The 261,411-nt window shown below is 42.9% G+C and overlaps 8 protein-coding genes across 20 annotated transcripts; 2 read left to right on the plus strand and 6 right to left on the minus strand.

Annotated features, from left to right (window-relative positions):
* Positions 1-23,469: 23,469 nt before the first annotated feature.
* Positions 23,470-31,072, minus strand: Clec3b (C-type lectin domain family 3 member B). The gene is made up of 3 exons (XM_005337899.5): positions 30,827-31,072; positions 26,314-26,412; positions 23,470-24,051 (listed from the first exon to the last, which is right to left on the minus strand). The coding sequence occupies exons 1-3, from the start codon at positions 31,065-31,067 to the stop codon at positions 23,651-23,653; spliced, it is 741 nt and encodes a 246-aa protein (XP_005337956.2). The 5' UTR covers positions 31,068-31,072; the 3' UTR covers positions 23,470-23,650.
* An 11,624-nt stretch (positions 31,073-42,696) lies between these two features.
* Exosc7 (exosome component 7) lies at positions 42,697-69,102 on the minus strand. Of its 3 annotated transcripts, none has more exons than XM_005337900.4 (8): positions 68,975-69,102; positions 61,907-62,008; positions 61,516-61,610; positions 53,763-53,928; positions 50,010-50,080; positions 48,152-48,275; positions 46,967-47,122; positions 42,697-43,165 (listed from the first exon to the last, which is right to left on the minus strand). In XM_005337900.4, exons 1-8 carry the CDS (start codon positions 69,059-69,061, stop codon positions 43,061-43,063), a joined length of 906 nt encoding a protein of 301 aa, XP_005337957.3. In that variant the 5' UTR covers positions 69,062-69,102; the 3' UTR covers positions 42,697-43,060. The 3 variants fall into 3 exon arrangements, with proteins under 3 accessions (XP_005337957.3, XP_077894118.1, XP_077894117.1); XM_078037991.1 differs by having other exon boundaries at positions 43,079-43,779; XM_078037992.1 differs by lacking the exons at positions 61,516-61,610; positions 68,975-69,102 and adding an exon at positions 63,664-63,816.
* Zdhhc3 (zDHHC palmitoyltransferase 3) lies at positions 69,089-122,953 on the plus strand. Of its 7 annotated transcripts, none has more exons than XM_040290069.2 (8): positions 69,197-69,337; positions 85,761-86,090; positions 98,323-98,447; positions 104,255-104,351; positions 104,969-105,050; positions 105,158-105,298; positions 108,859-108,989; positions 120,799-122,953. In XM_040290069.2, the coding sequence occupies exons 2-8, from the start codon at positions 85,785-85,787 to the stop codon at positions 121,054-121,056; spliced, it is 1,140 nt and encodes a 379-aa protein (XP_040146003.1). In that variant the 5' UTR covers positions 69,197-69,337; positions 85,761-85,784; the 3' UTR covers positions 121,057-122,953. The 7 variants fall into 7 exon arrangements, with proteins under 7 accessions (XP_077894115.1, XP_040146003.1, XP_040146005.1 ...); XM_040290071.2 differs by having other exon boundaries at positions 105,182-105,298; XM_040290073.2 differs by lacking the exon at positions 105,158-105,298 and adding an exon at positions 105,458-105,493.
* Positions 122,954-145,504: 22,551 nt separating this feature from the next.
* Tmem42 (transmembrane protein 42) lies at positions 145,505-149,415 on the minus strand. Its single transcript, XM_078037993.1, has 3 exons — positions 149,118-149,415; positions 147,146-147,292; positions 145,505-146,169 (listed from the first exon to the last, which is right to left on the minus strand). Exons 1-3 carry the CDS (start codon positions 149,325-149,327, stop codon positions 146,029-146,031), a joined length of 498 nt encoding a protein of 165 aa, XP_077894119.1. The 5' UTR covers positions 149,328-149,415; the 3' UTR covers positions 145,505-146,028.
* A 3,801-nt stretch (positions 149,416-153,216) lies between these two features.
* Positions 153,217-211,720, minus strand: Kif15 (kinesin family member 15). Of its 3 annotated transcripts, XM_005337903.4 has the most exons (35): positions 211,581-211,718; positions 209,465-209,507; positions 208,786-208,969; positions 206,901-206,977; positions 202,923-202,960; positions 196,424-196,521; positions 194,956-195,135; positions 192,495-192,704; positions 189,910-190,035; positions 189,610-189,732; positions 186,524-186,647; positions 185,570-185,646; positions 185,126-185,335; positions 183,864-184,041; positions 181,223-181,364; positions 180,434-180,575; positions 177,059-177,244; positions 176,156-176,263; positions 175,026-175,131; positions 174,021-174,186; positions 173,165-173,315; positions 172,870-172,955; positions 171,677-171,746; positions 171,244-171,330; positions 170,401-170,505; positions 169,499-169,621; positions 166,208-166,354; positions 164,407-164,508; positions 163,320-163,487; positions 161,911-162,020; positions 159,248-159,320; positions 158,760-158,797; positions 154,522-154,687; positions 154,150-154,281; positions 153,217-153,804 (listed from the first exon to the last, which is right to left on the minus strand). In XM_005337903.4, exons 1-35 carry the CDS (start codon positions 211,597-211,599, stop codon positions 153,742-153,744), a joined length of 4,158 nt encoding a protein of 1,385 aa, XP_005337960.1. In that variant the 5' UTR covers positions 211,600-211,718; the 3' UTR covers positions 153,217-153,741. The 3 variants fall into 3 exon arrangements, with proteins under 3 accessions (XP_005337960.1, XP_077894121.1, XP_040146011.1); XM_078037995.1 differs by lacking the exons at positions 153,217-153,804; positions 154,150-154,281; positions 154,522-154,687; positions 158,760-158,797; positions 159,248-159,320 and adding an exon at positions 159,341-160,003 and having other exon boundaries at positions 211,581-211,720; XM_040290077.2 differs by lacking the exons at positions 153,217-153,804; positions 154,150-154,281; positions 154,522-154,687; positions 158,760-158,797; positions 159,248-159,320 and adding an exon at positions 160,063-161,607 and having other exon boundaries at positions 211,581-211,720.
* A 43-nt stretch (positions 211,721-211,763) lies between these two features.
* On the plus strand, positions 211,764-219,399 carry Kiaa1143 (KIAA1143 ortholog). Of its 2 annotated transcripts, XM_005337905.5 has the most exons (4): positions 211,764-211,946; positions 215,753-215,909; positions 216,505-216,715; positions 218,530-219,399. In XM_005337905.5, the coding sequence occupies exons 1-4, from the start codon at positions 211,839-211,841 to the stop codon at positions 218,531-218,533; spliced, it is 480 nt and encodes a 159-aa protein (XP_005337962.1). In that variant the 5' UTR covers positions 211,764-211,838; the 3' UTR covers positions 218,534-219,399. The 2 variants fall into 2 exon arrangements, with proteins under 2 accessions (XP_005337962.1, XP_005337961.1); XM_005337904.5 differs by lacking the exon at positions 218,530-219,399 and having other exon boundaries at positions 216,505-216,719.
* Positions 219,400-228,070: 8,671 nt separating this feature from the next.
* Positions 228,071-235,460, minus strand: Znf501 (zinc finger protein 501). Its single transcript, XM_078026451.1, is given in 3 exon segments — positions 228,071-229,610; positions 234,120-234,167; positions 235,401-235,460. Coding segments are annotated over 3 exon segments (1,086 nt in total). The 3' UTR covers positions 228,071-228,632.
* Positions 235,461-240,035: 4,575 nt separating this feature from the next.
* Positions 240,036-248,955, minus strand: Znf502 (zinc finger protein 502). Of its 2 annotated transcripts, none has more exons than XM_040290093.2 (4): positions 248,820-248,955; positions 243,067-243,227; positions 242,847-242,960; positions 240,036-241,896 (listed from the first exon to the last, which is right to left on the minus strand). In XM_040290093.2, exons 3-4 carry the CDS (start codon positions 242,877-242,879, stop codon positions 240,715-240,717), a joined length of 1,215 nt encoding a protein of 404 aa, XP_040146027.1. In that variant the 5' UTR covers positions 242,880-242,960; positions 243,067-243,227; positions 248,820-248,955; the 3' UTR covers positions 240,036-240,714. The 2 variants fall into 2 exon arrangements, with proteins under 2 accessions (XP_040146027.1, XP_040146025.1); XM_040290091.2 differs by having other exon boundaries at positions 240,036-242,273.
* Positions 248,956-261,411: the final 12,456 nt, after the last annotated feature.

A 261,411-nucleotide genomic window follows, 5' to 3' on the forward strand; every position in this document is an offset into this window, starting at 1 on the left:
GCCCCACCAAGCTGTACCTCTAAATCCCAATCATCTTTCTGATACATAATTCTGCATTTAGCCCCGTTAGGCTTATGGCTAACACGTTTGTACTTGCCTGTCTTTTTACCTAAGAAGTATGTACGTTTTCCAGATGCAGGGGCCCATGTCTTGTACGTTATTCATCTGCCTCATACCATCTCGCACAGTGGGTGCCCTAGAAATAACATCTGTTGCATTTACTAGTCCGAATACACTCCTTGCGCTTAAAGCAGGGACTTCAGGGAGGTGTTATTCTAGGGCATCCTGAGGGAGGGAAGGAGGTTGATGTCAGGTTTTGCAAACCTTATCTCACCTCGCCCTCTGATAATTCCAGTTTACTACTGAGAAACGAAGGCCCAGCAAGGTGCCCAAGGTCACAAACCAGCAGAAGGCGGGACAGCAATAGCTCAGTGGCTCACCAGCGCCCTCTGCTGCTAGGCTGGACTTGAGCTGAGAGACAGGCTCAAGGAAGGGGATGCGGGGAGTCTGGTGGACCTCAGAGCTCCCCAGAGGGTCTTTGTCTCCCCTGTCCCCATTCCTTCCTCCAGGAGGCCATAAATTTTGGAGGAGAGAGCAAGCCTGCTTCCCGCTTCAGGGCCCCTCTGGCAGCTGCTCCCCCATGGCAGGCCCACTCAAGGGTCTGGGGTTCCAGCCACAGGGCAAAGCATCAGCACCCCAGGCCACTGCCAGACCTGCCTTCTCCACCCTCGCCCCTGCCCTTCAGCCTGCACCTCTCACAGACTCCTGCTCCCCAGGAAAGAGGGGAGTCCCAGGTGGCTTTGGGAATGTGTCAAAGGGGTGCCACATCAAGACGACCTGGGCCTGCCCTCCAGGACATGCAAAACAAATCCCAACCCGGAGGCTCACCTCCCTCTGTTGGGGGCATTGGCCGGGCTGCTTCTTGGCTTTTAAGATTCTCATGGGGAACAAGGAGGCGTGGAACTCAGTCTCCACCTGGCTGGTTCCCTCACCTGCCTCTGGCCTCCTAGGAACTTTTCACAGGTGAGCCAGCACTGCCTCTTCCACACCCTGTGATGAATGAGGGGACAACAGGGAGCTGGGCTATGAACCTTCAAAGCCCAAACAAACAACACACCAGGAAAATGTTAGCTGTGAGTATCCCACAGGACTCCAGAGAAAGGACAGAGAGAGAATTGATGTCAGCGAGGAGCCCCAGCCTCACCCTCCACCTTGGGCCCACAAATGCTGGTGGTCCTGCCTGGTGAGGGCCAGGCCACCTCAAAGCCCTCGAGCAGCTCCCTGGTCCCACAGTGGACTGTAGCACAAGGCTCAGAGCTCAGAAGAGCCACACTTAGTCTCCACTGTTGCCGGCTCAAAATCCTTAAATAATTTCCAAACCAGGGACTGACATTTTTAATTTGCCCCTGGGCTCCTACCAATTCTATAGCCAGCCCTGCCTGGAGTCAGGATGGTTACCTTCCCCTTTCAGAGGAAGAAGCAGTCTTTGAGAGGTTAAAGCACTTGCCGGGACCCCACAGCTAAGTGACACAACCAAGATTTGAGTCTGGAAGCCCCTTAATCCCCCTCAACCTCTTTCCTCAGCCTCCCCCCTCAGCCTCTCCTTTCCTATCCTGTGACCAGACTTTTAAAACACTCTCAAATGTCAAGCCTTCGGCCAACCTCTGCACTTCAAATCCACCTTCCTTGCTTTATTTTATACTCCTTCCTATTTATCTCTAAAAAGCTAGATATTTTATCTTGCTTATTGTTATTCTTCCAACTAAATTGTGAGCTTCCCCAGGCAGGGATTATTGGCACGTTTTGCTCACCCCGTACCTTGGCCTTGGAATAATGGTACCTGGCACGTGGAAGGCAGTTTCAGGCAGGCTGTTCCACTGGATGGCCCTGGGACGCAGCTCCTGAACAGCCCTTTGTGACCTGATGGTTTTTTCCCACAGCCTCTCAGCTCTGTTTAGATGGGGATGACCACAATGCCTCTTCTGTGTCCTGCATTTCCACAGAAGCACAGGTTCACACCCTGGGTTTTGCAATTGCTGTCTGAAGTCCGGGCAGTCCTTCCTGTGCAACCAAGCCCCGCACCCATGGGATCCGACACTAGTTCCAGGTACAGAATGGAATTGGAGGACACCTGATACCGGAGACCGGAACTTCTGACTTGGTCATGACAGAAAGGGCACCAAGCCAGGTGAGTGGGAAGGTGCAGGTGAGGTGTTCATGGAGAGGCCGGAGTCACCTGGAGGAGAAGGGAGACAGCACTGAATGTGGAGTGACCCACTGATGGCAGGACAGCCCCTAACTTCATTATAATGTCATCTGCAGGCTGAATGACAGCCCAGGCACCATGACAGTTGACAACGGCCATCACAGTGACCAGAAACAACCATTAAAGAAGCCAAAAGAGGTGGAACCTGAATTCCCAGGAAATATCCACCCACTCCCGAGGTGGGATAGAAGACATAAGGATAGGGAGAAAAGAGGCCCCTTGGACAACATGATTGGCCATGATTAAAAGTCCAGATTCAAAGGTCATGTTCTCATACCTTTGTCACAAACAGTGCCATTAGATCGATTGCCAAACCTTGTCCCACAGGTACACCAATGTCATATTGTTTAAATTCACAAAGCAGAAAAAAAATGACCCCCACCCGGGTAATGGTCAACCTCTAGTTATCAACACCAACAGGAACTGAAACACCCTGTTAGATTGCGTCTGTACTAGATTTCACCCGTCTAAGTGCCCCCGAGATGTAGCTATCCCGTTCTTCTCCAAGACCCACACTCCACCCTTTCTCTCACTAAGATCAATCTGTGCCTCCCTTTGACACCTCCTTAAATTCCTTTCTGTGACAGTGTCCAGGAAAATCACAGCCTGAGTGGAGGTCCACCTCCCTTCTGGGGGGACTCCTCAGGACCCCCCCACCTCAGAGGCATGAATATTCCTCCCCTTTATGAATTCTCCAAGAGTCAAGGAAAGGACCCAGCCAGGCGCGTGGTGGTGCACATCTGTAAAGAGGCTGAGAAGGAGGATCGCGAGTTCAAACTCAGCCTCAGTAACTTAGCCAGGCCCCTAAGCAACTCAGTGAGATCCTGCCTCTAAATAAAATACAAAACAGGGATGGGGATGTGTCTCAATGGTCCAGTGCCCCTGAGTTCAATCCCTGGTACCAAAAAGAAAAAGAGTAAAAGGATCTAGTTTAGGATCAAAAATTGATACCATCACCTCCCAAGATCCTGTAATAAGCATGTAACTGAAACGCCAATTAGTGTCAATTTACTAATGAGGACAAGGTTTTGAGAAAAAGGAAAAAGAAGGTTTATTGCTTTGCTAGCAAAGGAGAAACATAGGACTCCTCTCCCGAAGGCTGTGACTCTCCCCATCAGGAGGGACTGTGGGGGGTTTAAAGGAACTCTTCAAGGTTTCCATTCCAGGTGTGCTCTGGTAGGGGGTCCCAGGGCGCCCGGATGGCATGTTAGGATTCACTTGTTGATTTGGAGATGTTCGCCTCCCAGATACTCGGCAGGCATCTCCTTTCTGTAGTGGGTACATTGAGGGACCACTAGACCACTATTATAAGCACCCAGTTATCTAGAGAAATGGTGAAACAACATAGCGATTGGTACCATGTTCCAATTACAAAGCCTTGGGTTCCACAAGGTCTCCTGTGGCAGTCTCACCTTTCTCTTTTGGGTTTTTTTTAACAAACAACACCCACCCATTTACTCATGAGTATAGAAAAATCCCCAGGCGAGTTCAGATGCCCCTAACATCTTGCCAAAAGAAAAAAAAAGATATGACTCAGAGAAATACATGACTCCCCCCAATAATTGGCATCAAAAAGAAAAGGGAATATCCACATCACATAAACCCCAAGTCTTCTGTAAAGGAAGGTAAGATGCCCTAGCTCTAACTTTTGGAATTATGCACATTACAAATTGGACTCAAAGTAACCTATGGATTTATGACCCTATAGAACATTAACCAGATTTGCGTTCAACTTAGAGACATTTTGGTGTGCCTTTCCCGGTTCCTCAGATGCTCTGGGAACCAACTTACCATCTCACTGGTTTCCTCACTGATGAGTACATTGAATAGAATCTGTGGCTTGTTCTGTTTTGCATACGAGTCATGTTCAACCTTAGATTTTGACATAAGAACTTTCCACTGGCCCAGTAATGAATGAGCCTTGTCCTCAGCTCATTGGCTCCAGAACTCAAGTCCCACAGGAAGATGTCCAGCTCATGGAGGCCAACACTAGCTGTCCCCGGCATGGGAGAGGGAAGGCAAGATCCCTCTAGCAGCCACAGTAGGAGGGAGAATGTCCCCCCAAAAACCAGAATGCCATTGGTAAACAGGGATGGATGTACCACAGTCTGGCTGGGCACAAATCACGAGCCACTCAAGCAGGAACAAACTTTATTTCTGAACTCCACCAGCACACTCCACACACGCTCCCCGGGAACTCTCCCGAATGCCACGCACACGGCTCCTCCAGCAACCACCAACTGGAAATCCCTCCTCCGGCACTTCCCCAACCAATGCGAACTCCCCAGGAACCGAACTCCAAAGTAGCAGGCGAAGGTGGACAGTAAAGGTGTAATATACAATTGAATCAATCCAGCATCATCTTAATGGCTCGCCTCTCAACCAATACTATTGGCAAAATGCCAGGGGCCATTCCGACTCGGCTGTGGCTCTCAGCATGGATGTCAAGCAACCAAAATGACAAAGGCCAGCCTTCCCTCCTTAGGCCCACTGCAACCTCAGACAACACTCTGGCTCACAGAGGGTGTGACCCTCACTTCCTAGACCAGCCTTGAACTTTGATTGCCATTGTGGAGGTGGCCGGAGGTGGGGCCTGTAAGAGGTGTCAGAGGAGATAAGAGATCCATGCCTTTCCTGCAGTAAGGGAAAGTTCTTGCAGGAGTGTATTCGCTCTGAGCTCTGAAAATGAGTTGTTATCACAAGAGTGGGTTGTTAGGAAGCATGCGACCCTTCATGCTTGCTCTTCCTTGCACACACCTGCTTTTCCTTCTTCTGTTCCACTTTCATGTCATGTAGCACAGGACCGCCATCTGGAGCTGAGCAGATGTTGCCACCATGCCCTGGGACTTTCCAGCCTCCAGAACCACCAGCCAAAGAAGCTTTTAAAAAAATAAATTACCCAGTCTCGGGTACTCTGTTTTAGTAACCGAATTATCTGTCTTAAACTCGGCTTGTCCTCATTTTCAGGAAACTTTTGTCCTCAGACTGAAGAAGACCTTGTAATCATTGAGAAGTAGCTGAAAAGTACAAGCTATGTGACCTGGACAAGTAATCTAACTCTTCTAGGCCAAAATTTCCTCAAGTATAAAATGTGAGCAATCCTCAAGCAATTAACATGCCTACACATTGAGCCGAGCAACGACCTGAAGACAAATACAATATGGAGAAATTGAAAATGTCCTACATTAAGGTATCTACCGGGCATCTGCCTATCTAGGAGTCAGTGCCTTTAGCAGCTTCTCGAAGCCTTAGTTACAGGAGAGCCTGGTGGCTACTCCTTAAGAAGCTAACACCTGGAAGAGACTGGAAAGTGTGTGGTTATGGTTTGCATCTTAAATGTGTTGAAGGCTTGGTCCCCAGTGGATGCTCAGCACCTTTGGGAGCTGGAGCCTAGTTGAAGGAAGTGAGTCCTCAATCTCTCTCTCTCTCCCTCCCTCTCTCTCCCCCCCCCCACCATGGCGTGAGCTGCCTTCCTCCACCACTTGCTTCAACTGAGATATTCTGCCTCACCATAGGCCCACAGTAATGGGGGCCAAGGAACCACAGATTAAACCCTCTGAAACCCTAAGCCAAAATAAATATGTCACTTTTTTTTTAATGACAGAAATTTGACTAATATCTTGGGGTGGCAGAAATATGCTCAAACCCTGCTGGGAGTCTCTTCCACACCACCTGGGGTGACTCTGGGACTCCTTACTCTCCCCAGTACTCAGCTGTTGACACCTCAGGCCAAGTGTCCTCAGGGGCTGAGACCAGACCGGGGAAGGGCTTCACTGGACTCCAACTCCAGCTGCCAAAATGACTTCAGGCCTTTCGTAGCCTCTTTGGTTTTAATTTAGTTGTTGATAGACCTTTATTTATAGGTGGTGCTGAGAATCGAACCCAGTGCCTCACACGTACCAGGCAAGTGCGCTCCCGCTGAGCCCCAGCCCCAGCCCCCTTTCTTAGCTTCTTCAAGCTGCCCAGAGACAGGCTTGAGAGCCATGGGGCTGCTCCTTGGAGTTCTGGGAGAGAACCCAGCATGGAAAGGGGGCTTCTCAGAAGAAGGTTTCATGGTGGCTCTGTAATTTGAGAGGGAAATGTATTTTGAGTCAAAATCTTAACAGACTTGGATTGGGTGGACACTTTGCACCGTGGGCTGGCTCACTGGGTCTCAGGATGCCTGCAGGGCCAGCTCCATTCATGATCTCTTTCTTCTCACAAAACACTAATTGCCTGGCTGCCTGCCGCCCACTGTGTTCCTGAGCTGGTTTGCAGGCTGAGCACAGGCCGCATTGACCTATGTTTCTAGGTGAAGTCTCTTCCCCCATCCACCCCAGGGACGGTCCCCCAACCCCCAATCAGAGCTGCCACCCCTTACTTCCACAGTGAGGCCCACCTATCTGCAGGCTTAGTTCTGTGGGGTTTTGTTCTCCACGGGGTGAATTGTATGCTGGTTAATTATACCTTCTCTTTTGATTTTCAAAGTGCATTCATAAACATAATTTAGGTTTTTGTTTGTTTGTTTTTTTGTTTTGGGTACCAGGGTTTGAACTCAGGGGTACTTGACCCCTGAGCCACATCCCCACCCTATTTCGTATTTTATTTAGGGACAGGGTCTCACTGAGTTGCTTAGTGCCTCACTTTTGCTGAGGCTGGCTTTGAATTCTCGGTCCTCCTGCCTCAGTCTTCTGAGCCACTGGAACAAAATTTAGTTTTATCCAACACTCATCACAGTGCCAGGCACATAATGTCTCCATGTACTCTGAACCGAATTGGTTCCTAGAACCACCCAGGGAGGAAATAGGCTGAACTAATGCTCTTCTTCCTCAGCAAATGAAACTTGGTTGGCTTCCTGCTGATGGAGACCCAGGCTCTTGAGCTATTTATTGCTTGCTTTGTTAATGGAATCCTAAGCCAGCGGTTCCAACAAATCAGAGCCAACCACTCACTCTAAAAACTAAATGGAAAAGTAATGGCAAAAATCAGGAATAGGTATAGCTATAGCTGGAAGACAAGAGAACCAGCCTTTCCATGTCTATCTTCAGGGTACTGACATGAGCTCCCAGATGAGATGGGTACAGGGGACCAGAAGTATGCACAAACAGTCTTGGTGAGGGGCTGGGGTTGTGGCTCAGGGGTAGAGCGCTCGCCTAGCACGTGCCAGGCCCTGGGTTCAATCCTCAGCACCACATAAAAATAAATAAAATAAAGGTATTGTGTCCAACTACAACTAAAAAAAAAAAAATTAAAATTAAAAAAAAAACAGTCTTAGTGAAACTGTGGTCTGGTGGATCATTATCTCAGGATTGGTCAGGAGGGTCCTTGTCACAAGATATTTTCAATCGGATCTTTTGAACATAAGGTGACTGACTCAGAGCAAAGTAGACACTTGCAAAATGGAGGCAGAGATGCCAACTTTTGTACCTTTGCCGGCCTAAGTGATGAGTCAGTGCTTTAGTAAAGAGCAGTCTTTACATCCTTGTTACAATTTGAAGACAACCGATAAGTTGCTATGATGGTTAATTTTATGTCAACTTGACTGGGCCACAAGATACCTGGATATTTGATTAAGCATTATTCTGAGTGTGACTGAGAATTGAAGGGAACAAAAATCTCTCTCATTCCCAATACATAATCACCTTTGAGAACAAAAACAACAAAAAAATTAAGATAGATTCATAATTTTCTATTATCTGACCAAGTGCCGTTGGTTTTGTTACAAAGCAAGGGAGCCAAGGTGCCAAGGAGCCAAGACAGCCATGGAGATCCTCAATTACTGGTTCTTGCAATCACCCTGGGAAAACTTCACAAATGTCACTCAAAGTGGCAGATAGGGTTTATAAGAAGGGATATGAAAGGGGGAAAAGGGGTCACACTCAAGGGAGGGGGTGCCTCTCAGAAAGGAGAGGAACTGCACAGGCCTGCCTGCGCTCCAATTTTATTGAGTGTCCCAGGGAAATTTCTAGAGAGTCCCACCCTGGTCCAGCTCTTGACTTTTGCCTGACAGCAGGATTGCATCGAACTTTCAAGTCCCCACTGTGCATAGCCTTACCCCATGGAGGGCAAATTTTACTATTATAATGACACGCTAAAGATCAAAGACAACTCTAAGTCACCTTGGCCTGCACACACTGGTTCTATTTGGAATTTGTTTCTACCGATTTTGCAGTTAGGAGGGCTTTCCTTCTAATTATCCTATCTCCATGAGTTCTGGGATCTAGTCTATATAAAGTTCATAAAAGTTTATCCCCTTCAGGGTAAATGTGTGTTCTTCTTATGGACAGGGAGGAGCCGTTAGAGCCTGCAGGTCTCCTGCAGATAACAGGTTGTTGAGAAATGTAGCTCATCCTATTGACTGAAGTCAGGCATGACTGAGGGTAAATTGCTTTTTAAAAGAAAGCACGTGGAACCCGGATGCAGTGATGCACATACATAATCTCGGAGGCTTGGGAGGCTGAGGCAGGAGGATTGCAAGTTCAAAGCCAGCCTCAGCAATTTAGCCAGGCCCTAAGCAACTAATCAAGACCATTTCAAAAGAAAAACTAAAAGGGGCTGGAGATGTGATTCAGTGGTTAAGCACTCCCTGGATTCCATCCCTAGTACCAAAAGAAAGAAAGAAAAGAAAGCATGTGGTATTGGGGAGTCAGCACAGTGGGCCCAGTTTATAAAATTATCCCCTTAACCTCATGTTCCCACTGTTCATGTCTGTTACCTATCAATTTCCCCTGGAGGAAAAAAGAACAATTATGAAAAATTAGAATTAGAGGGCTGGGGATGTGGCTCAAATGGTAACGCGCTCGCCTGGCATGCGTGCGGCCTGGGTTCGATCCTCAGCACCACATACAAACAAAGATGTTGTGTCTGCCGAAAACTAAAAAAAGAAAATTTAAAAATTAGAATTAGAAAGAATGTTAAAAATGATTTAGTGACCAACCATTCATTTTACAGATCAGGAGACTCAGGCCCTCTTGAAGGAAGGATAATTGGAAATATGCTCTTCAGAGGTAATCCTTTCCCATTCAGGGTCAGATCTTTCTTTCAGAAATGTTCCTCACTTCTTCTTGAAAGGCAACTCAGTGACATTTCTGCAAATAACAGTGTCTTTGACAAGCACTGGCAACACGGATATTCCCGATAATGAAGACCAAAATAAATGCCTTATCCTTAAAAAAAAAAATGCCTAGTGTCAAATACCTTTGATTTATTCAAGATGAAGTTGTATTTTCAGTTATGTTTTCCTTAAATAACCTGGTTAACAAGGACCTTTCAAGATAATAAAGCCTTTGTCTTTGGTGTTAAAAAAAAAAAATTGGTCCAATTTATTTTCTGCAGGCCAGGGACATCGATTTTTAAGAAGAAAATTTGCACTTGCTATAGTTGCTGCCAATGTAGAATTCTTGCACAAATACATCAAGATGTTTCTCTTTATCTTCAGATCCTTGCCAAGGGTTGAGCAATAATTGAACTTGGCACCACATCTGCTTTGATTTGCATGAAGAGTTTTAGTGCTGGTAGCACTAAGCCATCTGGTGTCTATTCATATGGGTGTTCAATTCAATCCCATTATTTCTATTCATACTTTTTGAATACCTACTATGTGCAAAATACCATACTATGTGTTGATGGAGAAGTTTCCATACCTTTGAACGACATTTGAACCTTTATCCAACATGGTTCCACCAAGATGCTGATGTTTCCATCCCAGTAGATGCTTTCCTGAGCTATTAAGACACCTCTAAACTAGAAGAAGAATGTGGCTGGAGGGGCATTAATAAAATGTGATAGGGTTCTTTGCCCGTTTTTATTCGGTTTCCTCAACTCTGAGCTTTTGTTTTTAGCTAGGCTCCCAAGGCAACAGACCACATCGCAAGTTCCATTATTAGCAAACAGACTACCATTATCTATAAACTAATGACAACACATTGCCCTTATTTCCCAGCGATATTCTTTAATCCCTTTCATTTTGGATACTAAAAGAGAAAAATCATGCATTCCGTCACGTCCCAGAGAAATGCTGAAGGCCAGCGGTTCAAAGTTACAGATGTTTGTTTCTGTCAGAGACAAGTTGACCTAAGTGCAAACCTCTGCATAGGGAACTCTGGTTCTTTTAGGAACAGAAACCTCCAGTGTTCTCACCTGAAGGGGAGAGGAAAGCCATGCATGGGCCTGTTATGGTTTGGAGATGAAGAACCTGCCCAAACCTCGTGATGTAAGGGCTCCAAATCTCCAATGTGGCCACATCCAGAGGTGGGGCTTATGAGAAGTGATCAGATCATGAAGTCTGTGACCGCCCCAGTGGGTTCATCCGTTGATAGCTGAATGGACTACTGGGAGGTCGTGGAAGCTGTAGGTGGTGGGGCATGGTTGGAAGAAGTAGGTCACTGGGATCACGCTCTGCGTGGTTGCGGGGTATTTCCCAACCTGCCTCTTCCCAACCCTGCTTTCTCCTTCCTGGCTGCTCTGAGCCCCAGAACTTTCCTCTGCTACACCCTTCCTCCATGAATTTCTGCCTCACCTCAACCCAAAGCAATCAAGCCAGCCAACCATGGTCACTAAAACCTCTCGAATCCATGGGCCCAAGTACATCTTTCCTCCTCTAAGTTGTTGTTCTCAGGTGTTTGTTGCAGCATCAGAGCCGACCAGCACAGGGCCGCTGGGGAATAAAGAAAATCAGATTCAGCTGGGGAGGGTGTCATCGTGAGCACACTTGATCCATCTCACCGTCACCGGCTTGGGGGTTCACGTTCTCTGCATCAGAAGAACCAGTTAAAGGCATAACTACTAAAGGACCAGTTCTCTTCACTGGGGCTGCTTCCTCGAGCAGAGGGGACACAAAGCATCCATCATGAGAGTGTCCAACTGTTCCCTGAACAAAGAAGAGAGCTACTTTTTATTCCTGGGTAAAGACTGCAGGGGTGGGGTAGAGTCTAGCACATGTTCTGAGGTGCTGTCTTTGAAGGTCCTGGGCAAGCACTTCAGCCTGGAGGGAGGGCGGTCAGTCTGGAGCAGATGTTCCCTGTCTCCCTGTAGAATCATCTTGGCCTCGTGATAAGGAAGGACTGTTGCTGCAGCTGGTGAGAGACACACAGGTGGGAGCGGAAGAGAACACAAATCACGCAAGTAAGGACACAGGCTTAGTGGGGGAATCTCCAGGAGTAGAGCTCCCAGGTGGAGAGGATCATCCTTGAGACAGACCTACAGCAATACAGTTAAGAGCTCTCTCCTGACTGCAGGCCATACATAAAAACCATGCATTCTGCAGAAAAGCAGCGTCTTCCCTGTTTAATTGGCAAGTATTGATGTACAAATGCCCCAAACTTGCAATAGATTTCCAAAGATGTGATTCTCCCTCCCTCCTCTCCCCGCCCCCCCCCACCTTTTATTAAGTTATGGGAATGATTGTGTCAGAAAGGATCATGCTTTTAAAACCCAGTGGCAAGCAATATGCTTTATCCACAGTGACATCTGAGACAGATGTACCCACACCTGCCCTGCCATCCTGTCAACTGTATTTGGAATGTAATTTGAACTTTTCCAGCCCATCTTAAAATCTATGGCGTCTTGGGAACTGTCGGTAGAAATTTTCCTTATAAATACTGGATGGGAAACATTGAGAGATATGTTCTGTGAGATTTAAGCACTAAAATTCCAGAGCCATTCTACCTGGAAAATGGTAATTGGTGACATCTGGAGCATATGCTTCTACTTTAAAACAGGAAAAAAAAAAACTAACTGGGCATGGTGGTGCATATGCCTGTCATCTCAGCAGCTTGGGAGGCTGAGGCAGGAGGATCATGAGTTCAAAGCCAGCCTCAACAACTTAGCAAGACCCTGTCTCAGAATAAAACATAAAAAGGAATGGGGATGTGTCTCAATAGGTAAGCACCCCTGGGTTCAATCCCCAATATATAAAAAAGAAAGAAAGAAAGACTTGGAAAGAAAAAAAAAAACACTTCTGGGGAACAGAAAAAGAGATTTACTCACCTTTCTCCCCTCCCCCCTGACCTCTAACTCTTTTACTTTCTGTCTAGCAGCACCAAGGGAATTCTGGGGCAGCATGGATGCTAGAAAGAGCCCTGCGTTGACAAGATGGAAACCCCAGATTCAATCTCTGCTCCCTCTGTCTACAATGGTAATGAGAGATGTAGATGGCTTTGTCCTCACTGGAGGTCACAGACCTGTACATGACAGTACCTTGGGAAGTGGCCTCCATCCAGGCGCCACCCACCTCCACCTCTCTGCCCCCTGGGAGACTGACCTGACTGCATTGCCTGCCTGCCTACCGCTGCTAGTTACAGTGGAGGTTTTCCAAGGCGAAGCACCTGCAGGAGCCAGGAGGGTGGGGAGGCAGGTGTTGGCATGGTGCCTCTCAGTCTGCTCAGTGCTCTGGGTGGCATCTTCTGTCTACGGCTGTGTCTCTACCCAGCAATCGCTCACAGTGGACCTGCACCACAGCTCCAGTAGCATTATCCGGGCCCTTCTGCCTTCCAGGGTTCTTCTTGCTGTGGCTAATGTCTTTGATCATCTTGCCAAATAGTACCCATTTCTCAGCAGATATGCACAGTCAGTCGTGAGACTGCAAAAATGAAACCAAGCAAGATCAAAACTGAGCAAGACAGTCTTCATCCTCAACTTCCCCCTTCATCCTCAGGGGAAAGTAATGATTCTTCTGTGACTTCTCAAAATGTTTATCAAAACATTGAAACTGGGGCTGGGGTTGTGGATCTGCGGTAGAGGGCTCGCCTAGCACGTGCAAGGCGCTTGGTTCGATCCTCAGCACCACATAAAAATACATTTAAAAAAATAAAGGTACTGTGTCCAAATACAACTAAAAAAGAAATATTTAAAAAAAAAAAAACATTGAAACTGTCTTACTGTCAGCAAGAGTGCCAAAAAATAACAGTGGATACACTAAGTTTAAAATATTAGAAATGTTGAGAATTAAAGTGTTTTCTCTGTTAACAGTCTTAGCAAGAGTCTCTGGAACAACTGGCCTCCTCCTTCCTGTCATAACTTCTGATACAGAGTGTTTTTTCTGTGTCTTGGCAAATTGTTCTCTGATTTGGATCATCTTTCCCATTTTAACTTTTTGTTTGTTTGTTTGGTACCAGGGATTGAACTCGGGGCCCCTCGACCACTGAGCCACCTTCCCAGCCCTATTTTGTATCTTATTTAGAAGCAGAGTCTCACTGAGTTGCTTAGTGCCTTGCTGTGCTGAGCCTGGCTTTGAACTCGCAATCCTCCTGTCTCAGCTTCCTGAGCCCCTGGGATTATAGGCGTGCGTCACGGCACCTGGCTCCCATTTTAATCTATTTACTTCCAGTGTCACAAGACTTCTCCAAGAGTTCCTGGGATATGGTTTGTGGTTGGCGTCATTTCCTCTGGGGACATTTTCATCCTTTTTGTCACACTTTCTTTGTCTGGATCAGTTCTCAGACACGAGGTTCCTCTAGCTGCATCTCCAGTGTCCAGATGGCAGCAGCATCCATATTCCCACAGCCAGCTCCCTCCCTCTAACTCCACATGTGATCCATTTCAATGTCACGTCCAGCGCCATCACCCTTCATTTCTTTGCTGCACTTTTATCTTTCTCCACTGGTTCCCTCTTTCGATTATCCATTTTTGTGAAATGTCAAATGAGTTGTTCTTCTCAAAAGGCCCACCCCCTTATTCAAGGATCTAGGCCTAGCAGGATGTTAGCTTCGGTGACTCTCCACCTGCCTCTTCCTGGGGCAGAATCATGGATTGTGACCCTGGGTCAAAAAGCCACAGCACGACAACAGACACTAGTATGGCAATATGTAAATCAGTGGATGTGTAACCGATGTGATTCTGCAATCTGTATACGGGGTAAAAATGGGAGTTCATAACCCACTTGAATCAAAGTGTGAAATTTGATATATCAAGAACTATGTAATGTTTTGAACAACCAACAATAAAAATTTTTTTAAAAAGATTAAAAAAAGAAAAGAAAAAGAAAAATAGAATTGCTGATAGTGTGCTCAGGGGTGGAGTGCTTGTCTAGCATGCTCAAGGCCCTGGGTTTGACCTTCAGCACTGCCATACACACACACACACACACACACACACACACGAAAAAAAAAAAACACAGCTCACATCTGTGGCAGACCTTGGCTGAACTCTGCGAAGTTATCATTTGGGAGACAAGGAGGCGACACAAGTACACACACTGCTGTCTGTGGATGAACTGTCACAGGTGCACTGCCACCTGCAAGCAGCCGATTTCAAAGAAAGTGATGTGGGTCATGCTGTCCATCTGTCAGTGACTAAAGAACGAGCAGAGAATTTGACTATCAATTAATGTATTCATCATGATTTGTAAATGTGAATTATACTCACAACTAATATAACAAGGTGTCTGAAATTTGAACCATTTCTCTAGGGGACTGGGATCAAGCATATCAGATCTGTGCATAAGGGGACCACTTGTAATCTTTTCATGATAGTCTTTAACCTGGGGAGGGAACACAGGGCCTCCTGCACTCCTGGGGGTCTGGCTCACATGCACTCTACCCCTGAACTACTTCCCCAGCCCTTGAGTGAGTTGGATTGTTTCCTGCAGGGACCATGAGTAATAAAGGGTACAAGTAATTCTTGGGATAGTGACATAAAACCAAATGATAACTTCATAGAGTTCAGCCAAGGTCTGCCTCAGACAGGTATCGTGACTTTTTGACCCAGGGTCACAATCCATGATTCTGCCCTCCAGGAAGAGGCCGGTGGAGAGGCACCAAAGTTAACACCCTGCTAGGCTCAGGCTCTCAAAGAAGAAGGTTGGCCTTTTGAGAAGAACAATTCAAAACAAAGGCTGCAACAGCCTTACTTAGGAACAAGGGCTTTGTTGATAGGGAACTAGGGCTTGACCCAGCTGCCCAGTTGAAGATAGGACTCATGAAGGACTGGCAGCAAGCTTTTGGGAACCAGATCAAGAATCACCAGGCTGGGGCTGTAGCTCAGTGGCAGAGCGCTTGCCTTGCATGTATGAGGCACTGGGTTCCGTCCTCAATACCACTTAAAAATAAACAAATAAAATAAAGGCATGCTGTCCATCTACAACTTACAAAAAAAAAAAAAAAGAATCACCATTTCTTCTTCAAGATCTCTTAATTCTCTTGCCTCCAAGCTTCCCAATCAGGTTCCCACAGCACAAACTTCTAGTTGCCTACAATTTGTCCCTTCTTCTTTAAACAAGTTTAATTTGGAGGGGATTTCAATGTACCCACTTAAAAGATAGTACTTTTTATCTTTTCTTGGAGCTAAGTGCTAGGAAAAGTTCTATCTGTGAGAAGGAAAAGAGAAAGCTCCTTAGGGAAATTGGCCCTTTCTCCCTTTCCTCTTACTAGATGACTGAAATGTGGATAACAATGGCTGGAACTTCAGCAGTCGTCATGGACTATGAGGTGATGGTACAGAGGGAAAATCAAAGGAAACTTTATCTCCCTTGAAGACATACTGATATCTTTGTCTTATTTAAGACTCCATTATTTTGGATTTTTTATTATATATATAAAACCATATATAATCCTGATAAGCATGCCTACTTTCTTCTGAAATGAAGAAGTCCTTCAAGTTCAACTTCTACTTCCTTTCAAAATCCATACAGTGGGGCTGAGTATGTAGCTTAGTGGTAAAGGACTTATCTAACTTGCTCAAGGTCCTGGGCTCAATCCCCAACACTGCAAAAAAGAAAACAATACATATAAAACAATTATGAATCTGATCATTGCCAATCCTTGTTAGTACAAGTGGTACTATTGGCTGGGTGCTTAGAGTGATAAGAACTCACTGAGACGTCTTTCTTGTCTAATAAGAAACTAGGTCATAGTGGAGCACACTGTATATTTTTCCTACCAGGTGAAGATAATGGTGTTGACTCTTTTATCACCTTTTCTGTAAGATAATTTTGTTTCCAAAACATTTTCATACAGTACCATTGTCTCATGATCTTCGCTAATTGTGTGCCAAGGAGAGGGCTTGAGGCTTTTTGCAAGTTCAATCCACAACAACAATGTGAGAGAGGCAGTTAGGCTCACTCTCCAGGTGATGAGACAACAGCAGAGGGTAACCCTACACCAGGGTCACCATGGTCCCCAGTGGGTGGGCTGTTCCTCCCTTTCCAGCGCACACTCACTCATCACCCCAGAAAGCGGACTGGCTTGTAAAAGCAGAGAAGATCACAGCCTAACAGACTCCATACACTGCTTTGCTGCTTTCACTGATGGCCTTGGAGAGAACAAGTCACAGGTGAGTTGAAGAGAGCTCGGTAACCCCAGCAATGCCAGGTGTGGCTGATTTGAGAGGCTGAGAAATTTGCCTTCAGCTTCTGCATCTGTGAGCCTGGCCCCAGCCCTCTGCTCTCCTTTTGCAAATGAAGAAACTACAGTTCAGAGATGATTCCGTAATGGGACTAGAAAGTGGCAGAGCTGGAATCCAAGGCTAGAGTTTCTTCCTGAACCAGAGTCACTGCTGTTGAATAACTGCAACCCAGTTTAAGGTTTTTCTGGTTAAGAAAACCCTAGAGCAAGCCCTGGCTTCCCAGCTGGCTTCTGACCTAGTGGTTTAGCTTGTACACTGTGCAACATTTTCTTGCCATATTGCCCAATTATTTTCTCAACAAGGCAAAACAGGAGAGCTGCTCCAGTTAGCAGCTGAAAATGCCAAGTGTCCCACCAGGCAGTGAACAGCTAGTTCAAGTGCATACCCAGGTCTGCGAGCTCGGCAGATGGCAAGCACTCAGTTCTTACTGGTGAGCACTTTGGAGAAATGGTCTGCACAAGCTGCTTTACCCTGAGAAAGTAGCCTTGACTGACCCTTAACCGCCCTGCACCTCACTTTTCCTATGTGAAGTGTTGCTCTTTGAGCTATTTCCCGGCCCCACCCCAACACCCGTTCTCGCATTGTACGAAACAACAGTGCCCCCTAGTGGAGAAAAAGGCTCCCGTTTTTCAGGTGGTGCCACAATTTTAAACGTTGAAAGATTTCATAAATTATGTTCAGAAACGAGTCGCCAGTGAAAAGCAGGTGAGGGAGAAGACAGCATAAGGCCTCAGATGCAGCCCCAGGAAATCTGGAATGTGCTTTTACAGGATCCTGCACCTCCCATCACAAACACACACCAATGCCAGCACTATCGATTTTTTTTCTTTTTACAGATCTTTTACAATCACATCATGAAACATTTGAAAATCTGTCTTTTTTTTTTTTTTCCAAGACTCAGGAAGGAGTTAGCATGCAGAGCAGATGGCACGTGGGCTTTGGAAGGCAACAGGCTTGCGTTGGATTCCAGCCCCATTACGGAATGTTCTCAGCAAAGTTATCTTTGTACCCCTTTTTCCTAAAGTATGTTTAGTAATACCTTGTTGGGGGGCAGCCATGGGCTGTGTATGTGAGCTGTGAGCATTTTGAGCGCACAAGCAGCCTGGAGTGAGGTTGCTGCTCTGTTTGGGCTGTGCACGTGTGTGTGCTTTTCACTAGCTCGGCCTTTGATCCCACACAGCACTTGAGATGGGTGTGACTTGCCAAGATGTCAATCAATCTACTGACCCCAAGACTTCAGGAAGCTAGACTCCACCCCCTGAAACCTAACTCCTTGCCTCTTTAGGGAGGAACCTTCCCCTCAATAAGTAGGATGGTTTCAGGTGTGCATTCCTCTATTTTGTCTGCCCCTCTGGCTTCCCTTATGGGAGGCGGGGCTGAGAAGCCATCACTGGACCTTAAGAAAAGGTACTTTCTGTGTCTGCAATTATTTCGAGCCAACCCAAATTCACCTGGAGTGACCTTGACTGATTTAGTCACATGTTGGGGCAATACCTTCCTCCTGAGCTTCTGAATAGTAAATGCAACTTCTAGATTTGTTGCCAAATTCATAGGAAAGGGTTTCCTGGTCAGCACAAAAAGTTGTTCGTTTTCTTTGTTTTTACTAATATTTACTATTTAATTTTAATATTAAAATTAAAATTTTATTAATTTTATTAATATCCCTGGTTTCTCTTTGCCAAAATCAAAAGAAGAATTATTGCCTGGAAGTCTGAGGCATCAGGATGCACCAGTGCTTGAAGCTGTTTTCAGATGAAGCAAAGCGGTGGATGCAAGTTCCCTTTAAATCCGTTGAAGTAGGGGCCTAAGGACTTCCGGGTGGCAAAGTTCACTGGGCATCTGAATTTGTACATATTTGGAAGGCAAGAGAGAGAGCACAAAGGCCTCTGGCCACTGCAGAAAATAAAATGGCCAATGCAGGTCTGACCCGTGCCTGAGCAGAGGACACAGCCCACAAATGGCTTCTTTTTTTTCCATCTCCAGTCTTTTTTTTGTATTTTATTTAGAGACAGGGTCTCACTGAGATGCGTAGGGCCTCACTAAGTTGCTGAAGCTGGCTTTGAACTCATGATCCTCCCTGCCTCAGCCTCCCAAGCGGGGAAACAGCTTTCTTATCTGAAGGGGGTTCCACAGTGACAGTCCTGAGACAGCTGGGTGGAATCCTGGACTCAGGGGTCTCAGGAATCAGCTAGTCCAAACTTCATTTTGAAGATGAAGAAAGGATGCTCTGTGGGCCGTCTTCAGGGCCCACACCCAGTGCTACTACGACCAGCTCAGGTTTGCCAGCGCAGCCTCTTCTCCACCAGAATTGATCTGTCCAGGCCCACAAGGCTCCTTCTACACTTCCTGTTTCCCGTTCATGGCTCCTTCTACACTTTCTGTTTCCGGTTCTCTCTCCCCTTTGCTGGGACAGGCAGGGGGAGAACAGCGGCAGAAAGGGTCCAGTGGGAAAGGAACAGCAGAGGTGATGAGAAGAGGGGAGTGAGTGGGTGCAACCAGGCCTGAGTGCGGGACCCCAGCACATCATTGAGGCAGGGCTGGCAGGAAGACCCAGAAGACCCCTAGCCGGAAGCCACTCCTGCTCAGGCATTCCCACAAACACTGAGAGCACCACTGTTCCCTGAGACAGGGCTTAAGCCAGTGCTCTTCAAACGTATTTTGTTAGCATTTCCCCCAACACAGTTTGTAAGGGTCCGGCGGAGCGTTGGAGAAAGAGACCACACAAGAGACTGGCTCCATGCAATTGGCAAAAGGGGATTTATTGGGGATCCATTCCAGTGCGCTGGGGCACCGTGCTCACTCAAGAAGGGAGAGCAGCCCAGAACCGAGAGCAGAGGTCAAGCAGAGCTTAAGTACACTTTCTGGAGAGGGCGGTGGGCTTTGCATACATCAGAACAAATCATCATGATGCGAGGGAAAATTGAACAACAACTCTGAGACATGATTAGCACATTCATTGGTGGGAACTGGTGGGGGGGGGCGGGGTGATTGGTCATTCCTAAGCGGGTTACACATTCAAACTGATTGGTTCGGGCCCTGTGACAAACTGCACAGGGCCCTAGGCTAAATGGCCAGTAGGGCGTTGTTTTAACTATCTCAGGAATTTCAGGTTCTGGGTGTAACAGTGGAACTTAATAATACCTAATCTTTTACATTTTAATTCAAGCTTTCCAGCTTAGAAACTTTACCCTTTCAAGTTGCTGGGCTTTAGTTTAGATAAGGAATGTTCTCCCAAGGCTCATGTGTTGAAACCTTGATCCCCAGCTTGTAGAGCTATTTGGGAGGTGGTGGAAGAAAGTTAAGTCACTGGGGGTGTGCCCTTGAAGAGGATATTGGGACCCCTTTCTTTTTGCTCCTTGACTGCCATGAGGTGAGATTTTTCTGAGTCATACTCCCCCCGCTGGGATGTACTCTGCCTGCACAGGTCCAAAGGCAAGGGGGCCCAGCAAGCATGGACTGAAACCATGAGCCAAAATAAACCTTTCCACCTTATAAGGTGATTATTTAAGGTATTTTGTTACAGAAATGGAAAGCTGACTAGCACATGTTCTTAGCATACACCTGATCAAGACATCGAAGATACATCTCACACATTTTTATAATCAGAGGAGTAGGTTGTTTAAAAATTGGTTCATGAGTCCTAGAAGGAAGCAGGATTCAGCATTGACATTATTGCTATTTTTTCACTTTTATACTTGTAAAATGAAATCTTGTGCATAAATACGCTGGTGGGACCGCAAGGAGTTTTGTTACCAGGTTGTCACTTAACACCTGAACTTCTAGGTTCAGGTCAAAAGTGTTTAATCGTCGGGAATTATTTTGTATGGTCTATTGGCTGGTTATTTGGTTAGGGTCGTCCCTAAAGGTATTGAAGGGAAAGGATTAAAACTTCTAAATTTGCAAAAGGATGGTGTTTTAGTCAGCCTTTTCATCTCTGTGACCAAAATACCTGACAAGAACAATTAGAGGAGGAAAAGTTTATTTTGGCTCAGAGGTCTTTGGTTTTAGAGGTCTTATTCCATAGACATTGACTCCATATCTCTGGGCCCAAGGTGAGGCAGAGCATCATGGCAGAAGGGCGTGATGGAGGAAAGCAGCTCAGGCCACCAGAAAACAGAGTGAACTTCTCTCACCAGGGGAAAAAATATAAACCCCAAAGGGTTGCCCCAGTCACCTACCTCCTCCAGCCAAACCCTGCCTGCTTACAGTTACCACCCAGTGAATCCATACCTATGGATTAATCCAGGTTACAACTCTCATAATCTAATCATGTTACCCCTGAACGTTCTTGCATTGTCTCACATGTGAGCTTTTGGGGGACACCACATATCTAAAGCATAACAGATGGTTTGCCCCGTCTTTTACTTTCTCAACCCCTACACTAATAATATTTCAAATTGTCCCTTTGTTTGGCATCATCAAAGCTTTCTACACACCATAGTAAGATCAGGATGGGTGAAAGAGTGGTCTTTCTGTTGTAAAAAGGGGAAAAGGTGATTTTAAAGAGAAAATGGGAGGGGAGGCTTCTGCCCCAAGCCTGTGCCTGGGTAGCGCATTTCAGGAGATGAAGAGTTAGACACTGATTCCCTTAAAACCATCATTGTATTACATCTAAAAACGTGCTCCCAAGTTTACCTCTGAGGCAGATCAGGGACTAAAGAGGTGTATGGGGCACTCACCAGGGATACAAAATTTAAGGGGATGTCAAAGAAAATCCTCCATAAGCAGATCAATTGTATTTGAACACACTATCATTTCATATTTAATGCTAAAATATTCATGATGAACAAGATGTGAACATTTAAAATAAAGACAGGATCATCAGGAGGCTGAGGTGGGAGGCTCCCAGAAGCCCAGGAGCTCAAGGCCAGCAGTGAGAACCTCCGATAAAAGAGACAAAATCAGAGGACAGGTGTCCCACAAGCAAGAACATTAGAGGTAGGTCAAAGATGTGCAATGATTCTCTTGCCCATACTGCCACCTGCTGCTGGAGCTAGGTAATGCTTGCTGCCGGCCCAGATGGTGGCCCAGTGACTACCTTCCCACCAGGTCCTACTCTCACAGAGGCTAGTGGTGTCTGTCCTCTTGAGGGCAGCCACTCATTTTAGGAAGTCTGAAAAAACCCTGGCCACTCTCAGCCCCAGGGAGCGGGGGTCAAAGAGTTCAGAACTGAGTTATAAGACAGATTTGAGCCTCAGCTTTGCCCCTCACTTGCTGGACCATGTTGAACATATGGCATCGTCCTTCTGAGTCTCAGTTTCTGTACTTCCAGCAACGGATCTCATCACCTCCTCCCATATGTTAAGTTTTGTGAGATGCTTTCTGTGATAATGACAAACAGACTTCCTGGCACAGAGTAGGTACAACATTCACTGTAAGCTGCCTCCCCAACCCACCGCATCAGCATATCAACTATCATCCATTTATCACTGAAGGCAAGACACAATAGAAGATAGGGAGCAAAAGGTGATATGGAAATCCAGACAGTAGAGCAATGGCCACCGCTGAGGGGTGCAGAAAACGTCACCCGGAAGGTGTCACTAGAGCCAGGCTTATGGTGATTGACGGGGCCAGGTCTTGCCAGGAGCTGGCCAATACCCTCTGGGGAACATTAGACCACCTCTTAATTTTATTTCAGGCAAGTTCCAGTCACAGGAAGCAAACATGCAGTGGTGCTACAAAGGCCAATGGCTTTGGAATGAACCCTAGGTTAAATTCTGACTCGGCTACTACTTACTAGTTTTGTGACCAACAGAAGCCACTGAACTTCCTTGAGCTTTGATTTCCTTTCCTGTAAAATGATGGTCATGACACTTCTCATCCTGAGTGGAGAAAACTAAACCAGATGACATGTTTGAAGTTCCATGCCCGACATGGTGATGCACGTCTGTAATCCCAGCAGCTCAAGACTCTGAGGTAGGAGGATTGCAAATTCAAAGCCAGCCTCAACAACTTAACAAAGCCCTAAGCAACTTAGTGAGACCCTGTCTAAATAAAAACTAAAAGGGTCTGAGGATGTGGCTCAGTGGTTAAGTACCTCTGGTGGTACTACTTCTACTAATAATAATAGTAAAAATTCCTCCAATATGGTGGGCTCAAAACTGCTCCATGACAACATGGAGCAACACTTGGACCCCCTGACTAGCCTTCTGTGAGTATGAAGGAAGGGGACACTTTGGTCATTGGTGGGGAAGTGTTGGTGACTGCCACATTTGGCTCCTGGACCACCCCCCCAGCCCCAGGGTGTGTTGAGGTAGAAGGTGGATGGATGTTCCCCACTCCTCCCCTACCCTACAGCAGGTCCCAGTATTTCAGTGCATCCCAGATCCCCAGGAAGAGGAGAAATGGAGGGGGTGGTGGGTGTGCAGGATTCCAACAGATGGAAGAGGGTCTACAAAAAGAAACCTGAAAATTTGAATAACAACTGTAACTTAGATAACAATACCAGATCAGTTTATTTCCTGATTTTGATAAACGTGTTGTTGCTTGTGTAAGACCATATCCTTGCTTTCAGGAAACACACACTGAAGTATTTAGGGATAAACGGGAATCGAATGCATTTACTGTCAAAAACTAATAAAAGGCTTAGGCAAATATAAGGAAATGATAACATCTGGGGAACTTTTCTGGAAGTCTGAGATTAGGTACACAAAGTTATAAAAAGAAAAAGAGCCGCTCTCTCGCACTCCCTTCCCCCGACCCGGTCCTCTGTCCGGTCTTCCCATTGTGTATCCCTGGGTGGTGGGAACCCTTGTGCTCAGCTGGCTTCTTGCATATGCAGCTCCAGCCTTCTGGCCCCGCCTCCCGAGTCCGCCCCGCCGCTCGGCCCCGCCCCGCCGCTCGGCCCCGCCCCGCCCGGCGCACGGAGCACAGACCCCAGGGACTCCAGAAGTTGCACCGACTTTATTGCAAGAGGAGGCACCAGGGCGGGAGCAGCAAGGTCTCCCCTGACACTCCCCGGGCGCCCTAAGATCCCCGGACCGCGCGATCCCCGCCCCTCCCCGGGACCCCGCCACCCCTACCCCTCCCGCCCCGGGTCTCCCTCCTCGGCCGCACCGCCAGCGGCTACACGATGGCGAACTGGCAGATGTAGGGCAGCGCGTCGCGGCAGCGCTTGTCGAACCACTTGCCGTTGGCCGCCCCGGCCAGGGCGGCGCAGTTCTCGGTTTTGCCGCCGTCTGGCTGCGCCGTGATCTCGGTCTCCCAGTTCTTGTAGGCCACGCGGCCGCCGGTCATGTCCACCCAGGAGCCCTCGGCTGCCATGTCGTTGAGGCCCAGCCACACCTCGGCCTCGCTGCCCACGCTCTGGCGCGCGTACTCGTACAGGGCGTCGTTCTCGGAGCCGGTCTGCGGCGTGCCCAGCGTGCCCCCGCGCGAGATGCAGTCCTCACTCGCCTCGTGGAAGGTCTTCGGCTGGGGGAAGGCCAGGAAGCACTTCATGTGCACCTTGGTGCCCTTAAGGCAGACTGAGAGGGGGAGAGATGGCTGTCACTGCGGGCCCCCGGTTCCAAGCCAAAGAGCCACCCTCTTCAGCCCCAGGAAGGCCCACCATCCTTCATCCCATCTTCTACGACCTTTACAGCCCCTAGACTCCGGCAAAAAGACCCTGCTGTGAAGGACACTGAGGCACAGAGCCCAGATCCTTGTTCTTGAAACTCCTGCCACTGGGATCCCGTTCTCTGCTGCTGAGAGCCACCTGAGGGAGTGGAACCTCCATTCAAAGCAGGATGATTCTCAAGGGCTCTTTTCACTTTCTGGCTCTTGTGGGGTCACACACGGAGGCTAACGTCAACTCTCCCCTACCCCATTACATTGCACTCCCTTCCCTGCACCCCCAGAAGTGTGGATTCACTCCATCTCAGAGCCAGCCTCCCAGGGAACCCAGCTATGGTCCTTTTGCCTCACCCTTCTAATATCCCAGGGCTTGCATGGCCAGGGTGCATGCCCACATTGAGCTGGACCACACCCGGGAACCTGGGACCTGTGATCCCTGGCCTGCAATGGCCCTCTTCCCAGGTCAGATCTCCCAGGGACTGAGCGCTGCAGGCTGAAGTTGCAAGACCCTCAGAAGACAAAACAGAAGAGGTGGGCACTCTTAAGAATTCTCAAATTGAATCTGGCCTCAAAGTTTGTAGGAAATACTATTTGGTCAAGTTAGGAGGACAGAGGTGTTTTTGTTGAGCAGTTTGTTTTATCGCTTAACTTCTAAGTTAAATATGTAGACAGATGGGGTGTGTGCCTTATGCTGCTGCCCTACAAATGTCAGGCACAGCATTCCACCTCCCCCATTTTACCCCTACAACTCACTCACCTGCTCACCTGGTTACTTCCACTCCATGCAGCAAATATCAACAGAGCAACATCTCCATGTATGCCCCCATGGGCATTTGTCAACCCTCAACAGGGACCTGAGGCCTCACAGAGGTATCTAGTCACACACTCTGTCCCAACTCAGCCACTCTGCCTCGTGCTGACCTGCAGCTTAGCCACACCAGGCTTTCTTCCTGCTGGGGACACTGGCACTCTGCCTAGGCCCCCCTAAGGATGAAGGACTTGCTTCTGGAAATGTGCAGAAAGACAGCCCTCTGCCCTCAGCCCTTTGGGGGGATTGCCTCTGTAGGAGACAGCCACCTGGCCCAAGGCCACACCCCTTTCCCAAAGCAGCTGTCTCTTTGTGCCTGGCTCTGCCATACTGCGTGGGTCCTTCACATGCATTGCTGACGGGGGAAGGGAAAAAAGGGCAGAGGACAGGGGAGAAGCCTCACCTCCACAAGCCCTGATTTATACACTTTGGTTTGATTGGTTTTGTTTGCTGTGGGTGGGTTCACTATCAAGGTGATTTGTGGGATGTGGTTACAGAAGGAGATCCCTCAGGAAGCCAGGGACTTCCTAGGAATCAGCAGACGCGGAAGAGAGCACCTTGGACCTCTATATATGCATTAAACACTTGGAACAGCACCAGGCACTGTAGATGACCACCCGAGAGAACACTGCGTTTCCCTGCTCCCTGGACTGGAGGCCAAGGTCATAGAGGAGTGGGTGAGACTTCGGAGTATGGAGAATGGAGCTCTCAGGCTGCTGGACAGGTGGCTATGACCTTAGTCCCCAGCTGTGCGATGTCACACATCTTTGCTGGCCAGGGGAGTGCAGAGCCAGGAGGGCTGAAGCCTGATCCCCAGTGTGGCACAGACCAGAGAGCTTCCTGCTCTGTGGGACTGGGTGCAGATCTCTCCCTGCCTCACTGGGCTCAGTTGGAGGTGATTAGTCCTGCCTCAGATGACTCAAAGGGACAGCACCAGTCACACTGCTGACATGACTTTGAGTCTAGCATGGCTCCAGGGCTGCGGAAGCTGTTCAGTGGAGCATCTCCTGGGAGCTATGTCAGTTTGGGCCACTACCTCTGTCCCTGGAGTGGCCTGGGGGTCCTACTTCTCCTGGGCAGTAATGATTCCTGTTGGGGAGCCTCCTGCCCTCCTGGGGCAGTTCAACTGCCACACCTCCCTGTTGTGGGCGGAGACAGCTGTGCATGCCTGGTTGGGTCTGGTCAGGGATCTCTCCAGAGGAAGCGGGCTGGGGACAGGGCTCCCTGACCCTGCTGCCCTGGCCTGCAGGCCTGGCCTAATGCAGCCAGGGCCCTGATGCTGGCTGGCAGTCAGAGACACCTTCCTGGCCACAGCCACCAGCCTGGGCTCTCAGCTGTGCTCCTGCCCAGAGAGGGCCCCACTCACCCGTCTGCAGGGCCTGCTGTTCCTTCAGCAGGGCCACCTCCTGGGCCAGGCTGTCCAGCTGGTTCTTAAACTCCTCAAGCATCTTTGGGCTCACGACATCTAGGATGAAGTCAGGAGAAAATGGGGACAGTCACAAACACGTGAGGAAGGAAGTAGAGACCAGGACAGGGAAGGGACAGGCAGAGAGGACCAGCTTCAGATGGACAAGGGAAAGGACTCCCCTCAGCCTTGCTCTCTGGGTGAGTTCTCTCTTTCTCTGTCCCTGGTAGTGGTCCTCCAATGACCTACTAGGAGGGACAGAGGATGGCACTTTCAAAGGACAGGATGGCCAGTGTGAATGCAGAAAGGATCCAAGTGAGACCCATCCTTCACTTGCTCCCACTTCAATGCACTATGTCCCCATTTTTTCTGGGGATTGGATGAGGCTGGGATTGGCAGGGGCCAGGGAGCAGCCACCCTGTCAGCTCCAGAAGAGTTGACAGCAGGGACAAGGGCCCTTGAGAGCCTAAAGACCACTTCCCTAAGATGGAAGAAGGAGCACAGAACAGCAGGACAGGCTCTTCAGCCCGGGAACAAAGGAACAGAATGCCACCATTTGCAGGGGCTGGCAGGTGGCAGACATGGGTGACCTGGGACAAATTGCTCAGCCTCTTTGAATTGTTTCCTCATCTATAAAATGGGAGGATAACAATCCAGCTCAGAGGACTCTGTAAGCCTGGAACCACCTAGCTCCCACTTAGCACGGAGGTGCACCCATCCAGTTACACGTGCACAAGTGGAAGCAACCAGGTTTTCATGTTTAACCGCCAGTGCGCTAGTGACGGCTGCAGGCCAGGTTTAGGCTCGACCTTCCCATGTGCCATTGTGTGGTGCTATCAACCTCGTGCCTTGGGAAATGTGTCGTTCTATAACACTAGCATTTCACAAATTGGGAAACTGAGGCCAGCCTTCTATAACTGGGAGCCAGCCTGTTGGGAGCTGGTTATGTGTGTGGTGTGTGGGCAGGGGCGGGCGGGAACACAGATCTGTTCATGTGTGTGAGTTCAGAGATCTCTGGGTGGACCCCAGTCTTTCTGAAACTCCAGGGGCTTCTGTAAGGGCTGCACTGAGCTCTGGGTAGAGGGTGGGGAAAGGCTTTGGCTGTGTCAGTTTACGGTCCACATTCACGAGGGCTGAGGTCAGAGCCTTTGTCCACCCATTTGAGCCTTTGCAGGGAAATTGCACACAACACCCTGACTTTTGATATACAGAGATTAGTGATGTAGCTTGTCAAACACGAGGAAAGAAACACCCAGATGAGCAAGGCAAAAAGAGAGGGCTGGGGGGCTGGCAAACTAGCAATGGGGTGACATGTGCCTCACCCCCAGCCTCTGACTCAGCCTTTGAGTTCACAGCAGCTCTGGACCCACTCATCTAATGCACCAGCACAGGGCACCATGTGAGGTTGTGCAAGTTGGGTACTGCACAAGGGTTTCAGCTGAGGTCCATGTGCAGGTCCTAAGCCTTGTCCTGGCTAGGCTGGGTCAGACCAGAAAAAGAGGTGTCTTTAATTAATAATAATTTAATAATTTGTCAGTTCAAAGCGGGTACCTTTCATACTTTGTGTAAACATGCCTGGATGTGTCAGATCCTCCCGGGACTGACCACGGAGCAAGGCGCTAACCGAGGAAGGTGTGGGAGTTGGGGGTGTCCCTACAGTCTGGGCAAGGAGTCAGGGCGCCCAGTGCTGCCCCTCTGCCTCCAGGGCTTGGGTTCCTGATGGGCGCTGTTGGAGTGAATGCCCTCCAGGTTCCCCCGGGTCCCTGTTCTAAGGGCTGTGACCCTTAAAAGGACATTCTGCCCTCCCAAACTCCTGGGCCAGCTGTGGCCACGTGGCCCCTAGAGCTCCAGCCCTGAGCCCTCCCTGCATGCCCCAGCTCAGGCTGACATCCATCAGCAGCCAGGTCATAGGCCACAGGAGGAGCAGGTGAGCTCCCAGAAACACCCGGGCCCCCCTTCTTGTCCACCCTGGGGCCAGGGCAGGGCCTTAACCCACCCTGTCCTTCCCTCCTCTCGCCAGCCCTGCCATCGTGTTCTCTACCTCGAGGCCTGGGCACCGTCCCCCACATCTGTGTGCAGCCCCATAACAAGGTGGCTGCTAGGACTCAGTCCTGGGAATCACTGGAGACCTTTGGGAAAGGCAGTGTCAGGGCCACTGCAACCCTGAGTGGGTATCTCTGTTGGGGGGGCCCAGCACCTGGATTATAACGTGACCCCCCACTTCAGGATGCTGCTGCTTGAAAGAAAAGCACCCCAGTTCCCATCCTAAGAGCAGGGACCATGCTTCCAGGCTACTGTGTGTATCAGTCTAGCACAGAGGGACTGCTCCATAGCTTCGCTGGAAGGAAGAAAATCCAACCAGAGTCAAAACGCTGAGGTGGGCTCTGGTGCTATTGTGAGGGCTCCCGAGGCCTGGGCCTCCAAGGCATGGAGACCGCTGGGGCAGAGGCCCGGGTGTCAGCAGGGAAGGATCAAGGCCTTGCCTTCTCTCACCCCCTCCTTTTACACCACTGAAGACATAAATTACAAATTAAATAAACACATACCAAATCTTCAGTAAACTTGAGGAATTAGCAACTATTTTCTACACTAGAAAGTTCTTCTGGGGCCAGGCACAGTGAACCACACCTGTAATCCCAGGGGCTTGGGAGGCTGAGGCAGGAGGATCACCAGTTCAAAGCCAGCCTCAGCAAAAGGAAGGCGCTAAGCAACTCAGTGAGACCCTGTCTCTAAATAAAAATACAAAATAGGGCTGGGGACGTGGCTCAGTGGTCAAGTGCCCCTGAGTTCATCCCTGGTGCAAAAAATTAAAAAAAATTTAAAAAAAAAAGAAAGAAAGAAGGTTCTCCTGGGGCTGGGGTTGTAGCTCAGTGGTAGAACGCTTGCCTAGAATATGTGAGGCACTGGGTTCAATCCCCCACACCACATAAAAATAAATAAGTAAAATAAGGTATTGTGTTTATCTACAACTAAAAAAAAAAATTTAAAAAAGAAAGGAAATTCTCTTATTTGCTCTGAGCTGCCTCCTTCACAAAGAATCTCCCCTGGTGACCACTGACTAATGCTCATGGATATTAACCATCTCTTTTAAATGGATATTTCGTAAAAGGTTATGTATGCATATAATTTAAAATTTCAAACCATTCAAAAAGTTATACTCTCCCTCACAACCTGTTTGCCTTCCCAGAAGTAGCCACTGTTATTTGCTCTTGTGGATCCCTCCAGAAAAATTCTATGCATATACAATTAATGTGTACTCTTACACTAATCCCTTCTCCAAAATAAATGTTAGCACAGTATCCATCCTGTTTTGTTCACTTTGTAAGCTCAGTCTTGGAGATTGATTTTTAATTTTTTTTTTCTGCAGTTCTGGGGATGGAACCCAGGGCCTCACACATACCACCCCAAGCCCCGAACCTTTTCCCTAGCAGTTCCCAGATCTGCCCTATTCTTTGTTGTAGCCTTGCAGGCTCCATGGTCCCCATGGACCTTTATGTGCTCACTGTCCCATTTACAGAGGAGCTGGAGAAGGGCAGAGGACACCCCACCCTCTTTCCTTCCTTTGCTGGGTCTTGGCTCTGGCAGCCTGTTTCTCTGCCTAAATCCCCACCCTCTCCTCCTTGGACTCTCTCTGCTGGCCTCTGAGCCTGTGGGACAACAGCCCCATCTATTGCCATCACATTCAGCTGGTGTCTCCAAGCAGCCCAGGGTGACCTCACTGCTGGAGAGGCCGCAGGGCAGGTCTCATGCAACCAAGGCAATCTAAGAGCACTCCACACCCCAGAGGCAGCAGAGACAGGCTGTGACACCCAACAGAATTGAGATTTCCTTGTCCCCTCTTTTCCCCTGTGCATTAAGCACGCCCTGTGCCCTGCTGCCTGGAAGATGTGCCAGACCCTGAGCTAGGTGTCTTTACCTAATTAGCATCATCAAATCTTCACAAAAAACCTTTGAGCAACTACCACTCTCCCCATTTTACAGTTGAGAAAAGCAAGGTCCTGAGATTACAAAGCACGAACTCACAGTACCCCCTGGTGGGAGTTGAGCATCTCCACACTGCCAAACCAAAGGTTTGGTTTCTTTAAAAGGCTGAGGAGTTGGGGGAGCAGATGTCAGTTCAGATGATCTGGAAGGTTCTTTCCAATTTTAAGAGTCTGGGGCCCTTATGGTTCTGGCAATCCCCCCCCCCTTAAAAGAACTCTGCAGAGCTGGGGATACAGCTCAGTTGGTAGAGTGCTTGCCTCACATGCACAAAGCCCTGGGTTCAATTCTTAGCACCAAAAAAAAAAAAAAAAAAAAAGAGAGAGAGAGAGAGAGAGAGAGAGAGAACTCCTTTAGCCCCCAAAGGGCACTTCACCAAAGTTCTCAGGACGACCCATCAGGGAGGAAATGAAAGGAAGGAGCATGAGGTCACACAAAGGAGGGGGTGACCTGCTTCCTGGAAGATGGGGAGGGGCCGTGATCCCCAGCTTACCTTTCTTGGCATTTGCAGCCTTCTTGGCCTTGGGGGTTGGCGACTCAGCAGTGATGGGGGTCAGGAGAGTAAAGAGACAGAGGAGGAAGTAGGCTCCCCAGAGCTCCATGCTGTGTGTGTGGGGACTGCTGCCTGCAGTGGCCTGGGTCAGAAAGCAGTGGCAGCCTCGGCCGCAAGTCTTAAGGCAGCGGCCACAAGGACCTCTGTCCAGGAAACCCTCCCAAGACTTGGCTGCAAGCATGCCAAAAAAAAAAAAAAAAAAAAATCCTGCAAAAGGAGGACGGCCTGGGAGCCGCAGAGCTGTGCTGCCCGAGGAACACCCACTCCACAGCCTGGCCCTGCCTTCCAAAAGAGAGTCATCGTTTTTTAAGGATTCTGAGAAATGCACTATCAACCTCACAGCTCACATCTGCTGAGCAGTCTCCTGGGGCCAGAGCAGGCCACACTGTCCGCTGGTGTGAGCTCACGGAAACCTCACACCAGCACCATGTCATTTCTACCGCTGAGGAAACTGAGCCTCAATGAGGTGAAGAGATTTGCCAAAGCTACCCAGCCGTGAAGGGACAGGGTGGTCTGGGGCTCACTGGTTGGTTTAGAATGTTTGTTAGGCTTATTTTGTCTCTTCGGGCTAAAAAAAAACACAAGAGAAGTCTTCTTCAAAGACGTATGTCCTTCCTCAACAATCCTGTCCAGGAGCCATGAGAGAGGGGAGAAGGAAGTAATCATGGTGGGAGGATCATAGTGTCCCAGGGCAGGTGTCAGGAAGCAGGAGGAATGTCCTCTCAACACCTGGTGCGGGGTGTCAGAGCCCAGCAGGGTGGAGGGAGGCTTCCCCAGGGAAAGCAAAGGCCCTGTGTGGAGCACTGGGTCCAAGTGAAGGGGCGGGGTCTGGTTGGGGAGAGGACAGTGGCCGAGATGGGAGGTTGTTGAGCACTGATTGATAAGTGAGTCTACTAAAGAGAAGGGGAGCCAGGTTTCTCCTTGCCAAAGAGAGGATTTATGCATATGGAGAAAGAAAAAACTAGAATGAATCCTACGGAGTGGGTGTTATGATTTCCATCTGGAATGTCCCCCCAAAGGCTCACGTGCTAAAGGCTTGTTCCTCAATGCAGCAGTATTCAGAGCTGGGGCTTTGGAAGTGATTGGATATGGAGGCTCTGGTCTCATAAATGGATTAATCCATTCCTGCATTCATAACTGACAGCATTATTGGGAGGCGGTGGAAACTGTAGGAGGGGGTGACTAATTGAAGGGAGCAGGACCCTGGGAGTGTGCTCTTGGAGAACATATTTTGTTTCCTGCCCTTTTCTCCCTCTCCACCTCGCTCCCTCCCTGTCTCTGCTTTCCAGCTGCCAAGCTGAGCAGCTGTCCTCCACCACACCCTCCCCACCATGATGTTCTGCTTCACCTCAAGCCCAAAGTAATGGAGCCAGTTGACCTTGGACTGAAACCTCTGAAACTGTGAGCCAAATAAACCTTGCCTCTTTTAAGTTGTTCTTCTCATGTATTTTGTCACAGCATCAAAAAGCTAACACAAAAGGATTAAAATCAGAGTGACGGCCAGCCCTTATGGACTTGAACATATAAAGATAAACCCCTGAATCCAGATGTCAACGTGTATATGCGTCTGCTCCCCAGCTGTCACTGGGAGGCCCTTGAAGCAACAAGTTCTCCAAAGCCTGGAGCCTCCGTGCATCTCAAGAACTGGCTCCCAAACACACTTTCCACTCAAGGAATCAGAGCATCTTGGAGAAATGGCTGATTCCAGGACGGGACAGGGGAAGCAGAAAAGGAACCCAGAACATGTTGTTTTGCCAGAAAGCAAGGGAGTGTTTAAACACTGATGGGGACACGTCAGCGGAGCACAGAGCCAGGAGCTTCCGGTGGCCAAAACCAGAGACAAATTGAGCACCAAGATAGTGATAGTAACAGACTAAAATAGGAAACCCAAAGCACACACTAATATAAATAAACAGGAGAATTCCTCAATGGGATGGTGACTTGCTCTCAAAGTATCTACTCACAAAATATTATTCTTAATTTTTTTTTTTTTACTGGTGCATTCTAAGTATACAAAATGGTGGGATTCATTGTGATGTATTTGAAAATATTTCTCCTTTACAAAGAGAAAGAGGGCAATTTCTCAATGGAGAAGTGTGGCAGACATCACCCCAATCAAGGGACCAAAGTAAATGTCTATAGCAATGGAACACGGAGCAGCACACAGGGGTAGTGTGCTGGGAGCGCACAGAATCACACCCTGCCAGGCAGAGACAGGTCCAAATTGAGGGGCGTTCTACTCAATGCCTGCTAGTAACTTTCAGAACAGCCCAGCTCCCAGCTCAGGACCAGTGTAGATTGGAGGAGAGAAGACCCAGAACTAAATGCAATGTGTGATTCTGGACTGGACCCTTCCACTCTCAGGACACACACAATCAGGACAAGTGATGGGGCCTGTTATCATCCAGGTTTTGATCAACCAGGTCAACGGTTTACAGGTGAATGGTTTAGGGGGAAAATGTTCTTTGTCTTGTAATTGTAGATTTTCTGTTTGAGATTGTTCAAAAAGAAAAGAATACAATTCAGCCATTCTCTGACTTTCCAGGGCCACCCTATCCATCAGGAGGGTCTGTTCTGCAGGCTCCAGAGAAGGAACCTGGTGTGATTTCTTACCCTGTGGAGGTGTCCAGGGTAGAAGTCCCAAGTAGAGAGCACAGCACTCTCTTGGCCCTTTAAGAACCCAGGCACCACCTCCCACATCTTGGGAGTAGGAGAGGGTTTTGTGTTTGCAGTTGGGCCCTCAGTCTGAGGACTGACAATTACATAACCTACCAAAGAGCCTTCTTCCAGGAACTCTGGGTGGGTAGCAGATGACAAGGGGAAGTTCTCTCTTTAAAGTAACTCCTTTGCTGTCCCAGCTTTCTCATCTTGGCCCAGCTGTTAGAGTCCATAGAAGAAATGGAAGGAGTGTGCCATTCATGCATGAGGCAGCCCGAGGTCCAAATTTACAAGGAGGTGCCAATGATGGAGGCCCTGCCCTAGATATGTTGGGGAAGAGGTCCCAGGAAAGCTATTGTGGTGACTCAGAAACTGGGACCCCCTGCAGGGTTGCTGTGTTCTATCACATGGGGACAAGAGAGTTTTGCTGGTTCAGGACACACCTGGAACTGCCAAAACACTGGGTTCCTGGTGCATTTAACAATGTACCTGGCTTGCATTAGGTCCTAGGAATGTGAGCAAGGGCTCCACACTGCACTGCGGTTCTGCTGTGGGGTCTGGCAGGGCACGTAATGCAGTCAGGGTAGGGCAGGGCACCTGTGTTTGGCTGGGCCAGGTGAGAGGAGGAAGGGAGGAAGGTGGACAGTGCTCCAGGCTGAGAATGCAGGAGCAAAGGCTCGCAGCCCCCATGAAAGTGTGACACACCCAAGATCCTAAGCCCCAGTGTGGATGGCAATGGAAACACGGAAGGCTGGAGATTAAATGGGGATGTGGAGTCACATTAAAGACTTTGGACATGAACCTGGAGGAAATAGGAGGCCACTGGAGAACCAAGCTGGGAGGCTGTGATCAGAACACACTCTGCATTGAGGGGTCCCCTCTGTCCCACATTGGACCCCTAAGCACATGGGGTCACACATTCATGGGGGAATGTGACTCTTCCCTACTTGCTCCAGTAAGGGAACTTTCACCTTCAGGAAGAGGTTGGATTTGGGGTTTACATGAAGCAAAGGTCAATGTCTTTGGTCTCACCACAGATTTTTGCAGGGCTTGTGTGTGCCCGGGCATGCCACACAGAGCTCCTCTACGAGCACCTGGGGGTCCACTGTGTGCTGTTACAATGACTTATGTAAAACCAGGCATGGTGGCCCATGCCTGTAATCCCTGCTACTCAGGAGGCTGAGGCAGGAGGATCTTGATTTCAAGGCCAGCCTGGGCAACTTAGCAAGGCCTTGTCTCAAAATAACAAGAGCTGGCGGTGTAGCTCAGTGGTAGAGCGCTTGCCTAGCACGGGGGTGGGGGCTGGGTGAGCTCCTCAGTACTGGAAAAAAATAAAAGACTTACCAGGGCAGGGAGAAGTGTCTTGTCTCAGAGCCTCCTCAGATTTAGGATTGGCTTGTCTCCCAAGAAGGGTCTGCACAGCCCAAAGGTACACCAAGAGTTTTAAGGGAAGAGAAGTGTCGCCTGACTTTAAACCAGCATCGGCAACAGCCAACTATAGTGCACTCAGGACGATGTTTCAGAAATAACATCTGTCTGGTGAATAGTACATCACCTGGTGTTCTATTTGTGTGTTAAACTATACTCTTGATATGGGACGGCCCCTTTCCACTGACCCTGACAGTCATCCCCATGTTGGCTTAGGGTCAGCCTCCAAAACATCATCCAGCAGTCCCTGGCATGCTCCACCCACATCAGCCCAAACAACACTGGAGCAATCATGGGAGAGGCCAGCCACTAGCCTGTAATGTCCTTCTCTGTCCCTTCTTCAGGTTCCTTCTCCCTTTCTTCCCAACTGTTCCTCCATGACATGGTCCCTGGACTCCTTTAACCTTCTTGAAAGTCATCTTTATTTATTTTTAAAATATTTTTCCCTTAGCTATTGATAGATCTTTATTTTATTTACACGTGGTGCTGAGAATCGAACCCAGTGCCTCACACATGCAAGGCAAGTGCATTACCGCTGAGCCCCAGTCCCAGCCCCAAAAGTCATCTTTAGATAAATTTCCACTTGTTACCATCCTCACTGTGGGATGGATCTCAGAACAAAAAACATGTTCTTGGGGGCTGGTCTGTGCCTCCTGGGGGAAGACTGGACCCTCTATCCAGAAAGCACACAGTGCAGGGGCTCTTTGCAGCCACCGCACCTCATTTGTGGCCAACATTGAGTTTGTGCTGTTACTTTCCAGGCCCTCTCGTCTGCCCCCAACTCTCCCTGCCCGGCTGTGGACCACCATTTCAGACAACTGCAACGGATCCCCCTGAGAATGCTGGACGAGTCCTGTGGACCTCATCCTCCTTGCACCAATGACCTCTCGCTGGCACAGTCCAGGAGACTTCCACTGGTGGTGGTGCAGCAAGTGGGTGGGGTTTCAGCCAGGAGAATGAGTGCATTAGCTCCTGAGTGACCCGCCCTCAAGGAATTATCCGGTCACCCTTTGGCTCAGACTCTTCATACCAATTTCCCTGCACAAAGAAAAATTCTGATAACAAAGCCCGAGGCACTCGAAAAATCAGAGGAAGAGGGCTCTAAAGGTACATTTCAGTTTCCAAGTGTTTTCTTCTCCCTTCCTTTTCTCCCCCTTCCAAAGAGCTGTTGGAGGTCTGAGTTACATAAAACAAGCTCCGGGCGCTCCACCCACATTAGCCCAAACAATTCGAACACTGGCCCAGCATGGAGCCGGTCCCCACGCCAGACCCTCTCTCTGCACAGATGTTTCCTTTCAGCTCCACTGGCCCTGGGTCAACAGAAACTAGAGGTCCAGCTCACAAAGGCAGAGGGTTTTCCACGCCCTCTTCAAAGGCCACAGCATCCAGGGTGTAGATCTCCAAGAATATTGCAAAGGATGGTCTCAGCACTTAAAATGGCTGTAACCTTGGCCTTGATGACCTTCATCAGGAAAGTCATCTATCTGTTCAAATGTTGTTGGCCTGGTTTTTTGTGACAGCAGCTCTGGCCCTGCATGCCAGGCCCCACGTTAGGCAAGGCTTAGGGACAGCAATACACCACCCAGCAGGTCTTGGCTCTCATGGGGTTCATTCATACTCCTTGTTGAGTATGAATGGTATGGCTGTGGAAACAGAGCTGGGGGTCTTGAGTTCCAAATCTGGCAAGACACCAAGCACTTGTGTCCTTTGGGCATGTTATTCGAGACCCAACTCCTCTTCTAAAAAATAGGGTGATAATCTCTTCCCTATTACCTTCGGGGTCCTTTTAAGGTGCACAGTGAAGTCACATGTGGAGAGTTAGGCAACCTGTAAAATCGTGGGGAGGAGGACAAGTCTGGGCAGCCACACTACCCCAGTGTGTCAGGGCGCAAGATGGCCTCTTTCCAGGGGAAAAAGAGGAGATCACCTGAGTTATGACTTCCAGAAAAATAAGGGGCACGATCAGCCCAGTTTTGTATTTATTGATGTCTTGGCAATAATAACTCACCCAAGAAACCAAACCTGATCGGCCCTAGAGGATGCTACTGGGGATTTCTACCAACCTTGACATCCCCTGGCCTCCCTGCTGGCCTTCAGTTTCAGGAAAAGTAAGTTCAGCTTTGTGTTTACAGATTCTGAAGTTTCTAAATGATCACACTACCTCTGCATGGCCTTGACATAAGTTTTGCTCATTTCTCTTTTCCCCTAAAGAGTCCCCCTGTGTGTACCAAGCCTAATCCTTAACCCACAACCAGAATCTGCAAATACCCGCAGGGAAGATGGCAAGTTAGAGACTGCTCACTTCAGAAAGTCCCTCCTCTGGAAATTTAGGCCATGCCACCCTTTTTGATTCAAGATCTCTAGGTGTCTGAAAGTGGGATTTTAAAAAAAAAATTTTTTATTGTTGTCGTCAATGGATCTTTGTTCTTTTCTATTTACTTATTTGTATGTGGTACTGAGGATCATTGGACCCAGGGCTTCACACATGCTAGGCAAGTGCTCTATCACTGAGTTACAACCCCAGCCTGAAGATGGGATTTTTGAACCGTGTCTAGCCATTAGAGTTGTGGCAGCATGGCTGGTGGTGCCAAGACATATAAGTCCTACTCAGAACCAGAAGTCACCAGCTTGTGGAGGAGCAGCAGTAACATGGGCCCCAAAGCTCTACACTCTTTGGCCGATTCCCCAGCCCATGCACAAATCTCAGATCCCATCCTACTCCTTTTGGATCTTTGTTTAACTAGCCAACAAATCCCTCCCATCCAGGAATCCATATGCAGTTCATCCTTTCATGTGAACTGAACCCTCGAGTGAGTGTCCTAATGCTCAGCTCCTCCACTGCTGTCCTGGGGGTCCACCTCTGGGTGGCTCTGTATTGCAACAGCGGCCCCTGTGTGGCTTGCGTCAATATACAGAACCAACTCACCTACAAATCTGACTGGAGTGTTTTCTTCTCCCAGCAGCTGGTTGCAGCAACTCTTCCCCATGGGGCCACAGATGTGATAGATGTGGATGACAGGCATTATGAACAGAGGTAGGTGACAGAGGAAACTGGCTTACCTATTTTTGTCCTTGCTTATACCTAAACTGCTCAGGCCTAATCCTGGATGAGCACTTCCATCTTGCATGGACTGTTGCTGAACCCCCAATCTTGTGATCTGGTGGGTCTGACCATAACTAACTTATGATGGGCAGCTCATCCATCACTTGAGGACCCAGGGTCAGGAACTGACTCTCATTGGGCACAGCGGCAAGCCAGGATCTGCTTTTCAAACTCACCTGGAGGTGAATAGTTCCAAAATCCCATCTTCAGACAGTTCCTGGCCTTGCTCTGGAATCCTAGGGGCTGTGCTGTGCCTTTCCTCTTGAGCTTGCCAGAAACTACACAGCTCCCCTATCCACCTCAACAGCCCTAGCTCCATGGGAATTTCCATCATATGGAACAAGAGAGAATCCTGTATTGCAAACTGGTTGGGCCTCAGAGCCCCGTCTTGTTTTGGGCTCCTATTCACAAATGGTAGCTTTGTGAGTTACTTGACAAGTGGGTTGTAACAATGCTCTCAAGTGTAGAATTTTTGGCCCCCAAATTTCAAAGTCCAATAAATGCTGTACTTCTTTCATAGTAGAGGGCGTAAAGATGGGAGTGGGTGTGAGGTTCAAAATGCTTTCTAATGTACAGGGATGTTTCAGAATACCCTACACCATTGGATTCTAAAAACATTACTGCACACATGTAATTTACTAGGACTTCTTATGCACCAGATCCAATAAGCATTCCATCAATATAAAGAGATCAGCAAGATGGCCTTGCAGAATACACTGAGGCATAAAACTGGTGATTTACACACACCAAAGACAAAGCTACAAACACATTTTGCTGTCCTTCCATTTAAGAGATCTGCTTTTGATTCTTGTTGATAGGAATTCAGTATTTGCCTAATCTACAGCCACATATGAAGTGCCAGAGGCGGTGTTGATTTGTCTCAAAATATTTCATCTGGCACAGGAGCTGAAACTGGGGCTACTTTGTATGTTTATAGTGGCCCTCCATCACTCACCACAATCCATCTGGGTTTTTACAGAGCTCTGAGATATGTTCAACGGTGATGAGTTAGGGACAAATACCATTGCATCCTTTAAGTCTCTGATATTGGAGCTAATCTGCAATTCCTCCCAAGAGCCAGTATGGTTTCTGATTTACTTCCTCAAGTGTGAAAGGGAAACAGTTTCCAATCTTTGACCCTTCTTACCACTGTGATTCTTATTATATCCCAATTACCTCATCTATTCCATGTATACATCTGGGGACAGAGAAATAATCCCCAAAACCACTGAACCCATAGTGGGCCAGACCTGTGCCAGATCTCCAATCATTTCCTAGTCCCCATTCCTCATCCCTTTTAACTAGAGGAACTTTGTAGCATTTCAGGTTCCCTAACATGGGCATCAAGTCAGAACCCACATCCAAAAGTCTTTAAAGCACCTCTCTCCAATGCTCATGCTCAGTTATTCCAAATCAGCAATTACCTATTGTGGGAACATATGGTGGCATCACAGGATTCTTGCTTAAAGGGACCAACTTCTCTTCAATAGACTTTGGTCTGCAAACTGGCAGATGTGGAAACTGATGTAGGAATGGAATTTCCCATCCTGGTAGCTGACCTAGACTTTTATGCTTCAACCTTTCTCTCTCCACAGAGTAAGATCCTGATTGGCTGTCTTACTCCTGGGAACACATGATCTATTAGCCATTGTCACAAATCCCTGCAGTGGCATCCTTACCACCACTCTGGCCTTGCTATCACGGCTCAGAAATTAATATTCAGTTCACCTCTGATGGCTGAGAGCTGCCACCTTTCCCCTGCTCTTCTCAAATCCTATTAACCCAGTAATAAGGGTCCATGGTAACATTTCCTGCTATCACCTTACAGATGATGGATACTATTGACCTTCTCAAGGATGCAGGACCTCTCCCAAGTGCTGGTGTCTACTCCTCATTTTCTCTGGAGATCACCAGATCCACACTTCCAGGGAGAAACTTTGACATCTTTGCCAGGATATTAAATCCCACTTCCAGTCACAGCCTTGGTCCAATACTCTCAAGATCCCCTCCCACCTCAATTTTCCTGATATATTTCAAGCCCTTGATTTTGGCAAAGGAAACCTGCTAAGGATATACCTGCAGTCTCCTATGCAGTCATGAGCAAATCTTGGAACTGAACTTCAGGGTACTCTATCTTGCAGCTGCAGATCAGTCCCTACATTGTGCCACAAGGCCTTCTGGTTTTTATAGCGTGCCATAAGCTGACAGCTGGGTGATGGGCCTGCCAGTTTTAAAAGGCTTTCCATGGCAGATAATAGAAGTCAGCCACCTTAGTCAGCAATTACCACTGCCATGATTCCATACTACCCTGTTGTGGAGCTTTCACATAACCCCATCTCCTCCTATACATCTTAACTCGGCACAGGTGAGTCCTGATGATGTTAGGGGAAGGCCCTGGGTTATCACCTCCCAATTACTACCACCCACAGACCTTTGCTGCAATCTGCTAAGTTCCACTTGGAGGATTTGCTTTCCAGGAGCACTGCTAGTGCTACTGCTTGGCCTAGGACAACCAAAACCTAGGATAAGGACTTACGATCTATGGTTATTGGGAGGTGGCTCCACGGAATGTCATGGGGAAGTGACAGGGGAAGGACAAGAGTTGATCCCAAGTGTCATGAGCACCTGAGGCATGATCACACCAGCACAGTTTGAAGAGAATCTTCCAGAATGGCTCCCCCATGACCAAATAGCCCTCTATCACCTCCTCTCCCACTACTTGTGAATGGTCTTGGGAGGCAGAGTCCCCAAGTCTGGATTCTAAGATGCTGAGTAGACTCCTGCCAGTGACATCAGAAGCTGAATAGGAAGTAAAAGGTGTATGGGGAACACTGAGGTCACTTAACAACCAGACACTTTCTCAACAGCCATTTACTCTATGGTCACTATTTAAGGATATAAATAATACTGCAATGAATTCCTCTAAATGTAATGTTTTTGTTCCCCTTGTGTTCTCAGTTATTTACTTTGGTTACATTCTCAGAAGTGGAATGACTAGGTCAAAGGGCATGGGCATTTTTAAGTCTTATTCACACTGCAGCTTGTTTCTAAAACATCTGGTATAGTATAATTTATGCTGTACTGGTAGTCTGAATGTGAGACCATGGCCTTTACTGAGCCAAATGCAAATTACCATTAATAGTATAAATCCATGTGATTTGCCGTCTTGAGTTGCTATGATGTGGGAGTCCCAGGAATCACAGGAACAATAAAACCAATCTGAGTACTGCACAACACTGCATTCCCTGTGCCCACCTGATTTGGGCTGACTTCAGTGGCCTTCTCCCTGAAAGGTTAGTAAAGGCCATCAGAGACAGCTAAGGCTGTGCCTCTCCAGGATGGTACTTTTCTAAGTCTCTGATAGTCTCTGCCTTCAATTTTCTCATCTCTTATTCTCTAACAGCTACAATAAACAAACCTTTCCAGCAAATGCCTCTCCTAGAGACAACTTCTCCTCTGACATTTCATTCGAGATGCACTCGTCCTATCTGCAGGGTGGCTTTGAGAAAAGGCACAGGATGGTTAGCGAGGATGCTACCATCTGCTCCTCTCCTTTGTCCACACTGTGACTGCTGGGGGCCAACCTGCAGGGAAGCTGAGAGCTGCTGGTCATTCCCCTGGCCTGGCAAAGCCTCTTCTGTCTGAAGGAAAATGCAGCTGAGCAGAGTATCACAATAACAAGTACTCATTCTCATTTCTGCACCTCAAAATGACCCATTGGTATCAACCCTCAAAACCAAGGCCTCTGAACTTCATTCAAATTTGAGCTTCAACTATGGACCACCAGTGCCCAAGTTTCCTTGGGGCAGGGAGGAGGGAGGAGGCTGATTTCTGCCCTTTTGGGAGCAGAGTGTCTTGGTATCTATAGAGACATTCACTGGAAAAACAAAACATGAAAACTCAGCTGTGTTCTCAACAGGACAGCAGCTTCCACATGAAACTCAAATCCAGCTGCTTCCATCCACTGGGTGGACCTTGCTGGTTGAGAGGAGGTACTCATGCCAGGAGCTCTGGAAGCAGACCTCAAAGGCTTCAGCTCACGCTGTGTTCTTTCCATTGGTGATAAATTCCTAACACCTTACCCCATTTGTCTAACTGAAATGCAGACAGCGAATGCCATGGCTGAAATATGCCCCTGTGTGGATCAGCAACTTCCCCAGGGTTCTTTAAGATGGATTTAGGAGTTTGGTTCCCCTGGAAAAAAAACAAAGACTGCTCTATTCACAAAGAGACTCAATTCCAACTCACTACACTGGGAGTGCAGAACAGGCTTAAATGAAGAGCCTCCAGGCCATCAAGAATGCCTTCCTTCTTCCCCAGAGTATGAAGACCAGCTGAGTAATCAAATGACAACATCTCTCAAGCAGCCTTCTTAATGCTGATAAAACAACTAAATCTTATGAAACACCAGGGAGTGATTACATAACACAAAGCAATTTCAAAACAAGAGTGATAAGAAAGGTTGGCTCAGAACCAAAGTAGCCTTCCACCCCTGACCCTATGGAGTCTGGCCTGGATCTGGGAAGTGACCTAGGAAGCTCACCAGCCCTGGGCTTGGAACTATGGCCAAGGGCCTCCTCTTCACTACCACATTCCCGAGGAGCACCAAAACCAAGGTAAATGAACTGTCCTTGGCGACTCTTTATTTTGAAAGCTCTGTGGTAAAAATAATAAATGCATGGATACATATCATAAGCATTTCCTTTAAGCCACTTCCTGCCAGGTCTTTATTCCAGTGCTTATTGTTGTTCTGAACCCCTGCGGCAAGTCTCCCCAGGGCCCTCTCCCTTGGCAGCCCAGCTCTGAACTGGTGGCTTGCAGCTCCAGAACTCTGGCCATAACCAACCATACCTGAAAATAGACTTTAATTTTACCAGTACAAATGTTGCCTTAAACTCGTAACAGTTAAGAAAAATATATACAAACTTCAGTTTACAAGGAAAAATAAAACAAAAACAATCCACGCAGAAGGGATGATGGGCTGATCATCCCAGGAATCCAACTTTCTGTCTCTTGGGCCCCAGGCTTTCTTCCTTGTGTAGGATGCTCTGCAAGGAGGTGTGCAACACCTTGCCCACTCGCTTGCTGGTCTGCAGGACAGGGAGGGGATGGAAGAGAGCAGTCACTCGTGAGGCACACAGGCACAGAAAGCACTTCCCTTGCAGCCAGCCACCTTCCCAGTGCTAAAATCAACTCCATCTGCTAAGGATGAACCTAGGGCCTCACACATGCTAACGAAGTGCTTTGTCACTAAGCCACATTCCCAACCTTTGGAGGATTTTAAAATCAAAACAAAACAAACCACAAACCCCCGCAACATAATGGTCACATTCTAGAAAAACCTCATACCCACCCCCCCCCCCCAAAAAAAAAAGAAAGAAAGAAAAAGACACTTGCTCAGGAGGAAAGGCTGCCCTGGCCAATAGTTCATGCTTAGCATTCCTGATGGCACAGGCAGCAACGTTGTCAACCAAATCTGGGCATGGTTATATGACTGCCCTGTAGTGACAAGGCACAGGGAAACCAGAGCATTCATTCTGCTGGAGAAGGAACAGATGGTGCCAAGGACATTTTAATAAGCAGGTTCTAATTCACCTCCCACCAAGCCTCTAGGCAGAACTGGTCAGATGTGACCAAGTCAGTACCTGGATGGGGTCTTCATGTTACTGCCTCGCAGAGATGTTAAACATACTGGAATATTGAACTGAGATACATCAAGGTCAGACAACCTACAGATTGAGTAATTAGCTCTTACACAGCAGACACAAGGGAGCCCCCTAAACATAAATATCTTTCTTTGAAGAACTAACATTCTGTCTCCAGGATTGTGAATCATTTTAAGAATACAATGAGGGGCTGGGGATGTGGCTCAAGTGGTAGCGTTCTCGCCTGGCATGCGTGTGACCCGGGTTCGATCCTCAGCACCACATACAAACAAAGATGTTGTGTCCGCCGAGAACTAAAAAAATAAATATTAAAAAATTTTCTCTCTCTCTCTCTCTCTCTTTCTCTTTAAAAAAAAAATAATACAATGAATGCAGGGTTGGGGTTGTGGCTTGAGTTGGGGTTGTAGCTCAGCAGTAGCGCGCTTGCTTAGCATGCGTGAGGCACTGGGTTCGATTCTTAGCACCAAGAACAAATAAGTGAAAATAAAAGTCCATCAACAACTAAAAAATATTTATATATAAAAAAAGAATACAATGAATGTATATATGATTACATGACCTGTTTCATGTAGTGATGTACATCATGTACAACCAGACAAATGAGAAGTTATACTCCATTTATGTATGATGTATCAAAATGAATTCTACCGTCATGTATAATTAATTAGAACAAATAAAATATATACTTAAAAAAATACAATGAGCCACTGAGTATGGTGGTACATACCTGTAATCCCAGTGGCTCAGGAGGCTGAGGCAGGAGGATTACAAGTTTAAAGCCAGCCTCAGCAACTTAGTGAGGCCCTAAGTAAATTAGCAAGCCCCTGTCTCAAAATTTTAAAAATTAAAATAGGAATGTGGCTCAGTAGTTAAGTGCCCCTGGGTTCAATCTCTGGTACCCACCCACCCCCAAAAAAGAAAGATTACAATAAACCAATCATATGTCTCTGCCTCACATTCCCATAGCAGAGTGAATTCAACTCTGCCAATGGTCACATTCTCAATAATGTCAGCCCTGGACTCCTCCCCAGTTCTCCCAGACACAGGCCAAGGAAGCAACCTGTGTGCCTGCTCCCCTGGCCCTTGCTATAGTGGGGGATGAGCCTCCAGGGATAACTGAAAAATACTAGTGAGAAGACGATCTGAGTCTAAAAGTTTGGGAAGAGATCAAGGTTACAAATGTAACATTAGGGTTCAGGTTCAAAATGCCTTTGAAAAGATTATATCATAATGTTAGAAAAAGAAAAGATGTCAAGGTCCAACAAACAGGGGAACTGATTAATCATATAAGCAAAGGACACCAGAACTTGAGAGGGCTTCAGTGCTTCAGAACAGGCAAGAAAGAGACCACAGAGCATGGATATTCACCAGCAGAGGTGCTGCAGGGCTGCTCAGGGCTGCTGTGCCCCTGTGGGAGACAAACAGTGAGGCAGGGCCACAGGGCTACAGTTGTATTACAGGCCTCATCCCTAAGTCCCCGAGGAGGACAAAGTTCAGCTCACCATGGCAGCCAGAGCAGACCTGGCTTGCAAGGTTCAGTAGCACAGAGTTTGCAGGGCTCGGGTGGGTGGGAATCCCAGCTCCAGCATCTATGAGCTATGTGGCTACTCAGCCTCTGTGTGCCTCAGATTACTCATCTGTCACAGTGAGGGTGGCAACAATCGTAACCTCACAGGGCTGCTGAAGATTAAGTGATACTTAAAGCACTGAAATTAGCATCTGGCACATATTGAGCACACAATAAATTTTTATTATTTGCTTTTTGTTATTTAGAAACTGGAATTCCCATAAAATTCGTGGGTGGGGAGACTTACAAAACACGTTTGTTGAGAGGCCTTTGGTAGAACTTCTAAAGCATTGAAAAGTGATTCTGGAAAAACCTGAACCTAGGCTTAGCGGAGCACAGAGAATAAGAGCTCACAAGTACTGAGAAGGCAACATATCAGGCACTCTGACACATGCTTCTCCTCCACACCCTCAAACAGCCCTCAGGGCAACCTCAGTGGCAGATATAGTCATGCCCATTCTGCACAAGAGGGAACTGTGGCCTAGAGCCAGGACTCAGTCTGGTAACATGTCTTCCCAGCCCATGCTTGGGTCCTCCACACCAAATACACTGCCCTTGGTGTTCGTTTGTTAGGTTTTCTGCTTGTTTGGTTTTGGTGTTGGAGATCAAACCCAAGGCTTCATTCATGCTAAGCACACACTCTACCACTGAGCTACACCTCCAGCCCATTTTGTTCTTTTAAATAAAATGACAAAAGGAGAAACACAGACATCCAATGCTTGGAATCTTTAGTGAAAAGTCATTACTACTATGGTGGTGCACAACTGTGCAGACCTGGCTTGCAAGGCTCAGCAAGAGCTAGGGAGGCTGAGGCAGGAGGTTCACGAGTTCAAGGCCAGCTTCAGCAACTTAGTATGGCCTAAGCAATTTAGTGAGACCCTATCTTAAAATAAAAAAGTCTGTGGATATAGCTCAGGGGTAAAATACCTCTGGGTTTATGCTCCAAGATCCACCTCCAGCCCCCCAAAAGAGTCATCATTAAGAATGAAGGAAGCCATGATTTGAGGGACTATATGGTAATAGAGTGGATAGCTAAGAAAAAATAAATCATCAGATCCCACTAACTGCTCCTGGCAATTCAGTCAGAAAGCTGAAGAGGATGTGTGTGGCAGGCAGGGGATGGATCTCTGGAAAGACAGGTGAGCAGGCCCAGGACCCTGTCCTAAAGGGGCTTCCCATCCCCAGGACTTCCCACTGTTCCTGCTAGTCCCTATTAAACACTTCTAGACCTGTGAAGAATCTGGGAGATGGCCACCCTTTCGCCACTGGTTCTACTTTTACATTTCCTTAAAGAACAGGAATTAGTCATCCAGGAATTAATTCCCTCATCAAATCATGCAATCTTATGATTTGGGAATTTCAAGTGATTCTTGACATGACCAATGTCCAAAACTCTCACAGACATGTAGCAACTTGGGATCAGAGATGCAGAGGGACTTACTGAGTAAGTAACCCTACTGGCAGATCCCTCATCTTCAGACCAGAACCTCTATTGGCCTGGGCTACGTCAGCAGACACCCAGCCCACCAGCTGCTCTCCAAGCTCTGAATCTGAAGCCAAGGGTATGAACAGAGAGGATTCCCATGGGTGACCAAGTGGGTTGGAAGCAGCAGCACCCCCAACCAGGCCCCAGCCCCTGCCCAGCACCACCACCTCACCTCCATCATCTCGAAGATGCTCTCAGGGTCCAGACTGCCTTTTCCCACTTTCCTCATGCATGTCACCACTCCCTTGCTGGTCACTGATACCAGGAGGCTGGCCAAAGAGCAGGCCTCTTCTTGAAGAGTAGCATCTACCACGTGCCGGTAGCCAATCTGCAAAGCAGGGGCAACACAACATGCATGGCAATGCATGTCAGAGATCCCACCTCAGTGGTTTGGTAATCCATATCTATACCAGGCAGAGGCCCTGCACTGCCCACTCAAGACCTTAGTTTAGATGAAAAATACCTGAAGGAATGTTCAACATTTCTATCATAGGCTGCTATGTAAGTGGTGTCACAGAAACTCAAGATGAAAATATGGGATATAGGGAAGTCAGAGACCATCTAAGTCAGAGGCCACCAAGGCTTTCCAACAGAGGGGCACAGGGAAGAAATTCATGTGAGGCCACATGAAGTTTCACTCACTGCAAATGGCAAATAAAGGGGGCCAATGCTAAAGGAAAAGCTCAAATATAAGTCAAATGCAGGTGGCTTTGGTCAGTCTCAATATCCTTCTGTCTGAATGTTTCACCACACTCCAGGTTCATGAAATGATTTTAGTGGAACTAAATCTGACCCATTTAGCCTTATTTATTGTTATGAAACTAGCCACAATCCCAGCCATCCAAAGCTCCTTTGTACAGCCCAGGGCAGTGCTAGTTACACACCAGCATCAACCAGATGTCAGGCTCCACGGGCCTCTGGGCTTTGTGAAAACCACCTGACAAATGACACACCGAGGACTCGCTCCAACCCCTTAAATCCATAGATGTGGACATTCAAGCCCACAGAGGGAACACTATTTGCCACTCTACCATGACCCAACCAGAGCTAAGGAGCTGAAGGAAATATGCCCAGAGAGCACTGCAATGCAGTGCATGGCATGCAGAAGGAGCTTAACAAACTCTGGCTATTGTTATTATGAGCCTCTGTGAGTGTTCCCAGCGCTCCACCATATCCTCCGGATAAAAAGAAGAGCTCCTGGTGGAAGTGGTCCCTAATATAATTAAATCACTGGATTTGTGTTGAAGCCACTTCTGCATCGTTGGTGAAACTATAACAAGCAATCTCAACAGGCTGGGACTGGAGACAGACCTCCACAAGGTCCCTTGAACAAAAATTGTAAGATACAATCTCACACCTTGCACAGAGTGACAATGCAGGGAACATTCTCCACACTTAATCGGATGCAGTCATAAGGGTCATCAGAGAGTTCAATGTCCTTCGATCCCTCTTCATCCTCTAGAACACGAACCCTTGGTATCCTGGAAGTAGAAGCAAAATTAAAAATTTCTACTCACACTGGGCATGGTGACGCATGCCTATAACCTAAGGCAGGAGAATTTTAAGTTTGAGGCCAGCTTTGGCAACTTAGCAAGACCCTGCTTCAAAATAAAATTTTTAAAAAGGCTGGGGCTATTGTCAGAGAGAAAGGCCCTGGTTCACCACTCCCCATCACTCTCAGGGTCCATCAATAAATGATTTTTTTTTTTTTTTTAGCATTTATTTTTTAAGTTGTGAGTGAACATTTTTATGTGGGGCCGAGGACTGAACTCAGTGCTCATGCATGCTAGGCAAGCACTCTACCTCTGAGCCACAACCCCAACCCCACAATAAATGAATTTTTTTCTTTCGATCCTCAGGACCACATAAAAATAAATAAATAAAGATAGATAGAGAGAGAGAGAGAGAGAGAGAGAGAGAAAAGACCTAGGAAATATTAAAAAAAAAAAAAAAGGCCAAATTTAAGAGTTAGATGAAAGGATAGAGGAAGGCACAAAATTTCAAACCAAAGGAATGCACAATCTCTTCAATGAGATACTAGAGGCTTACAGGACACCAAATGTACAAAATTACAACAGATCTACACCAAGGCACATTATAATGAAAATGCCTAGCATACAGAATAAGGATAGAATCTTAAAAGCCACAAGGGAGAGGAATCAGATCACGTATAGAGGGAGACCAATTCATACCTCAGTAGATTTTTTCAACCCAGACCCTCAAAGCCAGAAGATCATGGAACAACATATACCAAGCTCTGAAAGAAATGGATGCCAACCAAAAATCTTATATCCAGCAAAACTAAGTTTTAGATTTGATGATGAAATAAAAACCTTCCTTGAAAAACAAGCAAGACATGAACGAGGGCTCAATTTATGAAAGGGTGCTCAATTTAAGTATGCATCAGAAAGGTGAAAATTAAAAATACATGTGATTATCAAGACATATCATGGAAATTAATAGTTAAAAAAAAAAAAATCCAAAGGGTTGGCAGAGACATGGACCAACCCAGAACTCAAATAGAGCTGGTGGGAGCATCAGCTGGTAAACTCACTTTTGGGAAATTGTTCTGTAGTATCCACTAAAAGGAGGCATAGCCATGTACCATAGCTCAAACTTTCACTCCTCCCCAGCAGCAATGGGTAAATACACGCACCAAAAAACATGTTACAAAAATGTTCACATTCGGTACTATCTAGATAAAAACTAGAAATTACTCAGATGCTCATCAACAGAATGGATAAACTGCCATATTCGCACAGTGGAATGCCATATGGCAAAAAGCATGGATGACAACAGGAAACAATACAGATGTCTCAAAAACACAATCTTCAGAGAGTAAGGCAAACACAAAAAACAGTGTAGTTTCATTCATATCAAGTACAAAACTAATCTGCTTCATTACAGTGGTACTGTCAATAGGAGTACAGGGCTGGGGCCTTCAGAGCGGCTGGCAATGTTTTTGAGCTGGGTGCTAGAAAAACACTTCAACCCCTAGTGTCAATCACTATAGTCTGAGTTGGAGAAGCCAGAAAGAGGTGGTCTATCCAAGTTTCCAAATGGAAACTGTGTTGGTGCTCCTTCCAGTTCCTGGAACAAAAACCTAATAGGATTCAGCCCAGCTGGTCATTCCTACATGTGGCAGCGTCCAGAGCAGATGAGCTTTAGCCAGAAGATAGCCAGGCAGGCCCAGAGCTGTTTCCAGGAAGACTTACCTTGTATTGAAGAGAGCAGCCTTCACAGCAATGGAAATGGCATCAAACAAATTTCCACCACACTCCAACAGCTAAGATAGACAGGGATTCAGAGAGAAAAAAAAAAGCAAGCATCATTTATTACTGCATTATCCCACTTAACAGACACAGATTCCTAAGCAATGCTGAGCATATATTGTAAGAACATGGGCTGTTCCCCAGGCTAGTCATGCGGTCTCATTGACACAGCACACTCACCTATCCACAGTGCTGCCTCACGCTGGCTGTGCTTCCAGGGCACGTGCAAGTGACAGCTGGCCCTGGCTGCTATGGTGCTCCTCTCAGGCACACTAGCAATTGGGCAGCACCGACACACTGATTGCCCTTGTTTTGCCCAGATAGCTCCAAACTACATGCAAGTGTCATTCCAGTCTTTGACAGCACATGCCTAGCTTCTCACAAGAAGGAACTGGGGACTACTTGATGCTGCAGCTACCAGTCATGCATGTGGGATTATCTCTCGTGTGACTGTCAAGGTACACCTGAAGCTCAGACAAGTATCACCACATTTTACATTAACTAAGGTCTCACACAAGCTTCTGCCCTTGAGCAAGAGCTAACAGCACCTGTGTGTGCTCATCTTGCAGAGGAAGTCGGAGCCCTTTATCAAGGGCTGTCTTCATTTCAGAGAAGCTCTGGCCCAAGATTCTACAATAAAGCCAACTGGGCTGCCCAAGTAAAAAAAAGTGAAGCCACATCTAGAAAGAAAATCATCCTCTTTATCTGAACCGTGAACTCACGAAGGCTGGGATTCTGCTTTTGTTCATTTCTCTATCCCCAGAGCCCAGGAGAAGAGCATCGATGAAGAAGGTCAATAGTCACTTGCAGAAGACAACAAGTCCTGTGCCCTGTGCCTAGGCCCCCAAGCTCGGCCCTGTCAGAGCCAATGACGGACACTTAGAATATATCGTCACACTTCACACTCTGTGTAAATCTCCACCTTCCGCCCTTATGCTCTCCACTGAACCTCAAATCCACACACCCTCTTTCCTAGAGCCTTGTAAAACCCTACCTACTAATAAGGTCCCAGCCTCTGTTCCCAACTGGCTTTGTAACTGTGACTCACTCATCTCATACCCAGGCTCCCTCCCACTCTGGTGGGTGTTCAGATACAGAACACGACTCAGCAGAGGGGCTCCAGGCCACACAGCCTGAATTTGATTCCTGTCTTCACCAGTTACCACATAATCCTGCTGGTACACAAGCTCTCTGTGCCACCTGTGGAGGACAAAAATCCTAGCTACCTTGAAGAGCTGTTACAAAGGCTAAACAAATGAGTATCTGCAAAGCTCTCAGGAGCACATCTGGCACACAGTAAGCAGTAGCTAAGTTTTCTGAGTAAATACTGATTGACTCTTTCATTTTGCAGTTGTCTCTCACAGACTTTCTGAGGAAGCATGCTGCATGTTCCTCCCCATCTTCATCGCTGATAGCTGAGGCTCCTAACCCCGGCTGTGCAATCAAATCTCCTGGGGATCCTATTAAAAATACAGCTGGGTGTGGGGGGGGAGGGGTGCAATTTGTATTCTTACTCTAGTCTCCATGTGATAATTGCTGTTTTATTACACTGTGTCCCAATTCCTGCTTTCTGCAAATGGTGCTCACAGACCAGACCCTCCTCTCTCTGCTAGGGCAGGGCATCCTATCAAGAATCTCTTTGCTAAAGATAACGATAGAATCAAGAAGCACCTGGGAGAGTGGGTGGTGTAGAGAGGCCCAAAGCAGCCAGACTGGGCTACCTGCATAGGCCTAGAATATGCAGAGAGGACACAGGAGACAGAGGCATCTAGGTTAGAGACACTCCAGGACTGGGGTCCCACAGCAGGTCACAGGAGCCCACCCTCTCCAAGGAAGAGTTCCTGAGGTGACATAAAGCACAGCCAGAGAAGATTCATCTGGTCACAAACATAGCCTATCAGATGCACAAAGTCTAAAATGTTCTTTTAGGGGAAAAGCACAATGTACCCTGTAACATTCTGGGGATGAAGGGCTTCTTTCATGAGGCATCTTCTAAAGCACACTGCTAGGAAACACAGCCTATCAAGAGGGAAATGTGCCTCTCCATGCACAATCCACTCCCCCTGGACTTCTATTCTCTCAGATACCTAGGCCCAGCACCTCCCTCACCCCTACCACCAGCTGCGATGATTCCACGGCTCTTTCCTTCCCATGCCCAAGGCCATGGCCACACACTGGTTCTCATAGCCACTCCCAGGAACCACTTCAAAACAACTTGGTGACCCAACTCCCCAACAAATGTCAGCCATACACTGTTAGTGCAATGAAGTCCTAATACTTAACTCACTTGAGGTAAAAACTGATGCCATTAAGGAACAATGGAGACCAAAAGAAGGCAAAGTTTCCATGAAGTTAAAACTTTACTTTCACAGAATAAGTCATCTGGGGACAAATACTACACTGGACATTGATGGATAATCTGATTATAAGGAATGTGTCTGCAGCAAAAGGAAGAAAACACGGAAGGGTGCCCAGCTAATAGCTAAAGATGGGCCCAGTCTGGGGACTACCTAGATCAACTACTGAAGACTTATAGGAAATTCTCTTTTCATAATCCCAGTAACAAGACTGAATTGCCACCACCTTGCCTCAAACAGGGACTCAATCTATTCATTATGTCTTTAGATTTAGGATAATAACTTACTCCGCAAACAAAAGTCTACCCCACCTCACATGCATGAAGCACATTTCCACCAAGGCTGAAAGCAAGCACTTGTTTTCACAGGAGAGGAATCCTCCATAGACACAAAAGATGTGAATGACAAAAACTGATCTACCTCATTAATAATGTTTTAAAAATCCTTTTCTAATTAAGAACTTCACTGAGGATGACAACTATTAGTTCAATAGCTAAACTGTGGAACCAACCTAGATGGCCTTCAATAGAGGAATGGATAAAAAAAATGTGGCATATATACACAATGGAATTTTATCTAGCAATAAAGAGAATAAAATCATGGCATTTGCAGGTAAATGGATGGACTCAGAGAAGATAATGCTAAGTGAAGTTAGCCAATCCCCCCACAAAAAATACTGAATGTTTTCTCTGATATAAGGAGGCTGATTCATAGTGGGGTAGGAAGTGGGTGCATGGGAGGAATAGACAAACTCTAGATAGGACAGAGGGGTTGAGGGGAAGGGAGGGGACTGGGGTAATTAATGATGATGGAATGTGATGATCACTACTATCCAAAGTACATGTATGAAGACACGAATTGGTGTGAATATACTTTGTATACAACCAGAGATATGAAAAATTGCTCTCTCTATATGTAATAAGAATTGTAATGCATTCTGCTATCATATATAAATAAAATAAATTTACATAAAAAAGAACTTATCATCATTCCATACAGAATGCTCCAACTAGTCAGAATTCTGCCCTTTATTCTGTGTAGCACTATCCAGACAGCATCTTTTTTTTTTTCTTTTCTAGTAACTTCTACAGACAACTTTAGGAGCTAGTATGATATGACTACAATTTTATTCTAGAACGGGATTATATATATGCTACTTGTACATATGTTGCATTTATCTTAAGAGAATTATCACAGGAGGCCATTTTTTTTCCCCCAGGTGATCTTACCTGGAGGATGAAAGCATCCACCTGAAGTAGGGAAAAGCAGGGAGAGGAAAGTAGGCCAACAAGGCTCCAGTAGAGATAGAGTGCGGCTGGCATAGCAACGTGACACTCACCAGTACATCCACATAGAGGATCCAGCAGTGCTCCCTCGGACTGATGCAGAGGGACTTCAGGTCCACACTGCTCTTATTGTTAAATATCCGGTAGAGGGTGTTAGCAATCTCTGTACCAAGGTCATCACCTCCCCGACCTTCAAATTCAGGAGTGGCATTGGCTGAACTAAAAGAACGGAAAGAGAAAAGCTGAATGAATCTTTGCAAAAAACACAGGGGTCAGGCTCTCTATTCCAGTTTTCTATGGAACGGAATGGAGCCAGCTGCTGTAGGAAAATCACTGAGGGTTGATATTCTAGCTCAGTATTAGAGCTTGCCTAGCATGCATAAGGTCCTGTTTGATTCCAAGCACCTCAAAAAAAAAAAAAAAGACTGTTGAACTAGAAAAAAGGTAGTATCTGCCACTTTCCCAGCCTCCAGACACATGCAATGCACTAGCCCAGCACAGAGCCCTAGATTTGTCAGTGTGTGTGATGGGCCTTCCCAGTGACCTCTAGCAGAAGCCATCTTCAGCAAGGAGAAACAAGACAGTGATGGTATATAAAACTTGGGTGGTAACAATTAACTTTCTTAGCTTCAGAGGACAATAAATATTCGCTGGCTGGCCTAGGGAGCTGGGAGGTCTCGAGAATCTGTACAGTCTTCCAGTCACCACCATCCCTAGTTTTCCATACCAAAACCACGGTGTAAGTACAGTAACCTTTCTAGAATGATTCAGAAAGTATGTATGATAGCATGTCAGAGTTATGTCATAAACTTTACATTAGCACTATACAGAAAAGAAGGAAACTGACAGTAAGAGAAAGACTGAAGGCAGATTAAATACCAGGTCACCTCCTTCCTTTTTACTTTATTTTATATTTTCAAGAGAAAAAATGTTTCCTTTTTGGCCTCTTGACACATACACCCTACTATCTCAACAAAGAACTACAACATTCAATATTTACCACCCTAAACACGATCCAAAAGTGTTTAACAGGAAAATTTTGTGAGTTTTGACTTGACACAAACAAACCCTTAATAGGTTTGTGAAATAAGTAAACTTTAATCATTCTACTTTAACAATAGAGGCCAGGAAAGGTAAGAAACCAGCCATTTCAGCAAGGACTTTTCAAAATCACATTGAAACTTCCCAACCCTTCATTCATCTGGAAGGCACCAGCCCTGCCCCTGCCACTCATGACTTGGAGATAGAGGAAGGTGGATGACCTGTAGTCTGCAGCAGTCCCAGTGAAGTAGGGGGGTTTGATGATAGAGAGCAAACAGTGAGGTGGGGTGCAGCTGTCAATTAACACTGAGAGCTATAGAAGGCCTCAAACTCAAAGATGAGCAGGAGCTGGGAAGCCACAGAGGCAGGGTAAGGGGGTTATAGGGAAAGCAAAACATGCATGACAGCCCCTGGCTGTGCCCATAGCATCTGTGTATTACCCAAAGAAACCTCAATCAATAATATAAGAGTAAGAATGAATCAGGCTGGGCAGAGTGGCACATGCCTGTGATCCCAGCAGCTTGGGAGGCTGAGGCAGGAGGATCGCAAGTTCAAAGCCAGCCTCAGCAAAAGTGAGGCTCTAAGCAACTCAGTGAGACCCTGTCTCTAAATAAAATACAAAAAGGGGCTGCGATGTGGCTTAGTGGTTGAATGCCCCTGAGTTCAATCCCTGGCACCCCCCCCCACCACCAAAAAAAGGGAATGAATCAGATTGTGTCACTGCATAACTTTGCTTCTCTAATTACCTTGTCTTCCCTTACCACCTCCAGCTAGCAGAACCCCAATTTAAAATCTCCAAGAGAAACTTCATCACTGCCATAGCAACGCTGCTGACCCTCTTGCTGTCTCTGCTGGACTCCAGCATCAAGCTGGGAAAAGCAGTTCAGTTACAGAGAAATAATCAAGTCACCAGGGACCAAGTTTTTATTTTGCACAGGTAGCAAAACACAACCTGTTTCTAATTTAAACACTGAGCAATCAATATTGCATCCTTTGTTGCACTTAAAAATACATCTATATACATCTCTGTGAAGACAAACGCAGTTGGAGATGCTCATCCTCAAAATGTTTATCTTCTGCCGAATGCAGTGGGTACATCCTTCTACATGTGACTAAGCACTGGGGGCTAAAGCAGGACCTTTCCTACAGCACCAGGGCACTGTTCAGTTTCCAGGCCCAATGTCTAAATCAATCTACCTTCAAAACCATGTCCCATTGCTTTTTTGAGACTAGGCTAATTTGAAAAGAAAATCTCATGCATCTATTCTTTCAGTCCCACTAACAAGAAGAAGGTTTAGAGCCTCATCAGACTATGGCATGTTCCTGTCTGCAAGGTGCCCTGTCATGGAGTGACTGGAGAGAAGGCTGGGAAAAATGGAAGGCAAGTGCTCAGGGTAGGGGATGGAGCAGAGTACTTTTGATAAATTAAGCCAGAAATTACATATTTTGCCAAAGAATTAGCTAGGGATGGGGCGGGGTGTTAGATACTGGAGTACAGAAATGAGGGTTCTACCTCATCACTGGGGCATTCAATACATAAGGACCTTTTCTGACAAACTGACACTTTCCAGGCTTTTTAAAAGTATTTTAGTTCACCTTTTAAAAATTACTCTATTAGGTGAATAAAAAAATATCTCACAGATAGGCTGTGATCTACAGGATAATAGTGTGAGACCCTGGAGGGGCCAACTCTTTTCATTTTATAAGGAGGGAAACTTAATAATGTCTTTAAATGCTTACTATGTGCTACACACCCCTTAGTACTTCTGGTGTAATGACCCATTAAATTCTCACAGCAACTCCAAGAGGTACTAACGCCATTTTATTTTATGTTTGTGGTGCTGGGGATGGAAGCCAGAGCCTCACATATGCTAGGCAAGTGCTTTACCACTGAACTACATCCTCTGTCCCTGACATCAAGAGATAAGGAAACTGAATCAGAAAGGTTATGCGATTGGTGCAAGGGCATGTGACCAGTATCTGTTTAGCTAAGATTCTAATCCAGCCAGTTTGGGCCTTAACTGCTAGGTTACCCTGTACTCTCCCTGTATTTGTAGCTCTGCATGCTTGGTCTGTAGTCTGATATCAGTCAGATTAGCTTTTCCTTGGGCTTATATTTTACTTCAAAATAATGAATGGTGTTCTGGTCTTGGGACTTGGGACTTTTTACCAGACCACAAGTACAATCAAAGAATGCTGACCAAGAGAACTCTAAATAAAAAGCTTCTCTGTTAAATGCAAATGAGAAAGAGAGGGAGAGAAAGGAGGAATGGAGAAAGAGAATACAAGCTGTAATTCTAGCCCCCTGCTCTTATGCATCTGGGGTTTTTGGCATAAAACCAAATGCTTTCAGCATTTATAGTTACCAAACCAATTCAGGTCCTCCATAAAGCATGACCCAGTCCCTCTTGCAGAGCTGTTGGGAAACAGTTTACTGAGCTGGATGTACTAACAAAAGATCCTGGGCACTTTGCTCCTCCCAACTCTCTACTCTTCCTGACTCATTACCTCCATCCACCCTGCACCCCCTACTTGGCACATCTCTGGTTTAACTGAGGTAGGTTGAGATCAAGGCCATATCTACATGGAATGATACTAAACAATAGGTCCAATGTTATCTCCCATGCAATCAATCTAGCCTGAAATCTACAGACTCTTCCAAAAAGGTCAGGCCAGGCCACATTAGAAAAAGGATTCAATGGGTACCTAGAACAGGGCTAATTTGGGACCTTACTTCTTTAGCAGTCACCTACCCTGGCTGGTTATTCATTTTGTATGTGTGTTCATTTCTAAGCCTACAAAAGCTTCCCCATTTGTAGGGGAACCTTTTATTGTCAGCTCCTATTTGAAGTTTCTGCAAGTTATCTCATCAGTTCTGGAGACTCTTGAGTACAACCAGCCTCAAATGGCTTCTTCAAGATGCCTCTCTGCCTTCTCCCACCTCCAGCCCTTCAGCCAAGGGCTGAGCCCCTTAATTCCCTTCAAGCAGCACCAAGCCGACAAGGAATGGAAGACACATAGTGGTGCCACCCATCAATGCAGGTTTCAAAGATTCCGGTACTATATTAGTGAAAAATACAAGTGATCCCATTAAAAAGTAGCAAAGAGGGCTGGGATTGTGTTTCAGTGGTAGAGCACACTTGCCTCGCAGGTATAAGGCACTGGGTTCGATCCTCAGCCCCACATGAAAATAAATAAATGTGACTTGATGGCCTGCCACCTAGTGGTAGCTTAGGATGACATATCAGCTTCTTAAATTCTTACCTTCCTCTGGGAAGGTAAGAAATTTTTCCTAAAGTTTCAAAGTCTTATTTAAAATGACCTACGCTCAGGCTGCCAAAAATAAACCAAAGACACTGACAGGGTTAGATGGTCTGTTTTGCTTCCAGTTTAGTGAAGATGCTGCCAGACATCTCTGGGACAGGGCTCAGAGGCAGGGAAGTCAGGCGCAACCTCCAAGGGCTGTGAGACATACCCAGCTTTCTCATCATCCCTAGAAGGGGGATAAATGATGAGGGTGAGGAGCGGTGTCTCCTTGGGCGTGAGCATTATCATCCCAAGTACAAAACTGAAGGGAACTGAGTTAACAGAAAAGCAATTATCTTTGAGACCTCTCTACCTCTGAGAATTTAAATAATTAAAGCTAGAAGTTGTTGATAAGGAATTAAATCAAACTAGGCTTAGAGTGGCAGCAGGGACACCACCCTAACACCAATTACTTTTCTCCCTCTGGGGAGCAACTATGTTTCAGCCTATGGATAGGCAAGTGTCTGAACTCACCAGGGAGGCCCAGGGTGCGTTGCAGGTGTGCAGCACCCCCTCTGCTGGGCTCAGTGACAGGTGCTCAGAAGCTATTCCTTTCACCGGGTAGGAACCAAAGGCTTTGCCTGTTTATGCAATTTACAGTTGGCCCTTGAAGACCAGAGTGAGGTTCTGATGTGGGTGGTGATTTGTGAATCTCTCATGGTGACTCTATTCCCTGAGGTGCTCACATTAGCTGAGCCACTTAAAGACGCTAGTGTGCCACCTTGAGTCTATGCATCTCAGGAAATATTCAAAACTACTGGGCACCTGGAGCGCCTGGGCCTGTTGAGGTCCTTTTGACATTTGCAAAGGAGGAAAACAGAACAGCGGGCAGGAAAACTGAGTCTACTTCAAGAGCCTAGATCTTTAAAAGAGGCAGTTCAAAGGCTTTTTTCACATGAGTGTCACCCTCCCTGTACAGTTGAGATAAGAAAGGGACAAGGGTAGCAGGCTGTCCTGAAGTCATTTCAGACACAGAGCCACAATAAAATGTAAACCCCATACCAAGCATCTGAGGGTGGTGCCCTCCCTTTGGTGTAACTGAGCAGACTGTCACTATCTGTTTAGGATGAATGAGATGAAGGTAATGACAGGGAAGAAAAGAAGAGCAAATTATAGTTCCTCTCACAAGCTGTCTGCTCCTCAGTGAGATTGTTCACTGCTTTGAATTACGCAGATCAAGACCAAAAAGGTATTTTGCTCCCTGCCAGAGCAAAGGAAGGGATAAACAGGGCTGGAACCAGGTCCTTACCATCCACACTAACTCCAAGAAAGGGCCAGATCCACTGAACGCCTCAACCCAGTGAAAGTAGCTGAGTAGGACCAGGAGGAGACTGTGTGGGAAACCAGGACAGCAGACAGGAATGGGCTGGGAAGAAAACTAGACAAAAAATGAACACAGGCCGGGCATGGTGGCGCACGTATGGAATCCCAGCAGGAGGATCGTGAGTTCAAAGCCAGTCTCAGCAAAAGCAAGGCACTAAGCAACTCAGTGAGACCCTGTCTCTAAATAGAGCCTGGGGATGTGGCTCAGTGGCCACTCCTGAGTTCAATCCCCAGTACGCCCCCCACCAAAAAAAAAAAAAAAAAAAAACCCAATGAACACAGATAGTTCTTAGACCTCCAAGCACAATGCCCCTCTAAAACGGACCTCAGCAGGCCACATAAAGCAACAAGAGCAGCAATTCAGAGTTGGATAAACCTTAGCTGGCATTTTTAACTATAAGACTCTGAGAAAGTCAATTTCTCCCCTCTATAAACTCCATTTCTTATCTTTTTCACTGAAGCACTGTGAGGATCAACTTCTGTGTTTGCATGTAAAGATCGAAAGATTAACTTGCTATGCAAATGTGGATTCCTATCTGTGCAAAAAAGAGCTGACATCACAGCCTGGGGCTGCCACCTTTAGGAGGGCCTACTTGCAAAGTTGGTCCTAGGTGACATCTGGGAACGTGGCTCAGTGTTCCCAGTTAACAGTAAACTGAGAGGGGTGGTCCATTGTACCTAGATTGTACAAATGTTTTATGCTGAACACTTTCTTTCCTTCTGGCAGTCTGAAACTTGGTATGTGTTAAGCAGAAGGTGCCTATGTGACCAGCCCCCAGCAAAAATCCTGGGTGCCAAGTCTCTAGTGGGCTTCCCAGGGCAGAAATGTCACAAATGGATTGCTGCTTTTTCATTGCTGCAAAAAATCTCATCAATGAGTACAACTATATACTAAGACTTGTGAGTCCTTCTAGAAAATCTTTCAATGTGGAGGTGGTCTTAGGTAATACCCAATCCACATTATACAACTACATCTAGCATGAGCCACTAGAGCCTTGCCTACTTCAAGAAGGCCTACTGTCAACACAGAGCTTCTAGAAACAAGGTTACAGATAGAAGGAGAGACCAGGCCAGTGACTCAATAAAAGCCCCAACCCTGGAAGGGTGAAAGACATGTATTTATTAGAAGCCCACCATAGTAGGTACTTGTTCTACCTTCATTTCCTCCTTATCACCAGTTTATTATTCTCATTTTTTGATAAAGAAATTCAGGCACAGAGAGACTGAGAAACCAGTCTGAGGTCATGCAGCTGACCAGAGAAGGAAGTGAGATTTGGGCCCAGGGCTGAGCACAGACACTGCAGAGCCCTGGTCCTTCCAACATCCTTGATGCCTGCTTGGCTGACTCTAGGCCTCATCTGCCAAACAAATCATGAACAGTTTTCTGCAGAGCTAGAGCAGGAAGAAAAACAGGGCATTTAAAACCACATAATGGTTCTTATTATCTGTATTTGGTATTTTTCAAAGCATCCTAATATACATTGCTTACTTTTTTAAAAATTTTAAACATTTTTTAATTTGTTCTAATTAGTTATACATGTCACATTGCTTAATTTGATCCTCACACCAACCATATGCTGGACTGCTTGGCTGATGTCCTCCTTTTTCAGACAGGGAAAATAAGGCCTAGCAAGGGCCAGGCAATTAAGACAAAGGCAGGACTCTCGCCAAGACCTCCTAGCACTTGGCATACAGGAGAAGGTCAATAAATACCTCCCGGAGAGTTGAATGATTAAATAAATACAAAATATGAGAGGGCTCAACAGGAGATTGGAGGTTCATTTTCTGAATCCTCACCTTTTAAATAATTTTTCTTTAAAAACAGCTGCATTGGGCTGGGGTTTTGGCTCAGCAGTAGAGCGCTTGCCTAGCATGCGAGGCCCTGGGTTCGAATCTCAACATCACATAAAAATAAATAAAAAAGGGGCTGGGAATGTGGCTTAAGTGGTAGGGCGCTCGCCTGTCATGCGTGCGGCCCGGGTTCGATCCTCAGCAATCATATACAAAGAAAAGATGTTGTGCCCGCCGAAAAATAAAAAATAAATAAATAAAAATAAACAAAATAAACGTATTGTGTACAACTAAAATAAAAATATTAAACAACAACAACAACAAAAACAGCTGCATAGTACTAACCAATCAACAAAGAACTCCAGGTAGCCTTCATTTGGTTTTTCCAGCTTTGGCGTCCCCATTTCTGCTTTCACTCCCACCAAGATGTCTGTGTGGCCCTGTAGGCACATTTGAGAAGGCTCCTTACTCAAGGAAGACAGCCAGACACCACCTCCCTCCCCTTCCAGACATACAGCCCTGGGGACACTCTTAGGAGCAGTACTGGGACTTGGAACATGGTATTTTGGGGTGAGGGGGTCCTTCAGATCTGGATAGACCCAAGGTCTGAGTTTGCTTGGGTTGTGGACCTTCGCATGGACGATTTGCACTCCAAAAACCAGCAGAGGTCTACTGCTGGCTCCCTGACACCTACCCATTTTTCTACTTGAGCATGAACTGCGGCCACAGTACTTACCAGTTTAACCCTTGCAGACCCACTGGTGTTGGACACCACATCAGTTTCCACTTCAACAGATCGGTAGTCCTCACAGCTGCGGCCATCCACACGGAGGTCTTCCTAAGTGCAACAACAGCAGTCCCAAAGTTGTGATCCCAAACCAACAACAGTCTGCTAAAAAGACTCAACCTTTTTTCTACCTAGACAAATACACAGTACACATCTTTTTTTCTCTTGGTGGATCATCCGAACTTCTGTCCTCATGACTAATGACAATGTCGATCTTTTACATGTGAGGAAATGGAGACTTGGAGAACTTAAGTTACTTGTCCAAGGTCCTATAGTTAGTAAGGACAAAGCTAAATTTTCTTTGCAGTCTGTTTGACTGCAAAGTCCATACTACATCTTGCCATACAGAATATGTGCATGAAAACATGCAAAACCTGGAGAAGGGACAAAATAAGCCAGCTCTCTCCAAATTTGCAAGGCTGAAATTGCACCAAGAAATATGAGCTGTCAGAGCTACAGGATACAACTGTCCTCATTGCACTTGCTTTCCCCAAAATACAAAATAAATACAAATATCTACTTTGTAACAGCTAAAGATATTTAATCTGCTAAAGCAGGGTCAACAAAGCAGGGCCTATAGGTCACTTGTTTTCATAGCTGGTTTTACTAGATCATAGCCATGCCCCTTCATTTAGGTACCATGAATGCTTTTCACTATAGTAGCAGAGGGGAGAAACTGAGACAGAAATCTGCAAAGCCCCCAAGTCTTTCCTACTTAGCCCTTTCCAGGATCAGTCTGCCAACGCCTGCTGCAGAAGATGGCTTTTAAGGTGGTCTACACACTCCAGTCCCTCTGCCCGTGTATTTACTTCTTAAATTGTTTATATTTGTACCATTCATTCATGTCTATTTTATGCTACAATTATAATACTTTATTTTGTTGCTGAAAGCATTCCAGATTTGGTCTTTGGGAGCACCTTTGGATTGATTCTTGTGCTCTTTCAACATGTTTCCAACTTTTGTGGAGCACCTCCTACATTCTGAGAACACAAACACAAGAGTTCTAGCCTCTTGTTTTTCCCATACTCTTGCCCTAGTTAGTGATCAGCACGTCTCCAAGGAGCCCTAGTTCCTCCTCCTGGAAAACGGTACTTAAAGCCCAGAATCTTCATTGCTCCTGGAACATCACTGCTTCTAGAACTTCTCAGCTAAGCTAAAAAACATTATGTATATATACTAACCCACATATACACAATCTATATTTAATTCTGTATGTACACATCTTATTAAAATATCATGAGTCAAGCTGAGAGCTCAACTCCAATCTAAAAGCCTCAGGGTTCATTCTAGCCTTTTCTTGTGTCACTTCTTTCTCAGAGATAACACAGGCTCTCACTTTCTACCTATAATGTATTTACCTATTTGTCCATTCTGAGTGTACACACAAGCACCCACCCTCACCATGAGAAACAAATTAACCAAAAGAATACAGTTACACTTAAAAGTTTTTTGTCTTCAGTCTTAGTACCCAGTCAAAATGTGTCCTCTCGTTACTTAAGTTAGTTATTTTCTTCCCCATGCCCTTCCTGTGTGGTGGTGGCATTCATTTGTTTATATACTAACAGGCTCATTTGTAACTGTATTTCGGTTTGGGTTCCCCACATCCTGATTACTTCCTTTTTTGAGTATGTGGAATATCACTATGGTCCTAAGAGTCAAAGCTAATTAGAAAAGGTATGCTCGGAGAAATGTCACTCTCCCCTTACCTGCCCTGTGCTCTTTTCATGTCCCTCTTCTTTCCACCCCTTTCCTGTCCAGCCCAGGTTGATAACAGATGTCTTTGGTTTCTGGTTTATCTTTCTTGTATTTCTTCTTCACAGACGAGCAGATACACGAATATTTTTTATGTCTCCTTTATATTCCTTGTATGAAGGGTGGCATACTAGGGTGTAAATTCTTTTACACTTGACTTTAAAAAACCTTAACCAGACAATAAATACATATGCACACATACTATATTGCCTCAAATCAGCTCACAGAGATCTTCTTCATTCTTTGTAAATATTTTATGAAAGCAGTTTTTTTTCCTTCAGAAAAATAATCATTAGCTTCATCAGGTTCTCCAAGGAGTTGATGCACCCCAAAATATAAACTAAATGAAAACCACTGCTCTGAAGTATGTACCTGTCAGAAACTTATCTTTAAATTGGCTGACTGTGTATGTGAATGATTTTTTTTTTATTTTGAGAAATTAAACAGAGGAAAACAAAACATTGTTGCATGCTCCCACCACACAGTACTAACTACAACCATCTGTCATATTTGTTTCAGCTCTAGAACCCTCTCAATTCCTTCTAATGAGAGAAAATAAACTCCATAAATCAGGGGGAATTACTGCCAGTCTACTTCCTGGCATGAAGCAGTCTATAATTCCGGGGGACATGTACTCAAAAAGCAACAGAAGGTCAAGCATGGGAGAGTGAGCCATAAAGTGATCCCTCATCACCAGAGGATTCTATAACTCTGTCACTGTCTCATCATACCCCTTTCCTTTCCATAGACTCCTAAATATTGCTTTTAAAATGCCAATCATTTTAAAAGGCTTTTCAGGTCCATCTCTGACACCTCATTCCTCCCCATCCCCATTTGTCCAAGGTCCCAGGCATGTCCAGCCCCCAAAACATCATTTACAAGGATTCTTTTCTGGGCTACAGGTAAGGCACAAGAGTGAACAATCCCTAGGGGAATTAGTAACAGATGGGACCAGGCCTGGTCCCACCATTAACTAACCATTTGACTTAGGACAAGTCCCTTCCCACTCTGGGCTAGTTTCCTCACTTGTAAAAGATCAAATTAGACAGTTTCAAAAGTGATTCTTTAACTGTACAGATCTATAAATTTAAATGGCTGCAATTATTTACAATACCAGCTATTTACTGAGCATTCATTATATCAGATAATGTGCTAGGAACACCACACAGTTAATGTATTTAATCTTTATGATAACCTTTTTAGATAGTATTTATTCACTCCGTTTCACAAATGGGGAAACTTGAGGTTCAATGATGCCAAGTAACAGGCCTGAGAGCACAAAGCCAGTAAGCAGCATTTGAACTTCAAACCAGAGTACTTCCTCTCTATTTCATACAGCCTGCTGCCTCCTAAGGGTCTCTCCACTGTTCAAAAGCAGTCAGCACAGTCTTGTTCCATGACCAAGAGGTTGGCTCTACTAGGTGGTCCTGATGATGACATTAGCTTCCGAAAACAAGTAGGCCACAAGGTCACAGACTCCTGAATACTGCTTTTAAATTGCCAATCAGGGGCTGTGGTTGTGGCTCAAAGGTAGAGTACTTGCCTAGCATGCGTGAAGAAGCACTGAGGTTCTATCCTTAGCACCACATTAAAATAAAATAAAGGTATTGTGTCTACCTATAACTAAACTCACTTATATTCAGATGGAAAAGAAAATGAGGCTTCATTATGTCTTGCCTTTCCAGCTCTTAATTTTTCTGCCTCCTGGAAAAGGCTCAGAGGACAAATAAGAAATAAATGAAAAGCTACAAATTTTCCCTTCCAAGGATGCATAAGGCACATCTAAAAGGATAGAAGAAAAATAAACACAAAACCTAACTAAGCTCATGAACAACTGTACCCAGGGCAACTTTTTTGAAATCCAGTTTTCCTTTTAAAACACAGGAAATCATCCAAACCTGCCTGGCCTGCCTCAGAGCCTAGAGCCCTACCATGATTTTTATTTATCAGCAACACTCAAGAGCAAAGAAATTAACCCACACATAAACATTTAAACACAGGTTGCCCTGAATCGAAAGTTCCATTTAAAAAATCAAGCTGTTGGACACTATAGAGTGAAGACCAGTCCTCCAAGCAGAGGAGACCGAAGCTCCTTCTAGATCCAAGGCTTCCCTATGATAGCAACTCACATAGCTATTATCACAAGGACCTTCCTTTGAATATTTAAATCTGGACTCTAACATACCAGCTTGGTGACCTTGAGCAAGTTCTTTAAGTCTCTGAGTCTGTTTCTTCATCTATAAAGCAACATAACACAGTTATAGGAGAATCCAAAGGTTATAAATCATTTCAGGGGAGCCCCCTACACAGGGTAACCATTTCTTTCCCCTGTTACTGGGAGCATGTATTCGCTCAGGAAGTCCTCAAAATCCTTGGAGAGGGGTTATACATTAGAAAACCGAGGCACTAAGTGTCTATCTCCTATTTGTAAGAGAAGACATGAACTCAGCTCAGAGCTGTTTTGCCTCATGCCTAAGTAATCCAGTCCTACTATTTAAAATTTTTTTTATTTTTTAGTTGTAGTGGGGCACAATACATTTATTTTATTTATGTATGTATTTTTATGTAGTGCTTAGGATCGAACCCAGGGCCTCACACACACTTGGCGAGCACTCTACTGTTGAGCCATAACCCCAGTCCCTAGTCTTATTACTTTTATTGTGAGGAGGAGTGTGCTGGGGATTGAACCCAAGGACACTTTACCACTGAGCTACATCCCCAGCTCTTTTTTAATTCTGAGAAAAAAGTCTTAAGTTGAGGGTCTAAGTTTTTGAGACTGCCCTCAAATTTGTAATCCTCCTGCCTCAGCCTCCCAATGTTCCTAATCCACTATACTTTGGAGAGTTTCAGACTGGGAGTGGTCCTCTCAGCTAAGCTCTCATCTACCTTGTTTTGCTTATCTAGTACCTCAGAGCTTTCTACAGGAGAATTGAGATTCAAACCTCTTCTAGTCCAGTTTTGCAGGCTCAAGTCCAAGACACAGCAAAAATAGACACTCATTCCCGTTTCAGTTTCCAATCCTCATGAGTAGTCTTGCATTTCTTTGAAAGGATGTGGCTCCACAAGGCTGCACCCCACAGTGCCTGGGCACAGACTTTCTGTGCCAAGGGTTTGTAAATAGAAAGAGAACAGGGCTAAAAAGCAAGAGTGTTGAAGGATGATTCCAGTTCTGCCATTGCCAGGTTGAGCAACTAAATGCTGACTTCTCAATCTCATAGCTGAAGATCAGGCTCAAGCCCTGTTCCCTCTCTTCTGTGCTGTGCCCCAGGCACACATTATGATAAAAGCTAAATCTACAGAAAAGAAGTGGAAACCATTGGCTGAGCTACATTTCCCTTCAATAACCAAGAACATACAATGAATCAGCTTTCCTGGAGCTCCAAGAGGAAAGCCTGTTTGGTGCTACAAATTTTCCTTTCCAAGGATGCATAAGCTAATCAATTGCCATGGCCTGGTCTGACCCTATGGGGGCCAGTTTAATGACCAGGTTATGGCCACAGAACTTAATAAGCTGAACATGGAAAAGCCCATTGTACCTACAGTTCTGTAACAGCCACATAACCAAATCATCATCCACCCAAAATAGGCAGGGTCAGAAGTAGGTAGGCAACTCAAAAGCACACTATCCATAAGATGATTAACTTTTAATCATGAAATACTAGAAGGCCAAACCAATTCTCTCACTGGAATCTGACCGCTGATCTGGGAAACACTTGAGAGAAGAGAGGAATTAAACAGAGGCTGACAGGTCATGATGTGATGGGAGGCTAGAGAGGTCACACAAAAGTTAAGGTGGAGGAGCGGTACAGATTTCACCAAGATAGAAAGGAAGCTGGACAGCAAGTAGTCACAGAAAAGATATACACTTTGGCAGAGAAAAGAAGTATCACCAGAGACAGTCTGATAAACCATGTGATCCATAGAATACAGGAGAGCCTGTGCTCCTGAGACCCCAAGGCACTTCCTACCCCTTTTCGTGATATAATTTAAAAATTCCTAGCTCCCAAATCAAAAGAATTTAAGTCCCAATAGCAAAAGGCTAAGTCCTTAATGGAGTCACTATGAAGACTGGGAATTCAGTATGAGTGGTTTAGGATAAAGCCTTATCACTGATGAAAAAAAAAAAAAAAACTTGAAAGGGAGCTAACAGAATGGAGGCTGCCCTGATTCATGAATTGTGAATAAAAGCTAATTAGATATATGAAAAAAAAAAAGAAAAAAGAAAGGGAGCTAACATTTTTTCAGGGCTGACCACGAGCCAGGTGTTCAGCATTCTTTACTTCATTTCCAATATATTCCACTATTCCTAATCCTCTAACTAAAAAGCTCATGAGATTGTAAGTTCCGATTTTATTATCCAAGTTTAATATGCAATCTGGTAACTAATTATTGACGTTTCTTAGTCTATAAAGGGCACAGAAGATAACACCAGGTCACAATTTTAAAGGAGGCACGGCCTTTACTCACATTAAGTGACAGAGGGTTAATTTAATCTGATGGCTACATCATGGGAATACTGACTTTGCATTTGGTCACGGGCAGAGGAAAGGCACGAAGGAAAGAGGTGTGCTTTAGAATTCTGATGGGAGAAGGACACAGGGAGCTAACAAGTGTGAACAGACTCAGAGGGTGGTACCGATATATCGTTGCCAGGTACAACAGTCCTCAACCCTTGTTCTGGAGTGGTCAAAACCAGGGGTTGAAGACTGAGCACAGAAGATCTTCAGTTACAGCTGCCGGGGGATTTTAGTTCTCCGCTGTCAAAATGGAAAACTACAACAATTATGCCACCGACTGCCAAGTCTCGCTTTTTAAAAGTTCTTCTCCCTTTATTCCTAAAGCGATTTATATTTCCTAAGCTCCTTCGCCTCAGGTGCATGCTCTCTGCACCTCCCATCCACGAGGTGAGGGAAAGCGGGCCGGATGCCCACCCCCAGATCCCGGTTTCCTAGAGGAGAAACCTGAGGCTTGGTCTAGTAAAGCGTGCCGAGGCTGAATGGATGGCCGTGGAAACGATGCTCCTCGCTGAGAACTGCCCCAGGGACTGCATAAGGATTCCTGCTGAAGTCGGAATCTTATTAACCCAGAAAGGTCCAAGGGTGATCGGTCCTTAAGCGGACGCTCACCCCCATCTCCTAAAAACTCCCACGCTGCCAGCTTTGGGCTGCAAACGCGGACCGCAAAGCTGTTTAACCACAAGGTCACCCCAGTCTCCTCCCCGGCGACTCGAGGGCCAGCCGCAATCCGCAGGACAGCCTCCGCTACCTGGACGCCGTGCACGATGTACACCTTCTCCGCCTCGCTCAGCACCACAGACGCCATGCTGCCGTGCCGCCCCGCGCGCCGCGTCATCCGCCCGCGTCGCCCGCGCCCCCGCGCTGCGCGTCATCAGCCTGCGCGGCTGCCGCCCCTGCAGCCGCGGCCGCCACAGCCGCCGGGAGCTCGATGGGCTTCTGCGCGCCGTCCGGTATCTGGCTGAGTCGGGCGAGCCGTGGCGCCTCGTGCCGGGGAGCCATTGCCGCAGCCCGAAGCGAGGTCCCGAGTGAGGGACTGCAGCAAGAGGCGACGGCGTCGGCCGCGGGAGCCCCCCCGGGGGTCTGGGACTGGCGAACCGCCTCCGGCTTCACGGTCAGTTGGGATCGGAGACTGGGGTTGGGGTGAAGAAGATGAGGTGTAGCGAGAGCGCCGGCCCAGGACTCGCCGGAGTTGAAGTAGCAGATTGGCTGTGTGTGAGAGAGACAGACCACTGGGACCGAGACCGAGAGAGCCCCCCGAGTGAGGGGAGGCAGACATCGTGATTGGCCAAGGGAGGGCTGTCTCCCCGCCCCCTCTACTTCTTTGGTCCCTGGGATGGTTGAAAAGAGGCGCTGAAGCCCTCTTCAGGTCATTCTCCATGGGAAGGGTCTGGCCAGGAGTGGAAACGAATCCCAAGGCCTCCTCACCCCTCCAGCCCTCCCTCTGATCTTTCTCTGCTTCTCCTCCTCTCATTCTACCTGCACCTTGTATACCCTCTGTACTTCTCTTTTTCTCCCTGCTTTTCTTGAATCCAGGGCTGATCTAGGACCTCGAAAGGTCCCTTTGCCTTGCGCGTTAGCCAGAGCATTGTCCCAAAAAGAGAATTGAGAGGAGGAAGGGTCTTTGTAACTGGCACTGGCGAGGTGTGCAGTGTCCAGGCATCCATTGAGCTTCCTGGAAGCCCCAGCTTGGTGAAAGTGATCTCTGGGAGCTGTGGAGAGCTGCCCGCAAAAAAAAAAAAAAAAAAAAGCCAGCCACCAGCGGTGGTTAAGTAGGAATATCGGCCTGGATATCCAGTGAGGATACCAGCAAGGTGAAGCTGGTGTCACAGGAGGAGGGGACAGAGTACCATATAAGTTTCAGAGGATCCCTATAGATAAATGGGGGTGTGTGTGAGTTGATCTGAGATAGTTGAAACTTTCCCGAGGTCCCATTTTTTTGAGGGATCTCCCCTGTTCTCAAAAATGAAAGTTACCCTTGACAGATTAACCATCCAAAAAAAAAAAAAAAGTTGGTGTTTCAGATAATAGCTTCACATACGTATAGTTATTTCACAGATAGCTATTAGGAGCCTCCTAAGAAAAGACTTTATGTTAGCTTTCGAACACTTAGATCTCTGCTTAGTTCTCTACAGATGCACTTAAAAGGAAAGACATGGGTTGTATTTTGCCCTCCAGGGAAACTGGAGAGGTGAGGCAGGAAAGGTTTCCTTCCTGCAGAAGGCACAGGTGCTCCACCTGTTGTGGTGCATAGATGCCTTTGCATGTGGTTAGACAGCTGGATTCTATGTAAGGAACTCTGTGTGGTGAGATAACAAGGGACTTCTTATGTTAAATATGGTAGTTTGGGCTAGTTATTGCTCAGAAATGAAAGATCCTGAAAATAAGATTTTAATAGCTAGGACTATTAGGTGAGGATTTAAAAGGTGACAAAGCAGAAAAGACACAAGAAGAAAAGTCTTGAGTTTGAATACCATGAAATCATTTTTGTATAAAAATCATTCAGTGGGTCTCTAAACACAGAACAGGGCTGATCCTATAGCTCACTGGTAGAGCAGTTGTCTAGCATGCACAAGGTCCTGGGTTCAACCTCCAGCACTTCAAAAATAATAAAAATTTGTTAAAAGTATAGCACATGTATTTGAACCATCCCTCTGACAACTGACAGAAGTTCGTTGCTGAAGAAGTTAGTAGTATTTGCTGAATAATGCTATGAGTGATTTCTGATATGTTAGGCTAAATATGTATGAAGAAATGTAAACAACAGTGCTTATTTTAAATTATCTACTAAAACAGTTATTCCTTCACTAACCATTCTAAATGCTGCCAGAACATGTTTGTCACCTTTGTTGTGATATGGCATTAGATGTCTTCAAAACTTATAAATTCAGAGTTCTTAGCTTTTTAGCTTATTGAAGCCTTTCAAAGAACATATTATGCCCCCCAAAAATGAAGAAGCCAGGGATGGCCCATTATTCTGTTAAGCCAACTTTTTTCCATCATTGTCAGACTCTTCTGGGAGCATACTATTTTGTAGATGTGTCTATTTTAAAACACTTTATCTCATTAAATTTCTGTAACACTATTCATAGTGCTTATTATGTGCCAAGCATTGTTCTAAGCACTTAAAGATTCAGTCCTCAAAACAGCCCTATGAATGCTATTTTATAGATTGGGAAACTGAGGCACAGAGAGCTTAAGTGCCTTGAGCAGGGTCACAAATCCCATAACTAATAAATGACAGAGCCAGGATTTGAGTTCAGCTATTCTGGCTTCCACGCCTATACCCCTAACCATTACATCTGTAGCATCTCCCCAAACTCCATTTAATTCAAAGAGGCCCATGTTTGTTACAGAATTGGTAACCTCTCTGTAAACTACAGCAAGGTTTAATCCAAAGCAAGGAGCCTGAATCCTTTTTCTAGAGGAACATGGAATGCAGTGCTGATGGGAAGTTCCCCTGTCTATTTCAGCACACCAAGTTAGATAAAGTTCAAAGTGATATGCAAGCAGAGCTTAACTTCAAACAGCTAAGGACAGAGTCCTCAATAGCAAAGAAGGCTGATAAATCTGGTACATATGATTGAGTAGGAGAACTAGATTCCAGCCATGTGCCATACTTCCAGCATAGACATCTAGAAGCTCTTCAGTCAGAAAGATGTTGTATGCCAATGTTCTTATGGGCCTAAGTTAATAAAACCAAAACACCTGCCTAAGAGGAGTTTAGGATTTATTATAGTTGGGGACCCCAGGCCCTTGAACTAGTGCATGAACAAGACAATAAAATAAAATGCTCAATTGAGCCATGTGGTAATTAGAAGAGGCCAGCTTATAATAAGGTGCTAATTATGCAGGCCAGGCATCTAGTGCAAGAGGGCGAGAACTGCTACTAGCTGCTAGCCATGAGCCGGTAATAATAACATTATAGAGAAGGAGTAAATCTGTCCCACCTAGCTTTGGTTAATTACAGCTATAAAAGTCAGTTACAGAAGAGCTTCAGGGCAGAGCTGAGTCTGTGGTGCTGAAGTTGCAAAGAGCTCTTAAAATTCAACAGGTAATATATTTTATTCCCAGTCTTAAGTAGACATGGCCAAGTTTTAGCCTTCTTTCTTTGTGTTTTCACTATTAGCCTGGTACCCTAGTGAACTACTGTTTTCTTTTAAACACTTTGCACTTGTCCTGCCTATACCTTGTTTTAGAGAATACTAGATATAAATAACCTGTTCTAGTCTGATGGACAAGTCTGTCTATCTTGTTATGAACTTTATAACTTGGGATTACAGCAATAGAAAAATTGATAGCAGCATGGGTAAGCTTATTCCTGATTACAGGAAGGCTGTTCAAATGTGTTTCATTTTAAGAGGCTGGCAGGGTGCTTCCTATGTCTCAATAGGGCATGTGTAAGAAAAGGAGGTCATACATCCTGGTTGCCAAATGTAGAAATATTTAAACACACACCCTGATAGTCATACAAAAAGTAAGAATCTGAAGTAAATATGAAGGCTGCTATCTCAATATTGACCTCCTGGGGAAGTGTTTTTGCTTTTTTAAAATATTTTTTTAGAGACAGAGTCTCCCTGAGTTGCCCAGGGCCTCACTAAGTTACTGAAGCTGGGTTTGAACTCACAATCCCCCTGCCTCAGCCTTCTGAGCTGCTGGGATTACAGGCGTGCACTACTGTGCCTGCCCCAAATAGCCATTTTTTAAGTACACATGATTGAACAGTAAATTTGACCTTAGTTGTCTTTTTTATATATATATATATTTTTTCTAGTTGTAAATGGACACAATACCTTAATTTTATTTATTTATTTATTTGTGATACTGAGTATCCAAGCCAGTTCCTCACACATGCTAGGCAAGTGCTTCACCACTGAGCTACAAACTCAGCCCCTGTTTTTGGCATTTTAAAAAATCATTTGCTCTCCTCTTTGGAAACAATTTTTTGGAGATAAATAGCAAGGCATTCTTGGCTGTCAGTTGTGAAGGTGAGAAGGCTAGAGGTACATACTCTTAATTTAATTATTCATCCCAACCCAACTGAAGTGCTGGGAAATTTCCACCTTAGTCTCCTCTAAACCATAGGCTTCAGGGTATATAAAGACTCGATGGTTAAACTCCTTAGATTTTCTGTGCTACCCAAGACATAAATGTCTCCTATTCAGGGAAAGTGGGGATAGAATGTATTTGGGTGAGATCCATTTTTCACCTCAGCAAAGTGAGTCAGTGTAGTGGGACAAGTACATTTCTGGCCACAGTCCTGCTGCAGTTAAGTCTTGACATTGACATGCAAAGTGTGTCTTTTTAAACCAAGAGTTTGTAGCAGAGAATCCAGAAAGACGGGTTGTTTAGGAAGATAATCATCAATGGTGAACAGACAACTGGGTGTCTAGTCCAAAGATTTGGGCTTTGTCATTAACTTACTTTGTAACTTTAAGCAAGTCAGTTAACTTCTCTATGCCTCATTTTAACCTCTATCTTGTTAGGTTGTAAAACTCAAAGTAGTTTCTGGATATGCAAATATTGAAACAGTGAAAAATGGCCATGTTTAACTTTGGGTTTTTAAAACTTCCCTTATTTGTCACTTTGTAATACTGGATATATTTTTTTTCTTTATTTCTTTTTTGTTTTATTTTTTCTCTTTTAATGCTTTTACAAATCCTTGTGTGGAGGGCTGACTTTCAATAGATTGCAGCTAGGGAGCTGCTCTGCTAGGTTGAAAACCCCGATCCAGAAGCAGGTCTTCTAGGAATGGTTTAGTGCCATGTTCCCCATGAACATGCGTTACATGATGGGACTTGCCCCACGCCTGGACTCAAGGCGGCCAACCAGCAGAGAAGGCAGAGGACCATTTGATATATTTTGATAGTACTTTTTCCATTCTGAAAAACATTAAATGAATGAACAAAAGGAAATGGCAATTACATGCTACACTTGATTGAAGAAACTGAACTTGTTCAGGAAGAATGCTAACAGTTACCAGTCTTAACAGTTACTAATCACAGAGACTGTTACTAGTGAATTTCTTTTTTAATGTTAGCAAATAATAGGATGAGGAAGTTTAGGGAAGGTTTTGATGAAAATATAAAATCCAAGAAGTTAACAAAGAAAATGGCCTCAAAGGGGCTGGGGTTATGGCTCATTAGTAAAGGATTGGCCTAACATGTGTGACGCACTGGGTTCAATCCTTAGCACCACATAAAAAAAATAAAGGCATAGTGTCCATCTACAACTAAAAAAGAAAATGGCCTCATAGAATCTCAGCCTTGCAAGGGATGTTAGCAGTTAGCTTGGTCTCTCCCCTTGTTTTATAGAGTGAGGAGACTAAGGCCTGGGGGGATGTTAGTGAGTGGTGGGATTGAAAACAAAACTCTGGCCTCTTGACTCCAGGGCATCTTCATTCTGTTTAGCACTGGCCTTCCACCTTTCTCCAGAGGTTCTATTTATTAGACGTTTAGCAGATGTCAGTCAGAGAGCCCTTTTCTCACCTGGTCTTATTTTGTTTTGTTTTATTTATTTTATTTCTCTCTGGGGTGCTGAGGATGGAACCCAAGGCCTCACACATGCTAGGTAATTGCTCTTCTACAGCCAAGGACTGTGTTTCTGTAGTGTACACTGCAGACTAGTTTCCATGGTCCCAGGTTCCTCCCAAGGCTCCCCCTCTTTCAATCTTTGATTATAGTGCATGGGATCAAGTGGGATCATCAGAGACCTGAAAGCCAGTGGTTCTTTCTTGAAGGCTGATACAGTTATAATAACGGGGTCTTCCTCTTTCTAGCTATTTCATAGCCCTCTAAGCACTTCTGCTTTTAGCTCCTAAAAAATTCAAGCTCTTGCTTGGGTGATGTCACAGTGGCTGTGTATCTGTACATGGCATAATGTGGGGCCAGGTGCTATTCTCAACACCCTCAGGTGGGAACTTTTGCTGGTTGGTCTCTGCCTAGAATGGGTGGGCTTCTCTCAGAAAAAGCAGTATCCCAATACTTGGACTCACAAGAACTATTTCCCAGCAGAAGCAGATTGTAGGGATTCAAACTTAGATGACTCTCTTGGCTGAGGCTCCATGACCCTCCTACCTCATAGCTTAGGGCAGGATCAGTCTTCTAAATGCTGGCTGCTGTTCAGCCAGGACCCGCCTTAGAGTCTAAATGCTTCTGTTCAGGCCTGTGGCCTATGAACACTGATGCATGCAGCCCACCCGATAGTACCATCTCTGCATCACTGTGTGTGGAAAAGATAGCCAAACTGTAAGTAACCCAGGTCACTGGTGGAAATGTTGACACTCCTCCCCTTTTATTTTTTAGCTATTGGATAAAATTTAGAGGTTGTAGCGAGTAGTTAAAAAGCATGTTCTGGGGTATATCATGGCATTGGGGATATATCCTATCTCCACCATTTCCTGGAGGTGAGAACTTAGGCAAATCTTTCTGTGCCTCAGTTTTCTCATCTCTTAAAGGGAGTGGGAAACTGGGGGTTTATACCTACAAGATAGAGTAGATGTGCCAGTCAGACAGGATGAGGTGTGGCTAGCATGCAATTCAGTGCCTGGCAGATTGTAGACATTCAGGAAGAGTCTGGGCCCCACCCTACATTCAGCATACCCTACTCTGGCAACAGACAAGCAAAATGTCCATCTTAAAACCTACCCTGAGAGAAGCAGAAGGCAGTCCAGGATCAAATGAGATTGCGCATTTGATTATAAAGGGTTTCACAAACTATGAGAATCACAGTCATTGATTAAGTTTTCTTGGGTAGCTGGATCAGTAATTTGTTGTTGCCTTTATGAAGATTTGCCTCCTGGCTTGACTTCCTGCAAGGAAGAGTGAATACAAGGACATGGCAGCTAATTAAACCCCATCTTTAGCTGGAGAGCAGATTAGCCAACTCTGAATAATTTTATAGAAGGCCCACTGGCTTCTCCAAGCTGGGCCAGAGTTTGGCAGAGCTGGCTAATCCTTGCAGTGTTTCCAACAGACTGTGTACCTGAGGGCCCAAGTGATTGAGGTGTCGTGCTTTTTTGAAGAACCAGGAGCCAGAAGTAAAATAGCTTCTGGAAGAAGGAATGCTCTGGGGGATGTGTGTGTGTGTGTGTGTGTGTGTGTGTGTGTGTGTGTGTGTGTGTGTGTTTACGAATAAATATTAGGGGCTCCCAGGAACTAGTGGAAGGAAAGTCTGCTTCAAGTATACATATTAAGTTTAAAAAAAAAAAAAAGAATCAGAGACTAGAGAGCCAGTCCACCCCCTCACTTTAGAGATGAAGATCTAAAACTAAGTTGGAGTGACGTCCCCGCAGATACTCAGATGTATGTGAAGCAGTAGGAAGTAGAACTCCTGTTTCCTGCTTGGTCATTCTTCCCCTCCCCCGCTTGGATCAAAAGCAGCCATGTGCTGTGCTCAGAAGCCTTGCTCTGGGCTGTGATGGCAAGCAGAGCTGATTTTGAATCCTGGCTCTAGTGCTGCCTCCCTCTGTGTGACCTTGGGAATATTACCCCAAACCTCTGAGTGGCTCTTTCATCTTTGCATTAGAGAATAATGCAAGTGGCTGGCCTGGGTTATAAGAATTAAAGCAAGCTGCTTTGTGTGAGTCCTCAAGCATGACCGGCATTCATTTAATGTTGGTACCCTTCCTGTGGACTGTACTGCAGGCTTTGCCTAAAGCTTACAATTTAGATAAAACTTTTAGTAAAAATAAATGGCCAGTCCCTAAGTTCCACATCTGTAGAACAGAATTTGACTAAAATCTGTTAGATGGTCTTTAATGTTCCTTCTAGCTGAAAAATTCTGACTCAGATAGTGATTGTTTTACCAGTCAGTCTTGTGTGATCTTGTTTAAAGTTGTCTCAATATTTCTCATCATTGCAACATATGATATCCCACACCCATAAAAAAAGAAATTAGAACATGTTCCCCAAACGAGTAGCAGTTTCAACTGATCTCCAATGTTTGTGACACGTATTATGTCACACTATATGTGGGTGTGTATTTTTTAATAGACTTGTGAAGCTGGGAGATGATTTAAAAAAAAAAAAAAGCCAATTGTAGTAAAATAGTTGCAGTAAGTAAAGGAACTGTTAGACTCTCATCTGCCCAAATCCCAAACTTTTTTTTTTTTTTTGAGAAGACCATCATTGTTAGAAATCTGAGTGTGTATTTATTGTTAGAAATCTGAGTGTGTACAAGAATGGGTTTTAGAAGCAAGTGATGGTTTATGAGGCAAGAAGGAAAATGGAGATTACTGACCTACTTCCTGACTTCTTCATGAACTTTCACATGCTTAAGGTCTGAGTTACAGCTACAACTTGTTTTTTTTTCCTTGAAAGTGTTTTGTTAAAGGTTGAGTACAACAGAGGTAAGAAGCAGGCAGAAGACAGACCCTTCTATAGACAGAGAAACAATGTAGACTTTGTGCAGCTGCCGTGAAGCAGGCCAGCTTGCTCTGCCTGTGCCTTCCCTGGCTGCCAGGGTGTGATGTAGGAGATAAGGCACCTTTCCTTGGTTGAGCTCTGTACCACACCCCTTACTTTTTTGAGAAAGTTTAGTGACTCATTTGATTTCTTTAGGAAATATTTCCAACCTAGTGATTCACGGTTCATTCTTTGTTTTTCTGAGATTCATCTAAAATGGGCATACATTTTACAATCTTTTTGGATCCTCATATAAATTTAAATTAATTTAGTTCAGGTAAATTAATTTTCTGCTTGACCAGATTCATATCTTAAGCTTTAGGACCTGGGCCATTTACTCATCTTGTGGATACTTTTATTTTGTAAGTTGATCACTCTAAAATGTCAGAAACCCTAAAAGAGTCAAATATCATATGTTTGGTTTTCAGTTTCAATGTATTGAGTGTTTTTTGTTGTTGTTTGGTTTTTGGTGTTTGTTTGTTTGTTTTAATTGAGTGGTTTTTAACACTGGAAGTGGGTTAAGCACCATTTTCTTTTTGTTTTGTTTTTTGGTACTGGGGAGTGAATCCAGGGACACTTAACCACTGAGCAACATCTCCAGCCCCCCCCCCCTTTTTTTTTTCAGTTGTAGTTGGACACAATACCTTTATTTTACTTATTTATTTTTATGTGGTGCTGAGGATGGAACCCAGGGCCTCTCCTGTGTTAGGCCTCTCCTCTACCGCTGAGCCACAACCTCAGCCCTCCAGGCCTTTTTTGTGTTTTATTTAGAGATAGGGTTTCACGGAGTTACTTAGCCTCGCTAAGTTGCTGAGGCTGGCTTTGAACTCACCATCCTCCTGCCTCAGCCTCCCAAATTGCTGGGATTACAAGCGCATGGGGCGCAGCAGCACCGTATTCTTAGTAGAATTTAAACTATAGAAGTTTAATGTTATAAGTGAATTTCAAATGAGAATTTTTATAGAAATAACAGAAAATATGCTACCTGGTTTGAGTTGACATTTTAAGGATGAATTGAGTTACTTAACTGGTAACAATTAATTTGGGCAGGAGTTTAATGTTTAAGTCAAGTTCAAGAGGATACCAGACCAGCCCTACCCTCCAACAACAGTCTAACTCAATGCTAGATTTATTGAAAATTTATATATTCACTTGAAATAAGTTTGGCTTAAATCAGAAGTCTCCTATTTTGGAGTTTCTACTGGCTTGCTGATGCTCTTGACAGCTGTTAAGGAGTTGATGAAAATGAATTTCAACTATATAGTTCTTACTCATAGGCACTCAGAAAATTTAATCCACCAATGTTTGTTTTAAGTATTTGATCTTTGTCTCTAAATCAAGGGAAAATAGTTCTCTCTGATTTTGAGTTTGTTTAACCGTCTGTGTTCAGATGCTTCACACAGGCCTTCAAACATGGACAGCTTCATTGCCCTTTGTTAATGCCACTTTAATCTATACAATCCCCAAATCTGCTTGTATCCTATTCATAAGTGCACAGTGTGAGTGGGTGTGGTGCTTTAGAAAAATAATCCTCACAGAGTACTTTGAAGTGCTTCTAGGGATTTTATATTGGATCTGTGACTGCAGTATTAACATCTTATCCCAGGCGAGCAGGGGAAGTAGGACTTGTTGGCAATCTGAGAGAACCAGGGGCCCTTGAGATACTGGCAGAGGAAAAAAACAGTAATTTCGGATCATCAGTAAAATCTAGTGCCGAACCTTTATATTTTATGTGACAATCATGCCTTTGACACCTGTATCTACAGCATGGACTGAGGGCTGGTTTTTTTAGGCCATGTAATAGATTTATAGGCATTTGCCCTTCGTTCAGCCAAGACAACTAACCACAGGCACTATTGCTGGATTCTGCCCATCATTATTTGCCAATAGTGGCCCAGTGGCCCTGGCCAACATGTCAGTGGACCACGGTGGGATGGAGCCTGTGAGCTTGACTGTGGTGCCAAACCTTTTGAGCTCAAACCCTTCGATCTGTCCAGCCATGGATAGGCAGAATGAGAATTTAGTCATAAGTGCTATCCCTCAGAGCTAACACTCTTTGGTCTCACATTGTTCAAACATGGAACGTTCTGGTTTTTTGAGGAGTCAGTCCACCTACTTCAGTCCAGTTCCTAGGATTCCTGGCGCCACTCTTTTGGATGCCTTTGTGTCTTTCTGTCTGGTTTAGTAAACGAACATGCTTGTGGTCATCTGTAATGAAGTGTGTGCGGGTATTATACATAGATCTGGAGATAGTTCTCTAAACCAGAAGTTGTTTTGGTTTTGTAGAAAATTAGCACTAATTTCAGTCACTTTGTGGCTTTGACTTCTGAAACTCTAGAGAGGAACTCTAACTGATCTCTTTAGATTTACTTCACCCAGCCTTCAAAGGGCCTGGCATCATTATTCTGACACTTCATCTTACCACCAGGATTGCTACCTCTGTGGATCTCAAACTCCTCTGAATCTGTGAATCCTTTTCTGCTAGGACTTCTTCTTGTGTGTGTTCTAATTAGTTTTACATGATAGCGGATCGCATTTTGACTCATTATACACAAATGGAGCATAACTCTTCATTTCTCTGGTTGTACACAATGTGGAGTTGCAGCACATGTGCAGTCATACATGTATCTAGGATAATGATGTTCATCTCATTCCACCATTGTTCCTGTCCCCATTCCCTCTCCCTCCCCTTTGCCCAAAGTTTCTCTATTCTCCCTATGCCACCTACTCCCCATTATGGATCAGCATCCACTTATCAGAGAGAACATTTGGCCTTTGGTTTTTAGGGATTGGCTTACTTCACTTAGCATGACATCTCCAACTCCATCCATTTACTTGCAAATGCCATAATTTTATTCTCTTTTAATGTTGAATAATATTCCATTGTGTATATGCACCACAGATTCTTTTTCCACTCATCTGTTGAAGCCTAGTCCTCGATCTATACCTAAAGGACTTACAATATTATAGTGAGACAGCCACATCAATGCTCATAGCAGCTCAATTCACAATAGCTAAACTGCTAGGACTTCTTTACCCATAAAGCTTAGTCCCTTTACCTCTCCAAGTCTCACCGTACTCTTCTGACAGCTAGGAAAAGTAATTACTTTGACTAATGGATTACTAACACAAAGAAGTTGAATCTTTTTAATGCTATAAGACACTTATCCAAAAAAAAAAAAAAAGTAAGTTGCTATAATTAAAATTACAAAATGTTCGTTGTTCTCTGTCTTTCCTTGGAAAACTAGTAGCTACTACGAGGAACAGAAAACCTAATACTACCAAAATAAGACTCCATTCTGTTGTGTTAATGTCTTCCTGGACTCATGGCCTCTGGGCTTAGCCTTTTGCTCTGTCTTGCCTTGTCCTGGTTGAAATCCCAGTTCATCGCAAAATTCAAAAACTTTCTAACACATAGCTTTCTCCTACCTTTAAAACTTCATTTCCGTCCTAACCCTGTCCTTTCAGCAAAATCTGTGTGTGCACAGACTGCACGCGGCCCTGGACATCCAGTCCCACCACTGTCTCTGCCAGGCCATCCTGTCCTTTGTCAAAGATGCTCAGATCCCTTCAGAGGTCCTTACCATGAAAAAGTGTTTAATCTCACCTCTGGGTGGTGGTTTTTGGTTTGTTGTCTTGTTATTATTTGCCCCTTTGTTTAGCTATTAGTCACCTATGGGTTAGCATTGTTGTGGCTAAGTCTGTCTGATTTATGTTTGATTCACTCAAAACTATTGATTTGGGCCCAAACTCATGCCAGATACTAAGCTACAGACCTAGACAAAATGGGACTTATAGATTAGTAGGAAAAAAACTAACAAGACTAGTCTTTAACTAGAGTGGTAGCTGGAGGAGGGAAATAGCAGGACCTGCACAGAGCAGCACACACATTATTGTCCTCATCACTCCTCAAGTGAGCTCCGAGCATATTTCCTTGCGTTTAGTTCCTGCACCATGAATGCCTTTTTGAATTGAACTAAATGCAGAATGAAGACTTTAGAGAGGAAATGGGGCAAGGGGATGGGATGGAGAGGGCAGGGAGGGGAGACTGAAAGAAGCTGTCCCTCTGAGGCATTGGGAATCTGAGACCCACCAGCCAGCTCTTGGGTCTGCCCCACAGACCTGAGCAACCAGTTCTGCTCCACTCCTCAGAAGAGAGGCATTCTTGGCAAAGAGCTACTGCTGAACCCGCCCCCCCCCCCCAGTTTGGGAGTTTCTCTAATTCAAAATAGATAAAGGGACTATATTTGTTGTTATTGTTAGGGACATGATGAAGGGAATGTGTACAATTTGTTTCAAGGTAGGTTCCCCCGCATATTTCTTACATGTCCAGTTGGCTAATTTAAGGGAAAAGTCCTTATTGGAAAGCCACTTTCATTACTTTGGGGAGTCCTGGAGTTAAGAAACTATTTTATAGCAGCATGCCCTGTTGATACCAGTTGGGGCATTTTGAGATTCTAAAGTGTGGGTTGGCCCAGTTCATACTTGACTTCTGGCTCTGCCAGGTGCACCCTTGACTGAGTCCTTTTCCAGATCACAGTTTCTTGTGCACTGATGAGGGTATTGGGAAATACACTCTTTGGTTTCACATTATTCAAACATGGAACGTTCTGGTTTTTTGAGGAGTCAGTCCACCTACTTCATGCTACTATTCGGTATATCCTTCACCATCTGCAAAACGGCCATAGCTCTGAAAGTAAGCAGAAAAGGCCTCCAGGAAATGGCCCTGGGCTCACAGAGCTCATGCATTCATTTAATGAACACATGTATTAAATAGCTATTATGTGCCAGGAATTGGGCTAATAACAAGGCAGGACCTCCAGTCCTCGAGGACTGAATGAAGGTAGAGCATAGCAGGTGCACCCTGAAGAACCTGTACCTAAAATGAGTACCTTCCTTTACAAAGCAACAACAGGATTTTATTTTATTAGCTTTTCCAGCTCATAGCAAATTAAAAGTAGTAAACAGAGAATGTGTTGATAACTGTAAACACAGAAATGACAATAGTTATAATGAAGGAGGAAGACAAAGAACCATACAAAGAAGTTGCTAGAATTTCAGTCTGAACAGACCATTTGATGTGAGGCCGAGACCTAGTGAATCTCTGTAGCCCCTGAGGACATCATTGCCTGATGCACTCCAATAATTTATGTTCCTGGTAATGACTCTTAATAATTCTGGAAGAAATGGTAAGATAGAAACAACTATAATTCCTTCCTTTCTTCTCCCCTCTCTCTCTCTCTCTCTCTCTCTCTCTCTCTCTCTCTCTCTCTCAAATTTTTTTCTTTAGTTGTACTTGGACACAATACCTTTATTTTATTTATTTATTTTTATGTAGTGCTGAGGATCGAACCCAGCACCTTATGTGTGCCAGGCGAGTGCTCTACCACTGAACCACAACACTCTTCTTAAATTTTTATTTTTGAGATTTCTCTCTTAACCACCCAAATGGTTAAAATGTTTCTGCTTCAGAACAAGTCAGTTACCTAGGAAATCTATTTATGTGGAAGAGCATAATCCTCAGCAAAACTGTGCACATGAAACATAACTCTGGTGTGGTCAAGGCATTGCCATGCATCCAACCAAGAATGAGCAACTGTTGAAGGATAGAATGTAGTCAGCTACTCTGAATATACTGTGAGCCTAACTTAATCACTGAAAGAGTCTAAAGAACACTTGCTCTAAAATATATTCTTAGTGATCATGTATGAAAACCACACCATTTTTCATCATTGAAGTGCAGTTTGGTAGAACACACAGCTCTGGGGAAGATGGCCCTTAGGCTGCAGAAGATAAGGGGCTGCCACAGAGGAGGGGGTCTGGGTGGGGATGATTTGTAGCTAACCGTCTTCATCACACTGAGCTGATCTGAAGGGGAAGGAGTCATGGTGGATCTGTCATTTGGTGAGTGACCACAGTTCAGAACCAGTGGTCAGTAAACCTTTCTTAACAAGAGAGAGTAAGTAAGTCAGACTGGCAGATTATGTGGTCTCTACCAGTTACTCCACTCTTGCCATTATAGTGCAAAAGCAGCCAGAGATAGTTCATAATCAAACAGTGTGGCCATGAGCCATTAAGACTTTATTGGTTTGAGCCTAAATGTAATTATGGGAACAGAGATGATATGCATACAGATCTGTATGGCAGTAGGAAAACTGAAAGAGTGGCTGCATCTGGGGGTAGTCAAAGTATTGGGCCTCAGTCAGCTTTTGATCCACTATGGGATATCAACTTGACATGGTAGGGGTGGGGAGCATTGATTTTGGCTGGATGGAATTTAGGGTTTTAGAATTTGCTGGGTACCGGTCAAGGTTTGGACATTCCTGGTCTCTGATCCCCTACTGTTATATTTCAGGCTTTAGAAGGTAGGCCCACTGTCTGAATGTCTTTTGGTTGTCACTGTCAACATTAAATTGTTCGTCTCCTCTGGAAAGCACAGAGTTGCTCTGTTAGAAAATTCTGGTTGATGAACCATCAGGAACCACTGCTTCAATCCGCTTGAGATAATTATTCCATATATGTCAAAGCTTCTTATTCCCAGCACTGGGCACTTAACATGTGATTCATTGTTCCATATTTGTGGAGTTGAATGTTCCTTTGGTCAAGTCCTGCCTTTCAGCCATTAATTCTCTGCCACTTTGGGGTGGGAGGGGTTGGCTTTATTGTTCATGATAGTCTGTGTAACTGTTGACCCTAGAATGTCCACCATTTTGAGGAATAGTTGCTGCTCTGCCATCTCAGCTTTCTGGACTTGTTCTTACTTTTCCTGACTGTCCTATATTCAATCCAGATGCTCTTTTTGTGAGGTGAAGGCAATGGAAGAAGAAGGAAATGTGGGAGAAAGGGTCAGGACAGTCCAATATGACCATTGCAAGCCTGCCCTTGCCCTTCAGCACACATATGGCCAGTATTGCTTTTGAGGGATTTCCTCTGCTGTGTAATGACTTAAGTTCCCAAAAAGCTTGAGTTGCACTTGCTTGCCCCAGGTCCACTACGGTACTTTTCCATGGTACCTACATCTGGTGGTTAACTCAAGCTGTCACCGTTTGTGAGGAACCTGGTTGCTGATGCAGTGAGCGAGAAAGTTTAACATAAAGATGATGGAAGAGAGGGATCTGTGCTTTCTGAACCTTGTAGCACATGTTGAGAATCTGTATGGACATCAATCTTTTCATATTCAGAGACTCAAGTTAGAACTACTAGGAGGAAAGGCTATTTACCCAACGCTTCTTTCTCTTTCCTGGAGAGAATATGTGTACAGTCTGTGAGCAATCTGGGGTGTACCAGTTTCTTCCATTCATCACAAGCACCTCCACCAACTCCCCCACCAGCAGCCCTGGTAGGAGATGGCCAGGGCTGGAATGTGACAGGCTCACAAAGCCTGGCCAAGTGGTGGGACACATCTTTGAATTCACTAACATTCTCTACCCTTTGCCTCATTATATATAAGGAGACCAAAACTCAGAAATTCTGTCTCTTGTCCTGGTTAATCAGGTAAAAAGCCTGATGTTTTCCACTCTGTTTACCTTTATCATCAGCTTGGTAGTGCAGTGAGTTAGAATGTCTTCATGGTTGTGCCCTGACACTAGCCCTAACTAACTACTGCTTTTCCTCTACTCATCCCTGATGCCCCAAACAGCTTCAGTGTGGGCCCCTGGGTTTTCCATGCTATAGAGGCAGCAACGTTTCTTCTGGAGAGTTTTCCCCCAGCGTTTGCTGTTCCTCCAATCCCACCCCTTCCCCGTCTTTTATGTCAAAATCTGAACTTATCTGCTGAAGCACTGTCTGCCCAGCGGAGCCCCGATAGCCAAAGAGGACTAGGTTCTGGTCCTCCCCCTAGGTGCTGTATCTGCCACTGTGCTCCAGCTGACCTCTGGCCAGACATTTGCCCTTTGGAGGCTTCCTCTTCATTATTTGTCATGTGAAGGTTTGGGGCAAGGTAGGCCTATTTCAGAAAGACTAAGTTAACTCTCAGCAGTAGGAAAGACAACCAGTGCTTTAAGTGAGCAAGGTGTTTAGGCAGCATTTCTACAAGGACCTACACACAGATACTTATGGCTCACTTTGGAAAGGAAATTTTGTCAAGTCTCCTTAATGACAACATCAAGTTTCTGGGTTCTTTTCCTCTTTCAGATGCCAGTATGGACAGAATAGCTTATGATGCTTATCCACACCCACCACTTTCGAGACATTGAGCGCAAGCCGGAATACCTCCAGCCGGAGAAGTGTGTCCCACCTCCCTACCCTGGTCCTGTGGGAACCATGTGGTTTATCCGCGACAGCTGTGGCATTGCCTGTGCCATCGTTACCTGGTTTCTGGTCCTCTATGCAGAGTTTGTGGTCCTCTTTGTCATGCTGATTCCATCCAGAGACTATGTATACAGCATCATCAACGGAATTGTATTCAACCTGCTGGCCTTCTTGGCCCTGGCCTCCCACTGCCGGGCCATGCTGACGGACCCCGTGAGTATGTCTGGGCTTGTTTTGACCAGCCCACACTCTCCTCCTCTGGCCCTGACATGGCCAAAGCCTGCATGCTCCCCCTGGACCTCGGGAATGTGGAGAACAGAAGGGCCAGGGTTGGCTGGGAAAGTGGGTCCCTCCATGTTAGAGTTCATGGACTCTGGGGGAAACAGGCCAGCGTCTGTATTACAACCTATCTCAGTTGAATGGTACCATCTGTGCATTGATGTACACCTTAATTGAGCTACTGCAGGAAGGGGTTTGTCTGGGGGAATCTGTCCTCTGGTTCAAATCAGTCCTATGTCAGGTAACTTTGGAGTCTGGAGTGAGAAGGTTGAAGCAAAAAACATGTTAGGTGTCTGGTCAGGATGCGAAGATAGGACAGGCTTGAAATTAAAGCTACACCCAGTTCTAGGAACCTGCACAGATATGGTTTTTACTGTGCGTGGGTAAGGTTCTCTTTTTCTGAAAAGCTGGACAAGCCTGTTTTGGGCAGCAGCCAGTGCTTCTTGGTGAATATGTGTGAATAAAACAGAGGTGATCTGCTCAGTGACCTAACCACCTGTACCAAGCTGTGCAAATGGCTATTGAATGTTTTTACACCCTAGTATTAGACCCTCCATTCCTGTTTCTACTCATTTTCTTGTATAAGAAAAGCCAGAGGATTAAGTTATTTGATAAAGACCTCTGTAGCTCAAATTGTTTCAATGTGTGGGATGTGTTTAAGTTAGAAAGGGAAAACACTGCTAATAACACACACAAATTTTGTTTCTGTGTGCCCCAAAAAATATAGTAAAGATGATGTCTTGAGCTAGTTTTCTTCTCAAAGGGCTCCATTTCCTGCTGGTTTAGGTGGCAGATTGTTAACTGTCCCAAGGGAAGCTGGCTTTCCTAGCTCAGTTACATGTCAGTAACTGGTCCAGACAGGGCCCCTTCTGTGCACGTGCCTCAGGGAGCTCACACACACTGGCATCACAGGTAGGGGCCTCTTTGTCCAGGGTTGGTGCTGCTTACAGGATCGCCAGGCAGTCATCAGCTGCAGGAAACAAAGCATGTGGTTATGCCTAAAAGTGCCCCCAGACACAAGGGTATGAAAGTATCAATTTGGTCATATTGAAAACAAGTATTCAGAAAATCTTACGATGCCTTGCTATTGGGGGACACAGGAGTAAAAGACATTGTTTTGCTCAGCATGTATTTTACTGTCTATTAAGCTCCTAGTGCTGTTCTGCCCTTAGGGTGTCCTCTTTCTAGGGGAAAAGAAGCAAGGGCAGCTGCGGATGATGAAGGCTGTGGCAGAAGGAAGCGTGGTTCATGGTTTGTGGTGGAAGAACAGGGAGGAGATTAGCCAAGCTAGGTGGGGGTGACTGGAGAGGAAGTGGTGCTTCAGCCAATTCTCATCAGAGCAATGGCTATTGGCAGAGGAAGTGGAGGGTGATAGAGCAGGAAGACACGGGCGACATTCCAGGCAGAGGGACCTGTACAGACACAAGCACGCCAGGAGTGTGGCTCCAAGGCAGCCAGGCATTGTTGGGAATGGTGGAACCTTAGGAGGAAAATGGTGTGGGTTGGTTGGTAATGGTGGGTGTTGAAGGAGGGTAGAAGTTGGATGATGACAGGTGGTCAAAAGCCCCTGAGGATTTTAAACAAAAGAGTGACAAAATCAGATTGTCATTTTACAAGGATCACTCTGGCAGTAGTGCAGAGGAGCTCTGGGAGACACTGATGGATCGAATAAAATGAATGATCATGTTTATTGAGTGCCTGCTCAGTGAGAAGTTCCTTTCTGAGCAGTGAGAGCAAGACAGACAGAAATATCTACTTGAAGGTCACATTCTAGTGAAGCAATCTGGCAGCAAAGACATTATTGAATGACATTATTGTAATGTTGGAAGAACATAAGTTCTTTAAAGATGGTAAAACAGTGTGACTAGGGTGATGTGGTGTCTTTAAAGGGGGACTGTATTCAATCAAGGTAATCTGGGGAGGCTTCTCCTCAGTCAGGCCATTTGAGCAGACCTGAATGACGAGAAGTTGCAGGATCTGCGGGCAGAGCCTTCCAGGCAGAGGAGAGAGTAGGTAAAAGACCCAGAGGCAGAAGCGAGTATGGCATATTTGAGAAATAGGACTAAGGCCAGGGTGACCCAAGCAAAGAGAAGGTGGGCAAGGGAATGGAGAGAGCTGCAGAGGCCAGTTACACAGGGCCTTGTCAGCCTGTGAGAACTTTGGTCTTTACAAAGGCGATGCATGATGTGCACCGTGGTCACAGTGGAGGTTCAGGGTGGGATGAGTAGAAGCAGGGGACTAGAGGAATTGTAGTAACCCAGATAAGATGTGACAGTAGCTTTGACCAAACTGGAGGTAGTGAAGCTGCAAAGAAGCCATTGGATTTAGAGTATGTGTTAAACCACCATCTCTTAAGTCTAGGTGCACCATAGAAGCCCTTGGAGAACTTTTAAAGTGAACTGATGCCTGGGTCCACCCCGAGAGATATGGCTCTAATTGCTCTGGAGGCAGGACCTAGGACTTTGGGACACAAAAGCTCTCATATGTCCCTCATGTTCAGTGAGGCTCAGGAACTGCTGTTGAGAAGAACAGAGATTGTCAGAGAGCGGGCCTTCCAGAATCTAGGCTCCAGCAGCTGGCAAATGACTGGAATCCTTTACTGAATGAGAAAGTCCAAAAAGGAATAGGTGCCAGAGGAAAAATCAAGGTTTCTGTTCTGGCCAAACTGCCCCTACAGTAAGTGCAAGCAGAAATGCTAAGTGGACGGTAGACAGCCAGCCTTGAACTAATGGAGGGCTGGGACTGGAGAGTGTAGTACGGAGGTTATTGCCTTATAGATGGCCTGTGAAACTAGGAAGATGGATATTGGACCATAGGAGAGGACACTTCCACCTTGACATTCTTGCTGCCCTCACATACCTTTATTCTTTTATAAACCATATAGCAACGTGCATTCTCTCTAGGAACCTCCTCAGGCTGGCAGGACAGCATGGTTCTCACTGTAATATGTCACTCAGCTTCCAGTCCTGAATGAGTGGGAGCTGCTGCTACATCCCAAATACCAGTGAGCTGCTTATTGGTGCGTTTTGCTGGTAGTCCCAAAGAAAACCAGGTCAGAAAATGAAGAATCTGTCAAATAGCTACCATTAGCAAGGGAAGCAATTCAAAGCAAATCCTACAGACCAGCCATCTCAGGATCTTCATGCCACCACCTGCTTTTCAAACACCTCCAGCATATGGCATCTTATGCAAAACCCAGTATGTAAAACAAGTGAAGCTGCAGAGGTGGGAGCCCTCAGGGCACCACTGAAGCACCTGGGCTTCTAAGGAGCAGAGTTGGAAGCCCAGATCTCAGATACAAGAAGATCAATTAGGGTCCCCTTTTTAATACAGCAGGGATATTTGTTTTGAGAAAGAAGGGCTCTAGGAAGTCCCTGATATGATAATAATATTTTGTACTCAGGAGTTCATGTTGTGCATAATTTTTAGTAAAGTTACATCCAGAGAGTATAAACAGTATATGTGTTGTGTATGATTTTTGGTTAGTGCCAAAAAAGAGGGAGAGAAGGAAATCTCTTATGTGATCTCCCATCAGACAATTATTGTCCCACTTCCAGGTTTAAAATTTTATTCCCAGTATAAATTCAGAACAATTGCAACCACCACAGCTTTCTGGACCTTTGAGCAGTCATTTACTCCAACGCAGCCATAGTTGGGTCCACAGAGCTTGAGCAGAAAGCAAGAGAGGGAAATGACTCACAGATGTGTAAGTGGCCCCTTCAGAGGTGTTGCTGCCATTTGAGAGGTAAGCCCCATAAACAGAGGGAAGAAGACAAATGGACCAGGAGACAGGGCAGGCATCTCACTAGACCTGGCCACCTGCCAGGCCTGGCCTGGAAGCACAAGGATGTGGGCAAGGGCATGTCAGGCTGGTATTTAATCTCATAATGCCCTCTCCTTGCCCACTGTGGGGTTGTAATGTTATCTCCGGGAATTTTCTGTGTTTCTGAAACACTTCAGGCATTTAGAGGTCTCATGACTCCACTTGCCCTGAGGAGGCAGCCTCTTGAAGACAACCTAGACTCAGAAATCCTTATCTTGAAAACCTCCCTCTCCTTACCCGTTTCATGATTTCTCTACATTTTCCGGCTCCAAAACATTCTATTTCTTCATCTTATGAACACCCCTAGGAATCCTTAAAAAATTAGGTCCAGGATAATGTCCATCTCCCAGAAGACACCTAAAGCTGAGATAGCTTGCTTCTGATGGCTCTAGCTGCCAAGCATTATGCAATCACAGCAGTTGCACAAAATCTATGATTACTTTATTTTTGCCCCTTCTTTCCTTAGACCTAATCATTTACTTCACCAATTATTTCAAATCGAGATTTGAGAAAAGGAAGAATATAAATCCATTCAAATGAACCATATTGTTAAGGAAAAGAAAATTCATCTGTCTGCCTGCCACTGCACACCCCACCAAGTCCCATCCTGTGAACACCTCACCGTAAACCAACCTCCCTAACTGACTTAGGCCACTGAATTTATTTCACTTGCTGAATGTCATCATTGGACATGTTGGAGCTCAATTCATATGTGCAGTTGATGTTCCCTTCTGGTGTCTCTTCTATACACTATGGCACATGCCATAGTGTATAGAGCCACTTGGCAGGAATTCCCTCCGAAGGGTAACACAGGAGCATGATGTGGGCCCTGTGGAAAGACAAAGGGAAATGACATCGCAGGTTAGGGGCCTTGCCTCAGGGTCCATTTGAATAGAGTGCCCCATTCTCACACGTGCCACTCAATAACCCATCAGTGAGCCTAGCCTCTTTTTGGCTCCAGAGAGAAAAGTGACCAGTTTGGGGCTCGCCTATCTCCTATCTTTCTGTGGAGGAGACTGGAGGTTCATAGCACAGGCATGTGGCTTGTTATTTTATTCCAGGAAAGCTATTAGAGGGAGCATTTTCTGCCCAGACCAGCCAGTGTACACATGCCTGGTCCCCAGCTCCTAAAATGTGAGCAACCTTTTCATTTTTTTGCTGCCAATGGATGGTAGTGCTGAGTACCTGAATCCTTGAAATCATTGACTAACTGACTGACTGACTTTCTTTTTTTCAATTTAATTTCTTGTTGGCAATTCATTAGACCTGTCTCCACTGCTTTCCATAAGCCTGTCAACGAGGCCTATTCTAGCCCTGTTTTAGTCTTAGTGTGGTATTAATATAGTTGTTGGCAGTGGAATTAAATGATAGCATCAAGGCAATTTTTTAAACATATTTTTAGTTGTAGTTGGGCACAATACCTTTATTTTATTTATTTATTTTTATGTGGTGTGGAGGATTGAACCCAGGGCTTCTCACGTACTAGGCAAGCGCTCTACCGCTGAGCCACAGCCCCAGCCCCCTCAAGAGAATTTTTAAGAAAGCCTTTTTCAAGTCGCTTGTTAAGAATATCTGATAGGGGCTGGGGATGTGGCTCAAGCGGTAGTGCGCTTGCCTGGCATGCATGCGGCTCAGGTTCGATCCTCAGCACCACATACAAACAAAGATGTTGTGTCCGCCGAGAACTAAAATAAATAAATAAATAAATGTTAAAATTCTCTCTCTCTCTGTCCCCCTCTCTCTCACTCTCTCTCTAAAAAAAAAAAAAAATCTGATAAACCTCTCTGCCTTCTACTAGAACCTATATAGCATAGACTCTAGATTTATATGGCCTAAGTCTAGATCCTGATGCTGCCACTTATTAGCTGTGTTGTCTTGAGGAGTTGTTTGGCCCATCTCCCTTAGTTATCACATCTATAAAACGAGGAGTATCAAAGTCTTTACCTTATAGATTTATTGTCAGAATTAACTGACGAAGTACAGTTTTGTCACAAAACATTTGAAACTGTGCCTGGTATATGAGCACTAAATGTCTATTGTATCATTATTACTTAGCTTGGGTTTACAGAATGCAGGCTTCTTGCCAGGCCCTGGGCAATTTGCTGGGCTACAAGTTGAAAGACATTGATTGTCTCTCCAGGAATTTATATAGTCTTGGAGGAGAGATGGTGTATAATTATATGATATGAGTTATAATACCAGTACATCCTCCAGGAATTCACAGTCCTGTAGAAGAGGTAGTTTGTAACTACACGAGGTGTGCTCTGACACAAGTACAAACTGGGGGCGCAAAGGCTGCCTGATGGTTCTGCCTCAGGAAGAAGACAGAAGAGGTTATCGACAGTGGGTTTTGATGTGGTGCAAGAGGCCAAAAGGTGCTTGGCAGGCTTTGGAAAGGTACTAACAGGGCTGTGGAGGCAGAAGAAGAAAACTTGAAGAGGGGATGTCTTTGAGAAACTCCAGTCAGGACTGAAACACTGGATCAGGTCCAAAGTTGGGCTGTGGCAGCCTTGTGCTCCCTGCCCAGGAGCTCAGACTCTGGTCCATGGTCACTAGGAAACAACTGAAAATTTTAGGCCAGGAATTGTGATTAGGCTCATGTTTTAGAATGTACCCTGGAAAATAGTGGAGAGAAAGAATAGAGGTGGGTTACCGGGATACCAGGGAGAGATGGGAGGCAGAGAGGACCAGGAGATTTTCTAATTGTCTGGTGCAGGTGATAATGGGCCTCAGGGAAGACTCTGATAGCTTTAGAAGGAGAGAGCATGGGGACTCAAGGACAGTTGAGGAACAAGTAAGCAGGTTCCATTTTAGTGGTGTGTGTTGAATTTTGGAGGTTTTATTTTATTGTTCCAGCGCCTGCTGGACAACCAGGTATTGATATGTGCAGATGCAGAAGTCTGAGTTGGAGCTAGTGATTTGAGCATCATCACTGGGTAGTGTAGGGGAAGCAGGGGTCAATTGCAAGAGTGTGCAGAAGATAGTGTAGAATGGGCAGGGCCAGAGGCTAGAGTGGAACTCTGAGGGATTCTAGTGTCCAGGATGGGCAGGAACACAGAGTTGGGGAGAGGCACAGCCTCCCGCAGATAGGGGGGAGGCACTAGGACTCAGAACAAGATACTGAGGAAGATGAGAGCTGAGACTCCAACTTGCATTTGGCCACAGGAAGTTGCTTATGACCTGTGAAAGCAGTTCCCCAGTGTGGAGGGGACAGGTGCCAGAGAGCAATGGACTAAAGAGTAAGTAAGAGTAAGCAAGTGCACATGCTTAAAGAAGCTTAGCTGTGAAGAGGGAGAGCACCAACAGGGGAGAGCTCAGAGTAATGGAAAGGGTCCCTGAGGGCCAGGATTAGCTGGGCCCCTAGTCCTCGAAGACATTGAGCACCAGTGTGTCCAGAGATTGGGGGGCACAGGGAGTTAAAGGATATGAAGAGGGTTTTGTGCCAGGCACTGTAGTGCAAGTCTAGAATCCCAGCTACTTGGGAGGCTAAAGCAGAAGGATGGTGAGTCTAAGACCATCCTTGGGCAACATAGGGAGACCTTGACGCAAGAAGGAAGGAAGGAAGGGAGAAGGAGATGTATCAGGGTCAAGGTCAAGGTAGGTCCTGGAAATTTGGGCTAGCCACTAAGGGAAATGGCGGATGGAGACATGTCATGCCTCCTGCCACACATGAACACATTACATTCCTTCCTTCTGTGCAGAGGGTATAGAGTATGGGAAAGCTCTAATGACTTCTCACAATTCTGTAAACTAAATTAACCAAATTTGAACTGATTCCACTGTGGGGCCATGTGTATATTTTGGAAGCATATGAACATTTTTATACATCTACAAATTTTTAAAGTGTTGTTAGGTCACTAGGTACCAAGAAAAAAAGACTAGAAGAATATGCTTCAAAACAGTAATAGTATCTACCTTGGGTGAAAGATTTAAGAGTGGATTTTTCTTTTTTCACTTTCTCATCTGTATTTTCTTTTTAAAGATCATGAACAAGTATATATTCTTTTGGAAGTGAAGGAAAAAAAAATCAGTGCCTTTGATCTACCGGGCTGTGGTAATGTGGGACCTTTGAGACATCCCTGCAAGGTAGGGAGGAGGGCTGGTGTATCTCAGTGGCAAAAAGTCTCCATAGACCTTCCTACTGCCTCCCTGCTATCTGTCTAGGATTGTTGTGGAGCAAAATTCTTTTCCATGGACTGATAACAGTTTCCACAGTTCTGAAATCTGTGAAAATGTGGGCAGAAGAGCATCTTCCTGAGAAAGAGGTGGGAGGGTGGAGGGGATGGAAAACTTCCTCTGTGGCTGGAAAGTGCATTTATCACAGATTGCTATCGCAGGGACTGGCCCAGCTGGTCTCTGACTCTGAGGGATGGGCACAGGTGGCTGGGCAGGTGGGACCTTGTCTGGATGGAGATAAGCCTTCTGGGAGATTTATGCAAATGGAATCACAGTGGAAAGTCAAACTTTGAGGAAGAATGAACTGCTAAAATGGCTCTTTCTGAGATCTGAAAAAGCCTGAGATAATGAGGGTAGCCAGTGGGACCTCTGACTGCCTATTACAGAGGGACTTTGTCTTGTGTCCTTCCGTGGTAGCTGGGACCATCTTAAAAACAGGGTCTTCAGGGGGCCCACCTATGTCTGCATTAAGGAAAGCTGAGTTCCAGTGCTTCTTGAGGAAATGATGTCTCTTTGCACTTTTTATCTTCTATACATGACAGTAGTGACTTTGGTTGCATTATTAATATTTCAGGATAAACAGAAGGTCATACAGTTGCCCAAATGCAGTTAGTTTTTGCATTACAAGCCCTCTGGGGATTTGTGAGACCCTCAGCCTAGATGGCTCAAAATAAGACATTAATAGCACTTTGGTTACAAACTTAAGGAAAACTTGTCATATTTCTATTTAGGTAGCTCCTTCTTGAGGTTTGTTTACTTATTTATTGCCTGTGTTTTTAAGGATTTTTCCCTTATAGCACAAGCCAACATGTTCACAAGAGAACATTTAAGAAATACAATCAAGAAAATAAAAAGTACCCATGATCCTACACCTCAGGACAACCACTAATACTTTTGCATGTATCTTTTTTGTTCCTGTTCATATGTGTGTGTATTGTTGATGTTTCTCTTCAATTAAAATACATATTTACTGTAAAAAGCTACATTTTAAATGGCATGGTACATACCATATGGTCCTTACCCACCAAAGTTTTTTTGCTTTCAAATTTTCTATCATAGGCTTTTCTGACATCTGGCTGTATTTTGCAGACTAATTTTTTTTCTCCTTTTTTTTTAAAAAAAAACTTTTAAAAGAAAATTTAATGGAACACCTGAGGGAGTTGAGCCCCCACCAGGGAGATAAGCATGTGTGTGAACAAGTGTTTTCTCATTGCTTCCACAAGGTTCCTCATCTTCAGGCCACCAGTGGGGGAGTGTGACATTACTCTAAACGACAGGTCAGTCAAGTGCTGCCCCTCTCAGGAGTGAATAGGTCCTTAGGAGAAGGAGAGCCTCAGCAAGGAGAATTTGGGGGCCCAGCAAAGAGCCACATGAGGGACAGAAAGGCCAGGAGGAGTTCTATACTCCCACATTGGGGCCAAGGCTTGAACTGGTTCCCCTCCCTGATGTCCCTCTCCTGTATGATATCCACCAGGATCCTCCTGGCCTTCCTGGGATCCCTTTCCTCAGTGTGCGCACTGTCTACTCACCAGCTGTTGGAGGCCCTGAGGTCCCATCGATTCTCTGTGTTTCCTACAGTGCTTGGCACAGCGTAGAAGAGAGTTGTTGGTTGATTTGTCTCTGTAGTCGCCTTAGCTGGACTGTTTATTCATTGTGGGTCATTCCCTTATCCAAAACAAAACTACAGCTTCCTTATATTCTTAGCATTTGAAGATTTTTCTGTTTCTTCCATAGTTCTTCCCTTCCCAGAATTTTTCTTTTCAGATAGGTTCTAAGATTTATTCCTAATCCCTCCTGCTCTGAGATTACCTCCTTGGCTTGTGACTGTTTGTCAACCTCCCTCCGCAGGAACAGTGATGCTCTATCTGAAACCCTCACTATCCCAACCTGATAATCCACAGTCGCACTCACTCAGAACTCTGCTGGAGGTTTTATAAAGTGCAGGTGTCTCTATGTACAGTATTTATGTAGGAGTGCTGCAGCTCTGGGTGTCTGTATTTTTTTAAGCTACAGAGTTGATGCCAATGCTGGATCTAGAATCTGGGCTACCATTTCCTGAGCACTGTGTGTGGCATGCATCATCTGAGCTCTTTCCATAAACTGTGAGTGGCATAACCCTCTTGGTAGTGCTAGGGATTGGGTAAGATGAATCCTGACTCACTGAAACTAAGGCACAGAGAGGCCCAAGATTCTCTAAAGAGAATCTCTCCTTACATGGTCCACATAGCACAGACAGACAAATGTGGAAGTCAAATTTAAAGCAGGGACAGTGGACTTCCAAGCCCACCCCTCACCCCTGTGCTGTCCACCAGGCACTCTTCTCTTGTGCTTCTTGGACTCATATTCCCAGCTACCTTCCTGACATCTTTTCCTGGGGGCCCTTGGGCACTTCAGACCCAACAGGCCCCTGTTGAACTTGCCCACTCTTCCCCACAACTTGCTTCTCCAGTATCCTCTTGGTGGCTTAAGGGTGCCTCCAAACCTTATCAGTGTTCCTCTCTTCCCCTGTGTCAGCCCCCATATCTCCACGGTATTTACTTGGTTCTGTACTACACCTTTTATAAGCTCAGGTGTCTGAATTTTCTCTCCATTTCACTTCTATCCTCATAGTTTAGTCCTTCCTTACTAGACTGTCAACAGTAACCTCCTAAGTGGTCTCTGGGATTTTAATCTCTCCTTCTTACGTGGTCCACATAGCACAGACAGACTAGCTCTATTCCTGAAGCATTGGTGTCACCCAATTGCATTGGGCTGCCCAGAAAGAAAACCCAACCCATCCTTAGGTCTGGCATTGAACACTCCACATGGACTGCCCTTGCCCCCGTCTCTCTGCTAACACTGCACCCCTGGGCTCAGAACACTGGTTTCCTCACCATCTCCCAAGTGTGCTAGGCCCATTCTCACTTCGCCTTTACGCCTGACCCTTCTGCTAGAATCCCTTTTCTCCCCCAGCTCTCACTGGAAAACCTTGTCACACTCCTCTGGACAGCCCTTAAACAGCAATTTCTTAAAATTTAAGTTTTTCTGATTCCCCTGGTTAGTTGGTTACTGCCTCCTCTGAGTTCTCTCAACATAAGCGACTTCTACAACATGTAATCCCCTCTATTAGAATTGTTTGTTAGCCTGCAAAAGACCATGAGCCTCCTGGAAATTGATTCTTGAGTCCATAGCCATGAGCAGGGCTCAGCGCCAAGTAGGCACTTGGTGAGGGTTGGCTCCCAGACCCCATTCAGACTGGGCACTGCCAGTTTCCTTCTGTTTGGATGAATGCAGAGCAACAACAGATTCTGATGGCATTTTGGCTCTGCTGTTGGTTGTGCCCAAATCTGGTCAGCTAGAATAAGAACACAAAGTGTTCACAAGCCAGATGGAATAGCAAATCAGAGGGTAGTCTGGCCAGATAGCAAGTCGGATACCTGAGACCGAGGCTCCCTATTGCTTGGGAATTTACTAAGGAAGAAATACAACTTTCCAATCCTTCATAATAATAGTGCTGATTAAAACTAAAATAAAATATGATTCCAATGTAAACATAACCCATTGAAATTTAGAGCTGCACATTTTGGTCTAGGAAAACTGGACTGTTAGATGTGAAGCCCACCAATGAAAACTGACAAAGGCAGATGCTATTAACAGGAAATTTAGTGTAGACCAAAATCATAATGAGTCAGATTGTTACTGTAACATTTAGGTAGGCAAGAATGGATTCAGTGATGTTAGCAAAATTAAAATAGAAAATAATCAGGAACAATGTACTATTCTTTGTAGAAAATTGATCAAGGAATTGATGTAGCCTAATGGCATTTCCTCAGAAAAATTCATTGTCAATAAATATTCCTTACTAGGCACGGTAGTGGACACCTGTAATCCCAGATCCTTAGGAGGCTAAGGCAGGTGGATCACAAGTTCAAGGCCAGCCTGGACTACTGTGAAACCCTGTCTCAAAATAAAATAAAAAATGCTGGGGATGTAGTTCACACACAAGGCCCTGGGTTCAATCCCCAGCACCACTAAATAAATAAATAAATAGTCCTCGCTGTTGATATAATTCAGAAAATAGAGTTTATACATGTGTGGTGGCTGCTTTGAAATGACTGTCTCCACTTTGGAGTGTTATGACTGATAGAACTGCCAGCACAACCCTGACACTTTTCCTCTTTCTTACAGGGGGCAGTGCCCAAAGGAAATGCTACTAAAGAATTTATCGAGAGTTTACAGTTGAAGCCTGGGCAGGTGGTATACAAGTGTCCCAAATGCTGCAGCATCAAGCCCGACAGAGCCCACCACTGCAGGTACACGGGCTGGGGCTCCCCTGTCTCCTCTCAGCCACCCTGCCTCCTGTCACACATATACCCTGAAGTAGCACACACTTCCCCCGCAGGTGCCAAGTCAGAAAGTGGACTTGGAACACCCCTGGCTCTGCACATTGTGCATGTGCATCCTGGTCCCTGTGAGCCCACTAGATTGGAAAGGGCTTGTGATTTGGACTTAGAACATCTGCCCCAGGACTTGGCTCTGCCACACCTGAAGCAGGCCTTTGTTTTCATATATGTAAAATTAAGGGAACTCCTGTTTTTCCTACCACTTCACAGCTTTTATGACAAGGAGACCATGAGAAAAAGCTTTAGAAAATCATTCTGTGAACATCTTATACTTGAAACAAAGGGTTGCTCCTGAATAAAGACTTTCCTTTAAAACCAAACTTCTAGAGGTTATGGCTATTGTAGAAGTCAGCTCAAAAAAATGTTTTCCCATCTTATCTGGCGAGTTTTCCCTTTTTATTTTCAGGTTTCTTTGTTGTTTTGAATCTTCTTGTTGAGACGATATCTAAATAAAAATTATATTTTATCATTAGAAAGAACTTTAAATGCTAGAATACAGAGGGAGAAATGTCACTGAGTCCCCTTTTCAGACCAGTGCTTGTGTTTGGGGTGGGGAGGGTCATGGAGGAATGAACTTGCTCTCAGAGGTGAGAGGTCATCCTTATCAGCCCGAGGCCATGGAGCTATTTGGGTCAAGTGAGATGTCTGAGTGAATAAAAGGTGGTCTTTCCCTGTAGTCCTCACTGTCCACCTCTCAGAAGAGACTAGTCAGTCTCTAGGGTTCAGATTCCAGTCGGCTCCTTGGTTCTTGCTGTATCAAGGCACTTACCCTTCCTGTCCCTTCATCACTCATCTGATTTCTATCTTCACAGCCACCCTGAGAGCTAGGTATTACTGTAGGGGCTACTCTTCCTAGTTTCCTAGATGAGGAAACTAAAGCTCATGGTGGTTAAGTGACTGCTCTAAGGTCTTGCAGCCAGTGAGTACTAAAGACTGGTGGTGCTAAGGTAAGTGAGTACTAAGGTCCTGGTGGTTCTGGCTCCAGGTCCCAGCAGGACTCTTTCCACTAGAACTCCAGTTTGGGAGTAACTCATATAACCCTATATACTTGTATGTTTATTTCTCCGTCTCTCTGAAAGAGAGAGATCGATTGATCTGTGGGCCTGCCCAACTAGTTGCCACCTGCTTGAGAGTGAAGGAGGTACTCCAGCAGAGTCCTATGGCAATTGCTGTCCCCTGCGGGGTTTCTATCTAGATCAACTTGCTTCTGAGGTCCACATCAGGTTTGCTTCTTGTGTCTGAGATGGAAGCATCAGTCTAGTCTTTTCCTGCCACCTTGGGGCTCTGGAGCTAGCTGCTGTCTAAGGATCACCCAAAGGATCACCCAACTTGCTTGTGTGGTTCCTCAGAATAGCCCCAGGGGTTGACCAGGTTCTGGCCTTGAAGTTGGAGAGGTCATTGTTGGAAATCTGGAACTGTCTCCACTGCACTGTGACCCTTAGGCCTCTGCTTTCTCTCCCATAATTGAGGGTTGATCCTCCGTAGCTTGTTATGAGGATTAAATTTAAATAACTGTTCAAGCTGCCCAGCTCAGCGAGTGGAAGCTACTCGTTCGTAGAAGAATGTGTAGAGACTTGGAGATGTGCTGGGTTTATAAAAGCAGGACCAGAAACTGAGTTATTGCCTTTGTAGAAAAGAACTTTGGGGCAACCACAGTGGTGTTTTTCTCTTCCCTCCCCACACCCTCAGCTGTCTTCACTGCCTGGCATTTTCCTGCCGCCTCCTCGCCTCCCTCCCTGGTGACCAGGGGAGGTGTTCTGAGTGCTAGTAAACACATCAGCTTGAGCAGCAGGAGCTGCTGACTCAATGAGCGAGCGAGGATGCCTGTGCATCGCCTGTTCCTACTTCAGGAAGTGTGTGCTGACAGCTGCTTCTTCGTGACGGCACATGTGGCCCAGGCCATCTGGGGACCCACAGTTTGGATAAGCAGAATCCCCAGCATGTGAGACAGCCTGGGCTTGTTGACGGTTGGTTGAGCCCAGTCTACTATAGTTAGAGCTGATAGACTCTGGGCTTGCCTGTTCAGTATGCCCACTTGTATTTGTCCCCGTCTCTTTTAATCCTGTATTCCCAACAGAGCCCATTGAATTTGACGCTGTCTCCATTCCCTGTGCTCTGGTGGGTACCACAGATACAGAGGGTGCAGGTAGGTCTCACCCTCTAGAAGCACTTAGAACCCCACGCTGCTTTCATCCTGGTATGGAATCTCCCAGTCACGAGGACCATGGAAGCATGTGGAAATCCTGTAAGAGGAGCCATTTGTACTGATGTGGATGGTCAAGGCTTTAGGCTTATACGCTGGGTTCTTCTTGGAGGAGGTGGAGACCCCTCCTTAGCAATGCCTCAGCCACACTTCAACCTCTCCAGATATGCACAGTGAGACTGAGACAGTGGTAGGTTGCTTTGTGCACCTAACAGATTCTTATTGTTTTGTCTTTCTCCTTGCTAAGACTACTAATAAAATGTACATAGCATGAGTATTGATTTTAAAGCATTTAGCACACATTATTGGTGCTTACATGAAAGATCAGGGTAATTCTGCTGAGGCTGATGTGGAGAACCTCCATTGCTTTGCCCAGACCCAAGATGAAGCTGTGTCCTCAGACCCTCTTCTTTCCCTCACATTGCACTGCCTTTCAAAACTCGATTCTGAGCTGTGCTGGGCTGTGCTATGGATCTTTTGCTTATACTTTTGTCATAGCCAGTGAGGTGTGATGCAGTGAAACCTGTGTGTGATGCCACAACCCCTCCAGTACTTCTTGCTGTTTTCTTTTCATCTTCCCTACCGGAGCATCTAGGCAGATGTGAGTCAGCTCGTTTCCCAGGCTTCCTCATTACCTGTCTGGAGCATCAAAGCCTTAATTCAGCAGACTCTGCTATGGAAGGCCCTGGGCTTGGCTCTGTGCTTATATTGGTGAGTTAGAAATCGTCCTGGCTCTAGGGGCCTCCCACCCAGGCAGGACAGGCCCTCATCTTGTGGCACAATTCCATAATTACTGCTATGAGAGACACACACAGTCATGCCTATGTTGCATATACGGCCATTACCCAGGATGAGCACCAGAGCCCCAGCTAGCTCATTTGAGGCTGCATACCTAGGAAAGGCCTGTACACCTCCCTGGAGAGGGAACAGAGGGAGTTCATGGATGCATCCGAGCCAATGAGCTTGTTGGGTTCTCCCAAGCTTTGAGTCCTGAAAAATGGTAGGGAACCTGGAAGAAGTGGGGAGGAGAAGCATCTGCCTTCTTCTAAAACAATAACTTAAAACATAGAAGGGGCCTGGGAAGTATGGATGGCAAGGACACACACAAAAAAATACTTTCATATAAGGCATTTGGTCTTTTTAATGACGTATCGCACATGTGGTCCTTGTGCCCCAGGAACTTACCAGCCCACACTATCTCGTCCATAATTTACTGGAATTAGTGGTAGAAAAGAGTGCAAGGAGAGAGCTTTCAGGCATGTTAAGGAAAGAGCAAGTTAGGAGGGTGCCTCAGAGGACTCAGTTTTGCCAAGTGAGAAGAATGGAGAAAGGGTCCTCTGGCATCAGGCCTGTCCCCAGCAAGACAGTAAGGTAACTGCGGCATGTTTGGAGAAGGGTGGCAGGCTTCTCCATAAGGATTGTGAGGCTTCCTCTTATCCTTAGTCAGATTGTGAGGCTGCCCTGCTACGTCTGGAGAGGGGACATTGCCAAGCCCACTCTGTGCAAAGGAGACTGGCTCTGAGGCAATGATTCCTTATTGGTCATCAGGCCTTGTAAATGGAAGTTCATGGTTTTTCCACCTCCTGGGGATGGTCTTTAGGTAAAACCACAGGACAGAGTACAAGCACCCTTCACTGCTCCAGGCCTTGCCCCTGACATGCTCCATGCCCAGGCCATTCAGGTGAACTTTTTGTGAGCAAGTCGGCCTCTGAACAGTGCTTCACCCCACCCACCCCACAACCACCTGGCCCAGGGTGAGGACAGGTGCCTTTTTTTTTTTTTTGGACTTAACCACTGAGCCATATCCCCTGCCCCTTTATATTTTACTTTGAGACAGAGTCTCACTGAGTTGCTTATGGCCTCAATGAGTTGCTGAGGCTGGCTTTGAACTCGTGATCCTCCTGCCTCAGCCTTCCAAGCCACTGGGATTACAGGCGTATGCCACCACATCCAGCGAGAGGTGCCATCTTGATGGTTCATATCTTTGAGAACAGGAAACTCAAAAGACCAGCATCTTGAGCTAGTCTTTGTAGGCCTCAGTGGCTATTCTTAATTTCCCTGCTGCCTGAAGCATAGGAGTTTGTCTTATTTGACTGCCCAGTGAGACGAAGTTCCTTGTGATGCCCAGCGTCCTGGCCAATGCTTCATCTCTTCAGTGAAACTGGGAGGAGAGCAGAGCACAACTTTGCCGTGAGAACTTGTTTAAACTCTTGTACAGCTTTAAGAGGATGGAAGGCCACTTTGTGCCACTCTGCCCCTGAGCCCATCCTGCTTCAAGAGCACACACTTGAAAACCCTTTTAGAAATAAGTAAAGATAGAAGAGGAACTTACTCAGGGCCCTGGAGCAGGGAGTATTTGTACTCTCAGGAGTCTGTTTCTCAGATGAGAAGGGACATAAGGAACCCCAGAGTTGATTGTATCCAGAAGAACATCCAAGAAATGGGCTGTAGCAGGCGGCTCCTTGGGAGAGCAGGAGCCTGGTAGCTGAGGCCTAGAACACAGGGCACAAAATCACTCCTTGCTTTCTGTGCTTTTAAAATTGTTCACTGAGAACACTGTTACCGACTCAGACATATATTATATATGTATATTTAGATGTATATATATGTGTGTGTGTGTGTGTGTGTATGTATGTATATAAATTTTTCTTTTTATGTGTGTGTTCAAAATTGTTAACAGAGAGAGAAAGAGAAACAGACTGGGCAGTGGAGTTGCCAGTGCCCAGTGTTCTGTTTGTTTCCTCTGCCTTCCTTTTAGGCCTCTTTCTTACTTTGCCTGCCTGGCCCCCAGGGAGATTATGGAGCCAGGCTAGCATGCTTGTGTTGGCCAGGCCCTTTGGAGTGGTGGAAAAGAGTGAGAATGGAGACCAGTATGAATCCACCACTTGTCTGATCGAGACCTAGTATGTGTTCTCATGTATTTTACTTTCATGCTGGTAGGAGACCTGAGGCTCAGAGTTCAACTGTTTGACCCAGGCAGCTCAGCTGATCCAGGTCCACCATGCTACCAGACTTCAGGCCAGGCTTAGCAAAGCATACCCTCATCCCTGAGAGAACATGGCAGTGTTTTGGAACTTCTGTGTGACCCTTAGTTTGGGGTGCTTTTTGTTTGTTTGTTTGTTTGTTTGGGAGCTGTAAGGAGCAATTCTTCTCTGTATCCCATCCAACTCTGTCAAGTTTTTTAAACTACTACTTCATTACGTCTTTGAAAATCCAGTTCTCAGCTGTGTTATCCCAGGAGAGCAGCCTGTTTCTCAGCCATGACAGGTCTGTCCTGTTTATATGTTAAACAAGATAAAAGGCCATGACTCTGTCCCCCTGTTGGGAATGACTGTGACCCTGGGCATACTGACCCTGCCTTCCAAGGCCCTTGTAAAAAACCCAGAAAAAACTCTAGCTGTGCCAGAGAGAGCCATTTCTAAGGAGTAAAACTGGAGCTGTGGGTCCCACCTTCCCCTTGGAGGCCCCAAACTGTTAGGATACCCCTAAAGGTCTGACCTGTGGGCTGTTTCAGTGTTTGTAAGCGGTGCATTCGCAAGATGGACCACCACTGCCCTTGGGTCAATAATTGTGTCGGCGAGAACAACCAGAAGTACTTCGTCTTGTTTACAGTAAGTCAGTTTCTGATGTCTGCCCTGCCCTCCACAAAGCAGCAGCGGAGCCTTTTATTCCTTTGCAAATTCTCAGCATTCACAGCAGTCTTGACTGCCCTTGAGAAAGCTGTAGCTCTCCACCCTCCTGCCAAAGATCTCTGGCTGAAAAGTGCCCTTCACTTGCGCATGCAGACAGGTTGATTAGCTCCCACCCCAGGTGTCAGGCTTAAGTAGCTAGAGCAAGCAGTGTTAGCAGTGTCCTCACTTCCTGAGCTGCAGGTAGGTAGAGAACACTCAGAGCTAACTTCACTTGAAGTTAGCAGTCAGCACCCTAACTTCAAGTGAAGAGAAGTAGTATGCCTTGCATGCCCCCAGGCAGTCCAGGTCATGCCTGGTGCCCAGGCTTTGTTTCTGTTCTGGTTCCACAGACTCAGAGAATGGCTGCTCCCCTCAGACCCAGGGCGGGAGGTCGGAGGCCCTGTGGGGGAATCACCAGATGCCTCTCTGGCCTCGTCCTGGTCAGGCCTCGGCCTAGCTAAGTGTTCCGAGGAGCAGGTTCTGAATGCCCTGCTCCAGAGTCTGGACAGTCAGAAGGTTCTCACAACAATGGCATCTGCACTGCTTTCCTGTTTCAGATGTACATAGCTCTCATTTCCTTGCACGCCCTCATCATGGTGGGATTCCACTTCCTGCATTGCTTTGAAGAAGATTGGACAAGTGAGTATGTGCCAGGGCTTCCCTTCCTGTTCCAGGGTGGGTTCTGTAACCTAAGCGGGGTGGTCACAGACCACCTATGTGAATCCAGCTCTATTTCCTTCATGGAGGCTCTGTTTCCTTCATGGTACCAGCTGTCTACCTCAGTTTGTTAAATCTACTGCAAGACTATGGAGAGAACAGGGAAGGAACAGCAGAGGCCCAAGTCTATCTTCATGAAAGAGAGCAGCCCCCAAAAATCAGTTTAACAGGTAAAGTAATGAGTAGAACAGGCCCATTGCACTGAGTGTGCTCAGGGAGAGTGTAAGGCCCCTGCAAGTAGAGACCCTGGTTCCAAGGAGGGGGAGCCATGTTGGGTGATGGCTTATGTTTCTATCTTTACCTGAGGCTTTTTTTTTTTTTTCTTCCAGTTCTGGGGATGGAACCCAGGACCTCAAGCATGCTAGGCAAGTGCTCCACCACTGAGCCACACCCCCAGCCCTAAATGGGGCACATCAATCAAAAGTTGTTTTATTCTAGTTTTGCAAAAGTCCCTATTTTTAACCTTCTGCCTAGGACATAGAGTTTTTTATTGATTTGCTTGGTTTTTTTGTGGTGGTTGTTTTCAAACTGTTTAATCATCACCAAACATACACAAATTCTCTCTGCTCTAGAAGTATTCCATTTAAATGAGCAGATGGAATGAGGTCCAACCAGAACACTGTTACAAATTCTGAAGGAAAAGAAAAATAGATTCTGGAAGGGAAAACAAAAAGAGAGAGAGACCACCTGCTGGGCTAGAGCTTTCACACTCAAAATCTGAGGCAGTCTTGAGCAGGGAACATCATATTTCTACTGTTTTTCCTTGGTGGGTGCCCTTTTTCACTTTATCATCTTCAGAGCAATTGCCTTTCCTGCATGGGCTGACTTGCCATACTTCTGGCATAAGCCTAGGGAAAGAAGGAGACCACACTAATGAGAAGGAGGCATGGGGAAGGGTGGGGAAGAGTGGGCATCTGCAGATCCTAGCAGAGAGTAAGTCTTCAGCAAGTTCCCAATCGCTTGGTGAGCTTCCTGAAGTACCCTCATTCTGCCACACCCTGGGGATGCAGGTCAGCTCCACGTTTTATTAACACCTCCCACCTGTCATCAGGGTAACTGTAGGCAGTAACAGAGACTGTCAGTGAGGTGGAATGCCTTTGAAATGGTTTTATTAATGTCTACGAGGAGACAGACATCACACAAAAGGCTTGTTGAGCAGTACCTCGCTTCGGTCTTACAACAAGCCTGCAGGGTAGAAGAGTACTCCTCACTTTGCAAATGACAAAAACTGGGGCTCACAGAGGTTGAACAAGTTCTAAGATCATTTAGCCAAGAAGAGGGCCTGCTGTTCAATCCTTGATCTGGAGCAAGGGTTTCCACCTTATCTGGCTACTCCAGGGTCTTCCCTGACACTGCTTGTCTTTGCTCAAAATTGCTGACGGAGTGGACTTGAGGCACCAGTTCCTAGACGAGCAAGGCTAGTAAGGCACAGGACAGTCCCCGTAATGGATACCTGAAAGTTGCCTGTGTATGACAGTTAATGCCATCATTGCTTGGCCCCGGTTGAGCTGGTGGGGCCATAGGAGCTTATATTAAGAGGGCATGGGGACTGTCCCCCAGATTGAGGTGCTTTGAGTTAATGTTTAAAGAAGAATAGGGAGGTAGTTTCACATCCCCTGAATCTGGATTGTGCCTGCCCAGGCTCCATTTGTAATCCCCAGGGCCCAGCTCAATAAGGGAAGGGTGCTTGCTGCTTTGCAGGGAGGGAGATTAAGCCCTGCCACAGGCTTTGCCTACAGCTCCAAGGCAGCCGAGTTAGGTGAGGCAGAGGCAAGATACCTCCAACCAGTGAGCACCCTCTGACCTTATGTCAGGCTAAGGCTGTGCTATACAGATGTCCTCTCATGAATTCTTTCTTTTGCAGGGGTCTTGCGGGGAGTACCAGGGATTGAACCTTAGGGCACTCAACCACTGAGCCACATCCCCAGCCTTTTTTTTTTTTTTTTTTTTTTTTTTTAACTTAGAGACAGGGTCTCACTGAGTTGCTTAGAGCCTTGCTTTTGCTGAGGCTGACTTTGAACTCACAATCCTCTTGTTTCAGCATCCTGAGCCACTGGGATTACCGGTGTGCACCACCATGCCTGGCTTCTTATGAATTCTTAATTGTATCCTGGTACAGAAGGGAAAAGCCCAACCCTCTTTCCCAGATTCTCTTGTTGTTAGATACTGTTCCAACCTGGTTATGTAGTAGTGAGCAAAGTCCTCAGCTTCATGAAGCTTGAGGTATAGTGGGAAAGGCAGATACCAAGCAAGTACCAAAAGAAAAAGACAATTCCACAACGCAAGATGGGTTGCAGCAGATTATTAATTATTAATTATGAGGTTATTAGTTAGAGCTCACAGCCAGGGGTTCAAACTCCAGCATGTCTGCCTAACTTCAAAGCCCTATTAATTTCTTCCTAATATCCTGCCCAGCAGATGGCCCGGCAGGCAGCTGCCATGTTTATGGCCACCCAGAGCCAGCCCAGCAGGCTGATGGGCTACCTTGACCAAGCCCTGCCCAGCAAGGAACCAAGAAAAAAAAATATCTTGGGGTATTAAGTTCCCAGGGAAACCTAAGGGAAGGAAGGTAAAAGATGAGTTGTCCCTTTACCTGCCTCCCCACAGACTTTGGTATCTTTCTAAGCCCTTGCAACCTCCCTTACTACTCTTGATGTTCCTGCGAGGCCACCAGCAGGGCAACTCAGAGAATCACTTACTCCCTAAATCCTCAGAGCCAGTGAAGCCAAACTGTCTTTCAACCTCTCCAGCCAGGGAAGCAGGCCTGAGCTGCCCAGGCAGCTGCACTCAGCAAGGGTCCTCAGGGAATGAGTGCTCCCAGGAGGCCTCGACTACACTGCCAGTGCCGTGGCCTGGGCCAGGCATGTCCCAGGTGTGGTCCACCCTACTCACCTCTACCATCTCAACAGCACCTCTGTTCTCTTCCAACATTTCTTTTCTTATTTAGACTTTGTTCAGACAAAAGATTTTGCCACACAGGAGCAAACAGGCCTCTAGTCAGACACTGCTGCTTTACAGTGAATCCTGGATAGGACAGGGCCTTGCCCCGGGTCAGGGTGGCCTTATAGTGGCCAGTATAGTGAAAGTGCTTGCCTTAGGCCATTTTCTCTTTAGTTAATTCCCCAGCCTTTGGGGCTGATGATCTCAGTGAGGCAGATGTCCTGGAAGAAAGGGCGTCGCCTCACACTGTGGTCAGAGCTGAGCCCTGCGCTTAGTCTACCCTCCCAAGCTTCAAATCCAGATGCTTCAGACCTCCCCTTTTCTCTCTGTGGTCTGATGGAGGTACAAAAAGAGGCAGCACCTTGTACAGGATTGCCCAGGATCCCCTGGCCAAATCAGGACTAGAGGGACCTCTGCACCTGAGCCCTTGCGTTGTGCTCTCTGAGGAAGGAGAGGCCCCCATGCTGTAATGAGGTTGTCCTACTGTAGTTCATGGTCCTTCCTGGGTCTTCCATGTGCCAGGCTGTCTGCTTAGACCCAAGGACAGGGAGCAGGGGCTGATTCTTGTTAGGAAAAGGGAAGCCCCAGCCAGAGCCTCTTGAGGAGGGCTTCCCTAAGAGGGTGAGGGGTAGCCGGCTGTAGGATAGGACAGTACCTGCCATGCCTGGAGGTCAGAGACTTGGGACCCCTAAGAGTCCTGCAGCGTAGGCAGAGCAGGAATCCAGGTGCCTTAGGGAGCTGGGCAGCAGCAGGTGGCAGCCCCGAGCCTGCATGTCCTTCTCTGTTTCAGAGTGCAGCTCCTTCTCACCGCCCACCACGGTGATCCTCCTCATCCTGCTGTGCTTTGAGGCGCTGCTCTTCCTCATTTTCACGTCAGTGATGTTTGGGACCCAAGTGCACTCCATCTGCACGGATGAGACGGTAAGTGGGCAGCTCTGCCCTCCACCTCTTCATCTGGGGCTGGGAAGGACCCCAGGCAGGTACTGGAAGGGCTGCTCACAGGCCAGACCTGAGAGCCCAGTAGCTAGGCCCCGGTGTGCAGGGTACAATTCCTTTGTTTGCAGTGACACAGATTGTCTTATTGCATGCACAAACCCTCTAGCCTTGGGCAGGTACAGCAGATCACACCAGGAACGGGACTAGCAGCCGTGGCTAGAAGGTTGCCTGTACCACAGTCCCTTTCATAACCTACCTCCTGGTTCTTTGTACGCACTGCTGTGTTGGGCACTCTGCTAGGCACTGGGGACATGTTTCCCATCTGGAGGCCAGAGGTTTAGAGATAGGGTGATCCACAAGTTATTGGCCTAAACCAGCTGGAATAGACAAGGTTAGCTTCCCAGAGGAGATGTCATGACCAGGTCCTGAGGGCATTCAGAAGACACCTGCCTTGAATCTCCAGAAGCTCCTGCTGGCATTTGAATCGTCGGTGCTTGGCCCAGCCCTGGCACTCAGCCATGGCCTCCCATCCCCCCACTCCTTGCCATCCTACCTACTACTCCCTTTTGGGGCCTGTTGAAGTTGCTGGCTGGGCCAGACTGGAGCCTACTCCCCTGGTGCCCTACTGCCATCTCGTGCTTCTTCAGGTGTCCAGTGTCCTTGAGGTGGCATTTCTTTCTTTTCTGGTTTGGGGGTCCAGATAAAGGACTCCAAGAAGAGAGGGCAGCACTTTGCTCTGGGCATGAGGAGCAGAGTCAGGAGGTCTCAAGTTTTTCCAGGTATTACTCCTGGCTTCCCAAGCTCCCCCAGTGGACATTTTCAACAGTGGTCTGGAGGCTGTGGACTGTTGGGTAACCAGTGTGTGAGTGGGGCTCTTAGGAAGATAGAGTCCTTCCCATTGCTGTGGGTTTCTCTGCCTTATAGGCATAGAAAAGCAGTCAGCAGAGAAGGGTCAGTACTACCCACTGTCAAAGCACCATAGTGTGGATCTGAGGGGTGGGGTTCCCAATGTTTTAGAAGGATCATGGGACTTTCAGCAACTCTTTTTCATTTATAAGAAATAATGTCATTTCTGGGCACAATAGTGCGCGCCTGTAATCCCAGTGACTTGGGAGGCTGAGGTAGGAGGATGCGAGTTTGAGGCCAGCCACAGCAATTTAGCAAGGTCCTAAGGAATTTGTGAGACCCTGTCTTAAAATAAAAAATGAAAAGGGCTGGGAATGTGGCTCAATGGTAAAGTTCCCTGATTTAATCTCCAGTACAAAATAAAGAAATGTCATTGCAAAAGAGTTTCTGTAAAATAGTAGCCAATGTATAGATCCAGCTATGTAGCCAAACAGTAAAGTGACCAGCTTCTCTGTGTAAAAGCTGCAGGGAACCCAAAGGTGACTATCAGGCTCTGCCCACTTTCAGGATGCTGTTGGAGGGTCAGAAGGAAAACATTCCTGGCCTGGTCCTAGTTGTTCTTCCCCATCAAGGCTATTCCTAAGGGGATATGTTGGAAAGCTAAAGAGAAAGGAACAAAGGGCCTGCACCTCATGGAAAAGGGTATCTTCCCCTTCACCAAGGTCCTTCCCAGGTCCCTTGGCTGTGAAGACTCAGACTGGACTGTCCCAGCCCCCATCCCACCAGAGACCACAGCAGACAGCTCTGGCTGAGCTCCTGCCAGGCAGCATCTCTCCTGTGCCTCTGCACAGGGGCCCATACTCAAGCCTTGCCCTTTGTCCAGCTCTGTTGGCAGCTGACCAACTCCATCTAAAGAAGGGAAAAGGGGAAGTTTCCTCCTAGTCCCCATTTTTTCCAGTGAAATATAGCAAGGGAAGTGGCACAGGCTGTGTGACATTGCCACATTGGCCTCCCCCACGCTTCTGCCCCAAAGGAGCACATGGAAGACCTTCACCATGACTGAGGCTGACCTATACTAATCCCTTTCCTTCTTCCTCTGGTGACTTCTTCCCTCACCCACGGCCTCTCACTTCTGCTCTATCTTCTTGGTTTGTGTCTCGCCAGCCCCGCTGAGCCAACTGCTTCTGGATCCCCACAGGCTGGTGAGACTCAGCGCCAGAGCAGTCATTTGATTTGTTGCTTTTTTTTTTTTTTTTTTTTTGTCTGCAAAGTGGTCATAGTAGCTTCAAACTTCCCATGAATCTATCCCAATTTAGCAGCCACTGCTAATTCTCATGACTTCAAGGTCCCACTCAGTTCTGAGGCTTCCCCCACCAAAGCCTGCACTGCAGTCCCATGTGCACCCAGCACAGGCCACAAGCTCCTCTCTAGAGCCCAGGAAGGACCAGGTCTGGTGAATGTTCCCAACCTACAATATGCTGGATTGGCACAGTTAGGACAACAGCTTAGGTGTCTCCTGGCTGCGCTCATGTTCCCTTCCTTCTCTGAGGGACTTATAAATATGTGCCCACCAAAAAAAGCTTTTTTTTTTTTGTATGTGTGACACTTCTTATGAGGGACAGAGAAGAAAAATGCAACATGTAGATAGCTATATATTGCTTTAAAAAGGAAGCATTTACTCCAGTCATCTCAAGCTAATGGATGTCCCTCCCCAAAACTACAGCAATAAAGTGCTTGACTGAAAGTATGATTGTTCTTGTTTTCAGGGAATAGAACAATTGAAAAAGGAAGAGAGAAGATGGGCTAAAAAAACAAAATGGATGAACATGAAAGCAGTTTTTGGCCACCCCTTCTCTCTAGGCTGGGCCAGCCCCTTTGCCACGCCAGATCAAGGGAAGGCAGACCCGTACCAGTATGTGGTCTGAAGGACCCCTGACCAGCATTGCCACTCAGACACAAACCACATCACAGCACTATCGTCCGATCTGTTCTCATGAATGTTTAGACCGAAAAGCAAATCAACTACTCTAAAACTTTTTTTATGTCTCAAGTAAAATGGCTGAACATTGCAGAGAAAAAAAAAGTCCCCATGTTTTATTTTTTAAAAATCATCCTTTTTGATTTTTTGATGACCGAAGCTGCTCTTCTTTTTCCTTTTAAAAATCACTTCTCTGGCCTCTGGTTTCCTCTCTGCTATCTGTCTGGCATGACTAACGTGGAGGGTGCTGTCTCCAGGCCGTGTCCACTTCTACTAATTGAGTGAGACGTGACGCTGTGCGTGGATGGACTGGCCTGGTAGGAAAGCCAGGAGGGCCCTGGCCTCCCACTGCCCAGGAGGCAGTGGCAGGAGCCCATGGGACTTAAAACTCACTGAAGATGGATATTTGCCCCTTGAGGCCTGAGAAGGGCAGGATCAGGGCTGGAGCCTTCAGAAGGGCTGGTGGCTCAGCAGCCTCCTCCCCAAAGTGGACACGGTTTGCCTCCTCATTCACAAAATCAAGTTATTCTGCCTTGTACTTTATGGGCCTGGGGTGTGTAGAATAATTTTGGTGGGGAAGGGGAGAGAGTTGAAGGGGTCTAATTTGTATTCTAAATCAGCAGTTTTATCCCTCTGATGATTTCAGAAGAAAATGAAGGAAAGGAGTTTTTCCATTTCAAAATGCCCTGTACAATCAAAGGGGTGGGGGGCCATGCAGTTTCAGGCAAGCTACTATGTTACAACTTTGTCACAACTACTTCCTCCCTGACCGCCCCATCTCCCTCCCTTCCCTGGCGAGATGTCAATTAAGCAGTGTTGATTCTGGGTGGAACACATGTGCCCCACCGTCAAGCCCTTCTCATTTTGTAAATCTCTAACATGGGTCCACTTTCTGCTATTTAAGAGCCATGGAATGTGTGCGTACCCATGTCTTATTTTAACCTAGGAGACTGTTGTCCTGGCATGGGGCTAACCATGATCTGGGACAACATTTTTAAAGTTGACAGAAGAATGTCCGCTCACTGGACTGAGCAGGGGCACCTGGCCCTGCTGCACTGAGGAAGGCCAGCCTTCCCATGGGAGGCACTTCCCCACTGGGTCTCATTTGAAAGAGGTGGTGACAAGCTAGAGGAAGGACCAAGAGTGGTGGGGAGAGGTGAGGAGATAGGGAGTGCCCTCAGACACAAAAATAACCAATCTGAATCCTGACCATCTGTGAATTCCTACACACTGATTTGTTTTTTAAGCGATTGTCACAAATCTCCCTTTTTAGCTTTTGCTTGGGGTGGGGGCGGGGGATAAGATTTATTCAGTCTAGGCCTGGGTAGGGAGAAAGTTAATCTAGCCATGTGATTTTTCAGAAAAGTCAGTGGAACATGCTGCCTCTTTTAATTCTGTCAGTGCTTCCACATGGAAACAATGCAATAAAACTTTTCCAAAACCTGCTCTGATTTAGCTTTCCTCTCTCCCATGTTACCCACAGAGGAGGGTAGATCGCCCATAGCTGCTGAGGTTTCTCTGCTGGAGTGGTGGTTTAAGTGTGCCCTCTCTTGAATGAAGGTTTTTTACTTAAAGATTTCTATTGAAAGGACATTTATGGTCCCTCTCAAACAAGCTGCCCCACCAGGCCTGTCTCTCTTGGCTGGCTGCCGTCTGAATTGCCTGCTTGGTGTTGATGAGCTCTTTGAGGCTCTAGCAAGTCCTTAAGTCTCTCTGGAGTTTGTGAGCAGAGCCACCCAGCCAAAAGCCAAGTCCAACCAGAGGAAAACATTGCAGAACTCTGGTGAGTGCTGTTCTGGTGCAGTTCTTTGAGGAGCTTTGGCCTCGGGTGTCATGTTGCCAGGTGAGAGACGGCACCCTTGAGCTGTTTAGTCGAGCAACTCTGTAACCCTCCCTAAGGCAGGTAACTTGAACTTGCCTCTACTGTGCTATTCGTGCCATAGAAACAAGCCTCAGTTCTTAAGTGTTTTTTTAGAAAGTCTGCTTTTAATCAAGTTCATAGCATTTGTTCTCCATATACGTTTTTTTTTTTTTAACATTTCATTTAGGTGCATGAAAGAAGAGTGGCTGTTAGATGACTCTTAGCAGTTAAGAAGGAATGGGTCCCTTGGGAGACAATGCTGCAGCTCTGGTTCTCCCCCTAGGGGACAGGGACTTTTACTCAGGAAATAGCTTTTACGTATTTGGATGTCCTCAGAATCCTCCATCTTCAAGGACAATTTTAAAGTGACGTGTGTTGCTGCTTTTCCCATGAAATTTCAAAGGAATGCAATAGATAGTGCTGCATTGAATTTTTTTTTGTTCTAAAAATAGAAGCTCATGATTTAAACCTGAGTGAACCGAGTTTCTCTCTCTGAGAGAAAGGTTCTTTCAAACATCCCAACTGATTGTATCTCTGGATTTGTACAAGCCCTTAGACTGGATAGAGTGACTGTTGCTAGCACTCAAGTCACAATAAAATGCTGCACTCAGTTTACCCCTAGGTGGCCTGGATTTTTCCTATTTCATTTTCCTTTAGACATTTTGTTGAGTGCAGTGACTTAGGAATGTGGTGTCACTTGCAGCATAGGAAGTGGTTCCCAGTCTGGCTTACTCACAGGGAGACGGGCCCCCTGAACTTTCCTAGTATTTTCAGATGGAATGAAAGAGGACATCTCTCTTCCCCCATGGGAAAATGAACCAGTATAGCCAGGCTTTTGGAACGTGGGATCTGGGAAGTGAAATGAAAAAGACGTGCCGTGTTGGGTTAGGTGATCCCCAGGTTCCTTTTATCTGTCAATGTCAGACACACAGAACATACAAAAGGCTGAAGTCCAGACGAGTTGATGCATATTTGCATGGACGTGGTGGTGACAGCCAACACAAAGTATGTTTGGGTGGAAATGCACATGCCACACCTCTTGTTAGTTATACCATTTTGTCTTTGTAATAACTCCTTGAAAGAGCAAAAAAACTACCAGTTTTTGTTCATTCTGGTCAAGTATCCACCAACCTAATCAGAAATCTTCCAGCTGAAGTGAACCCACTAGCATTATTACACTCCTATGCAAGGCTGCCATCACACACAGGCTCCTCCCTGGGAGGCTGGGCTCTCCTACCAGGCCAGTGGGTTTGAAGCTTCTCTCATTTTAAAACTTGCAGCATACCAGCTAAGAGGTGAGGGGTCCCAACTTAGAAGGAACCCTGCCCCTCCACCTTTTGTGTTTGCAGCTGGGAATGGAATCCAGAGCCTCATACATACTAGGCAAGTGCCCTACCACGGAGCAGCACCCCAATCCAGAGCCCCTTAAATATCAAAGAAACATGAAGAAAGATTCTGCTAGAATTCCTCAAGGCTCTCTGGTAGTCCCTGGCCCAGCAACATCAGTGTCGTCTGGGAAGTTGTTGGAGCTGCCCTACCCCAGACCTATCTACTGAACCAGAATTCTAAAAGCAGGGCCTGGTAGACTGTTTTAACAGCCTCCAAGGAACAAACCACTTGGCTTTTGTTTTTGTTTTGGTGGTGCCAGGTGTCAAGCCCAGGGCCTCAAGCATGTGATATCACTAGGGGCTGGAGAGTGGTACTTAGCGTCACCCCTGATTTAGCATCACCCTTGATGCCTGCTGATGGTGGGCACAATGTGCGGCCAGGCTCAGTATAGTGGGCTGTGCCATCTCTGAGGCCATAGGTGCTCCCCTGCAGAGAATCCACTGAGCCCTGCTTCCCTATGCCCACATGTGGCACCTGCAACAAATGAATGCCAAGAAAGCAAGAATGGTCTGTTGGAAGCCGCACCCAGTGCTCCTCCTAAGCATCTCCTCAGTTGAGCTGTCTCGGCCAAGGGCACCTTTGCTGAAGAACCAGCCCAGAAGGGAGCCAGGAAAGAGTGGAACCAAGGGACCCCCAGATGGGAATGCCAGCTGGTGAGTACTCGAGACAGCCAGGGGCATTTGCCCAGCACAGCCACAGGTACATGTCCTGGCCTTGGTTCCCATCTGTGGGCCTCCATACCCACATGACTGTTTCTTGTATCTTTTAAAGACATATGCAGCATAAGAGTCATAGAAGAGAAAGAATTTACAATGAGCCAGTTTCAGTGGTGCACATCTATAGCCCCAGCACTCAGAAGGCAGAGGCCAGAGGGTCACCTGAGCTCAGACTGGGCAACATAGCGAGACCCTGTCTCAAAAGAATAAAATGAATTCACAGTGAAACAGAAACCAACCACTGACCAATGTGCTCTCAAACTGAAGTCTTCATTCCCACTCTCTTCCTCGAGAGAAAGTTCCTGATGACTTGAGCTATGTGGTTCCCTTAGCAAAGCAGGGAGGGCCGGGGCTCCCTCTCTACCCTCAGTCCTCATGGCAGGAGCTGATGGAGCAGATCTGAGGAATAGGACAAGGACTATAGAAGAGATTTGCCAAAAGGCTTCTGGGGGAAGAAGGCACACGTTCTAACAGAGAAATAAGGGATGCCCTGAACTTCTCCAAGGTTGTGTGATATGGTGACCAAGCATTAGGGATCCGGCCTCAGTCTGGTTCAGTCCCCTGCTTGGCTACTTCCTAGTACACCTTACTACCAAGACATAAGTTTGGACACTCATTTCCGTAAGCTTCACTTCTTGCTATAAAATGGGCATGAGAGTCTAACACACAGGTGGACACAAATATTAAGAGTAATGATTATAAATGGATAGTGTGCGGTACATGATGTGGCTTTAGTGAATGTTAGCTGCATTCAAACAATGGGTCACAACCATTCCTGACTTGTGTAATCAATTCAGTGGTTAACCAGCATGGTTTTTGGTTAGGTTTCTGTTTTTAATTTTAAATACAGTGCACATTGTAGGATAAGAGTCATAAAATTATGGGTGTGTATACCTGTGTATGTACATGTGTTTGTATTCTGAGTTGCAACAAAAAATATTTCCAATTGTGGGTTACATTTAAAAGGTGTGGCCAGGTACAGTGGCTTACACCTGTAATCCCAGCTTCCCAGGAAGCCAAGGCAAGAAAGTTACAAGTTCGAGGTCAGCCTCATGGAGACCCAGTCAAAATAATAAAAAAGGACTGGAGATGTGGCTCAGTGATAGAGACCCCTGGGTTAAATCCTGGTTGGGGCCAGCGGGTGAGGGTATGAAGCCATTAAAGACGGATAGTATTGTGTGACCAACTTGGAGAGGCATATTTATGTGGGCTGCCAAGTGAGGTTCTGACTTTCTTCACCCAAGAAAGGGTGAAAGAGCCTGTGCAGAGTACATGCTTGACCTCCTCTGGAGCCTCAGTTCTGATACATTCATTTTGGGGAACTGTTGAATTTTTTACGGGTCTCAGCTCATGCGTCAGCCAAGTCATACATCCCCAAAAGAGGTGTAGGTGTAGGCCATTGCCCTTCTAACAGGAGCCAGCCATTTCTGTTCTCTCAAGCCTGAATTATCACTGCTCCTCTGCAAACCTCTAGCTTAAGAACTCTGCCTTCAGGACACCTTTATAATCCACCCAAAATTCCAAGTTAAGTGGCCCGGGTCCTTTTTATGTATCATATTCACTTGGAATATTTTCTTCTTGCCATACTCAAAGTTGACATTCCTTGAACGTTTGTCTGCTTAATTACTGAAGAATTTGTGTATGGGTACACAGGCCGGGTTCTGTCTTGAATACTTGATGAGCTTGTTGAGGTTGAATATAATACAAGAGTGCTCATCTGGGAGCATGCCACATGAATGGAAAATTGTAACCCTGGGTGCTCTTTGCTTTGTTCTCCTCTATGTCTTTTCTGACTTTGAGAGCAGCTCATGGAGAGTGAGGCTTCCCAGTACAATTGGGAAAACAATGGGCAGAGAGAGAAGACACCAGTTCTAGTCCCAGTTCTACAAAACCATCTGGATGAGCTTTAGACTCTGTTACAGCCTCTCAAACTTCTATTTCCCTATTTGCCAAGCATCAGTACTAATGGCCATCTCCTCACAGAGTGGCTGTAAAGGAAGGACTGATAGATAGCCATGGCCTTGAATGAGAACCATCTGAATGTACACAGCAAATCTGACATTTCTGGGCATCTCCTGTAGCATGCTCTGCCTCCTGTCCCAGCTCTCTTTGACAGACTTCAGATGATATCCAGGAAGGACATGCAGGATTCCCAAAACAGGCTGCCTCAGTTGGCTGTCACTGCTTTTGCTAGGGAGGTCTGGTGAGGGGCCATCATAGCCTCCCGAGTCCATGACCCACTCAGAGTCCCTCGGACTTGTATCTATAAGGTCCATTTATTGAAATAGCCTTTTTGTTCTGATTAGAAAAATAACACCCATTCATTGGTAAAAACCCGGAACATGTTGGACGCAGTAGTGCACACCTGTAATCCCAGTGGCTTAGGAGGCTGAGATAGGAGGATCATGAGTTCAAAGCCAGTCTCAGAAAAAAGTGAGGTGCTAAGCAACTCAGTGAGACACCCTGTCTCTAAAGAAAATACAAAATAGGGCTGGTGATGTGGTTCAGTGGTCAAGTGCCCCCGAGTTCAATCCCTAGTCCAAAAAAAAAAAACCTGGAACATATGGGAAAGTCTATAGAAATAAATAGATCATCTAAAATCCCACTCTGAAGGTAATTGCAGATTCCATGATAATGTCATGTGCACCTTTGCTTTCTTCCCTTGACACCAGAAGGAATGTTCCAGTGTCATGTAAAAATGTATGCACACCATTTTTTATGGTTGCCTAGTGTTCTGACTTACAGACTCATTTACTTCACCTTCATCATTGGACATTGTTTCCAACTTTTCGTTATTATATTATAATTCAGTGTTCAGATTGTTACCGCAGAAATAATATGACTTGGAATCTTATTTTTTTGTTGTTTTAATATTTCATTGTGATGTAATTTCAGACTTACATAAAAGTAGAATAGTATAAAGAGTTTCCATTTATCGTTCTGCCATTGCCATCACAGGCTAACATTTTAGACAACCACAATACAAAAAAAACCTGGAGCTGAGCATAGTGGCACACTCCAGTAGTCCCAGCTACTCAGGAGGCTGATGCAGGAGGACTGCTAGAGCCCAGGAGCTCAAGGCCAGCCTGGGCAATATAACCCCATGCACACCCTGACCACTTTAAAAAGGGGGGGGGGGTTACTGATACATTACTATTTACTAATCTGTATACTTTATTCATTTTTCTCTTATTGTCCCACTAATGTCCTTTTCTATCCCTGGATCCCACATCACATTTTTGGGGAAGGTCCTGGGGATTGAACCCAGGAGTGCTTTACCACCAAGCTACATTCCCAGTCCTTTTTAGCTTTTATTTTGATCCAGGCTCTCACTAAGTTGCTTAGGGCCTCACTAAGTTACTGAGGCTGACCTCAAATTTAACAATCCTCCGTTTTAGCCTCCTGAGTTGCTGGGATTAAAGGTGTGTGTTACCACACCCAGCTAACATCATTTTACCTATCTCTTTAATCTCTTCCAACTTGTGACAGTTTCTCAGTCTTTGTTTATGACCCTGACCTTTTTTAAACTAAGGTGAAATTCACATAAGGTAATCATTTAAAAATTTATAATTTCATGGTATTTAGTGTGTTTGTAGTGTGCCATCACCACTTCTAACTAGTTCCAGAATAGGTTTGTCACAGCCTTTGACCTTTTTTCAAGATGGGTAGGCCATGCTTTCTATAGAATATCTTTCACTTTGCATTTGTCCGATATTTTCCCATGGTTAGATTGAAGTTATACAAGAGTATCCCTGAACCATGGTTATGACCTCAGTGCACTGTGACACGTGATGTTGATGATGTTTCTTTATTGGTGACATTAACTTTCACATTTGGTTAAGCTGGTAACTGCAACATTTTCCTACTGTAAAGGTACTATTTTTCCCCTTGGGAATTAAAAAGTTTCTCATAATGAGATACCTTGAGCTCAGATTATTTAACTTACAGTTTTTTCAAAAGTCAAGAAACTTAAATCACTGAGATGGGTGGGAAGAAAGGGTATGAGAAGAACTAGGGTGGGTTGTGGTCGGTCTGAGACAATACATGACCCTCAAGTTCTCTTTCTGTGAAACAAAGGATCGTGTGAGTTACTTGAGGATCTTGTATGGAAGAGCAAGTCTAGAACTAGGTACAAAGATCTCTCCAGTGTAGTCTTGAGTCCTGTGAGGGAACACACCCATGTCTGCCACACTCACAGCGAACTCCTGTGGCTTCCAGAAGAGATGGAGAAGGCAGACCACACTGGGGGGGTCAAAGCCTCTGTGAGGGTATTGTGGGCCTGGAGAACTGGCCTCATTGTGTTTTTAACTCCTTTGGGCTTCCCTATCCCAACATCCTCTGTGGCCTGGTGGCCGAGCCACAGCCAACACCCAGAGGCAGGTGAGTGGGCAGCTTGGGAGAGGCCACAGGGAATATCCACTGCATGAGCAGGCCTGATGCCAACTTTGAGCCCCAAAGCCCTGGTGACCCCCAGTGCCCGCTGCATGCTGGTACCTGCTTCACCTTGCATGCTGTGTGTGTCCTGCATTCTTACCTTTGCCCATCAGCCATTGCCATGCAGAACCTGCTGCTCCTACCATGAGGGGCATGGCCCAGGAAACAGGCTACCTTTCTTATTGGTTCTTATAGATGGGTGGCCCAGCTCATGCCTGGAGAGGCCCAGGGTGTTACTCCTTGGCTCTTGGCCACTCAGCACGTGGCCCCTGTCCAGCAGCTGGCCTGTACCTTTGGGAAGAAAGGAGGGGGAGGCCAGGGGAGTGGGCAGCAGACATAGGCCAGCTGCTATGCAGGCCCTGCTTGCTAGGACTCCTCCACACTACTCCCCACCCACACTTCAGCAGCCCTCTGAGGGCCTCCAGGTGACCTGGGCCACAAAGGAATATGCCCTGTTATTTGCCACTTTACCCTGGCCTGGGCTCCGTCCCTCTGCTATGCCAGGACCTGGGAGTGTTCATGAAGTCCAGCCTCAGACCATGCTGACGCTCTTTCTTCTGTCCTCCCCAGGGCATCGAGCGCCTCAAACGAAAGAATCAGCCCAGGGAGCACACGGCCAACTGGAGTTCGGTGAAAGACACCTGTGGCGGGGACTTCTCCCTGAACTGGTTCAACCCCTTCTCCAGACCATGGCAGCCAGAGATGCCCAGTGACAAGGACTTGGTGCGGCAGGTATCATCACTGTCAGATGTAGAGAGCACCCAAACGACAGAGGAGCATTCAGAAGAGATAAAGGACGAGGACTCTGTTGAGGTGCTAGATGAATAGGTGTTGTGGGAGACAACCAAACACTTAAAGTGGCTACTAAACCGTGTTCGGGGGTTTTGGTTAATGTCCTTCCCAGAACCTCCTGACACTTCTCCCAGGCTACTTGCCTGGTCTTACCATCCCAGTGACCCCCCTCCTTCCTCTCTTGATGTTGGGATAGACTAGGGACAGTGAAGAAGGTAGGGACTTCTCTGAGTTGGCCTAGGAAGAATGCCCAGAGAGGGATGTCAGGTCTCATTCTCCAATCTGGGGGGCTTTCACAGCTACTGCTCTCAAAGAGAGCTCCAAACAGGGCAGCCCAAGAACTCATTTCTGGCTTTCAGGGGGATGCTGTCATCTTTTGGGAAGGTTGGGGCCCTGGCTCCTGGCTAGTGATGGAAGGGCAGGACAGGGCTGGCTTTGGGGACCTGAGGTGGAGTACTGATGTCAGGAGAACCTATCTACAGCTGCTCTCTGGAAGGATTTTCCCCACTCTCTGCCTAAATTAAGAGAAAGGCATGGCTGTCACATCTGCTCTCAAGACCTCAGGCTTGAGGGCTGGGGATACAGCTCAGTTGGTAGAGTGCTTGCCTCATATGCACAAGGCCCTGGGTTCAATCCCCATCACCACCAAAAAAAAAAAAAAAAAAAAAAGACCCCAGGCTTGGCTTGAAAGACGACCCTGCATGCATGTGCAGGAACTGCCCAGGATGGAAGTAAGCCTGGGTTTTGACATTAGCATCAAAACTTAGTTCTGTTCCATAGACAATAGAATCTTCCTCCAAATAGCTTTAGCTGCCCTGCCTCGTGTCTCCTCCATTCACAGGAGAGACATGGGCAGGACCTGTCATTTAACTTTCCCTCCTGGAGGGAGCCTAATACCAAAACACTCATGGGCAGAAATGACCAGAAATTCTATGTTTTGGGCCAGTTCTCCCAAGGTGGTACCTATCCTTTCTCTCAGACAGAATGATAATGGCCTGGGCCTACAGACTGATGATGAATCTAGGAGACAGACACCCCCACCCACTAGTTCTGCCAGGATGAACCTGGATGTAGTGAGCCCCCATAAACCCTGGGGTACCTGGCCATTAGTGAAGGTCTGAGCAGGCCCTCTGCTGAGAAGCCCCATTGTAGTGGTTTCTGAAGCAACAGCTACTGCAAAGTCTAACTGAAAGGTCCCTATCCCCATCAGATATAAGAAACACCCTGCTTTCCAACTCCTAGCTTGGCCTTTGTTCCTACCCATTTCCCTGGTATAGTCTGGCCCCAAGATGGGGGGAGATGAGGCAGAACGTGCCCTTGTAAGGTCTCCATGTCAGGACGCCCCTCCTAGCTATAGGTGAAAGGGCATGAGTCCCAGCCCAAAGGGACCTGTGGCCCCAGTTGAGTAAAGAAGAAAGTCACTGTTTGGAGATACAGCCTCAGGACACTGAGAAAGGAAGGCTAGCCAAGAATGGTCTTGTTCTTGGACAGCATCCTTGGGCAATCCCTAGAGGGAGGGGATCCATCGGAGAATCCTCTGTCTACACCTAATGCCCCACCAGGCTCTGCCATGAATTGCCCAGAGGGGCCGGTTCACAAAGCCCCCTCTATCCTAACCCTCACTTACAGCTCTCCAGCTTTGTTCCATGAGATGGGTGACAGTCGGACTCTAGTGTAGAAGGACCAGGAAGGTGTTGGCCTTCCACCGCCAGGCTGAAGGCCTGTTTTCTTGGTCCAGGTCAGCTTTCACATTGATCAATGCCAATGCACCAGTGACACAGTGGCTTTTTTCCACGGTGGCTACTGACACGTAACGTTCTGCTTAGCCCCAAACTGAAAGCACTACACCTGACATCCAAGCGAGACAGGGTTTTTCAGGGAGGGAGGTGGGGTGCAAATCTTCACCTCTTTGAATAAAAAGCTCTGTGCTCAACCTCTGGAAGAATCTACTGTTTCTAGGAGGAGATCCCAGTCCAAGTCCTTGGGCAGCACCCTTCCTTTCAAGTCACCTTGAGGACACCTCTAGGAACACTGCTTTCATCCAGTTCCAGTATGCCAGACAGGTGTCACACAGACACCTGTGATGGCTGTATCGCCTCAGGTCCAAATGCTGCACCCTGGGATTACTAACCAGACCCGTGGGCTCCTGCGTAGTGTTTCCAGCAGAGGGAAAAGTCACTCTTCATCCAAAAGGCAGTCACCAAACACCTGCGGTGTCCCAAGAGTGATTGGGATTGAGGTTTGTTAACTTCAAGTGCCTGAAAGGGGGACAATGGATGGCAGGCATTGCACCCCTGAATCACACACGTGGTGACCCTTATTCAACCTGCACATGTGCCTCTGCCAGGGTCCCTGTGCTCTTGGACTTGTAGCCCTTGAGAGAGAGGCTGGATGTCCCAGTCAGGACCCAGAATTAAAAGCCATCCCCTCAGAGAACCCTGCCATGTGATCCTCCCCATTAATTAGCTTGTTGACATAAAGAAGTGACCCGGGGAGCCAGGCTAGTGGCTAATGCCTATAACCCAGCAACTCAGTAGGCTGAGGCAGGAGGATTCCAAGTTCAAGGCCAACCTCAGCAATTTAAAGACCCTCAGCAATTAGTGAGACCCTGTCTCAAAATATAACAGGATTGGGGATATAACTCAGAGGTTAGAGTCCCAGTACCAAAAAAAAAAAATGTCTACCATTTGAACAAACCTCCAGGGGGCAGAAAAAATGGATTTCAGTTAGAGAAGAAGGGCCCTCTTTTCCAGAATGATGTACCTCCAGAACAGACCCCTACTCAAGCATCAGGGTGCAGGCAATAGGGTCTCTCTCCTAGCTTTGCCCAGAGTAGCAGATGGACCTGCTCTACTGCTTAGGGCCTTGCTTCTGCTCAGCCTGAGGCATCTGAGAAAGAATACCCGTGCCCATCTGAGACAGCAAAGTCTCAGGACAGGGAGAACCTGGCACCTGGCCTGGGGACATCTCCAGTGTGGTTTCCTACAGGGCCTATCTGCCTATAGGCTTCCCTTGGGCCCAGTGGGGTCTTCAAGCAGGCTAAGAGATGCCCAGTTGGCAGATGCCCCAGCACTGGTGAACCCATGGCCTGAAGAGATGGCAACTTGAAGCCCCACTGAGTACCAGCTCTGGGCTTCATGGAGGGGATGTGTGGTTTTGCAGGTCTTAGGCTCTGAATCTAGACAATGGTAACACTACTTTTTGAGGCCATGACTCGAGGGATGGATGTTCTGTGGCCTAGGCTAGGTGTTGCTAGCTGTAAAAGAGGTGTCCTAGCTGCCTGTGGTTTGCATTGCCTTTGAATACCTTATCTTTCACCTGGCTGGCTTTTGAATCTACCCTCACATGACTAATCAAATCTAATCATCCATGATCTGAAAGCAAAGCATGAAGTGAGAAATGCTGAAAATATTTCCATAATTGGGATAATATGAAACTCAAGTCTCCAAGAAGGAAAATATGGAGCCAAATTTTTCAAGGTTCTTGTAGTGAAAGACATCTTAGTATTTAAACAAAACAAAACAAAACAAAAAAAAAAAAAAACTACACAAGACTAGTTTTTGTTATTGTTATTTTTGGTACCAGGGATTGAACCCAAGGCACTCAACCACTGAGCCATATCCCCAGTACCCTTTATTTTCTGTTTTGAGACAGAGTCTTCCTGAGTTGCTGGGGCCTCACTAAGTTGGTGAGGCTGGCCTCGAACCTGTGATCCTCCTCCCTCAACTTCCTGAGTGGCTGGAATTGCAGGAGTATGCCACCACAAGACTGTTTAAAAAAAAAAAAAAAAAGGGAGCCGGGCACGGTGGTGCACACCTGTAATACCAGCAGCTCAGCAGGCTGAGACAGGATTGTAAGTTCTCAGCAAAGGCAAGGCACTAAGCAACTCAGATCCTGTCTCTAAATTTAAAAAAAAAAGGAGGTAGGGGGGGCTGTGGCTGTGACTCGGTGGTCGAGTGCCCCTGAGTTCAATCCCCAGTATCAAAAAAATTAAAAAAAGACTGGGGATGTAGCTCAGTGGTAGATCACTTTCCTTCCATGCACAAGGGCCTGGAGTTGTCCCCAACACTGCAAAGAATTAAAATTTAAATTTAAAATATATATACCTATATAGGGTGTGTGTGTGTGTGTGTGTGTGTGTGTGTGTGTGTGTGTGTGTGTGTAAATATATCTTCCATTCAGAGATCTGGGTCCATTTCTCTGGAATCAAGGTGTCAGGCCCGTGCTCCCTCCAAAATCTCTCACAGAGAATCTCTTCCCTCCAGCCTTTCTCTCAGCTTCTGATACCAGCAGTTCTACATGTGTATATACAATCTACTCTGTCATTGTTTTGAGGAATTCAAGACATGAAATCCTATGCCAGCCAGAGGTCCTAACCTGACCTACATCCTGGCCTCTTTCAGGATCCCTTGTAACCAAAATAGGGACCTTCCTGCACTACCCAGACCCAGTTGCACTACCCAGAAAGAAGGGTGCAAGGTAGCCTCCATAGGGGAGTCCTTGAAACAAAAATGTCTTTCCCAAGCTCCATAGGTGCTCTTCCTCAACTCCAGGGTTAAATACCTGTGTGTGCTCCACAGGCCATAGGCTCCAACCCGCCATACCAGGCTCCCTTCTGTACCCCTGGACAAGAACTGCTCCTCCCTCAGGACACCTCCACGCCTGCTCCTTCCAGAGCCAGAGCACCAGACTTGCCCTTCCTTCCCCAGCTGGCCTCACCGCACCCTCTTTCTCACACCCCTACTCTGCCACCCAGGGCATCTTTCCTACAAGTTTCAGGCTTGATCTCATTCTGTGGTTTTCACCCAAACATGTAGCTCTGCCAGTGGATGCTCCCTCCCATCTCCTGCTCTCTGTCCCACTGGTAATACAGACTCATGACTAAACACTCTACCTCCTGAAATCCAGTCAGCAGCTTACTAAGCGCCTGTCATGGCAAAGCTAGCTTACAGGCATTTCAAACATCCCCCAGACTGGATGGCCGCAGGGACCACATTCTCCCTGCCTCCTCTCAGGAGCTGGGAAGAAATTCTTAGCTAAGCCACTTGGGTGAAGGTGGAGGTAAAACCAGAGATGGTTAAGTAATGACAGATGGACCCCTAACTCCCTCTCAAGGGAATGTGGGCCCCATGAAGCCTGGGGATCCCATGTCACAGAGAGGGGAAAGTGAGTCTGGGTCCACATATGGCACACCTGAGATGTAGCGCCCTGGCCCCACCTAAACATAAGGGACAACCTCAAACAGGCCCTGATTTCTGAGATGATGGGCTTTGTGACAATGTGCTCCAGTTGTCAGAGGCAAGGTGGCCTTTCTTAGAAACTGCCGTGGAATCTTCAGAAAGGGAACCACTTTTTCATGGGAGAAAGCTAACCAGCCAGGACCAGAAGAGTCTGGCACCCAATTTTACTTCACACTGCACTGGGTGTGCATTATAGTCACCTGAGTTTAGGTGCCAAGCCTTTTCACTTTAATCAATTGTTATGTAAAACCTCTGGATGAATACACAAGAAACTGACAACATGAGTCACTTCTGGAAAGAGGAACTTCAGTGTCTGCAGGAGCCTGGGCACACGCCTGTAATCCCAGAGACTTGTTAGGAGGAGGCAGGAAGATCATAAATCTAAGACCAGCCTCAACAATTTAGCAAGATCCTTGGCAACTTAGTGAGACCCTAATTCAAAATAAAAATTTTTTAAAGGACTAGGGATATAGCTCAGTGGTAAAGCATCCCTGGGTTCAATTCCCAGTATCAAAGAAGAAAAAGTCTAGGGAGAGGGTAGGAGAGGAACTTATCTGATCATTTGCATTTTCAGAATTTTGTATTATATGCAAACATTACTCATTTTTTAAAAATATTTTATGATTCAGTTGACCAAAAACTGAAAAAAGGAAAATCCTTGAACTATCACTTCTCTAGAAATATCTATTTAGAAAAACAAGATACCTTTTTTCTTAGGAATGCAATTGAATAATAAGCCAGCCAGCGTCCCCCCAAAGATTCTAGAGGCTCCACCCAACTCCAAGGCCAAGTTCCAGGTAGGAACCTTTCTGACCAGCAGCTTACCTCGACAGAGAAGTCAAGGTGCAGGGAGCATCAGGACATCTCAGCAGCTATTGTTTCTTTAGCGTCCACAGTGTCTGCAACAATGAAACCTCTGATGATTGGCTCATCAAACATGTCCAAGTTGCTGAGATATAGATATTAAAGTCCAAGGTCGAAATCATTTGTGATATAGCCAGGGAGAAGTGGAGTTTTCATCAAGCATAGAATTAGATTCAACTCTGGATGGACTGAACTGGGTAACCTTGGGCATGCCCCATCCTCTTTTTAAAAAACAAAAAGCTGGGCTCAAATAGAATTATCGTTGGCTGACTGCCAACCCTAAGTCCATGCCAGACATTACCAGCAATGGTCAGGATGTCCCACGCATTCTCAGTGCTGTGCTCTAGGCACCCAAAACCCATTGATGAGAGTGAGCATTTGAGATAAAGTCTCTACCATCATGAAACATTTCTAATGGCACTTCTAGCACTCCAAATTGCTAACTCTGGGGTGGACCCCAGGCTTCTGCTCCACAGATGTCTTTGGCCCCCATTTCCTCTGTGCCTGGATTCCTTGTGACTTCCAAAAGGCAGCTAGATGATAAATATTTGTTTATGCACAAAGTTTATCAGTGCATGGGAGCAGTCTACAGAAGAGAGGACTCTCCAAGGGTGAGCATCCTGATCTCTCTTGGTGCTGAGGCTTCCCATCTGATTTTGGTACCTTGACCCTGGATGTGCACGACTCTGCTTGCCAGGTATGTTGCAGGTCAAAGGAGCCTGTGATGTTGACACTGTATAGAGTGGCAGTCTTACTTTTCAGAATCAGGGTCGTTGGCAGAATTTCCTGGCAGCACAGAATTTCCTGGCAGTCCTGATGGACATCTGAGGCAAGTACTCTTTCCTAAGGGGGGTGTCCTCCCTCATAATTTAGGGGAGAGAAGGTGCAATCCATGGCCTCCCTTGCCTCAGAGGAGACACAAAACAGCTTCCTGAGAGCACTCCTTCAAGGACTACTAGACACATGCCTATAATCCCAGTTGTCCAGGAGGTTAAGGCAGGAGGATCGCAAGTTCTGGACCAGCCTGGGCACTTAGACCCTGTCTCAAAATGAAATTTTTAAAAAAGAGTTGGGGATACAGCCCAGTGGTAGAGCACTTACCTAGCAATGTACAAGGTCCTGGTTCCATCCCCATTACCATCAAAAATAAAAATAAATAAAATGAAAGTCATCTGGTAAATTGAAGACTGCTCTGCCCAGTAGAATGGCAGGAATGGTTGGCATGCCCTTTGTTTTAGGATCCCCATCTGCTTGACTGTATATCAAAAACCCACTTAAGCTGAGGCCAGGCCAGGAGAGCATCAGGGATGCACAGCCCCTCCCACTGCCCACTTCCTCTGGCTGAGCTCCTGCTTCTAGCTGCCTGCTGCCTGCCAGCCATCTTTACCTTCTGGCAGATCCAAGCATCCATCCACAGATGGAAGGAAATTCCTACAACTTGTTGGGAAGTGGCCCAGCCCCGGCCCAACCACACAGGTGGAGATATACACATCAGAATTGCCAGGGACAGGGCTGGGGATGTGGCTCAAGTGGTAGCGTGCTCACCTGGCATGCGTGCGGCCCGGGTTCGATCCCCAGCACCACATACAAAACAAAGATGTTGTGTCCGCCGAAAAACTAAAATAAATATTAAAAATTCTCTCAAAAAAAAAAAATTGCCAGGGACATTTCCATCACTAAGGTGGTTCTCTGGGTTGGGAATCCTTTATCACCAAAGGAAGGGGGCCATCACTGAGTCCCAGCTGACCCTCCTGGAAAAGTTTAGGGCACAGCTGTGGGTGCAGGTGAGCATGTTTATCAAAATATCTTCATCAGACCCTGATTCTGCCTGCGGCTCCCAAAGAACCTGGGGATTTTCACTACTAGACACAGTGAGCTCAAGGCAGGACTCTTGGCTTGATGTCTTTGTGGTTGAGCACAACAGATACCAATAAACATTTGCCAGATGAAAGAACAGTTGTCATCTTTTCCTGGGTCGGAGACTGCCACTCTCAGGGAATCTGATTTGACTGATCAGTAATTTTGTAACTGACCAGTCTCTGAACTCTCTTATTGATTCTGGCTATTTTCAAAATAATTTCACCCTTGATTTTCTAAGTAAACAATTATGTAACTTACAACAACACAGTTTTGGTGCCTCCTTTCCAATAGTTTCAAACCCCCGCTCCTCCCTTTTAACTTTTTCAACTTTTTCTCGTGTCTTGATACATGAACTAGAACTTCACAGCAACATGTCAACAAAAGCTATGAGAACCAGCATCCCTGCCTGGCTCCAACTTCAACTAGAATGCCTTGGGTGTTTGTAACCATGCCCTGACCTTCCTACCTCTCCCACTTCCTCTGCAGCCTCTCAGTCTCCCTTTTCTCTCCTCTAGTCACTCTTAGCTTTATAAGTGGCCTGTGTACTACAGATCAGAGACAAAGGAAAATGCTCACAATGCCAGTTACATCAAAAGTTCTCATACAACAGTGTACCAGGTCTCCTGGGCCAGGTGCTAGAATTAGATGCAGATTTCTGGCCTCCACCCCTAGGGGCATTTTTAGCAGCCCCTCCCCAACCCTGGGAGTTTCTGGTACAGATTATACAGGACTATATTTTGAAAACAACTGAATTTCCAAAGCAATGGACACCTGCCTACAACCTGAATCAGTCTCTGAAAGGGTTTGAGCAGCCCAACAATAGAGTGGAACCCTTTGGGTGGGGAGGATCTAGAGGTTGGGCCTAAGCTAGAAACTTCCTGGGAAGGGGGAAGCCAGGATAAAGAGGAGGGACCCTACCAGATCCAGACGTGACCTTCTGCTGTTTGTGTTATCCATCTCATTCACCCTGATGTCCACCCTGGGGTTCTTTCCAGTGTCAAGGACTGATTCAAAGGTGGCCACACTGTTCTGGGATACCCGACGCTCTCAACACTGAAACGATCTGTGTAGGGATGGTCAGTCATTGTGAGGGCTGGAAGTCCCCCTTGGTAACTCTCCCCTCAGCCTCCTGCCTACCTATGGTCAGAACCCCAGAAAACACCTGGCTGAGGGACCCAGGCTTCTTATCATCGAGACCTGCTGCAGGATCATAGGTAGGGGGCCATCCATCCAGTAGACTCATCAACTCTCAGCTCATCTGATGCACAGCAGGAGGTGGGATCATTGTTCACCCCTCAGCAGAACAAGATGTGGCTAACCCAGCCTGGCCACTCAACCCCCCAGTGTAGACACCTTGGCACCTCAGAACATTTTCAGGACACCGTCTGTCCAGGGCAAGCAATGCACCCAAAAGGACTGAGGAGCATACCAACCATGTGACCTGGGGCAGATGGTCATGAGACCTCCCTTTAAAGCTTTAGGATGACCTGGGGAAAGCCTATGTTGGCTTCGGAAGCTTCCATTTTTAAATTAATTGCCAGTGGCCTGCCTCTCTCTCAACCTCTGAAGAACCCTGGCTAGACAACCTTTCCACTTCATTAAAGCCAGGGAGAAGGCAAAGCCACAAGAATTCATCTCTTAAGACCTTGGCACATGGTAAGTGCTCTATAATTAAAAATCAATAAATGGGGCTGGGATGTGCTTGCCTAGCATGCATAAGGCTCTGGATTCAATCCCCAGAATGGGAAAAAATTAGCAAAGGACCATAATTTATATTTTAAACATAATCTCTAAAAACAACTGTATGTGTAAACAGGCACAGAGGAACCCTCTGAAATCACTACACATGACAGTCACAAACCTTTGAACTGGCAGCGTGGATTGGACCACGCCCACTCATTCTCCTACCTCCTACCCCGCCTCAGGTAAAGCTACCTTAACTATGCCTTGCAAAAAGCACAAATTTCACTGCCTTATGTTTCCCCCTGGCATTAAAGATGTCAACCTGGTTAAACTCTTACAATATGCCACCATTTCTAAATCCTGTTTTGGGTTTGTTCAACCCGATTTATAAGGAGCTCCCCAAAATGGTGTAGCTCAGTCCTCTTATGACCTCTTAGGTCACACGTCTAAATAAGCCTTTTCACTTATCAAAATCAGAAATATGGCAAAAGCCACCCCACACCCAGAGTGATCAAAGGAATAAAAACAGGCGGAAGGAGACCTGCAAAGGGGCCTGATCCAAGCAGGGACACAAACTCCCTGAATTGTCACCAGGATACCTCTCTGCTCTTGTCTGCGGGTTTCCTCCTGCCTCTTCTAGAGGCCCCAGGCTGTCTGGTCCTGCTGGATCCAGGCCATCTCCAGAGCAGGGTGGGGACCAGGAAGAGTAGAGAAGGCAGAGCTACGGGGGCTCCAAGGACCCTCAGACTTAGAGCTCCCAGGTACTCTGGTTTGCTCCTCCCAGGTGGAGGTAGCCTATCTAAGAGGGCCCCTGCAGTCCCCACCCCTGCCCTCGAGGAATCCCCTCTCCTAGACCTAAGTGACTAGATGGGCTGAACCAAGCGGCTCACTTCTAACCAACAGAATGCGACTCTTCTGAGATGAGGTCCTGCACACTCCCTGCTGGCTCCAATGGAAGCCGACCGCCATGCTGTGATATGGCCCTCAGGACGAGGACCTGAGACTGTCAGCAACCAGGCAAGGAGCCTGGAAGTGAATTCTCCCCCAGAAGAAACTTGAGAGGCCTGCAGCATGCGAGACCATGATCCACAGGATCCGGGAGACTGCACCTGGATTCTTGGCCCCACACATGAGCTGATAAATGTTGTGTAAGTGCTATATCTCAGGGAAACTTGTTACATGGCCATAGGTAGTACATGGGCTAACTGCCACATCAAGTTTCCTTGCCCCCCTTAGGCAGCCCCACCAGAAGCTCTGCCTGCTGGGCAGGAATTTGCAGATGGCCAGGCATGGTGGCGCACGCCTGTAATCCCAGTGACTTGAGAGGCTTAGGCAGGAGGATCACTAGTTCAAAGCCAGCTTCAGCAAAAGCGAGGAGCTAAGCAACTCAAGTGAAAAAAAAAACACAAAATAGGGCTGGGGATGTGGCTTAGTGGTCAAGTGCCTCTGAGTTCAATCCCCAGTGCCCCCCTCCCACACACACTCAAAAAGAAATTTGCAGATGGAGCAGGCCCAGTGGTGGCCCCACATATCTCAGGGTGAAGGAGCAATATTAAGAAGGAACCTGGAGGATGGGGAAGTAGCCCAGGAGTAGCCCTTGCCTAGCACATATGAGGCCCTGGGTTTAACCCCCAGTACTGCAAATAAAGAGGAACCTGGGAGGGGAAAGCTATCAAGCTTAAAGTTGAAGGCCTCTGAAGTTGGCAGGGGCTCTGAGATTCCCTGACACAGAACCCACTCTCTGGTAACCTCATTGGAAGTGACTCCTGCAATACGTTAGAGTCCTGGGGTACTCACACGTGGCTCATGGCTGAACAGGTGGCTTGAGGGGAGGGTGTGGAGGAGGAACACTCCACCAGGAGTCAGTGAAGTTGGTTCAACCACCACACTGCACAGCCTTAAGCCAGCTCCCCTGCCCTCTGGGCTGGTTTCCTCGTCTCTGAAAGAAGCCCCACCTTAACCCACTGCTTCCCAAACTCCAACACTCCTAAGGATCACCTGGGAATAAGCCACTAATGAGCTCTGGGCACTGGGCTGGGTAGTTGTATGGGTTACCGAATACTCATTGTAACCTATGAGATAACAGAAGCACAGAGGGGCTCAAAGTCTTGCCCAGGGTCACAGAACTTGGGAGAGAAGCAGCCAGTGGCAAGGCTGGAATTCCTTGGCAAAGGTATCTTGCTTGATACCTTTGAATGGCTGCTTGGCCGTGGTCCCTGAGCATTCTCCACAGAACTCACAGTTCAGCTGGGGACACCTAAAAACTGCTGAGCAATGGGCAACGGGAACATGGCAGCATCAGACTGGTGTAAAGTACAGGCACCTTCACATGTGGCCCAGACTCCTAGACCAACTGTGGCACACGTGGGTCTGCACACCAGCACAGAGCCCTCATGTCTTTGGTCTTGAGACAGGTCTGGTTCATCAGGGAAATCCAGTCATTCAAGATATTTTCCTGAAACTATTTTGGGAAATGAAGAAAGAGGCAGGTAAGGATTTGCCTAGTGTATCAGAAACTTAACACACACCATCTATGGTGCATTTCATAGCCACCCTGTGCTGTGACCCATCTTCCTGGCAATGACGTCTGCCTACAGACCGGTCTCCCAGAGACTCTGTAGCACTGAAAATTAGAAACCTCTTAAGTGCTCAGACACAGAGCAAAGGTTAAGTACATCCATAGATCGGTGGTGCCCAGACATTAGAATGAAGTACACAAAGCGCTTCCAATTCCCTGGGGGAATGCCTCTGTAATTGAGTTCAATTAAATGAAGCAGCCTACAAAGCCAGGCACAGGACATGCCACCTCAAATATGTCAGCATCAATTATCAAAAAGAACGAGGCACATCAACATGTGGAGTCCTTATCACTGGGGAGGACACTGATTTCATTTTCTGTCCACATTTCTGTACTTTCTAAGTCTTTTGTAATAAGTACATGTTACTTTTTAAGTCCTTTTTTTTATTTTTTAAGAGAGAGAGAGAGAGAGAGAGAGGGAGAGAAAGAGAATTTTTTAATATTTATTTTTTAGTTTTCGGCAGACACAACATCTTTGTTGTATGTGGTGCTGAGGATCGAACCTGGGCCACACGTATGCCAGGCGAGCAGGCTACAGCTTGAGCCACATCCCCAGCCCCAGTCCTATTTATTTTAAACCATTTTCTCAAGCTATAATTCACATCCCTGTACGATTTGGCGTTGAGTCTATGTAGAGTTGAAGTACATGTATTATTTGGTTTTCTGAAGGGAAAGCTATAAAAATAAAAGGAATAGATGATAATGTTCATTCTCCCAAGAGTGGGGAGTGTGTGCTTCCAATTCTTTGGAGTTCTTAGAGTCAACCCTTAACTTTCCAAGAGGGGCAACTACCTCAGCTCCAGGGCCCTTCTTCCTGTCCCTCCTGTGGCCTTCATTTGGGCTTTTCCTTCCCTGCCAATCATTCTCACTTTCTGTCATGTCCTCACCTGTAAGGTGATACGGTAGTGAGGGTAGAGAAGGGGGTGTACATGACACACCCTGCATGGTGCGCCCCGCAGTCCTAACCAGGGGGTCCTCCTCCACTGTGCCCATATCCAACCTGCCCTGTTGTGCAGACTTAGGGAGAGGAGGGGAAACTTCAAGCAGAGGTATAAGGCTTGGCATTTTCCAGAAGTTTTCTGTTGCAAAGTCTGATGAGAAGGAAGGTTGGTTGTTTCTGGTGTCATGAGTCTTCACACCCTGGACCTTACAGCCACCCAGTCCTGCATCTCCAGGTCACTGCTCTGCCTTTGGGCTGTATGAAGATATCTTCCCTCCACTCAGCAGAGGCCTCCCCACCTAAGCTTCTGAAATATTTTTAGAAACACTTTGTGTGCACCAACAGGACATATAAATAATTGTCAAGTGCTCAGTTCTTTGATAAATACTGGGGTTGAGAGAGAGGAAAGGAAGCTGCGAAAGGCCCATCCAGGGTCCTGGAAGAAGGCCTCTTGGCTTGGTCTCCACCCCAGACCTGGGGAGCTAACCCCTCTCTGGACCAGTTTCATGTGTCTGAGGCTGGCAATTGACCTGAGCTCACCTACCTTCCCCCACAAGCTTTACTAGCTCCTCCCTAAATAAAAAGGGGGGTCTATGGGATGGACCTGTTCCATTCAGGAATGGCAACTTCATCACCTGACCAAAATTCCAGAGGTTTTCTCTGATATGTTTGGTGGAACCCACGTGAGCATAGCCCATGTCACTGAGGATGTATTCCATTGGCTCTTCCTCAACAGGCATGAAAAAGGTGTCCTCTGGAGCCAGATCATGAGTACACAAGGGTTCCTGTCCACCCCAGGGCAGAGGCAGGTCTGCCATGGGGGCCTGCCTAGGCTGGAGGTCTGCAAGGTCTTAAAAGGTTTGGGACAGCAGTTATGGGCCCTAGGAGGGAGGATTATGGCAATATATTTTGTATTATAAATACAAAGAGGTTCTAAAACAACATTCTGAGCCAGCTGTAAGGAACTTTCACTGGAAAAATTTGGGATATTTTGAGCATGAACAGAATTAAGAACAAGTGTGAATCATAAACCATTTTCAAAAGGATCCATAAGTCCACAGAGATGATGAAGGGATGTGAACAGAGGGCTCTGCTCTCAGGAGAATGCCAGGGGCCAGGAGGTGGGTGTGGGTGGAGAGCTGGAAAATAGTGAAGGTGAGTGGTTCCGGCAAGAACTGTCGATGGATGCTAAATCTGGAGGTGGGGAATTGTGATGACGAGCAGGATATTTGCATGGTCTTAAATTATTTCCACACAAATTGTTTATTAGTTACAAAGGAAAAAAACAGTAATTATATGGCAAAGAAAGTTGACAACACCTTAACCAAATGATAAACTTCAGGGACAGGTAGACATCATTTGCCTCCAGGTATGATTTTTTGAGGACATTCAACATCACTTACATAATATTGCCACCAGGAACACATAACCTCACATCTAAAGATGATGAGTCACCAGACAAACAGAAAATGAGGGATGTTCTCTGTGTTAGTCAGCGTTTTCATCCCTGTGATCCAAACACCTTACAAGAACAACTTAGAGGAGAAAAAGTTTATTTGGGGCTCACGACTTCAGAGGTCTCAGCCCATGAACAGCTGACTCCATTGCTGTGGGCCTGAGATGAGGCAGAACATCATGGCAGAAGGTCCTGGTATAGGAAAGCTGCTCAGCTCATGGCAGCCGGGAAGCAGAGAGAGCAATCTAGGAGCAAAAGACAAAATGAATTCCCCAGGACACATCCCCAATGACAGACTTCCTTCAGCCATGACCCACCTGCCTACAGTTACCACCCACTAACCCATTCAAATTATTAATCCATCAAGTAGATTAATCCACTGATTTTGATTTACACCTCTCATATCCCAATCATTTCACTTCTGAACACTCCAGCATTGCCACATGAGCTTTTGAGGGGACACTTCACATCCAAACCATAATATTCTATTGCTAAGGGGGGCACTATCCTTCTGAAATTCATTGTCAACAAAGACTAAGGGGGCTTGAGTATAGTCAGTGGTAGAATGCACATTTAGTGTGTGTGAGGCCTTGGGTTCCATCCCCAGCACTGCAAAAAAAGTAAAATTATGTAGGAAAAAAGCTTACTAACTGGTAAAATGAGGGTTGTTTTTATTTACTCTCTTCTGTCCATTTCTCCCTTTTGAAATTAAAAGGGAAAGCAGTGAAATGTAAGTACTTTGTTTTGTTTTGTTTTTAATGTAAGTACTTTGAACCCTGTCAGAACGGCATGCTCTGGGAAGCTGTAGCTGTAGGAAGACATGGCCCTGCTGTACCTGCTGAGGTGGTTTTAAGCAGTTAACAACTGGATGGCAGGAAAGGGAACAGCTGCTATTTAGATTAGGCAGGGAACCTGCTGAGCCAGGCAGCTCCCTGGCCCCCCCCACCTCTGTGCTGAACTCTAGCCACACCCACCCCCAGGAGATGCTCCCCTGCCTTAGGGACATCTTCTGCCCACTCACTGAGCCCCCACCCTCCTCTCGGATTCCTGTTGTCCCCTGGATCCTTGAGCCTGGCCCTGAATCTACATTGTTCCTTGTCCCTCCATGGGCCTCAACGCCATCTCTACCCTGATCATCCAGCTTTTGTAGTGTGCTTGAGTTAGATAAGGCTCCCTTATCACCCCAGGCATCCAGACTTCTGGGTGCACTTCCCCTCTCTGCTTTGGGGTAGTGTTTAACCCTCACCAGGCTGAAGGCAATGGAGGTGCTTCTGGTTACTACCTCTACCAGCACCCTGGAGGAGACCCTAAGCTTCCCTCAGAGGAGCCAAAGACCCCCTCTCTCAGAAAGTGCTAGAAAGTCCTTTTTGGTGCTGGAGATCCAACCCAGGGCCTCACACACACCAGGTAAGCACTCTGCCACTGAGCCACACCCTAGCCCTGCTCCATCTATTTTTTAAAATTAAAAACAACATAAAAGAGCACGATCCCCCCCACCATTATCAAACCACCTGCCACAGATCCAATTCTTTTCTGTTTCCTAATTGTACTTATGTGCAGGTAAGTAACCTGGCTGTGACTGACCAACGAGCTGTTTCTTATTATCTTTGCATGGAAGGTGTGGTATTTCTAATCACTGTTACTGGCTTGCCTCCAGCCCACACAGCTTGGGGTGAGCAAACCTCAGCACTGAGATTCATCCCTAGAGAATGTTCTAGATCCCCCTAGAATAGTCATCCCTCTGAGTGGCCTCCTCTCTCTGTGCTGGTCACTCCCCAGCCATCTCCTGGTTGGCCAAGGAATTGGATCATCTGTGGATAGAGCGCTCTACTGCCGAGCCCAGCTGAGCCTCGGTTCTGTCCTAATTGCATAATGGTCCTCATTATAACCACTTCACAGATAGGGAAACTGAGGCTCAGGAAGACAAAGGAACTCTTGGCTTGAATTGATTAGAAAGGGCACTGCAGATTCAGAACCCAGGGGCCGGCCCTCAAGCCTCGTGAGCAGGGCCGAAGGTTTCTCCAATATTGCCTGCAGCTTCGGCTGGTCCTGGGATGATGGAGGCTGGTTCAGCACCAAACACAGATAAAGCACCTGTCCCTGGAAGTCCCCATGTGGCAAGAAGCAATGTTCTCCCATTGCAAGAGGTCAAGGTACACAAGCTTCAGCTTTGTTAGCAACCCAGCACATGAGAAAAGAAGAAAAGGGGGATCTTTATGGCCCAAGTTTCTCTTTCCGGGTTCAAATTCTGATGATGCAGCAAGGGGAGCGGGGCGCTCTGCTCCACCCCTGCTGGCAAAGTGTCTGAGACTTGGTTTCCCACCTGTAAGATGAGCATGCATGTATCAACCTCGGGGGTTACGTGCTGTTGAACTGCGACCAGCAGACACAGTACTTGGCAGGCATTTCTGGTTAACAGTTTGAAAAGTGGGAGACCCCAGGGCTGCAGTTGTAGCTCAGAGGTAGAATGCTTGCCTAGCATGTGTGAGGCACTAGGTTGGATCCTCAGCCCCACATAAAAAATAAAGGTAAAACTAGCACTTCGTGGAACAATTAAAAAAAAAAAGTGGGGCCCCCACCCCATACCTGCCTCCTCTCTGCAGACAAGGCTAGGAACAAATCTGGAGCCATGGTGCTGTGTGCTCTCCTTTAATTGACAGAGAAACTAGAGAGAGAGAGGAGAGTGGGCGAATAAAGGAGGGAATCCACGACCCCTGCAATTGCTCTTGCCTCCTGGTCAAGCCAGACTTTGGGTGACTGCGGATCAGACACCAGCTTGAGGTGGGAGCTCACACCCTGAAGAGAGAGGGTGGGGAGGAAGTGGCCAGAGATCAGCCTTTTTATCCAGAGAAGAGGAAGTACCAGGAGCTCCCATGATCTAAGGCTATTTCTACTATAAATGAGATAACCCCCAGTGCTAAAGTGAAAAATAGATTCACTTGGCATATGTGTACATACACACCTGACTTGTCACGACTCCCCATTAGAATGACATTTCCTTGTGTTACCTCAGCTTAGGAGCAGATCTCCCCACTAGTTATAATTCAAGCTACTCACAGGTTCACAATCAAGAAAGGGAAGGACCCCGCCACACACACACTCTTCCTGGGCAAAATGGCTGCAGGTAGATTGGCTGTCAATCACTCTTAAAAAAGAAAAAAGAAAAGCCCAATCCTGGTCCTCAGTTTCCACGTGCATGCAGCACACTGGAGTCACCTGTGAAGCTGTCAGGAGTACTGATGTCCACCTCCGAGACTGGTGTCATCGATTAACTTATTAATCCCCCACACCTGAGCCTCTGTACTCTCAAAGCTCTCTGTGTGGTCCAAACGTGCAGCCAACTTTGAGAACTGCTGGCTCTGCATGACTAATACAAACCAGGCTATCTTAGAGCCCATTGGAACTTCCCAAAAGCTTGTTAAATCACAGCTGAGCAGAGTTCTAGGTCTCACGGGCAAAAGAGATGCAAAGTCCTTCCCACATTCTGACTTGTTCCTGCTGACACTTTCCCTGCAGAACATTTACAGGGGTCAGCCATACCTATGAGATAGATGAACAATTGTGTCACAGATGACTAAAACTGGAACTCACCACCTCAGACAGGTCCCCTGGAACCAAGGGCTGAACTGAATTATTCCATTTGAACTAAAAGTTCCAGCAGTGGAAGCCACACAAGAGCCCTGTTAACCTGGACTGCCTGGTGCACCTCCTCCTAGGGGTGCCCTAACTACTGGGAAGTCTTTTGAGTCCAGGGATACAACATGCTCCCTTAGGATGTACTTCCTGTGTGTGCCCGACACTCATGATGCTGTCCTGCCCCTAGAAGACTTCAAGTCGGCTTCCATTTTCTGGCCAGAGTTGAGCTGTGCCTTCCTTGGTCCTTTAGGCCAGGTTAAAAAAAAAAAAAAATTTAAGCCAGGCACAGTGGTGCATGCCTGTCATCCCAGCATCTTGGTAGGCGGAGGCAAGAGGATCACAAGTTCAAAACCAGTAAAATCAGTAAAATCGAGGCACTAAGCAACTCAGAGAGACCCTGTTGCTAAATTAAATACAAAATAGGGCTGAGGATATGGCTCAGTGGTTCAGTGCACCTGAATTCAATCCCGGGTACTCCCCACCCCACCAAAAAAAGGAATGATGGCACACACCTGTAATACCAGCTCACAATAAAAAGGGCTGTTGGTGTAGCTCAGTGGTAGAGTGCTACTGAGTTCAATAGCCAATACAAAAAAAGTTTCCTACAAAAACTAAAGGAGGAAACATCTGGCTGAGACAGAAGGGTTTTTAAGGTTATGAAATTTGTTGTATGGTTATTGGAACTTCCTATAGATCAACTCTAAAAGAAATAGGTAATTCTTTACTGACTTCATGGTTTTCTTATTTTCTTTAAGTTAAAAAGTAAAGATTGCTTGTGGTTTTAAATTTTGTTCTATATTTTGAATATATAATGCATCCACATGGTCAAGTTCTCTAAAGTGCCAGTCACCTTGATGGATTCTAGTTACTAGTTTCTTTTAGACCTTTCCAGAGACTGTATGCACTAACACAACATATTTATGCAATATTTCCCTTCATGCTTATACAAATGGAAGCATATTGATGTATTGTTCTGCATTTCAAGTTTTTGGAGATCTTGGAGATGTTGGAGATTTTTCTAGCGGCACATGAGTTGGCCTGTTCTTTTCATGGGTGCATAGTAGTTCATTTGTGTAGATGACCCATAATTTATTTAACTAACCTCCTTTCTATAGGCATTTGGGTTGCTTCCACTTTCTCAGTACTGCAAACAAAAATCTTATACATAGATCATTTATCCTCATGTGGGTGTATCTGTAGAACTGAATGCTTTCAAGTGGAAATGTTGGGCTGAAGATCAGCTGCAGTTGTGATTCTGGTAGACAATAATGCCCTGCTCTCCCCACAGGCACCTGTAATTTTTGATAATGTTAATTCTTTGGAAAGGAGCCAGCCTGACACAGGAGCAAATGCTCCTGAGAAAGAGTGAGATCTGACATTGAGTTCCACATCATAGACACCTGCTCTGTGTCACTGGGAAGTCACCTGTGTTAGTTTCTTTACCTGAAAAGTGAGGGAACACTGTGGCTCTCCCAGGGCTCATCAGTGCCTGGCACAGAGGGTCCAATTCACACCAGTTAAAAGAAGTCAGACTGGCTCACAAAAGTATGGACGTCTGTGGGGAGACCAGGGATGCCCAGCACATGTATCTGCAGGGCAGGTGCCTCTTCCTGAGGTCAGGGGAGATTCTATCCTCCCTGCCCAGAGCAAGCTGGGAGCCCTTTTTGAAAGGAGTCCTGGTAAGTCCTACTTTTGGGAATTCAAGCTTGCTTGCCCACCAGCCTCTGCACCCACTTCCCAGTTCTGAGGAAGAAAGAGCAGCCACCACCCTGCGGGCCATCCCAGGCACTATGTGGGCAGCCTACAGTGCTGAGCTCTAGACCTAACTCATGAAGGCCATTCTGATACTTTTTACCTCCTTTTTGGAGACAGGGAGCAATTGGAAAAATAGCATCCACAGATCTATAGGAGGAACATCTTTTCTCCTTTGTATCTGAAACTATAAGTTTATCCTACATCTGACTATTTTTTCTTATTGTGTATGTAAACACTTTAAGGAGAAAATAAAAAATTCCAATAAATCCCTGCAATCTCTTCTCATGAAGCCATTCTTAGTGCTTGCCAGAGTACATGAGTGTTTTTTTTTTTTTGTTGTTGTTGTTGCATTGACTTTTATTTTTCCTCTGTAACCATCATCTTGTCTCTTCATTTTTAGTACATGAGTGTTTTAACACGACACATAGTGATCAGGGCGCCTGTGGATCTGGCTGGTAGCCTGCCTTGTGGTCGTTGCCTATATCCACCTATCTCAAATATTCCTGCTCATGGCTAAACGATGTTCTGTGTTTGCTTAACCTAACCATGTGACTCTCAGGCAACAAACTGATATTAGCAGTGATGCCATCAGAAGCCCTGTTACCCAAGCTGTGTGCTTTTTCTTTCCGATATTCCCCCCAGAGAGGATGAGGGGCTGCCACCTAAATAGCCTGCACTGAGGATAAACAGGGCTCACTGCCACATGCCTTCAGGTCAGATGATGGGGGACCCTGCTGAAGGCCAGAAAGGAGGACATGAAGCAGGGCAGAGGGGACAGGCACTCAACCAAGGCTCTCTGGATTCCTGCCTCAGCTTTATGACCAGTTGAGTGGATGTGGGGGGAGCTGAACCTAGGGAAATACTAGGACGGCTCTACGACTTGCAGCAACAATCCTCTGGCAGCCCCGCCCTGGAACCAATCCCATTGGAACTGGTGCAGCGAGTCCCTCCTCCAACCCTCACCTGATTCACCACTCCTCATCCTCTCTTTATCCAGGCCCAAAGAACCTAGAGCAGAGCTGGGCTGGCAAGGACAAGCTCGGTATTTCCTTGTTCAACCACCATAGCAATAATATTTTCGTATTTAATAGTGTTATGTGTAGGGCTGGAGACGTGGCTCAAGCGGTAGCGCGCTCCCCTGGCATGCGTTCGGGCCGGGTTTGATCCTCAGCACCACATACAAAGATGTTGTGTCTGCCGAATACTAAAAAATAAATATTAAAAAAAAATTCTCTCTAAAAAAAAAATCGTGTTAACTGTAAATATTCCAATTTATCAGCAAACAGTTGTATTAAAAAATTCGGGGAAGCAGGCTGAGGCAGAAGGAGGATCTCAAGTTTGAGGCCAGCCTGGGCAACTTAGGAAGACCCTTTGTCAAAATAAAAATGTTAAAAAGGCTGGGGAGGTAGTCTACTACTATTACTGGGGATGTAGTATATTACTAGTGAGGTTTCACCTTTTCATATGTTCACTGGCTCTTTGAGTTTCCTCTTCTGTGAATTACCAGCTAGTATGAATTCTATTAGTTACCAAACAATATGCTTTGATCAATTTTCTTTTGAGGTATTTTGCCTTTTTGTCAATAATGTATAATACCTGAAGAACTTTGAAAGAAAGGTAACTGTTCCAGGCCCACAGGACCTAACCACCCCCATGAGATAGCCACTAATCACTCTGGAGGGTGGTTCTCCCATGACCAATTACCGTCCACTGGGCCCCACTGCTTAAAGATTCCTCTGTTCTTCAAAATTGTTACACTGGGGACCAAGTTTCCAACACATGAACCTTTGAGGAACAAGCCACCTCCAAACCACAGTTAATGTACATAAAATTGCCCATTTTAATCATTTTGGTGCGTGCAGTTCAGTGATAGTAAGTACATGCAGAGCACTGTGCAATCATTACCACTATCCACTTCCAGAATATTTTCATTGTCCCCAAAAAACTCTATATCTTTTAAACAATAAGAGCCTGTTTCTTTCCCCCATCGCCTAGTAAAACTGCTCTGCTTTTTAATCAATCTGCCTATTCTAGGGACCTCAAATAAATGGGATCATAACATAGGTCCTTTTGTGTCAGGCTTATTTCACTTAGTGAAGTGTTTTCAAGGCCCGTCCATGTTGAAGCATGTGTTAGATCTTCATTCCTTCTTATGGATAGTATTTAATTATTTATGTATTTATCACAGCCTTTATCCTTTCACCTGTTGATGGATGTTGTTTTCACGTTTTAGCTATTCTTAATAATGCTGCTATGAGCACTGCTGTACTAATATTTGTTTAAGTACTTGTTTTCAATTCTTTGGGATATAGAATTGTCACAAGAAGTAGAATTGTCAGGGGGCTGGGGATGTGGCTCAAGCGGTAGCGCACTCGCCTGGCATGTGTGCTGCTCGGGTTCGATCCTCAGCACCACATACAAAGAAAGATGTTGTGTCCGCCGCAAACTAAAAAAAAAATAAATAAATATTAAAATTCTTTCTTTAAAAAAAAAAATCGTCAGACTGTAGGAAAATTGGATCAGATGACAAATCCATCAAAATTTATCTTATTTTACTGCCTGTGTTTTTGGTGTCATATCCTAGAAATTGTTGCCAAATCTAAGGTCACAAAAATCTTTCCCCTCTTTGAAAAGTTTATTGTTTTAGCTTTTTTTTTTTTGCTGTGGAACTGGGGATCCAACTCAAGGCCTTATACCGTTGTTTTAACTTTCATGGCTTTGATCAATTTTTAATTCATTTTTGGTACACAAAGTAAGGTAAACATTCAACTTTTTCATATGGATATAGTTTTCCCAGCACTATTTGTTGGAAAAAAAACATTTTCCCCATTGAATTGTATTGACACCTTTGTCAAACATTTTCTGGACTCCCTGTTATATCCCAATTGATCTATATCTCTGTCTTAATGATAGTACTACACTGTTTTGATTACATGGCTTTGCAGTAATTTTGGAATCAAGAATTGAGTCTTTCAACTCTGATCTTTTTCCAACATTGTTTTGGCTACTCAGCTCTTGGTATTCCATATGAATTTTAGGATGTCAATTTCTGCAAAAACACCATTGATACTTTCAGGGAATTGGATTGAATCTGTAAATCACTTTGGGTGGTATGTCATCTTACAATAGTCTTCCATGAACATGTAATGTATTTACATTTATTTATGTCTTCCCTAATTTCTTTCTGTAATCTTTTGTAGCTTTTAGTGCACAAGTCTTCCACCTCCTTGGTTAGATACATTTTTAAGTATCTTATTATTTTTGATGCCACTGTTGAGTTGAAAAAAAGTTCCTTTTAGCTTGCTCATTGTTAGTGTGTAGAACGGGAACTGATTTTTGAATGTTGCTTTTGTATGAGGCAACTTTGCTGAATTTCTTAATTCTAACATTTTAAGGAATCTTTAGGATTTTCCATATATTAAAATCATATCATCTGTGAAGAGAGATAATTTTACTTCTTTCTTTACAATTTAGACATCTTATTTCTTTTCTTTGACTAACTGCTCCAGTTAGGACTTCCAGAACTATGTGGAATAGAAGGAGTGAAAGCAGAAGTCCTTGTCTTGTTTCTGAGCTTAGGGGAAAAGCTTTCTGCCTTTCACCACTATAATGTTAGTGGTATATTGTACATATATTGCTTTTACCATGTTAAGGGAGTGTCCTTCTATTTCTAGCTATAGCTTTTTTTATTCTAACTATAGTTTTTTTCCATGAGAATGAACTGAAATTTGTTGGGTTGTAACCAGATGTTGAGGGTGACTCCAGCACCTGGGGATCAGGTGGGGCAATGGGGACTAAGGAGCTATCAACAGAGAGAACCCTTGTTGTAGTGGTAGATGAGGGCCAACCTCAGTTAGCCAGAGCCGTGAGACTGTTGGAGAAGGAGAGGAGAGGAGAGCCACAGAGGTTGTGCCAGAGGAGGAGCCTAGACCAGCTTCCTCTGTCCTGGACAGTACATCAGGGCCCTCTCATCTGCAAGGAGTGAATGAAGAAGCCCTGATGGGGATCAGGCTCAGGGGACTGGTGAAGGGTCAGGGGGAACCCCAGTAAAGAGCTGGAGCAGGTGAGTGCAGGTTAATGCTGTGCACAGAGAGAAAAATGGCAGTGCCAGACTATTCTGAGCTAGGAATTACATTCACAAGATATAAGTTAGCAAAAGAACTGAAGGGAAACAAAGGACAGAGGAGACCAAAGGGTGGGGCCAACCTTTGGCCCAGGTTTCTTTCCTGATATGGAAAATGAATGAGGGCTCCAAAATGAGATCCAACTTTCCTCCTTGAGAGAATGGCCGAATGTCGAGCGCTGGCCTGGCAGACTCCAGAAGGAATACAGGCAGCAGAGCAGCCAGGCACTACCAGGCAGAACCTCCATGCTTGCCGCTCTCCACCTGCCCCACTCTGGAAGTTCAGCTCACCCTGGCTGCTCCCTCTAACTCCAGAAGCAAGGAAAGAATTAAGATTCCATTCTGATAGTTTTAACTTACAAAAAAAGTTATTTATTAACTCAGGTTTCCTTTTGCTTGCCATAATACATAAGCATGACATAGATGGCCTATAAGTCAGCACGGAGTTGTCAGAAAGCCCCACTAGTCACTGACACTAGAGGTCTGTGACGGCCTTGGACAACAGGACTATAGTTACAGTGTGATTTCAGGCACCATACATGAAGCTGAGCAACCCAGGAGCTCAGCATCCGCCTGGGCTCAGGAACATGAGAGTCAAAACTTTACGCAGATGACTGAGGACACCTCTGAAAGAGCACTGCCGCACTGCCTCTCCTCCTCAAAGAAGCCACAGCTTCTGCACTCAGGGCTTGGAGATCGGAGGCTTGTTCCCTTGGGAGCAGGGCTGGCCCGAAGACCTGCCTGGTCTGGCATCACCCCATGGCCAACGGTAAGAAGGCTGCATACCCAGGTCCCCCTGGAAGCAATTCTGCACACCAACCCAAGGCTGGGCACCATGGTGGCCTTATCAGCTCTTGGTCCTGCCAGCTGGTGTCATTGCTGCTTGTTTGGAAGAGCCTTCCAGGTGGGCGGGAGCTTCCTGTGGATCAGGGTGAGCCCACAGAGGATGAGGAACACTCCTCCCCACCACAGGACTTCCTGGCACTCTCCATACAGCACGTAGCCCAGGAAAGCCTGCGCAGAAGAGATAGCGGTGAGGGACCTGCCCTCCATGGGTGGGCATAACACACTCTCCTTTGGCTGACATTCTCCCTGAAGGTGCCAGCGGCAAAGGTCTAGAGCCAGCATCCTGGGGCTTCGCACCTGGCCGTCACCTTCACCGCTCACTCCATTCACCTCTGACTCCCCAGTAGAAGTGGGGTGTCGCCTCACTCACAGCATTAGACCCTAACAGAGAACGTGAGAAAGACCCAGCACAGGCTGGCAGGTGGACCTAACATAGAGATGGTTCCTGGCAGTCACTGACCCATGCTAAGCTACCACAGCCTTCCTCCCAGAACTTTAGGAATGACTGGGCTCAGATCCGCCCTGTTAACTTCAGACCACCAGAAGGAACCTGGACCCTCCAGGGCTCATGCTCAAATTCACAGACCCCTAGGAGACAGCTAGGCTACAGAGGGACTTCAGAAAGAAGTCCCCAGGCTGGAAGGAGCACCAAGCCAGGCTGTATTCTTATCTAATTTGAGAAGTCCATCATATATTTTTTATAGCTGTAGATAGACACAATATCTTTGTTTTTTACTTTTTTATTTTTTTATGTGGTGTTGAGGATCGAGCCCAGAGCCTCACGCATGTGAGGCAAGCCCTCAGCCACTGAGCTACAACCCCAACCCGTCCATCATGTTTTTTAAAAATATTTTTTTAGTTGCAGATGAACACAAAATATTTATTTATTTTTATGTGGTGCTGAGGATCGAACCCAGTGCTTCACACTTGCGAGGCAGGCACTCTACCATTGAGTTACAGCCCCAGCCCCAACCCTTCATATTTAATGGCTCCATGATTAGAGGAACAGCAAAGTGGGGGTCAGCCAGAGCCCAACCTCTGCTTCACATCCTGTTCTTTCCCCTGGGAAAGCAGGGGTCCCTCATGCACAACTCACCCAGAACCCAGGTTTAGTACAAGGGCACCAGACCCTCAGGCTACTCACTGAGCTGAGGATGTTTGAAAAAGTCACTGTGACAGATGCAATGGCTGAAGACATGGAGAAACTGAGGCCCCGACTGAAGAAGGTCCACATCAAGGAATTGGTGCTCGCCATCACAATAATGCCTAAGATGCATAAGCTCATGTTCACCTGTGGGAGAAAGTGTCGCTGCAGCCATGCCCATCCACCTGCAGCTCCCCTTACAGCTCACCCAGGGACATAACTGTGGCAGCCAGACCCCTACTAAGATGGCACCACAGCCCACGGAGACTCAAAACTTTCTAGGGCAGGTTTTCACTTAACCCTCAGTGGGCAGCAGACCCATCTTCCAGATGGAACAGTCAGAGAAGACTCTTGCTGGCTGTGAAACACTAACCCAGAATTAGTATTTTCCAGTGAACACAGACCTCTCTTACTGGTCCCACAGGAACCAACGCTTGCAGACCACAGGACCTAGTAGTTATTACTTGGTATGTGCTTATAAGTGGGGGTGGGGAGTCCTTACTTCCCAGGATCAGGCAAGGCACGAATTGGCCATACCTCCCTCCACGAGGCTCCCCAATCCCCAAGTTACAAATTCATTCAGGCCAGCTCCTTAGGGCATTCCTGGGCCTCTTTTGTGCTAAGACTTTACCTGTGCAGGTGTTTTCGGTGCATTCTTGCTTATTCCTTAACTTCATTTTACAGATAAAGAACCAGGGGCACTGCATAACTTGCCTAAAGTGCCACAGTATGAGAGCCCATAGGATTCAACCCTAGATACTGTAGTTCCATGCTCTTAACCAGGACATGGCCCTGACTGGGGATACACCATCGGAAGTGATGTGAGTCATTCCAGGCATCACTTCAAGGACCTAAAGATTTTTTTCTTTCTTCTTTCCTTTTTTTAAAAAAAAGAAACCCTTGAGAGAAAAGGGAATCTTTAGAAGCCTCCTATACAAAACCTATATAGACCTTCTTGCTTGGCTGAGAATAAGGAAACTGCCTGCAGACATGCATGCTTCTTCCATGGATTGGGCCTATCTAGACCTCCTACTTATTTCTCTTAGGTTTACCAGAAGCTAAATATTTGAGAAAAGAGTGCTTTTTTTTTTTTTTTGGTGGTGGTGGTGATGTTGAGGATTGAACTCAGGGCTTTGTGCATACAAGGCAAGCACTCTATTAACTGAGCTATTATTCCCAGCCCAAAAGAGTGCTTCTTTATAATTTACACAAGGCATCTTATGGTCCAGTGGCAGCCTGCTGACATAAAGGGTTATGAAGGCTGGGTGGCAACTGATAAAGACTAAAAACCTTTCCAGTCCACAGAGTCATTTGTTTTACTTTGGACCACTTACCCCAAGAATCACACCCCACAGTACACCAATTGCAAGCGTGGCAGCTCCCACTGACTTAGCCCTAAACAGACTGTCGGGTCCAAGCCCAACTCTGGGTTGGGGATGCAATGAGACTCCTCTATCAAGCAGAGACTGGGGATGGGAGGCGAAGGGGATGCATCTGAGCCCTGGAGGGAGGATGCTGGGGGGGGGGGGGCGTTCTCAGTTCAGGAGAATTTCCAGACGGTTCTTTCCAGTATCCCCGTATGCCTAGGGTACCCCACACGCCCAATTTTCCTGGCAATAGGGTAGACCGGCCAGAACACCCGATAATGACAGAAGAGCGATGGGCAGCGGGTTTCTCACCTTGGAATCGCGTGCAGAGAAAGTCTGAGGCACAGGGGACTTAAAATGAGAGGTGGGAGGTGGCGGTCTCCCCCAGAGCGGAACTAGCCCAACCGCAGGGAAGGTTTTAGACCTGTCAGGAGGAGGCCTCGTCCGCCGTCTCTTACCGCCCGCGCGGGACCCGGGTCGGCGCGACTCGGGAGGAGGCCGCTCCCGCCTGCCCGGCTCACTGCGGCGCCGGCTGCAGGCCCCCCGCCCGCCCCGGAGCCCGCGGCGCCCGCCCGCCGCCCCCCGCCGCCCGCCCCGGGCTGCACCTCGCTGCCGAAGGCCAGCTTAGCGGCGGCGGCGGCCAGGGCCCCGAACGCGCCGGCGCACAGGCAGTTGAACGCGCCCCAGAAGCGGCGCCGCATCGCGCCGGCCTGCAGGTGCGGAGGCACCTCGGCTGGCGTGTCGGGGTAGGCGGTGGCCGACACGGCGCCCCTAGGGGGCTGCGGCTGTGGCTGCGGCAGCGACCGCGCCGCCATGACGCCTGCCACCCGCTGCCCGCCGCCGGCTGTCAGCCGCGCGCCCGCCCACCGGAGCCCGAGCGCTGAGGACGTGCCCACGTGACGGTCCACGCTCCGGAGGCGGCCACGTGACGTGCTTACGTGAGCCCGTCGTCCGCAGCTCCCGGCTTACGCAGGGTGGTGCAAGGCCCGCAGTGTAGACGCCAGGTCCGGGGACCGCGTGGCGGCTGTGGCTGCGGAACGACAACCGCTTGCAACCTGCGGCCTCAACCCCGGCCACACAGCGCTGCCCTGCACCGACCCCCGCAGCGTATTCATGCCCTGTCCTGACTCGTCGGAACCGCGAGTCACCTGCATTCCCACGCCTCCTGCCCGCTCACCTGTTCTTCCTAGGTCCAGACACGTACAATGAAGAGCTGCTTCGACAGAGGGCGCTGGACACCTCCGGACTGAGAAAGGAGGCTGGGGTGGAGAGAGGGTGGTGCGCCCTACGTGGGAAGTTAACATGAGGGTAGGCAGTGAGAAGTCGTCCGTAGTCACTCTGCTCAGATCAATGTCACCTCTGATCTTCTATGCAATTATGTGTCTTTATAATGTCATTTTAAAAATTGCATTTTCTTGAAATCATAGAACTGTTGGAATGTATGCTATTTCCACTCTCCAGGAAAATTAGTACTTTTTCTCTATGCATATTTAGTTAGAGTACAAATGTTAAAAGTATTTTATATATGGGATCCCCAGCCCACCCCATCCCCCAGCTTCCATGCTGAGAATTGAATCCCTTGCCTCCTCGCATGCTCAGCAGGTGAGGTGAACTACCTCGCCAGCCTGGGAGTTTTCTAAAACACAAATGATTTCACAGCACACATAATGTTCAACAGCATTCTGTTCCCTGTTCTGAGAGTTTTCATGGAAGTGTTTGTGTGCCACCTTGCTTCGCCCATAGGGTGGTTTGTGGCTCAAATAAAATCATGGATGATCCCTGTAACTCCTATGAGGTACAGACTGTCCCATTTTGCAGATGAGAAAATTGAAGCTCAGAAAAAATACATAAAGTAAACCCCGGCTCAAAAAATGTTCCCTTTAAAACTCCTTACTTTGAATCTTCAAGAAATCAAGTGGTGTCTGCCTGATCAATACTGCATAATGTACAAGGGGTTCTCTTAGAACAAACAATGTCTTTTCTAGGACTAGCAGTTGAGCATCTTCAAGCCACCTGCTCTGAAATTTTCACCAGTCCTGTGGTTGTCCGTCTGTACTAGCCTGCCAGCTCCTTGAGGATAGTTAATTACATATTCAGTTGTTTTCAGATGTCTAAGGCCTAGTGCAGGGCATTGCATTGAAGCTATCTGGAGCTGGACTGAGGCTCTAACGAGCTCCTCCAAGACAGTAGCAGTGCTACTGGTTAAAGGACCACACGGAGGAGCAAAGCTTTAAGTGACTGTTGTTCTAAGTGCACATGGGCATCCTGCAGCATACATGTTCCCTCACAGGACTTTGTCAGGGCAGAAAAATACATGCCTTTTTTCTGTTCCTGCTGCAGCACTGGATAGTGTGACCAACTCATCTGTGACCTTTCTACAGATGTTTGAATACACTGTGGACAAACTTACTAAAAAATGATGCAAGCCAGAATTGCCTCAACTGGGAAAATGAGGGGAATCTCCCATTCCATGTTTACTTAAAAAAAAAAATTTAAAACAAAACTTAAAGATGGCTTATAAGTAAAAAAATGATCCATTGAGTTCTGGGAAACCCTAGACTCCTCCTCACCTAGAAGAGCCAGATGTCATAATCTAAAAGGGGGCAAAGAGGGAATTTTAAAGCGTGAAGCCCCTGGGGTGATGGTGGGGGCTGTGGTGACCTGGGCAATGAGTGCCTTCTGCCACCCTTTTTTCTCCAGCCTTGCCTCAGTGACGTTTCTTTTCATGGTGTCCGTTCCTCTGTGCCTGTCTTTTCTCCTGTTCAGTCAAACAAATGAGCACATAATCTGGGCCAGGCCCTTCCTGTTCCAAGCATCATAGTAACCTGGATGCGTAAGACCAGATCCCTGTACTCCTTGGGTTCTTAATCCTAACTCCATGTCCTGAGGACAACCTTGTCTTCTTTCCTTGCTATGAGTGATGTTACAGGTTAAATTGTGTCCCCTAAAGAGATAGGTTAAGGTCTTAACTGCTGGTAGCTGTAAGTGTGACTTTATTTGGAAACAGGGTAATTGCACATGTAATCGCAATAATCTAATCCAATATGACTGGGTCCTCATAAGAAAAGCGGTGCAGGGGCGTGTGCAGCTTGGTGGTAGGGTGATTATCTAGCATGCATAAGGTCTTGGGTTTGATAAAAGGCGGGGAGCAGTAGGGAGAACCCCATGATACATGTGATACTATGAATGGAATGACACTTCTACAGGCAAAGGAACACAAAGGATTGTTGGCAACACCAGGAACTGAGAGAATGGCATGGGACATATGCTCTTCCGGGCCAACACACCTTGATTTTGGACTTCTGGCCCCAGAACTGTGAGAAAATAAACTGTGGCTTTAAGTCACCCAGTCTGTCATTTGTTATGGCAGCCCTAGCTAACACAGGTGTTAAGACCCAAGCCTCTTCACTACCAGTGTCAGTACTCTACCTTCTCCCTCCAAGGCAGTTGCTACCTTTTAAATTCCTTTTACATTCCCGGCCTTTAGGGATTTACTACTATTCCTTGAGACTTCAAACATACATTAAATTTAAACTTCTTTCTACAGCTTTATTAAGAGGTATAACTAAAAAACTGTAAAATTCACTGATTTCTTTTCTTTTTGGCAGTATTAGTGATTGAACCCAGGGCTTCTTACAGTCTAGGCAAGTGCTCTTCAACTGAGTTATATCCCAAATTCTTTAAAAAAAAATTTTTTTTAAATGTGTTTGTTGGTACTTTGGATGAACCTAGGGGTTTTCTAACATTGAGCTTCATCCTCAGCACAATTTTAATTTTGAGATAGGGTCTTGATAAGATGGCTCAGGATGGTCATGAATTTGCAGTCCTCCTACCTCAGCCTCCCAAGTGTCTGGGTGTGTATGACCATGCTTGGCAAAATTCACTCAAGTGTACAATTCAATCTTTAGTAATTTAGAGTTGCATAGCCATGTCCACAAACTACATTTCTGCCACTTGAAAAAGTTCCCTCATGCCATACAGTCTTTCATACTCCAAGCCAAGCAACCAATGATCTGCTTCCCATTGTTTTGCATTTTCTGAACATTTCACATAAACGAAAGCATGTGATATACATGTAGTCCTTTGGGTCTGGTATCTTTTATTTAGCATGTGTTGTGAGGGATCAGTTTGTCCCTTGTATTGCTCAGTAGTAGTATTTCCTAATATGAAAAAATGTTGAAAAGCCTTAGTCACCAGGGAAATACAAGTGATATACCAGTACAGACCTACGAGGATAGCTGTAGTAAGAAAACCTGACAATAATGAGTATTGAAGATGTGGAGAAAGAGGTACAGATGGCTCTGGGACTGTAAAATGGCACAGCCAAATGGTAGATTTGGAAAAGGTAAGCAATGTCTAGAAAGTTAGACACTTGCTTCACAGATGACCTAGCAATTCCATTCCTAGATATGAATCCTATGTCCACACCAAGATTTACATATGTATGTTTACAGTGACATTATTTCCAAGTTGGAAATAATTCAAATGTCCATCACCTGATGAAGAGATATATAAAATGTGACATATTCATATAATGGAGTATTATTCTCAATAAAAAAAGAATTAAGTTCCAATACACAGAAACTTCTTGAGGGCAGGAGTTTGTATTTGCTTTGTTCACTGATGAGCAGAGCCTGGCATCCAGTAGGAGTTCCACTAAGTATATGCTGAGTAACCAGGGAATGAACAATCTAAGTCACTTCATTGTTTTTTAAAGACTTTATTTGAAAAATGTTCAATATTTACAATCATAGAAAATGCTCATGAGAATAAAGAAAACAAACAAAAAAAAACCAACTATATTAACAAGTTCACTACAAAACCAACCATTAAATTCACTGAAAGTTATTGAACCACCATATATTGTTAGAGCTGCCACAAGAATCAAAGGAGATTACCTGAGAAGAAAATGATCTAACATCTACTGCAAACTTAGCTACAGGTTCTTATTTTAAAGACAAAAGGGTTTTTCCAGTATTTACAACCAATTTCAAGTCTGAAAATGGAGACATAGCCCCTTAATAGTATGCTGCATACTGTCACAGGTGTACCTGTATACAGTATGTTCATTAGAAAATTCAAGGGTCATTTTCTGCCCCCCCATACACATGTCATAATTAAGATCCTCAAATTCAGCTCTGCTAAGTAGACAAGACTATGTCTTACTTTTGAGAAAAATAAAAAATAAATCTCCAAACAAGACGATGCCTTAGTAGTTGACCAGGATCCTTAGGATTCACTCTTTTTCTTTTCCTTTAAAAATATATTTTCAGCACGCAACTTTTCTGACTCCTATAAGTAATTTAAAAAAAAGAAAAAAAAGAATTAAAATAAAAAAAAGTTAAAGTCCTAATTTTTTCAGGAGTACAGGAGGAGTTATTCTTACCATTTATCACGTTTGTATTTCAAATTAAGATTAGAATGCTTGATTTGTAAACTACTCAACAAACAAAAACTGGCATTTATGAGAATTTTAACTGATTCAATTATATCAGATTGTAATGAACAGAATTATTTTGAATTTAGGAAGTTCTCTGAAGCTGTTAATTGACGCAGTCATTAAACTTTAATTAACTTTACCAAGAGAATCACTTTGAACTCAGAGTGAATTTATTCAGAATGCTTTTCAGAGTGTACCTCGAGAAGCCTGACATTTTCCTTCTTCAGTCGCACAACGTATTGAATCTTCTGATGTAGGTTTTGGTGGCCCACCAGCTTCCCATTCTCCTCAGTGAGAAATTCCACCTGCTTCCTTAGCATCATCATCTCCTGCAGGAAAATCACCCCAAGGGGGTAAATGAGAAGCAGAACTTTCAAAATTACATTACTTATTGCCCTCCAAGAACACAGGAAGTGAGAGTCCAGATCCCCAGCTTCTGTGGCCACACACACCTCTGTGTACATGAGAGAAACGTGGAAGCAAGGACATGCAATCACAGAACTGAGCTTGTGTGGATTAGTTGTATTTAAGTGTCCTAAGAACCGTGAGAAGTCCCCACGCTAACACACCTGGGACCTCCTCTCATTCTCTTCATACATCTCTTCCAGTTTTGATCTCAGGCGTTCCTTTTCCTGGAAGGCTTTCGACTCTAATGCTCTGGTTCGAACAATTTCCTCCATCATCTGGAGACACTCCATCTCCCTGATGTGAAGAGCACCCTGGACTTCTTCTAGACTGTAAGAATAAATATTTCACGGTATGCCAAAGGAACGTATCTGAAAAACAGCACTCAAATTAGATATTTCCCCTCTAAGCCCCAAACTAAAATTTGGAAGCATCACTGATATTCAGACCCCTCCAGTCAGCAAAAGAAGAAAGCCAGGCTGGGGGTGTGGCTCTGGGCTAGTGCTTTCCTGGCCTGCACTAAGCAGAAAGCCAGTGCCGCAGAGCAGAGGAGCTTTTTTTAGTTAGTTACCAAGACCTTGTCTTCTCTTTTATCTTGGAAAACTTCAAAATACTTTAAAAAAAAAAAAAAGATTAAGAATGAAATTATTCAGCCCACTCAGAGCAGAAGTAATCTAAGTATCACCACAGTCTGCATGGTTTATTCATTGTCCCATATCTCTGTAATCATTTCCAATTTTGAAAACTGGTCCCCAGTGGGACACCAGTCATTTCTTCAAGGGTATGCAATTTAGAATTTATAATTTTATATAACTATCAACTGAAAAGAAACATAAGAAATAAGGTTATTATTTTTTTAATAGTTTAAGGGACTTCATAAAATTGTTTGAATATAGTTTCCCAAGAGGAACCAACGCTTTTTATTATACAATGCACATGCGATGTAATCTTGAAATTTTGATTACTGAAATTATGCAGTATGCAGAATTTACTATACTACTACAGGCCAGTTTTCTGTGGGTTTAACTTGATAAGACAATGTCTACCATTTGCCGGGTCCAATTCCCATGCCCAGTGATGTGTGTGCTCCTACCTGTTTCAAGGACTCCTGGTTACTAGACTGTAAGTTATATGCCAAGATAGATAGCTTTTATTCTTTTTTAAAAAAGTCTCAAATGAATATTATTTCTAATCTGATTCTACAAACCATATGTCTGGATTCTCAAAGATCCTGTGATAAGCCGGCACAGTGGCGCACACTTATAATCCCAGTGGTTAGGGAAGCTGAGATAAGAAGTCCGAGAGTTCAAAGCCAGCCTCAGCATCGGTGAGGTGCTAAGCAACTCAGTGAGACCCTGTCTCTAAATAAAATACAAAATAGGGCTGGGGATGTGGCTCAGTGAAAAGTTTCTGTAAAAGATCTGGGGTTCCTGGCTTAGTTGTACCACTAACTGACTGGAAGACAGTCTCTAAACTACTCATATGCAAATGAAAAGGTTGTTTTCACATGTAGCACATGTATACACTTTTGAGCCTATGAAGCAAATGACTCAATGATTAAGTAATGAATCTTTCACAGGTTGGGTGGTCTTTGACCACCTGATCAATCAAAGATCATTAAAACAGTATTTCTGATGAGAGAGCACCATGATTTGGGGTGGGGGTGGGGGGCAGTGCTGAGGATAGAACCCAAGGCTGCACACATGCTAGGCAAGTGCTCTGCCTCTTAGCTAGATTCCTAGCCCACCATGTAAGTTTTGGCATATTAACTTGGAAAGAGTTCAAATAATTGGATGACAGTACTCTTAACTCCTTTCACTGCTATTTGCTAGTATGTAAATGTATGAAAAAAGATTTCTCAACATTTATATCTATAAAAACATGAACAGAAATGATAATGAATTCCTGTCTCATTTTAGAATCAAGTGTAACAGAATAGCGAGTCGTTTGAAGACAAAGCATTACAATAAAATGTATTAAAAGATGCATTTCCACTAAAATCTTATTAAGTATAGCCAGGATATGGTGCTGCATGCCTGGAATTCCAGCTACTCAAGAGGCTGAGAGGCAAAAGGATCACAACTTTGAGGCCAGCCTGGGCAACTTAGATTCTGTCTGGAAAAAAAAAAGATGGTGGTGTGGGTGTTAGGGGTGGGCTCTAGAGATATTGATAGAGCACTTATTTAGCATGTGCAAGTCCCTGGGTGTGTTCAATTCAGTACTGGAATTTAAAAAATTTTACAATAAATTTAGGACAGTTCAAATAAGAACCCAGGGGCTGGGGCTCTATGTAGCTCAATGGCAGAGTACTTGCCTAGCCTGTGTGAGGCACTGGGTTTCACCAGCACCACATAAAAACAAACAAACAAACAAACAAATAAATAAATAAAGGTATGCTGTCCACCTACAAAACAAAACAAAACAAAACAAACAAACAAACCAAAAAAACCAACCTAGGAAAAAAATACCACACTTGTACACTTAAAACCATATGATTTAACATACATTTTGGAGGCTGGGAACATGGCTCAGTGCATGCTAGCAGCCCAGCACAAACAATGCCTCCAGCTTGCACAAGGCTGTGGGGTTTGATTCCTAGCACAACAAAAACCCTCAAAAGGGTTACTCTTGGGCTGGGGATGTGGCTCAAGGGGTAGCCTGCTCGCCTGACATGCGTGCGGCCTGGGTTGGATCCTCAGCACCACATACAAACAAAGATGTTGTGTCCGCCGAAAACTAAAAAATAAATATTAAAAATTCTCTTTCTAAAAAAAAAAATAAAAATAAAAAAGGGTTACTCTTAGCTTGTGAACATATTTTCATTGCTAAGTAGAATGATGAGTTAATCAATAAAATATTCCCCCCAAAATATAATTTATTGGGAAAAAATTCTGCAGAGTACAGAATGGAAACTCAATTTCAAAGGAAAAGGGAATAATGTATAATTTTAGACTCAGAAATTTGCTCATTTTTTTTTTTTTTAAACCCAGGGTTGCTTAATCACTGAGCCACATCTCTCACATTTTTTTTTTTTTTGAGAGAGAGAGAGAATTTTTTTAAATATTTATTTTTTAGTTTTCGGCAGACACAACATTTTTGTTTGTATGTGGTGCTGAGGATCGAACCTGGGCCACACGCATGCCACGCGAGCGCGCTACAGCTTGAGCCACATCCCCAGCCCACATCCCTCACATTTTGAGGCAGGGTCTTGCTAAGTTGATTAGAGCCTCACTAAATTGATGAGGTTGGCCTCGAACTTGGGATCCTCACCCCTCAGCCTCCCAAGTTCCTGGGATTATAGGCATGCACCCTCATGCTTGGCTTGCTCATGCATTTTTTTTTCAGTGCTGAGGAATCAAACCTAGGGCCTCATTCATGCTAGGCAAGCACTCTACTGCAGCCCTCATTATCTTGCTTTTTTCTTTTTTTCCCCCTTTCCCTTTTTGTGGTACTGGGGATTGGACTCAATGGTGCTCTACCACTGAGTTACATCCCCAGCCCTTTTTCATTTTTTATTTTATTTTGAGAGAGAATCTTGCTAAAATGCCCAAGCTGGCCTCAAAGTTGAGATCTTCCTGTCTTGGCCTCCCAAGTTGCTAGGACTATATGTGTGCCACCATGCCCAGTCCTTCTTGTATTTTTAAATGGATAGAAAGTAGCAAATTGGTTGGAAACCTTTAAAAGAATGAGAAGAGTTTTAATTGCAAATGTTATCATGTTCAACAAGCCAGACTATTCATCCTTTGCAATAATTTAAATTTATAATGAAAAGTTTTAGATAAAAGGCCAAATTAAAAATATGTAAGAGGGGGGCTGGAGATGTGGCTCAGCGGTATCGCGCTTGCCTGGCATGCGTGCGGCCCGGGTTAGATCCTCAGCACCACATACAAACAAAGATGTTGTGTCCGCCAATAACTAAAAAATAAAATATTTTTAAAAAAATATGTAAGAGGGTATATGGTAGCTCAAAATTCTCTTAAGATGTATAACAAGTAGAAATTTTTGGTAATTACTCCATCTTTTGAATGTTATTTTATCATTTTATTGGTTACTTAGTTTGAACTTGATAGAAAATACACTGTACCTTGTTCATCAAAGAATGAGGCAATTTATAAGGATATATAAATTAATGGGAAAACTATATGAATAAATTAAAATCATGGCTTCAAAAAAAATATGACCTGTGGGTATCAGGGGCCCTCTCAAGGTTTTAAATCAGAGGAAACCAGAATAGATGTAAAAAGGGAATCCTGGCCAGTTATACTTTTCTTATGCCCATGAGGATAAAAATGCATTCCTCAAGGGATGTTAGGCTTTTCCATGGACTTATTTCTTAAAATTCCCTTAGAGGAAAATAAAGAAAAGACAATCAAGCATTTGAACTACAAAATAGTTTACTTACTCTGCCTTCATTTTCATCATTTCTTCGACTATTTTACTCTATAATAAGATTAAAAAAAAAAAGGAAAAAAAAAAAGATGGCTTAAGGTCCTTTATAACATCAAATTTAAAGATGTTAAAACATTAAAAAGAAAAGACTGAAAAAGAAAGCAATCCATCCCTCATGCTAATAAAATCAAACCAATGTCCTCTCCCACAATCCCAGTCACACATACATCATGGGGTACATATTCACAAGGCTTCAGGCACTGTGCCTTCTAAGGCTGCTAAGTGAAGAACTGTACTGGGCACGCCAACCAGGCGACTTCCCACCAGGCACGAAGACAAACCCCCGGTACTTCTCTCAGCAATGTCTAAATGCCGACGGTAAATATTATGCTCAACATATGCAGGAAAGACAGGAATCTCAGTAGCAAAATAGTTTCAAAAACATGTAAATATGAAAACTTTCTCATAGAAAAAGACACTATTGTGTCACGTAAATCATACTTTAGCAAGTCTTTCTTTGATAATTTCTTCTTCTTCACCCTTCAGCTGTTGATCGTTGGGATGATTCTGGTCACTGCATAGGTTAGAAGAGTGAACAGAGAAACATTGTCAAGTAGATCCAAGTATCAGTTTCAAATTCATTATATGTCGCAACGAAAGTTATGTCAAGAAAAGCTAACTCTTTGGTGATGGGTCAAGTTAGTACAGTTGATATATGTGACCAACACATGGGATGAAGTAAGGCTGCTCCCCAGAACTCAGGACTCATTCCTCCCAGTACAAAAACATGAAAAGCAGAGCTGGGGAATCTAATCAAGACCTGGCTGAAAGTGAAAGTAGAAACTAATGCAGAGCGGTAATACCTGAAGATAAAATGGGGCATGGCCTTGGATGAGCATGATCAGGTGGGAGGGGGCCTTTTTGAGTGGGGAGTGTTTCTCAGGGGGCCTCTGGGTGGCTTGGCCCCTTGGAGCCCGACTTCCCCTTTGGATTCCCGAGGAACCACACAGAAATCTCTTCATGAGAAAGGAACGTTCCCTAAATACAGACGGACGGCAACACTCTGGGGGCACAGCCCCCTCTGTGAGGTGAGTTCCGAGGACAGTCCCATGGACAGCAAGACCTCCCCCTTAGAAAACCTGCCTGAATGCCGTGAGCTTCTCTAGGAATCTCTCTCTGTCGGGTGAGTACAAGACCATTTCTTGAAGGAAAACAGAAGCTACAGTAAGGTCTCTTTCCCTTAACGAATCTGGCAGCCTAGACAAAAATGGCAATGAGACTCCAGTGAGGAAGAACTCGACATCATGAGGGGGGGGCAGGTGCTTCCTGTGTGCTAATCCAGGGATAGGCAAACTTCTTTTTTTTTTTTTGGCAGTACTGGGGAGTGAATTCAGGGGTGCGCTACCACTGAGCTACATCCTCAGCCCTTTTTATTTTTTATTTTGAGACAGGGTCTCACTAAGTTGCCTAGGCTGCTGTGAACTTGCAATCCTCCTGCCTCGGCCTTTGAGTTGCCAGGATTGTAAGTGTATATCACTGTGCCTGGCAAAGGCAGATTTTTCCTGTCAGGAACTAGATAGTAAGTATTTTAGGCTTTGGTGGCCGTATCATCTCTGTCACAGCTACGCATCTGTCTACCTCGGCAAAAAAGCAGCCATAAAAATATTTAAGTGAAAGGTGACTATGTCCCAATAAAACTATTTGCAAAACAGGCTGTGGGCTAGACTTGGCCCCTGGACTGTAGATCACCCCTTTTCCTGAGTTTTCAAAGAAGGTTTGGTGTGGCTCCTTCTACAAAGGACATGAGACTATGAAATAAAGTATTTAAATCATTTATTTAACCACAAATGAGTCTGGGCATGTTCTATTTCCATGTTTCTACCTACTCTTGAAAAAGGAATGGATGTGGGGGTGGAGCCTTTGGGAACTTGGGTGAGCAGACTGTGGACTGTGTTCATCAATTACCTAGAAGGAGAGGAAATTGCTTATCAAAAATGTAGACTTCTGCCTTAAATCCTGCCTTACAAAATCTGACTCTGATACTTATTAAAACTGGGAAATAACTATTTAAAAAAAAGACTGTTAGTACAGTTCCATCACCACCCTCAAATCTCTTGTCTCAGATGGGTTGCTGGGGAGTTGTTAAAGACTTTCTGGCAACAGCATCTATTGGATAGATATTTCTGGGAAGCTGAATTCAGTAAGGTCCTCTATCCCAGAGGACGCCCCCCCCCCAACTCTGGTTCATTTCAACATCCCACATAATTTTATAGCCCCTCTCGTCTTTAGTCCTTCATGAAGAAAATTAACAATAGGTTGGGTCATAATCCTACATTGGGTACTTATTAAGTACCTTTTATTGAGTGACACTGTTAGTCAAGCATGTAACTGGTACTTTACATAAGTTTATGTTGTTCTGGGGCTGGAGATGGAATCCAGAGCTCAGGCATGTTGGCGAGTGCTCTGACACTCAACCACATTCCCAATCGTGTGTGTACATGTTCTTTTTAATCTTTAAAACATCTTGGGAAGAAGATAGAACTTTCCTCACTTTAATGTTAAGGAGACTAAGGCACTAAGAGGTTAAAAAATGTGTTCAAAATCACAAGGCTTTTAAATATTAGAGACAGGACATAGGTCTGGTGGCACTATGTTATGTATAAATGCACAAATGCAAATAAACAACTGCTCTAAGCTGAGGCCAAATCACACACACAGAGATGGTCATGGCAGGGGACTCTCTGTGTATAAGGCTGAGGATGTTCTGGCCCAGCCCAGGAGTGTTCCTGGACCATGAATTCTGATGGCAGGAATCCTCCCATTTTTCAGCAGCCTTCTTGAACTTTGTCTTGTTGAATTTACTATTAAAAAAAAAAATCTTTTTTAAGTAGAAGTAATTTGATTAAAATATTTCACACATTATAAATTCATTCTGGTAGCTTTACAGTGCACAGGGTAACAGAGTAGCTGAGACCACAAATGCCTTATCTTCCCACTCTGGAAAAACCAACACCCTCTCCAGACCTGCTTCAGATCAGCTAAGGGAGCACTTCCTGGGCTAGTGGAACATCACATACACCATGAAACCAACCCAATCTCACTCATCCAACCACACCCAGGCAGGCCAAGGTCTGGCCCACAGAATTCTGGTGGCTTCTTCTCACCTGTTGTCCTTCTGCCTTTTAATGTCATCCAGCTGACTTTGTAGGAGCCAGTTTTTCTCTCTTAACTGCTGGGATTCCAGGCGCAGGTTTTCCATTGCAGACAACTGCTCCTAAGAACATACCAAAATCATGCTCTTCAGAAAACACACAACAGTATTATTTTGCCCCCCAATCCATGACTGCAGCGGGCATTCCTCTTTTAAGCTCCTCCTCTGTACAGAACAGGGCAAGGGGTTTTGCTGAATAAAACAGAGATTGTGACAAGTTCTCGGAGGCCCAGAACTAGGATTCACGACCATATCCATGGTACTTTGAACAGTTTCTTATCAATATCACATAAGTCATTTGTTTATGTGGGTGGAATTTTATAATTCCTTTAGGAGAAAAAAATGACAAAAGTTGCCATAGTTGATCCCTCAAAATACTTAATCAGATCCTAACTTAAAAATCACGAATGTAACCATCCAGAAGAATAAACACTTGTCTGCAAGGAATATTCTTTTAAATTTAATTCTACTATCCTGGCCCAATTTCTTCTACGTTTCAAGATCATGACAACCTGGGTAACAGCCCCATTCCTGAGATAGCATGAAGTGCCCCGAATTCAAAGGGAAGGAATGATCCTCTCTCCTTGACAAACAAAATCCAAGAGTGATACTATCTTTACTTACATTATGTCACTTGGTTAACATGACCTAATTGAGTTCCTAAACAAACTCTCACTGCAGAGCAATGAACAGGCTAAATGCTAATTTCTGTGGGCATCCACATCCCTCCTTCACATTTATCTATGTACTCTTCACATGCCTCCACCCCAAATCATAGAAATGCCCTGCCATGCACAGAAGAAATTAGTTTAAATTTATCACAGACGGAAATAAATCTCCTTCATATATAAGGAATGCCCACAAATCAATAAGAAAAAGTCCAATAACAGAAAAATGGTGAAGGATATAGTTCACCATGAAAGAAAAACAAAAGATGTTGATGCTACTTTAAATAAGAAAAAAATAAAATGACACTGAGATAACATGCTTATAAGATGGCAAAGACCTCAAAGTTGCATAGCACTATGAGGTGAAGTTTAAGGATACAGGCTGTCGCCTGAGACAGTGTAGTTGGTACAAATTGTATGATATGATACAACTGTGTAAAGGCCACATAGGGCAGGAAAAGGAGGCTTACGGACTTAAACCAAGTGTACACACTGAAAAGCTCTAACAAATAAGAAAAAAGAAACCGGCTACCCTGGGACTCAAACTAGGTAGCTAGGAACCAGAGGTAGGAGGAAGACTTTTCTCTGTTCACCTTCAGTTCTGTGCCCTTTGAATATCTATCCTTAGCAGCCTTGAGAATCCTGCTTATTTTTAAAAATTAAATTTACTAGAGGGGGAAAAGGACCCAGGTACCTTCATTCTGAGGATTTCAGCATTTTTGACTTCTCTGTCTTCATTCAGCTTTGTTACAAGATGTTGCAAAGATGTCTTAGAGGCTCTTCCATCTTCTATCTCTTGTTCTTGTGTTTCCAGGAGTTTTGCCAAATGTGTTTGAAAATGAGGTGGTGGTGTTTTAGGACTCTAAAATAAAATCACATCTCATCCAAATACCCGATTAAGTGATGCTATACAGATTTCATAAATCTATATAGCTAATACACAGAATATGCATTTAAATGTATATGCCAAGAAGCTAGCACACAGTGCATACTGAGACATAAGTTGGTTTAACTTATTATTCAAATTCATGTCCAAGTAAAACACCAAAGACTGGTACTTTTATCAAGGAGAAAGCAGACAGAGGGCATTAGTGAAAAGACAAAGCTATCCCATTCCTTGGCACAAACCCAAAGAACATAAAGTCAGCATACTCCTGTGAATTAGCCATATCAATGTTTATAACAAGCTCAATTTACAATAGCTAAGCTATGGAACCAACCTAGATGTCCTTCAACAGATGAATGAATAAAGAAAATGTGCTCTATTATAAACAATGGAATATTACTCAGCCATAAAGAAGAATGAAATTATGGCATTTGCCAGTAAATAGTTGGAACTGGAGACTATCATGCTAAATGAAATAAGCCAATCCCCCCCAAAAGGCTGATTGTTCTCCCTGATATGTGGATGCTAACATACAACAAGCGGAGGCAGGAAGAATAGAAGTTCATTGGATTAAACGATGGGAATGAAGAAAAGGAAGGTGGTGGGAAAAGGAAAGAGTAGAATGAATCAGAAATAACTTTCCTATGTTCATATATGACTATACATGACCAGTGAAACTTCACATCACGTTCAACCAAAAGAATGAGATCCTCATTAGAATAAGCTATATACCATGTATGTATAATATGTCAAAATACATTCTACTGTTATGTATACCTAAGATTAAAAAAAAAAAAAAAAGACCAAGCTATGGTTCTGGTAATTTCTACATTTTTATCATTCACAAAACAAACTATTCAGTCCTCCTGCAATGCATGCTTTTCTTGGGAAGTACCTGGGGATACTCGGCAGCAAAATCCATTACGTGTTCTAGTTGCCTCATTTTGAAGTTATATTCATTCTTCTTCTGTTCTACTTCCTCTTTCTTTTGGATTAGCTGGGGAAATTGAACAGAAGAAAGGTTACAAGTTAGAAAATGATATGAAACACAGGGTCTAATTACAAAAGACAAGCTTCCGCATCACCAATCATCAGGGAGATACAAATAAAAATCACAATAAGGTTATCACCTCATACCTATTAGAATGGCTTCACACACACACACACACACACACACACACACACACACAGGAAAATGGTATAGAGGTTTCCCCTGAAAAACTTAAACTAGAACTACCACCTGGCCGGCAATCTCACTTCTGGGTATGTAACCAAAGGAACAGAAACAATATACCGAAGAGAACTTTGCTCTCCCATGTCCACTGCAGCCTTATTCACAATAGTCAAGTTAGAGTAGATCTAAATGTCCACCAACAGATGAGTGGGTAAGAAAATGTGGTGTAATGACCAAATGCTGTTCAGCCTTAAAAAGAAGCAGATTCAGTCCTCTGTAATAACAGCATGGATAAAACTGGAAGGTGCTGTGCTAACTGAAATAAGCCAGAGGCAGAAAGCCAAACCCACATGATCTCACTTAAGTCTGGAATCTAAAAAAGCCAAACTCATAGAAGTAGAGAACAGTGGTTACCAGAGGCTGGGAGCAGAGGAAGTTGAATTGGTCATGTTGGTTAAGGGGTACAAAATTTCAGGTGTATAGGAAAAATAAGTTTTTGAGATCTACTGCAATGTAATGTGAATATAATAAAAAAGTCAATTAATTTGACTAAATCATCCCATAATGTGTGTTTGTATAAGATCACATTGTACCACATAAATATATATTATATCTATCAATTTAAAAAAGACATTTCTTGCTGGGTGTGATGGCATGCCTATAATCTCAGTGACTCAGGAGGCTGAGGTAGGAGGATCCCAAGTTCAAGGCCAGCCTTAGCACTTTAGCAAGGCCCTAAGCAACTGAGTGAGACCTTGTCTCAAGATAAAATATAAAAAGGATTGGTGATGTAACTCTGTGGTAAAGTACTCCTAGGTTCAACCCCAATTAAAAAAAAAAAAAAAAAAAGACATGCATGCCTATAATCCCACCAACTAGGGAAGCTCAGGCAGGGGGCAAGTTTGAGTCAGCCTGGGCAACTTAATGAGTCTCAAAAAATAAGAGTATCCTTGTGTTCAATCCATAATACTATGGAAATAAAATATAATAATAAAAATGTTTCTTAGAGAATGAAGGAGGTGGCATCACTATACCAGAGCTATAATAACAAAAATGGCAGGTATTGGCACCAAAATAGACTTGTAGACCAATGGTACAGAATAGAGGATGCAAAGACAAACCCACATAAATACAGTAAACCCACTAATCTCCTTTGCTCCCATAATTTGCCCTGGTTTTACTTTCTAAATTTTATAATAAAAGGTTCATTTTAGAAAAATACAAAAATGTAAAACAACAATAGTGGCCAAACAATGATGGTGAGCTGTGCCCTTATCACAGTGGTTAGAAGTTGTAGCCATGTGCCAAGGACTCAGAGCAGGGAAGGATATGGCCATGCAAGTATCAATTCAAGTGAGCAAACCCAAATCCACAATCCACAGTGCAAATGCCAGATCACCTACACTCTCCTCAGTCTTCACCTTTTGTGTGCAGAGAACCCAGCCAAGGCAGGAATATCCTGACAACCTCCACTGTGGATTCTGCCTGACACCATCTTGAGTGACACCACTCTGCAGCTTACCTCGTGCTGAAGTTCCTGGATCAGGGCGTCCTTCTTGGTCAGTTCTTCCTGGGCTGACTGCAGCAGCTCTGAGTGTTTTTTCGAAGCCTCTGTGAGCATGTTCAGCTGCTCAGTGGCATGAGCCAGATCTTCACAGAGCATATCCCTCTGTTAGAGGACAAAATCCCCATAAAGAAAAGAACTTAATTTTGATATTCCAATAAAGGTTCACAAATCACTACTAATTTTTTAAAGGTTGATTTTTTTTATGTTAAAAAAAAAGTCTTTTTTTGCTTATGTGCCAGTGCTAATCCATTCCAAGATAAACCAATCAATTGATATTCAGGTGAACAGTAAATGCATAGCAATATCTCAGTGGGGGTTGAACTGCACTCCTCCCCAACCCTTTGGATCTTAAAGCTGATCTGTTTCCTGGGGAGGACTTGAGGTATAGAGCTTACCTGATGTCTCACTAATTGATTCTAGACTTTTATATACTAACAGGTAAATAGCTATCACAATACCATACCACCAAGTCAGTTGGGTAGGGGCTGGGCAGTGCACCATTTCACAGGTCATCAATTTCAGTGTGTAAGGTGACGGAAAGTAAGACAGAATTAGAAGTCCTATAGGTTGCACACATAATTCCTATGTATGCAGTGCATGTAATCACTATCAAACTGTGAAGAATCTGCTTATACTTCCTTTCCAAATCTATGCATGTATATATTCATCTGCTTTTTAACAACAACAACAAAAAAACCTTGATATATTACAAACATTTTTCCATCTACTCACTCTTTTCTTGTATAATTTTCTTTGGGTGGGCTCCTTTTCATATAGATACATCACAGTTTAACCCATCACTGAATATTTTGGTTAACTTAAATTTTTCAGTATTAAATATACTTTTTTCTCATATCTAGATTTACTTCTTTAGGGTAATTTTTTAGAAGTACAAACTCAAAGTATACACAAAAAACTTAAGGAACATATTACCAGATTATATCTCTAAAGGCTGGACCTCAATACCTCCAAATGTCTATGAAATCATCCCCTTCTGCACATCTTCCTTGAGGCTCACACTTTACAACATATTTTAATTTGCACTTCTTCGATCCAAAGAGGTTTGTGTGCCACTATATTCCTTTTTGTGGGGGATGCCCATGTACCTTTTTGCATCCACTTCCCTCCAACCAGGGATGTTCTGTCCCTTCTTGTGACTTGTAAGAGCTCACCTATGTATGTATTCAGCTGATGACCTGATGCCATCAGTTGTAGCTTCCCCCAATCTATCCTTCAGTCTTATTTTTGTCTTTAACTTGTATAATATTCCCTTTTTTGGTTTCTAACCATAGTACCAAGATTTTTTTCAAAGGGCCACTTTTAAAAACAATCTTCGGGATTCATCATGTCTTTGTGTTTTCTAACACTTTTGTAATACCATTTGTTTAATCTAAGAACTTGCATTGGTAAGAATCTAACCTTATCTTTTCAAGTGGGTCTTTTCCTAATATTTATTGACAACCCATGTTCTCTTCACTGTTGTGAAATATCCCTTTTACCACCACACTAATTCCTTCCCCTTCATGGTGGTCTCTCTGTGCATGTCAAATTGTTGCAAAGATCTGACATCAGTCCAACACTGAGATATTATTATGTCTAGTTCACAAATCTCTCTGCATTATTATTTTTCTACATTTTGTTGAGAAATTCTGTGTATTTATTTAAAGGAATTTTCAAATCCTCTTGTCAAATTTTTAAAAATTGAGATTTGAACTCGAATACATAAATTTCTATTTTTATAAAGCAATAATGTACCTTCCTCTACAAGTCTCCTACAGGTTTATTCAAGTCTCAGCAAGTTTTGTCCTTGATACTTGCTAAACCTTCTCCCTAAGATTATGAAATACTATGTTTTTGTGAATTGCTGATGTAAAGAAAGCTATTTTTACAAATACTTAGCCAGGCACAGTGGAGCATGTTTGTAATCCTAGTAACTGAGGAGGCTGAGGCAGGACTGTCAAGTTCAAGGACAGCCTGGGCAAAGTCTTGTACAAATATTATCTCTTTTGGAAAGCTCTTTGGAATTTCCCCAGGCAGAATTACTTCCCTCCCTCCCTTTTCTGTGCTTCAAGTAATTTATTACATAGCAATACACTTAAGCTACATGCCTATGTAACAATGTTTTAATCATTCTTCCATTCCCAAATGCCAGACCAGATATAGGTTGTACAATAGGTAGATCCAATAAGTATTTGTTGAAGTTACTTCATTGGTAGCACATTTTTCCAAGAAAACCTTACTTCTTTTTTTTCCCCAAAGAGTTTCATTTTTTTAAATTAAATTATTTATTTATTCTAATTTGTTATACACGATGGCAGAATGCAATTCAATTCATATTACACATATAGAGCACAATTTTTCAAGTCACTGATTTTACACACAAAGTATTTTCACACTATTCTTGTCTTCATTACTTAGGGTAATGATGTCTAACTCATTCCACCATCATTTCTACCCCCTTCCCCCCTCCCTCCCCTTTGCTCTAACTAAAGTTCCTCCATTCTTCCATGCCCCATCTCATCACCATTATGAGAAAACCTTATTTCTAAAGCAAATGAAGAACAATATACACGGGAGATTACCATCTATGTGAAAGTATTTAGGATTAACCTAAAATATCTCTGGAAGAATACATAAGAAACTGGTATTACTGGGTGGGTGCTTTACCACTGAGCTTCATTCTCAGTCCTATTTATTTATTTGTTTATTTTTAAATTGTGAGACAGGGTTTTGCTAAATTGTTGAGTCTGGCTTTAAACTCATAATCTTTCTGCCTCAGCCTATTGAATCACTAGGATTACAGGTGTAAGCCACCATGCCCGGCTAGTACCACTTAATTTTTAAAAAGATAAATTTAAACCCACAATGAGAACAACAACAAAACTAAAACCTACTTTAGCTAAAATGTAAGAGGCCACCCTGAAATCAAACTGTTAGCCAGTCTTTCCTTTCCTCTCACTTCTCCCACTGCGTCCAAGTAAATGCCGATTCCACTCTGCATTTCTTACATGAGGAAGCCAGTTTAGGAACTTACCAGGGTATCATCACAAATGAATGAAAACAGATCAACTACCCAAAACAACAATTTTAGTGTTATCTCTGAATCGTTCAACCTCCCATGAGAAAAGTGGCTCTGATTTAATCATTAAAAAAAACCTTCTATTTTTTTTTTATTAAAAAATCTCCATGCAAAAATATACATATTGACAAGTAAGAAGACAAATAAAGTGCTATGTTAACATGTACCTCAATGTCCTCAGAGAGTATTCTCAGCCTAAGGGTTTCTTTCAGATCCTGAATATCCACTTCCTGTCTCTTGATCAATGCTTTGCTCTCTTCTTTGTCAACCAAAGCAGAGTTGTATTTGCACTGCAGAAAAGAAAATCATGATTCAAAATCTGTCTGCTTTATTAGCTGTTTATTTGTAGATTAAAATAATTTAAGAGCTGTGTGGTGATGACCAGATTAACAAGTTAGTTCAACAATACTTGTTAGTAAAGGAATGGAAGAATTGATGCACGTGGCAAAGAGAAGTAGGAAAGTCCCATAGATCAGTGAAAACATATCTGGTTTTGTCATCTTCATCAGGAGACTACCTTTGGAAAAACATATGGAGTGTGGCAAGCTCCTCTTGGAACCCAAAGGGGGACAAAACCTTCACCTTGACCCAAGCTGAGGAGGAAGCATCATCATTCAATTTAGAAACATGAAGAAAGAAGTAGTTACTTTAAGTCTAATACTGGGGAAACAAACCAATTTTCTCCATGATTAATGTCTCTGAACTTTATTAAAATGTGTTATTTTTTCCTGGAAGCAACTAAGGAGCACCACCTTAGCTTTCACTGTCTCAGATAACACCCCGTTTGTTCTTATCTGGTTTGTATCAGCAACTCCCAAGTGGTACATGGAGAACATTGTTCCAGGACAGTGAAGAGTGGGAAATGCTACCGATTGTGCTGCCTCCCAAAGATATGCATGCTGCACAATAAAAGATTTGCAAGAAAGGAAACACAGTAATTCACTGAACTTCAATTTGTATTTCCAAATTTACTTGATCCCAGAATCTTCAATGTTTGTTAACCCTTTGAGGAGTCTATGAAGTGTGTCTCAAGCACAAATTTACTATCTGTTTTGGTGACTGAACTTACGTTTATGTCCTTCAGTTCTTGTTTCAGGGTGTCTATAGTTTCTGTTTTCTCACAGATTGATGTTCTTAGTTCCTGGATCTGGTTCATGAGTTCAGCTACAACTTCCTGATGAGGATAGAAACAGTATCTTCATACCCATTGATGTTAAGGACATCATTTTAAAGTGATAAACCATTTATCGTTCCTAATGGCAACATAAGAAGTCAATTTTATTTTAGCAAAATATCATATCACACTCCATTATTAATATCAGTTTATATTTACTGGCTTTATTCTACTTTAATTGTTTCGGTTTTATAAATGAATAAGAGTTAGAGAAATAAGGATTTTTCTAGGTCTATGTTATTAAGGCCTGTGTTTTTGTTTTTGAGATGGGGATCTTTCTTTGTTGCCTAGGCTAGCCTCAAGCTCAGGATCCTATTGCCTCAACTTCCCAAGCAGCTGGAGTTTCAGGGGTATATCACTGTATTCAATTTATACCTGATTTTTATACTTGGAGAAACATGTTATTTTTATTATTCCAGATAAAGTCAGCATGAAGGGATTTGAGAATTTGTATCATGGAACTTACAATTAATGAGAAAGGAGCACAATTATATCAGCATCCTATTTAAAAGGGCAGAATGTGTTTTACAAACACATTCTCTATTCAAAACAACAGAACAGTTTCCTCTTGAAATTACTTGATAATTAACTTAATTGGAAGAAGCATTCTGTAAGCACCCTTGTCAACCAAAGCAGAGATGTATTTGCACTGGAGTGTACAAATACGAACATGGAAATGGAACCTTCCACCTTCCCTGAAGGTGGAATGTCAAGTTAGCATTTATAAACTCCACCTACCTTGTCAGACTCTCTAGACTTTTCCAGAGAATCGATCACTTTTTCAGTAACAAGCAAACTCTCTTCTAATTTCTGTACTTTTGCCATCTACAGAGAAAAACAAATACTTAAAAAAAGAATTAAATCATGACCACACATACATTCAAATACTAACCAACCAACCAAGCTGATTCCTGCTTTTCAACTATAGAGTCTATAAATAAGAGTAATACTTCAAAATGATCAACTGTGTTGAAAGGCAATGATACGGTGGGTTCTCCACCAGGAGGACAAATAATGACCTACGACGATAGTCACTTAGGAGTTAGAAAAGTAAGAGCTAAAAAAATTAACTGATTTCCAACACTTAAAGCTGAAATAGTTTTTATAATAAACTTGTTTACATATCAGGTTCAAACTTCAAATTCTAGAGTCAGAATAACAGGAAATTTACCTGTTCTTCACACTTGGCCATCTCTTTCTGTTTTTCCTGTCGTACAGCCTCAAGAACTTTTAAGATTTCTCTGGAAGAGAACAATTACATTTTAACCCATTCCATTCAATATAAACAGGAACTGAGTCTGTTAGTTTGGAAGAGATTAAATGCAATACAATTGAAGTTTACTAAACACACCTTGGCTTTGTCAGTATATTCCAGTAGAAGTCAGAAAGTTGAACCATTTCAATGGCTAGTTAACAAGAGTCCAATTTTGTTTCATGACTATTTTCTTCAGAGTGTTTTGTACTCCTCAACATAACATTCAGATTTGTTAATTACTTCTCTCTTCTATGTTAAAGTTCAGTAGGACAAGGATGTTTTGTTTCACTGTTTTACTCTATACATTGTGGCATTTACCAGAATAGGGCCTGGCTTAATGAATATCACTAAATGTTTGCATGAGTGAGAATATGTTAACAGCCTATCTCCTATCTAGATATAAGCTCTACATTTACCACTGTATACCAAAGCATGGAGATTCTATATCATAAGAAGAACTCTATAAATACTGATTGAAGAAACAACTCTTCCTTAAAGTGATCATGAGACTACTGGCTAAGCCCAAGAGACTGACTAAAGGCTATCAAGGAAAAGAACTTGGAGAGAGAGAGAGAGAGAGAGAAAGAGAGAGAGAGGGAGAGGGAGAGGGAGAGGGAGAGGGAGAGGGAGAGGGAGAGGGAGAGGGAGAGGGAGAGGGAGGAAGGACAGACAACAGCATTCCTGGTAAGGGACCAGAAAGAAAAAAGAACATCTAGAAAAAGAACAGTAGAAACAGAAATAAAAATCAGCCCCCACCTCCCAATAATAAATGGAACAGCTAGAAGTTATATATACTGTGACTTACAAAAGACTCTGAGTTCTGATTACTACCTGTCTCAATTCATTTAAAAGCACCACAGATAGTTATTGCTAAGTTTCTTTATATAGCCAATTAACAAAAGCATCTGATATTCATTTCGGCAAACTTTAAAAGAAAAAGCTTTTTGTCTTTTTTTGTGGTACTGGCAATGGAACTCAGGGCCTCACACAGGCTATACAAAAGTGCTCCACCACTGAGCCACATCCCCAGCTGAAAATAACTCTTTGCAGGGTATTAGCAAGAAAACAAAAACAAACAAGACAAAGAATGTGATAGTGACAGCACTCACTTAGAACTGTTTTCTTTATCCTCTTCAAACTGCAATGATAATTTGTTGTTTCGTTCTTTTTCTGCCTCAAAAAGCTCCATCAAGTTCTAAAAGACAAACTTAACATTAGATTTGAAGACACTGCTATATGCAATGTGCAGCCAACAAATATGTGGCATACCTTCCACGTGGCAGGCACTGAGGCTGGTCTAGGGAAAAAGCGGGAGGGAGTCAGGGCTGTCCTTGCCTTTCACACAACAGAACAGCCACAGTCCTGGGTCACACTCACCCATTACCAATACTCTTTGTCACTTACATTGAGGTCAGTTTTCAGAGTTTCATTTTCTTTTTTGCAGTTTTGGAGATTTTTTGAAAGTTGGTCAATTTCAAATCTCATTACTTCCTGTAAGTTGTCATAGGAATCTTGTAGGCAAGCTTGGCTCTCAAGAAGCTTTTCATGTTCTAATCTTTACCAGGAAAACATTTTGCAATGGTAAACACACAAGCATTCAATATTTTTATGAGTCAGATTATCTGCACTTAAATTTATTCTATCAACAAACCACTGCCAACTTACATAAACCTAATGAACACACACACACATAAATATGTATGTGTTTGTGGTGTAAACAGTATATATCAAGTAAGCAAAATAATTCAAGAAACAACACTACTGTTGTGCTGACTCATTCAGAGGCCACACAGCACCCGAGTGCCACATTAGAGAATAAGCAGTCCAATAAGTGAATTATTCAATGTTAGAACAGAAAAAATGAGAAAGAATAAATTGTGTCCAGTATATTTAAAAAGTCAGGACATATTTAATACTTTTAAGGTAAATTTAAAAACCTAAATATTATGTATTCTTTACATTTTTGATGTAGGCCCTCTCTGATAAGTAAATATAAGGATAATAAGATCCAATGAGATTAGTAGAGTGACTTAAGAAAAAAAATCACACAAAACTAGTTTGTAATAAAGCCAACATTATACTCAGCGATTCAGAGGTTAAAACAAATGCCAGGTGTAATAAAAGGTGTGCAGCTATAATAAATTACTAAAAATTACTACTTTGTTGAAGCAGTTTGAATTGGGTTTATACCACCTGTACATCACATCATCCTGAGTTACAACCCATCAAGCACCTTGAAATCATCACACAACAACTCTACCTGACGTGGCCCAGCTGAAGCTGTACATGCACGTGTCTTTCAGACAGCTCGTTGAATTCTTTTTCCTGACTCTTTTTGAATGAACTATACTCCAGTTTTACTGAAGAAAGCTCCTTGTCAGCAGAATGAAGAACTACTCGCAGGTCACGCACCTCACTTTTTAAAACTAAAAAACAAAACAAGTCCTCAACAGGTTTCATCACAAATATTTTTTTATAAAGTACACGAATATATTTGATGATACCATTAAGGACAGATATTGAATCAAGTGGTGGTACCCAAGAGACCTGAGATTTCTGTTTCATCTTCTCCCTACTGCATAGCTCTTCCTACATTTCTAGTTAAAGAAGAAGAGTTAACATCTCTCCCTCACTTACAGGTCACTTTACTTTTCTAGATTTCTCCTGTAAAATGTGCATCAAAACTCTTAAGAAAGAAACATCATGAGGTCTAACAAATTTCAAGTGACTTTATCTTAGTTACTGAAAATCTTTTGGTGATATACCAGAACTTTTCAATATGGGCTAAACACCTCTGGTCTTCCAGGGAAACTCCAACTGTAATATCAATTAGGTAACTTTTTAAATTAAAAACAAACAACAGAATAGCTATTTTTGTTGCTGCTGTGTTAGCTTTACTGTAAACTCTGATAAAGGGAAAAATAAGAAATGAGTGAAAAAACTGGGAAATCAAATGATGCTCCCCAAATTAAAAAAATAATGCTTTGTCAATATTAAAACACTCATAAATTGAAGATACTTCATTTTCAAAGCAGTTTAATTAAGATGCTAAGCAAACATCTTTGTCATTTGTTTATCAAAAGTAATAAAAGTTTCTTTTTATAATATATTATCGTCACCACTGTCATGTAAACTCAAGTATGGTTGTCTAACAATAAAACAATCCAACCCCAAAACACAGGACGACATTTATTTAAATGAGTAAAAAGACGCTGAGGTTACAGTATTCCTTCAGGTCACAAAACTCCTAACTGTTCAAACTTACAATCATTCTCAGTCTGAGTCTCTTGAAGCAGCTTTTCAAGGACATTCAACTGTGAGAGACGTTCTTCTTGCTGTTTGGTCCAATCAGTTCTTTCTGATGAGAAAAGCTTTGGGAAAGAGATATGTTTACTGGAAAAGGAATACTGGTGGGGTAAGACAGTTTAAATCATCAGTTTATTTCTGTTTTTTTTTTTTTTTTTTAATCCCTTCTAGTATTTGGGATTGAACCCCGTCTCGTGCATGCTAGGCAAGCACTCTGCCACTCAGATATATCCCCAGACTTTATTTTTATTTTGTATTATTTTGATACTAGGGATGAAACCTAGGAACACTTTACCATATGCTATATCCTCAGCCCTTCTGATTTTTATTTTGAGATTTGCTCAAGCTGGCCTTGAATTTGCAATCCTCTTTCCTCAGCCTCCTAAGTAGTTGGGATTATAGGAATATACAAAGTAATATGGGTGTATTATTACTGAGATACATCTCAGAACATTAATTTTCATATTGAGACAGGGTCTCACTAAATTGCAGAGGCTGGCCTCAAACTTGTGAAACTCCTGCCCCAGACTCCCAAGTCACTGGAAGTACAGGAGTGTGCCACCATGCCCAGCAAAAGCTGTTTTTTTTTTAGGGGGGTGTTGGTACTGGGGATTGAATCCAAGGATGCTATATTACCAAGCCACATCCCCAGTCCTTTTTTGTTTTATTTAGAGCAGGGTCCTGGTGAGTTACTTAGGGCCTCACTAAGTTGCTGAGGCCGAGTTTGAATTTACTATCCTCCTGCCTCAACCTCCTGAGTCGCTGGGATTATAGGCGTGCACCACTGTACCTTGCTAAGGCTGTTTTTCAAGTCTAATTTTTTAAGGTCTCTGACAAGAAAAAATCTGGCTATTCCAGGAATCACAGTGAAGAGAAACAGAGTGTAAGAATGTGGAAGGGCCATCTTGTTTTCTGCTCAACAAACAGAATGGAACTGACAAATTCAGACAATGTCAACATCTGCCTTAAGACCAGAGTAGTCTTCAAAGTTAAAGTTGATCAAGGATCTGTGAGGGCATTTTTGTCCCATAATGCTCTACTTTGAGTGCTTGTTTCACACACTGACTGAGGCCAAGCTCCCAGGCTCACCTCCTGCATTTGTGCCGAATGATGCTCCAGTTTGTCAATATGCTGCTGAAGCTTCAGGTTTTTATGCTCTTCCTCATCTAGCTTGACTTGAAGAGCATTCATTTGTTCCTGCAATACACAAATTTCAGTCCATTAAAACTCTTTTAATGGAATTCACATACCATCACCATTTCTTTTTAATTAAAGAGAAAAACAATCAAAAGTGAACAAGCCTAAAACTCCATAGGAATAAAGATAGCAAAGGTCTGTTTGAAGCCAGAAAACTTCAAAAGCCTATCCTGACAATTTCTGATTTCAGAATTACTCTTGTGTGCTCCATCAAAGTAGATAATTTAAACCCAAAGAACACAGGGATTAGAATTAAAACCTAGAGGCATCTTGAGACTGCTAAAAGCTTCCTCAGAGATGCATGGGACACTTCAGTAGGAAGACCTCAATGCCTTGGAAGGATCAAATTACTGGGATTCAAGGTGATCTAGTCCACTCCAGGTTTTACTGAACAGATTTTTTTTTTTTAAATTTTCAAACCAGAATTCTGAAATAATCCAATTTCATAAGTTATTACAAATATATGAAAAGCTGTCTAAAATTTGATTTATACTAAAATTCTGTGTCAAATATCTGAACTTTCTTTATCAGATAAACCACATAAATCAGTTTTGAAACTTGAAGCTTGCAATTATGGTCATTTTATACAAGGGAATCAAAAAGTCCATGGAGAATAGAGAATGATTTTCTGAAGACTGCAAAATGAATTAAAAGAACAAGAGTAGACTGGTTTCTAAGCTAGTGCCCTTTATACATTCACACTTAACACTACAAATTTCAGGGAGTTAAAAATGATAGACAAAATTATTTAACTGAATGTCTAATTATTTACCTTTTTAAAACCTAGAACATTACCTGCACTTTTTTAAGCTCTTCAGAAATGGCCTCAAAAGCTTGTTCATTCATCTCAGGTGGAACTGGTTCATTTAATATATCATTATCTAATATGCTAGAATTACACACAAAGCTCCCCATATCAGGGCTTAATTTTGGTACTAATCGAGAACGAAGTTGATAAGCCTTGGTTGGTGTAGTTATAATCTGAAAAACAAAAAGATTATGGAAAACAATATTAGTACACATGAAAAAAATAGCATATTTAGTAATTTTATGAAGAGAGAAGACAAAAATTAAAGCCTGTAATTCCAGCTACTCAGAGGTTAATGCAGGAAGTTCACAGGTTCAAGGCCAGGCTGGATAACTTAGTGACACCCTGTCTCAAGATGAAAAAATAAGAAGGGCTAGAGGGCTGGGGATGTGGCTCAAGCGGTAGCGCGCTCGCCTGGCATGCGTGCGGCCCAAGTTTGATCCTCAGCACCACATACCAACAAAGATGTTGTGTCCGCCGAGAACTAAAAAAAAATAAATATTAAAAAAAAAATTCTCTCTATCTCTCTCTCTCCTCTCTCACTCTCTCTTTAAAAAAAAAAAAAATAAGAAGAAGGGCTAGAAATACAGCTGAGTGATCGAGTGTACCCAGCTTCAATCTCTAGTATTAAGAAAAAAAATGAAATCTATTCAAAAGAAAGGAAAAAGTGTCCCTGAAGAAATAGAAGACATGACTAAATAGAAATAATTTTTTAAAATATTTTTTAGTTGTCAATGGATCTTTTATTTTATTTATTTATATGCGATGCTAAGGATGGAACCTAGGGCCTCACACATGCTAGGCAAGTGCTCTACCACTGAGCCACAACCCCAGCCCTAAATAGAAATAATTCTATCAATTCAATACAGTTCCAAGCAAAATTCTAATAAGGTTTTAAAAAATGAAACTTGGTAAATTGATATCCAACTTTGTATAAAGAATAAATGTACAAGACACACTTCTCATCCAATATAAAGTCACATTATAAACAGGGTATAATTATTAAAACAGTAATTTAGCATGTTATAGTCAAAAATTGGAAAAACATACAAAGTCCACAAACAGAATGATTTATGTGTAGAGATTTCAAATTAGTGAGAAAAACATGGATTTTTTAAAAATTTAAATCTTTCTACTACCATTCAAAAATAAAATAAAAGGTATACAAAGATCTCAATGTAAAAAAAAAAAGATAAAAGGTCAATAAGCCTGGATGCATCAAAAATGAAAAACTACCGTGTAACAAAAATATCACATGCAAAGATGAAAGACAACATCATGGCCAAATATATTGACAATGTATGTAAGAAACAAAAGATTAATATATAAAAATGCCAACAAATTCCAAGAAAAAGATAAACTACCAATAGAAAATGGGCTTTTTTTTTCCCTACAGAGAAGGATAATACAAATGGACATGAACATATGAAAAGTGGGAACTAAAACCTTAAAAAAGATCCTGATTTTCATGCATGAGATTGTAAGAATTAAAGAGTCTGATGATGTCCATTAGTGGGATGGTGTTCTTCTACCAAGAGGCAATTGGTGCTACCCCAGAGGCAGCTCGAGCAGGCCTGGCTCATTTCTAACACAACCACTTTTCCAATCCCAGAGAATGTGTGTCCTTGGAAACCACCTAGAGTCATGAGTCATCCAAAATGTGGACGTGTAGGTTTAAAGTGAGGTAGCACTCTGGGTACTAGTTAATATAGAAAGATCCAAGGCATACGTTGGACTTACTTAACTAAAGCATATTGTAGAATAACATATGCAAATTGACTTCAAGTTTTTTAAAATAGCAAAATAAAAACAACTATAAAACAACTCTACATGTTTTCTCAGTCCATGCATATTTGCTGTACAAACACCAAGAAAAAGGATTAAATTAATTCCAGGAGTATGAGATAAAGGACCAGATTGAAGTAGACTGGCAATGGTGCTCCAAAAGAACTTTTAACATTAACTTGTAGTTTTAAACCATGAGAATGTATTCATAAAGTTACTGATATGATTTAAAATAAACAACAACCAAAGATCTGAATTGCTATGCCACTCTTCCCTCAACAATTCTACTGTGCTAAGGAGCCACCAAGGATTATAAAACAATTGATAATATTCTTTAATATTTTATTTCCTGCAAAGAATTCAAAGGTCATTTGTAAAAATTTTTTTTGTTTTAGTTGTAGATGAACACAATCTCTTTATTTATTTATTTTTATGTGGTGCTGAGGATCAAACCCAGTACCTCACATGCGAGCGAGGCAAGTGCTCTATCATTAAGCTGCAACTCCATCCCTCCAAAGGTCATTTAAAATAAAAAAAGCAAAGATAAAATTCTAACTTTGTAAAGAAAATAGGATTTTGTACGTTAAATGAATCATGATATATCCATATAATGGATTCTTTTGCAGCTACCCAAACAAAAAAGCAAAAAAACAAAAAAACAAAAACAAACAAACAAACAAAAAAACCCAAGAATGACAAAGTTCTTTTTCCCCTTCTGACCTGGGACAAACTCTTATATAGTCCTCCCCCACAAATTCCTTACTGTCAGATGCTTGCACATTTTTTCTTTTATGAGGAGAAATTATTAGAGGACCCCATCCCCCATTATTTCCAAGTATTATGTGTGATAATTATATGAGTACTTTATGAACATATTCTCCTAGTTTAGTGTTCTTTGCACACATTACATTACAGCAATGGCTGCCATTTATTGAGATCTAGAGGACTAGGCTCTTTATCAATAATGTTACTACTCTAAAAACCCTTCATCTGGGGTGGGGATGTGGCTCAAGCGGTAGCGCGCTCTCCTGGCATGTGTGCAGCCCAGGTTCGAGCCTCAGCACCACTTACAGACAAAGATGTTGTGTCCGCCGAAAACTAAAAAATAAATATTAAAAAAATTAAAAAAAAAAAGAAAAACAAAACCCTTCATCCTCAGTTCAGAGGAAAGAAAGGTGGGGCTAAGAAGTTAGAAAACCCTGCCTAAGGTTAATGGCTGGTGAGAATTTGATCCCAAATGTTGTATTCTTTGCTCCCTGGCCCTACTACTGGAGGTATACATAAGAACACCAGTCAGTGTGACCCTGAGGTTAACCTCTGTGAAGGATGCCACCTGTATGTCTGGAGATAGACCATGCAGACTCTCTCCATTATGAATACAAAAGAGGGGCTAGGCTTATGCTCGTGGCAGAGCCTTGCCTTGCACATATGAGGCACTGGGTTTAATCCTCAGCACCACATACAAATAAATAAAATAAAATAAAGATATTGTGTCCATCTTTAAAAAAATCTTAAAAAAAAAATACAAAAGAGATAAGCACTAACTTAACACGGGACCGCTGCTTCAGATAACCTACCTTAAGTGTTTCAGCATGAATTTTATTCAGTTGAGAAACTTCTTGTCGCTTGCAGGCTTTTGTTGCGTCCAAAAGGCTTTCAAGATTAAGGTTTGCTTTCTGCAAAGCCTGAAGCTCTGATTCCAATTCTAGCTGCCTTTTCCTAATAGATATTGTAAAACAGTACTTCAGGTTAATAAGCAAGTCAAACACTTGTAAAGTACTTTATAGTTTATACTATAAATATAAATCAGAAATATTCTCTCAGGATCATTACCTTCATTTTCCAGCTGGGTAATATACTCAGGGACTCAAAAATGTTCAAAGAACTCAACTACTAAATAGTAGAGCTCAAATTCAAGGGCCTAAGTAGTCCATGACGATGATGACAACATAAGTGATGTCATTTTAAAAGCAAACTGTTCTTTATAATTTAGATAGGATTCATCTTAATTTATATCAATGTGAATTGTCTTGTTTTTCTTTTATACAATGAGTATCAAGAATACTAACAAACCCAGAACTTTTAAAAATCTAGATTCAATTAATAACTATAAATTTGGTTATAAAATAAAGAATTTACTCAGCAAGTTCAATTGACAATATATTGAATAAAACATTTATCATTTAGTTCATTAGATACACCATAAAAAAAAGACAAAAAGCCCTTTTTCTTTGTGTCAAAACAAGTTAGGTGCTAATAATAAGAATTTAATATTTAAAGTAAAATGCCCATTTAAATTGTGAATATTAACATTACCACAAATCAATACTAGAACAGGCAAGCACACATATGTAGTCACACTTTACCGAGTTAGTTCTTTGAATTCTTCATATTCTTGCTTTGAGTTATTCAGCTCTGTCTGAATTTGCAGGAGTTGTGCTTTTAATTTCTCAGTGTTTGCGAATGAACTTGGTTCTTTTGGAGCTTTGGGAGAAAAGCCTTGCTGACCTGATAATAAAGAAACAATCTTGGTCTTTGAAAGACAAACATAACAAAACACATTTGCTAAGTACTCGGCCACATACCATTTTTTTTTTTTTTTTAAAGAGAGAGAGAGAGAGAGAGAGAGAGAGAGAGAGAGAGAGAGAGAGAGAGAGAGAGAGAGAGAGAATGAGAATGAGAATTTTTAAATATTTTTTAGTTTTTTCGGCGGGCATAACATCTTTGTTGGTATGTGGTGCTGAGGATCAAACCCGGGCCGCACGCATGCCAGGCTAGCGCGCTACCGCTTGAGCCACATCCCCAGCCCCCACACATACCAATTTTCAGGCATAAAGAGGATAGATAAGAAATGGGTTGGGAGGTGGGCCCTCAAAGATGAGTCTACATCTCTGCAGGAAATATAGGATGCAACAGTGTCTACAAGAATTAGGAGGAGACATATTCAAGCAGCAGAGAGGTCCACAGGGTGGAGAAGCACAGCTAAGACAACACCTTTTCCATGAAGAAAAAGAGCTAATGATGACTGACATGCATCATGTTAACACTGGAAAGAGAATCACATGTTAAACTTGCAGGAATTAGTGCTAGCAGCTTGTCTGAACGGTCAATGTATTATTTAGAAAAGAAAATGAATAACAAGAGCAGCAAGCTGAAAGAACTTGGTATCATCTACCAGGTAGAATATGTTAATTTTCAAAATTTGCTTAGAAAACTGATTAGAGAGTACACTGAGCTCCAGCACAGAAAAATATAAAAGTTGCTTGCAGGGGCTGTTGTTGTGGTAGAGCGGTAGAGTTCTCGCATAGCACATGGGAGACCCTGGGTTCAATCCTCAGCATCACATAAATAAAATAAAGGTATTGTGTCCAATTACAACTAAAAAATAAATATTTTAAAAAACAGTTGCTTGCAGAATGGTAGCTGCTTATAAGGTCCCAGAAATTACCATTAGTATCTATCAAATGTGTAAGTTAAGATTCCATTGAGGCCCAAATCGCCAACCAAATACGGAGCCTTGTAGGGAAAATTAACTGAAACAAAACCAAAAACTTAACTTTACATCTAAGATTTTAAGTCTCTCTACAACTCAAATACTGTGAATCTTCTTCTGTTAGGTTATAATGGAATAGAAGGCAGCTTAGGAAAGGAAAATTTAGAAAACAAGGAGAAAGAGCTGGGGATGAAGCTCAGTGGCAGTGCACACTTATCATTCATGGGGTCCTGTGTTCAATCCCCAGCCCAAAAGAAAGATAAAAAACGAGGAGATAAACTTCTCCATGAATGCAGAATGAAAGATTAGAATTTCCTCAACCTAAAAAAAAGGAAGGTGGAGGCTGAGTGTGATAAAAGACCATGAAAATACCAATTCTAAAGGGGCAAATAAACTTTATCATCAAATTCCAGGACATTAACACCAAGAGCTGCCAAACCTGTAAGTCAGATTTAGTACCAACTAAACCACTTTTCAGAGTACAAGTAAACTCCTGGGAATAATGTGTCACTCATAATATATTCATTGTTACCATAATATCAGGACCAAACCACTGTTTGGTGGATCATGAGTGTGACACCCATCTACACTGGATAAACTTTAGCCAGACTGACAAACATTTCAACTATTTGAAATTTAAACTGGAAAATTCTTTTGAATAAAAATTAAGTGATATCCAAATAGTTTTTACTTTTATCAGTAAAACAAGATAAATACAATGGGTGTTTCCTTGCTATGTCTATCAATCTATGTAAATTACTATGATCTTTGAGAAAAAAAATTAGTAAATTTATTTTTATAACATTAAAGAATAAGTATGTGAATAAAAAAATTTGCAGGGGCTGCGTTTTTGGCTCAGTGGTAGTGCACTCGTCTGGCATGTGTGAGGCACTGGGTTCGATCCTCAGCACCACATAAAAATAAGTAAGTAAATAAATAAAGTTATAAAACAAATTGGCATATCAGGTCTGGAGGCTAAAAATGAAGATCCTAATTGCAAGGCACTACAAATACTCTTTAAAACAGTTTCTTGAACGAGGCAGAGTGGTATATGCCTGTAATACCAGGCTCGGAAGGTTGAGGCAGGAGGATCAAAGCCAGCCTCAGCAAAAGAGAGGCACTAAGCAACTCAGTGAGACCCTGTCTCTAAATCTATAAATAAAATATAGAATAGGGCTGGGGATGTGGCTCAGCGGTTGAGTGCCCCTGAGTTCAATTCCTGATACCCTTGCCGCCCCCCCCCCCAATGGTTAAATCAACACAGCCTCTTAAAGCTGGGAATGGTGGCACACACCTGTAATCTCAGCAACTCAAGAGGCTGAGGCAAGAGGACCCCAAGGTTGAGGACAGCTTCAGCAACTCAGAGAGGTCCTAAGCAACATAGTAGGGCCCTGTCTCAAAATAAAAAATAGAAAAGGACTGGGGATGTTTCTCAGTGATAGGACAAACCAGGGTTCCATCTTCACTACCAAAACAAATAAAAACAGCCCCTTCTTACAACTATAATTTCTTACAGTTGTTGTTTTTCTCTATGCCAGATATTTCAGAGAAAGCTTTCTCTAGTTTTGCAATGGTCTGGGCATCCATTTCTTGGGCTCTTTTCACAGGCTCTAATAATCTCAGTCTTCTATTCTCTTCCCTGAGGGAATGATTTTCCATAGCATATTTTGCAACTCCAGGGTGGTGCTCTATCTGTCACACAGAAGAATCACACATTAAATATTTAAACATTTCCTTACTAAACTAGTCTTTCTAAAAAGCCATGAGAAAACTAAGGAACACTGATGCAATATTGGTTGTACTGTAATGCAACCATTGTGGAAAGCAACTTGGCATTTGTGATCACACTGAGATATGCATCACCTACTCCTCTATTTGTGCTAAGTTTCTTAAAACCCTCACCTGTGCACCCAGGGAGATACAGCAGGGAGTATACAATGTGGCAGACTCTTCCATAAAAGAAAATGGTTAAATTAACACACCAGAAAAAATAAAGAGACTTTCCGTTGACCAAGATACATTAACTGAAAGAGGCAAAGGGCAGAAACATATATGAAAGTAAAAATGTCCATGCGTTTAAACATGCATTGAAAACCCTGGAGAGTGGCCAGGTGCAGGGACACACCCTGTAAATCCAGCAATCAGAAGGCTAAGGCAGGGGGATCACAAGTTTGAGGCCAGCCTGGGCAATTTACTGAGACCCTGACTCAAAATTAAAAAATGAAAAGGGCTGGAGACACCAGTGGTAGGGTGCTTGCCTAAGGCCCTGGGTCCCAAACCCAATATAACACACACACACAAAAAAACCCTCTGGAAAGCGACACAGAGTTGATAACAGATTACTGTGGGGTTTTTTTGTTGTTGTTTTTGTTTTCAAAACTAGATGTCTTTGTTACCTCCTGAGGGAAAGGGGAAAAAGAACTAAATATCAAAAGGCTCAACTCTAAAGAGACTACTGATTCAGATAATCACAAGGACCCACAGGGTGAAAATCTACTTGGCCGGCTAGCATTGAGTACTATATGGCAATATCACTAGGAAGCCTTCTTTCTCTTTGAGTGTAACTATTCTGGGAAAGGGAGGAAAATGAATTATGTAAATCATACAATCAGTTGAATTCATTTAAAACAATTTCTACTGTTTTAAAGAGCAAGTATTTGGTGACAAACTTATATTTGCTTTGAACTTCCTTTATTCTTAAAGATACACACACACACACACACACACACACACACACACACGCGCGCGCGCGCGCGCGCGCGCGCTATGAACTCACTTGTTCTCGGAGAGTCTGGATCTCATCCCTTAATTCTGAGAGTAAGCGACACTGTTCCTCAGGCAGAAAACTTCCCCGGGATTCCTTGTGGAGCTTCTCTAGCCGCATGATTTGATCCTCTCGGAATTTCACAATCATTTTATTCGATTGAATAAATTTTTCCTTTTTGAGGGTGAGATCTTCTAATTGGGTAATTCTTTCTACCAGAGACTTAAAGACATTCATTGTTTGGTTAATCACAAAAAATAAGTCAGTCTTCCTAAATTTTCATAAACCCAGAAACAAATACTAAATTTAAATTTAATCCTAAAGGCAAAAGTAGATTTTCACAGCCTTCATTTACTTTCTTTATTAATCTGGTGCTATTCATTTTATTGCAATAAAAACCTCACTGTGAAAGCCTGAAATAACTTAAATCCCTTTTATCCTAATTCAGTTTCCTACCTTCTTTTCCTGTTCAGATTTCTTAAAGAATACCATTGCCTCCTGGAAATACTTCATGTAATCAGTCTTTTCTTTATCTGTAATTGACAAAAGAAAAAAAAAATTCTCAAATTTTTAAAACTAAAAGATGAGTTTAACAGTCTTTGAATATTCTCAACTAACAGAATGATACTGTTGTCACTGGATCATGAATTTCAAATTAAACTACTCAATATATTAGCTGTTTTTTGAAGAAAAATGAGCTTTTCTTTATTTAGTCAAAATATATAGTGTATGGGCTGGGGATGTGGCTCAAGCGGTAGCGTGCTCGCCTGGCATTCGTGCGGCCCGGGTTCGATTCTCAGCACCACATACCAACAAAGATGTTGTGTCCGCCGAGAACTAAAAAATAAATATTAAAAAATTCTCTCTCTCTCTCTCTTCTCTGTCACTCTCTCTTTAAAAAAAAAAAATATATATATATAGTGTATGATATATAGAAATAGAAATGGATCTAAAAAATTTGGGGGGAGTACCAGGATGCAGTGTGCCTGCTAGGATTTAATTTTCCCTCGTCTATAGATTTCAAATGAATTCACTTTCTAGTAACTATACTTTGGAGAAAAGTGCCTCCTATTGCACTTAATAAACATGTAGATTATTATGTAGATCCTATGACAGAATACTGGAAGTGACCTAAATGAAATCAGTCTCTCCTTTTAGCAGTTATTAAGGATGAATTATTCAAAATGATTTTAATTCCTTCTCCCTGCATCTCACAGAACTCAGTGTCTTTGGCTCCTGTGTCTGGTTACAGGGTACTATGCTCCTATGGAAGTGATATACATAGAAAGGGCTAAATGAACAGAGGAGATAGTCGTGGGAACTTCTGGGAAGCCTATCTAGCAGCAGGGGGCTCTTGAACTAATATTCACACTTGTCTTTCCCAGGATGGTCCTGCTGTGTTCATCCTACCTCTAGTCAGAAGGCTTTCTGGAAGTGTCTGCCCGGAAGAAAGCTGGGCCAGTTGTTCTTTGAGCCTCTTCACTTCAGCTTGGAGCTGGCTCACATTTCCTTGCGTGTCTTCATTTACCACTGCCTGTTCAAGAATTAAGAGATCACTCTTTTCAGTTGTACAGTCCAGAGTTTGCATTTTTTTGGTATGGAGTGATAAACAGCCAACAAAACTGTGCTTCCATTTCATGAATGATCAGAAGGCCACCAGAATCAAAGTGTCCTAGAGTGGGAAGGAAACTTCCTTCTCTGTGCCTTTATACCTCGAGCTAGAGATGGACCAGCACCAGCCAGGCTCTCTTCTCCCTCACCACTCCCCTCCAGACTCCCACTTATGTATTGCTCTTTGACCAGCCCCAGGCTCTGTCTGGATCATCCTTCAGATCTGAGTGTTCCCTAATACTTCCTTCCCCCTGAGGAGGACAGACTTCACCCCCTTCCCCAGTGGAGAAAAGCAAACACTTCAATTGGTGCCATCCCCCACTCACCCCATCCCACCCCACCATCCTAACTCCCTATGAAGAAGAAACCTAGCCTGTGGGGCTGGGGTTGTGGCTCAGCAGTAGAGACTCGTCTTGTTGGTGCAAGACCCTAGGTTCTATCCTCAGCGCTACATACAAATAAATGAATAAAATAAAGGTATAAAAAAAGAAAACAAAAAGAAACCTAGCCTGTAAGTGCCATGATGACCCTCAGGGCTGGCCCAAGCTCCCTTGGCTTGGCAGAAGCAAGCCGCTCCAGAGGAATCCCACCCTGTATTTTCTAACAGCCCTCCTGAAAGGAAGAGTTGGTTTCACAGTTCCATTTTGTGTTTTCAACACACTAAATGATATCTTTCTTTTCTACCTGTATGTGTATGTGTTGCCAGGGATCGAACCCAGGGCCTCGTGCATGCTGAGGAAGCACCCTACAACTGTGCTAGATCCCCAGCCCAGTACCTTCATTTTCTTAAAGAAATTCTTGTTTAAGACAAACACTAAGAAGTTAAAAATGGGGACTGGGGTTGTGGCTCAGTGGTAAAGCACTTGCCTTGCATGTGTGAGGCACTGGGTTCAATCCTCAGTACCACATAAAAATAAATATAATAAAGGTATCATATCCATTTACAACCAAAAATAAAAATAAAAAGTTAAAAATGTTCACAAACAAATATACCACTGTGACATAGGATGTTAATAGTGAGGAAGGTGTTAACATGTGTGGGGACAGGGAGTATATGGGATGTTTCTGTACTTTCTGTTCAATTTTGCTGTGGACCTAGAACTGCCACAAAAATAGTTTTTGTTAATTAAAAAATTATATATTTTTAGAAAAGGCTCACAAAAGCAACAGGGTGATAAGTGCCAACAACTGAGTACCGACCAGGTCAAAGGACTCAGTTGTGAAATGCCCAATACCTCAGTGAGGAAAAACTCCCTGCCAGCCCCACAGTTCCCTCTGCTCTTGATGTAGGAAGAGCCCAGTCACTCAGAAAGATTTAAATGGCTCAATCTTAATAAGTAGCAGATGCCCTAGCACTTTCCACTGGTAGGAAGGTCAGGGGACTTACCATTGATAGAGACTAGTATAGAGCTCCTAGTTTTGTTGTTTTGTGTGTGTTAAGAAGCCATATCCAATTGTGCCTGACTCTTATGGCCAGCTTCATTATGAGGTACTTTTGACATCATCATCACATCAGTGACACCATAATTTCAATTATCACTGCAGTTCTATTTTCTCCAGACTTCTAGAAGTCCCAAGAGATGAGGCCAGAAAGCTCTAATTGTTTCTCCTCTTCATATTGCTAATATTCATATTAGTATGGAGTCATAATCCAAAGAAATATAACAAAGCACTATATCTGTACTCTTCTGATCTAGCTGGGAGAAGGAGAAACACAAACCACTTTTGACTAATCACGATCAGATAATCAGGGAATCTTCTTGGGGGTTTAGCATGAACAGTTTCACCCTTGAAGGAGAAATAAAATTAATCTACCAATTTAGAGCACAATTTCTAAAACCAAAGAGATCTTCAACTTCTCCAAAATAAGTGGGGGACTTCTTGGTCTTTAATGATCTGCAGAAGGCAAAGTGTTGTTTGTGGGCAAAATACAGTCCACTATCTTCTGCAGATGAAGCTATACTGGAGCTTGGCTGCTCCCATTTGCTAATACACTGTCTATGGCTGTTTTCTCACTACAAAGGCAGAGACAGGCAGAGATGAGTAGTTGGAACAGAGTTCATGTGGTCCAAAAGCAAACAGTGACTACCTGTTTTTTTAAGGAACATCATTTTTTTAATATATCTTTATTTTTATTTTATGTGGTGCTGAGGATCGATCCCAGTTCCTCATGCATGCCAGGCAAGCGCGCTACCACTTGAGCCACATCCCCAGCCCTACTTGACTCTTACAAGAAAAGATTTCTGACCCTACATGTAATAACAACATTAAAGAAGCTTCTTGTATATAAAATGAAATGCAGACTCCCTGGAAATAGAGACAACTTGAAAGACCAACTTTATCAATGTTACAAATTTCTTTCATAGCATACTTTCACCTTTGTACCCATCAGCTCTGCTATCATTGTTTAGGCAAATAAATTTAGTCTGTATCCCAATTACAAAGGAAAACTTTACATAAAGAAAAAACTAGCAAAACAATTAACAACCATAAGATCTACCCTAGGTCTTGAATGGCTAGAGAAAATAAAATGGAAGAGCTGGGGGTATGTATAGCTCAGTGGTAGAGTGCTTGCCTAGCAGGTGTGAGACCCTGGGTTTAATCACCAGTAATACCAAAAAAAAAAAGAAAAGAAAACAATATATAGAAATCTTACATATAGTTAAGATAAACTTTCACAGAGAAATAGATAACAATTAACCGTAATATTAGGGAAGGAGCTGGGGATATAGCTCAGTTGGTGGAGTGCTTGCCTCTGTATGCATAAGGCCCTGGATTCAATCCCCAGAACCCCCCCAAAAAAGAGTAATATTAGGGCAATCATAAACTGTATATTTTAAACTTAAGTCTTTTTCTAATTTACTAAATACATTGAAGTATCTTACCTTGTTTTTAATCAGCTTGGCTCTTTGAGCAAAATTAAGTGTTGACAGGGTTTCCCCAAAACACCTGGATCCGGGATGAACATTTACAATTATGGCTGTTTTGGCATTACCACCAAGAGAATCCTGTTCCATGACATAAATGGTATATGTTTTTATGTGAGAAATCACAAAATCTTTTCAAGCAAAATAAAGAAAGAAAAACAAAAAGGCACAATCTTTCTACCAAGACTGAGAGATGTCCCACTATCACCCTTAGTAAGCACAATCAAAAGAATGCAGGGACCCAATAATCTACTTTACCCGAAGCAAGAAGGTAAGTTTGGAGTCTCTGTAGCACACGTGTCTTTGTTTTCCATTACCCACATCAACAAGTGCGGTAATCACTTGGCCTAGGCAGCTCAATGATCGGTTTATATTACCTGCTTCCTAAGGTGTTGGGAAAAAATAACAAAAATTTAGATATAAGTGACTTTCTAAATTAAAATAGATCTAATAGAGTGACAATTTTGGATGGAAAGGCAAGTTGGAGACTATTAATTAATAATAATGGACTTTTCAGCTAAAATTCAGTATGATCAATTATCCCATAATAGTTTTCTATTTGATGCACACTGCAGCATTAGAATGGTATAAAAGCAATGCACATTCAGTAGAAGCTGCACTTCAACTTTAAAATTTTTTTAAAGTATTTTTTTGGTTGTAGATGGACCCAATACATTTATTTCATTTTTATGTGGTGCTGAGGATCCAACCCAGTGCCTCACATGAACTAGGCAAGTGTTCTACCACTGAGTTACAACCCTAGCCTTCAACTTCCGAATTTTGATCTTTCTGCAGGTCAGCCAACATTCTCAGGATAGTAGGAAGCAGTAGCAAGTCACAGCTCCCAGCTGACCTCAAGATCTTGAGGAGGAATGACCATGACACTATCAATTACTCTATTGCTGAAATATGATGTTCAGTAGAGTAGATATATTTGGTGCATTTTAAACTTCATGATATTTTCAACTTACAATGGATGTACTGGCATGTAACCCTACTCTAAGCAGCATCTGTATAAACATGTTATTTTATTATGCATCATGTACCAATAGAAACATGAGCCTTAGATTGCCAGAAACTACATGAGAACTCAGGAGGCTCAAGCCTCACTTTTTTTTGTAAGATTTTTTAAAAAATATATTTTTAGTTCTGGTTGGACACAATACCTTGATTTTATTTATTTATTTTTATGTAGTGCTGAGGATCAAAGCCAGCACCTCACACATGCTAGACAAGCGCTCCATCCCTGAGCCACAACCCCAGCCCCCTCAAGCCTCACTTTTAATGCAAAAAGAAGATCTCTCCTCTGCCATTTCTGATACCTCTAATATATATCTTAAACTATAGAATCCACACATATTTTAATGATGATCACATTACAATTATTCTATCAATATACATTACACAGAACCTCTGGTACCATTGCTAGTACCTTAGCCTAGGCCTAGGCCCTCAATTCTGTACACTTGAAATATTAAACAATATAATCAGTCTCCTTTCTCTTTAGGCTCTCCCCTCTTCATCTTGGCAGTGGTAGGTCAGAGGGTCCAAGTTTTTCATAAAATAGGCTTTCTTCATGAAATCACTCATTTCTTCAAAACTTTTATTTCCCAGTATTTGGAAAGTTGAGTACAAACTTGGCCTGGCACTCCTGTCCTCAGTGATCTGGCCTACTTGCCTCTCTAACCCACCCTCCTGTAAGAGTAAAAGAAATTGAAGTTAAAGTGTAAAAGACCGGGAATTGTAAAGTTTCTAAGCTGCAAGGCCTGAGTTAAAAAGTGAAGGACCGGGTATTGTTAAGTTCCTCTGCTACACCCAAAACCTGAAATTCCTGTAGCTGTTAGGACAATACCCGGAACTGCCCAGTAAATATTCCCCCTGACCCTCTGGTTGTTTAATAACCTAGGACCCTGTGTAGCCTGGCACGTAGGCATTCAGGGCCCAAACCAATCAGTTTGAATGTGTACCCCGCTTAGGAATGACCAATCACCCCCGCCCAACCTGTTCCTGCCAATGAATGTGCTAATCATGTCTCAGAGTTGTTGTTCAATTTTCCCGTGCCTCATGATGATTTGTTCTGATGTATGCAAAGTCCCCGCCCTCCCCCAAAAGTGTACTTAAGCACTGCTCAACCCCTGCCCAGGGCTCTGGGTTGCTCTCCCTTCTTGAGTGAGCACAGAGCCCCAGCATGCTGGAACGGATCCTCAATAAATCCCCTTCTGCAATTGCATGAGTCAGTCTCTTGGTGGTCTCTTCCTCCGACGTTTCGCGGGACCCTTACACTCCCATGCCAAAATGCCAAATGCCATACTCATTCTGCACATATACAATAAGCTTTGATTTGTCACCCAACTGGGCATGTATTTCCTGTTCCTCCCTCCCTACCCAAACCCTGTCCCTGTTTGAGATGACAACTTAAGAACTATTTCTTTTTCACATTTCCCCAAGGAATTCATTTCACATCCTTCTTTTTCTGTCCCCTGTTGATATACACTTCAACTTTAGAATAGTAGCAAAGCAATGCCTCCTTTATTTTTCCTTCTCTCTCTCCAGATATTTTTTCCATATTTTTTATTGGTACATTAGAGTTGTACAAAATGGTGGAATTTGTTGTTATGTATTTGTATATGCACACAATACCTCTAGTACCATTATCCCCTCTAGAAAAAATTAAAACATTCTTGCCACTTGCCCTATCCCATTCACTTTCCCTACCTAATAAAAATCTGCTCCTTTTAGATAGGAGTAATTTTTTATTTCTTTGCAGCCCTCACAATACCTGGTGTGTACTGACTTCTGGTAAGAATTCACATATAGGTTGAAGACCATAATCTCATTCTTACCTTCAACCTCATCCCTTCTGCATGGGTATCTTTTTGCCTTTCAGATCCTGCTAAATCCACCAGGTTGAGTAGGGAGGTTCGTATATTCACAGTCTCATTGCTTTTTTCCATTGACTCTATTGTGATTGTAAAGACTGCATGAGACCTAGAGGATTCTCTATTCATTGATGTTGATGCCACACGTCTGTTCCTCCATCCTCCAGACAACACCTAGGTAAGAGGAAAATGTATTATGAAAAGCCACAGCAGGCACACTTAAGACAAACTTAAAATAAGTACTGGAGAACCACTGATTTAACAAGAAAAATACTAATTTACAGTTATTTACTTTCACAACACTTACACAAAATATATTCTCCCTCTAGAGCAGAGGTGGGGAACACCTATTATGGTCTTTCCATTATCTAGCTTTGTAAGAGAAATTATATTTTCACAAATTTCAAGTGATACATGTTAGTCACCAAAATCAATAAAAAATCTGTAAAGTATGATAAGAAATATTACTGGCCCACCAAAGAACATACAAGTTATTTTTTTTTTCTCTCTCCATGTTACAAAAAAAAAAAAGAACAAACAGGAAGTCAAAAGGCATAGTTCTAGAAGGGTTTTGCCATACTCTATCTGTATTATCTTAATATAAATCACAAAATCTCTCTGAACCCTTTTCTTTACAATAAAAATGTTGAACCAAAGGGAAAAAAAAATTCTGAATTACCTTGAAACTCAGAGAGTTGTCCAGTCTTTTGTTTTGTTTTGTTTCTTTCTCCTCCATTCCCTTGGCCTGTAAAGTACCTATTTTCCCTTTCTATTCCCTTCCTATTCCCTACGGCAAGCAGGAATACACGAAGGTTCACACTGCAGGCTTTAGAGTCTGCGTGATGAGTTCAACCCTGGCTCTACTGTAGTGTGATCTGGAATCAGTTGAACCTTTTCAAGGCTCAGGCTTTATATTTTTAAAACAAGAACATGAGTGCCTACCCTTCAGGGCAGAAAATCTAAGTTCAACATGCATATAATCACCTATGGAAAGGGAAATTAGAGGTTGATCTCAATTTTTCAAATTGATGAAAAAAAATACTAAAAAAAGTTTAAAAATTGAATCTAGTCCTTTATCATGTTAACACTTGAAAGGAAAAAGAAAGCACATGATCATGGCAGTAGCAGAAAAAAGCATCTGAAAGAATTTAACATACATTTCTGATTTTGTAAGATAGTTAGCAAGGTAGCTAATTAAGTAAAAAGCATTCTATAAAAATCAACTGCACTTCTATTTACATAAAACAGAATATGTAATTTTTAAAAAGAGATTATAAAAGCATCAAAAATTGTAAGGCATACTGTAATAAAGTTAATGAAAACTACATGACTTTTATGGTGAAAATTACTAAAATTAATATCACAAAACATTAAATCTAAATAAATGTTGATGTATGGACTGAATATTGTAAAGGTATCAATTACTCCAAGCTGGTCTACAACTGCAATGTAATCCAATCAAATCCCAACATGATTTTTTGCGAATATATCTATATACATACTGAGCCACATGTAAAACCTACCTCTTACTGGGGGAATCTCAGTTTAAAAAGTTTGAGTCAAGAGACTTTTTAAAGGTAGAAAAACAAACTAGTAATGTTATATAGCAGTGAAAATAGATGCAATGCAACATAGATGCATTTCATAAACCATGTTGAGTTAAAAATTCATAGGAGGTTGAACATAAACCATTTTTTAAAACCCAAAAGGAAACAAAAGCAACATATTAATATATATATATATATATTTATTTATTTATTTATTTATAGTTTAAAAGCAGAAGCAAATGATAATCACATTCAACAATATTTGGGGGAGTAGTCAGGGGATAGGGAGGAATACACCAACAAAAAGGATAATATTGGTGCTATATGAGTATTAAATTGTCTTGAATGTTCATTTTAAAATTAAACTTAGTAACTACATGCATGTTGCAATATTTTATATATATTAAATATTACAGTATAAAAATTACTTAACGTCTGTAAAATATGAGAATATTTTTATAAATTTCCATTGCTGGTTTGCCCTGAACCGAAGTTGGCTTTTGACGCTCAACATGCAAGCAAAAATAGAAAGTAAGAAGTGAAGAGCTAGCTGCTTCACAGCCAGCATTCCCACAAGCTCCTTAAACTAGCAGCTCCCAGGCAGACTAACTTAAGAAACAGGGACACTAATGAATTGTCACCTGCAGGGTGTTTTTAAAGAGTACTTGATTAGAATAAATGTATCAAAATAATGCTAAATCAAGTGGCTCAGAGTTCTTTTTCACTAAATCCTGCCCTATTCTTTTTTCTTTTCATGAGCATTTTGCATCATGCCTCCATGAAATATTTTTAGCACTTCATTCTACTTTTTTGAGATCGGGGTGCTTTCACAGCATGTTTATTGCCTAAGCATCAAGTAAATACTCATGGAAGGGTACCTGATAGGCTTCAGCAGCAGAAGTGACCACCTGCTCCACTGCACCAACAACAAACACTCCCTTCTTGATGTGTTCCCGTAAGTGCAGTCCAGCTGAGGCAGAGTCCAGCAGGTCATAGATCTGCTCATTGTAGATCTCAATAAAGGAACACTTACACAGGAAACTTTTTCCAGCACCAGCCTATAAAAGAAGCCTCAGTTAGAGCTATTACTGTCATGTGTTCTTCCAGCTTTCACCAGCATTAATTTTGTAGTTGTTTGACAAGTTGTAAATTTCCTACACTATTAACCTTTAATAAAGATACTGAAAAGTCATTGGAAAAAATCTAGATAACTAGTTTCAATACATCGTAACATTTTAAAGCAGTATCAAAGTGTGATCCCAGGACCCTGGAGGTTTCCAGAGGAGTCTCAGAGCCAGCTTAGGGAGTAGGTCAATTGGGCAATTTCATTTTAGTCTGTTTTTTATTTTGGACTTTCTCATAAAGTTTTATTTGAAACAAGCATTATGTTCTTTAAAAGACTGAAAACAATTCATTTTAAAAGACTTTAGAATTTTTAACCACAGAAATGCATGTTGCTAAACTCAATTATTTTATTGGCATGTAATTTATGTGTCTAATTTAAATGTTATGGATCCTTTCTTTTCTTTTTCTCCTGTTTTTGGTGGTACTGTGAATTGAACTCAGGGGTTCACATCTCCTGCCCTTTTAAGTTTTTTTTTTTTCTTTTTAAATTTTGAGACAGGGTCTTGCTAAGTTGCTGAGGCTGTGATCCTCCTGCCTTAGCTTCCAGAGTCACTGGAAGTATGCACCACTGTGCCAAGCTTGGGGATAGTTTCTGAAAAGCAGTAAGTGATAAACTGATATCAAATCACTTTCCTTGGTATACAGTAATGGAACATATAATACTAAGGGTTCTTAAGACTGAAAATTGCCAAGCCAAAGAGGAAGCACAGTCACAATAATGGCCCAACCTGGGAGCCAGCAAGAGAGGGAAGACCTCGTCTCCACATGATAAGAGGCGTATCACACACAGAGCAAGGAGATGGTGGTGAAGTGGAAACGGTGCTGCAAAGGAGGCAATGATGGACCCAATCACTAGTGATTTCAGGAGGATCTAGGGATACCAGAAAGCCCAGGTACAGGTAGATGACTGGGCTTAGTATATTCATGAATCTGTTTTCCTCAGTCAGGATATAGATATATATATATATATATATATATATACATACACATATACTTTTTCTCTTTTACAAACTAAAAACTCAATTAAATTGAAAACAAAACCCCCAGAATCACTGATTTATCTTAAGAATTGAAAGCTTTTTCAATACCATACTTGCTGACACACATTGTAGAAGAGAGTACCATCCACACTCCTCTATGTATCCTGAGCTAATTATTAGCAGCTAACTACTCGAAACTAGACATTTCGTTGAATCATTTTATTTTTATAGTAAGTTTTACCTTCTCTTTTTCACGATCAATTAAGTAAAATAAATATTCAAAACTTCGTGGAATTACTCCTCTCAGGTTGTGAGAAAAATTATCAGATTCAGATGGTCCTAAAAAAAGTAAAACAAACAAAAGGCCTGAATTTCATTCTATTTTTTAAAATACATTTTTTAATCTTTATTTATTTTTTGTGGTGCTGAGTATTGAACCCAGGGCCTTGCACGTGCTAGGCGAGTGCTCTACCACTGAGCCACAACCCCAGCCCTGAATTTCATTCTATTACAAGAGTCCTTCAAGATGGGAACACTGAAAGGCAATTTACATAAAAATAAGATGATACAGTGTACAATCAATTTCCTACTTCTGCTCTGACCATTACACTTAAGCCTGTGAAAGACAGGATGCTAGAACCTGTCAATCAGTAGAACTGAAGGCCCAAAGCAGTCACCATCTGATTTTTTTGTTGTTGTTTCCTAAACAAACACAAAAATCCATCTAGGTATTAAGCTTGGAATTGTTCCAACTGCCATGTGCCAGAATCAGAAATTCCAACTAAATTTTACACAACCACAAGAATGGGAAGTTATACTCCATGTATGTATAATATGTCAAAATACATTCTACTGTCATGAAAGAATTAAAAGATATGAAAAAATACCAACTAATTCTAACTTATTTATTGCATGTGACATTTGGTTTCATGGATTGACCTATATTCTACAGCATAGCCCCACATTGTGAGCATAGGCTATTTAGTCTCTCCTAAACTTGAGTTTTCAACTATAAAATGGAGATAATAATGGAATATCTAACACATGGAACTGTCAGAATTAACTGAGTATAAAAGTAAAACACTTGGAGCAATGCTTTAAACCCTCTAAGTACTAAAAACTAGGAGTAGCTAGTATTGTTTAAATTGGGCAGTAAAAGCCAAGCTGGTAAGAAAGATAAAATAACAATATCTTATAAGATTTCTATCAGAAAGATAAACAGTCTTATCTCTACTTCCTTACACAAGAGGAAGGAGGAGAAACGAGTGGATGCCTAAGCAGAGATTTAGGAATCCTACCCCAGCTTATGATGTGATACATATTTCTTGGTTTTGTTTGACAGTCCTGGTTAAAAGGTCCTATAGTCCTTGTTATTTTCTAAGTGATTCGAGAAATAAGAATATCTTTTGTTAAAAAATTGGTCCTTTGTCTTTGGTCCCTGAAGCAGCTCTAGAGCAGCTTCAGAACAATAAAGGTAAAAGAGAATTTACTTACATTACAAGTCCTTTCAAAAATACATGAGTACTAGGGTTGTGGCTCAATCCTCAGCACCACATAAGAATAAATAAATAAACGAAGGTATTGTATCCATCTACAACTTTAAAAAATTACATATTTTAAAAATTAAAAAAAAAAAAAAACAATGAGGTGATTTTTGGAAACTACAGGATGAGGGGTTGGTTGCAAGGCAACTAGCCATGTGCTCAGAGAGCCGAGATTTTCAGCTCTACCTCCCAGGCTCAGGGGAGGGGAGAGGGACTAAAGGTTAAGTTTTTCACCAATGGTCAATGCTTTAATCAATCATGTGTATGTAATGAGGACTGGATTCAAAGGAGCTTCAAGATAGCTGAATACAACACATTTTCTCGAAAGGTGAATAAGAATATATTCAAGCGCAGGGAGGGTGGTGCACCCCAACTCCACAGGGACAGAAGCTCCTGTTCTGGGGACCCTACTGGGCATTCCCTTATGTATTTCTTCATGAATTCTTCTAATTACATATCAGATCATTTGTATCCTTTAAACTATTCTCTATAGTAAGTTAATTAAAGGTGTTTCCCTGAGTTCTGTGAGTTATTCTAGAAAATTAATCAAACCAGAGGAGGGGGTTGTGGGAACTCCAGTTTATAGTTTGTCAGAAATATAAGCCACAGGGGCTGGGGATGTGGCTCAAGTGGTAGCGCGCTCGCCTGGCATGCGTGCGGCCCGGGTTCGATCCCCAGCACCACATACCAACAAAGATGTTGTGTCCGCCGAGAACTAGAAAATAAATATTAAAAATTCTCTCTCTCCTCTCTCACTCTCTCTTTAAAAAAAAAAAAAAGAAAAAGAAATATAAGCCACAAACTGGGGCAGGCAGGAAGTCTTGGGAACTGAGCCCTAAACCTATGAGATCTGACTTTATCTTCAAGTAGATAGTGTCAGAAATGAACTGGATTAGAGGACACTCAGCTGGTATCTGCTGCAGACCTGCTTGCTCACTTGCTGGTAGGGAGAAATTCTTAAACCTTTTAAAGTCACAGAAGTCTTCTGTGCGATTTTTTTTTTTTTTCTTTTCTTTAGTGGTGCTGGGGATTGAACCCAGGGCCTATGTATGCGAGGCAAGCACTCTACCAACTGAGCTATATCCCTAGCCCATGTTGATTGTTGTGGTGTGAAAGCAGAGGAAAAACAGCTTGGTTTTCCTATAGAGAACTATAGCAATATTTACCAGAAAAATATATAGCAAGGAAAGACCTAGACGTTACTATGAATTTTAGTTAAGTATACCTTAGAGACCAAAGAAACTAACAGAATCCAGGTATGCATAGGAATGGTACAGAGAACAATTTAAAAATCTTGTCCTGTGCAAGGCCTTATTGATTACACCTGGAATATTTACATGGTCCTTGTAAACTGTACTTTTAAGAAATGGATAATATTCTATCATTATGTACAACTATAATGCACCAATAAAAAATGTGGGAAAAAAAGCATAAAAGGGTAGAAAATGCAATTAAATGAGCAAAGAGAATAATATTAGAGCAGAAATCTTACACCATATTCTTGAACAGTATTTAAAGACCGTCAACATATCCTTGGGCACCTCTATCATCACTTGCCTAGAAGGAAATAGTTACTAATCCTGCTCCCTCTTGAACCCTTCCTCTTTATTCCATTGATACCTGAGTAATTCTTCTAATTATATATCAGATCATGCAATTCCTGTTTTAAAATAACCCTTCCAATAACTTCTCATCATACAACAAAATCTGAATTCCTCTCCAAGGCCCATGTGAATTGGCTGCAGGCTACTGCTCCAACTTCCCCTGCTACAAGCCCCTTGTTCTGGAAAACTCCACTCTGGCTGTAGGTGTCTGCTGCTCCTCACACTGTTGCCTATGTGCCCAACTCAGGGCCTGTGCAGTTGCTGTGCCTCTGCCTAGAAGTTTCTTCTCTGGATAGTCCCAGTACCCACTCTTATTTCAATTGTGACCTGAGAAGTTGTTCCTAACCATCCACCTAAAACAGCACCCTGTGCTCTTCTCTATCCCCCACACTGCTTTATTTCTCTTTATGGCACTTATAACCTCATCATACAACTTATAACCTCTGGAATAATTACTATACATTTATTTGTTTTTAATTGTACATATGTCCCACCACCACTCTGGAATATAAGCTCCACAAGAACCTGGACATGGCCTTGTATTCACAGAACAACAGTGCCTTGAAAAGTACCCAGCACATTGTAAGCACTCTAGTATTTGTTGTTCTTGTAACCTCAGAGAGGAAGAGCTTCCTTACAATAACTCACAATTCAGAAGCCACTGAAATTTAAAAAAAAAAAAAAAAAACATGGAAAAGGGCTGGGGGGTTGTGGCTCAGTGGTTCAGCACGTGCCTAGCATGTGTGAGGCACTGAGTTCGATACCCAGCACCATAATAAAAAAAAATACACTGGCACCAAAACAGGCTGGTAGACCAATAGTACAGAATAGAGGACACAGAGACCAACCCACAAAATTACAACTACCTTATATTAGACAAAGGTGCTAAAAGCATGCAATGGAGAAAGGATAGCATCTTCAACAAATGGTGCTGGGAAAACTGGAAATCCATATGCAATAAAATGAAATTGAATCCCTATCTCTCACCATGTACAAAAGTTAACTCAAAATGGATTAAAGATCTAGGAATCAAACCAGAGACTCTGCGTCTAACAGAAGAAAAAGCAGGCCCTAATCTCCATCACGTTGGGGTTAGGCCCCAAATTCCTTAATAAGACACCTGTAGAACAAGAATTCAAACTAAAAAGTTTTTTCTCAGCAAGAGAAATAATATGTGAAGTGAATAGGGAGCCTACATCCTGGGAACAAATTTTTACCCCTCACACATCAGATAGAGAGCTGTAATCTCTAGGATATACAAAGAACTCAAAAGTTAAACAACAAAAAAACAAATAACCCAATCAACAAATGGGCCAAGGACCTGAACAGACACTTCTCAGAAGAGGATATACAATCAATCAACAAATACACGGAAAAAATGTTCAACATCGCTAGCAATCAGAGAAATGCAAATTAAAACTACTCTAAGATACCATCTCACTCCAGTAAGAATGGCAGCCATTATGAAGTCAAACAACAACAAGTGCTGGCAAGGATGCAAGGTGGGGTGGGGGGTACACTCATACATTGCTGGTGGGACTGCAAATTGGTGCAGCCAATTTGGAAAACAGTATGGAGATTCCTTGGAAAACTGGGAATGGAACCACCATTTGACCCAGCTATTCCTCTTTTTGGATTATACTCAAAAGACCTAAAAACGGCATACTACAGGGACACAGCCACATTAATGTTTATAGCAGCACAATTCACAATAACTAGACTGTGGAGCCAACCTAGATGCCCTTCAATGGATGAATGGATTAAAAAATGTGGCATTTATACACAATGGAATATTACTCAGCACTAAAAAATAACAAGATCATGGCATTTGCAGGGAAATGGATGGCATTAGAGCAGATTATGCTAAGTGAAGTTAGCCAATCCCAAAAAAACAAATGCCAAATGTCTTCTCTTATATAAGGGGGGTGACTCAAAATGGGGTAGGGAGGAAGAGCATGAGAAGAAAATTACCTCTAGATAGAGGTGGGAGGGAAAGGGAGGGAGAATGGGAATTGCATGGAAGAGGGAAGGAGACCCCCTTCGTTATGCAGAATATAGGTATGATGATGTGAGGGGGGAAAAAAAAAGAAGTGGGTCACATTAGATTGAATAGAGAGAAGTGATGGGAGGGGAGGGGAGGGGAAGCGGGGAATGGAAGGATAGCAGAATTAAATAGACATTATTATTGCTGTGGGTATATATGTGACTGCATGACCAATGTGATTCTGCAACCTGTACACTCAGAAAAATGAGAAATTATATCCCATCTGATTCAAATACATGGTATGTCAAGATCATTGTACTGTCATGTGTAACTAACAAATTTTAAAAAAAGACAAATGAAAGGGAAAAAATAATAATAAACAAGCAAATAAATAAAGGTATTTAAAAAAAAGCAGAAAAAAATAAATAACCTGAAATCTGACCACATAAAAATAAAAAGCATTAGCACAAGAAAAACAACAACAAAAACCTTAAGCAAGCAAAATACAATGTGAAAAACCTAGAGAAAAATCTAAAATTTTAAAAACAGTATCAAGTGTGTAAAGGGATGTGGAACAACTAGAAAGATCACTTTAAAAACTATTTGACAGGGGCTGGGATTGTGGCTCAGCGGTAGAGCGCTCGCCTAGCACATGCAAAGCCCTGGGTTCAATCCTCAGCACCACATAAAAATAAATAAATAAAATAAAGGTATTGTGTCCAACTACAACTAAAAAATAAAATATTTTTTTCTTTTTCTTTATTTGTTATAATTAGTTACATATGACAGTGCACTGATCTCGACATATCATACATTTGAATCAGATGAGATATAATTTCTAATTTTTCTGCGTGTACAGGTTGCAGAATTACATTGGTCATGCAGTCATAAAAAATAAATATTTAAAAAATAAAAAAGAAATAAAAACTATTTGACAGTGTCTACTAAAGCTAAGAATACATATATCCCATCATCCAGCAATTCTACTCCCTGATAAATATCCAACAAAACAACTTCAAAATGTGAATACAAGAAAAAATATTCAGAGCAGCATTGTATGGTCCCAAACTGGGACCAAATCCAAATGTTCATCAACAGTGAATGAAAAATTTGTAGCATATTCACACTATAATACACAGTAATGGAAATAAACTACTGCACCCAAAAAATAGAACAATGAAGGAGAAAATAACAGAAACAAAAGAACACATACAGCAAAATTTCATTTTTGAAACTTCAAAAAATAGGCAAATCTAATGATAAGAGCAGCAGTACTTAGGCATGGGGCTGGAGTAGTTACTAATTAGGACTCTTGATCTTGGTGATATAGTATAGAAATACATAAAATATTATTAAAGCCCATTAAAGGAAAACTGTTTACCCAACACCAAGTCTGTGCTAGGCATCGAACTAGGAAACATAACTGTGAACACAACTAAGTCATGAACTCTGCTATTCAGAAACTCATCATCTGGCCTAGGATATATCCCTAATTTTATGGGATCAACATCACATATAGAAATTATGCCTTCACCCAAAATGTATTACATGTTGTCATCACCAAAAGCATACATTAAGATAGCAAATATTAATCTTTAATTTACTTACCCATCATAGTAAATGTCTTCCCTGAGCCAGTCTGCCCACTGTGAAAAAGGTTTTATATATTAACACACAAAATTTAAAAGACTATCCTTCTAATTTTAATATGGTCTACTATTATATAAATTTTCACCACGAAAAGTTAGTCTTTCTATTTCTAAATTATATTAGATAAAACACAAATGATCTAGTTTCTTTCCCTCCAATTCCAGTACTAAGAACCAACCACTATCAATTATCTGGTAAATGCTTCTAGATAATATTCAGAATTTTCATTTACAAAAAGTGAGATTCATACAGTTCTGCAATCTGCTTTGCTCTTAATTTTAACTCAGATATCTAAGTCAGGGAATGATGTCTGTCCCATTGTTTTTAATAACCACATACTATTTAATGCATATGAAATCTTATAGCATAATTTATTTTACCAAAATTAATTAGACCATTGCTATTCTAAAAAATGCAAAAATTCCTTTCCTAAATGCTTTGTCTTAAGAAGATATTAAATGTCTTTGTTTAAAACTATGGCAATTTTAAAAACCATTATGTAATAATATAGGTTTTATTTTGTGCCCAGAATCCTATCTCCTTTGTTATGTCACTTAACAGAAACAACAAAAAACTAAAAATTAAAAACTTGTAAGTTAAAAATAAATGTCAATCATAGTGTCAAATGATTTTAGCTCAGATTTACAGCAAAAAAAAATGTAAAATTCTGCCAGGCACATCAGTGTACACCTGTAATCCCAGCTACTTGAGAAGCTGAGACAAAAGGCTTGCATGTTCGGAACCCGCCTCAGCAACTTAGCAAAACCATGTCTCAAAAATAAAATAGAAAAAGGGCTGGGGATGTAGCTCAGTATTACAGCAACCCTGAGTCCAATCCCAAGTATTGCAAAAGAAAGAGAAATAGAAAAAGAAAAACAAAGAAGAAGAAAAAAGGTGACAAAGAAAAAGAAAAGGGCTGAGTGATAGTGCCTCTGGGCTCAATTCTTAGTATTGCAAATAAAGAATAAATAATAAATAAAGTATTAAATTTTCTTTTTGGTCAAGTGTCCCCCAAAACCAGAAAAAAAGTATGTTCTAATTGTTATCTCCTAATTTTAGAAGTACGGAGGAAAGTTCTTTGGTAATTCAGAATGAGAAATGGATATTACTGAGTATTCTACAGCTAGAGTAACCCTATGAACTACTGTCCCAACAGGCACTTGAGAATGAAGGGCCTACCATTAACAATTACTCTAGAATTAGCACTGTCCTAGGCAAACCAGAAAGTATAATCACCCAACAAATAAATCACTCATTTCTAAGTGCTTCTTATTTCTACTCACAACTCCAAAGTGATTTTCATTAAGTTATTAGTGAGTATGTCATAAATTAAATATTATTAGTAGTATGGCTTACAGGATCCTCAAAGAAAAGAGTTGTGAAGATACACAATCTCTGCAATTGAGGCTATTTCAAAATCATTTTGAACTTCAACACTCCAAATACTCTATGGAAAAAGTCTTTAATCTCTGAGGAAGATACATCAGGAAACAGTTTTCAGCCTCATAGCTCAAAAGAGAACATTTAGTTCTGCTGACTACATGAAAAATAAACACAAAAAGCAAAGGCAAAGTGGAATATATGTGCAGAGTGAGTGCTAGGCTTTTAACTTCTTAATATATTCTTTATTTTCTTGTTTTTTGAGCAAGTTATAGAAGAACCAGGATACATAGAACAAAAACAAAACAAACCCCTTGTACCCAACAGCTGCTCAAAATGAATACAAAAATCAGTACATCTATTAAAACCTTCTAGTTCTACATAGATTTAGGAAAAAAAATAATCACACTATCATGACGCCTTCTGGACTTAAGCTATTATTCCAACATCAAGCCCGCTGCAACGTCTGCAGGCTGCCAACATTAGAAAAACAGGATCATTGTTCACTTCAGATATATACATGATTGAGTAGATATAAAATGCTACAGCCACTTTAAAATATAGTTTGGCAGTTTTTAATAAAGTTAATCATAGACTTACCATACGATCCAGAATTGGCATTCCTAAGTATTTACTCAAGTGATTTGAAAACTTATGTTCACACAAATACCAAATTTAAATGTTTATGGCAGCTTTATTCACAATCACTAAAAAAGGAACCCAGCAAGATGTCCTTTAAAGGGTGGAGGCATCAACAGACTGGCGTGTCCTCACATACAAAAAAAATACTATGCAGCAAAAAAAGAATAAACCATGAATGTAGACAACACAGACAAACCCAAAGGGCATTTACTAAGATTAAGAAGCCAGATTCAAAAGGTCACATATTGTGATTCAACCGATGACACACTGAAAAGGCAAACTATAGGAATGGAAAATACATGAGTATACCCTGGATGGCAAGGGTTGGGAGGAGCAGGGTGTGGCTGACCCCTAAGGAATTTGAAGGTGAAGGAACTCTGTGGTACTAACAGAAAACATCTGATACCATGCATCTGTCAAAACCAATACAACTATAAAGCACAAAGGTTGAACTTTAAAGTATGCACACAAACAAAGCATAGCCACCAGGATAGTAAGGATCTCAGAAAAGAATATTATAACTGCAGAGAAGTGAGCAGGTAGCAAAGGAGTTGACCTAAAAAAGTTTAGAAAGGATTTTGACTCAAAATTATAAGGCTTAAAAAAAAAAAAAAGAACTGTACATAAACACTATACTCAGTAAATATTCATCTCATAGGGATACAGGCAAATAAATCCGAAACTGCTTTATCTGTATACTAGGTTACACAAGTTAGTAAATGAATGGTAAACAGTAGAAGTCAGGTTTCTCACTACCAGCAAGGAAAGTTAACAGTGGTTATGGATTAGGATCAGCCATCAGTATGAAATAATGTTTCCCTTTACACACATGTACTCACAAATGGATAGGCACAGAAACAATTATAGATATACATGACTTAGTAATATACATATACGACTTAGATCTGTCTACTGAGAAGGCCTAGAAACTGTCACTCTTCAATTCCAACAAACACACCTACCACCCAGATCTTGGTTTCTAAAAAAAAAAGAACAAGGATTCCTTGAGCCCAGAGCATCTTGTAATATCACAAAATAAGGAAGTACTCAAAATACACAAGGGTAGAATATGGCAAATGGACACAGAAACCAACCTCAAAGAGCTCCCAGGGGCCAAAGTTGAATGATGTGAGCAACCAAATAAATAATGTAGCATTGGATTATAATCCAAAGTATGCTATAAATATACATATGTCCATATGAAAGAAAGAAGACAAATCTTTATATGTATTTATTTATTTGATGCTGGGGATTGAACCCAGGTATTGTGCATGCAAGGCAAGCACTCTACTAACTGAGGTATATTCCAGCCCCAAGAAGACAAATCTTTCTTACAGAAGAATTTCAAATATAACATATAGATACTCTCTTCTCCATAAAGCAGAGCTTAATCCCACACCTTGATTATCAGGTGGGGCTGAGTTAATCACACAAGTCCTTAAAAGCCAAGAACCTTGTCCACTATAGTTAAAGGGAGATGTGACTAAGAAAGATGAATTGAGGGATTGTACATTGCTGGCTTTGAAAATAAAGAAAGGGGGCTGTAAACCAAGTAATCTGGGTGGCCTCTAGAAACTAGGAAAAGAAAGAAAATAGATTTTCTAGTACAGCTTCCTAGAAAGGAACATGACTTTGTTAACACCTTGATTTTAGCCCAGTCAGACCTATGTTGCATTTTTTTTTTCCCCTGGTACTGGAGATTGAACCTAGGGGCACTTTACCACTGACTTATATCCCAGCCCTTTTTACTTTGAGACAGGATTTCCCAAAATTGCTGAAACAGAGACTAATAAATTTATATGGTTTTAAGCAACTAAGTTTGGGGCAATTTATTACAACAGCAATAGAAAGCTAATAAAAAGCCAATAAAAACATTTATTACTATACCCTTATATGTGGATACAAACAACTTACTATGCCAAGATGGTACCATTATAGCCGCTCATGCAAGACTCCACAATGCTTTTAGTTACAGTTGAGAATACAGATTCCTACAAATGTAAGTACCAAACATGTTAACATTTCAGAAAAATGAAAACCTTTTCCTAAACTATATTCTACAATATAATGAGAAAAACTGAGTGCTAAGATTTTTTTAAACAAACTTATGACATCATGGTTATATCCTCCATAGAAAAATGTCTGAAACATCTAAGCAATAAAATTTTAACCATAATTAAATCTATTAATCTCCCATATAATTATAGATATAAAGTGCACATCTATCAAGGGCAGGACAGAGTCTGGCCAAATATCAGTACCTGAGAAAGTTAACTCAGTGCCTACTTGACTGTCTTTCCCTTCATTATTTCTATGAAATAGAGTTCGTACTATTTTTAAAAAGTGTTGATGTTAAGTTTATAAATTAAAAAAAAAAAAGCTAAATTTCATGTAAAATTTTTCATAGCATATTGCATGCAAATATTAATCTGGTATTAACAAATAACCCTACGACTTATTCAGTTATTTTCTCATAAGTTTATACTAAATAATATCTGATTTTTATTTTGAATTTTGCATATAAGTAGAAGCAGTCTTATCAACAACTCAAGAACCCCTAAATCTATATTGTCCATGAGCCACACTTGACTATTAGTACCTAAAACATTGCTAGTCAAAATTGAGATGAGTTGAAAGTGTAAGACACATGCTAGATTTTTTTTTTCTTTTTGGGGTACCAAAGATTGAACCAGGGGTGCTTAACCATTGAGCTCCATCCCCAGCCCTTTCTAAACTTTTTTTTTTTTTTTTTTGTGGTGCTGAGGATTGTCTAAACTTTTTTATTATAAGACAGGATCTCGTTAAGTTGCTGGCTTCAAATTTGCAACCGTCCTGCCGCAGCCTCCTGAGTCACAGGGATTACATACATGTACTACCACGCCTGGCCACACACTAGATTTTGAAGACTAAGTGTAGGGGAAAAAAAAGGAAAATATCTCAATAATTTACACTGATTACATGTTGAAATGATACTTTTTGGATATATTGAGTTAAATAAGATATATTTCTAAAATCAATTTTACTTGAGTCTTTATACTTTTCTTTTCAATGTGTCTACTAGAAAATTTAAAATTATACATGTGGCTTTTATATTTCTATTGGCTAGCAATGCCATAGATGAAAAGATAAATGATCTAAAGCTCTAAATAGCTCACCAAAAACATATGTATAAGAGAATAATCAAGACCCATGATGTACAGTATAGTAAGAATTAGCTATACGTGGCTACTGAAGTTTAAATTAATTAAAATTAAATAAAACTTAGTTCATCAGACACACTAGCCACATTTCAAATGCTCAAAAACAGTCACATGTACCTAATGTACATAAGGCACCGATTTAAAATTTTATTTAATTTTAATTAAACTTAGTCATGTGGCTATAGATTACTGTGATAAACAGCTCAGATATAAAAGATTTCCATTAATGCGAAAAGTTCTATTGGCTAGTGCTGACTAGATCTTAATAAAATTGGCCTTATTGTCATCATAGTAATTCTAAAATCCTTAAACTAGGTGGCTAATTGTACTCATCAATCATTCAAGCGGCCCCAAAAAGTACTCCTCCATTAACCTCCATCACTGAGTGAAGAAGCAAAGTAAAACAGGCTTGTGTCATCCTATCACAAAATTCAATGAATAAAGAAGAAAGCTATTTAGTAAAATTAGAGTTGAAATATTCATAGAATGTTTGAACTTATCTTAAATCAATCAAACTAAAGAGATCAAAAATGAAACCTTTACAAATAACAAAGACTTGTATATTTCAAGTGAAAAGTTAAGCTTCCAGTTTTCATTACCTGCGTGGTGTCCATGTCTGCAACATAATCAAATGTGAAGACCTTGGGCTCAGGGCTGGAATGCAACCGGAGACTTGTTGTGGAAAGCACAGATAAGCACAAGCCATGCTCTCCATCAACTGACCTAGAGCCCTCGGCAGGTGGACGAATTCGCACAAAAATTTTGATGGCATCACCTTCATTACTAAAGAAAAAGAAAGTAACAGCTAAGTTTATTGGAGAAAAGAAAATTGTAAAGGATCTGAGTTTCATGTTGCCTCTAATATTTCTTATAATAAGTTTCCCCAACAAAGTCCAAGACATACTCCATTTAAATTTACCTCTTATAAGAGTCTCAATGACCCACACTGTTTATTGAGTTAGTTCATGATAAGCACCTTCATAAACCTTTACTGGAAATAAAGGGAGTTCTTTTCAAAGGGATATAAACACTGCTTGTCTCTCATTCCCTCTTACCAGCAAAAATAAAAGTCATTCCAAGGGAGAATTATGTAACCAATCCCTTATTTTAATTTGGGAATTAAGAGGGCAGGGGAAGTATATTATTTTCCCATATTTCCAGCTGATTGAGGACTAAGCTAAATTTTAAAACAAGTACCCCTTATTTTGCTAAATACTTATTCTAGAAATATAAAATTGCTAATTCTTTGGGGGCTCATCAATAAGACTTTTTTCTTACCTTGGCAGGTTAGACTGAGAATTTGTCACATTTCGTAACTCAGCTAAAAAAAAAAAAAAAAAGATAAATCATTAAAGATGATTATAATTAGTTTATGGAAATCCCATTCTCTAACTTGTTCCTCAGTTGCTGACACTCTTCAGTCTCCCCATCCTTCACATCCATGGTGTGATGCTCCTGGGCTGAGGCCTTGATCCTCTTTACCTATTCTATCTCAACCCATTAAGGTGGTAATGCTGTCCAGCCCCATGGTTTTAAAAGCTAGGTATATACTGATGATTCCCAAATTTAAAAGTTCTCTCTAGATTGCTTTCCTAATTGCCTACTTGAAATCTACAACTGGATGTCCAGGGGGTAATGTCTCAAATTTAATGTGTCCAAACCTGCTCCTGATTCCCTTGTGCAACACCAATGTTCTGCTTCATCTCAGTAAATCACAATTCCATCCTTCCCATTGTTCAGGCCAAAAATCATAGTCATCCCTAACCCCATTCTTTCTCACTGGAGCCAATCTGTCAGCAACTCCCTGACTCTAACTTTAAAATATATCTGTAATCTTAAACTTCTTGCCAAATCCACTGCTACCACTGCAGAATCAAGCCAGCAACATCTTTTACTTGGGTTATTACAACAGTCTCCCTGCTTCTCTCACTCCCCTGAGACGGAGACTACCATAGGGATAAAGGACAAATGCAATCCTGGGCCTTAAATCATGGGCTGACAGCCATTAAAAGATAGTACAAGATTTTTCTTTGCTCTCCCACCTTAACTCATTGCTTATAAGGTATGAAAAGCTTGGTATGGGCCTTACCCATTCCCCTCAAACAACTTTATTAGCTTCAGAAACTAGGTGCCTAATTAGGATCTCCTGATGGCTCTTGCCATGACTCTCTGAGGACAAACAACATGAAGAATAAAAACTGTTGAGAAACCATCAAAATTGCAAATTCCCAGGCCCTTAATTTGATGCCTGCCATAATTTGTGTTCTCTTCCATGCCCCACCTTTGGGTTCTCTTAACAGCTACGGAGACTTCCTTATTACAAGACAAATGTTTATATGGAATGTGGCATCAATATTGAAAACTAACATTTGGCTCCAGGATAACTAACTGATCTTCCTCAGAGTTAAAGTGCTCTCACAGGAAAAGAACCAATACATCCAGAACTTGGAGGACTTCAAATAGGAGAAAACCAAAGAGGTGTACAGTTAGACACATTATACTAAATATTCTGAAAGTCAAAACCAAGAAAAAAAATATTGAAAGCAGCAAAAAAACGCCTGTTGTTACAAGTAGCAAGACGAAATCCCATACCATCCCACTCCCTCCAGCCAACACATATTCACATTCCATATGCTACCCTCCTAATTGTCATTTAGTAGCTGCTTCAGTTATCATTAGATCATCTAGTTGTAGGTATCAGTGTTTTTGTTCAAGTAAGCTTTGCAGCCTGTGTCACATTGCATAGCTCATTCATCTCAATTATCTTACAGACAGGCATTGTATCATCTCATTTCAGAAAAGGAAGGATGAATACAGAAAGATTTTTAGAAAGACCACATTCCCATAACTATTATTACAGTGTACTATTCTAACTGTTCTTATTATTTGTTATTGTTAGTATGTTACTGTAACTAATTTACTGGGAGTCTTGGAATGTATCCTTGAGGATAAAGGGCGACTACAATAAAGATATTGCTGCAGTCTGTGCTTTAAATTACTTTATCTGCAAGAGAAAGACGTGTTTGGGACATAGATAAATCCTTCCTTTTGAGAAAGTCAGAAATATGGAAACCTGCAGAAGGTAGTGATCACTGAGTAAGGGCTGATCCTCAGGCAGGGCCACTTAGACAGGCAGCCCGAAGCGGACAAAGAAGAGGGCCGACAAAGAAGCAGCAAGATGGAAAGAAGGAAAAGGAAGAACAGATTCTAGTCTTAGGGCTCCGGTTCTCCACTGTTGTTCCCGAGCAGAAGTGTGCCAGGTCCCCGCACGCGCCAATATGCAGAAGGAACGCTGAGAGTGGTCTCCGATTTTTCCTATCCTTCACCCGGGACAACCCTACGGGAAGCCTCGCGACGTCGTAACTGGGTCACGAAACCGCGGCCCCCGACTTACTTTTGCAGCCTGGCGCCATAGCGCCCTCAGCCCTGGACCTGGAACCTGCTCAGCCGACGATTCCACCTCCCGCCCAGCAGCGGTCCCGCCCGCCTAAGATGGCGAGAATTTGAATTTGGCGCTCCGGCCGGACGCTGACGTCACACGCACACCGACTTGCCCGGTCTCCGTCGGGGCGTGGCCTTGGCGTCATCGGCGAGCGCCGTCACATCTGGGGACTGTCAGAGAGCCCTCGAAAGGGTTTTACCCAGATCCGCCATGAGCAAGCGGAACCAGGTGTCGTACGTGAGGCCCGCCGAACCCGCCTTCCTGTCCCGCTTTAAGGAGCGAGTCGGGTACAGGGAAGGGCCCACCATAGAGAGCAAGGTGAGCGCTGCAGTCGCGTTACCTCGGAAACGCTCCCGGTCCACCATTTCCGGCTCCTGCAGGCCGGTTACTCCTCACCCCAATTTGGTGGACCTCGGACCGTGGGCAGGACTTGTTCAAACCATACATCCTCCTGCGTCTAGGAAGCTCTGTTTTAGAGCGCGGCTGCTTTCTGGAAAATGACCTGACGTAGGTGAAGCTCCTGGTCCTTAGTTAAGAAAGATGGCTTTCTTGTCTCTTCTCGCCTGCATATCGCAGAACCTGAGAGCAGGTTGGATAATAACACCGTCCCCATTTTCCAGCTGAGAGGACAGGCCACTTGGTCAAATGACCTGATATCCTAAGATTTGAGTCTCGAATGTATTTTGATGAACGCCCTGTATCTATTTCTGTTTTGTTGTTAAAATAAATTAAGCATATTCTTAAAAGCAAAGTAAGCAAAACCTTAAATACGATGGGACGGGATGTCAGTAGGAATCAACCACTGAGCCCTCTTGGGCTTCTGCTTTAGCTAGTTCACACCAAACCTGCCCCAACTCTTTCAGTGGTAACAGACCATTATGCTTAGAGGATGCATGGGAAAACAGTTTTATTTAGCATTGTGTCTCTAGTATCTGCACTAAGGTCACTTAGAGAGGACAAAATTGATTTACATGAAGTTACTCAATACATTGAGTATGTGCTAAACCCAGCACTGTGCCAGGCTCTGAAAAGACAGAGAGATGGATTTCTAAAGTGTCATTTTCTTTTTAACACTTCCTGCCCTGCTTCGTATCTGTAGGCACAGCCCATCATCTCTCTGGAGGCCTTCAGAACCCCTAGTTATTCTTTTTCCTATTTGTTACTTTATCCATATCTCCTCTATAATACTCATTTTGTATTTCATCCACTTGTGCCTCTGTGTCTCCTTCACTAAATCAGACTCTCTAAATTCCTACCGGAATCACTCTATTGTCCAAGCACTGTGTCTGCCATTAATGAATGGAGTTAAAATTGGTTGGATGCCTGCTTGTTTCAGGCAAGGTTTCGTGGAGGAGGGGTATTTGGATTAAATCTTGAGCACTGGTAGGTTAGCAATTGGAGACAAGGGAACTGCATGGGTAAAGGTGTGGAGGATGGTGAGTTATGGACTATATGTAGAAGCAATGGAGGGATTGATGGAGATAGGCAACAAGGAACCATAGAGGTAACAATCAGAAAGTGATTGATCCCCATGACCAAAAACAATAGTAATGACAGTAAGTTTTGAGAAAAGGGACATGGATTCAACAATGAACACAGGAGATGTAACTATTGTTTTTGGTCATGGGGATCAGTCACTCTGATTTTTACCTCTGTGATAACAATCTTTTTTTTTTTTTTTTTTTTTTTAGTTGTAGATGGACACAATATCTTTATTTTATTTATTTATTTTTATGTGGTGCTGAAGATTGAACCAGTGCCTCATGCATGCTAGGCAAGCACTCTACCATTGCCCCTGTGGTAACAATCTTGATTGTAACAATCTTCCCAAACAATTCTTAATGACATTATTTGGCAATACAATCAGCATTTTAGTGATCTGTTAACAAAAAGAACTGACTTTTGTGGGAAATCATAATAATTGAGATAAATCATCTTATTGATCTTCTTGAGAGTTAATTCAGAAGTGGCTTTAAACAGTCACTGTTCCTTACCCTGTTTCTTTAGTTTTCTAGTTAGTCAAATAAAAAGAGAGAATCAGAATTAATGATTCTCAAGTCTAAAGAATATTGGAAATAATTTTACTTTTCCATTTCCTTGCTAAAAATGCTTAATTACCTACTTGATTGTGATCATTTATTAGAAACGTTTAGAGAAAAATAGGCAGCAACTGGTGAATAGTCAATAAACTAACAGATATTATTAAAGAGAATGAGCTTATTGAATAATGGGACTTGGGCACTTAAGACCCAAGTCTTCTTAAAAGATGAATGAACTTCATCTTAAAAGATGAATGAACTTGTAACTAACTTGTCAGGATTTCAGATTGTTCAGCATTAACCCATCTATTGGTTATTCATTAGTAGATCAGCAAGTATTTCTTGAGTCCCTTCTATTTTCTAGGTTGTGTGCCTCTAGGTACAGAGGTGAAACACAGCGCCTCTCTCAAAGGAGCTTGCTTACTGGAGATAGACAAAGCATTGAAAACACAGTGTGGTACTTGCTTTCTATGAGCTATGTACAGTGTACAAAAGAAAAAGAAGTGAGATTCTAGAAGATCTGAGTCCTAAAGGCTGCTTGAATAGCAGTTGGCCAGAGGCAATGGGGATTTTTTCAGAGACAAAGGAGGAGATAAAGGAGCCTTTATGTTTGGAGATCTCCAACTACTGAAACCTGACTGCAGTCTAGAGCCACAAGAGAGTGGTATGGGAGAAAGCTGTAGTCATAGGCTGAGGCCAAGTCATGCAGGGCTTTGTACCCTGTTAGGGACACAGAGCTCAATGAGAAGTGGAATAATGAGCTGTTTGAATAATATGTTGAAGACACTTTTGGTGTGCTATCTTTCAACCCAACAGTTCCACTTCCAAGAATTTGTCTACATATAAGTTTCTAAAAATGAGCAAAGATGTATACAAGGTTTTTCTCATAGTAGGAAAAAGCTCTTAAACAACCAAAATTTTTATTTATAGGGTACTGGGAAAATAAATCATGAAATGGCCATATATATAATTAAATACAAGGCAGTAACTTGATAAAATCAGGTAACTGTAATCTCAAAGTATTGTGTAAAGATATTTTTCAGTAAAAAAAAAAAAATGAGGGGGCTTTTACCGTGTCTGGCATTTTTTAGAAATCTCAAACAACCGGCAAAATGTTACCATTTAGCATTTGTGTATAATGAGTCCATGTTTTCTTTTGTTATTCCCTGTACTTTATGTTTGAGAAATTTCATAATTTAAATAAAAAAAAGATGTCATAGGGGCTGGGGATGTGGCTCAAGCAGTAGCGCGCTCACCTGGCATGCGTGTGGCCCAGGTTCAATTCTCAGCACCACATACAAACAAAGATGTTGTGTCCACCAAAAACTAAAATAAATAAATAAATAAATATTTTTTAAAAAAAGATGTCATAATATTCACAGTTTGATTATGTGCAAAATGTTTTCTATACCTATATATTTGTATATACTTGGAAACAGCTGAAGCTCTTACATGGGATAAGGAATGAACAGAGGTAGGAGAAGAACACTTCTTACTTGCTGCTTACTTTGATGGCATTTGATTATTTTCTGTCTTACTCTGAGAAAAGACAGAGGTAAAAAGTGTTGATGAGTGGGGCATGGTGGTGCTAATCCCAGCAGCTCCGGAGGCTGAGGCAGGAGGATCACAAGTTCAAAGCCAGACCCAATCTCTAAATAAAATACAAAAAAGGGCTGGGGGTGTAGCTCAGTAGTTGAATGCCCCTGAGTTCAATCCCCAGTACAAAAAAAAAAAAAAAGTGTTGATGAGGAGCAAAGATAATTGATATAGCTTAGCACTGTCCTGAGTAGACCAGGCATGATGGAATTACCCAAAGCAGAGGTCCCCTATCACATAAATGCAAACAGGAATCCTCCTGATTTGGAAATGAATCCCATTGGATAGGCATCCAGGATGACTGGCAGGTAAACCTGTTCCCTAGTGTGGTGTAGTTAGATTCTTTGCAGTTACTTGAAAAATTATTTCCTATCTCATTTAGTTGTTACGTTACCCTTCTCATTTTAATCATTATACTTGTTTACAGAGGCAGTACTTGGCATTACTTCAAGATCAGTAATCTACATGCTGTATTTTGTTTTCTCCTAGAGAATCCAGCCTCAGCTCCCAGATGAAGATGCTGATCACAGTGACCAAGAAGATGAACGGCCCCAAGTGGTGGTTTTAAAAAAGGGAGACTTGACAGCTGAAGAAGTCATGAAAATTAAAGCAGAAATAAAGGCTGCAAAAACAGATATATCTGAAAGTAATTTGGTTTCTCTAATAATTTAAGGAGCCTGGAGTATGAAATTGCCTCATTTTAAATAATAGAGAGGCTTGTTTGAAGGAGCTGGTCCTTGGTTCAAGTCTTGATTTTGGCACTTCACCAGATATGAGATCTTGAGCCAGTTATTTCATCTCTGAGCCTCAAGTTCCTTGTTAATCAAATGGAGACAACAAGTGTATTTAGTGGGTTGTTTTGAGGATTAGGGATGAGTTTAGGTAAAAGCCCCATATTTAAAACAAAACAAAAAAAAGTAGTAAAGTTTACAAACAAGTCAATGAAGTTCTATGTAATAATGAGTGCCTGAAATGTGGTTTCCTAACAACTATTACATTGCTTTGTGGGAAAATACAGTAGTTCCAAACACTTTTCAAAAATACTTAAAAATACAACCTGATTGGACTAGGGATACAGCATTTGCAAGTGAATGCTAATCTTGAGAGGCATATAACTAGAGGCCCATACTGAATTTACTCCAAGGATATCCTTAAATACAGTATGAGAATATTTTTGCCATTTGACTCTTGTTAATGGCAAAATAATGAGAAAAAAATCTTTAACTTTGTTTTTGCTTCAGATGAAGAACCAGCTCCAACTGATGGAAGAATCATGTATCGAAAACCAGTCAAGCGTCCCTCAGATGAAAAATATTCAGGTTTAACAGCAAGCTCAAAAAAGAAGATAACAAGTGAAGACAAAATAAATAAGCAGGACTTAGTTAAAAAGAACTCACAAAAGCAAATAAAAAACACCAGCCTCCTTTCTTTTGACAATGAAGAGGAAAACGAGTAAGTGTAAAGCATTTTGTACTTAGTCTTCTTTGAAAGTACATATGGTATTTTTAAAAAATATTTCTTTTTTTATGTCTTTTAAAATAACATTTTTCCCTGTTACACAAGTTCATCTTAGAAAATACAGAAAAAAATTTAATAAAACAAAATTTATGTCTATCCATCAATAATCCTTTGACAGGAAATGTCAACTTTATAGATATTGACATTTTGTTACTTGCAATATGTGTGTATATATGTATGTAAATTATATTTTATAAACAAAATTGAGATTGTATTATGTGTGTTTTCTGTCCTCCCTTCTTAGTTGACATTACATTGTGAGCATTTTTTCAGGTCATCAAACTTCATAAATCTGACATTAATAGTGACAGAGAATTTCATAATTAAATTAATTCCCCTTATTGTATCTTCTCCATTAGCAGAACACTTTGAGGGAGATGATAATGCAACTAGTTAAAAATACTTCCCTAAGTGGGTGCAGTAGCTCACTCATATCTATAATCCTAGTGACTCTGTGCTGGGGCAGGAGGATTGCAGGATCAAGACAAATATCAGCAACTTAATGAGGCCCTAAGTAATTTAGCAAGGACCTGATAGTAAAGCACCTCTGAGTTCAATCCCTGGTACCAAAAAAAAAAAAAAAAAAAAAAAACCACACAGTTCCTGCCAAGGGTGGCCCTGTTACTCTGCTCTGGCAAGGTAAAAGTTGCAGGTGGAAGCCTGCTTAATAAAGATGCTGGGTTTTTTATACAAAAGAATGGGCTTGAAAAATATGAGCCTTTGCCCTTATCTCTTCATCCTGCTTGGAGTACAGACATGAGAGCTAGAAGTAGCAGAGCTGTGGTTTTTTTGGCACACAGAAGACAACTACTTTCTGGGGGTATTAAAGTAGAAAAATTGAAGGAGCTTGGATCTTTATGGCATGCACCAGACTTGGATTGCTAGCCTCTGAACTTCTTCATACATAAGAAGAATAACCACTATGCTTATTTAAGCTTCTGACAAGTTTCTCTTAAAGGGTCCTGCAGTCAAATGCCATCCATCCATCCCTACAGGCTGGGGTTGTAACTCAGTGAAAGAGCACATACCTAGCATGGGTGAGGCACTAGGTTCAATTCTCAGTACCACATAGAAATAAATAAAGGTCCACTGACAACTTAAAAAAAAAATTAAAAAAAAAATGACATCCCTAAGTGATACAGTAAATAACTGGTTAAACATGAGTGTATTTCTGAATATTGAATGAATTACTGGTAGCATTTTTTAAACATTTATACTATTTATTAAGAGTTAAAAGTATTTGAATATTTTTAAAGCAGATGTTCAGTAAAAATTGCTTTTTGGTTTGTTTTGTTTTGGTTTTTACCATTTTGTTCATTAATCAACCCTAAGAGGCCACTTGACCTCAGGCAGAGTAACAGTGCATCAGCTTTGCGTTGACACTAGGCTTTTTTTTTTTTTTTTTGGTCAACTTCCTATTTTCAAATGGTACTTAATAGGTTAAGTTCAATTGGCATTTTCTTTGATCTACCAATGAGGCTAAACTTCATTTTTTTAAGTTTTTTTTTTAAATACCTTTATTTTTATTTATTTAATTTTATGTGGTTCTAAGGATTGAACCCAGTGCCTCACAAGTGCCAGGCAAGCACTCCCACTGAACTACAACCCCAGCCTAAGGCTAAACTTATGATGTTAACCATTCTTTTCTATTCCTTGAATTAACTTTTTGTTAATTTCCACTAGTTTAGTCATGTTTCTCTTACTAATTTATAAATTGTGTAATTTATGAACCTTTTGTTCTGTCTCAGATAAAGAATCACCTCACAAGGCATAATCCCAGTGACTCGGGAGGCTGAGGCAGAAGGATCACAAGTTCCAGGCCAGCCTCAGCAACTTAAGGAGACCCTATCTCAAAATGAAAAGTAAAAATGGCTGGTGGTATAGCTCAGTGGTAGAGTGCCCTGGGTTCAGTCCCCAGTATCAAAAAGACAATCACCTTTAATCGCTTGTTCTTTGTTTCATTTTTTACATTTTGAACTTTATCCCACCTGGAATTAAAATAGATATACTTTTTTTCTCTCCAGTAATCAATTATTGTAGACCCATGCCTGCTTCTCATTTGAAAGGCCATCTGAATGAGAGGTTTTTCCAAATGTTGGGATAGGGAAAGAAGAGAAGCATTGTAAAGCCTGCAGCTTTCCTCAAGCACCTGCTTAATGCTAATAATTTTTGTCATCAGTAAAAGTCACCCAAAACTGGGGGCTTAAGACCCCATCTTCACCAGCCACATCTGTCTGAAATTAGGAATTTCAGAGCATCCTGTGATGAATTTGGTGCCATATCTGTCTCCTTCATTTTAATATCCAAAGACTACTCCAAAGCAGGGTGTGGGAGAAAGACTACTCACAGTTGACCTGTAGGTGGAAAGGGAGTCCTGATATAGGCTCTTTCTAAATTATTCAACTAGTCCTGAAGCCATTCTGCAATACTCTCTTTAATGTATACTCATTTGTTATGTAAGTCATGGTGTTTTGTTTTGTTTTTGTTTTTGTTTTTCCTCTATTTATATTATTGTTCTATTCTTGAACCATAACTATACTGGTTTATCACCACTGTATCCTCAGAACCCAGAAGAATACCTGGCATATTAGGTACACAATAAATATATTTAGAATGAATGAGAGTGTTGTCTTTAATCTTTTCATAGGTCAGTGGACCCTGGGCCAGCAGCACCAGAGCCACTTAGAAAAAATGCAGATTCTCGGGCCTTGCTACTAAATCAGAAGCTTGGTGTAGTTTACCTAGTTGTACAAGTCTGAAAGGTGGTTTTGATATGAGAACCACTCATAAGACTTTTAGAACTATTATAAGAAATAAAATGAAAAATTTAAGCAAGAACTGTGAAAAACTATTATAAAGGCCTAAATCTTACAAATGCATCATATTAAGGAGAACTTTACTGCAATTGATACATGTAACAATGTAAATGTAATTGCTGTGAGTTTACCTCCTCCCCACTACCCCCCATATCCTCAGACCCTCAGATTCCTGAGGGTGAATGACAGAACTGATTGTAGCAAGGGGAGCTGGCCCTCCCTTCTTGCACAAGTTTCATTCCTTGGATCCTATCTGTAATATTTTTATGGTCAGACAGACCCATAACATATCTTGCCTGATTTCTGGCCCCTTTCCTGGCTCATCTCTAAATTCAGTGTCTCTTCTCACTCAGTGTACCTTACCCAGTCCAGTTTTCTGGGGATGCATCTAGCTGTGCTCTACTCTGTAGGAGTCAAATTGCCCCATATATCGAGAAGCTTCCAATTCCTGTAACATATGAAACTTACTAAAGGGGCTTAGAAGCTGATAAGGCTGTCCTGGGGTTGCTCTTGCCACCCTGGTTTCTTCAAATCCATAGGGCCCTGTGACAGCACAGATGACAGCAGAGACAGCATATATTGGTTCCCAAACAAGTTCACAAGCCCTTTTCTCCTACGAGCTTGCCTTCAAATCCCAAGAGTTCTGTGGGCCATTAAGCCACAACATGCTGGTGTGAGAAGAAAGCTAAACTCAAAGCCAAAATGTAATGCACTCCTATCTATGCCTGGGATGGTGGGTTTGGGATCTATTAGATTCCTCTTCAAAGGACTCTGAAGGTAAAGATGCCACATGGCAGAAAGCGGCACCCTTTCAGTTCTGCCACATCCTGGCATGTAACACCCAGCACATTCCTTCTCTCTTGGCTTCACAGAGGCCCTTTAATGCTTCCTGAGAAGGAAATATTGAAAAAAAAAAAAAGCATTTGCTGGGAGGAGAAACAAAATTTTTTCTGCGCATCCTATTTATTTAAGAAGGTCTGTGAGCTTAGGAGGACTCCAGGAGACAACACAGGCAACTAGGCCACCTAAAACAGGATCTAGGGTAGGAACATTGGCTCAACTGTCACTAAAGCCACATCTTGCTGATCTAGGATGACTGACCATCCAGCTCACCCAAGATTAAGGGGTCTCCTGGGGTATAGAACTTTCAATGATAAAACTGAGTAAGTCCCAGGGAATACCGACACTGATTTCTTTTTTTTCCTTCCTCCCCTCCCCTCCCCTCCCCTTCCTTCCTTTCTTCCTTCCTTCCTTGCCCTTCCTTTCCCTCCCTCCCTCCCTCCCTCCCTCCCTCCCTCCCTCCCTTCCTTCCTTCCTTCCTTCCTTCCTTCCTTCCTTCCTTCCTTCCTTCCTTCCAACTAGTTCTTTCTCCAAGTGTTTCCCCTTGCAAGAGACCCTCTTAAGGTGGGTACACACTGAGTGCCTGCTCTAGTCTATCCACTATTCTGTTCCCAGGAACTCATAGTCTATTGGAAGAAACCAATCAAATTATTATTATTATTATTATTATTATTATTATTTTGGTACCAGGCATTGAACTCAAGGGCACTCAACCACTGAGCCACATCCCCAGCCCTATTTTGTGTTTTATTTAGAGATGAGTCTCACGGAATTGCTTAGCCCCTTACCATGACTGAGGCTGGCTTTGAATTCACAATCCTCCTATCTCAGCCTCCCAGGTCGCTGGGATTACAAGTGTGTGCCATCATGCCCAGCCCCCAATCAAATTATTACACAATGGGTTGGATGCTGGAACAGAGGTTCTTGCACCCAACATTTGTTCCACCTCTTTTTTTAAAAAATTCTTTTTAGATATTGTGCCACATCTTCTGATTTTAGTTGGGAACCTTTGTGAAAAACAAACAAAAAACACCAGTATCTGTGAACTTCCCCTATTAAGGTTGAGTGTAACATTATAAGGGGGGAGGGTTTGTTCCATTGGTTGTTTGATTTTGTTTTTAAACTATCAGTACTCATATTTCATCCAAACCTGGCATGGAACCAGATATATAGAGAGATATATGTTTTTTAAAAAATATTTTGTTTATAAATATGGCAGGTATATCTTTAACAATGTCTATTTTTATAAAATAATCATTATAGCTGTGATAGTGGTGCACATTTGTAATCCCAGCAACTCAGGAAGCTAAGGCAGTAGGATCAGAAGTTCAACCTGGGCACCTTAGCAAGACCCAGTCTCAAAAACAAACAAAAAACAAACACTGTGGTAATAATGCTCCCGAGTTCAATCCCCAACACCACAAAAATAATAATTATTTTTAAAAATAATCATCACTCAATACATAATTCATTCTTTATTACCTATTACCATCTTCCACTAGACCATATTCAAATTTCCCCAATTGTCTGAAAATGTCTACAGTGGATTTGTTAAAATAAGAAACCAAACAAACTCCATTATATTTGGTTAGTTTGTTTCTTAAAATATTTTAAAATACATATTTTTAAATGTATAATTACTCCTCTCCTCTTCCTTCCCCCACCCCCATTTTCATTTTGTTGAAGAAACTGGGTTATTTGTTCCATACCGTCTTCCATGTTCTCTGGGTTTGGTTTATTAAATCTCTTAGCATTAACAATGGTGTTTCTCAAGCTTTAACATGCATAAGAATCACCTAGTAATTTTGTTAAACCCTAGGTCCTATTCAGTAAGTCTGTGATGAAGCCTGAGAAACAGCATATCATCTCTAACAAGCTTCAGATAGTGCTGATACTGCTGGTCCAGGGACTATTCTTCAAGCACTTCTCTATCTTCCAAGTATCCTAAAAACTGGCATTAGATTCTAAGGCTTGTTCAGACTCAAGTTCTGGTAGTTCTCATTCAGGGCTACTTGACAAAGAGAGCTATGTACTTCCTACTATATCAAATCAGAAGGCACATGACACCTCGTGATGATACTTTGGTGATGGTAAGACTGATCGGTTTGTTATGTTATCAGCTTGATCCATTCATTTTAAAGTTTCCTTTTAACCTTTAACCTAAGAGTTGGACATTTAATTTTTAAAAAGCTATGTGATTCTAATATATAACCAGGGGTTGAGAACTAGAATAGCCCATACTCAAGCCATATCCACATGAATTAAATCAGAATCTAATAAAAAGCAGGGTGGGGATGTAGCTCAATGGTGGAGTGTCCCAGGATTCAATCTCCAGTACCACAAAAGTAAATATAACAAAGCACTTCAGGTGTTTCCTTGTGTGGTCAAGGCTGTAAGCCACTGCCCTAAAACCTAGAGCACTCTCAATTTTAGGAGAAAAAAGCTCTAAGCAAGAGGCAAGCCAAAGTCTTGGCAGGGAAGCAACTATGCAGTACATTCCATGAGAACTGGGCCATATTAGTGTACAGTATTTCATTTAATTTTTAGCCCTGAAACTGGTAAAACCTTGTTAAATATGACAGTTAAGATTTAGCTGGTCCACGTAATTAAAGATCCAAAATCCTAGCTTGAAGTTGGAATTCGATAGAGGAGAAAAGAGCCTCCTAAAGTTAATAACACTGATGGTGGCTCAGTACTGAATAAGCTAGAATCCTAGGAGGTGGCAACAGAAATATGAATGCCAACAGGCTGCAAGGCTTGTCTGTGGGCAAAAGTGTCAGTGAAAGATGACAGCTATTCCCCCTTTCCTCAATGAGTCCTTATTACTCTGAGCTTTGCTTACTTGGAGCTAAAATATACTTTATGAATTTATTAATATAACAGATGGTAGTTTAATTCAATATGTTCACTTGCCAAAAGAGAAGGTTGAAAAATCTGTACTGGCCTCCAAAAATAATACAGTGATAGGATCAAACCCAGGGCCTCACACAGGCCAGGCAAATGCTCTATCAATTAGCCTCATCCCCAGCCTTCCAAAAAATAGTTTCAGATTTACTGCCTGGGAAATCCCAACATATTGTTGGTGGGATGATTAAATGATTTATTCTCTAAAGAATGCCATAAAAACACCAAGGATGCATTTCTTTAACCATAAATTTCACTTCTAGGAATTATCCTGCATAAATATCATGCACATGTGTCTAAAGACAAGCATGTTATATATGCAGCATTGCTTATGACAGAAAAATAAAAGGAAGCTATAAACTGTTCATCAGTAGGGAACTAATTAAACAATAATAGTCTATTCATACCATGACATTGGGCAGAGGTAGGGGAAGATCTCTATTGATAAAGAACAATCTCTAAGATGTAAGTGAAAAAGCAAAACAATGGCCATTGTATATCATGCTACAAGGTTTTTTGTTTTGTTTTGTTTTTTAAGAAGGAAATCAAGAGAATACAACAAGCTACCAACTGGAAGAAAATATTTGCAAAAGTCCTCTCTGATACTGGATAATTATACAAAATATACAAAGAAGTCTTAAACTCATGATGATAAAACAAACAACCCAATTAACAAATGGGTAAAAAGGGTGGGTACAGTGGCACATACCTGTAATCTCAGCTGCTGGGAGGCTGAGGCTAGAGGATTGAAATTTCAAGGCAAGCCGGGGCAACTCAGTGAGATCCTGTCTCAAAATAAAATTTAAAAATATTGGGGGGGCTGGGGATGTGGCTCAAGCGGTAGCGTGCTCGCCTGGCATGCGTGCGGCCCGGGTTCAATCCTCAGCACCACATACCAACAAAAATGTTGTGTCTGCCGAGAACTAAAAAATAAATATTAAAAATTCTCTCTCTCTCTCTCTCTCTCTCTCTCTCTCTCTCTCTCTCTCTCTCCTCTCTCACTCTCTCTTTAAAAAAAAAATATTGGGGATGGGGTTGCGGCTCAGCAGTAGAGCACCCACCTAGCATGTGTGAGGCCCTGGGTTCAAATCTCAGCACCACATAAAAATAAATGAATAAAGGTATTCTGTCCAGCTACAACTAAGAAAATATTTTTTAAAAAATTTTAAAGGTTTGGGGGGGCTGGGGATGTGGCTCAAGCGGTAGCGCGCTCGCCTAGCATGCGTGCGGCCCGGGTTCGATCCTCAGCACCACATACCAACAAAGATGTTGTGTCCGCCGAGAACTAAGAAAAAATAAATAAATGTTAAAATTCTCTCTCTCTCTCTCTGTCCCCCCCCACCTCTCACTCTCTCTTTAAAAAAAAAAAAAAAAGGTTTGGGGATGTAGTTCAGTGGTACAGTGTTTGCCTGGTTCTAACCCCAGTACTGCCAAAAAGACAAGACAGGGGGAATAGACCTGAATAAACATTTAATCAAAAATAAGGTACAGAGGCTAGGATTGTAGATCAGTAGTAAAGCGGTTGCCTAGCACGCATGACACACTAGGTTCAATCCTCAGCACTACCTACAAAAAATAAATAAAGTTATTATATCTATCTACAACTAAAAATATATTTTTAAAAAGATGTTCAATGTGTCTCTAGGGAACTGCAAATTAAAACAAGGAATACCAAAACACTGACACCACAATATGCTGACAAAATGTGAAGGAAGAGAAACACTGATTCATTATCAATGCAAATGGAAAATGTACACTTTGGAAGACAATTTAGCAGTTTGTTTTTATTCTTGTTTTAAACAAAACTAAACACTTAGCTGGGTGTGGTGGTGCACACCTGAAATCCCAGCAGCTTGGGAGGCTGAGGCAGGAGGATGGCAGCCTCAGCAACTTATGAACCCTAAGCAATTTAGTGAGACCCTGTCTCAAAATAAAGTAAAAATAAAATAAAAAATAAAAAATAAAAAAAATTTTAAAAAAGGGCTAGAATGTAGCTCAGGAAAAAAACACCCCTAGATTCAATCCCCAGTACCAAAAATTAATTAACTATAAGTTTTTTAAGTGAAGAAAATTCTTACATGCAAAAATGCTTCATATTTAAATTTATATTAATGGCTAACAAGAGCACATGCTATGTAATGGACATTGAAATAAATGGATTAACTAAATTATAAGAAAAAATGGTTGAATGTAAATATCAGAGCAGAGAAATAGGTCACTATATTATAAACAATTATAATATAGAATATGAATTAGAGGGGAGTTATTAAAATGCAATTGATAAAGTCTGTGGTAATACTGGTAAATCCACATGTTAAACCAAATAACAAGATATTTAGTACAATTATCATTGTTATTTTTAAAAGGGAAAAAATGGCTAAACAGAGAAGACTGGAATCAATACTGTAGATTAGACTATATTCAAGAGTAAAAGCATATAATTTTAATTTTTCCACACTTCTAATTTTATAAATGTATTTCAATGAGTACACATTAAATTGAAAAAAATTTTTAAAAAATGGTTTTCATAATTTGGCTTCCTCACATATTGTTGGAAAGATTAAACAATGGAAATTTATCTGTATGTCAATCTAGTACTATAATAAGCAAGACTTGGGGCTGGGGTTGTAGCTCGATGGCAGAGCACTTGCCTGGCATGTGGGAGGCACTGAGTTTAATCCTCAGCAAAGCATATAAATAAATAAAAAATAAAGGTACATCAACAATTAAAACATATTTTTTAAAAATCAGGACTACATGTGGAATACTAAGATCTAGATTTCAGATACAACTCTGATACTACCTGCTTGACTCTAAACAAGTTAAATACATTGTTTTTTTTTACCTTGACTCTGGAGAATGGATAATAACTTCATTAGAGCTGCTTATTTATATTAATGAGCTTAGTGTTGCATAAAACACCATCAAAAGTATCCCTTGGGTTGAGGTTGTGGCTCAGTGGTAGAGCACTTGCCTAGCACATGTGAAGCATGGGTTCAATCCTCAACATCAGATAAAAATAAATAAAAAAAATAAAGGTATTGTGTCCATACAACTTAAAAAAAATTTTAAAGAATCCCTTGATTTCTCTACATGTATGCCTATGGGAGGGGATGAACTGGAGATGGAACCCCAGGCCGCCTGCATGCCAAGCAAATGCTCTACCACAGAGCTATACAACAAGACTGGGTTATTTGTGATTTTCCGAAATCATTCTTTGTTGTAAGTGAGGCACTCCTGACCCATACACATCACCAAGACATTATTCTCCCTTCTCCTTTGACAAGGTCTCCTGCCCTCCTCTTCCCTTAAAAGACCACTTTCAGTCTTGTGCTCCTAGAATTCACAATTACAGCTACATCCTCACCAACAGGTTCTCTATATTCCAACCCTCTCTGCGTTCTCCTCATGACTTCCCCACCTCTCCCAAACACAAAAGTCCCATAATGTGAAATTTTTTTCAGCTACTGTTAGCAAGACTTCCTTCTGCATGAGCAAGAGAAACCTAAGACCTGACATCAAATTAAATATTTTTTTTTTAATATATTTATTTATTTATTTATTTTTAAGGTTTATTGCTTTGCCAGCAGAGGAGAAACACAAGGGACTCTTATCCCAGAGGCTGTGATTCTACCCATTAGCAGGAACAGGAGGCTTTTTTTTTTTTTTTTTTTTTAAAGAGAGAGTGAGAGGTGGGGGGGACAGAGAGAGAGAGAGAGAATTTTAACATTTATTTATTTTTTCTTAGTTCTCGGCGGACACAACATCTTTGTTGGTATGTGGTGCTGAGGATCAAACCCGGGCCGCACGCATGCTAGGCGAGCGCGCTACCGCTTGAGCCACATCCCCAGCCCCATATATTTATTTTTTAGTTTTTTAGTTCTCGGCGGACACAACATCTTTGTTGGTATGTGGTGCTGGGGATCGAACCCGGGCCGCACACATGCCAGGCGAGCGCGCTACCACTTGAGCCACATCCCCAGCCCAGCCCTTTTTATTTTTTAATTAAATTAAATCTTATAAGGAGATATCTTTACAAAGTCCACTAAAATCCTAATTATTTCTTTTATCACTAATTAAATTTGAAGTTTCAGCCACCACACTGTAATCCTGGCAACTGGGGAGGCTGAGGCAAGAGGATACCAAATTTGAGGCAAGCCTCAACAATTTAGCAATGCCCTAAGCAACTTAATGAGATTGTGTCTCAAAATAAAAAATAAAAAGGGCAGGGAATGTGGTACAGTGATTAAGTAACCCTAAATTCAATCCTGGTCCCCCACCCCCCAAAATCTGAAATTTCTCAAGGACAAACTGGTCTTAAATTGTAAATGCATACTTATATCTAGACATTATGGTTTAAATAGACTTCTGTAAAATAAAAGGAAATCACAGACCATTACAAAAATGATCTTAATACACAAGCCAGGTGCTATGGTACATGCTTGTAATTACAGTGACTCAGAGGCAGAGGCAAGATGATCACTAGGTTCACGGCCAACCTCAGGAATTTAGCATGACCCTATCTCATAAATAAAATTAAAAGGGTTATAGATGTAGCTCAGTGGGTACAGTGCCCCTGGGTTCAATTCTCACTACTTCAAAAAGAAAAAAAATTAAAATACCTCATGAGAGCCAAAAAAACTAATGCTGATTTGCTAGTTCTTAATAGACATATTTAGATATTTTTATAGACTTTTAGAACATCTATAAAACAACTAACAGACATTAATTCTCATCTGCAATTTATTTTATTCTTAAGACAACCCTATGAATTATCCGCATTTTTCTTTTCGGGGTAAGAATGGGGAAGCTAAGGCTTGGAGAGGATCAGATCACAATCCATTAAGTGGCAGAGATTGGCATCAAATTCAAGACTTGTTCTGAGGTCTATTTTCTTAATTTTTAGGACACAACACCTCTAGTTCAAAATATAAAATATTTATGACAATTACTAAGTCTTAAATTCCCAGGAATTCATAAAGAAAAAAGGCATTTCATATAAATCTTTTCACATTAATTTCATTCCAAGTTTTAATCTCCAGCGTGAAGACTCTGATGTCGAACAAGTGCTGAACTGTGCCTAAAGGGTTTCCTACATTCAGTGCATTCACAAGGTTTTCTCCAGTATTAATTCTGTAATGCTCACTGAGGTGTGCTTGTTTGCGAAAAGTTTTTTCTTTTTTTTTTTTAATTTTTTTTAACATTTATTTATTTTTTCTTAGTTCTCGGCGGACACAACATCTTTGTTGGTATGTGGTGCTGCTGAGGATCGAACCCGGGCCGCAAGCATGCTAGGCAAGCACTTGAGCCACATCCCCAGCCCCGCGAAAAGTTTCTTCACACTCACTACACTTATAAAGTTTCTCTCCAGTGTGAGTTCTTTCATATATGGCAAGGAAGGAGTTCTGAGTGAAGGCTTTTCCACACATGGTACATGTCTAGGGCTTCTCCCCTGAATGAACCCTCTGATGCTGCATGAGGCATGTGCTCTGATTGAAAGCTTTCCCACATTCATTACACTTGTAAGGCTTATCTCCAGAATGGCTTCTCTGATGACGAGTGAGGCATATGCTCTGACTGAAGGCTTTGCCACATTTCATGCATTTATATGGTTTCTCTCCAGTATGAATTCGTTGGTGTTTAATAAGGGATGGGCTCTGACAAAAGGTTTTCCCACATTCATTGCATTTATAGGGTCTCTCTCCAGTATGAATTCTCAGATGCTGGACAAGGACTGCTTTTATTTGAAAAGCTTTCTCACATTCATTACATTTATAAGGTTTCTCTCCCGTATGAATTCTCAAATGTTGAGTGAGATTTGACTGTTTAAGGAAACATATTCCACATTCACTACACACATAGGGCTTCTCTCCTGTGTGAATCCTATGATGCTGGTAAAGAGATGATTTCTGAGTAAAGAATTTTCCACACTCACTACATTTTGAAGATTTCTTCTGCATGTTAACCCTTCATTGTTTCATTTGGTGTGAAATCTGACTAGAACTTGTGCAGTCTGTAACACATTGAAAGAGCTTCTGTCTAAATAGGTTTAGAGTTAGATGAAACCTCTTAAATTCATACTTAGGAGGTATCTTCTTAAAGATGGTTGTCACTAGAGGAATATTGTTCCCAGTGAAAGTGGTGTGATTGTGTGTGTGCACACAAACTTGTGCACATGTTGTCCCCTCTGTAGTTCCTGTAGGATTTCCGCCTTTTCTGTAGCATGTATTTTCAACTTTTCCAAAGTCAGTTCCTGATAACCAGCTTCTCTGAAGAAAGAAAAGAAGTAGTGACAAATATTAGGAATTCAATTAAATTTTCTATCATAATTGATAGAGCATAACTGATGGAACATAAATTCTGAAGCAATCAAATGCTAGCAACTAATCCAGGTAATCTGGGATCATCTAGGTTTCATCTATAATGATAAATAGTACAAAATGTGAAATAAATAAGTATCTTGGACTTGGGGAAATTAAATGTGGAGGAAATTTGTTGTCCACCTACTTCTCAAAAATAGGTGAACAGTTACTATATTTCCTATAAAGAATATTTTGGCAGAATAGTAATAACTAAAGTTTCCTTTCCAAGATTTCAAAGGCCATCCATGCTGTAACTTTCACTAGATCCATCTTACAAATTTTTTCTTATTCGCTTGCCTTGTCAGGTATGTCGTTGAACCCCTTTCAGTGCAAAGTGTTCAGGAAGTTTTTCCTCTATCTCCAATTGAGAAATCTATAGGTTTGAAAATTAGAGTCCTGCTTACTGAAAGAATATAACATTGTTTTCATTCGAGAAAGTGAGACAAAGGTCATTAGGAAGAAATCAAGACAGTAACCTGAATATAGCAACTGGGCACAGGGTCTGGCTCTCACCGTTGTAGCAAAGAAATGCTCTAGAATTTGTCACACTAATTACATTTACAAGAGGAAATATGTAGAAAACAAAGTCCCTTTGTTAATTTAAAATGAAAACTTTATATGCTCAATGTCCTACTGGTTAACACAGTCACTTCACTCTAGAAAAAAAATCATATGGGAACCAAATCATTGTCATTAGAATGCTCCCAGAGAAGCACCGAATTGGAGGAAAAAAGGAGTACTCAGATGAGTGTAATGGCATCAAATGTCAAAACCATGATGTTGGAATAAGGTCACAGAGAACAAGAGAGTGGATACTCGGGGGATACACATCACAGCAACTGCTTCCCTGGATGCACTGGAGACACTGGCATATTCTTGTTTTCTGAGGCTCCTTCTTATCTTAGTTTTCTAATCACATGTTATGCATGAATATATCCTCATTTTTAATATTTAGGAAGAAATCAAATTATCACTAGTTTAAGATGATATAATCCTATACTTATCAAGATCCCAAAACTTCTACCAAAGGACCTCTAGAACTGATAGACATATTTAGCAAAGTAGCAGGATACAAAAGCAACATACAAAAATCAATAGCCTTTCTATACACCAGCAATGAATCTGCTGACAAAGAAATCAGGAAAATAATTCCATTTATACTATAGTTTCAGAACAAACAAACAACATATGAATATATCTAATTAAAAAGGTAAGAGACCTTTAACAACAAAAATTAGAGAACACTGAAAAAAGAACTGTAAAACACTAGAAGATGCAAAGTCCACCCAGGTTCCTGGATAGGCAGAATTAATATAGTTCAAATGGTCATTAGCAAAAGTGTTCTACAAATTCAATGCAATTCCCATCAAATTATCTATAACATTCCTCAAAAATCTTATAAGAAAGCAGTTCTAAAACTCATATGGAAGAACAAAAGAGTCAGTATAGTCAAAGCAATTCTGAGCAAAAAGATCAATGCTGGAGGAATCACAATACCCCATTTCAAATTATAATACACAGCTATTATAACTTAAATAGCATGGCACTGACCTAAAATAGTCTCTGAGACAATAAAAAATAGAAGACACAAAGACAAACACACATAGCTACATTCATATGATCCTTGACGAAGGCACTAAAAACATGCTGGAGAAAAGACAGCTTTTTATCAAATGGTACTGGGAAAACTGGATATCCACATGTACAAGAATGAAACTAGATCCCTGTTTAATACCCTATACAAAAGTCAACTCAAAATGGATTTAAAAACCTAGGAAATAGATTAAAAACTTTGCAACTGCTAGAACAAAACATAAGGAAACACTCCAACATATAGGTTCAGAGAATGACACCTTCCTCATTAGGACTTCTAAAGCTAAGGAAATAATGCCAAAAATTAGAAATGGGTCAGCATTATGTTAAAATGTTTCTGTACAGCAAAGGAAACAATAGCATAAAGAGAACCAGGTGTGGTAGCACACCTGTAATCCCAGTGACTCAGGAGGCCAAGGAAGGAGGTTCCAAAGTTCAAGGACAGACTCAGCAATTTATCAAGGCTCTAAGTCACTTAGTGAGACCATTTCAAAATAAAAAATAAAATTTCGGGGGGATGTGGCTCAATAGTAATGTGCCCCTGGGTTTTTTTGATGCAGAAAAAAACATGAAGAAAATCTTTGCCAGCTTCTCCTCTGACAGATGGTTAATATCCAGATTATATAAATAATTTTTAAAACTTACCCCAAAAAGAAAAATAATAAAATAAACAGGCAAATGAACTAAGCATACATTTCTCAAAAGAAGTAGTACAAATGGCCAACAAATATAAGAGGAAAATGCAAATCAAAACTGCAACTGAGGCCCGGAATAGTAGCACATGTCTATAATCCTAGACTCAGGTGGCTAAGGTAGGAAGATTGCAAGTTCGAGGGCATCCTCGTCTTAGGGAGACCCTGTCTCAACATAAAAATCTACAAAATGGGCTGAGGATATAGCTCAGCGAAAAGGTGCCCCGAATCCACTCTCCAGTACCACAAAAAAGAAAGAAACAAACAAACAAAAAACATATTACATGAGATTTCTTCTCACTCCAATTAGAATGGCAATTATCAAGAATACAAATAATAACAAATACTAGGAAGGATGCAGGGGGAAAAAAACCTTACACACTGTTGGAGGGACTTTAAATTAGTATAACCACTATGGAGATCGGTGCAGAAATTCCTCAAAAGACTATGGAACCACCATATAACCCAGCTATACCATTATCCAGTATTTATTGAAGAGTTAAAGTCAGCATACTATACTGATACAAGTATGCCCAAGTTTATAGCAGTTATAGAATCAGCACAGGTTATCTAATAACAGAGGAATGAACACAGAAATTGTGTGTGTGTGTGTGTGTGTGTGTGAGAGAGAGAGAGTGTGTGTGTTTTATTCAGCTATCAAGAAGAAAAAAAAATTGTCATTTTCAGAAAAATGAAACCAAAAAGCATCTTGTTGAACGAAATAAGCCAGATTCAGAAAGTCAAGGGTCATATTTATGTTCTCATATGTAAAAACTATGGAATAAAAAGGGGAGAAAGGGGATCCCATAAAATTATAAAGGAGGGCAAAGAAAGGGTATCAGGGAGAGAAAGGAGGTAAGGAAAAGGGGAGTAATACTAGGGAATGAAACTGACCAAATTAAGTACATGTATGAATGTCAGAATGAATCCCAATATTATGTATCAATTAAAAATACATGTGTACCAGATAAAATAGTCATTTTATAGCTATTACCCCACCCCACCCTAACAAACCCATTCCCTTTCTCTGATATTATAAAGTTTGGAGTATATTCTTCCATTGCTTTTTCTATATATTTTTCTACACACAAATAGCAATTGGTGCTTTTTACAAAAATAAAGTTGTTCCCTAAGTCTTTCTCTACAATTTGCTTCATTACTATCTGAGGAGAGTAGCACAATGATAAAATTTGGGCTAATGAGTGATTTTCTGGGTTTTTTTGGTACTGAGCCACATGTGCAGCCCTATTTTGTATTTTACTTAGAGACAGGGTCTCACTGAGTTGCTTAGCACCTCACTGTTGCTGAGACTGGTTTTGAACTCTTGGTTCTTCTGCCTCAGATTCCTGAGCCACTGGGAATATAGGCATGCACCCAGATTGAGTGAACTTTTGAAAGGCAGCAGGAAGAATGCACGAAGGCAGCAGGTGCTACTTAAGGACTTAAGCATCCTTGAATAAAAATCCCTCTACAGGAGAAAAGTCTAGAAAACAAAGGCTAACCAAGCATAATGGAAAAGCAGCTGACTTCAGAAGTCATACTGTAGGGCTAAAGTAGAGAGCAGTGGGACATGCAACAGACTCTGTCAAGAGGTCTGGATTTTAGTCTTAACTTAGTTCTGCCCTTGATTTGTTCAATGACTTGGTGCAAGTCATTTAGTCTCATTTGTGATTTTTTTCTTTTCTGTGAAATTAAAAGTTGATAAGAGCTAAAGTAGCTTATAATACCAAAATTCTTTGACTCTAAAACAGAAGGCAAAAGTGAAAAAAACTAAAACCAAGCCCTTCCAATCCATCTTTGATTGAAGCTGCTTGTTCCTTTATTTGAAAACCACTAATCGAGCAAGCAATGATGAAGAAAGTTCTAGGAGTGGCTGGAATCAGCTGAGTGCTGTGGCACATGCCTGTAACCCTAGGAACTTGAGTCCCTAAGACAAGGGGATCACAAATTGGAGGCCAATCTCAGCAACTTTGTGGGGAGCCGCTCTGAATGACCACATGTCCCCCAGTCCTGAAGCAGGGGGCTCTGACCAATCACTACATTTCATGATGATTTGGGCAATGTCCCAGCTCTGATAGAGAGGCGGGCCTTCAGGTGGAGGTGTTACCGAAGAGGGCTGAGTTACACTCACCTGTCCCTTGTAACCCTGCACCTTCTGGCATTCTTTGGATACAACTTTCTAAGAACAAGAGTCCCCCCAATGAAAGCTCACTTCCAAACATGGTCACTCTCTCTCACCAGCCTCTGGTGACTTCCTCTTGCTCTTCCTCTTGGGGAGCCTAAGGCTGAGAGCGGAGAAGCCATCCTGAAGCTTGTGTAAAGGTAAATTGTGTCTGTGTTTTATTTGGTGTCTCTACAAATACACACAGCGATCTTAAGTTCTACTGCCTGCACAGGTCAGGGGCGGCCCAACTTAGCAAAATAAAAAGCGCTAAGGATGAGGAGGTAGTTCAGTGGTAATGTGCCCTGGGGTTCAATCCCTAATACCATCGCCCTGCCACACACACACACATACAAGTGGCCTGAGTCAACAGCAGGGAAACTTCCTTTTCCATTATTCTCCCATAATTGCAGAATGCAAAAATTTCTGGAAACAGAAATGTCTCTCTTTCTGACACCCAGGAGAGTCTGTTGGAACTCCTCCTAAGAGAAAGGATTTTAAAGCCCTACTAGAACACCTATTAAAAGACAAGGACCTCATGGGGGTAGGAAAGAAGGTGGAATGACATGGACATCATTACCCTAAGTACATGTATGGAGACACAAATGGTGTGAGTATACTTTGTACAACCAGAGATATGAAAATTTGTACTCTATGTATAGTATGAGTTGTAATGCATTCTGCTGCCATATATAACAAATTAGAATAAAAAAATTTTAAAAAATTTTAAAAAGGTCACAGAAAAAAAAACCAAACCTATGATCACCTTGATCTTGGATTTCTAGCTTCATTAAAAGTGAAAAAATAATAATAAACAAGACAGGGACCTGATTTTCAGCATAAAATTCGCCCCAATCCACTAGCACCTCTTATCTGACACTGAAAAAAAAGTTAGTTTCAAATTTCTGGTCACACTCTAATATCCAGCTTAAATAACTACAATTCTTTCTCGTGGAAAATTTGACTCTTTGGAGGTCCTCCTTTCTCTACATTCTCAAATAATTTAATATGTCTCTACTATAATACTTTCTAATCTAACACGGATCACCTCTTTTCAACTAACCTTGAAGAGAACAATATGTGATCTACTTTTTTCAACTATTAAATGAGGATGACTATAACAATACTTCATAGAATTCTGGTGATGAATAAATGAGTTAATACATGGGAAAGAGAATAATGCCGGTTTGTAAGCATTCAGAAAGTGGTAACTGCTCTCCAGTTACTACTGAATCTGTCTTCGTAGAGTACCCATTCCGCTACCCCAAGTATTCGACACGCACATCGCTGTGAACTGGCAGAGCAAGTCATGTTTTTACTTAGGGAACTAAGTGTTTACTTAGGGATTTTTTTTTTTTTTTTTTTAATGTAAGAGCTCGGAAGTTGCCTCGGGTGGGCAGGCTTAAGTACGTACAGATGAAAGCCAGGATCCGACTTCCGGCCCGGAGCTCTGAAGGCCTCCTCCCGCCTTCCTCACGGCGGGCGGACTTGGTCATGGTGGGGGAAGCTTATGGTTAGCGGCCTGGGGCTGACCCCACTGCGGCGGACAGACGAAAGTGCTCGCCGCCAAGCTGGTCACCCGAACTCCCGAGCTGCCGGAAGTCATCCCACGACCCTCCCCCGGAGCGACGTCACCATCCCGCGCCATTTCCTCTCTGGAAGAACGCGGCGAGTTCCGGCCTATGGTTCTTCCAGACGGAGCCCCGGGTGCCGTGCTCTGCCCTTGAGTCACGGCTCGGAGAACAGCCCACAAGCCCACTTCAACTTCTCGCGTCCCTGTTTAAGAAGCTGAACGGAGGAGAACACGGAGATGGACCACAAGAGGCTCTTACTGCATCATTTCACCCTGCAGTCCTGTCACATGTCTGCCTACATCACCGTCGTCTAGGGATTCTCATGGCTTTCACCCAGCTGTCTTCGGTTTCCTCACATGTAGTCTCACCTGCCAGGAAGTAGGAACCCCAAGCATTTTACTGGTTAGTTTATTTAATAAGGGCTCTGCTTTGCTTTGGGTTAAATCCCAGGTTTTCGGTGTGTGAACAGTTGGCAAGTTAGTTTGTATTTCTTTGCCTGCTTCCTCATTTGTAAAACAACAAAGGCAGCAAATTCAGAGTTGTCGCGAGAAATAAACGATTAATACATGTAAATTACAAGAACATCTGGCACTTAACTACCACCTTTCTCAAGTCCCTTCTGCATTCCGTTGTTCTGCCTTGGCGTCAGTGACCTTTCCAACCCCTCAAAATAGCATTCCCATTTTCTTCAGCAAACCTTGAGATCTTGATGGTGCTCATTCAAAAAATATTTGCACACATGGGCTCATCCTCACATGTATCCCAGTGATGGAATTTATGGGTCGCAGAACAACTGATTCACTTCCATGCAAATGCACAGGACAGTGTTGTATCATATCCATAGTGTGCAGAATATGGTATTGAACTTAATAAACACCAAAATAAATGAATGTGATGCAGCAAAGAAGATATGTTGAAATTCCAGACGCCCAAACAGAGCCCTTTTAGAAGACTGAAATTAGGAGTGGAGGCCGGGCGGGGCGCATGCCTGTAATCCCAGCAGCTGGGGACACTGAGACCGGAGGATTGTGTCTTAGCAATGGCAAGGCACTTAACAACTCAGTGAGACCCTGTCTCTAAATACAATACAAACAGGGCTGGGGATGTGGCTCAGTGGTTGAGTGCCCCTGAGTTCAATCCCCAGCACCAAAAAAAAAAAAAAAAAAAAAAAAAAAATCGTGGAGGTGCTACAGACTGAGGCCACTACTAATTCTCTCAGGTAAAAGGAGACCCTCTGTAGAACTGTCAAGCACTCCTAGTATTTTATCAAGTGTCACATTCTCAGCACTTTGGTATCACAGAGCAAGTTCTTCCCCACAGTCCTAATATGCCATAGGCAAGAAAGCCCGGGTCTGGTCACTTTTCACTTATCTTTTAGGCTTCAAAGAATCTAAATCAGCAGGCTCCTCTGTATGGAAATTAAGCCTGTAGTGGGGCACACTCAATTGAAGAGTACATTAGAATCAGAATTCTAGGGCTTAAAAGCATTTGGGGCTAAACTTCTTTTAATGAGGTGAGAAAAGGATGGTAAAGGTGGACGCCAAAAATATTCCACCCAATTAAAAAAAAAACCTGGCCCCGATGTGGCCATAGGATGCAGGGAAATGAAACTGTGTTATCTAGTCAAGGCCAGGAGTTTTGCCTTATGAGGCAAGTAGGGAGGGGTTAAATAGAAAATCAAATTTGGAGGGCAAAAACTGCTGATCTTATAGAGTGAGTTTCTCCCATCCTCCATATGAGGGGATAGCATGGAGCCCTCACTGGCCATTTCCCTAATGGATAAAATAAAGAGGTATATTGAACAGAGGTAAGACAGAGAAATGTGAATGAAAAAAGGACACTGCAATTTTACATTTACATGACACTGCTTATGTAGCTTTGGGGAAGGCCAATTGCATATTTTATCTTCTGTAGTTAAAAGGATTTGATGTAGCCCCATCTCAATGCATCCTTCTGAAGTCATTAAATTTCAAAACATTAAGAATAAGCAAGAAAATCTATCTCTTATTAATCATCCTAAAGACCTAGACAGGCCATGAGCTCCAGAAACACTTCTACTTTGGGATTTCTCAATTACAAGTGCTCTCATACCAGACCAGCATTACTCTTCAGTTCCTGTTTACCTATTTAGTTCATGGATATTACAGATGATGTAGTTGTCTCTCCATCTACATACATTCTTTTTTCTTGTGATAGAACTTTATTTAATTTATAATAAACTTCCGTGGCTGCAAACTATTCTTATTATGGAGTCCTCTACATAATTCAAAATTTAAATTATATATATATATATCTTGGAGAGAGGTCAGAATTCTTGCTCATGGCAAACACTTAAAAGACACATACACTCACATTATCTCCTTTCTGCTGATACATAGGGACTTAAGTTACAATGGGCAGACTGGCTGGAGAAATGTCTAACTCAGTATTTTGGTTGAGCTCAACAAGTATTTACTGAATAATTTTCAAGTGCCAGTTACTGTGGATACAAAGATGAATATCATATTTCCCGAGCCCTGGTGGACTGTACAGTTCAGTGGGAAAAGAAAGGTTTGTAAACAACCCATTATCATGTAAGATGACAAAATGATAAAAAGTATAGAATACAGAATAAAAATTGTGAGGTTAGAGGCAGTTTTATGCTGTCACTTGAGCACATTGATGAATAATGCATACAAACTCTCCAGGAAAGCCAAAGCAAGAAAGGGAGGCAACAGAAATATTATATGCAAAAATGTACCAGATTACAGTGGCAATGCTGCAGAACTAAAGAAATCTGCACCATCAAGCAGAATGTACTGGACAACAAATGGCAGCTGAGGATGGAGACGTAGTCATGGGATGAATGAGCAGCCTCAGATGTTTCTTTAGAGGGCTAGGACTTTATTCTAAGAGAAATTAATAAGGCATGCAATTAGGATTAGAAAAATCATCTAGAAGAAAAATGAAAGATGGCTTTGTGGTGGTAGAAATTGAAAGACTATTTAGAAAAACTGAAAATAGTCTAAAAAATAACCTGGAGAACTAGACTAAAGGGAGATGGCGTCTAGATTTAGGACATAATGTCAACAGGAGTTGGATTAATATGAAAACTGAATAAAAGAAAAGTTGAAGGGGAAGGCAATTTTTAGGTTTAGGGACACACTGAAAAGACAAGGCACATCTAAGGGCCAACAACTGAAATAAAATTAGGAGCATTTATGTGTAAATGTGAGAATATGGGCTGAAGGCAGTGGAAAGATGATGAAATCTTTTTCTATTTCCCCATGAAATAAAAATGTACAGACTATAATTGTCCAAAGACTAAATATTCAAGGTCATATCCATTCCATTTTAGAAAATCTTTTTCACCAGAATTTAAGATATAAGAATATATATAATATAATAATCTACCTCATATTTAATAAACTATGTACCAGCATTACTTCTATAGTGTTATTTTTCATTTAGGAAGTGTAAACACATTGATATTTATTTTCAGTAAAATATATATTTTAATGAGCATAAAATATTCAGAAATATTTCATAGGGTTAATTTTTTTTGCAGACAAGGTATTAATTTCCTCAATTATGATTTCATCTGTTGTAGGTCTTCAGAACATAGACTTCACAGCTAGAGAGGGAAAAGCAAATGTGTTACTTGTATCACATTCCTATTAACAGTTGTGAATGGTTACACTGATGCTTGCAAGACAGAAGATATATCTGCAGTTACAAATAACTAAGCATTCCAGAATCAACTTACTTTAGGTGATTTTTATATTCATATTTTAAAAATAATATAAGCTTCAGAACTTACTAAATTATTTCAAATACGGCTCAAAGTCCTTAATCTTATGGAGCTCAATTTCTAGGTGGCAGTTAAATACATGAAAGGGACTGAGGAAATAATGGGTAAACTGTAATTTCAGCAATAAACTGTTATTTTGATTTACAGGGATTTAGAATTCTTTCCAAATTCATTGACAAATTCCAACACTCTATTAAGGACTAGCCAGGAGTCTGAAACTCCAGCCAGCATAAAAGGCTGTCTTCTTTCATCACTAAAGCTTTCTCCTAAAGGCCAATACCCAAGTCCCTTTTGTTAGTCATAGTGGGTCCCTCTACACTAGTTCCTGTGAACCAGTGGCCTAGCCAAACTTTTAACACAGAGATGTACTCCTTAAGCCAAGCAAAGTTATATATATATATGGCTTCCTCAGACACATTCAGGCTTTCTATTCTGAAGCCTCTTATCACTATTAGTCCAGAACAGACCACTTGTCTCCTAAACTAGTATTCTTCTGTGACAGAAGTTGGACTTTCCTTTCCCTTCTCCTGAGCAGACCTGTCTTTCAATAAAATAGCAAACTCTCTTCGTCTCCTATTTTCTTCTTAGCTTCATATCACCCACAGGCTTAAAAGCATCAGAAAGATCTTTCTCACCCCAATGAATGTCATCTTCCACAGAACATCTGTACAGATCAGCCCAGTTTTGGCCACATCCTGTTATTTGGTTGAATGAATGAATATAGGTTCTTTTTTTCCCCCCACTTGTTTCTGTATCCCACTCACAGGACTACTTCTACAGATCAGGGATCCTCCCTATCATGGAATGGTCACAGCTGCCTCAAACATCTGGAAGTTAAACCTCAGAACTATATCAGAATTGCTGTCACTTCCACATCAGCCACTGTACTTAAGTGACAAAGTCAGAAGGCTGGGTGGAGCATGGTAAAGGAAATACAAGTGCTAACTTAACAAATGTCTGCCCTTTCAGTGTAGTCATATGGAGAGAGGAGTGGTAATATGCTAGCTTTATCTGAAAAACTGTTTTTTCCTTTTTACCCAGTATTCCAAGATGTCCACCTGGAGTAAGTTCTGCATCCTCCAAGTTCCCACTTCCATGTGAGAAGAGCAGCCAAGTCTCATCTTCCCTATGTACCCCTCTCCTCCCAGCCAGATTGTTAGGTACTCTTTCTAGAGAAACCATCATAATCTAAATGCCAGGATTAATCACCAGTGTGAAGTTTCTGATGTCTGAAAAGGACTGAACTATGTCTGAAGAATTTTCCACATTTGATGCATTCATACGGCTTCTCACCAGTGTGAATTCTGTAGTGTTCACTAAGGTGTGCATATTTGCGAAAGGTTTTTTCACATTCACTACATTTATAGAGCTTCTCACCAGTGTGAGTCCTATGATGTTCCGTAAGAGATGAGCTATGAGCAAAGGCCTTCCCACATTCTTTACATTTATAGGGCTTCTCCCCAGTATGAATTCTCATATGCTGAGTGAGGCAGGTATTCTGATTAAAGCCCTTGCCACATTCATTACATTTATAGGGTTTTTCTCCAGTGTGACTTCTCTGATGCCGAATAAGGCAAATGCTCTGGATGAAGGCTTTACCACATTCGCTGCATTTGTAGGGTCTTTCCCCTGTATGAATTCTCTGATGCTTAGTGAGAGGGGTGCTCTGAGTAAAAGCTTTGCCACATTCCTTACATTTATAGGGTTTTTCTCCTGTATGAATTCGCTGGTGTTTAATAAGAGATGGGCTCTGGCAAAAGGCTTTACCACACTCCTTACATTTATAGGGTTTTTCTCCAGTATGAATTCTCTGGTGCTGAGAGAGGTTTGCCTTTGTTTGAAAGGTTTTCCCACATTCATCACACTTATGTGGTTTTTCCCCAGTGTGAATTCGCTGATGTTGCATAAGATTTGAGTGTTTACGAAAAGAAGAGCCACATTCATTACATAAATAAGGTTTCTCACCTGTGTGAATTCTCTGATGATGTATAAGGTGTGTATTCTGACTGAATGCCTTTCCACATCTATTACACTTATAGGGTTTTTCTCCGGTGTGAATTCTCTGATGTTCAGTAAGATGTGAATGATTGCGGAAAGAATTCCCACATTGATTACATTTGTAAGGTTTCTCTCCAGTGTGGATTCTCTGATGCTGAGTAAGAAATGATCGACATCGAAAGGCCTTCCCACATTGCTCACATCCATATGGTTTCACTCCAGTGTGAATTCTTTGATGTTGAACAAGGAATGAGCTACGACTAAAAGCTTTCCCACACTCTTCGCATGCATAGGGTCTCTCTCCAGTATGAGTTCTCTGATGTTGGGTAAGGGATGAGCTCTGAGTGAAGTTTTTTCCACATTCCTGACATAGCCAAGATTTTTTCTGTGTGGAGAGAGTTGAACACTTACTATGGTCTGAAATCTCACTTGTATGTAAATGACATGTTTCCCACTGATGCAGACTCTCTTCTGTAGAAACCCTGAGATGTGTAACAAGGCTTGAGGTCAAAAGCAAGCTTTTCTCAAAATTATATTCTTGACTAAACATTTCAGGGGATGCTTCTCTGTGGATAAAGGTTATTCCCCCAAAACCTCCTGGCCCAGGAGCCTCTTCCCAAGAATTTTCCTTTATGTCCTCACTGGCATATTTTTCTTCCAACATAGAACCCTGCTGTTCATCCTCTTGGAATCTCTCTGCTATTCTCCCTGGTGGATCAATTTGAACAACACCCTGCTTTGCAACAGGTTTGTTCTTCCAACCTAAAAGAAATCACCACAGTAAATATTTCTTGTGTCTGACAGAGCTGGTCACTGAAACTCTTGTGTATGACAGAGCTAGTCCCACTGAAACTGTGGGACCCCAACTTTCACAGGTCTCAGTAATAGCCTATGAGTATAGAATAATAAAAGCAAGCATGGCAAATAAATCAGAGTTGGTAGAGATCTATATTAGGGTAATGTGATCACCACTGATGAGGAACCTCATGGAATGGGCAGCAAGGCACCTGTGAAGTGAGCCAATCACAGGCAAGAGTAAAAATGGGAAATAACAGACACTGCAGAGGCTGAGATTAAACCAAAATGGGTAATATGGATAGTTTTTATTCAAAAAGTGGATAATGGGAGAATTTTAAAAGGCAAAGGCTGGAAACGATAAAGATTTATTGAGTACCAGGAAAAAGATGGCCCTGGAGATGCTCATCCATACCTGTTCCCAACATTCCTGTGAGAGAGAGTAATTTTATCTCCTGAGCATTAATGTTTCTCTCCTAAAATTTTCAAACCCTTCCTACTGGGTGGCTGTGTCTCATACATTTTCCTATACCCACTCACCTGAACAAGTGTCTCTTTCAGTAGCTTTCTCATTAGCTCCTTGCATATTCAACATCCACAAATCTTCTCCTTGCTTTGATTAGAAAAGACTTCAGGCTTGGAAAACCACCAACCCTGCTCATAGGAGGAAAAATGGTTCCATTGGCAGATATCATTTTCCCAGCAAACAGAAAAATGAATAACAATTGTTGTTTGGGAAAACTAATAACACACACAATACCTCTCAGGATAGCAGAGTGACTATTTCAGCAAAAATTGGGGTTGACATGCAGCCATCTAGGTTCACAAACACCATTTTTCAGCTGTTCAGGAAGTGGTAGACTCAGACAGACTGTCCAATGCTCAAGCACTTGATGAATAAATCCAAATGTTATTTTTTACCTTAAATTATAAAGACAAAGATTAGACAGATATGAATATTCATGTCACTTAGTGCACTCTGTTCATTATACAATAATCTTTACTAAAAGTCAGTTAACATAATCATAAGCTGCACAGGAAAATGGCTTCATGCAAAGCCTAATGCATTAGATCTGTTTCATTAATTTCCACCATATGTCAATTAACCTGGATCATGCCTAGGGATCTCTAATACAAACTAAAAATATGCTGATTGTCCTTTCTTCTAGATGTTATATCAATGAAACAATTTTTTCTTCAAGCAGGCAGCTCAATATGAGCATATAACATCTTTATTTTATTTTTCTGTGGTGCTGAGGATCGAAAACCAGTGCCCCGCGCATGCCAGGTGAGTGCGTTACCACTTGAGCCACATCCCCAGCCCCCTCAATATGAGCACATAATTGTGAAATTCCTGTTTTGAGTTTTGAATGTTTAAGAAGATTATGTGTAGGCTTTCCTGGTTCTCTTTCAGAGGAGGAACATAAACAGGGCAAACAATCCTAAAGAGGTGTCACACAATCCTAAAGAAACTCAAACAGCAGAGTAGAATTTGAGAGTAATCAGTGCTAGACACTGAGGGGTTTGGGGGAGTAGTCAAATAATGCCCTTGCCAGTCTTGAACTTGTTATCATATCTAAACAAAGAAAATTAAATCAGGGGCTGGGGATGTGGCTCAAGCGGTAGCGCGCTTGCCTAGCGTGCGTGCGGCCTGGGTTCGATCCTCAGCACCACATACAAACGAAGATGTTGTGTCCGCCGAGAACTAAGAAAAAATAAATAAATGTTAAAATTCTCTCTCTCTCTCAGTCCCCCTCTCTCTCACACTCTCTCTTAAAAAAAAATTAAATCAATAATTTCAAATATGGGAATTAACAAAAGTGAAAGTATAGGGTACTATGGAGTATAGGAAATATAGGAATATAGGAAACCAAGCCTCTGTTAAGGAGACAAATAGGAACTAGACAGGAGTATACTACATTTACTAATATAGTAAATAAACTATATCTGAAACTAAACATAAGATTCCTAAGGAATCAAGCACAAAACTTTGAAAGAATGAAAAAGACTCAGTACAGCTAAACTGTTATGTACTAGAAATCAGATAGAAAGCCTGAGGGCAAGGAAAGCCCAGATCAAACAGAATCCTGCAAACCATTTAAGGATTTAACCCTAAAGTGAACAGAAAGTCATAAAAGATTTGATAAAATATATGATTCAATCTACTATTGTATAAAAACATTCCTCTGCCCACAGCATGCAAAGAGGGCATGCAAAGGGTAAAGGGTGGTAGTGCATGGCTGCGGGTCTCTATGAGGATGTTTGAATATGCAGAAAGGGCACTGGACAAACTATAAGACAGAATCATCAGGATTGGATGGGTATTGTGGGAAGGAGGTGAGAAAGATAAGTCAAGAATAATTGGCAAGTTTATGGCTTCAATGATGACAGTGACATACAGTGAAGTGGGAACACTGAACTGGGAAAGAAAAAGGTACATTTAGTTTTGAAATATCTGAAGGAAAAGTAAAACATATCTGGAATAGAGGAGAGAGGTGTGAGCTAAACACTTAAGACTGAGAGTATTCTTTGTTTTGTTTGGTGGTGCTGGGGATCAAACTCAGGGCCTTACACACACTAGGCATATACTTCAACACTGAACGCCCCCAGCCCTCTAGAGTTTTTGACATAGAGTAACTGAAATCATGAAAGTAAATCACAAAAATGCCTGCATTCTCTCACCTAGTAATTCCATTACTAGAACTTTCTCATAGAGAAGTTCTCAGAGGGAAACAAAAACTGGAATTTTGTTTCACGTAAAAAAATATCCCCTGCAATGTTGTTGGAGATAATTTTTCTGTTGGTAGACATTGAAGCTTAGCAAATTACGGTACTTCCACTTAGTGGAAATTATAAAAACATAGCAGTAATTAAAACGAAAATATGGACAATTTGGAAAACTACTTATGCAAATATATAAATCAAAATGCAGGCTGGGGATGTGGCTCAAGCAGTAGGGCGCTCGCCTGGCATGTGTGCAGCCCGGGTTCGATCCTCAGCACCACATACAAACAACGATGTTGTGTCCGCCGATAACTAAAAAAAAATAAATATTAAAAATTCTCTCTCTCTCTCTCCCTCTATCACTCTCTCTTAAAAAAATGCAGAACATTAAAATTTCTTCTTGATTTTATTCACACTGATCTTTTTAACAAACATATTGAAGCAAACATATGAAATATGATTGTTTGGTGAATGTGAAAAGATCAAGAAGGAAAAATAATCACTGTGGTGATAGTGAATTATAAATAATTTTCCCTAAATTCCTCTACTGTCTATATTTTACTTTACTCTTTTTAAAAAATCCTAACTTAAATATGAGAATTGACACCAAATTGCAATCTGTGATCATCCCTGAAGTATAAAATTGTAATACACTTTTGCTTTAGAGCTGATCTTTTTGTAATATTTGAACATTTTCCCATAGAAATGAATGACATCTATAATCAGATGAAAAAAAGCAAAAAAAAAATACAATCAGATGGTCTCCAAGATTTTTGTGTATAAATCACATTGTTACTATAATTTTAAAAACAGGCAAAAAGATATTGATAGAATATATATATATATATGATAAGTTACTAAACTGTGAAGATCATATTTTTAAAGAATAGTCATGAGAAAATACTTTTATGTTGAAGCAAATGGATATAAGACACCAATCCAAATATATATATATATGCATGTACTAAGTAGCTCTGAGTAAACAAATTATTATTAATACACCAACTTAGCAGAATTCACACATTTAAAATAGAAAAGAAAAATTCACCAAAATTAATATACTTATCTCCAAATCAGTAAACAAGTCACTTTACTTTGTAACTTTATACTTTTGTATATACTCAATTTTTGCTTTAGTAAACATAAATGTGTTACTTTTATAGTCAGAAAAGTTATTTTTTAAAATTTTTTAGTTGTTGTTGGACCTTTATTTTATTCACTTATTTATATGTAGTGCCTCACACATGCTAGTCAAGCACTCTACCACTGAGCCACTGCCCCAGCCCCAGAAAAGTTATTTTTAAAACATGGGTTTCGGCACCAAAGAAAAAAGAAAAACCCTGAAACAAAATTAAAAAAATATCAGATTCAATTGATATGGTAGTGATCTTCCATTCAGAATAAGATGGAAGTGGACTGGACAGGGAGTCAGAACTTTATCCTGCCATGTGAGTGGGTCTACCTGACCCACAATCTTCCTAAATGAAAATGTAATTGGATAATTTCCATTAAGACATTCCAACTCCAAAATTCTCTGAATCATGGACTAAATGAATTAGTTCTTGTAAAGAATTCATAGAAATATCTGTGACATGTTATGCACACAAGAGGTGTTGGATGTTATTTTGATCAAAAAACCTATATAGAAGGAAAGATGTCTTGGTGATGATCCCCGCTCTCTAACCATGGATCATCTGAGCTGTTACTATATTGTCTAACTGAGGGGGCAGGAAACTTTTTCTGTAAAGGGCCAGAAAGCATACTAGGCTTCATCAACTATACTCTCTTTCTACTGCAATTTCAAAGTTGCCTTTGTAATTTTAAGACAGCAATAGACTATATGTAAATATTTGAGCTTGGCAGTATTTGAATAAAAGTTTTACCAAAAAATATGATAGGCCAAATTTGGCCCATGTTCCACAGTTGGCTGACCCATAGTCTTATATACTACCTATAAAGGAAAGTACAGATGCTTCCCTAAGTGCCTATTGTGGAGTAATCTGATTGTTAGTGATTTTTAAAAAATATTTTTATTTTTTAGTTATAGTTGGACACAATACCTTTATTTTATTTATTTTTATGGGGTGCTGAGGATTGAACCCAATGCCTTGCATGTGCCAGGTGAGTGGTCCACTGCTGAACTACAACCTCAGCCCCAAATTGTTAGTGATTTTAAGATGTTAAAACGATCTATCTGCAGATCTAGGGGGAAGTTGGATATTATAATAAAGGGCAAAAGGAAAAAGGATCTTTTGGGGAGGGGTAGCAGGGAATGAATTCAGGGGCACTCAGTGACTAAGCCACATCCCCAGCCCTATTTTGTATTTTATTTAGAGACAGGGTCTCACTGAGTTGCTTAGCATCTCGCTTTTGCTGAGGACTGGTTTGACCTCGTGGTCCTCCTTCCTCAACCTCCGGAGCTGCTGGGAATTCAGGCATGCGCCACCACTCCCATCATGAGAAAGGATCTTTAATACATCATCTTGCTAACCTAATAGGGAGCTGGCTTCCTCCTCATTTCTCTTAAACTATTTCTTCACTGCTACTTCCTTACCCTTCAATAATTACCTGAAGTAGTCTAAGTCAGGTGCAGTTTTTTTTTAAAACATTTATTTTATTTATTTATTTTTATGTGGTGCTGAGGATCGAACCCAGGGCCTCGCACATGCAAGGCGAGCCCTCTACCGCTGAGCCACAACCCCAGCCCCCAGGTGCAGTTTTTCAAGAATTTAAAACTGCAATTTCTTCAGTAAGACCATAGTGAAATGTACTAGTCTCTGAAACCCTGCTTAGTCTGCCTGTTGGCACTAAATAACACACAGCTGTAGCAGCAATTTTCTACCTTTTCTACAACCTTGGGTCACTTAGTAGCAATGTGTTCTTGGGCAAATAGCCTATTGTCTCTGTTTCTGTTTTCTTTGCTTAAAAAATTACAGATAATATGCAGTTGCGAAGATCAAATAAATTAGAACTGGCTTTTATACAGTGCTAAATAAATGTGGTTTAAAAATATTATCCAAGTGTAATTATAATGCTTCAATTTTAAAAAGAACCAAAAAATAAAATATCACTCAAACCCACTCATATACATATCTTCCAGCACTAGATTAGAAGCATTTTTCCTTTGGGGAAGCTACAATTCCACTTACGGAGTAATCTGATTATTCCTTGTTCCTGAATTCCATGAATGTTTGGTGATAATGGATTGTAACATTTTGTTGGAAAACAAACGTTGCACACAAGCTGTCACATAACTCCCTGTCGACTCTGAGCCTGGTGAAGAAAACAGGGCACCGACTGACTACTTAACAGTCCAACGTTAGAGATCAAAAGACAGCCTCTGTACTCTCCAGGATTAGAATTTAGGTCCTGACACTTCCCACTTAAGTGTGGTTTACACTACGAAGACGGTCCCTAAACAAGATTCTTGGTTATAGAATAGGCTGGGGTTAGTGTCTGGTATTGGGACCGAGAATTCTGAGCCCCAGGCCTTCGTTTTCCGACATGGTTATGAGCTCTCCATCATTCACATCCCATTCATTCATCATTTATTCATACATTCACTGTCATCTTCTTAGGTTTATCATCTGTATTGGACACTTAGCTGGGCTCTGGGCTTTGTAGTGCTAGTGGTCAGACTGTAGGCTGGACCCGGCCAAGAAGCCCAGGGTGCCCCGGGTTCCAGGCTGCACGCGCAGACAGCAATCCCGAGAGGAAGCTCCGGACGGCCGCCTCCAGCCACTGGGCGCCGAGACCTCTCCGTCCCCTCTCCAGACCCATGCCGCTCACCGTGAGATCCCGGGGCTCCCGCTGGGTGGTGTCTACGGTCTCAGGGGCTTGTGCAGACCCGGGAAACTGGGTTCCAGTCTCGGACCAGAAGAACGGTGGCGCGGTCGTAGTGCGTTAGTCGAGTTCTTGCACATCTTCGATTGCCTTTCTAGGAATTGGGAGGATCATCTCTATGGTATTCTGGAGAAGGCGCGCTCTCAGAGACTAGCCTGCAAGCTCAGCTTGTTTCCCTTCAAGCCCAGCCACGTTCCTGATGTCTCCCTAAAGATTAAGTCCGACTGGAACACATACTGCAAAAAAATTATAAAGGGCGGTGTTAGGGGGCTGGGGATGAAGCTCAGTGGTAAAGTGCTTGCTTTGCATGCAGAGGTCCTGGGTTTGATCCTCAGCACCATCAAATAAATAAATAAATAAATAAATATATGTATATTTTTTTAAATCAAAGGGCGGTGGGAAGGATGAAAAGGTTCCTGGATAGAAGTTGGAAGGGGCACTCTCAGCATTGAGCTATTTTAAGGAGCATATTATTTTATCTGCTTAAAATAGCGCCTCCAGAGGGCTGGCCTAGCATGCACAAGGCGCTAGATTCAATCACCAGAATCACAGTACACACACACACACACACACACACACACACACACACACACACACACACCAATTAAGAACTGCGAATGCTCCTGGTATGTTAGAATAAAGGACAAACTCCAAAATTGGGACTACAAAAAAAGACCTCAGATCAACATCTCTTATACATGTATTCTGCTCTAACATTGAATTCCCCTTGGCATCCTGAAATCCCTATCCTGTTCCTGATCCTCAATTGTTTTTTCCAGGGGTTGCCTTCTGGAATATTCTCCCTCTCTTCTGTCTAATCTCCTCCACCTCAGCCATCCAACTCATATTGCTTCTTTAAAACCCAATGCTAGTCTTGACATGACCACCTTGGCTGTTGCCTTCACTGGTTTTTACAGTCCAGTCTAGTTTGTATGGAATTAGTGGGTGATAACTATGGGCAGGGGGGGTGTAACTGAAGGAGATTGGTCACAAGGCGTGTGCTCTGAATTTAAAAATATAAAAATTTTCATATTCTTTATAGTATAAAATATATTGTACTTCCTATGAGAGGGATTTCTAATGGTAATTTAGTTTTCCTTCTTATATAAAGAAGCAACATACAGCTTTATGTACAGCATATTTAGATGTTGTTACCAAACTGAGCATACACTTCCTCCCCTTTTACTTCCTGTTGAAACCTCATTTGGCTTAGGTATTTGCATCTCTTCCATTTAGCCATGAACACCATAGAAATCTCAACTTCGTTGGTCTCTTGATTTATGTAAGAACAGTAGAATTCCTCTTGCCTATGACTGTCTCAAGAATGACATATTAGATTTTGCATTTTTTGCATATGACAATTAGATTTTGCATTTTGATAAAACGCCCCAAGATTTAGTGGACTAAACAATGAACACTTTTGCTTCTACTAATTCAGTGAGTCAACTAAGGGGTGGGTTTTTCTAGTCTGGAGTGTTTTAAGATGGGTTGTTTAGGATGAAATGGCCTGGATTACATGTCTTGTCACTGACAATCTGGTTGGTTGGGGGGATTCCTCAGTTGGGAACGCTTGTCAGTGCTCCATTCTGGGCTTTGTAATATGATAGGTAGCCTCAAGAGTTCCTAGAGTGGCAGAAGAGAGCAAGCCCCAGTGGCACTTTGTCAGCCTCTACTTGCAACAGTTTTGCTAAGAGTTCCCTGGACAAAACAGTTCACATGCTGAGCCTATGGTTCAAGGGATAGAGAGGAGAGTCTGGTATTATGCTAGCTTTTTGTTACTCTGACCAAAAAACCAACTGGGCCAAAAGCAACTTAGAGGAGTTTTATTTTGGCTCATAGTTTCAGAGATTTATTCCTTAGTCATTTGAGTCCATTACTCTAGGCCCAAGGTGAGGCAGAAGAGCAGGGTGGAAGGACATAGGGGGGAGAAGTGCTGTTCACCTCATGGTGGACAGGAAGCAAAGAGACAGGAAGGGGCGCAGGAAAGATGCATCATTCCGGGTGCATGTCCCCAGTGATCCACTTCCTTCAGCTACATCCCATCTGCCTACAGTTATCATCTAGTGAGTTCATTCAAACTAGGATGGTCCTTGGGACAATTCTGCATTAACACAGAAGCTTTTGGAGGACACCTTGTATCCAAATCCAACTACTTATTGTGAAGAACTACAAGTCTGTACATAGAGGTGTGAAGAATGTGTAGCCATTTTTAAAATCTTTCCAGGACATAATATATATTGCATTTTGTACTTAGGAAAGGGAAAGGAGATTTCTTCCTTTTCTTCTTCTTCTTCTTCTTTTTTTTTTTTTTGGTAGTAGGCATTGAACTCAGGGGCACTCAACCACTGAACCACATGCCAGCCCCATTTTGTACTTATTTAAAGATAGGGTCTCACTGAGTTGCTTAGTGCCTCACTGTTGCTGAGGCTGGCTTTAAACCTGTGATCCACCTATATCAGCCTCCAAAGCCTTTGGAATTACAGGCATCACTACCAAATAGCTGAGAAAGGAGGCTTCTGGCAACGATGTTCAGCATTCTGAAATAACATTCTAAAAGCAATTGTCTCTTGCAGCAAAGTTATTATTGGCTGTAAGAACCAGAACACTGTCACCATGTGAAAAAGTGTATATACTGAAAAAGTACATACAAACAAGGATTTTGAGACCATCATGCATTTCTCCCTCTTGAGGACACCCACAGTCTATTTTTGAGTTTGTACCCCTTTGCTGTCCTTAAAATCTTTGTACCTTGATTACTGACAACGCCTGAAGTTATTTTCTGTGGCAAACATGGAGAACTTTCCTTGGGCCAGACACAGTACCTCATATCTATAATTCGAGAAGCTCAGGAGGCTGAGGCAGGAGGATCTCAGCAACTTATCAAGGCCCTAAGCAACTCAGCAAAACCATTCAAAATAAAAAATATAACAAGGGCTGGGAATATGGCTCAATGGTTGAGTGCCTCAGTTCAATCCCTGGTGCCAAAAAAAAGAAAAGAAAAAAAGAACTGCCTGGGGGCTGAGGACATAACTCATTGATAGAGTGCTTGCCTACCAAGTACAAGGTCCTGGGTTCAAAACAACACAAACCTGCCTGGGGCCCAGTTGAGATCCCCTTCTTTTTGGAGGAATCTCAGAGCCCTGTCTGGTGACAAATTGGTAATTTTGGTCATCTTCAGGAACTCAGAAATCTAGCCCACTTTCTTAGTTAACCTGGGATGTCACAAAAAATAGACTGGGATGCTTACTGCTCAACCCCAGGACTGCAAAGGCCCCAAAGTGTTCTCCAATCCCAAAGAAAGGACATGGAACACTCAATGGAGAGGTTTTAGACATTTTATTACTCACTCCTCGGTGGTGGCAGGCCACAATGCCATGGAGGGCTATTCTGTGCCTACAAGCTGAGAATACATATATGATAGGTGGCATGCCCACCTTGCAGGTGGACTTCCTTCAGACGTTTTATGAGTTCATTCCTTGGTCACTCTCTTTCCTAATGATTGGAAGTAAAGGAAGTGGCCCCCTCCCGACTTCCCTTGTTACCACATTCTTTTAGAGACCTAACTCGGTGCAAGCTTTCCAGACAGTGATTAGTGTTTAACCCAACACTTAGGATATTGGAAATGTCTTTTCTCATAATTCTGGATGCTGGAAAGTCCAAGATTAAGGTGCTGGCCGATTTTGTTTCCTGGGTTGTAAACGGCCACCTGTGTCTGGCAGGGAAAGAGAAACAGAAAAGAAAGGAGGAAATACAAGCTCTCTGGTATCTCTTCTTATGAGAACACCATTTCCATCACTAGCTCCCTGCCCTGACAACCTCAACTAACCTAAATTTAATTCCAAAGGACTTGTCTCCAAGTAACTTCATACTGAATTGAGGGAAGAGACACAATTCAGTCCCCAGCACCATCTAAAATGCTGTGAAGTGTCATATCTAAGGTTTGGCAGGGTGGTGAGCTTGAATAAGCCTGTTTCCCTGAGGAGTCTGTGGAGCAGAGATACTGTGCCAACCCTGGGTTGCCTTTACATTTTTCAGAATGAAGAGACATAAATTTCCACCTTCATGTGCCATGGTTATTTCTTATTCTCAAACTAACTTAATCTTAAACTGATACCACTACACGAGAAAACAAATTGCCTGAAGAGCCTGGAACTGTAGAGCACAGGTAGCTGATGTTCATGATGAAGGTCTCCAAGCCATGAACGTCGATGCATTGTTTCCTACTACACCAGCCAGGAGGACCAGTTATTTATATAATTTGGTTAGGGGACAAGATGCTCTGGCCTGGATGAAAGACCCTCTGACAAATATTGGCTATTTAAGCTACATTATTCCAGGACCCTCTCCAAACCAGGGACACCCAAAGGTTTTTACATTTGCCCCACCTGATACTTACCCACTGAGGGCTGAGCCCCTCTTCAGTAACCCTCTTAAAAGTACTGCCAAGTCCATCCGTGTTGTGGACTGTAGTGCCAAGGCCAGACTCTGCAGTCCCTCATTTTGCCTGTGTTCCAACCCCTTTCCCACCATTTAATGCCTATCTGTGGGCCATCTTCCTAACCTCTGCCTTATTGACCCTGACTGTAAAACTGAAAATCTTCCTTAGAGGCATTGTGTGGGTTAAGTGAGTAAAACATATAAAACAGCCACATAGAGTAAGTGTGCCCTGTAACTGCCATGTGACATAAACAGCTATAGCTTGGTGTGGTAGCATGTACCTGTAGTCCCAGCTTGTCGGGAAGCTGAAGTAAGAATGCTTGAACCCAGGAATCTGAGACTAGCCTGGGCAACCTAAAATCCTTTCTTAAATAAATAAAATTGCTTTAATTATTAATTTGCTTTCCTGCTGAGACATGGCCCAATAGCATTTCTGCCAGAAACTCCAGGGATAGGGCTGGGGATGTGGCTCAAGTGGTAGCGCGCTCGCCTGGCATGCGTGCGGCCCGGGTTCGATCCTCAGCACCACATACCAACAAAGATGTTGTGTCCGCCGAGAACTAAAAAATAAATATTAAAAATTCTCTCTCTCTGTTTCTCTCCCCACTCTCTCTTAAAAAAAAAAAAAAAGAAAAAGAAACTCCAGGGATAACCTATAAGGCCAGAGAAACTACTGCTTTTCTTTATAGAAGGCTGTGGGAACTGTGCCATTTCAAGCCATAACAGCCTCCAGTTTCAGGCCTGTCAGGGGAGGCTCAGTAAGCACTGCAGCCCCTCTCAGCTCTGGAAGGCTGGTGCAGGGCAGGGCTGGGTCAAGTGGAGAAGCCACACAACATCCAACCTGTTCTTTAGAAAGGTCATGGCAGTTTATCAAGAGGGGTCCACCTTCTAGAATTACATTTCCTGAGACATCCTCTCATGGCCCTGGACTAAGAGGTCACAGATTCATTTGTCTCCTTCCTCAGCACCATGACCCTTTAGACTGTACTCTAAAACAGATCCTACCCCTTGGGACCCAAACTATGCTTTCACCTTCCCCTCCATGACCTCTTTCTTATCCCCTCATCAGCCAAGGCCCCTGCTTAGGCTCTAGAAGGAGTAGCAGCTCAGTAGCCCTCTCAAGGACATGGAGGCCCAAATCTAAGGCAATTGGCAGTAACTGCACTCACATTACACTTTGGAAGTAAAAAATGTTCTCCCAGTCAGGTAAGGCTTGGTTTCTTTTATCCATGCTTACCCTGACTCCAGCAGGCAAATGGCAGGCCTGTGCAACAGGGAGCCTTATAATGGCTGTGAAAGTTTACAGCCCTTATTGCATCCCAGTCAAACAGGTTAGGAATTTTTCCTGATTGGAGGTAAGGAGCAGGGCTATCCCACACTGCCCTAGTTCCCACCATGAGGTTTGAAAGAACAATCTTGCCCTCAGCAGGATGGCCTGGTTCATGCCCCGCTGACCCAAGGCCAGAGAAAGCAGCTGGATAGGACCAGGTCCCAGAGGAAGCTGCCCTTTTCCCTTCTTCCTCTTCCCATCGCCTAGCCACTCCTCCAAGCTGCTACATCTTATCCCAAGTCTCTATTCTTCCCCTACATGGCCCCATCCCCAACACTCCTCCCCACTCTATCCCCAACCTCTGCAAGGTGCAGCCTCCTCCCTCCCCTTCCCTCCCCTCAGCACCTCAGGCTCACCTGTGCTGCACATGGCCTGCAAGTGCATCCATGGCTCCATGAGCCCGTATGGAAGGACAACTGTAAGCTTCTGGCTGGCAGCTCTAGGGAGCCAGCTGCATCTTTTTGGTCCTACTCTTTCTCTTGCTGCATCCCTGAGAGGTGGGAGGAGGCTGAGAATACCTCAGTTCTTACTCCACTGATTTCCTGGTGGACTTATTAAAGGATCAGACGAAGTCTCGGTGGAATGTATCACCCTGAGAAGGTAAGTCTTTGATTTGACATTAAACCTTTTTTTGTGTGCAGTGCTGGGATACAACCCAGGGCTTTGATGTGCTAGGCAAGTCCCCTAAGATTGAGCTACACCATTTGCCCAATAAACCAGAGAAAAATATCAGTGACACATACACTAGGTAAGAGTAACTTCTTTACTATATAGAGAACTTGTACAAAGCAGTCTTTAAAAGGACCAACAACAAGAAAAACTGCTAAAGAGCAGAAGTAAGCAATTCATAGAAAAAGAAATACACATATGGGTTTCAAACATGGGATATGATAAGTAACTTCACTTGTAACTAAATGCAAATTAAAACACAAGAGCATCTTTCATTTATAATAAGACAATACTCTCATAGAGGACTCAGAAACTGGGGATTTTCATATACTTAATTGGGAACTGCATTCCCAATTTCTATTGAAATACCAAATGCACCAGCCCTTCTAACAATTTATCCTGTAGATAAGTCCCACACATACCAATGACAGTATGCAGGGATATTCAGCACAGTATTGTTTGTAAGAGCAAAAGACAGAAAAGAACCTACCAACAACAGAGCACTCTATATGAATAATGGGATATCCAAACCATAATTGGAGCATCACATAACAATGAAAATAAGAATGAGGTAGATTATATAGGCCAATAACAAACCATCTCCAAGACATGTTAAATGTAAAAAGCAAATCATAGACATTATGCAACCTAAGCTCCCATTTTCGATCTTTAAAGAAGGGAATACTAAACACAGTAAACACATGGTCATGGCCAATCCCTGGAGGGATGCTCAAGAAATTTAACAATGGTTATCTCTGGGATAGGAGACCAATTGTCTGGACTGGTAATGAATCTTACTTTTCTTTTATTATTCTTTTGTACCATTGATCTTTTTACCATAGGCAAGCATTACACTTTCACTTGTTTTAATTTTTTTGGTGCTGGGGATTGAAGCCAGAACACTTTACCACCAAGTTATGTCCCCAGGACTTTTCATTTTTTTAAATATTTATTTTTAGTTTTGGGTAGACACAATATCTTTATTTTTATGTGGTGCTGAGGACTGAACCCAGTGCCTCATGCATGCTAGGTGAGCACTCTACCACTGAGCTACAACTCTACACTCCACTTTTCACTTTTAAGTCAGGGTTTCACTAGGACACTGACCTTAAACTTGTGATCCTCCTGCCTCAGTCACTGGAGTTGCTGGGATTACAGGTGAGTGCCACCATGCCCAGCTGTACTTATGACAGAGGACTACTAGTTGAGGACTGGAGACCCTGGCGAACTTCTAAGTCAGTGTGGGAAAGGGGCACAGGCTTCGGTGTCAGAGTCGTTCTAATTCTGACTCTAATGGCTTTGAAATGAGGATGGTAAGACAACTTCCCTCCTCAGGTGAGGATTAGATGAAATAAAGCACATTTAACATTGAGAATCGTGTCTGGCACACAGGAACCCCCCCTCACCTAATTGATGCTTACAAACATTCTTTTGGCTCAGCAGGCTGACTTACCTCAAAGGTGCCCAAGTCCCTGGAGGGAAAATACCAATGAGATCAAAGGCAACCAAGAAGACAGGACATTTGAGGTGGGTTGGGGTAGCCAGGTGGCCTGCCAGGACTTGGGTTACCTCTTCCTTTACTCCTAAGTCCTTCTCTGTAAACACAAGGCAGCTCCAGAGAGACCAACCATGGCTTCTCAGACCTGGGCATGGCCCCATTTTTGTTATGTACTAGGTCTGCACCCAGGTTCTAATTTGGAAATTGGATGCTGGATCTTCTATGCCTCCTAAGTTCTGCTCATTTTATCTTCAAAACATCAATCTGCCCCTTTCCCTTTTGTCTCTAGGACAAAAGTAGCTAGGTCAGAATTCAATGGTTTTTCTTGAAATGTGAGGGCCCGGGGAGAAACAAAAAATCCTGCCAATACAGTTTATAGGAATCCCTTCCTTTTTCTCAGGCCAGTCTCCATGCCCAAGCCAGAATGTCACAAACATATTCCTTGCTGAGCTTCCCCAGGCATTAGGTACTTGGTAATTGGGGACCTTATGAATCCAGACTCACCTTTTCCTTCCCAATAATGAAAGTCATTCAGGCTCACTATAGGAAAGACCATGCAGGAAAAAATCTAACCATCTAACCAATCTATCCTTTCAGTCTTTTCTATGCATGTTTTTTAGAAAACAGCTCTGTAGAATTTTTATACCTTGTATTATTCATTTACTGTTACTGTGACCATCTTCTCGTTATCATTATTCTTGCTGAAGGTGATAAAATGAAGGAGATAGGTGATCAAGCCTGCCAAACCTCAGAGAAGGAAGGCCACAAGGAAGAAGTGGGATTACCTGGAAGTTTGTTATAATAACATGATTCCCTTTTCTCCCATTTCAAGAGAAGCACTTAGTAACATTTGAACCACACAAAAAATATCAGAGGATTTTTTGCCAAGGAAATGTAAGTACTCCAAGCAAAAGATTCTGCATTCTGGTATTTAGAGGACTCCAGGGAAATAGTTTGTTCTTTATCAGTCACTCTAAAAGAAAGCCTTTATTTACTGGGTAAATCCTACTTCTACAGAGGTCTCAATTGGCTTTTTTTTTTTTTTAATGCTTAGATGGGGTCTTGCCCAGGCTGGCTTTGAATTTCTGGACTCAAGCAATTTTTCTGTCTCAGCCTCCCAGGTAGCTGATTACAGATGTGTGTCACCATGCCTAGCTTTTAACTGAACTTTTTTTTTTTTTTGGTAATAGATAGACACAATATCTTTACTTATCTTTATGTCATGCTGAAGATCATGCCTCACAGGTACAAGGCAGGCACTCTACCACTGAGCCCTAGCCCCAACTCTTCAATTGAACTTTTGACACATGCACATGAGAGAATATGTGTATATCAGTAAGTTCCAGAACATACATAACGAAAATCCCCAATGAGAGTAAACTAAACAAAAAAAAAGGACTCAGGGGAAGATACATAAAGTGGGTACAAGTGACAGAAAAGACTTTTAAGAAAATCCTTCTAATTAGAATATTCAGAGAGGGACTAGGGGGTATATCTTAGTGGTAGAGTACTTGCCTGGCATGACCAAGAAATGGGTTTAATCCCTAATGCTGCCAAAGAAAACAAAAAAAAACTTAGAAAAATTTGAAAGGTTCTCTGAAATGAGATCAGTATGTTACCAAAAAACAAAGGAAAGAAAGAGAAAAGGCTCTTAGGAATTTAACTTATTGACATAAACATTTAAAAAAAATCTTAAATGCTGGGGCTGAGGTTGTGGCTCAGCAGTAGAGCACTTGTCTAGCACGTATGAGGCACTGGGTTCAATCCTAGCACCACATAAAAATAAATACAATAAAGGCACTGTGTCCAACTAAAAAAAAAAATCTTAAATGCTGAAAAATACTCAAGGTATGCCCCCAGAAAGTGGCACAAGACAAGGATGTGGAAACAAAGGAAGCAGTGAGGATCAATCCAAAAGGTCCAACATTTTATTGACATGAATCCATAAGGAGTAAAAACAGGAAAAAAAAATGTGAAGAGGGAATTATGTAAATAACAAGAAGTCTTCTAAGAGAAGTACCCAAGTTACTATATTAAAATTTCTCAATGCATTAGGGAACTGAATACACCAAGGAAAAGATAAGACTAAAATTTTGAGGCATGGGAGTATGGGAACAGATCACTGTACTATAAATACCATTGATTCTCCAGGGAATGAGAATCAGGCTGGACTCAGACGTCTCATTAGCAGTAGTGGATGCTCTAAGTCAGTGATGTTATGACCACTTCTGAGGAATTTGTCTACCTAAAATCCAAGATTCAGTCAAACTACCAATCAAGCATGAGGTCTTAGAAGTCTGATATGGACAAGGATTCAACAGCTTTGCCTTCCGTATACTCTTTGCCAAATTACTTGAAGATGTGCTGCAATGAAATGAGGGAGTAAAGACAGGATGATAAGGAATTCAAGAAACAATGGAGCCTAGTAGAAGATGGTAAGCAAAGAGGGCATCCATGCCAAACTACAGCAGGAGGTGTGAGGTACCTAGAAGGGAAATAAATAGGAGGAACGTGGGTGGGGTACTTAAGAGATATATCTAATTGATTGGAAAATTTGTAAATGACTGAAGATGTGCTGAAAGCAAACAGTACAAAGTAAAAAGAAAGTCAACTAGAAATTTCAGTGAAAACAAAAAGTTGCCCCAAAAAGAAATACAAAGGTCTAGATTGAATAATATTCACATGATCATAGTAACATTCATACTTCTTATTTTTAACTTTTAGACAAATCAAAACATAAAAGAATATGGTTACAGAACAGTACTTTAGAATTATCAGATTTGACAATGTCAGAAGTAAGGAGGAAGAGGAAAGAAGGGAAGAGTCATCCAACATTGAACGCAGTGGGGAACTGAGATAGTTCACAATTAATGCAATAAAATTAAATATGTAAATATAATAACTTAATTTTCTTGACTGTAAAGTTGTTTCTTATAGAAAATATGGAAATTACTTTTAAAAAACTGTTTAATTACCCATACTTCTGTTATCCAGGGACCTATGTTTGAGTCTACCCTCTAAAATTTATCATCTGTATGGCTGTGAAAAAAGTCACTGAACCACTTATGTTTTCTTGTATTTCATTCAGGTAATGTGTCTAAATACTTTTAATAGTATTCCCATACTCCCATGCCTCAAAATTTTAGTCTTATCTTTTCCTTGGTGTATTCAGTTCCCTAATGCATTGAGAAATTTTAATATAGTAACTTGGGTACTTCTCTTAGAAGACTTCTTGTTATTTACATAATTCCCTCTTCACATTTTTTTTTCCTGTTTTTACTCCTTATGGATTCATGTCAATAATACTTTTAATAGTATTTAGTCAGTATAAGTAATAACAGAAGTTGAGAAATGTACTACACATACAATTTTAAATAAAAAAAAATTTTTTTTTTTAAATCAGGGATTGAACCCAGGAACACTAACCCTTAACCACTGAGCCACATCCCCAGCCCTTTTTAATTTTTATTTTGAGACAGGGTCTTGCCACGTTGCTTAGGGCCTTTCTAAATTTTTGAAACTGACTATGAGATTGCAATCCTACTGCCTCACACTCTTTTTTAAAAAATATTTTTTAGTTGTTGATAGACCTTTTATTTTATTTATTTGTATGTGGTGCTGAGGATCGAACCCAGTGCCTCCCACATGCTAGGCAAGCAGGCTACCACTGAGCCACAGTCCCAGCCCCACCTCAGACTCTTGATCCGCTGAGCAGAGTTTTTTTTCTCTTTAAAACTTAAAATTTGGGCTATCGTTGTGGCTCAGTGGTGGAGCGCTCAACTCACACATTTGGGTCCCTGGGTTTGATACTCAGCATCACATAAAACAATAAATAAGTGAAATAAAGGTATGAAAAAAAACATAAAATCTGGACACATACCACCATACCATGTTTTTTTGTACTTCTAAATATATTTCACATGCCCTTGTCCACAGACAGTCAAAGGTTTCCCAGTGATGGGGAACTGAACCAAATCTTAGGGAAGCAGGAGGAATTAGATAGGAAGAAGAGGTGGTAGGGTGTTAGAGGCACTGTGGAAGGTGTGAGCAAAGGCACAAAGAGCAAGCAAATGCCTCTAGGCTTTAATAAAAGGTATGAAGGACATACAGAGATAAGGCTGGAAAGAAATTATGAGGGGCTCAATAAATGTCACAGTAACCTGACATTTTTCACATGAGACACACCAGGGTTAGTAGACCTTTTTTGCTTTGTCACTCCAGGATCTTCTGAAGGTATGTCAAAGGACACACACTATTTTCTTAATGAACAAGTGATACATAGGAAACCAGAATGTCTCCTGAGAATTTCATCTGGGTGCTCCAAGTAGCGGATGTAATGCCACAGGGAGGAAATTCGGAGACGCAAGATTTAAAGGCTGTATTTGGCAACAATCTTAAGAGATAACCATAATCTGACCTCCGTTTTAAAAAGCCACACAGGTGATTATTCAGTGCAACTTCAGGTGATATGTTAAGCCCTACAGATCCATGGATTTCCTTCAGGGAGCCTGCATGACACTACAAAAGAACATGAAGTTCAACAAGCATTTCTTAAGGGAAAGTATTCACAACCTTCATGAGATTCTCCAAGGAGCTGCAACTGC

The sequence above is a fragment of the Ictidomys tridecemlineatus genome, chromosome 2, assembly GCF_052094955.1.
Source record: "Ictidomys tridecemlineatus isolate mIctTri1 chromosome 2, mIctTri1.hap1, whole genome shotgun sequence".
Taxonomy (NCBI): domain Eukaryota; kingdom Metazoa; phylum Chordata; class Mammalia; order Rodentia; family Sciuridae; genus Ictidomys; species Ictidomys tridecemlineatus.

Bases quoted from the DNA above. Each gene is read 5' to 3' on its own strand.
- Clec3b (XM_005337899.5), bottom strand. From the start codon at position 31,067: ATGCTTGCAGCCAAGTCTTGGGAGGGTTTCCTGGACAGAGGTCCTTGT. The intron at 26,413-30,826 runs GTAAGCTGGGGA...ACTTCATCCTAG, and splicing joins GGCTGCAAATGCCAAGAAAG to ATGTCGTGAGCCCAAAGATG. The intron at 24,052-26,313 runs GTGAGTGGGGCC...TCCCCCTCTCAG, and splicing joins ACAGCAGGCCCTGCAGACGG to TCTGCCTTAAGGGCACCAAG.
- Exosc7 (XM_005337900.4), bottom strand. From the start codon at position 69,061: ATGACGCGGCGCGCGGGGCGGCACGGCAGCATGGCGTCTGTGGTGCTG. The intron at 53,929-61,515 runs GTTAGTACTATG...CCGTTCTTTTAG, and splicing joins CTGGAGTTCTTTGTTGATTG to TTCAGCCAATGCCACTCCTG. The intron at 47,123-48,151 runs GTGTGAGATTGT...CCTGCTTTGCAG, and splicing joins GCATTGTCACTCTGTGCAAG to ATTGGCTACCGGCACGTGGT.
- Zdhhc3 (XM_040290069.2), top strand. From the start codon at position 85,785: ATGATGCTTATCCACACCCACCACTTTCGAGACATTGAGCGCAAGCCG. The intron at 86,091-98,322 runs GTGAGTATGTCT...TCTTTCTTACAG, and splicing joins GGGCCATGCTGACGGACCCC to GGGGCAGTGCCCAAAGGAAA. The intron at 108,990-120,798 runs GTAAGTGGGCAG...TGTCCTCCCCAG, and splicing joins CCATCTGCACGGATGAGACG to GGCATCGAGCGCCTCAAACG.
- Tmem42 (XM_078037993.1), bottom strand. From the start codon at position 149,327: ATGGCGGCGCGGTCGCTGCCGCAGCCACAGCCGCAGCCCCCTAGGGGC. The intron at 147,293-149,117 runs GTGCAGCCCGGG...TTTCTCCCACAG, and splicing joins AGCTGGCCTTCGGCAGCGAG to GTGAACATGAGCTTATGCAT. The intron at 146,170-147,145 runs GTGAGTAGCCTG...TCTTCTGCGCAG, and splicing joins TTTCAAACATCCTCAGCTCA to GCTTTCCTGGGCTACGTGCT.
- Kif15 (XM_005337903.4), bottom strand. The intron at 192,705-194,955 runs GTACCCTTCCAT...CCTCTTACCTAG, and splicing joins CTGCTGCTGAAGCCTATCAG to GTGTTGTCTGGAGGATGGAG. The intron at 164,509-166,207 runs GTAAGCTGCAGA...CAATTTCCCCAG, and splicing joins TCCAGGAACTTCAGCACGAG to CTAATCCAAAAGAAAGAGGA.
- Kiaa1143 (XM_005337905.5), top strand. From the start codon at position 211,839: ATGAGCAAGCGGAACCAGGTGTCGTACGTGAGGCCCGCCGAACCCGCC. The intron at 211,947-215,752 runs GTGAGCGCTGCA...GTTTTCTCCTAG, and splicing joins GGCCCACCATAGAGAGCAAG to AGAATCCAGCCTCAGCTCCC. The intron at 215,910-216,504 runs GTAATTTGGTTT...TTTTTGCTTCAG, and splicing joins AAAAACAGATATATCTGAAA to ATGAAGAACCAGCTCCAACT.
- Znf502 (XM_040290091.2), bottom strand. From the start codon at position 242,901: ATGTTGAATATGCAAGGAGCTAATGAGAAAGCTACTGAAAGAGACACT. The intron at 242,274-242,846 runs GTGAGTGGGTAT...GATTTCTTTTAG, and splicing joins TGAAAGAGACACTTGTTCAG to GTTGGAAGAACAAACCTGTT.